Source organism: Pyricularia oryzae, chromosome 2 (genome assembly GCF_000002495.2).
Source record: "Pyricularia oryzae 70-15 chromosome 2, whole genome shotgun sequence".
NCBI lineage: Eukaryota > Fungi > Ascomycota > Sordariomycetes > Magnaporthales > Pyriculariaceae > Pyricularia > Pyricularia oryzae.
The window spans coordinates 5,480,996-5,731,740 of NC_017850.1; the positions used below are offsets into that span (position 1 = coordinate 5,480,996).

Here is a 250,745-nt window from a genome sequence, read left to right on the forward strand (position 1 = left end):
GTTCGTGAAGCTCCTGGTTGGTCCTAGCAACCTGCCTGCGGAGCTGGTCTTCCTCGTCCTCGCTGTCGCTATCGTCCTTGGGCCGAACGGGGGCTTTCTGGGCCGCCTTGCTGCTCGTAGCCGGGGTGCTGGGGGTGTTGTTCTTGGACGTCTGGGAAGACATGTTGTCGGATACTGCTCGGTATGCTTCAAGGCAAAGTACTGAACAGGAGCAATCAAAATGTTACGATCAAGGTATCGGGGTAACCTGTTCTTAGGGTAAAGTACAGTGGGTTGAAGCAACTGAGCGTCTGACTGGGTAACTGGGGTTCTCAATGACTGGGGGTGAAGTTATAATCGTTCTCAAGTAAGTATTGAGGTTAACTAGAGTTTGATTGCTGCTAAGCAATCCTAGAATCGAATCTATCTACATGGTAATGAGCGTGCCTTATATAGACTATGTCCCTCGACGTGATATGCTTGATATGTTCCATAGCCGACATATCACTTGTTCTGCTATAATTAATATGCGACATATCAATCATATCCCTCTCTTGGCAATCACGTGATGTCACGTGTCTTTTCCCCTTATGTAATCCTTTCCCGCCGGTCGGTGATTTTTTTTGGCGAATGTCGTCAGGAGGGGTGTGACCCCACCTGGCCTCCTTGGTGCTGGCCCAACTTGTTTGGTCGTAACATCGTCCTCCAGGCGAGAAATCTCGAAAATTTCCATTATAAATTGTCGAAACGACGCGAGGAACGCCTGCGCGAATTACGAACAACCTGGTTTCAAATTATCCAAAATTTCTATAGCTGGCGGCCAATTCGATTTGGCCAAAATAAAAACCCAATATATTCGGTTTTCGGAAAAATGGTTGGGAATTTATTTTTCAAATTTATTATTTATTATACCGACGCGTATATACCCGACGACCGCAAATATTCCCCGACCTTAAGCAATTTGGATCCCGAAACAAAACCGCTATCGCCAAACAGCGGACCTAACGTTGGGCCCAGACCAGAAAATGCTGCAGCGACCCGAAGAGCTCCGGTTGCCGGCGTGGCCGCCAAAGCCAACAACCCGGCCTGCATATGTTTTATTAATATCGCCGCCGGGATATTGCAACCGCAAACCGTTCGAAAAAATCGTATTACCGAATTTATTAATACCAGCCGGCGACGATAAAAACGTGACGGTTAAATTTGCGGTTGCTGGTTTTTCCAAAAGCATACGGAAATAATCGAGCACGGAACAGGGAAAAAAATGGCAATTTAAACGGGGACAAAACCAGGAATTGGAAACAAAGGAATATAGTATTGCATTTAAACCAGCGGACATCCTGTCCCCTAATGGCAACGGTTGCAACAATCCAAAACGGCAGCAGCAAAACATTTAATTGGAATATGGGCAGGATATTGTTACAAACGACGATAAAGATTCACCGTTAAAAACAATATTTGCGTCAGCAATATTATTACGACGAAAAAACGCCTATTTGGGGATAATATCGTCACCAACGTTAACCAGCGTTCGGAATTGCAAAAAACGGCCCTGCACACCAAAATTACCCGGCAATAATAATGGGCCGACCTGCAAAAGGAACCGGACGGGAATTTTCGCCTCGCCGAAATAATAAGGTATTTTGTTTTTAATATTTGTCGTTCCCCCGTCCGACTATATTCCTAATTTGGTGAAAGGCGGGAGGTGTAAAGATTTCAAAGATATATGGCTGTCGATTATCGATAATACCACGAATAGCACATGGGGTCGCGTATATATAATTATAAATTCCAGGGCGTATTTTTTGTCTTTTAACCTTGTTTTATTTTCCGGGGAACAAAAGCCAACAACCTTTTTAAAGTTTTAAATTTGGGTACACAAATGTTAACCAATTTATACGTGCAAAGGGGATTTATAATTTTAAATGCCGCGCCAATTTATAACAAAAATACACGCGTTTTTGTTAGTTTGTAAAAGCCCCAGCTGGTCGACCAAAAGCTGCCGTCATATATTTTATTCCCATATGCCCGCTGGTTGGCAGGGATAAAGTTCGACTGTGACAACCGATTCTGTCTTTTTTTCACCTTCCAAATACCCTTTATGCACCCCAAAGGCCTTTTGCCAACTTATAAACGGCAGGGAACGAATCCGCGACGTGCGAAAATTTGTCAACCAATAAGTGACAAATATATTTTCTGGGAATTAAAATATTCGGGAACACGTCCGGCCTTTTTCTCCCTAAATATTGAGCCCAATCCAGCGGCGAAAACAGGGTTTTGGAAATGGAATTTTCTGAATTTTTGTATGCCTCCCGTTATTGCTTAAATATCATCGAATCTGCCTGTTTTCAAATTATAGCAGCTATAGCAGCTATATAATAGCCAAAGAAGCAATCTTAAAAGGCACGGGGATAGATAAACATACGTGTTGTACATTGGCCATGAACGTTTCTGGGGTTTTATGATACCTATACTAAACGCCGCCACGGTCGAAGCACTCAGCGGCTCCGACGACGCCTCGGACCGACGGCTAATCCGCAAATCGGACTCGCCCGCGACCGTTGTTAAAAACATCCTAAAAATTGCCTCGGCCCTCAGCACTTTTGGTAAGGTTCTGGGTCAGGCTGGCCTTGCGCCGTGGCTGGCGATCCTCTCCTCCCATATACTACTGGCTATGTATGAGCAGCGTTCCGCTCTGCCTCGAGCTTTACTCTTCGCTCCTCACGCTCGCTGAAGCGATCACCGAACAGGTCGAAATGCGGGCGCACCACGAGGGTGTATTTGACCAACTCTTCCATGCAGTCGACGATGCGGTCGCGGTTGGAGCTGGGTATCATGCGGCTGCCCTCGGCTTCCGAGGTAAACTGGGTGTAAGCCTTTGGGACAGAGCTCTGATTCGGAATGGCAAACATTCGCATCCAGCGGCCCAGGATCCGCAGAGAGTTGACAGCGTTGAAGGACTGCGATCCTCCGCTGACCTGGGCGATCGCCAGGGTCCGGCCCTGCGTCGGGCGCACCGAGCCAGACGATAGTGGAATCCAATCGATCTGCTGCTTGAAAATTCCAGTCTATAGCCATGGGCATCAGCATCGCCTCAATCTTGTCGTCCCAGTGGAGATGCTTCATCTGTTGCGTGGCTTACCAGATTTCCGTGCTGCTCGGGGCTAATCCAGACGTGGCCGTCGCTCCACTTGCTGAGCTCTCGGAGTTCCTGTACTTTGGGATGCGTGTGCTGCACATCATCCTTTTGTGGCAGGCCCTGAGGGTCGTACACGCGGACATCGCAGCCAAGACGGAACAAGATTCTAGAGCACTCGTAGGATAGTAGGCGGGAAAATGAGCTGTGTGAGTGTTAGTGTTGGTAGCAATGGCTAGTACCGAGGCTTCACTTTTGCACGCCCCGACGCAGACGCCTTGTGCTGCAGTCAAGTGCGGCTCGAGGGTGCAGAAGCGATAAAAAGGAGATACGGACCGGTTCCTGATGCTGCCGTAGAGCACGAGTATGCGCAATCTAGGCTGCCCCCGGCTGATGATTTCGGACTCGACCATTTTCAGGGCGGTGCTCAACTCTAGCTGCGCAACCCAGTCGCTGCTCTCGTCTGCCTCGTCCAGCAAGAACGGGCGGTAGCGCCGACGAATATCCGGTTCGTCGGCATCTTTGGAAATGGCAAACGACCGACCACTAAAAGCAGGATCCGGGGCGAAGTCGACCCGCGCTCGTGCAGCATGAGAGTTGTTGAGGTCTCCGTGGCTTTGCATGGCGATGGAGATGTTCAAATGTCTGTGTTGTGTCGGAGATTGACGGAAAGCATAACAACGCCTGGTTAGTGGTGACCAAGTGCGGAAGGCTTTGGACATTGGGTTTACTGGCATGGCTGCATCGCTTGTTAACGGAAAAGAAACCGAAACAGAGAGGACGATAGAGGGGAATGCTACCCTCTTTTATAGCTGCTAGTCTAGCACCCAATTCCATGCACAAAATATGGGTCCCCAAATCAGTCTGTACATGGGCATGGTTCCTACAAGGCGCTGGGCAGAGGCAACGGGAGACACGGCAAACCGAGCATTGAAGAGGTAGGTAGACAAGTTTTAATAACAGTTGCGCCGTCATTTGGCAGTCCAGACTGCGGCTTCGTACTCGTCCATCCACTCTACGAATTCGTCGCCAGACGTAGCCCAGCCCTTGATTCCTTCAACCAGGACTAAGCTCTCCATCTCGCCGTCGCCACGATCGGCAAGGTAGTCGCTGAACCAACCAGCCGCTCGATTGCCACGCCCGCGTGAAGACGCTATCAACACGGTCAGAAAGTCTTTCCTCTCCCCTGCTTGAGCGGTGAACACGGTGCATGGTAGCCAGCAAAATAACTTCCCGTGGCCCAGACTAAGGGAAGAGGGAATGAGATTGCCACTCACAGCAAAACCAGACAATCTTGCGTAAGCCCGCGGCCTTGAAAAGGCTGTAGAGAGCCGGAATGGTAGGGTACAGGCTCTGCGCGGGTAGGTTGATGGAGCCGCGAATCATGCCTCCCTGGGATCAAAGGTTTATGGATCAAATGTCCTCCATCTCTGTCGACACGCTGCGTCGTGGCGGTCTTGATCTGTCACGGCGAACGGGCAATAAAAAAAAAACTCACCACGAGGTCGGTGCGCCGCAAGTCGACGAGAACAAAGTCACGTTTGGCAACGCTGTCAGCCGCCTTGATCATCTGAAGCAGTTCCTCTCGAGTCAAGCTCGCCGGCTGCGCATTCTTCGGCGGCGGGTACGCCGCGTGCCACGGCTGGATGCTGCCGGGCTCCTGTGCCGATGCCATCTTACTAACCAATGCAGGGCAATAGATGTGCTGTATGGGGCGAATAAAGCTTTGTCAGTCTTGGAATTCTTTGCATGTCTGTTACGCACGGCGACGCTTCCAACGACATGAGGCTTTATAGCCCTCAGTCTTTGCTGGCTGGTTCATCGCACAGCATTGGGCGGCAGGCGGACCACTCCGTGTATTTTGGAGGCATGTCACGCCCGGGCCGTGATTGGTAGATGAAAGACTGGACGGCGAGAGAAGGAGGGACCTTGAATGGGCCTTGGGAACAAATTTAAAGTGGACGTGTATGGGCATGTCACACCCCGAACCTGATTGGTCAGAACTACAGCAACTACCGAACTAGTGGAATTAATCCCTGTATTGGTCTTCAAGTCAGTGGGCTGGCTTGACCACCTTCTTGCCTTGTGGATCTTCCTATCCATGGAATCGGAACCATCGTACATAGTCGTCGTTGACAAGAACACCGTCAGGCTGGCTCGCCAAACCGCCAAGGGATTCTTGACTCAGTCACGACAGGAGGCACTCTTTGTCGACCCTTCTGCTGCCAATCAAGATATTTTTTGCAAAGTGTCTCGCGGTTTTGATGGACCCAGGAGTGCGCATGTCCATCAAGAGCCATGGCTGCGTCAACTTGCTGCGTTATGCCTGTCTCTCCTGCTGTTATTATGGTACTCAATATATAAAATGCTGATTTTGTTGGATGCAAAATAGTTTTGAGATAGTGTGGATACAAGGATTTGACAGGCTTGTTTAGTTGACACGGGGATCGAAAAAAAAAAAAAAAAAAAAAAAAAGAAAAAAAAAAAGATAAAACAGCATTCGACCCAGCTGCAAATGATGGCAAAAGTTTGTTCGAGCACTTATTGACAGATCCGGCAGTGGGTAAAAAGATGCGCCCACCTCCGTTCGAATGCGCCGAGCCGAAAAAGGGAGCCCAACACTGTGCTGTGCGGGGTACTGTTTGGTGCAGTCGAGGCCAGTAATCCATTCTTTGTTCTGGAATCTTCACAAGGTTACGCATTGGTACTGTAATTGTCGAGCAAGTATAGAACATGTTGATATATCCCGATTCTAGTCAGCTTTGTGAGAGCAGTTTATACCGGGAAAGTGGCTCGGTGCAAGAGGTTGAACTTTATCGAGTACAGGCGGTTGTGACCGTCGCATTGCTCAACCGGCTCGCTGCGAGGCACCCGCGTCTCGTATTGTCAAAATACGGCTTTGCAAAGCCAGCAGTCTCCCTTCCTCACATGTCCAGCTCGTAGTCGTTGTATGTGTCGAGACAAGATGCGTCAAACTTCACTGGCTTTCCGGTCTCCAGGTCGACTCCTACGTTTCCTTGCCGCAGGTCTGCGTGGCCAGGCAAGGCTTCAGCTCCCGCCCGTCAGACTGGAGCGGGGCAGAACGACGTCCAGCTGGGAGTCCAGTTGTTTGGCTGTATGTTTCTGCCTTGGCAATTCGGGAGGTCAAAGCCAAACATGCCTGTAGATGATGCGCTCTTTTGATGCATTCCTACAAGCAAAGCACAAAGGTCTGCAGGGTCTGGCAGCTGGTCTTTGAGGTTGATGAAATCCATAATCAGAAAGCACACATCCGAGGTCTCGAGCTTGCCCCATCCATGCGTAATTGGGCGTGAGTGAAGGATTCACAGATGAGATAGTCTTGTGCGAAGAAAACTCGCCCTTCGTCAACCGGGTGGTCATGTCATGAGAGGCTGTCTTCATGAAGTAGGCCTTTGTGCGACCATCTCTGAGTAGGGTAGAGATTTTTGACGTCTTTGTTCTTTGTCCATTTCGATGTCCCCCAAGCCGTCACACCAATGATCCTGGTACCAGGGGGCAAACCTGCGACATACACCAGTTAATACCTGCTTTCATCAGAATTGACAAGAAACCACGCAATAGCTCACATTTCAAAATTTCTTGGTTCTCATAGGAGCTACCGTCTGCATCCAGCTGTAAAGTGTCTCACAATGTGAAGTTGCGGCCATGGTACTCCTTGTAAAGGAGATCAGGTAGCGAGGTGGAAAGCAATGATCGAGCAGACGTACCGAATGATATAATGATGACTCTGGTAGTTGAGTTTCATTCTAATTGTGCCTCACAGCTATGTTTGGTATCAAAGGAAATAGATGAAGCCTGAGTGATCAGGATGCCTGCGAGTACCCATATGGTTATTTGCTCCCTTCTTTGTGTCACATGCGGTTGCTTAGATCTGGCGACTCCCTGGCCTCCCTGCAGCCGCGAGATTTGTATAGCAAGGAGGGTAACACAAAGCGGTTAGGGGTTGACCTACCAATCTGTCACTTGGCGTGTAGCCAATAGAATTTGCAGCTATCAACGGCCCACCTCGCAAACAGCATTACAACGGTCACTTTGTGTAACTCGACGAGTGCAGGCTCCTCATTTTGTTTGAGGAGTCACACACATCTGTTTGCGAATTAATCGACCGGACAGGCGCATCCAAGTTATCGGTCTCTGCCATCTTCTGGAATCACATTATCAAGACGAGCTCAATGGTCAATTTGCAAACAGAAGGCGCCGCAGTACAGCCGACAGTCCTCCGTATCAACCATGGGAACGTGGCCATCGATCCTTGGCAACTTGACGTGCCACATTTACTTGGAAATAATGCGAGTTTGCTCATCAATCATTGTCAGCAGGCCCCTGATATCAGTGCAATGCCAAAAAGAAAGAAGTAGGGAAGCCCCATGAATACCATGATAAGCACTGGCAAAAGAGAAGTTTAGAAGCGGTATTTCTAGCACGACATAAAGCTTCTTCAAGGCTACATCATCGGGCAAGCCAGTGCAACCAGCCTCCCGTCTGAGATTTGCATCACGATGTCGACTTTCTTCGGCATACCTTGTCGTTTTCGCTTTGGTCTGCCAGCGTGATCATTTGGCTAGCGTGTTGCTTCGCTTCCTGCAAAGACCGATCAGTGGGTTCCTGAGGTGGAATCATGCAAAGGCGGGCTGGACTCTCTTTTTTAGAGAAATAGTTGGGCTGTTGTATTTAGTGGGTAAATGGTCATTTCGTTGCTAAATATACCTGTATAATATGATACAAGAGGGTGATGCTTGCTTCTACCTCTAATTATAACCATGCCCATTTGATGGAGCTACCCCTTTCTTTACGCATGGATAAGGAAATTACCGGTACCTGACCTATATAATAAATTCGGCTTCTAAGCTTTGTCTATTTGTCTTTTCTTTTCTTTTTGGCAGCTTTGCAATTTTACCCTAGTCACTGCTCCCATTCGGTACTTTTGAAATAGCAATCTTCACGGCCTTTCACGTTCCATTTGTCGTTTATTTTGTAATCTTTCATCTCTAAATTTAATCCCTAAAACTTTGAAACACGCTCATTTTCACAATCACTTAACCAAATCTCAACCATGAAAACCACGACTACATTTACTGCGCTCAGCGTCCTTGCTTTCATGACAACCAGCACTCTCGCGAGTCGGTGCGTTATTTTCAAGGCAAAAAGAGGGTTAAATCAGACGCCTGAGCAAGTGTTCATGAAGGCACCATCAGACTCATTCTGCATCGATGGGGTTCTGTGCAGGTCCAGTGACACCTGCTACATTACCTGCGATCGCGTCGACCATTATTATAAAATAGCCGGTGGTCTCGACCCGACCCGGAAGTCGAAGCCAAGGGAAGAAAAGCAAAGCTGCTGAGTGTCAGCTAAAGGTTATTGTCTGTCTGGCCATACTGGCACCTGAAAAGACGCCAATTGAAGGAGCCATCTTCTTTGATATCAGGCTGGGTAGATAAATATCGATATACCATGAGAACCTAGCCGCCTTGAATAGTGAACTTCTCTGTCAAAATTATTCGCCTATGTGTGCCCCTTTGTTTAGGATACCGCTGGCCCTATCGTGGTCGCGAAACCCATACATACGTCCGCATTACCACTGCATTGAGTATTGACAAATTAGGTTAGAGATGTAGTGTCTCCACGATGAGATGGGTCGAAAGTATACAAATCCCGTTTTCCTGTAGCAGTTGGTCGAGCTGTGGAAGCACGCGGGAAGAAGGTTGATCGACGACCAGAAAAAGACCAGCGCGGATCTGCTAGTTGAATAACGGAGACCTGGGACCTGCCGGGCGGGAAATGATATAATCGTTTGGAAACGCCAATGATACATGGACAATCCGATACCATGGAGTCAAAATATTGTGAATGGAAACATTGCATCATCGCCGTCAAAAGAGACCTGATAGGGAGGTTCAACCCTAAGCTCACGTTGCCGGCGTACTTCAGCAGCTTAGCAGCTAATACCCCCTCGAGAGGTAGGCAACCGCTGAGACAATCCTGGATTTCATGCCCACCGGCGAGAAAGTCGCCACATTGTAAGCTCGGAAATCCTAGCGAGGGGCGGCAGACGCAACTCATCAAGACAGAGACAGTCGACTATGAGTGAACTTGCGCCAGAGCTCGAGATGCCTGCTTTACGCTTTGACGATGCGATTAGAGAGGGCGTAACCTCGGGTTCCCAGTTTCAAACTCTACAGGGCCTGGTAGAATGGAATCTTACCGAGAATATGGACAAGTACTCCTTGCTCTGCACAATGCCAAAGTTCATCAAAAGTACGCCCGGGGTCACGGGATGTACTTGGCCAACTGGACCAGCTTTGCCGGTAGTTTCGACCTCGCCCACCGTCAGCCACGTTTGCCAATGGGTGATATCAATCACTATAGCACGTGGCACATCAACACCCGGAAGTGTCAGCAGCAGTCAACTTTTGCGCGCCCAAAAGCTCACCTGCGTCGAAAATGGATACCATAGACTTTCCCAACACAGCCGGACGCTGGATCGTTGCCCATGCACCGGCCTCACTGGGATCCTCGCGCGGCGGGGTTTGGGAAATCAACGAATACGATGCTTTTCGATATATGCCGAGATGCCACACCGCTGTCTCAAACGTGAAGACGCTGACACCATCCTCCACAGGCCCGTTGGACTAACTTGCCCGGTGCCGAACCCACCGGTCTGGCTCGGGAACGACAAGCTTTCGGGTATGGGAGAGCTTGGAAGGGATCATGGCAGGCTGGTTGTGGATACATCAAATGGGTGATGGAGATGTGCTGCCGCGGGACAAATTGTATCAGATGAGCACATGTCTCCCTGTGATTTGACACGTGCCTGTCGCGTGCGGGATGAAAGAAGCCGGGCTGGTTCGAGATGATACCACCAGACGAAATGGAACCGCGTAACCGCTTCTTTATGTCCCGGTGCATTGTAAAAAAGATTGACAGCGATTGGCTCCTTGGGAGTTGTGGAAAAAATTGGATCAGTCTAGATGAGAATGGTAGCCAAAGACATTGTCGGCCGAGCAAATGCGGGGATGAAGGCAGCGGGATGATTATGAGACGAAATGAGCGAATGCACCACGCAGCGGTGACAGTCCAACAGACCAAGTAGGTAGTCTGGTTTTTGTTTAAAACAAGCCAAGACTGCTTCAAATCACAGTGCGCTGTTTGACTTTTTCAAATCCAGAAACTCCGTGGTAAGCAAATGGAATTTTGTCATGAATGGCTGCGGCAATCGAAACGGGTGGCTAGACGTCTGTATGGTCGCGTGTAGTTGGACCAGGGGTTTCTTCTTCTGGAAGATTCCCGATCCAGTGGAGCGATTCAGAGGCCCCTGCCTGACAAATCCCGGGTGGACCCCCGCCATTAAACCGTTTTGGCGCCGCCACGCTGCATGAAGCTCTTGTCGACTGTAAGCCGGCTGGATCGGAATGGAATGATCGACCCCCCGCGTTGTGGACTGTACTTTACTCCCTTCACGTCAGCCCGACTGTCGGCGCTGCGGTTCTTTCCTCTTGTCTCGCGAGATTTACCTCAATCTCGCAGATTACTTTCGCGGCCATTGTTCCCGTGTCTATAGAAATCACATTGGGTTTCTTTTGCTTCCATACTTGATCGAGGGAGCGTAGATCTCTTTGTCTGTTGACGGGTACATAGTCCAGTCACACCCACCACGAAGCTTTGATCTTGGGCATCTCACCTTTGGAAAAAGACCACAAACAACCAGGCATCCACCTTCAGCATCCACCCAAATCACCCCGGGCGAATCTTGACCCAGTCGCAACATCCACAGACGTTGATTGTCTACGAGATCTCCCTGCACACCAGTCCTTACCGACCGACGAACAAACATGGCGCAAAACAAACAAGACAGGGCAATGAACCCGACCGCCCTTCTCCTCAAGGAGGAAGGCAACAGGCGTTTCCAAGCCGGCGACTACCTCGGCGCAGAGGCTTCATATTCAAAAGCGTCGGTCCTACCCTAATCTCGAAGCCACCACCCGGCCTCTTCTCTCCTCCCCACCCCAAAGCTGACCAACCCCTCCTTCCCACCATGCAGCATAATCGCCGATTCCCTCAGCCCGACCCTCTACACGAACCGAGCCATGGCGCGCCTCAAGCTCTCGCAGTGGGACTCGGTCATCAGCGACTGCCTCGAGTGCCTCAAGCTGGCGCCCAAGAACATGAAGGCCCACTACTACTGCGGCATGGCGCAGCTGGAGCTGGGCAACCTGGACGAGGCCCACGACCACTCCAAGCTGGCGCACTCGCTCGCCTCGGCCACCAACGACCGCTCCCTGCACCAGGTGCTGACGCTGCTGATGCGCTGCAAGACGCTGCGCTGGGAGCAAAAGGAGAAGCGCCGCGTGCGCCAGGACGCCGACCTCGAGGCCGACCTGCGCGCCATGCTCGAGAACGAGCGGGACCTCGCCGTGCGCCTCATGACCGAGAACGGCACCAGCGAGGCCGCCGCCGACGAGGTCAGGGCGGAGTACGACGCCAAGATCGACAGGCTGGAAAAGGTCTTTGAGAGGTCGCGCGCCGCTGCTGACAGGAAGAGGGTGGTTCCCGAGTGGGCCATTGACGAGATCAGCTTTGGGGTCATGGTCGACCCTGTCGTTGTAGGTTGCCCTCGAATCCTGGTGCTCTAGTTCAAACGTTTGGAGGGGGACCATGCTAACACGGCTTCATCTTTGTGACCAATCTAGACCAAGAGCGGCAAGTCGTACGAGCGCGACACGATCCTCACACACCTCAAGACGAACCAAACCGACCCCATCACCCGCGAGCCGTTGCACCCGTCCGACCTGCGCCCAAACCTCGCGCTCAAGGAGGCGTGCGAGGCTTTCTTGGACGAGAACGAGTGGGCTGCCGACTGGTGATTATGGTTTTCTTCTTTCTTTGTCTTTGGCGATATTACAGTGTACGAGCGTCTAATTCCACCCCACTCGATATGCGGCACACGGCGTGGCTTTGCATGGTCAGGTTATCACATCTCATAGCACGGCGTTTGGAGTAAAAAGGTGTCTGTTCTATACCTTTTGTTTGTATGATGATGAGCAGATAACATAGTTACATGATATCCTTGTTGGCCTTGTGTTTGTTTGTTTGTTTGTTGGTCTTGTTTAGCGCTATCTGAATTCGCGATATTGTTCAGTCTTGACGGGCAAGATTTGCTCGATATTTTGCAGTACATGTAAATACTGGCTACTTGACACTGAACCTCATGATGGCTCCGTTGACCTAAATGGAACGTGTCAATCTTGGCGGCCAGATGTTCGTGGTATGGTGCTTGATGAGCTATCGAGCAATGACTACTGAGGGTAGCTGGTCAAACACAACCAAGAAAGACCACTAGCGCTACTAAACAGTCAGGATAGCGTAGCCATGTTTCGGGTCAAATCCCGGCCTTGAGCGTCTTCAGACGACACTGGACCTTGCAAGACCGAATTCGGCTCGAATCGTTTACTTTGCTTTGCTTGACTACTGTTCATTTTGTATTGTGACCGTACAGTCCAACTAATCTACATATATTCGTGTATAATATACTCCTCATGTGCAAGAAAAACAAATCCTCTGTCTGCACTGTCGACGTCAAGTGATTGCTGTTGTTACATTATTGCCTGGTGAGCAGGCCATGGGATGAAGGAAACCAAGCCAAATCGAGAGATAAAAACCGTTATTTGCCTTGTCATATGCGAAACCAATTCAGCCGCTCGACCAATGCTCGCCCGTTTTGCTTTTGCTCTTGTGTGCACTCGTCCCAAAGTTCGTTATTACAATGATAAGAGAAAAAAGCCTCCCAGTGATCCACAAAGATGACAAGTAGTCGTCAAATCAGATAAACGCCCCGTTATTGCCGCCTGGTGGCGGCCTTCGTGATTGTCTGGCCGGCGGACTCCCACGATCCCTCGAGGAGCCTGGATCCCCGGACCGATCACGGCTTGCTGCCCGAGTATCGTTGAACCTCTTCCGAGATGCCTCGTACTCAGCCAGGGAGGCTTCTTCGGCCTCTTCCAGCGTCTGTCGGGCTCTTGGAGGGCTCTCGGTGATGCCCCGGCCGTATTTCGCTCTGGGCGGCGTCCTCCTACTCTCGTCGCTGTAGGCGCCACCCTCTTCGGGCAAAAGCTCATTCTCCTCCGATACCTCGTCATATCGAGGCAACGTAGGCAATGACTTGACGTCGTTTGTCACGAGCCCTACTCTCTCCTCCTCGCTAGCACCCTTGGTTATCGGACTTGAGTATCCCCGTCCCGTACGCGGTCTTGCCTCCTCGATACCGTCAGACCCGAAACCTCCCGGCGATGGGGATGCTTGGTGCTGGCTTGCACCGCTTCCCCTCATCCCTAGGCCAAAGCCCATCTTTTGGAAGCTAAACTGTCGACGTGCGCCGCCGTGCGGCGGTGGCGTCGGCGGTGGGCCTAGGCTGCTCAGGTCGCTGGCGTTTGAAGGGCCTCTGTGCCTTCCAGCAGGTGCGCTGCGACTAGTCCCGGGGACGCTCAGGGTGCTGCCTTGGTAGTACTTTCCATCCTTCTTCTCTGGGTACAACCCAGCTTCCAGGTCTTGTCCTGTCTGCTGCAAGTTGACCTCGGTCAGTTGGACGGGATGCATGGGGCTATGGATGCTCTCCAAGCCTGGCCGCGCGCTGTGCCTTGCCGGAGTATCCCCATCCTTCACCATTATGCTTCTGGCCCTGGAGCGGATTGTCCCAACAATGCTGGACATGGCGCCTGGCGTAGAGGGCCGTTCGAGAGCGTCGAGTTCTTCCTGTGTAGGGAAATGCGACCAACCAAGAGGCGGGTGAGGTGTTGGGGGTGGGATTACAAATGGATTGGGCGAGGTCATGGCTCGTGATCTCCGACTGCCGTAGGTAGTCCTGCGCCTTCTGAGACCATCCCACTCATATTGCGCCATGGCATCCTCATTCACAGGATCCAGAGTCTCGGCTTGTTTTTCTTCGTGCAACCGCTTAAGCTCCTCTGCCTCCATACGCATTCGGGCAGATGAAAGCCTTCGGACAATAGCGGCAGTTCCACGAATGGCATCTGCTTTGGGCTCTGTCTCTGGCTGCTCCTGTTCGGCGATGGTATGGATCTGGTCAAGGTCTCCATTGAAAACGGCAGTATCGGGAACGTCCTTTGCGGACTTGGAAAGCTGCAGCAATACGACGCCTGCACAGATAGTGAGGAATCCTAGGACCACCGTGATGATGGACGTGGGTGTGCCCTTGAATCCTCGGAATAAGACGGTGGAGGTGATGATTGTGGTGCTGGTAAAGTAGACATAGTAGGTAGGTGTGACCATGGCAGCGTTGAAGAGATTCAATGCTTTCTGCGAGTTTGTCAGTATCATGCCCGACAGTGACGGAATACTGACAAGACACTTACATTCAGGAAGATGATTTCAGTGAGCAAGGTTGCAATGACGAAAGCCAACAACACATAAGTGAACCATTGGTTAAACTGCGGCTTACCCCCAATCTGGGTGACGATTGCAGCTCCCAGGCCCTGTGTTGCAACCACGCTCAAGCCTCCGATCCACGAGCATATGGAGATGTAGACAAGCATATTCTTCTTGCCCCAGCGCGGTCCACAATAGAAGGCGGTGATAGCACTGCCGATAACAATCACGCCTGTGTAGGAAAGAAATGCCGGGTGTATGACGAAGGACTGCATCTGCTCAATGGTTGCAACGGACGACTCTTGTGGGCCGTTCATGACAATGACCACGGATCCTACGATGCAAAGGAAGCAAGACACCTTGCCGACCAAGCTGAGGCGCTCCTTGAGGAATATGGCAGATAGGATGGCTGTGATGACGACGGACAGAGCTCCGAGCGGTGTGACCAAAATGGCATCGGTAAAGGCATACGCAACAAAGTTACATATCTCTCCAATGATCATCAAGATCATGCCAGTCCACCACCAAAAGTTCTTGAGGTATCCGTAGCCCTCGCCAGGTTCCTCGTTGTACTTTTCGTTGGCCTTCAGCAAGCCGTACTTCTTGAGTACGAACGAAGTGCCGATAAAGGCGCCAGAAGAAATGGCCAGTATTATACCGACGAGTTTGAATATGGGAGGTCGTGAAGCAGCGTCGCCGCCGCCAATACCACCGGAACGGGCGTAAAGCTCATGCGCCGTCGCCATGGCTTCCGTTGTTGCATCCATGGTTGCTCGGTTTGGTGCGACTCGTCGGAAAGTTTTGTCGTCGGGTAGTTAGAGCAAGGACGAAGCTCGTCACCGCGGCGACTCTGGGGAGCTTCAACCCCCAAGATTGCCGTGTTTTCTTGTACTGCTTATTTGGTTCGTTTCTTATCTTGTGGTTTGGGTCTATCGATTTAATCCAGTTCGTTTTTTTTGTATTTGCAAATATGCACCAAAGCGACAACGGCCTGCCGCGTGCGACAGCATAGAATTGACGGGCGCAATAGGGTTCGAGCAAAATGTTGTAAAGGGTACCAAGGTTTCGGGAAGATTGGTCGGAAAGATAAGTCGAACCTGTGCAGCTTGGCGGGTGTTCGAGCGGGAGTGGACCGTTGGGACCGTTTAACCGCCAGACCTAGTCTGGTCTGGTCTGGCCTGGCGTGCGTAGGCGAATTATTGGACGATTCCTGTGATCCGATGGCAGGCCCAATGTCAAAACTCCAAAGTCTCTTACGTTAGTGCCTCCTTGCCACCTTGCCAACCTGTAGGGATGAGCTGTTGGCGTCGTGAGGTTCGTTTGACATTCCCTGCACCTCGGATCAGATCTTTCGGGTGCGGTGGCCGATGGATTGACTGGTCGAGAAGCACACTTTGACAAGCACGCCAAATTGTTCGCTGAGACGGTTGCTGTGTGAGGGCTGGTCGTCAGGGGGGAATTGTGGGGTTCACCCCTCAAAGATGGTGTTTGGCGAGATGTAGCAATTGAGTGTTTTCGGATAGTAAGGCTGCAGCTATATTAGACTAGCTGTGGAGTGATCTCCAGAGATTCCAACGGCAGCGGAAAAAGTAAAAAGGTGACATGTTTGGTTGTAGAAAGTGGGATATTAGGAGAACCGGGAAAACGAAATAGGATGATGCTTGGGAAAAGAAAGATTGACGGTGATACCGTGATAGGCAAGTATTGACGTATGTCCACAATGTTTCCAAGCATAAAGTGGAGTACAAACTGGAAGTCGACAACGGAATGTTGGTCGGGCGACCGAATGGCGCTAGAACCTGGAGACCATGGAAAGTGGGGTAGCTGGGGGCTATTTACTAGCCCTCGTACAGTACTGGGACCTAGTCCAGAATCGCCGGGCATGTGGGCATGTACCACGTATTGCAGGGCCCGATCTCAGTCGGGTTTCAATCATAATAATCTTGCACATTGAAAGAAAGGAATTTCGAGAGTAATTGTAGGGTGGACACTGAAGTACGATACGTATAGGAATGTAGGCCGAGAAGTGGTCCAAGGGGGTAGGGTACAGCACTGTGTTGTACACAAGGATTTGTGGGGGTAAGTTTGCATTCCGCTAATGATCCGCGGATCCAGATAATGCAAGACAGTAGAAAAATGTTTCGTCAAGATAGCTTCCGTTGGCTCCCAGGCAATGGAACTTATCATGATGCCTTTAGCCCGAGACTTGGCATCTGTTTATACAGCTCTTTGTTAATAGGTATCTACTTTGTAGAACTAAAACAACGTCTAAACTAGAATTAGAACCTAGATCCTGTGTCAGCTCTCGACAATCGTCCTTGGGCAAAAGCTTGACTGGCTGACAGTTGCAGGTCAGAAGCGCACAGTACAAGTAACGACAATCAAGCTTTGACGCACACTGTCGAGTTCCCATTCTTCATTCGACTACGGAGTACCACGTATGTAGGTAAGAAGAAAAGCGCAGCGGTGAACTAAGAAAAACATTGCAGGGTGCCATCAGAAAAGCGTTGGTGATGCAATTTTGTGAAGAAGAGTGGCTTGATTGGCCACAAATCGCCTGGCCAAATCCTCCACCGCTGTTGGATTGGCAGACCGTCCCGGATTCTTGGTCGTCGAGGTTTTACAGGAAGCCAATACTGGACTACGTTAGTTCTAGCCTAATACTGTCCTCCGTACATACACTTGTTGAGCAGCCTTGCAATGAATGCAAATGATCAAGGCTGTGCCCAATTGAGATCAAGACAGCAATGGAGGTCCTTGCACCAGAGCCTGCACGCCGATTAGCCGCTATCCTAGTATGAAGAGTCGCGCAAACGCCACTCAATCTCGAATACGAGGAGTTGCGATTTTTTTATTTCTTGCTGGCAGTTCCATGCATACTTGATGGGCATATGCGACGCAACACGAAATCCTCCATCATGGTAATTATTGGCCAAATTTGAGAACACTGCCACAAGCGTGTGCGCAAGCGAGGGTGGGGAGGTGGACAACCTCTTGCAGTGGCGAATGAGCGTGGCAGATTGTCGGATTTGACGGCGCCGATTGGACATGGCAAACGGCCTCGGACGCGATCAAAACTGACCTGTGATGCAGAGCAGTGACTCGCCATCGACTGCTAGAGACTGGGTTTCGGAGTCTTGTAAGCCCCGATGATGATGGTTCAACCCATACAAGAAACTCTCAATCGGAGGAATGACAAAGCGGTTTGAGACGTTCTGACGGCAAAGAGAAGCTACTTTTGCGGGTTTTATTAGTGGATCTTTTATCAATACACTTCTCACGATTATCAGGCGGTCAATTTCATTAGTTTGCAGTCATACTTGCCCCGCAAAGCTCACGTCCTCGCCGGGTACCTTTCGCTATGAAGCTTGAATCGATAAAACAAATGGTATGTACCAAAGTTTGTGTTGCTTAGATATAAGCGTTTGGTGGCAGATAGGTACCTTGGTCAAGTAAGGTGGATGGGTAGCTAGAAGGACAAGTAGGTAGGTAGGTAAGTACCCTGGGAAGTCAAGTGCTTCCATATGTATTATGTTGGGTTGGTCCCAACAGTGCCTGCTAACTAAGTAGGATTAACTGGTTGACAAGTAGTCCCTTTTGATAGCAGGTATCCCTCATGCAACTTTGGCCATTCTCGGCCAGGCAAAGAAAACAAGAACAAGAAACGTATACGAGCATCCTAGAATATAAACATAAAGTACCTGGCCGTGTATCAACTCACTTTCCCTTCGATATACCCACAGCATGAGGACCAAGACTGGGACCTTGGCGACGTTGGCGAGCTTGCGTATTAGCCTGTACTTCTTCATGGACATTTGGGACTTGTTGTTAATAATTTTCCAAATTGTCGGCGTCCTGCAGGAAGCAATATCGTTCATAACAAGGCTACAGAAGACAAGCGGCCTCACAATTCCATGAGATATGAGAGCTCAACGTTTCAATTGGTACGTACTTTTTTTTTTTTAAAAAAAAAAAAAAAAAGAAAAAGAAAAAGTAAGAAAAAGCCCAGCGCCCAAACTCGTGCATATCATATAAAAAAAAGAAAAAAAGCTAGTCCTCCTCCTCGTCCTCGTCCTCGTTCTCAGCCTCCGCCCGGACCGCGTCACCGTCTCGGAGAGGAGACGACTTGTCTCCGGGCGCGTCACCCTTTCGGCAAGGGGACGGCCGGTCTGCTCGACCGGGGGATCGGGCGTGGTGGTGGTGGCGGCGACGGCGTTTGTCTTCTTGAGGGCCTTGGCCCGGATGTGCTGTTGCGCGTTATTGTTGTTCTTGGCCACATGGCCGGAGGCCTTGTGTCTGATTTTGCTGCTGCTGCTGTTGTTGTTTGCTGTTGTTGTTGTTTGCTGTTGTTGTTGTTTGCTGTTGTTGTTGTTTGCTGTTGTTGTTGTTTGCTGTTGTTGTTGTTTGCTGTTGTTGTTGTTTGCTGCTGCTGTTGTTGTTGTGGCCGCAGCCGCTCTTGCCGCCGCCCTTTGCGGCGGTGGCCTTTCCCACAATAGACGTCAGTATTACTTTGGTATCGTATAGAAAGATAGAAACTTACCATCGTATGCCACCCAAGTGACATGTAAGTGGAGAATCCCTCCACGTTGAACTCTTATTGATTCACTAAGTTATAAGTTAGCTAGACTTATGTACCTTCTTTTTTCGGAATGGAATAACATAAAGCTGAACCTACTAGCTGCTGCTGCCGGTATCGGCAGCAGCGGCGTCCTCTGGGCGCCTCACCCTCTCGGGGAGGGGACGGCCGGTCCCCAGACGCGTCACCCTTTGGACAAGGGGAAGCCCGGCATGCTGGGCCGGGGTGGGAGTGGTGGTGGTTGGGGATGTCGGCGGCGGCGGGGGGGGCTTTCTTAAGGGCTTTCGCCCGCCTAGGAGGTAGGTAGGTACGTCTGTACCGTAAGTCCCTCAGTAAAGTGGGCTGCCCTGGTAGGCAGGTAGGTACCCGAGGTAGGCAAGTATTGGTTCTGTATAGCTCCTTCCCAATCGTGCCAGGTTAAATACCTAAGGTAGGTAGGTGATCACGCATTCGAGGAACGGAGGATGCCAGGCAGGCACAGGCGGCACATCCATCAATGGTGGAGGTTTTTGTTCCGTTAAAAAATGGGATGAACAAAAATCTTCCGCTCGGAATGGAATGCATCATTCACGTGACGAACTTAGTACCAAAGGTTGGTTGGGTAAGGTAATTATCTGAGTACATCCCTAGGTAACTACCTACCTACATATATACATCAAAAAATAACCTGACCGAACAACCGATTGTTTCGGAAGGCGTCAGCGGAGTAAGGAATTGCGCGGTAATTTCCTTCCGAATAATTTCACTTTTTACGTTAAAATCGACGTTAAAACTTTCCACCAATTGAGTTTGGAGTTTGCCAAATTATTCAATAGGAACAAAGCAGGTTAAACCAAATGAAAGGCCGAAAACTTTCAGTGCACAGCGAGGTAGAGTAAAAAACATTTCGTTCAAAGCACGCGGTGAGCTTCGCTCACCACACACTCCTTACTCCGCTAAACAAGATAAGAAATATACTAAAGCTGGCTCTGATATGTAAGCAATATGAATGCCTATAGTGAAGGGGCTTTTCTAGAAAATACGCTTCATTGAGATCCTTACTAAGTGAACACACCAACAATTCAAGATATCGTCAAGATCCTATATACCATGCAATCCCAACTCTATAATCAATCTTGTGGTTTGACATTGACTCATTATTTGAGCTTCTGCCGTCACAGCCTCAATAGAAAGAAATCGATCCCAAGTTGTATGGGAAAGGATAGAGATTTTAATGGTTCATTTTCCACTTCTTCGATCCCCCTTTACTCAGTCTTGTTTCCCTCTTCTTATTCCATCTTCTGTGTTAGCCTACTGCTCATCCATGGTCACTAGCTCTCCGTTCTCATCCTAGGTTCTGTCCTATTGCGGACGACGCAGCAGTGTAGATGGGATGCTCTTGGTCGTTATTGAAAGAGGATGGTTAAAAGGTATGAAGAGGGGAAGAGGGGAGCCATCGAGATAGTTTTGTGTAGTGGGAGAACTTAAGTAAGAAATGCTGGCTGCCAGGGCGCCGGGGGCTATACAAGTCTGTGGCGGACACAGGCAGCCCGAGATATTGTTTCAAGCAAGTTCAAGAGAGCTTGGGGGAAACTGTGAAGCAGGCAACAACGTGTATTTGTTGGCTCCAATAGCAATGACTTTGCTGAGTATTGTCTGCGGATCATGCAAGCAAGGCGCCTAGCTACACAGTTGACCAGCCTCTATGTAAAACCCTCGTGCTGGTTAACATGATCCCCTGGTTTGATAGGGACAAGACGGTCAAGGCCTTTGGTTGATAATGGAAAGAGCTGGCACATGTGCTTTCCTCATTTGGGTCGCTGGATCTTGGGGGATCTGTGGGGTAGATTAGATCCGGGGTTGCCTGCATGCCTTAGCGCGAGATCCACGTGGGGCCCGTGCCACATGGCGCTAATGCGACCGCGAACTTCATCAATGTGCGCCAATAATCATTTCACCATGTATTGCGCAACAAAACTGAGCAAGAAGCAAAAGGTTGACTTTGTCTTGGTCGCGTTGTTTGGCGCTTTCTTGTGAGGGTAGTAGTTTTGGTGGGTCTGGTCAGCACTCGTAATGTTATAAGCGAGGTCCCATACGCAGTACTACACTACCAACCTACAGTATGCGCATCCCTCCAGAAGTGTCCGATTGAAGCAGCGTTCGCTGTTCCCTGTCTGTGGTGATGAGCTTGTAGCCTTGAAGCGAAGACACAGTCACCCTGGCTTGAATGGATGAGAATTACGCGCCACACGTACATACACGGGATATGTTTGAACCGTTCTGAGCAAAGTATCGTCCCATAAATGGCGGTGAGTTATAGCCCCACATGAAGGCCCAGTCTCGGCGCTTAGCTGGGGCATGAGAAGACCCACTAGCCAGCAAAAATCTCGCTCTGAAACACGTCAGCGCGCTGTGTGGTAAAACCTTGATATTGGATTTATTTCAACTGGCTTTCAACAACCGCCACGGCTCAATGGTCTAGTAGAATGATTGCTGTTGGTAAATTTTAGAGAGAACTAATTATATCCTATAGTGGCATATGCTAGGTCATTTAATGTCGTGCTATGTATGTCCGCAGGTCAACCACGCCTGCTGTATCCTCCTATATATAGGATCCAGCCCCGCCCGGTCCTGGGACAAAAAGAGACAAGCCACGCTCCCCAGTTAGTAGCGCAGCTCGAGTGAGCTGGCCTAACTGTCAAAAGCATCAAAAGTATATGTCATTGCAACTGATGGCCCTTGGAACCATCAGTTGAAAGACCGATTCAGGGCTCAACCGGGATTTGAACCCGGGACCTGCTATAACCTCGTTCTCAGAGATGGGATGACTAAGCCCGAAACAGCAATCATTCTACTAGACCATTGAGCCGTTGATTGTTGAAATGGGTTCGAAGAAGAGGGCATTATGAGCTTAGGAGGTGGATGCTGGTGGAAGGCTAACATATTGAGATTTAGCGAGATTTTGTATTGTGGACGGACATGTGGGTCTATGCGGGGCATCTAACGCATAGCTCCTATCGGGAAAGAGTTCCTACATGGTACCTACCTAGAGTACCCACCTAGCAAACCTGGCATCCTAGTTCAAGTGTAGTGAAAGCGAAGAGAGGCAAGCTCCAGGACGAATAGACAGGCTTCCATTACTATTTTCCACTGTTACCGCCCCGACTTTCGAATACTGTTTCAAGGGCTGGACTGGCGAGCCGCCACATCTGGCTATCCAACTCTGGCTATCCAACAGCCAACGACCCCATTTTCAACTCTACCCAATAATAACACCGCGCAGACACCCAAAATGGTCCCGTACAAAATATTCAACGCACAAAGGACAACGCACCACGTTATGAAGAGAATTAACTACTTAAAGCACGTTACCATAACTCGTATCTGATTTGGCCGAAAACGTTCCCATGGAAAAAGTACCCAGTGCAAACATCCGCTGTATGGATATGCAAATAAATACATTTGGCTGCTGGATAGCCAAAAGTGGCGGCTTGCTAATCCAGCCCTACGGTATTTCAATATAACAATTATGCATATTGTAAATCGTCCCGGAAAAAGCAAACCCCATTGTTTTGCTTTTGCATAGTGAAAACCTTGGGAGTTTACAAAGCAAACGACAATGAACTTGTTGTGATGGCCATATAAAGAGATAGAGACCTGGCTCCTACAGACTTTGTTATTTACCAAGACAACAAGTTGGAAAGCAGATCAAAACAAAAAAACGAAGAAAACCCTGCGCGCGATCCCCGTGTGTAGGCCCCGTCCTAATAATCCTAGCCCTGCAAACGTACCTTGCAACGTGGTGGCAGCCTATTCAGGCTCGCCGGCTTATAACAGTTGTACGTACTATAGTGGTAAGGGTAAAAATCTCCCCTGTCGCACAGTAGTTCACTGGTGTGGACCTTCTGGGTACTGCCGACTTTGGTAATAATTTTGAGCAAAAAAATAATTTAGGTATTTGGTGGTTTTGGCAAGCAGTTAAGTTAATAAAGAAAGGCCCACGTTTAGACATACGGCGACGAGGGGTTTTTTTTTCGCCCGTCACCGTGGTACGTATGTACGTACATACAGACTTTAGAATGCCACAAGTTACCAGCAATTTATTTCCTCATCTCCCTGCTTACTTGCTTGAACTCCATTTCCCCCAAAGGGCGAGTGGACACGGACGGCTCGCCAAGTAAAAAGAATGGACTCCATCCTCCCGCCGAAATGGATGCGAGTTAAGCGGGCACGGCAAAAACTTTGGGCTCAACCGGGATTTGAACCCGGGACCTGCTATAACCTCGTTCTCCGAGACGGGATGACTAAGCCCGAAACAGCAATCATACCTCTAGACCATTGAGCCTTAGGAATTGTTGAAAGCTTGTCAGAATAAACTCAATATAAGCGACAACTTCACCTGCCGCTGACGAGGCTTCGGCAAGATTTTGCATGCTGTGTGCGTCCCACCTGCGTCTCGCGCTAAGGCACAGGTCTAGTGTTGCATTAGATAATCAGTAGAATCTTGGTATCACATGACGACAGGAGCTTAGTCAGCGCTCGGAGCACGATAAAAGCGCTGTCATGCTCGTTAGGCTAGATAGCACCACCCACAACAATACATGGCTCTCCTACCCAATCAATCTGCCTGCACGTGTACGTAGGTGTGCGTCATCTAGCATACCCAATAGATGCCAAGGATGTTTTCATTAATCAGGAACGAAAGTTAGGGGATCGAAGAAGATCAGATACCGTCGTAGTCTTAACCATAACTATGCCGACTAGGGATCGGACGGTGTTTTTTTTTTTTTTTTTTTTTGACCCGTTCGGCACCTTACACGAAAGTACAAGTTTCTGGGTTCTGGGGGGAGTATGGTCGCAAGGCTGAAACTTGAAGAAATTGACGGAAGGGCACCACCAGGGGTGGAGCCTGCGGCTTAATTTGACTCAACACGGGGAAACTCGATGTACTACGTAGTAATTACGTACAATACCTAGCGAGACAAGGGATGCAAGCACGCCAGCTCCTTTGGTCATATACATTATCTCCCTCTTTGTATTCTGGTAACTCTAGGCTCTGCTGTCTTGTCAACATTTGCTCGACATTCCATCTTGATCACGCTTTCAAGATGGAATTGTGATGGGAGGCTGTTGGATCGCACCGAGCTCGATGCCAACGGCGACGTCCTACTCGTTCTCAAGGCACCATATGCGATTCAGGGGAATCCCACCATGGCGGACAGCAGTGACACGAGAGGTAGCTAGAATACCAACGACGGTACGATATTATGGCAATTCCACCACGGCGGGCACCAGGGATACAACTGGTAGCTGGAATAACGATGAGGATACGACCTATACAATAGCAGCAGCAACGGCAAGCAAAGCGGGGGTACGCAGGCAGGCAAGAGGGGCACGAACTGACAGATCAGCAAGCAGATGTCTGAAGGCCGAGGGCTTTATGCAAGAGGATGAAGTGCACGAGACTACAAGTTCCAGGAAGCTGTCGGTGTTAGATGAGGGTACATGGGGCGAAACAGCCAAGGAGCTGGCAAGTGACAGTAGTAACAGCACTGGAGTGGAAATACAATATATCCTAAAAGGATAATTGGTCACATATATGACGGGGCGGGGGAATGTTTCACGGATGGCTTGCGCCAGATCTGCCTATGCATATAGCATATTACACAACTGCTTGAAAGCGGTTGGTCTTGTACAAAGTACAAGTTGGCACGAAACCTTACACAGCTGGCTTACGCCAAGCCGGTTATGCCGGAGCATATCACACAACTGCTCGAAAGCTGTTGGTCTTGTACGCAAGTACAAGAGGATTTAGTTGCTGTTGGCAATTATATCCTAGGATGCTTCGCAACAACACGTAAAGCACAGATGCAATGCACCCCGAAGGGGGGGTCCACACAGTTGCCTATGTGAACTGGCATGAAGCCTTTCACGGGTGGCCTACGCCGGACCCGGTTGTGCATAAGCACATGGGGGGAATCACTCATCTTGAGGCTTGCCGAAAAAGCTGCTGATTTTCGACTGGCCAGGGTCCTCCACCTTGGTCTTCTTGGCCCTGGTGGACTTTGTCGACTTTGGTGGGTTGGCGTCCGCTGGCACACGGCGCTTGATTCCCCAGTTCCCCTTGTCGGACGCAGGAGCGAGGACGGGAACGGGAGCGGGAGCGGGCATCACTGGCTGAGCAGCCGGGTTCCCCAGGGCGAGATATGCAGCCGATTGCTCGGCTTGAATTGTTTCCGCCGATTTGAGTCGGTGGGGAACAACAGGCACCGCGGCGGCAGTCGTGGTGGTGGCAGCAGGAGCAGCAGCAGGGATAGGAGCGGCCGCTGGTGCAAACGCCATTTGCCGATGAACACCATGCCTGCCATTGCGGGTCATCCTTTTGTCGTTCTTTGGGCACTTCGACTTGGCAATGTTAGGATCGCCAGCGTTATCACTCAGGCCGGTTATGGTGACTGGGCCGTCATAATCATCGCCCGAGCCTGGGGGAACGGTGAAAAGGATGGGAGGACCTTCCAAGGAGATGCCGTCCGCCTGCTGGGTTTGGCGGGTGATGTTTGTGCCCAGCATCCGCGTAAGCGGAGTCCTTGCGAACTCTGCCTCCATGGCAAGGATCCAAGGCACCAGTCTGTTGACTGGGATGAAGGTTCTTGTTGCGCTTTTCCCAGGGGCGGCATCATCAAGCATCTCGGTACAGTTGTCGCACTTGAGGTCCCTAGTCACGTAGAACTGGGGGTCTTTGTCCCAATACCTCGGCGAATGATCCACACGGGTGGAACCGCATTTGCGGCAGTGGGTCTCTACCGGTTCAGTGCCGGGGACAGAGTTGCGAACCATAATAGACGTATTGGACGCCACCTTGCCTTTGGCTCTGGCTTGCCTGGCGCGTTCGGCAACAGCAGCTTTCTCCTCGTCCGTACGAAGGTCTTGGATCCTCCGGTGCTCTTGCTCAGAGGTGAGGTGCTGCTGCATGGCAATGGCTTTCTCTGACCGGACAATGCAACACATGGTCGACGCGGTCAGGTAGGTTCGATCCGCTTCGATGGGGCGGTCGAGTGATCGTGACCTTGAAAGGCCCTCAGGATGCATGGCGGGCAGTACCAAATGTTCGATGGCGGTCCGCTCAGGAGTCGTGTATACAACCCAGCGTTTCACACCAGCGAACTGGTCGCCCCACAGACGAATCTGGTCAAGCCTGTCGGTCCAGCGCGACTTGTAGCCCTCTTGATTGTCCTTGCCGAAAAGAACAATCACCTTGGTGCCAGTACATCGGTACGCATCCTCGACAAAGGCGAGATGGCAGTCCCGCACAGAAGCTGGGTATTGAGCCCAAGGCTTGCACCTTGTGGCCTCTTTCTTGCCATCGCCGTCGAGGCGGATCTTCTCCTGGCGGCAAAATGTGTCAAGCCAGATGACATTGCTCGTGTGGAAACCGGATTTCTGGAGCTTCCTGATACACGGTGACACGCTGAGGTCGGGACTTCGCCCGTGGCGCTCATTCAACTTTTTCTCCGGCGGATAGTTCAGCTGGAGAGCAAGGGTCGAGTCGAGTTTTCCACCCCAGGGACACAGTTCGTCGATCGACTTGGTCTGGAACTCCTGCATCCAGGCGCCGACCTCGACTGGTTTAAATTTCTGCCACGCGTTCTCGAGGGCGGTGGCGTTGCCAACCCGGGCTTCCCCATCGAAAGCTAGGAATAGCTACACATTCACATTTATAATTAGCACATCGAGATCGGCTGGGATTTGTTACATTCTGGTGCTCGCAGGCTGATATATTATTGGCAAAGTGGTAGGGCTTGTGCTGGTGCTTTGATGTACGATGTTATCCAGGGGTGAAGCTTACAGGCTCTAGCTTTCTCAGGATAGCTGCCCGGGCGTCATTCTTGTTCACAGCATCCCGGGAGAGCTGGAGACCAAGGATGTTGTAGTACAACTTTGAAGACATCTTTAAAAATCACTTTGACAAAAAAAGATCAGGAGCTTGGTTTGGTGAGAGCGTAAATGGGTTTTCCGTTGTCTTCGAAGTTGCGTGTACTGACCGAAACATTCAACTTGGAGCTCGAGAAGAGCGCCCACCCAAGTTTTATGTGATTATCCAGCCCTCACCAGCTTTGCAATGTACCTACCGATACCCTGACATTTTGCGAATGTAGCAGGTGCAATGTTGGCATGCAGCTAGCCTTGCCAACATGATAATCATAAGCCCGGGAAAGAGCGCGTATCACCCAGAAGGACAAGAAGCTCCTGCCCTATTTACCTGCCTATGTCGACAAGGAAAGTGGCAGGCAGGTTCATTCAAGCATGAGCATACCAATCGCAGGTTCGGACTACATGGAAACATTTTTTCAATGCTACAGCCATTCAGTCCAAGCAGGAAATCCTTGCTGCTATCAGACAACGTCCAGAGTCCTCCACTGTTGTCGCCCAAGCGCGACCCACACAATTGAGTATTTTCAGCATAACACCATACAGCTACCAGATCTTGAGCTACTATGTTCAAAATATGCCCTGGCATGTATACGTACATAGGTGTCTATAGTACACTTGATAGCGTATGTAGGTAGGTACCTACCTTGTTTTACTCGCTTTCACAAATATCTAATAACAGCGGAAGCGGATGATGCTGTGAAAGAACAGGTAAACGTTGTCAACGAGGAAGTCACGTAGACAAATGTGTCCCTGGGTGTTTGGGGAAGGAACAGCTAGACGGTGTGAACGAGGAAGTCACGTAGACAAATGTGTCCCTGGATGCTTGGGGAAGGAACAGGTAAACGGTGTGAACGAGGAAGTCACGTAGACAAATGTGTCCCTGGGTGCTTAGTGGAAGGAAGCTGGATACATAAGGGTCTTCTTTTGCAATCCACCTTGAGATTTCGAGATTTTCTTCTCTTCAAGCCCCAACAACAGCAACAACAACATCAGCAACAACAGCAACAGCAAAGAGTAGGTTTATTTTTACATCTTTCTACATTGAGATACAACTTGAGCTTCAATAACTAATGTGTATATATTTATGCAGTGGCCCCCAAAAATGAGGATTGGGAGAAGAAGTTTGGCGTTTCTGTCGGGACGCCTTGGGCAACCGCAAAGGCCGTAAGTTTTCATTCATATTTACATTCTACCTTCAAATGACATTATTAGTAACTAACTATTATAAAAGGCCGAAACCGCCGAGAAGGGCGGCGGCAACAACAACAACAAAAGCAGCAGCAGCAACCGCAACAACAGCAGCAGCAGCAGCCGCACGGTCTCGGGCCGTGTGAATAAAAATAATAAAAATGCGCAGCAGCGCATCCGGGCCAAGGCCCGAAAAAACGCCGTCGACGCCGCCGCCGCCTCTGCTCCTGCCGCTGCTGCCACTGCCGCAACCAGCAGCCGTACCCTCGCCGAGAGGGTGACGTACGGGGAAGGCCCCAAGAAAGGCAAGGGACGCGGCAACAGAGGCCGGGGACGGGGGAACAATAGCAGGAAATATTAATTTGTTTGTTGCTTTTGCCCATAGCTTTTGCTCATAGCTTTTAATTCTTATTTTTATCGTTTATTTTTTCAAGAGAAAACGTCTTTTTTACAAGAAAATGATGCCGCTCTCTCGGTTCACTTGTAGACAAGAGCAATTGCACGAAACAAGTTTGGCGGTGTTACGTACTGCTGGTCATAATGTTATTAGGCATAGGCCGCCAGTTGCAATAAGCTTGAGTGCTTGCCTCTTGCAAAGCCTGCCAGTTTTACTTTCCATAATCACGTAGTAAGCAAGCAGGCACAAAGTCGATAAAGGTTTGACATATACATCGAGCCTTAGTCTAGCGCTTCTAATATATACAAGAATACTGCGCAGATTATAGACAAGAAACCATCCCTCAACATAGTCATGATCAAAACGATCAAGATCCAACTACTATATACACCAGCTGACAGGGTTGACTGTCACAGTACCGTTGTCCATTAACCGCATACAGCTCGTATGCCAGCGTCGCTCTAATCATCATCATCAACCATCAACCGCCGCCTTGGTGGGATTCGCTTATTTGCCAGCACGGAACTGAGCAAACATGCTCGACATCCTAGCGTTCTGGCCAGGGGTGAACTCCTCGTAGCAAGAGTCGTCCGAGTAGTCCATGTAGTTGTGGATGGGGTCAAGACCGGGCTGGTTGGGGCAGCTGTCACGGCCGATGGGGCAGCCGCTGCTGGCGCTGGCCTGGGCGGGAGTGTCATCAACCAGGTCGCCCTGGCCGTTGCAGCCACCCTGGAAGGTGTGGTACAGACCGAACCAGTGGCCGACCTCGTGCACGGCGGTCTTGCCCAGGTTGAACCTGCTGATGCTGCCACCGGGGACGGTACCAGAGGCGATGGTGCAGCCGTCGAGGCGGACGGTGGAGGTGGTGGCCGAGGCGGGGAAGTAGCAGTAGCCGAGGATGCCGCCGGGGATGCTGGACAGGAAGTACAGGTTCAGGTCCTTGTAGGTTCCCTTGCGGAGAGCGGTCTTCATGGCAGTCTCGCCGCTGTCCCTGGCCCAGTTGGCGTTGACGGTGCGGTCGGTGCCCTTGAGGACGAACTGGATGCCCGAGGGGGCGTAGTCCTCGTTCATCACACGGAGCTGCTGCTGGATGGTGGCATCCTGTTGAGTAGACTTGTCAGTAAATGGGGTTGGTGGAAAAGACTCGTTGGTTGGCACATACAGAAAGGTAGCCGGCAGAAGCAGAGGTGGAGGTGGCAACGACGTGGACGTAGGTGTCGATGGTGAGGGCGCTCTGGCGGGCAGCAAGGGTGCCGTTGGCGGCAGCCTCGGCCTCGGCGACGGCCATGATGGCGGAGGCCTCAATCAACTCCTCGCTGGGCTCGGGAGCGCCACAGCGGAACTCGGTGTCGACAGCGAGGGCGCTGACGGACGAAGCCGCCAGGGCGAAAAGGAAGGTCTTGACAACGTTGATCTGCATGATGACGGTCGACTTGGAGAGCTGCTACAGCTGCTGATGAAATACCGCTATAACTTAATATGCGGGACAGCGAGAGACGATAATGCCGGAGATGATTGGGGCTGGTAGTGTAGCGGTTGGATGTTTAGGCCGGTAGCTCCTGAGTTCCAAGAAAGACGAGACCGAAGAGAGCGTCCATGGCTGCTTTTATGTTGAACATCGACACTCGTCGGCTACGCCGAGGCCAGGAGGTTAAAGGAGGTATTCCGCCGTCGACCACACAAGGCTTGATCGTGGTGTGGGACCCGATGCCCAAGAGGCCAAGACACCTGCCAAATTGAAATCGCAGCGTGGCATTGCTGATGGGCGTCAAGTCGAATGAAGCAGGTCGGCTAGTCGGCGTGACGGTGGGACTCCCGGGCTGAGCTGGGTTGGACTCGCTGTGAGCGGTGGGTTTCATATTCTCCTTGACGGGGAGTTAATCGAAATGGTAGGTAGAGCGGTAATTCTGGTGGGCCTTGTGGAAAACGAATGCCGTGGGCAACGCGCCAGTCGTCGACCAGAAGGCATGAGTATGGAGAGAATAGAGGGTCGGCCGCTATCAAGGGTGAGTGGGACAGGGGTCTGAGAAGAGGACCGTGTGATATGATTGCTGTGTGTTCTGGCAAAAGCAATCCGTAGCTGTGTAGAGAGGAAATGGACAAGACAGATACAGAAGACAGACCTGCTGGATCAAGCCTAGCGGGCCCGATGTTCGGCCAATTGCTTGCTCGAGACGTCTTGAGCGCTCATGCGTGCGGCTGCAGGGGAACAGCCGCGCACAGAATCCGGCAGTCGGCTGCTATCTTGGTTCCTGGATACAGCGGGGAATAACGTCGGTTGGGTGTCCGCTTTTGGCAGGACCTCGAGCTGGAGTCTTACTGGCGCCCTCTCAAGGCAAGTCCAATGTCCGACCTCAGCCTTGGCATTCTCCCCCCGCACAATCGCGACTGACTCTACACTACCGAGCAGCATTCCCCTGTCCTCCACCGCATTGCCGGTATATGTGGAATAAGCTTACAACTTGCCCAATCAAGACAAATACGTGGGGTAGTGGCAAGTGGAGGGCAAGTTCTTATCTCGAAAAGCTGGGATTTTATTGATTCGAGTGTAACACGCGTTTTCTTGGCAATGGGACAATCAATATGAAGATGGATTCTCAATCTCACGCGTTCTTGCCGTATTCAATCAATACCCTCCCAAGCCTCCTTTTCCAACCTCGGCAGGCGCAATCGATGACTGCGGATCGATAAGGAGAACACACCCACATCAATCCCCACCAATCTTTTGGGCAGGTACCTATCGGTAATCTAGCGATCACGTGCTCAAGCTTTGAGAATTGGTCGCGTGGCGGATCAAAGTAGGTTTGGTTGCTCTGGGCTGTAACGTAACGGCAGGTGTGTACCGGTTTCGTATTCAACCACGGCGCAACAATGCCTTGAATTCCTAATTCCTTTTCACGTCGCCATACTCTGAGATCACATCCAATTACGGATGGAAATATCAGTCACTTTGTATTTGTGGTTCAGACGAAGGATTGTCATCCTATCCTTAAAACCAGACGATCGGTCAGAATTCAATCGTGAATGTCATCCGAACCACCCACTGCTTGCTTGGCTTCTCACGCGACCCACAGTTCTGTACGTAGTTCGTACTTGCGTGCTTTGTCGTGCCCTTGACGCATGCACAGGGATGCCGGCTCATGAAAATTGGCTGCGGAGAGACCCGAATCCTAAACTTTTTTCACCTCTTGGCCGTGGCAAGATTCGTCAAGATACATTATGCGATCGGGCTTCTTAAGATTTCACCCGAGAGGAACGGAAACAGCCGGGAATATGATTTATCATGGGTTAATTGCCTATCTATTGTCTCAAGCCAGCGGTCACCGGCTGTCGCCGAAATCTACACCGAACGCCGAGATGATTTGACAGTGGAGTAAAACCCATGGGCGGTGCTTGTTGACCTGTTGCCTCTATCGAAAAACTCCCCCAGAGACAACCCCTTACTCCACCCAGTCTATCAAACAGAAATCCATGTACCTTCCTGATATCGACACCCCAAACAAGTGTCATCTCCTAAGCGCCAATGCAAGCTCCAGTCGGCGGGCGCTCACTGATTGCGGCCGCCATCACCTTTCTGTGGAGGAGAGGACGTGTTGGCCTGCGTGGTGTTGATCCATCCGCTGATCATGTTCGTCAATCCGTCAATCCTGGTGCGCATCTCCTCGATAGACTGCATGACGTGTGCATTCTGGTTCTGGACCTCTTTCCTGGCCACATTGCGGCATATGCCCTTTGCCTTGTTGGTCTGGATCTGCATTCGCTCATCTGACTGCAGTTGCGCCCTGATTCCGCAGAGCTCCTCTTTGATGCCAAAGATGGTGTCGTCCATCGTCTGAGTTGTCGTCACACCCAGACCAGACATGCCCTTGGCCAGGTCCGAAATGTTGCTGCATCAGCCTGTTAGTCGAGGTGTTCCCCCTTATGCCGCCGCACATTAGTGGTATGAGGGTACCTACTCCTGTGGGCGCCGCTGCTGGTTTGAGCTTCCTGGAGGGTGAGCCTGCACCGACGCAGATTGCTGGCTGCCTCCGCGGTTGAAGGGGTTCCTTTGACTCATGGTGCTGGGGGGCTGCGTTGTAAGTGTTTCGGTGTGCGACTGGTGTAGTGTGTGACAAGATGCTTCTCTGGAAGAGCTGAGTTTGACAGTCGGCCCAAGAAGAGGATTTGAAAAAGCCGCCATATCTTCTATTTATCTTTGTCGCAAAAAAGCCATGACACTACCACCGGTGTCCCCGTTCTCAGGATTCTCATTGAACATGGCTTGGAACTAACATTTCGGTCAGTCCTGAGACATCACAGCCAGATGTTAATTAACAACCTCAACAAAGCGAACTTCCTGGTGGTCAAGATACAAACAGAACCGGATGGACAGTTGTTAAACTGCCACTGGTAGCACAAGCATAACATAGTGAGAAGTGATATTTTGCTTCAGAGTCTGGTAACGTCTTCCGTAGGAACAAAGCCGCGCCAATCATACCACCCAACTGTGTTTCAACCACAAAGATTCTCGCTGCAGATGCTACCACAGACAATCTTGATTTGGTTGTATCCGGCATCTGCCATGAACCACATTATGCAGCAACAAAGCACCCTCAACAACTCAGCAACAGAGATAGCGAGTTCCTACTCCCCACTGTCGCCACTCTGAAGCGCTCAACAAGGTTTACCACAGTGACTCGACCTTTTGCTAACTTACATTTTACTTCAGGCATATGGGGTTGCCAATCTTTTCTTCATTCTTTCAACTGTCATTTCTCAACTTGGACTAGGTTTTATAGTAGACGGGTCAGATCTTGGTTGGAGGGCGACTACCGTATTCCCTGTCCTGCCTTGTATGCAACGGCTAACAACAGGTCGCCAACATGCGCTCCCTGGCCGCACATCCACAGTGCGCCCGCACGCCTTTTGGGGTCAAAGGAAAAGGGTGCTGTAGCCCGCATCGTCCCCTGTTTGGCTCAGTCATGCTGGACAAGACAATCAAAGGATCTCACTACCAACAGATTCGGTGTTTGACCCTGCTGCTAGCCGTATCGCCCCTCCCGACAAACACCGCACCGTTGGAGACAAAGCCAAAATGATATGTTATCTGCCGTTGCATAGAGCAGTGCAGAAGAACGACCTGGAAGCCGCGCGGCATACCCTGGACATGGGAGCGAGCACGGTCGCCAGGGACGACGGAGATGGGGAAGCTCCTTGCACTCCTGTCACATCTTTCCCTGAGGAACAAGCACGGGCATACAGCACTCTATATTGCGGCAGTCAAGGGCCTGCGGCCGTCCCGTGTAGAGCTTTTGCTGCCACATATGCGCAGAGAAGTGCTGCCGGTGAGGCATCGCAACGAGGGTTTTGGTGAGGATTGGGTTGCAAGCGAGGAGAAGCACGGTGGAGGCGTCAGCGTACTGCTTGCGGCGACGCACTTTCCGCGGCAGGCGTGGATGGGCGAGGCATCTGGTGTTATGGTTCGCTCAATGGAGCTTTTGATGGACGCCATAGGCTGTGATTTTGACCGGCGCGAAGATGGGGAGATTCTAGAGACGCTCCGCAAGTGTGTCCTTATTAACCTGGTGGAAACTGCTTGGGCAACTTGGCAGTCCGAAAGGCCTAGCGCCGACGTCTCAATTGAATGATCGAAGCGCCCTTCTCCAAGATACTACTGCCAGATGAGATTAGAGGTCATGCAAGACCCAGGTACTAGCCGCCGCAAGCTATTTGCCTGGTGTGATCGGACAGGAGCGGGGAAAAGCCTCGAGACTACAGTTTAATCCCAAAGGCGAAGGCGAATTAGACGCTGGAACACGACCGATTCGTCTCATGATTGCTGCCAGAGGTTCGCTCGTGGTGCACTAACATCAACGACATATAGCCCTCGACACTTGGGATTGATCAGGACCAAGTCAGTCGGCGTCTTAATCGCATGCGCGAGGCGTCCAAACCTAAGAAATGGGCCACCTGACAACCGAGTACGGGTTGCCGTCTTGTGGCTGCGAAAAACTATTCCACTTTGACAGGTCGCTTGCGCTGCCTTGGGAACCACTTGAGGGCCGGACTCACCGGTTCCTCACTTTCTCGGGTTCCGACATCAGGACAATGGACAGTTTCAACCAAGATCAAAAGATTCATGATTTGGCATGCCAGGCCAGCTGGTTTACAATGTTTATTATGCCAGGTGTAGGTTTCTGTATGGGGGACAATAGCCCCAGTGATCCGAACGAAGCCGCGCACGTTGGAGGTTAGTCACAGGACAGTGGAATATACGAGGGCGGCTGCAAAGACCTTAGTTGTCGGCAAGGTTCATGGTGCATCGACTATTGGTTATTTTGACGGGACCACTCTTGTCGAATGGTGAAATCTTGACATCTAATCCGCGCCATTTTGCATGATATTCCTGTCTTTTTTGTTTACATACCCAAGGCGGATGACTTTTGGCGCGTTATTGGCATGTCAGATGGGTGGACGGCGCTTGCGAACAAACAGTCGCCGTGGATTGAAGGCCCGCTGCATCGATGGTTTGTATGACCTCAAGCGCTGCGGTTTCACGACCAGGGCGGTGATTTCCATGTTCGGTATGAGGTGATCATCGCTTTTATTGTGGAATTGCAACTAGACTGGGAATCATGTCCCAAGTATCTGAATGTAAACCCTTTCTCCTTGTCTATTCCCTCTCTCTTGCCCCCTATTCTCTCCGTTGTTTCTATCGAACGTCTTTGTCTGTCAGGCTGAAAACTTGGCATACGGCTCCAACAATGCTTTTCTAGAGAAAGTCCAAGTCCAAGCGCTGTTTTTGCTGCTAACTAGGCGCTGTGAATCAAAAGCATCGCGAAACATCAGGCCTCCAAATAGCCCATTTTCTTCCATAGCAACGCTTTTGAAATGGCATACTTCTTGTATCCCCACAGTTGTGATATCTGAGCTGAATCGAGGGTACTCTGGTCCATCATCGCATACTCCAGTCCTAGGAGCGGTTGGCAATAATACCTCAAGCTTTCAGGACAGAGATACGAGGCATCTGTACAGTTTCCTATCGATAAATATGCTGGTTGTCTCCAGCACCGAAGCCTTCTTCACATCATCGACTATCATTTCCTTGGGGCTGCACCTGTTATGACCTGTGAGGGTCATGAGTGTGTCCAAGACGGAGTCTATCTCATGTTGGAAGCTCTCCACGCTGTGGCAAACATCTTTGGCGAACGTAGGCACCTTGGACCAGGCGGCTTGGTTGAGGCAAATGGACCCGGCAAGCATTGTCTTGCAGGCTTGTCTCTTATTTTTCGGTCCATTCTCTTGATATCGGACCTGGCAAGGCGATGTTTTCTTCTCATTCATAAGTTCCCTTTTGCCCAAATTGACGGCATCTATCATTCTCTGAAGCACGATCTCGCGCACTCGCAGAACGGGCTCTGTGTGCGCGCAAGTTCGTGTTAGAAACATGTTTCGGTGCGGGTCAGCCTTAGAATGCATGACTGTGGTGCGAGAAACAAGTTTCGGACGCCTGATGTCACTCACGAATTATCGACGCCGAGCCTGCGTACTTGAAGCCATCCATTTCCGACATGCGCTGCTCGCCGACCAAATAGGACTTGATGTCAACTGTTGTTGGGCTGCGGGACGTGGATGGAGGCCTCGAGATTCGCGGTAGCAGTCTTACAGCAGCCTGCTCGTACAGGGCACTGCTTCCTAATTTCCAAGCAGTCCAGAGGATCATGAGCTCTTGTCCGCGTTCAGTGCCACAACTGTAGATCCGCTTTGCATTTTCTGCCCACCGTCTGCACCATGGTTGTATAGGCTCCATAGTGTCGTACTTGTCGGCCATGACCATGACATCGAACAAGTCATCCAGCCCGAGAAAGTCCGTCACAAGCTTGAAGCGAGCATGAACAACGTTGAATATCACCTCCAGGCCTTTACTGCTGTCCTCTGGAAGCTTGACCACCCAGTCGCTGTCGGTGTCGTCTGGTTTCTTCTCGGCAAACGGGCCGTATAGCATCCGTTCAAAGACGACCGAGGCCCTCGAGACCGTCCGAGAGCACACCACAAAGACCCTCTCCTCGGCTCCGACCATGAAGCGTAGGTCTCCCTTCTGGTCGAAGTAGATTGTTGTATCCTGCAGCTCTTCGGCCTTCCTCTTGATGGGAGTCGGCGACACTTTGACTGGCTTAGGCTTGACTGGGGTCGGCATTATGTCCGATTCTGAATGACGTGGGTTTGATCTGGTGAGCGTTAGTTGGCAGCGGTGCTTGGGGGCATAGGAGTGAGAAATACCCGAGAGACGATAATTTGAGATGAGCAAGACCGGAAGACGGTATGGTGAAAGAAAAGTAATAATATTATTATCAGACAGAAAGAAGCATGAAGTGGCGAGTTTGTTGTTGGGGAAAATGTGAGGTTGACTGACGATAGTGGGAAGATTTAGGCATGAAAACCTAGACTGACGCTTTTCTAGATTTCAAGTGATTGATGAGTTAAAACGAGCGATGTGAGAGCAAGAAAGCGACTTATTGCGAAGGATGGGGATAGATTTTGCCTGGATATGGAATGACCAGGTGATGCTCCAAAAAGCTGTGCTGGTGCAGAGGGCAAGTTTGGAATGGTGGAAGAGAGATCAGTCTGTGCTCATGGCTCAAGTGAGGAAGGAAATAGACCTGGGCTTGTGGACCTCTGGTGAAAATTTACGAATTCTCGAGCCGGCAAAAGCTGCAGTCACCACTAGAAAATTCGAGAAAAAATGACGTGGCGTCAATCGAATTAAGATTAAACATTTCCAAGAAATCTACTTGACCACAAACCCCATCCCCCTCACGGCGCCAACCTAACAGCACTGCCACCCAAGTTGCTCAAGCACTTGACGTTCCCGCTCGGCTGCCTCGTGCTCCTGGCACTGTACGTAAAGTCACCATTGCCCGTGCTGGTCATGGTCTGCGAAAAGGCACCATCCCGGTTCGAGAACTGCAGCACCATGCTCGATGCGCGCTGGCCGTTGCTTCCAGCAACCGACCGACACGTCGCCGCCAGCGTGCCGCCCTGTCCATTGGTCCAGGTCAGCGACTGGAAAGTAACCGTGTCCACGACGACGGTGCTGGTAGGCGGAGGAGGCGCAGACGAGGTGGTGGTGGTGGCAGGCGGGGGTGCCGGGTCGGTCGACGGCGGCGGGCAGGAGCTGGTGTCAAAGACGGCGACGCCAGTCTGCGGGAAGGGCGTCAGCGGACCCCAGATGTTTGTGCCGTCGAAGCCCAGACCCTTGGTGGCGTAGTCCATGTCGTTAAAGTAGTGCTGGGGCGGCGGCAAACCGGGCGTGGTCAGCTCGGGCTGGATCCACTCGGTCACGGGCGTCATGTACTGGCCGGCCTTGATGCCGTTCTTGGTGGTCTTGACGCCATTGTCCGACATGAAGAGGTACTGCTGCGTGTACTTTGTCGGCACCGTCGCCTTGGCCCGGAACTCAAACTTGTTGCGCACCTGGCCGGCCCGCGTGGCCGCGGAGCCAATCTCCCGGAGCGTCGTCTTGCCCGTGCAGACGTCGATGTCGACGGCGGACATGGACACGCGGGCGGTCGGGGCGGATGTGTATCCGATCATCTTGGTCTCGGCGGACTCGACGTCGGCGCCACCGTTGAAGACGCCGATGAGGGCGTCCTCGACACGGATATAAGTGGGATCGCCGCGGCTGGGATCGGTGGTGATCTGCACGTTGGTTGCCACGATCTCGTACGCGTAGTATGTGTTTCCGCGCTTGAAGCCACTGTACTCGATCCAGTCGCCGGGCAGCAGGGGTGCCATGACAAGAGGGTCGACGGCCAAGCTAACAAGCAATGTCAGGTCAGTACAATGCCAACCTTGTAGTTTCCAAGCATGAGGCTTGCAACATTCAACTTACAAAGTGCCTTGTCTTGCCCCTCCAGACAGCACAGGCCGTTGAGAAGCCGGACAAAGGGGATCGCTTGCGTTGCGAGGCACACACATGGGGAAGCCAGAAAACGACGTGACGCTGGGGTTCTCCGGGTCCGATGTGAAGAAAGGATCGGCGTCATAGACGACGCCAAAGACGCCGGTAGGGTCATTGATGCGAATGTCGATTCCACTCCTCATTCCCAGGGTGCCGTCCGGGTTGATCTTTTCGATGAAGCCGGCGCCACCCCCCAGGGAGAATTGGTTGATGGAGATCTGGCCTGCAATAGGAACTCCATTTACATAGTTGCCCACAAGCTACCATTTGTACTTTTTTGTCAGTTGAGTCACTTGTAGATGGCAACTGGAAAGAGTGGGCTGACTTACAGAGATTTCGTAGCCAAGGAACTTTGAGGCAGACTCAACAAAGCCCTTCCAGGGCACAAAGGTGGCAGGAAAGGCAACCTGGAGGTTCTTGGGCACAGTGACCTTTTGTCCCAACACGGTTACAAAACCGCCAGTGTTGAAGGAGTCATCGTCGGCCGTGGCACTAAAAGACCATGAAAAATAGTCAAGTTAGTAGGCAGACCCCAAAGGCATGACCTGGGTACCGATATAAGCAGGCAATCATGGGCTTACCCTTCGAAGCCACCAGTCAGGAGCAGCGGCACATCTTGCGCTCCAACGAATGGAGATAGCGCAAGAGCAGCAAAAAGGCAAGTAACAAGGCGAAGTATGGCAGACATGGCCATTGTGTATGTTGACCTTTTTCAAGTCACGCCGGTATATCCTGAAAGGAAGCTGAGTTGCGCCGAGTTGCAAGCTAGCGTCCAGCCAAAGAAGAGCGTCGGAAGGCCGTCTATAAAAGCTCCAAGGAGCAACGATTCCGCCGACGAACCCATCGGAGGATCCGATAGAAGTTGCATCATCAGCCGCCGCAGCCGCTCGACACCAACTTGCCCGTCCCTCGTGTTCACGATTGTTGTTTTTTTGATGACCTTCATGACAAAATCCCCGAAGAAAAAGGTCAGTGCCTTATCTGGAGCGACCCTTGCCACCAGGCCTTCGTTCCCATCCTTTGGCAGCAAGAAAGAAGATGGCCGAGTCCAGACTTTGTCCAAAATGACCCACGGCATCCCCCGGACTCTCCGCAAAAGCTGAAATGAAAAGCCTATTTTTTCTGGTTTTGGTAAGGCTGCATCTTTATTTCTCCATGGCTGCCTAACTGACTAGTGATGCAATATAAGCAAGTACCTACCTTAACTCAGTAAGTTACCGTGCATCTAGAAATCGACTAGGGGTATTCCCAGGGGTGCTCGGGCGGCAGCAGCGGTTGAGGTTTTTTTTTTTAATTTGTGAACCTGTGCTTTCGCTAAAAGCAGTATCGGGGAGCTGGCACCCGGGTGTGGATCCATGTTGCATGCAGGAGTGGTTTTATCCAATCCATGTCCAAAGCACGACTTGCACGCAGGTCAGAACGCCGCATGTTGTAACCCACGATTTGGAATGAGCCTCGCGCGGCACAAAACAAACAACTGGTAACACATTCTCGGATCGGAAGCTTCAACAAAAAAAGCCTTCCCCCTAGCGCCGGGTAGACACGCCCATTGCTTGGCTTGCCATCTGCCCAAGCAAACCGTATCGAGGAGGGGGCGGCTCAGCTCGAAAATTCCGAGGCGAAGAGGGATGTTCAGGTGATCAATTGCGGGCAGCTAGCTGACCAAACCCCCATGGCGAAAAAAAGGGCCCATGTCGATGGGGTCAGCCCGTATTGCTTATTTTCCTAGGTCTAGTCTAGAGCTAGAAATCAAAGAATTGAAGTATCCTTCTTTTTACCTTTGCGGGATTCAAAAAGGCAAAACGGCGCTAGCAATTGCTTCTGGCAGCTCACTGACATTGTTAGTCTCTTTTTGCCATGCCAAAATTAGCTCGATTAGGTGGAGACAAGAGCCACGTTGAAAGTTCCGACTTGGTTCTAGACCACGCTCCTCTTTGAACGCTTTTTTTTGACATGCCCACTAACAGCCTTAGCACGTCGTCACCTTGAACGACGGACGCAGGACTGCAAGAAATATGAGCTTGAATAGTCAAACCACATATCATAGAATCACAAAATGAGTCGGATAATATCCGATCTGCAAAGCCAATACCGATTCGGTGGTCGAGCCAAGGTGATGGCGCCTGTGGCGTTCATCCCAAATAGCCACTGTAGAACATTGAGAACACGATCGAAAATCAGCGGCTCCAACAAAAAGAAAACAGACGGGGAGCTGCGTTTTGCACTAGCGCAAGCATGGCTTCAGCTTTGCTATCACGACCTGTAGGGGTCGTTGATTTTCTTCAAGGGCACAGAGCCGTAGTGGCACCAGCACATGGGATGACAGCCTCACATTGTGGGGGGCGAAACTTCCTGAAAATAGTCTCCGTAATTGGAGAAAAAAAAATGATGCATTTTGGGCTTTCGCTTCGAGTCGAGACCTCACCGCCGGGGAGTCATGATGTCGAGGCTCCCCAGTCACGGGGATGCCGGTCCATCAAAATGGTGTGCTGAAAGAGTTCTGGACCTCAGTCGATGCTTGATATAAAAAGAAGCATCTCTGGCAAGCAAAGAGATTCTTTTGTCTTGTCTCTCCCTGGCAGTGGCAGCAACCTCTGTATTCTGCACTCCAGAGCTTCGTCGAGGAATTTGTCATAAGCCTCTTTTTAATATCACGTCTTTTGCCATCGCATATTCCTCGAGATGTCGTCGTCAGCCCGAGTATCGTCACTGCTCGCTGCAGCACTTTTGGCATTTGTTCCTCCAACCCTTGCCAAGGACTGGGAAGGAGCGCCATACAAATGGCTTTTCCAGTTCCCCTTGCCGATCCCTCCGCTCAAGACGAAAAAATAGTAAGTCCTAGATCTTCACACAATCCCTCGGAGCCTCGACTTACATAGCATCCGTGTGGCAGTGATACTTTTACGCACCCCACCACCGGCGGTGCCATAAAGTACTATGAGCTGGAGGAGAAGGTCTTTTCTCAGAATGTATACCCGGATCGTGGCAACGCAACTCTGAGAGGATACGACGGCATGTCCCCAGGCCCGACGTTTCTTGTCGAGAAGGACGAGGAAGCCATCGTCCGCATAACAAACCATGCCACCCGGCCGACGTCGACACATCTTCATGGATCATACTCTGTAAGTATCCGTCTCGAGTCCTCAAGCGCACTTCGGGATAGCGACTAACACACATGTGTCCAGCGACCCGCGTTTGACGGATGGGCCGAGGATCTGACTCCGGTCGGCAGCTTCAAGGATTACTACTATCCCAACAGCCAAAACGGCCGCATGCTGTGGTACCACGACCACGCCATCGACCACACTGCCGAAAATGCATACTACGGCCTTGCTGGCGCGTACATAATCCACGACAAGAACGAGGACAAGCTGGGGCTTCCCAGCGGATATGGCCAGTTCGACGTTCCCCTTGTGCTGGCAGCAAAGCAGTACAACCAGGACGGATCGCTCTTCTCGCCCGAGGGCGAAACGACCAGTCTGTACGGCGACGTGATCCAAGTCAACGGTCAGCCTTGGCCGTTCATGAACGTACAAGCACGCAAATACCGCTTCCGCTTCCTCAACGCGGCCATCTCGCGCACGTTCTGGATGTACTTTGAGCTTACCGACCAAGTCGGCAAGAAGATCCCATTCCAGGTCATTGCAACCGACTCGGGTCTGCTGAGCGGGCCGCAAAAGACGGACAACATGTACATCTCAATGGCTGAACGGTATGAAATCGTCTTTGACTTCAAGGACTTCAAGGGCAAGACGATCATGCTCCGCAACGAGCGCGACTTTGCTCCAGACACCGACTACCTGCACACCGACAAGATCATGACTTTCAAGGTGGCCAAGGACAGCGTCTCGGATCCGTCCCAGGTCCCCTCGAGCCTCCGCACCATTCCCTACCCGCCCGCCAAGACGACGGTGGACAAGCGCTTCAAGTTTGAGCGCAACAACGGCCAGTGGACCATCAACGGTGTGACTTGGGAGGATGCCAACAACCGTGTCCTGGCCAAGCCGCAGCGGGGATCGACCGAGGTGTGGGAGCTGGAGAACAGCAGTGGCGGCTGGACGCACCCCATCCACGTCCACTTGGTGGATTTCCAGGTCATCAAGAGGGTCAATGGAAAGCGAACCCTGCAGTCGTACGAGACGGCCGGCCTCAAGGATGTCGTCTGGCTGGGTCCGGGAGAGACGGTGACGGTGCGGGCTATATACGGTCCCATGGAGGGCCTGTACATGTTCCACTGCCACAACCTCATCCATGAGGACCACGCCATGATGGCAGCCTTTAACGTCACCCACCTCGACGACCTCGGTTACAACGACCCCAACTTCATGGACCCGATGGAGCAAAGGTGGCAGGCAAAACCCGAGGGCCCGGAGCTGTACACCTTGGATGCAGTAAAGCAGAGGATCGATTACATGGCCAAGGCTGCGCCGTATGTCGACCTCAAGGGTATCGAGGACAAACTGACGAGCTACTGGGCCGGTAAAACATCCTCGACCACTGCTGGTTCAACCTCTGGTGGCAAGAATGACAGCGGGAAAGGCGGTTCGGGCAAGGGCTCTGACGATAGTGGAAAGAGTGGATCGGGGAAGGGCTCCGATGATAAGAAGAACAAGACAAAGCGCGACAAAGGTTTCATGGCGAGGCGTACGGCCAGGCCGACAGGCAACTGATTACCTTGCAGGGCAGGGGCAAGATGGAGTAATATATAATCGCAAGCTTTCCTTGGGAGTGTGAAGCAGGGAGGAGGATAGAGTATATACATACATGAGGAACATGGGTACGGTACATATTTCGTAATGTTAACGTATAAATTCAATTCAACCAATCATAACATCCCACAATCTGCTCACAATGAAATTGTCAGTGTTGCGGTGAGTTGGAGAAGATGCTTCGTTTTCCTCCGCGTAAATACGCATTGTGGCGTGTGAGCTAAAACAGCCCAGCAGGATTGAAAAGGCTGGAAAATGTTTAGCAGCGAGGAAGGACGTTGCCAGCATTCCCCTACACGAAAAAAATTCGTTCCTGGTTCAAAACAGGTGTGCCTTGAGTAACCGAGTAACTAATCGTTGTAGCTGGTCAGATCGACATGATAAAAGCTTGACGATTTTTTATGAATAAGGCTAAAAAAAGTTTTCCTCGAGAAACATTTTCCACGTGAAATTAAGATGTGGTTACACACCTGCCCTTTTCTGCATCCACGTGTGTACACGATTCGTTCAAGTCGACGGCTATCTGCACGCCAAGGCCGACGCCTTCCAGCATCCTACCTTGCAATAACTCTTCTCTTCAGCCCGTTCCGAAGAGATTTAATAAACAGTCGACAGGGTGCAACAAACAGGGTCTAAAATACCAACTTTTTGCAAGTGCATCATGGCCGAATGCTTCTTTGCGCTCGCGCGATTGGTTGTTTCCCACCCGCCGAGGCTGGCCATCCCCGCTCCCGGGAGGTTGGTTTTCCTGGGCAGCGGGGACGCTGGATGAACTGGGCGTCATTTGGGATGAGGGGAAAACATCCCGGTCGACTTGCAGAACACAACGGTTGGGGATTACGCGTAGTGAGTTCTATATCTCGACGATGAAAGCAATAGTCAACCATCACCCTGCGATGTCACCTTCCAATCGACATTTTAAGCGACCACTTCGGGGGTTTTCCTAGCCGAGCTCCGATGCGAGGGGATACATAAAGTAGCAGAGACGCCCTCCCGTTCTGCAACGAAGATTTTGCCCTGCACGGCTCACCATCCCGGGTTTTGACCTCAATCCCTTCTAGCCTAGCTGCAACACCTCGCAGATTGGTCCCTCGGTCTTCTCTTGCGACCATCCTCTCAGCAAAGATGCGTGTCAACTCCATCCAGCTCGCCCTTGCCGGGCTCGCAGCTGTCAGCAATGCCGTGCCTGTCAAACAGAGCGTCGACACCCAGAAGCCCATCACCAAGCTTCAGCTTGGGCCACGCCCTTACTGGCTGGTTGACAGCCTCGAGGACAGCCCTCTCAAGACTGAGCTTGAGCAGTGCAAAGAGATGGAGATGAAGCCCACCGCCTGGTCCATCGGACACCGAGGTGGTGGCACCATGCAGATTCCGGAGCACTCAATAGAGTCCTTCCTCGCTGGTGAGTAGACCTAGAGGTCGTAGGAAAAGAACCGAATGACATAACGAACATAAAGCTGACCAGCACAACAGGAACGCGAATGGGAGCCGGTATCCAGGAGTGCGACGTAGCATTCACCAAGGACCTGGAGCTCGTGTGCCGCCACTCACACTGCGACCTGCACACCACAACCAACATCGTTGACATCCCCGAGCTCAACGCCAAGTGCACCACGCCCTTCCAGCCCGCGGACCCGGCAACCGGCAAGACCGCCACGGCAAAGTGCTGCACCAGCGACATCACCATCGCCGAGTACAAGACGCTCTGCGCCAAGATGGACGGCTCCAACCCCAACGCCACCACAACGGCCCAGTACCTCAAGGGCACGCCGACGTGGCGGACGGACCTGTACTCCAACGAGTGCGCCAAGGTCCTGACCCACAAGGAGAGCATCAAGCTCATCGACAGCCTGGGTCTCAAGTTCACCCCCGAGCTCAAGACCCCCGAGGTCCCCATGCCCTTTGCCGGCGACTACACCCAGGAAAAGTTCGCCCAGCAGATGATTGACGAGTACAAGGAGGCCGGCATCGACCCCTCGCGCGTCTACCCGCAGTCGTTCCTGTACGCCGACATCCTGTACTGGCTCAAGGCCGAGCCCGAGTTCGCCAAGCAGGCCGTCTTGCTGGACGAGTCGGCCGACGCTCCCGGTGCGTTCCCCGGCGCCGTCGCGAACCTGACCCGGTACGCCGCCGACGGCGTGCCCATCATCGCACCCCCTCTGCCCTACCTCGTCACTGTTGGCAAGGACGACAGCGGCAAGGAGAAGCTCGTGCCTTCGATCTACGCCACCGAGGCCAAGAGGCTCGGCATGAAAATCATCGCCTGGACGGCCGAGAGGTCCGGATGGGTTGGCAACGCTGCCCGCTCGGGCGACTACTACTACGCCACTGTGGCAAACTACACCAAGAAGGACGGTGATGTTTACCAGGTTCTGGACGTCCTAGGCAGGGATATCGGCGTCCTGGGAGTCTTCTCTGACTGGTCGGCCACCGTGACCTACTACGCCAACTGCTTTGGTCTGTTCCCTTGAAAGATTTTTGAAGACATGACGTTATGATAGAATATAGACTAGTCTAAACTAGCATGTACCTAAAATATTGCCAGGCCAAGCCAGGCAAGTAATATAGAGCTTGAGAAGAACGCGAATCAGCCGTCGCCGCATTAGCAGACACCTGTAGCCCTCAAGTGACCACATAGCCCTCTCAATCCATAGCTGAGTTCCGGCTCATGGCCCTACTGAGGATACTGGAGCAGCAGAGTGGCTTCCCCAGGGTAGTGACGACCCTCTGAAATCTCGGGGATCAGCTCGAGCTCGAACTGAACGGCCACCGAGTCAGACCCCGGCGTATCAGAGCCGGACTGGTACCTTGCCGAGACTGGGCCTCCGTACGACAACGACATCTGGGCAGCAATCGGCTGATTCTTTGCTAGGCCTTATTTTGAGCGTATTTGGGTTCTTCAAGCAATTTGCCTGTCCAGTTCTTACACTGTGGATTGTTGCGGCCAGTCCGTGTTGCCATGGCAGCATCTCCTGTGTGCTGTAGTTTGCGTCGCGACGACTCAACGGATTTCGGCAGCTCTGCAGAGGATCCTCGACTTCATTCGGCATCTGACCCAGCACTGCTAGGATCATTCCGTACCATGTATGCTGGCTATGTGCTGGACGTTGCAGTGTTTCGACTCCGATATCCTGTCCACGGGTGCTCTGCGGAACATCCAGTTGCGGGAACCCACTGACCTGCTGACAGCGGCGTACGTGACTGGAGGATTCTCTTGGACCCATTTCTCACCATGCTTTGTGTCGGATACCTGGCGGAATGGTGGGTTGGGATGCGAGCGGGCACCTCGACCGGTGGCGGTCATACTATCTCTCACGGCTGCGCAGTCCCAACTGTACTATCAGCGATGCCGAGGCTTATGAGGGCGAGCTCTACTGGGCGGCAAAGCTCGTTAGGGCCGATCGTTCCTGAGCACGAGCACAGGGCACATGGAGCTGGGTCCAACTGCAGCAATGCCTAGAGATATGGCATGCGCATTGCTCGGCTGCAAGTCCTCCATCCCCCTGCGCCCGCAGGCTAGAGATACAATCTTCGGGGTGGGCAAACGTTAAATCTACGGCCTCGATGACTTGACTGGAATCCTTTGAGCGCCCCCGAGCAGCTGGAGCGTCCAGGTGGACAAGGATGAAATGGGAAATGTAGGACATCAGTACGTCCACCCCAAGCAGGGCCTGCCTGACAAACGTCAAGGATCCGCCAGTAGGCCCTCTGCCAGCCGACTGGCCACGCCGTCATAAGACACAAAAGGCCGGCCGCATCCGCGCCCTCAGCCACGTTTTACAGATCAGTCGTTGAGGAAGAAGTCAACTCGGACCCTGTGCTGTTCCCGGAATATCTATTCCATTATACAGAAGCATTTGTCCATACCTAGGTGACGGACGTGTTTCGATACCCTTGGGCCGTTTTAGCTTATCTTCCTCGCAATTTCAGCCCAAACCAAATATTGATTGCAGGCTCTTTCTTTGTGCAGCATCCGAAAAAGACAAGGGGAGGCATTTGGTGATCGCAAATCAAGCCTCCCGGGTCTCATCCGTTTTGCAGCACCAGGAGCTGGTATTCTCGCAATGTCTTAAATAGCACCGACTGTCAAACAGCTTAGATTTTCGTCTGGTCCTCTAGGCGAAGGCAAGAAAGAGGCGGGCGCCGTATCCACAGTCCTGGTGTTGACGCTGAAGGAAGAAAGGTGAGAAGAGGCTTTCAATGGCCGCCTGACCATTGAAAATGTCCAGGACGCAAAATAGAGAGTATCGTTCGAATTGAAGGCGTGAAGTCACCGCATTTTATATACTATCATTTTTTCTTGTCCATGTCATGTTTGTAAGATTGATACTTTTGTTATATCTCGCATACAACCGTAGCAAAATGATTGAAGGACATTACATTGCGTTGCGTGTCTGATAATAGTGGCAGGTTTATGGAGGATTATTCCACAGGGTGCTGTGGGGCAAAGAAACTTGGAAGTCGTCGCGTCCCCTCAATCGAAGTCGTTACAGGGGTTGACCGCCTGGCAAAAACCCATGTGGGCAGAAAAAAAGTTCCCCATTAAAATTTGGTTACTCCGCCTTGCGCATCTCGAGCGTCTTCCTCTAAACATCCTCTACCCCCCGTACTGCTTGAGCTCAAAAAGCAACAATGGCTCACAAGGGCAAAGCCGCTCCGGCAAAGCCGCCGACATCGCACAAGAAAGAGGTCAAGTCGCTCAAACGGAAAAGAGGCCAGGAGGAGCTCAGCACCCTCCGCAAAGCCATCGACGAGTTCGACCTTAAATCCACCCCCAAGGCCTTTGCAGAGCTGCCCTTGTCCGAACCGACAGCCAAAGGAGTGCGCGACTCTCACTTCGAGACTCTCACCGATATTCAGGCGCGCGCGATCCCTCTCGCCCTCAAGGGCCGCGACATCCTCGGTGCGGCCAAGACTGGGTCCGGCAAGACTCTCGCGTTCCTCGTCCCCCTCCTCGAGAAGCTCTACCGTGAGCAATGGACCCAGGAGGCCAAGCTGGGCGCGCTTGTCCTCAGTCCGACACGCGAACTGGCCGTGCAGACTTTCCAGGTGCTGCGCAAGATTGGCAGGCACCACCTGTTCTCGGCGGGCCTGGTGATTGGTGGCAAGAGCGTGCGTGAGGAGGCCGAAGCTCTCTCGCGCATGAACATTTTGATCGGGACGCCGGGACGAATCCTCCAGCACCTGGACCAGACACATGGTTTCGATGTCGACAATCTTCAGCTGCTGGTCCTGGACGAGGCGGACAGAATCATGGACCTGGGTTTCCAGAGAGATGTGGATGCCCTCGTACAGCACCTCCCGACCACACGCCAGACCCTTTTGTTCAGTGCGACGCAAAGCAAAAAAGTCTCTGACCTGGCGCGCCTGAGTCTGAAGGATCCCGAATATGTCTCGGTGCATGCCGAGGCCACCACGGCGACCCCCAGCACACTTCAGCAACACTACATAGTCACACCCCTTCCCGAAAAACTCGATACGCTGTGGGGCTTCATCAAGGCGAATCTCAAAAGCAAGATGGTGGTGTTCCTTTCATCAGGAAAACAGGTCCGCTTTGTCTACGAGAGTTTCCGTCAGATGCAGCCAGGTATCCCGCTTTTGCACATGCATGGTCGTCAGAAACAGTTGGCGCGCCTCGACGTTACCAAGCGCTTTGACTCTTCAAAACATGCCTGTCTCTTCGCCACTGATGTTATCGCCCGTGGAATAGACTTCACCGGGGTGGACTGGGTTGTCCAGGTCGATGCGCCCGAAGATACTGACGACTACATCCACCGAGTCGGCCGGACGGCGCGTTACGAGAGGGAGGGCAAGGCTGTTATTTTCCTGGATCCCAGCGAGGAGGCAGGCATGCTCAAGAGGCTAGAGAGGAAGAAGGTGCCCATCACCAAGGTCACCGCCAAGGATTCAAAGAAAAAGAGCATACGAGACGAGCTCCAAAGTATATGCTGGAAGAGCCACGACGTCAAGTACCTGGCGCAAAAGGCCTTTATTAGTTACGCACGTGCTGTCCATCGTGCGACGGAAAGGGACGAGAAGCACAATGAGAACAGTGATCAGGTGTTCAAGTTTGATAAGCTCGACCTGGAGGGATTTGCCAAGAGTATGGGTTTGGCCGGTGCTCCGCAAATAAAGTTCCAAAAGGGAGAGGACGTCAAGCGGATGAAGAATGCGCCTCGCGCACCCTTGTCAAGCGGCTCTGAAGATGAGTCCGGCGACGACAAGCCGAGGCGGAGGAAGAAGGATGAGGTGCGGACCAAGGCGGACAAGATGTTTGAACGAACCAACCAAGACGTCTTGTCGAAGCACTACAGAAATCTGGTGGAGGACGGAGAAAACGACGAGGAGGAGGACTTTTTCACAACGAAACGAGTCCTGCGCGGAGACGAGCTCGACGAGGCCGCGGGCGGCGCCGGCGCAGGTCTCCCTACAGCCAAAACCATCGACCTTGGCGGCACCGAGCTTGTGCTTGACTCCAAGAGGAGGGAGAAGCTCATCAAGTCCAAGAAGCAGCTCGCCAAGCTCAAGGGCAAGGGACAGAAGCTGGTGTTCGACGACGACGGCGTCGCCCACCCTCTGTACACACTGCAGGACGAGGACGACTTCAAGCAGCAGGGTCCGGCGGAGGCTCTGCGGAAGCAATTCGTCGAGCAAGAGGGCGACAAGGTCAAGGAGGCCGATATCGACGACAAGGCGCTCGCCAAACAGAAGAAGAGGGAAAAGAAGCTCAAGCGCAAGGCAAGAGAACGTGGCGAGGCAGAAGGGAACGGGGGCCCGCAGCTTGCAGGCGGCGACGACGACGACGAAGACCCGCTCGAAATGCTCCGGTCATTGCCCATGGCAGGGACCACGAGAGATAGTGGCGATGATGAAAGTGAGGACGAAAGGCCAAAGAAGAAGCCCAAGAAGTGGTTCCAGGACGACTCGGACGATGAAAGGAAGCCCAAGAGCAAGGTCATTGAGCTTGATCATGAGCCTGACACGCTCGAAGATTACGAGGCCATCGCCGCTGGCCTGCTTGACGACTAGAAAATTGTGTACTTTTGGCACTGAGGAATATGAGATAGATATAATACAGGCTATTCACATAGCCTTTGTGACAACTCTTTCCCTGAAATTAGTAGTCAACTTTGCCTCAGGTGATATGCTCTCCTTTGTCCAAGTCCGAGGTTCAATGATCTCATTCAATCTTGGTAATAGTTCAGACTTTGGGAGCTTGCCTCAGTTGCTTCGTGTTCAATTCAATCTGCTTGATAACTTCATACCACTACTTATAAACCTATAAACTTTAACTCCAGCTATCTGCTTGGTAGGTTGATCCTGGTGTAACTTACATATAGACCTAGAACTAGCGTCAACCTCGGATCGGCACGCTGTTGAGGCATACTGTATGGTGGTTCATGGGACTCTATTCAGGGGTCGCCCCCACCAGCCGATCCAACAGCTGGCGGGGTAATCAGGTGCTCCGCGCAAGCTCCCTCTGAACTTGTGGTTCCCCCGCCACCAAACTATGGCGTGTCATGTAAGCCAGCGCCGCTAAGCCGCGGCGGCACGCGAATTCGGCGACCTCGGGCCAATATGATTGAACGGCGGTTTCAAAAAAACGGTCCAAACAATCGTTTCCCTCGTTGCTTTTTTCTGGCTCTTTTTGGAGCTTCATATGAGCAAAACATATAATACTTCAAAACACAGAGTACAACGCGATGCCAGAAAGCCTAGTAGAGCCACTGCACGACAACAAGAGCCAGCCGCTCACCAACGGCGCGGCCAATGCGGCGTCTGACGCTCCGGCGCAACGCTCCCTCCGCGACGTCTGCAACGATGCGCAGCGCAAAGTCGCCGCCTTCCTGAGCGAACCAGACCCGGGCTCCGAGATTCTACGAGCTGTGCAGCGACAGGTCCGCATCTCGCTGGACGTCGTTGACAAGGCTCTAGAAGAATATGGGTATGGCAGACGTAGCACTTTATTTCTCCATCATACCTGTCGCTTTGCGCAACACCAGGAGCACAGCTCTGGATACCAAGACTCGCAACTAACAAACACCATCTCCCGGTATCAGAATCCCAGAACTCTCCCTCTCCTACAATGGCGGCAAAGACTGCCTCGTCATGCTGATCCTGATCCTCGCCTGCCTCCCACGACACTTTGACTCCTCCAACACGCCACCGCCGACCACAGAACCCGCCACCACCACCACACCCATCAAGGCGATACCACAACCCCCGAGGCTGTCGGCGCCGTCACCACCACGCCAGTTCCCAGACTCGCTGCAGGCCGTGTACGTCGTGTCGCGCCACCCCTTTGCCGAGGTGGACGCCTTTGTCGACCGCACCTCGGCCGAGTACCACCTGGCCGTCGAGCGCATCGCGCAGCCCATGAAGCCCGCCCTGCACGCCTACCTGGCCGCGCGCCCGGCCGTGCGGGCCGTCTTTGTCGGCACGAGGCGGACGGACCCGCACGGCGAGAGCCTGACGCACTTTGACGCCACGGATCCGGGGTGGCCGCCGTTTATGAGGGTGCATCCGGTGATTGACTGGCACTATGCTGAGATTTGGGCTGTAAGTCTTTTTTTTTGGGGGGGGGGGGGGGGGGGGGGGGGAGGTCATTTTGTGAGATGCAGATGAGGTCCTCCAGGCTGACATGCGCTTGGTACTCCCCCGATGCAGTTCATCCGCCGCCTGGGCATCCCATACTGCGAGTTGTACGACAGGGGCTACACGTCCCTTGGTGGCACGACCGACACGAATCCGAACCCTGCACTGAAGCGGGTTGTAGAAGATACGGCGAGCGGCAAGGCGGACTCGCAAGAGACATTTCGGCCCGCTTACGAGCTCATGGATGATTATGAGGAGCGGCTTGGGCGTGACAGGTAGCAAGGTGCAGCGTTTTTGGTGAACGGCTGATCAGGGGCCTTGGCGCAACAGTAAATGTCTGCTTGAGTTGGTCGGAGCTAGTTTGAAAACAACTGCTACCGCGCGGGATAATGTCTGTTAGACCGACCTACTCGATATTTGTTTCTACCAAAAGAATAGACGATATATCTGTAAAAACACATAGATGGTCTCATAAAGTCGTTGGACTGAAGCTACATGCGTGTCTTGTTCGTAGTCCACCAGATTGTGTCGGTGGTGATGGATCTCACTCATAATGACTTGCTACTCTCATTCTTTTGATAACAGATCACAAAGCCTGACCGGATTGCATTTTGCGCGTTGCGGTTCAAGAAAATGGATGCAAAACGATGCCTACACGTTACGACATGGACATCATAAACTCAGACCCTTGTTGGTACTTGATGGAAGAAAGTCTATGGCAATTGCAATATTTGCACCGCCCAACCCCTCTGTATCGCACTTTATAAAGCCAGACCCGTAGGCCGTTGCACAGCTTTCATCACGGCCTAAAATCCCGTTGTAGACAATTTGGGGTAGCACCGCTACTCATTTAGATGACAACCCCACAGATGCACCGTGTAAAAGTCCCACGTTTATTCAACATATACTTACCCATGCACATCAACATCGACCTTTCACCATTTATCACAAGCTTATCAAAACAACTCCCACATTGGCCGTGGAAGCTGTGGTGGCAGCTGTGTCGTTTTCTTCGAGCCACTGCCGGCAGGCTTGATCCCCACATATACGACCTTTCGCGGCGGGGTTCCCGTGGTTGCCGAATGAGATGAAAGGCCATAGTAGTCAGAAATCGAGTGGGTAAGCCATCGCCTATTACGGATTTCATGTCAGTTTGTGCAGGCATCACACGCGCCAGGTGATATAGAGGAGCATACTTAAAGGCACTGCTCTCGTCGTCGCCCAACGAGTCAAAGACGACGCCAGAGTCAATGGCCCCTTTGTCCCGCGTCTCACGGTGGGCCTTTTTCCAACCCGGACCGCTCGACTTCTGCGGTGTGGCCTGGCGTCGCCCAATAAAGACAATTTCTTCGTCTTCGGAATCGAGCCCACTCTCACCCTCGCTAGCAGCGCGTGCCTCCTTCTCCTTCTCCTTCTCCAACCGCTTGCGCTCCTTCTCAGCAGCGTCGGCCCTGATTCTAGCATCCTCCTCCACGAGGAACTGACGGACGGGCTCCTCGAGCGTGCGCACCCAGCCCTTCAGCGCCGGCGTCTTCTTGGCCGTGGCGCGAAGCTCACGTGGCACGCGGCCGACTGCCACAGCGCCAGATTCGGCCCCGGCGGAGAGTAGCCCGGCGTCGATCTGCTGCTGGCGCTTCCTCTTGAGGGCGGCGGCCCTGGCGCGGTCCTCCTCAATCTGATCGCGCAGGCCACGGTCCCACAGCTGAGCGACCTGGTAGGGCACATAGTCGTGCACGACGTGCGTCGGGCCGACCTGGAAGTCGATAGGCTCGGGGGGCTGCGCGCCGGGCACGTGAACCAGACGGTCGTTCTCCCACCTGCGCCGCTGCCGACTGCCCTCGTTGCCCTTGGCGACGAGCTCACGTCGGCGCTGGCTGTCGCGGCGGGACGGGGGTCGGCGCGGGGGTGCAATGCCTCCCAGGCCCGGGTCGATGGACACACGGGCCTGGTTGGTGCGCGGCGCGGGGATGCTGTTATCCAGCGGAATGGAGAAAGGAATGCCGGTTCCGCGGGCCTCGGTGGACACGCTGAGCGACTCAAGCGCAGACACTGTCCATGCTTCGATGTCAAGGGTCGCCGTTGATGCCATTGAGGGAGTGTGGTGATGCCCATGATGGATGTTGCCACTAGCGTGGTGGGCTTCCCCCGAAGCCGACATTGCCGGAGACTCCGGGGGAGGTGGGACAGCACTGTAGATGGCCATTGTCGCAGATGTTTGACACTGACAGATTATTAAGGTGACGATTTCGCACGTTCACCGATAATAGCGGGCTGCTTGAACTGTAGGGAGGATACGAAGGCCACAGTGGCAAGAAGATAAGAGAGATAACGGCCGATCCAACCGAGCCCTGAGATGAGACGGCAGGAAAAGAAACTGGTCGGAATATCAAAACAAAAGGAATAAAAATTCCCTGTCCGCAGTGCGTAGTCAACGACGCGAGATGAATGAATTAACAGTCAGAAAGACTCATTCAGTCATTCCCGAATCGGCCAAATCCGCCTTCAACGTCGGGCCCATCTGTAAAGCCGATGAGGACATTGACTTGCTTCTAGAGCTGCAGACACGGGGCGATTGTGGGCTTGGTGGGCCTTGGTAGCCAATCACATGCTCTGACACCGGCACGCATTTTCGGGTCCGATTCGCTTCCACGTGAAACAGCCACTGGCAAATCCCAAGATCGGAGGGGAAGTCGGAGCTATCAAGGCAAGCAAGGGTTCGGGATTCCGTTAGCACAGTGGGTTCGAATTTAAGGCCTGCCAGAGGTTACGAGCTGTTTGCAAAGTGCGAGTAGTAACTAATTATTTGATTCTGCACCAAATGCCCTGAGGAAAGGGCTAGCGCTGCATAATCTGTTATAGATGCTAGGCCTACGTTACGAACCGTACGTCCTCCGTTTGCCAGGCTGCGTCTGCCATGCGGCGCCACAGTCAGCGCCAGCCATAGATACACCGTTTCATGTTTTCGAGCGAATGACAGTCGGCACGGAACCGGTCATCTATCATTACTGAATATGTGTCGGACCGGCACACGGCAAGTCGACCAGCCATCCACCTCCGCCCGTCGCTTGTTGGGAAAATCCCTTTGTTACTGTCAATAAAACAGTCTGGTTAAAGGCATCGCCTACTGGCATGGGCATAAAGGTGGCGGTAAGGCCATCTCGCCCAGAGGCCACAGGGGCTGCCAGGCGTCAGACCCTCCCGCCAGTCGACTTGAGGCCACGCTACCAGTGTTCGTGGCACAGCATAAGCTAATTGGAATCGGAACTAAAAGCATCATCCTGATAACTCATAATGCCTTTCTTGATGGGGTCCTGCTTGTACAGCTGGCCCCTCGTAAAGCAGCGTGGACGGTGCCTCATAGAGCGGTATGGACGAAGTATCTATGAGTTCGGATTTTTGGGCTGGAAAACGGGTCCCCGCGTCGATACCTGGCCAAACTGCTGGACCGCCATACGGCTGGTACATCGCATAATTCTTGTTTTCGCTTTCCTGTGCCCGAAAAGGTGCAGCTGCGGCGGCGGCGGCAGCTTTCTTTTCCCGCCCTCTCCGCCGCAAAAAGATCCACCCAATGACGCCCAGGCCAATTAGAAGAACAAGGGCTCCGCCGACGACGATGCCTACCAGTGCCCCGGTAGACAGCGAGACGCCGCTGTCGCCGGCCTCCTCGCCATCCGGTGGCGGCTTGGTGGGTACGGTAGCCACGGCCGGCGGTGGTGAACTGTCTGTCGAGTTGTCGGCGGTGCAGAATTCGGCGCCGCTCAGATCCTGCCCGCGCTCGTCTGTGGCAACCAGGTCTGGCACGGCATCCTTGGCGATGTCGGCCGACGACCACATGCTGAACTGGCCGGCGTCGTGATTAACGAGGAGATACGCCACGGCAGCGAAGTGCATGCCCAGCTGTGCCATATCATTCGCGTTGACGTCCTGCATCGAGTCAACGAGCAGTTCGGGCGGCTCGACGCGGTTGACGATTATGTCGCCTGTCTTGCGGTCGACGGACTGGTGCGGCACGACGAGCTGGTCATTCTCGACCCTCGCAACCATGCCGCTGCCGAGCTTGATGGTCATAGCTCCGTCATATCTGTGCAGCTCATATCAGCTCAGATCAGGATCGGGATCAGGATCAGGACAAGGATTAGGATCTGGCTCCGGTCCACAGGTTCTGGTGTTCAACTTACGGTTTCTGCTCCTTTTTAAAGCGGAGATTGTTCCAGTTGAGCCCAAAGGCACGGTCCAGATCATAGATGGTGTAGCCCATGGCGCCCAAAAGGTTGTCGACATATGGATCATAAGGTATGCGCACAGCCAGGGAAAGGTTCGGCTGGACGCAGGCCTGGATCGCACTGGATCTGGACTTGGGGAAAATGCTGAAGTTGGTGCCGTTGGGAAGGTTGAGCTCCATGTCGTTGATGGAAACGACCAGACCCGACGGGCACTGCTGCGGCTTCTCGGCAACAATCGGCTGCGTATACCTTTTGGCCCCGGGTTTAATCCTAGCCTTGTCATAGCCACCCAGTACAACTGACCCGTCTGTACCACCCTTGGATCCGGCCGTCTTGGTGGGACGGCCCCAGGCGAAGGCCCAGCTCAACGACGAAATCCTGCCCGAGCCTTTGAGTGCCCGGAGGACCGTCGAATTGGACCCTAGGCCGAAAGCGTGCATCGGCGTGTAGCCCTGGACGCCCCAATCCCTAGTCGCCTCGAGCATGGGGAATCTAGGCAAGCTCAGGTTCGAGTTTAATGTCATGGTGTCAAGGAAACGCGTCGCATCGCCCCAGTCCTTGTTATCCGCTGCTTCAGTCTGGAAAAGACTTGCCTCGGCCGTGCCCACGAGTTTGCGCGTTTTCGAATTTTGTCCGTCGTAGGCCCCGCCTCGAAGGGTCGGGCATCCATCTGTCGTCCAGTTGACCGGCCCAAAATTGTAGGCACCCCCGCAAGAACCGTTGATGCCATACATTAAAACGCCGTCGTGGTCCCTGGGAAGGGGGCATATTTCGATTAGCCAAATAAGCGAGTGCACCATGTAATTGATCACTATACCAGTGGTCAACAACATGCAGCTACCTACTCAAAAGAATTATATTTTTACTCACCATAGGGGAAGCATCGCTTGTCGTTGTTGAGGGTTACCAATGCCCATTTCGACGCCACGAGCTGTCTTGCTGTTGGAAATCTGCACATTTCCCAGATGTAACACGATCGGCCGTGCTGCACATTCCCCTGCGACTATTTGCGGCAGCGTATATAACAAAAGAATGATTGCAAGTAGCATGACCAAACTAGGCCGTCAGGTTGTTACAACCATGACAGCACCAGCGTCGAGTAGAACTGGTACTGGTATCATCATGCCGTCCGGTCCACAGTAGAGAAAACGAACGATATCAAGACTTGTCGACTTGTGATGCGAGGACCGTCAAGACCAGGAAAGACGCTTTTCTTAGCTTGTTCTTGCTCATGCCAAAAACATGTTGAGAGGAAGAAGTAGCTTTTGTTCACAATACCCGACGCCAGGCCGCTTATCTTAGCCCGGACACTCGCCCACCTTGATATAAAATGGAAATGAGCATGGAACTGAAATGGCCGACCTCCCTCCCTCCCATACGTAGGCGGCTACGGCATCCAAAACAGACCAACAGCACGTACCGTAGGATTTACGAATAGTAGATGCCTGGGCAACCCCACCATCTATCTACTCACCAACTCAAGATACCAAGTTTACCTAGGTATGGTAAGCAAAGTACATATATATGGGTGAATTTCTATGTGCCAATGGCCATACCTATTTCGTCGTATGGATGGATGAACCGGATTTCCAGGGATTAAACCCGGTTGTTCGATGGAGTATATATAGCGTAGAGGATATAAAGAAACGGGTGAGAGAGGAATGGCGATTAACGAGTGCTGTACCGTATTGCATACTTGGTATCTTACTCAATAGGTGCCGTCGTCTTATTTGGCCCGCGCATAAAATCTGCAAAGTTCCCATCTTGGCGTGTGCTACACTGTTACGTAGTTGTTTATGCTGCCTTGCAGACGTGTAACTAGGTATCAATGGAGTCAAAGGTCAAGGGGAGGGGGAGGGGGTAGTCCGTGACGGTACCATATTTTTGCCCTTTTTATATTCATTCAGGGATTGGTTTGTAATAACTTGTCAAGTCCTTTTTGACCCATTTCTAGTTATCGGTTTTCCTTGTTGGCGTTGGTTGTCTCACTTTACACCCATCGACACATTCGGAGTGGTGAAATCTCGTTACCGTACTGTCGGGATTGCCAAGGGCGCGTAGAGGTAAGGCCAGCCAGGGAGGGAGTCTGTTACACTTAACCCTCCTCTTATGGTGCCACCTTGACGAGTTGATATCATGGGGCCTCAATTTTTTATTCGGTTGGCAAGCCGGCCAGGGTGGTCACAAAAGGGTCACGCTTGGCAGAAACCCGCTACAGGATACCAGTGGTGCATTCGCATTCATTCACTCCCACCCTCACCAGCTTGACAGTTCACGGTTGGTATCTAAACCGGAAGCAATACCGTGGTCGGTGATGTTGTCAGCTTGTCACTCTTCAATTGTTTTGTTCACAGTCACCGTCTACCCAAGGTCAAACACGTCTGCGCTGAGTTGAGACACCACGACCATGAACAAACCTATGCAAATCCTCAGAATGACCCTGCGATTTTTATCTGTACCGCTACGTTTGAGGCGATTCCATGTCCCGGCCATACTGACCTTGATTGTGTTGGTCGTCGTACTCTCGGCCAACTCTTCTTTCCGTCACGTTGGTATTACACCACCTGCCTGGTTGTCAGGTTCGCTCCACGGTTTCCCCTGGGGCAAGAAGCACCCTGCCAATCCACCGCCAACGCTCCCCGAACTCAAAATTCTCGACCTCGCAAACAGCAGAGACACAGACAACTCAACAGTTGCCCAAGGAGAGCCCGCATTCTGCACTCAACGCTTCGGGCCTGCTTATCTCCAAAACTTGCGAGACAATGCGATTGAATACTGCAAGGCCGCTTCAGGGGAGCGTTCAAAGTCCTTTCGCTTGACCTGTTTCCACAGCCACACGCGCAGCAACGGCGAGCCGGACTCGCTCTGCATTGCTCAGGGTGCCATATTTGACGTGGAAAAAGAGAAATCCATATTCGATTGTTCCATAAGGCCGCCGACGTCTGAAGAAATACGGCGCGGATTGGTTCCATTTAACCAAATCCCGGCCTATTGGTACGAAACGGGACCAAAGGAAATAGTTGACCGATATGTCGATTTTCAAAACAAACCATCAGAAAATCTAGGGGATAATGCCAACAGTGCCAAAGGACAGCGGCCATTACCCATTAATATTTTAATCAAGCGTGAAGGCTCTGCTCACCCATGGCACACGCTCATGGAAATTTGGTCTTTGGCAAACACGATAGATGTGTTGCGGTTAAGTGCCGACCCCGAGGCCGGCGGTGCGTTTTTTACTGTGCCAAATGACGCCAAAAGGACGCAGACGATCATTTTGGACAACAACGAGGACGGTCCGTTTTACGACCTTTGGGCTTTATTTACAGGACGCAAGCCCGTCCGACTTTCGGCTGCTCTCGAGGCCCTGAAGAAAGGCGATTTGGCGGTTGATACCACGTTAGCCCTCTCACCAAGCCAATTGTACGAAGTTGTTATACCGCTGGCGGGCGCCGCCAACCCGCTATGGCAAAACGACTGGGATGATCGCGACTGCAAAGATGCGCCACTACTCAAGGTCTTCGTGCGCCGCGTACTTCACCATCTTGGCCTTGAGCGATTCGAGCCCCCGACTATGCCGCTTTCGCCCAGCCCCAACAAAAAGATAAAACTGACTTTTATCGACCGCCGCGGTTCCCGTAAGCTTTTGGGTCAGGAAAAGCTGCTTGAGGCGACGCGCCGCGCGCATCCTGACGTTGAGATCCGGTCCATTGACTTTGCCTCATTATCCTTCGTCGAGCAAATTCGGCTCGTGCGCAGCGAGACCGACATATTGGTTGGCGCGCATGGTGCCGGACTCACACATATCATGTTCCTGCAGGGTGAATGGGAGGGCGGCGGAAAGGCCGTGGTCGAGATCCAGCCCGAAAAGATGAGCTACAAGGGCTTTCGCAATCTCGCGTACATGCTGGGGCACGAATACTTTGTCGCAAAAGCCGAGACCTTGTCAAAAGAGGACTTGGATAGGGAAAGAATCGAGGCCGAAGCCAAGGCCAAGCAAAAAGCAGATGCGGTGAAAGAAGATGCAGTCCCAGTCCCATCTTCACTGGCTGCGCTAGAAAACACAAACTACGCCAACGAGGGGGCGGAGGAAAAGAAACAAATGGGAAAAAGAATGCCCAAAACATTATTGGATCAAGAATTGGAGAACAACATCCTTTATAAACCAGGCACGCATCTGACAAAACGAGACAAGTGGCACTTTGCCGACCTTAGGATTGGCGAGAACGAGTTTTTGGAGCTGATCGGCGCAGCTGTTCAATATGTAAAGAGCAAGCAGTAGATATAGTCTCAGGGCTCATCCCTGAAGCCCGTAGCTCCGCAATTGAGCCTGTGGCAAGATCGCTTCGGTTCAGAGCGTGATCTTTTCGACCAATCAAATCGGTCGAAAAGCTATGTGTCTGGTAAGGGGTCTAGGCTGAGCACTGAGACTACAGTTTTGGGGCGTTAAGTTTGCCGTGAATTTTCTCGATATAATTGTTCCATTTTATTGCATTGTTGATGATGTGATCTTTTTTTTTATTTATTTTTGCATGCGGGGCAGGGAAAGGGTCTGTCGTATAGTTTTTTGTGGTGATGAACCTCTTTGTTATGCCGGGTTAGATTTTTTTTTACGTGTAAACGAATTGCCACATATGTAACAAGTTGGTTTTGAATTATCGAGTTGATCGAGTTGAATCGTTGATAACAAATGTGATTTATTGGCAGCCTTTTTTGTCTTCAATTGTGAAGCGTTCTGCGTGCCGTTCTTACGTGTTATTGGTAAGGTAGCTCCCAACAACGTTTTCAACGCTGTTATCGACTGCAGAACAAGCTGGTTTCTTTGGTAAACGATGATTCGTTCACTATTACCATACTATATTCAGTCTGCCCAGATCCAGCATTATACGTGTAGACTCGAGGTTTTGAATCTGTTAATCAAGAGGACTTTATCATGAGATTCGCATTTCCACTTGGAAAGGGTCTGGCGGAACATTAGAACGGATGTACTGTAGCTTGACTTCCAGAATGTTAGCGTCGTCTTTTTTCCCTTCAGATCTTACCAGCTCCAATTCCATTGTCTACCGTTCTTTTTTTTTCGTTTCCAGGCGATCACGGGATCCGATTCAGATGCGCGTAGCAGCTTGCCTATCTACCTCAAAGCTTTCAAGGAAAAGATGGTTCTTAAATCTCGAGAAGCAAATATCGCCATAAGGAAGCTTTGGGGAGAAAATGGTGAGGTGGCAAACGAAGATTGTATAAAGAAGGAAGTTTCCAGAGCACGAAGGTCCTGCTAACGATAAATTTGATAATCTTCTTAGATGATATGGCCAAGGTATGTGCAGATACAGTACATTAATGTCCCCGGCTGATGGCCTTGGAACTCGCACTAGGTCTAGTAGCAAAGCTGCTGTGTGTCCCTACTGTAAGTAGATTCTCCAGGGAAACTTCAGGAGTTGATCATGTCAGTGATACGAGTCCTTCGTGGTCAGCTTGGAATCATCAAGTTCCATCCAACTCGCCTGGCTGAAATCCTGACTCACCCACTGTCTCCTTTGATATCCGCCGAGTTCGGATCGGCCATTTAGCCTCGCACTGAAACCGGAATGCACACGGTCCATCCGTTGGGACTGATGCGCTTCGATAGACCTGTTTTGGGGACTATGAAGACGAATATGTGGCTGCCGGGTGCTGTTCAAGTGGCATCTAGATGATAGTCCAAATCATTCTTGTCGAACCACTACAGACCAATAACAAAATTTGTTGCAGATGGCTAGTCAAGGCCTGGGAATGCAATTGTGCCAGGCAATGGCCCCTTGCCTTTCCTTCGCTTCGAATTGGACTTGGCCGGCTTCTCATCTTCCGAACTATCGTCGTCACTGTCGCTGTCATCGCTGTCGTCATCGTCATCCCGTTGTCTCTTCTTGGATGAGCCATCTTCGTCATCGTCCTCGCTCTCAGCCTCCTCTGGTGAGTCAGCCTCTGCCCAGACCTTGACCACCTTGCCACCACCACTGATCATCCTGTCATAGCAGTCAAATCCAATAGCAGTGACACCCTCTACTTCATCGTGCCTGAGAGTCAGCTCGACCTCACGCCTTCTCAGGTCGACGATGCAGACGCTGCCGTCACCGACACCCACTGCAACTTTGGTGCCGCTACCGTGAGAGGCAGGCACACGAACTATGCAGTCCAGACTCTCGGGCTCCTTCTTGCCACGACCGCCGGCCACGTATATGCGTTCTTGCTGATCATCCCAGGAACCACGGTCCCACATGGTCAAAACCCCCGAGCCGGTACCGACCGCCACGACGGCGTTGCCCCTCATCTTCTTGGGCCCAAGTCCGCTGGGTATGATGGCCGAGCACAGCAGCTCATCCTCTTGATCCTCACTCCGAGCCATGATCCCGGATCGCACGTCCGTGACGGCAAGCGTGCTGCCGCCAGTGCTGACCCACTGCTTCGAAAAGCCAGAGGTGCTCTCTGCTGACGGAGGGAGCGGGGTGATGCTGGTGACGTAGTCGTCGTGGGGCATGTGCTTCCGGACAGGCTCGGGGCTAAGGCTTCCATCCTTGAGCAGATCCAGAATATATAATGCTCCGGAGTCGGTGCCGAGCAAAAGGGTCTTCGGGGTCAGGGCGTGCATGATGGCCGGCGGATCGTCGTGGTTGCCGCGTTTGGGGATGTTGATCTTGGATTTGACTTTGCCAGTCTCTGGGTCGAAATGCTTGACTATGCAGTCCGTTCCGGCAGAGTACAACGCTGTGCGCAAAGTTGGCCTGGTCAGTCTCGAGTCACTTAGAATGAAGAGGGGGGTAGGTCGTACCTTTGCCATCATGTCCATAGACTAAACACCGACAGCTTCCCTTGTGACGGCGAGTTGACCAAATCTCCTTGATCAAGCCCTTGCCGTCCTTTTTGGCCGGTGGCAAGCTGAAAGTGTGCACATGGCCACTGGACAGTCCAACTGTGAGGAGTGGCTTTTCTGGGTGAAGGGCTTGGGCGAAGAGGTCCGCCGAAAGCGGAAGAGTGCAGAGGTTCTCCAACATGCTCAATTGCCACTTCAGTGTTGCTAGTGTCAAAGAGGGTCGACTGCTGCTTCACCATCCAGTATAAGGAAAGAACAAGAGAGCAGGAGCGGGCAATTGTTGTCGCGAATTGTTTGCTGTAGAAGATGAAGCTTCTCCATGTCGCGAAATTTCTTGCAGGGTTGTCAAGCTACTGTGGGTCCTAGCAACGCCAAGTGGGTCCAGTTATCCTGCTTGAGAAGGAAAGACAACGTAACGACTCTTGATTCACGATGCTTTTGCTCTGGACGATCAAAACACAGTGCATTTTTGTTTTGTTTTTGTTTTTGTTTTTCTTGGTATTCTCTCTGTCCTGCGATCAATAGACAAAATTGGCCTTGCGATGAAATCTCAACGGGGTCTTTAGTCTACTTACAGCTTCAAAATTTTGGCACAGGCGCTCATTCAGCTGGTTCTGATCTAACCAGGCCTCATTCATCACTAACCCAAGTTGAGATGTCCTAACACATTTTGACCATCAAGTCTCTATTTACTTTGTTTACTTCAAGCCCGGCTCAAAGTTAGGCTCAACCCGTGCCCAAAATCTACTTTCTGCCATCACAAGAAACACCATCATGGCAGGTCTCGTCGGTATCTTCCTCCTTATATGTGGAGTTTTGACTTCACTTATATCAATCACGCCGGTCAACCAGTCCCCACGTTGTGTCATGTATCTCACCGGGTAGGCAACTGCATTCATCCGCACTCTTGTGGAATGCCATCCCTGTTTCACAGACGCTATATCGTTTGTGCCTGGGTACCGTACAAGACGGTGGTACTAATACAAAGCACGCTGCAACCATACGCGTAGCCAGCACAATGTAGTGCCTGACATCAGCGAGCTCAGACATGTCACACATGTGGCTCTGGCATTCATGCAATCTCCAATCTTCAACGAAGATAGTCGCAAGGAATGGCCACTGTTCACCAGCGTGGAGACGGTTCGTCGCCAATTCCTTCCAGGCACCAAGGTAATGATTGCCATTGGCGGTTGGGGAGATGTCGCCGGCTTCGAGACGGCAGCCGCCAGCGCCGAGTCCCGCAAGCGCTTCGCGGCAAATGTCGCCCGCATGGTGGAGGCCACCGGAGCAGATGGAATCGACCTAGATTGGGAGTACCCGGGCGGGAACGGGGAAGACTACAAGAAGGTTCCAAACAAACAGCGTGAATGGGAGATTGAAGCCTATCCACTACTTGTTGCGGAGGTCAGATCAGCCATTGGGCCCGACAAGGTCCTTTCCGCAGCCGTTCCCGGGCTGGAGCGGGACTTGATCGCCTTCACGCGCGAAACCGTGCCGAGGATCCTCCGGCACCTGGACTTTTTGAACGTCATGACGTACGATCTGATGAACCGGCGGGACAATGTCACCAAGCACCACACGGGTGTGCAGCTGAGCCTGGACTCGATCGACGCATACATGGCGCGTGGAGCCCGGCCGTCCCAACTCAACTTGGGGTTTGCCTTTTACGTCAAATATTTCCAAACCCGTCACGCAGAGTGCTCCGGTCCCGGCAAAGCTATCGGTTGCCCTACCCTGCTGCTAGAGGACCCCGACACGGGTGGGGATCTTGGTCGCACCGGAGGCTTTTCTTGGCACGATACCGTTCCCAAAGATGTCGAGGCATCTTTCCAGAAGGCTCTGCGAAATGGCGTTTACGACGAAATCGGGGGTGGTTTCTACTATTGGGACGAAGAGGAGGACCGATGGTGGAGTTTCGATGATGCTGGCGCCATCTCGCGAAAGTTTGATTCCATTTTTGCCGCCAGAAACCTCGGCGGCGTCTTTGCCTGGGGGCTGGGCGAGGATGCTCCTCACTTCGAACACCTTGGTGCAGTCAACTCAAGGTTGGATGCTATAACGAAATCAGGAGCAGGTCGACCCGAGACGGAACTTTGAACGAAATGAACGGCATGAATACCTGACCAACATAATGTACTCTGACTTGGTCCGCTGATTGATCTGTCAATGTTTGTTTGAGTCTAGTTGAGTGGTCGGCATAGCCACTTCCTCACACGGCACACGCATATGTTACCATCGCATAGACACCTCTTTTTTGGCAACACATTCAGCCTCATCCCAACAAACTCGCTAGCAACGCCGTCACCCAGAAAGATTTGCGCCGATAATACCAGAAAAAGCGCTACTGAATTGAGATGTCTTGCTTGCTCGGTTCACACCGACCCTGATGAGTCGAATATATACATTCACAAGGTGTGGGGGTTTTCAAGCAGATATATGAGTGGCTTGACGCTCGCAATGATAACAACCGTTCAGATTCTTCATTTTATGCGATTTGATGCTTCATTATACTTAGGATTGAGAGATTAACCTGAAAGAACCATAGACGCCAAACCTGTCTCCACCAGACCCAAGCCGATGCTGACAACGGAGTCAAAATATAAAGGAAGGGGGTATTTCCAACTTGAAAGAGCAAAACAATTTGGTCACGATTGAGACCAAGCAAGAAAACAAACATGGACAAAATGTCATAGCGTGACAAATTGTCTGTCATCATAATCGAACCACCTCGTGTCATTCTCTTTTCATAGGGTGTTATCCCGCCGTCTTGGATTATCATGTGCATTTGCACATAATTATCATTAAAGGTAGGAAATTTCGGGTAAAACAGGGTCGTTATTTAGGCGCCGTTGTAAGGCGTAGTGCTAGCGTGGGGCTTGTGCGGGTTGGAGGCGACGCTGTTGCGGGAGCGGTTCCACTCCAGACCTTCCAGCACGAGCAGGACGGTAAAGATGGCCCTATAAGTGTTTTCTCAATTGTCAGCTAATCTCATTCATATATTTCGCGTAATGATGAACATTCATCAAGGGCAAAGGAAGAAAAAAAAACATACCACAAAAAGAAGCCAAAAGCCACAGCGGCCGAGGTCGATCCGCAGAGCGTGTCCCTGCCGCAGTTCCATGGCCCGCCGAGGTAGGCGGCCAGGGCGATGGAGCCGGCGAACCAAAAGATGGTGGTGAGGGCGAGCAGCCCCAGGGCGACGAGCTTGTGGAACAGGCGGGCGGCGTACTTGGGCGTCAGGCCCAGGTATGCGAGCACGAGAAGCGACCAGACCGAGTTGAAGACCATGAAGTTGAGCGAGTCGGGCGACCGGCTCACCACGTAGGGGCCCCAGCGGTTGTAGAAGACGCTCACGGCGTAGGCGGTCAGGCCCAGCTCGATTAACGCGAAGACGATCGCCACGATGTGGAGGATTGTTATGAGTCCGAAGGCCATTTTTGCGGTTGGGGGGGTTTTTTTTTCTTGTTGTTTTGTGTGGGCAAAGGTGGTGGTTGTTGCTGGTTTATCGTTTCTCAAGAGAGTTGAAGCGTAAACGTCGGCTTTGGTTGGGCTTCGCGAAGCTACCAGAATGTGGGAAATGGTTGGAGGGTTATTATGGAATGGTTGGTTGGTATTTAAATGCAAAAAGAGCAGAGCAGAGTTGGGTCCGGCTGGGACAGGTGTCTTAGTATATAGACGTTATTACCCCGAATTACGTTGGGCTCAGGAGCAGCTATGAGGCATCACCGTCACTGACAATGGGAATGGGGAGTGGAGTCAATTTATCGGCACTGCCTTTTGCCCAAAGCCAATTGTGGTCTAACACAAAAAACCAAGCAAGGTTCCCACAACAAGTTATGACGCGGAAGGGTATGGGGTCCCTCCGCCGAGCTTCAAGACTGCCGGTTCAGGAGCATTGTCTATGCGAGTCCTGGGTGGTCTTGGCTAGCCAAGGCGGTGCCATGACGTGGGTTGCGTGCACGTAGTGGCTGATTTTACCAAGTTGAGATGACCCCCTGACATTTTTTAACCCTTCAAACTACTGGTACAGTAAGTAGTAAAAAATTTTCCCCTACAGAAAATGGGGCATGTCACGTCAGGACAAAAAGATGGGAGGCACCGATTTGAGATGGAGGGACTGCTGTTGATGGCACCAGTTCATCGGTGACGTAATTTTGTCATGGGCCCCTAGACCGGCAAGGGAACTTGAAGGGTCGTCGTGAAAGTGGGGCCAACCATCGTCCCGTCCTTAGATCACCAATCGCAAACCTAAACGATCGACGGCGCGACGGACGCCGTCTAGCCGTTTCCAAAGGATGCCGACATGTACCGGTAATATTGATGACAGGCCAAAGCCAGGCATGTAGGTAGGGCACCCTCGGCTTGTCAGCGCCGTCCAAGGAACCTGCAGACTCATTGGAAAGAGAAATGTGACTGTATTTTGGCATGACATTTTTGGCCCTTGACTGCTTTCCTCTGGTCGCAGGCCCCCTATACAAGACCCCTTTATCTTGATTTCGAAACAGCAACCTTCTACAAGTTGTGGGGACGAACGAAATGTCGGTTCATGCCCACAGGGCTGAGCCGCGCTGCATGGCTTTAACTGATTAACTCATCTTGCTCATCAAGGCAAAGCCCACGAAGTAAATGCCCAAGCCTTTTTTTGCATGTCAATGAATCCCTGTCGAGGGGGTTGAGTGTTTTCTCCTTTTTTTCTTTCTTAACAATCAGTCTGGCTTGCTTTCTTCGACCATGTCCACATATACACTTTGTTTGTTGATGGATTCGTTACTCGACAGCCTGCATGCAAATTAGGGATAGCCCTTAGTAACAGTTACCCGAAAGACCTCGGAGACACTCACTTGACAACGCTCATTCAATGCTCATTTCAGATGAAGCGCAGGTCCTCCCGAGTTATTTATGCAGAGCTGCAGCTTGCAGGTGTCGATGCGACCCGTCATCATTCGCGTCAAGTGCAGGAAAAAAGACGGAAATAGGAGTTGAACTGGAGATGATTCAGTTGGATTCGAGGCGTCAAAATCGTGAATATCGTGTGCGAGAGCCTTGTCATGTCTTGCATGTGTATCCTAAGCGAGTACCTAGACAATTCATGTTCCTGTTACAAACAGTAGGAAGACAGACTGCGTATACATACGCACCTGTTGTTGTGATAGACTCTCGTTACCACATTGCCTTGTCCATTCACTGGCTACCTAGTACCTAGTAGGTGCGTAGTCACACAAACCAATTATCCACCCTGGTTGGCTGGATGAGAATGTATTTATGTGGTACGTCAGTAGTTAGGTCTTACTGGTGTCTCTTTTTCTCTTTTATAAGAGAGAGAGAGAGAAAAGTAATCGCCGACTTTCCATCGGGTAAGCATCCCAGATGCAACCCGCAACCCAGCCAAGTTCTAGAGTATTTTAGCTGTCTTTAGCGGGTTTAGTATTTGGGCATATCACGGATGGAAATCACACAAACTCCTTACAATTCCGGTTGCTTGGATATGCATGTCTCAATTTTACTCACAATCGCTTCGCGATTTTATCTGTCAGAGTTGGACGAAATATTGGCGCCGGGTCAAACCTGAGTTCTGGTCACCCTATGTTGCCTGCGTAGCCGTAACTAAGAATCGAGTTCACTCCCGCTTTCTTTGTCTGCGCTCTTAGTGTCGCTTCGACAATGCACATCACCCAACAAGAAAACAAGTGACACATAATAAACGACTAGTTCTAGCATATGCAGTAGATCGGCGTACCCCAGATGTAAATGTTATATTGGGCTCGTGCGCACGTTCTCTCCGGTCTGGATATAATGGCCCGTTGGGAGCGAAGTGATGCTCTGCAGTAAAACCGCATGTTGTCGCATGCAAACGACAAAATATTGCCTGCGAGCTGCAGTAAGTAGCATGGGGGGTCCAGACTAACAGGTCGGCAGCGCCCGCATCGAAGCGGCTTGGCGGCTGAAAACCTGCTGCAGCCCATAAAAAACCATCGGCTTTGCTTTTCCGAGGTAGCGTTACAGATTGCCATCAAGTCAGCTCTGTTTTTTTTTTTTTTTTTTTTTTTTGTTAGAAATCGATTATTGTTGGATCATTGATCGGAGTTGGGACCGTATGACGGCAGGCTTTTATCCGCCGATTGGAACACATGACGGGAGAGTTTTAACGGTCCCAGTGCTAAAAGCTCGCCAATGGCGGCAACAAGTGGTGTAAGAGTTCGCCGAGTGTGATGGACGTGTGATGTGTATTGCGTAGCACGGCAGGCGATGCATCACATCTGATTCTCGTCGGAATTTTCACTCTATCGGCTATGAGGGGGGGCGCGCTTTTTCAGCCCCAGATTTATCGTACCGGTAGATGCAATTGCAAATGATTGTGGCCGCCTGCAATAAAAATTTTCACTTGCCAACCTCTAGCGAATCGATTGGAGAATGCAGCCCCCAAGCTCGAGCTAGGCTAGAACCAGCTCCTACCAAGCCTACGGTGCGCGGCGGTTACGTGGGGAAGATAGATAGCACTCCCAGCCTCCTACACCTGAACAAGTCAAGCAAGTGTGGGTATCAGCCGACTTTTGCAGGGTGGGTGAGGCGATAGAAGGGCCCTCCTATAGGCCCCCATCCCCTCCAGCCCGCTTGGCCGCGCTATCACGGTATCACTGGGCTGGAGGGTTGCGGGGAGATAAGCGCTGATCCGAACCCGATTGATGTGATGTTTGTGGATGGTTGACACAAAAGAATTTGATGTCAATGTCACATGGACTACGGCTGGCGCTGAATTTTCTCTTTTTGGTAGGCAGCTTACGGGGAGAAGGAAGAAACAGACGGCAAGAGAAGCAAAGGCGGGAAAAGCAATCGCGTCCCTGTAATGTTTAGCGCCAAGGCGGCTGGTTGCTGAATCTTTGGCTTGAACATGTGTTCAATCTACGGGTAGACCTAGGGGGGGAAAATACTCATATTAAAGTATGGTTTTTCTCCCTCGAGATCGAGACAACACTTGGCTCATTGTTTGCCGCTCGACAACAAAGTACATGCAGTTCGGGGTCTTTTTTTTTCGATCAAGGTGGCAACACTTGTCGTTTTTCTCAGCGAAAGAATCTGCAATGCAACCTAGGGCAGAGTGTGAGCGGGGGTGATAGAGATTGATAACTGTCTGGTACCTGTCGCTTCGTCCGAAGATAGCGACGTACCCCGGACCTGACCGTCCAGGCCGAATAACGGGGATAGGTTTGGTAGGACTAGTAAGCTTAAAGAAGAAATAAAAAAGAGAAAAAAAAAAGAAAAAAAAGGGACGTATCCCCAGGACCATTCACTGTCTCTTCCCTCTCCACGTCTGGTCTTCTTTTCTTAAATCGTTTCTTTCATATCTCCATATATAAGTTGCCTAGGTACCAGCCCTGCCTGTACCTTACTCACATCTCGCCCACGTTTGGCCTTGACAGTCGAAGCACATATAGATTGTCCAAAAACACAAAGCCATGGAAGAGACTCGCGAGCTACCGGCAGAGGCCATGCCGGTCTCGGCGCCACAACGGCGCACAATGGGCGACTATGCGAGGCGAGTCAAGAGGTCACTGACGACGCGCGACGGCCTCGTCGGGAACTACGACTACAAGTACCTGTTTACGCCAAAGCTGCCGTTCATGAAGACGCCGCGGTCGGCGGCTCCGTTCTTCGGCCTCAACGACCGCATGCCCGTGTTCCTGGCCATGCTGCTCGGCTTCCAGCACGCGCTGGCCATGCTTGCCGGACTGATAACGGTGCCGCTGCTCCTCTCGGGCACCGGGGGCGCCAACCTCCCGCCGGCCACGCAGCAGTACCTGGTCTCGTCCGTCATGATCGTCGCCGGCATCCTGTCCACCGTCCAGATCACGCGCTTTCACCTCTTCAAGACCCCCTACTATCTCGGCACCGGTCTCATCTCCGTCGTCGGCTGCTCCTTTGCCGTCATCCCCGTGGCCACCGGCGGCATCAAGCAAATGTACGCCAGCGGTTTCTGCCCGTCCGGCCCAGACGGCACCCCGCTGCCGTGTCCCGATGCCTACGGCGCTCTCTTGGGCACCGCGGCCGTGTGTGCTCTGTTTGAGATCTTGCTGTCTTTCTTGCCGCCCAAGGTCGTGCTGCGCATCTTTCCTCCCATTGTCACCGGGCCGACGGTGATGCTTATCGGAATGTAAGTCTTTTTTTTATTTCTCTCTCTCTGTTGTATTCTTCAGTACACGCGCGGCTCTTTGGGGGGTTTAGAGGTTCAGGGGCTATGGGCTAACCAGCGCACGACTCTTTTCACAGCTCGCTCGTGAGATCGGGCTTCACCAACTGGGCAGGTGGGACAGGTCCTTGTAGCAACGCAGACCCAACTCCCTTTTTCGCCAGTTGTCCCAACATCAACGCACCTCACGCTCTCCCCTGGGGAAGTGCAGAGTATCTCGGTAAGTCTCACGCAGCTCAAGACTGACGCCCACAACTTCCAAGAAAGTCCACCCGAGTCTATTCCACTTTTTCTAACCAGGAACTCGTCTCCCCAAAAGGACTCGGCTTCTCCGTCTACATGACCATCTTCCTGTGCGAGCGCTTCGGCGCACCCCTGATGCAGTCGGCAGCCATCGTCATCGGCCTGGCCGTCGGCTGCATCATCGCCGCGGCGACTGGCTACTTTGACAACTCGGGCATCAACAGCGCGCCCGCCGTGTCCTTCATCTGGGTCCAGACCTTCAAGCTGCAGGTCTACCCGCCGCTCGTCCTGCCCATGATGGCGGTCGTGCTGATTTGCATGTGTGAGACCATTGGAGACATCACGGCCACCTGCGACGTGAGCCGTCTCGAGGTTGAGGGCAGGATGTACGAGAGCCGTATCCAGGGAGGCGTGCTGGCTGACGGTGTCAACAGTATTTTGTGAGTCTTTTTTTCCCCCCTCTTGTGGTTTGAAGAGGATAAAGGATTGGGAAATCGCAGTTTACTAACTGTTGTATTTGTTTTGCAACAAGTGCGGCCTTGATGACCATCACTCCCATGACCACCTATGCTCAGAACAATGGTGTCATTGCCCTGACGCGTTGTGCGAACCGGAAGGCGGGATACTTTTGCTGGTAGGCGTTACCCCTTTAAGACTATTTTATACGTGATCAAATCCTGGGAGACCCCGCTAACATCTAGCTCGTCATGTTATAGTCTCTTTCTTATAATCATGGGCGTCTTTGCCAAATTCGCCGCGGCCCTCGTCGCGATCCCCGCTCCCGTCTTGGGCGGCATGAGTGAGTTTCTTACCCACTCGTAAAAAGCGTTTGCCCGAAACTGACACCCCCCCGTTTCTCCTCTAGCCACGTTCCTCTTCTCCTCGGTCGCCGTGTCGGGCATCGCCATCATCACCAAGGGCGTGCCCTTCAACCGCCGCAACCGCTTCATCCTGACCGCGGGCCTGGCCCTGGGCTACGGCGCGACTCTGGTGCCGACCTACTTCCACAGCGTCTTTGGCCCGACCGACAACGGGTCGCTCCAGGGCTTCCTCAACGCCATCGAGCTCATCATGGAGACGGGCTTCGCCGTCGCCGCCTTCATCTGCGTCGTCTTCAACCTGCTGCTGCCGGACGAGGTGGTGGACGAGGCCGACGACGCGGCGCAGCAGCAGCTCCGCGGCGGGGCGGCGTCGTCGTCGTCTGCTGCTGACCTCTCGGAGCGCGGTGATGCTCACCCGCCGTCGGGCAAGGCGGCAGAGAGGGGAGGCGTGTCGCAGGTGGTGGCGTCGGGCGGGGAGGCGGGGTCTGATACCGGCATCGAGCACAAGGTCAAGGACAGCTAGGGGCTTGATTTGACACTCGGCTGGTGATTGTACTGTCTTTGTGAGAGGGGGCGCTGGCTTTTGTTAGAGTATCTGAATACCAAGATTCACCTTGAAACCTAGAATTGCCATATGGCTTTCATATTTTTTTGGGGGGTTTTTTTTTGCCAACAGTTTAGCCCCTTTTTTTCCACGCCAAAGACTATAACAGGTTCAATCGCCCAGTAAGGCTTTTGAAGGTTTATCGCTCAGAGCTTTCGTTATGCTAATCTGGGCCCGAGTCTAGACCATTCCATTCGTCCTGGGATGATAGATGGGATGGGAAGACAATGGTTCACATTTTCCGAGCCCCCATATTCAGGTTTATCCCTGCATCTGACGAGGATGCGCTTTATTTTCTGAGATTTGATCGGCGTCGGAAAATCAATTTAACAGGTGCCTAGCCCAGCCACATGGCAGTACGCTGGGCATTTCGATTCATTTTGTGTCACGATAATTTTAACCATTTTATGGTTACGTTGCAATTCTCCGAGGCTGTTGGCTAGCTGCAGAACCTACCTTGAGCGTAGGTTGATACTTGTATAGGTACCTTTCCGATGGATCTAGACTAATAAATACCTACCTACCTACCTACATATGAACAATTCACATTAGTAAAATCTAGGTACGCAATTGTATCATCGTCGTCAGCAAATACAATACCACTTGGTCAGTTTTGTGCCAAGGAACCCACTGGTTCGTGTTACAAGCTGTCATTTAGAACTGAGTTTCAACACCTAAATAGAATATAGCATCTCAGCCCCCCTCCCACCTAGTAAGCTACTTATTCGCCTGCCCTTGCCCTTCATCATTGCGTTACATGGCAGTTTTTAGTTCAGGAACAGAAACAGAAGACCTTGTTCGAGCTGCATGATAACCTTGTCCACGTAAACTGTGAATCTTCTCGAATTATTTGGTCCGCCGACATGTCTCCCGACACCTTCCTCATCTGGCCGGCGCGACGACATTTCATGACAATGGTATTCCGCAGACTACAACTCTCCCCCCTTCAGGCTTGTTGACTCGCGAGCAGTCAAAGCAAGGCCCATCCCCGCGCCCTCTCCCATCCGATCACCCTGCTTCCAAAACTGCCGGGTGCAGCGTCGATCCCTGGAAAGGAAGCTTGTATGTTCTATTTCTCAATCATCAGACGACAGCCTTTCGCCTGGTACTCGGGGGCTTGTTCATCCCTCCTATTGGGATGATCAGTTGGCTGCCTATAATGACTTGGGGTTTTTTTTTTTACTTTGTATAGCTCCCCCCCCATCGTGTCGGATTGACTATAAAGTCACCCTACCCTTTCTCCAGGGTACTGTGTCGCTATTCCTGCCCTTCTCTCTTTTCAACCCTCACCTTCTTTTGTGTCGCGTTTGACTTTGGTCTACCACTTTCTTTAACTTCGCCTTTGTGATCTTTTGCATCTGACCATAGTCGCTTCCATTCATTTTATTTGTTTTATACAAACTTTGTTCTCATGCGACTTTTGACTCGACACTCTCTTACAGTCCAACTTTCATCAAAGTCAAACACAATGCGTGTCCAAGCCGCCGTGCTGCTAAGCGCATTGGCGCAGCACACCCAGGGAGCGACGTTCGCGGTCCCGTCGGCGGTTGGCACAGGGGGGCTACAATACGCAACGTTGAACAGCGCGCCCATAGGCTTTTCGTAAGTCTGTGGCATCCATTTCCAGCTCGTTCCCAGCCAAGGAATAACTAACGCGTAGCGACCCCCCGGACGACTGCCAGCTTTGAGTTCTTTGCCTTCCCTTCGTACTTTACCAACGTGACCGCAACCCAGCAGTGCCTCTCCAACTGGAAGGACCTGACGGGCGTGTGGCCCCCGATCCGCGTGGGCGGCACGACGCAGGACCGCGCCACCTTTGATCCCGACTCCAAGGCCTACGTCACCTACTCGGTCGCCCAGCCGGCCGACGCGCCCAAGAACCTGACCTTTGGGCCGTCGCTCGTGGACCTGGCCGCCAAATACGGCGGCAGCGTGGTGATGGGTCTGAACCGGGGCCGCAACGACCTGCAAAACACCATCGCGGCCGCCAAGACGGTCGTCGCCAAGATGGGCGGCAACAAGGGGAACCTGAAGGCCATCGAGCTGGGCAACGAGCCAGAGTACTACCCCAACGACCCGCAGCCGATCGCCCTGCCCCAGTGGAACGAGAAGATCGACGCCCTGAGCCAGGACCAGTGGGCGGGTGCCGTCGGCAGCGCCATCGGCCAGACGGACATCATCCAGGCCGGAAACTCCAACGCGTCGCCGCCACAGTGGGGCGCCGCCACGCTCTTCGCCACGGGGAACAAGACCGCCGAGCAGTACATGCAGCGCTACGCTCACCACAACTACCCCGGCGGCAAGGTGCCCGACCTGATGAACCACGCGCGGACCGTGACCAACATCCACGGCTTCGATGCCGATGTCGCAGCGGCCCTTGCCATCGGCAAGCCGTACGTTTTCGGGGAGACCAACTCTGGTATGTTGTAGAGTGCTTGCGTGACGATCAAATCGACACTCCAAGACTGACAATTTTGATTCCGTCTGCAGTTTCCGGCGGTGGCGCAGCTGGCGTTTCGCCAACATTCGGCGCCGCTCTGTGGACCATGGACTATGCCCTGCGAGCGCTCTCCTCCAACATTTCCAACGTCTATTTCCACCAGGGCACAGTGGGCAACTGCCAATAGTAAGTTTTATCGACATATCCCAGCCGATAATCAACGCCCAAGTGCCTCCTTGCATCCGAGGCTTTGCTCTAACGAGACGCTGCGATATATAGCTGCCAGTTTGGGAGATCCACCATGGGTGCCCCTTATTATGGGGCAACCGCCGCCACGGCATTCCTGAGCAAAGCGTGAGTGGTTTCCCCTTGTTTTGATGTCCAAACTTATGATACACAAAAGGAGCGAGGGAACTGACAAGCGAACCTTTCAAAACGGCTCACAGCGCCAGTATCGCCGCCCTCGATGACGGCAGCTCACCGTTCGCGGCTTACGCCAGCTTCGACCAAGACGGCAAGCCAATGCGCGTGCTGCTGTACAACTCCAACTTTTACACTTCCGGGGACCGACCGACCGAGAGCTTCACCCTGACGGGGCTTTCGGACCGCACGATCCGCGCCAAGAGGCTGACGGCGGCCAGCCCCATGACGAGGGCGGACTCGAGCTCCGAGATTTCCTTCGGAGGCCAGACTTGGGCAAACGTGACCTGCGTCGCTGCGGGCGACGAGAAGTTTGAGTCGGCCGACGTCAAGGGCGGCCAGGTGACGTTGAGTGTGGGCGCCGCCGAGGCGCTCGTCGTGTACTTGAGCTGAGAAAAGCTCAAACTGCCTGGTTGGCTTTGGCTTTGTGAGCGATGGATTGAGCGTCCAAGATATGACAGTCTAGTCTGAATTTACCTGCATGATTAATACGAAAACTCTACCAAGAGTCCGACAGAATGCTCTGCGTGTGAACGGAGGTGAATACTGCGATGCGAATGTCAACCTGTAAACCCCAGCCCGACCACATAAGTCAACAGCGAGTTGAAGCGGTCCAGAGTGCGCTCATGCCTCTTGGTGACGCTCTCAACCTGCAGCAACAAGACCGGCAACGACAGCGACGCCTCACGCGCAGCCGAGTTCCCAGCATCGACCCCGTCCAGAGCCGCCCGGAGCCCCCTCGAGACGAACAGCAGCTTGTCCAGCAGGTTCTTGAGCAGCACCTTTTGCATCAGCGCGGCCGAGTGGTCGGGCGGCTTGAAGCTGCCGACCGTCAGGTCCGGCAGGTGAAACTTTGGCTTGCCACCGGGAGGCATCACGGCCTCGAGCCGCACGCACATGAAGACGCTCCTGCTGAGCCGGTCCACCACGTCGAGCAGCCGCACGTGGCACGCGACGAGCTGTCCGCCCAGCGCACCGTCCACGGGCTCCGGCTGGCCCACCAGCTGCTCCTCGAGCACCGTCAGCTCCGCGGGCAGTGGGACCTCGTGCAGGCAGTTGACCGTCTCGCAGGGGTCGGGGCCCTCGTCGGCGGCCACGGCGGTCGGGGCCGCTATCGCGGCGGTTGCCTCCGGGTACAGGTCGATCAGGCTCTGCAGCGACGTGAAGATGTTTTCCAGGAAGCCGTCCTCCAGGTACCTCGTGCCAAAGTCGGCGAGGTATTCGGACAGCGGCCCGTCCTTTTGGACGTGGTATGCAGCAGGAGTGGGTAGCTTTGCGAGTATTGCATCGAGGGTCATTTGTAAATCCGCCAGTCGGTGTCCCGGTCTTGACACTTCTGCCTCGACCGACGTCGCCGGAGTCGTGTCCGACTCCCGAGTGGACTGGCCATTGCCAGCGCTTGTAGAGTCTGGAGGTGGCACGGCGGTGTCGAGCCCGCCGTCTACAGAAAACCACTCGAAACCATGCATTGGATCCTGCTGGTCCAGCCCACTCCCGAACGAGTCGACGTGCCATGGCTCACCGCTGTTTTCCAGCCCGTACAGGGGCGCTGAGAACTCAGCCGGGACTGACATGTCAGTCGCGGCTTGGCGCAGGGGTCGGGACACCGATGCGTTTGCAGTCGCTGTGCCGATTGGACTGAACACGCAAGAGGCCTTCATCCTCGAGCAGCGGGTGCACACTGCACTTCCCGCTACTTTGGGGCACCGCAGCTTTTGCGAGTGGCAACGGTCGCATGCCAGTCTGGTTCTCGTTGGACCTGGCATTTTGTTCAATGTATAGTGCAGCTTTGTTTGAAAACAGGTGCTTGTCGGCACCTTGGCCGTATTAACTGAGCATACCTTAGCTATGGCTGCGCTTACCGGTGAGACGACGCGCATTCCAAAGACGAAACTTACGACACGTGACGCATTTTAAACTGTTTATTAGCCTGCTTCCCCTATGTAAGCTTGCTAGGTTTGGTTACCTTGATGTTGCGCGCTCCTTCCCATTGTGGACCAACTCAAATATTAGTGAAATGATTTCAATTTAATTAAAATTTCCATCGCATTTGATATGGCAGGGGAAATGTACAAGATGAGTATATTATTGGTATTTTAACATCATTCTCATAACACTCATGAAAAAAAATACAAAGAAAACATGTATATCCCACCTCCCAACAGGCTCGATACCCGTAAATCCATCCGCTTGCTGCGTAAATCCAACATTAAAAAGAAACCTGATTTTTCTCCACAACAGCCTAAATTGGAGTTGGTATCGACTCAAAATCCCACTGCGCCCGCAAAGAGCCCACCCATATATAAACAGTCAGGTAAACCGGACAGTCACTTGTGTAATGAATCTATCCGGCGCCCACGTGCCATGTGGGAACACGACTCCTCCCTCACACCACCTTAGACGTAGGTGGTGCGGCGCGAGTGGGAGCTCCTCCTGCTGTGGTGGCTGTGACGGCTGTGGCCGCGGCTCGAGTGCCTGCGGTGCGAGTGACGGTGGCTGTGGTACTTGTCCTCCTTGCGGCTCATGCGGCCGCCGTGCATAAAGGCCAGGACCGCCGTGACGAGGAAGAAGATGCAGTTCATGATGCCAAACGCGAAGCTGGCCTTGAGCATGGCGCAGGGCTTGTCGGTGCGGATGGCGAAGCCACGGCCCTCGACGGCCACCCAGTCGCCCAGGCCAAACCTGTAGTACTCATTGGTGCTGATGCTCGAGCAGTCGGCCCTGGCGATGAACCCTAGGAAGTAGACGCCGGCGATGAAGGCGCCGACAAAGAGCAGGTCGACTATGCCGACGAATTGCGCGTTTGTGCTGCTGCGGTGGTAGCTGAAGAGGGTAAAGATTGACCAGGCGAGCGCAATAACCGAGACGATGAACAAGATCAGGATGAAGTTGGGCGTGAGGAGGTTGTTGTTGACGTAGCCGTTGACGAACCACGACAGCAGACCGACAATGATGATCTTGATTTGGCGGTTAGTGTTTTGTCGCAAAGGCGCTGAGCGGACACAAGTGCCAATTTAGGTTTGGGGAAACTCACCAAAGTTATGATCTGCATAATGCGCCAAAAGGCGAAAAACACTGCGAAAAACATGGCGGCGGTTGTGCGATGCTCAGTTTTCCGTCTCGTTGTTTGGTTGTTAGAAAAGGTTGTTTTTGGTTGCTCAAGAACGACGGGTTGTTTTGCGACGGCGCGCAGGGAACTGTCTTGTCAACTCTGTAAAGGGCTGCCTTGGGTGTTGGGATTTTTCGGTGAGACTTGGGACGAGGGACGAGCTGACAGGTTATGAACGTGCGCGTGGGAAAGAGGCTTTTAATAGCTTGGTCGCCGAAGGTTGGCAAGCTGGGGAAACAACCCACCTTGAGCTTTGGAGAGAGAGAAAAAAAAACCCCTGGCTGCAGTATGACGAAAACTGCCCCGAGCTTGTTCAAACACCCACCCACTCCAACGAATTACCTAACCTAGGTACATTCATACTATGCATTCTACGCGCACATACCCTCTTGTTGTTTCTTTACTACGACCTTGAGGTGGCTTGGGTGGGGACCTTTTTTCACATCCGCCCAAGGTTCGGTCGTTTACGCAGGGTCTCTCCCGCCTTCCCTTGACTTCCCAATCGTGCGGTGCCAGGGATCATGCCCTGTTTTTCATGCCCGATGAGGGCGGGTATGGCTCTGGATGAAACGAAAAAGGATAGGTGCTTTAATTGAATGGCGGGTCGAAAACTTGGTAGCTGAAAGCTGTAAAGGTGCTTGGCAGATGACGTCGCATGGTTCGTAGCTGTACCTACCTTACCTACCTGACCTACCTAGTAATCGAACTTTTCTCTCTGTCTTATTTTCTTTCAGCAACCACACCGCGTGCGTCAAGGGTTTTCCATCATCTTGTCCAAGATTTGATGACAGCCGCCCAGCGCGTTGATCACTGCACATCTCAACGTCCCCACCAGGTCCAGACCCCACCATCAGGGTCGAAACATTAGCGGAAAAGGGCAATTCGTGGCTTGACGGGGAGTAATTCCCGGACTAGCGACACTAGAAGCACTAAAAGCACTAGCATATCCGATAATCATATGCCTACCTCACATTAGCTGCCTGCCTTTTGTACATTTTTACCCTTGAAAGAAATGCTAGGCACTTTGGCTAGACTCGATTCTAATTCTCAACAAGAAAGCTTGCGCTATCGTGGTGATCAGGAACAAGTCTTATTTTCATGCTCGGCAATGAAACAGCAAACGTGGGCAATTGAGAAAGCTCTCACATATTTGCATGATGACAATTCTCTGTAACTAATACCTATCATACCTATCATACCTACCACACCTGCCATATACTCATTCCCAGCCTTGCCAGCAACCAGGTAGCCAACTCAAAACGGCTGCGAGTTTACAGGGTTCCTAAAGACGTCATGTTAGAGGTGAGCATTTGCGCCGCACAGTAGTGTCGAAACAATCCTTCAAATCGGGGACTTTGGATAGGTAACTCCGTAAGGCGGTAAGCTTGTAAAATGGAAGCCTTGGACTCTCGAGGGTCCCAGATGATGTAACAGATCGCCCAGGCTAGGTCAAGACCCACCCCCACTGCATTTAGCCACTTTTTTTGGGTTAAGTGGTGCAGCCGCCCAACCGCCGTTGAGGTCGGCCTGGGCATCATGCACTCCTGACCTTACCTTTACCGGTACTTGGCAGGGTTTTTTTGCTCTCTCTCAAGTATTCAGGGTTCAAACTGTAATGCTGATAAGGCGACTAGGTACGTACCTACCTAGGTCGTCAACCTACTAAATTACCTAGAGCTAGTCTATGTTGGGTTAGAGACATACAGTACACGTGCAATACTGGGAGGCATTGAGTACCTCAACTGTAGGTATGACGCTGTCTTGGCCTTATTTCCGGGCTAGAAACCCACTGGAAATCCGTGGTGTAAACCTATAATACATCATTACACGTGAGTCCCTGGTCGACACTTGGTTGCCAAAATATGTGAGTGAGGCACAAAAGAAGACTTGCCGTGTCTGAGGCGTCATTCTCCTCATCGAGAAAAAAAAAAGAAAAAAAGAAAAAGCAATGGCATAATCGCCTACTCTGTACTCCGCAAGGCACCTTTATAGAAAAGTTTATATTGTCTAATAAGCTATTGAGAAGGCATAGTACCAATCAGCCTTGTTAGGTTGCAGAGCCTATGGCGTAATTGCGGCAGAGTGCAGAGGTATGCATATCCAAGTAGTAACTGTCAGCATATTCGGTACCGTCGGATCCGGTCACCATCGGCGTGCTGGTGGGGTGCGTGATATTGCGCAGTATACACATCTATATTAGGATGTTACGGCCATGTGCACGGCCCAAGCTCTTCCCGTATGGCGCAAGTTCATCAATCAAGTAGCTAGGCTGATATAAGAAAAAGGTAAGCATAAACAAAATTATCGGTGCAGGGGAATATCCTGTCCTGAATGCCTCGAAGCAGCTAGACAAGCTTCCAATTGTGTCCGAAACAAAGGCCATTTGTGATGCGTATATCAATCAGTATACTAGACTAGACTAGGTACTTATTTGTGTCACATGGCAAACCACCAGAGCGCCGGTGCGGTATTGGCGTTTAGTAAATGTCCGAATTTACCCTTGTAAAATGGAGAGTCAGGCACTTGCGATGTTCATCCTTTTCGTGACCCAATGACCACAAACCAAAAAGAGGTAGGCCGCTCACTGTATTTACCACATAGTTGCCTCAGTTACCAGGTCCTTGCCCCACGAAACGTAGCGATACATTTTGGTGAGCAAATAGGAAGATGCTCAATTTAGCACGCATTGCTGAAGCTGTGCACATCCTGCAGATGATGTTTGACTGCTACCATTGCTTGAATTTTGATGAAGGAATGCAACGCAGAACTTGCGCGCCTGAATTGGTACAACAGAAATGTATGTTGGTTTGGAACAAGATCCAGTTACCCTGCCCATTCGAATTTGGTTGGTTGTTCGGGCTCAAAAGTCGGCCGGACTCGGAACATTCCGTACATTGTCGGGCACTTATAAAGCGCCAAAAACGGCAACCCAGCAGGTGTTGCTTCGAATCCCGCGGAGACCAACCGTCAGAGTTTTTGGATTATTGATGCTATATCCGCAAAAGGAAACGCAAGCGTGGATGTTACTTCAAATCGAGATACTTTCTCGCGGTTCTCGCGGGCCCGGAGGAAGGCCGGCTCTTCTGGTGGATAGCTCTTTTAAACCGCAACTCAGCTTGCTAGTCTCAGTTGAAAGCATTCGAACATAACGCTTGTTTTATTTTCTTCCTTGATCTTCTGGTCTGCATCAAGCTTGGACGTTCATTCTGATATTGTCCCTGGCCGAATTAAAGCACGCCATTCATGCCGAGAGAGCAAGGCTAAGCTGTCGGGAAAAGTTTAACTAATTTGCACAAACAAATATTGTACGCACTCCCAATAATGAACTTCCATTATTCCAAAGAAGGGGGGATATTTCCCTTATTCATCATCCCCCAGATCTTCGTGTCGGGTTAAACTGCTCCGACCACCAAACTCTGCGGGGGAATTTTTGAATAGCGAATGACGCCACAAGCAGGCGAACCTCAGCTAACTTCCCATGATGGCTGTATCTGTAGCGTCCGGCCTCCACCGCCAGCCCAATGCCGGCCGAAATCAGGACCGGCGGCACCGTTGCGGAGGAGGAGCTGCAAAGGCAGCGGTCCATCGAGCAAGCCATTGCCGAGGGCCACGACGCCGACGTCCCTTCCAGTCTTGGCTACGTCTTGTCCGAGAAGGGTACCCAGTCACGCAGGCAATCCCTAGCGAGGAGCCAAAGCAACTCTCCGCCAAAGTCCGTCGTCGCCAGCGCCAGTAACAAGCCCGAGGCTGACCTTGAAAGGGGTACCGATGCCACTGCGACTGAAAGCGAGGGCGAGAATCCAAGTGAAGACGACCCCAACGTCGTTTGGTGGGATGGTGACGACGACCCCGACAATCCTTACAACTGGCCGGAATGGAAAAAATGGGTAAACACTATATTCGTTAGCACTTTGACCTTTTTGACGCCTTTGGCCTCGTGTAAGTGCAAATTCTTGTCCCAGGTTTTCCCAAGTAAAAAAAAAAAAATAAACAAAAAGGCTTGCCTTGCTTCTTGGCAGATGCCGGATAGACTAACATCAAAACCATCCCTCTCGCTAGCCATATTTGCGCCCGGTGTGCCTCAGCTGATGGAAGAGTTTCGAATCACCAACTCCGAATTGGGAAGTTTTGTTGTGTCGATATACATTCTCGGGGTGGGATTCTCCTCTTGGTTCCCCTTCTCTCCTCCTGATGCATGTCATGCGTCGTCGGTCGGCGCGCACTTTGCTAATTTTCATGCCTTCCTTCCACAGTTTGCTCTCGGGCCTCTAGTCATCGCGCCTTTGAGCGAGATTTATGGCCGCAGCATCGTGTACCACGTATGCAACCTTGGGTTCTTGGCCTTTGTGATTGCATGTGCCGTGGCGCCATCGATGAATAGCCTCATTGCCTTCCGCTTCATTTCTGGCATTTTCGGCTCGTGCCCCATCAGCAATGGCGGAGGCACCATTGCGGACATGATCGTACAGGAGAAGAGAGGATTCGCCATGTCAATATACACATTAGGACCTCTCATTGGTCCAGTCGTCGGACCTGTGGCTGGCGGCTTTTTGTCAGGTGCCAAGGGTTGGCGCTGGTGCTTTTGGGTCCTCGCCATTGCCACAGGATTCATGTCCATCTGCATGATGGTTTTCATGAAAGAAACCTACGCCCATGTCATTCTGGACCGCAAAACTGCAAAGCTCCGCAAGGAGACGGGCAATGAGCAGCTGCGAAGCAAGCTCGATGCCGGCCTGAGTACCACGGACTACTTTAAGCGAAGTATAGTGCGTCCCCTCAAGCTCATGGCCTTTTCGCCAATCACTCAAATCTTTGCTGTAAGTTAAGTCGGACAATACTCTTCTCTCGAGTCCCGCAGACGCCTTGGCCCTGAAACAATACTGACCTCAAACGGGCCCCCAAGATCTACTTGGCCATTGTGTACGGATACCTGTACCTCGTATTCACCACCATCACGTCGGTCTTCACTGAAACTTATGGTTTCAGTTCGTCTACCGCGGGTCTCGCGTTTCTTGGAATCGGCATTGGCTTTTTGATCGGCCAGGGCATATTCACTTATACCTCGGACGCATATGTGCAAAGGCGGGCTGCGCGCGAAGGCAATGGCATGCTGCCCGAGTACCGGCTCCTCTGGCTTCCCTTTGGCGGAGCAGTTTTGCCCATAGGATTCTTCATCTACGGCTGGACTGCTGAATACAAAGTCCACTGGATCGCTCCCATCATCGGAATGGGCGTAATTGGCATTGCAAACATCCTCTTATTCATGTCTGTGACAGTGTGAGTTGGCATGAATTCTATTGACATATCTATAAAAAAAAAAAAAAAAAAAAACAAGCAGCTGACTGGCTTCAACACCTACCTAGGTACCTCATCGACTCATTCAACATGTACGCTGCGAGTGCTATGGCCGCAAACACAGTCATTAGGTCCGTCGCAGGGGCTGTGCTACCACTGGCCGGACCTGCCATGTATGCAGCACTGGGATTGGGATGGGGAAACTCACTCCTTGCATTTATTGCGCTGGCAATGCTGCCCGTACCCTTTGTCATTCAACGTTACGGCGAGTATCTGAGGACCAGGTTCGCGTTTGAGATGTGAACTGAGCCGAGTGCTGCCAATATCATGTACGAATTGCCCCAACAATTCGCGCTTTTTGGCCGCAGAATTCCTGTAGTTTTTACTAGAACTAGTATTGCATGTTCTCGTTTTGGGTAACCAGCGCTTAGGAAGGAGTTAAGGTGCGCACATAAATTTCAATAAAGCAATTGTAATAATGAATCATGCTTTTCAGAAAGGCCGATGCAAATGAATGCAAACTGTTGACAAGTCAATCGAAAGATGTGAGTGAAGTAAGAAGTAGGGATGTTTTAGGTACGGAGTATAGGCACCACGATCGTTGGTGGCCCCAGTAAAAACAGTAACCCCTAACCCTACCAGAAAGCTGCCGCGGTCCACAGCACGTCACTGCGGGCCGAGCAAACAACAGCTGAGTTGAGTTAACTGGGTTTACATCAATCACAGCTTGCCTAGGTACCACCTACCTAGACCAAACGCATCCATCACATGGTTACCAACGACACGCTTCCAGAGTATCACCAGACAGATAGTCACCTCCCAATCTATTTGGATCACTTCCGCACCGTCGCGCCATGTGGTTTTTTCAAACCTTTACCTCGTCATCTTCATTAACAACCTGCCTGTATCTGTACTAGGTCTAGAATAGATTTAATTCTAGACTAGTCCAGACCTTTTCTCTAGATCGAGACCTTGCGATACTTCCTTGGCGTCTCCAAGCTTCAAACACGATAGAAAGTAACCACAGATTCGACCCAGCGTCAAGTCAGGTTCAAATCACGCCGTAACCAGCTTAGATCTTTCTGCTGCCATAATCCAAAGTATTGATGGCTTCCAAGTCATCCTTCCTACCACGACTTGGTCTCTTGAGTGATACCTCGTCACCTTGGATCAGCCCTCCCAGAACCTCGAATAACAAGCTGCGAACCAAACGCAGCGAATATGACCTCGACGACATGTCGCCACGTTCAGACTCTGTAACCACGCCGCTACGTGACCAAACCCCCACACCGCATACCGATAACCTTATGTCGAGCCCGCCTCCTCCCGACACGCCGCCAAAGGAGGGCAGAAACCACGTCATGTTCAACGGCCCGCCGCCGCCAATCTTCTCCGCAGGGCCGAGGAAAACACACACAGCCGAAGCACAGTCGGCCGCCGCAGCTGCAACCTCGGCGCTCTATGGACTGGGGAGCGCCCTGTTCAGCCGCCGCGGCTCCGGCGCTGGCTCCGTGTCCTCCAAGACGCACGAAAACACCCCGCAGCTCGAGCAGGACACGGTATGGCAGAGCTTCCAGCGGCGCGAGCGGGCTCTCCAGCGCGACGCACAACGCCTGCTCGACCTCCAGGCCAGCGGGCTGTCAGCCGGCCTCGGCCACCCCTCGGGAAGCGACCACGGCGCCCACCATCCCAGCAGCGGTAGCAGTTCGCCGGCCGCAAGCCGGGGACGCGGCGGCGGCGCCGCCTCGCAGTCACGCCTCAGCATCCTCGACCCGCCCACCCAGGCAAACGACCACGGGCAGGTGATGCCGGTGCGGCAGCCGCGCAGCAAGCCCGTGGGACTGCGCGGGGCGCGCGCGGGCCTCGGCCGCACCCTGACGCTGCTCGCTGACCTCCGGGCCGAGGAGGACGCGTGCCTGGCGTCAGCGCTGGGGCAACGCAAGAGCGCGCTCGTCAAGGTTCGCAAGATGAACACGAGGAGGGAGGGGCTGCTGGACGAGCTCAGGGCGCTCGAGTCGGATGATGAGGAGCCCCTTGCCCGGGAGCTGCGGGACCTGCAGGTTGAGCACGGCTCCGTCTGTCGGGAGATAGACGAGCTCGAGGAGAAGCTGGCTGTCTTGAAGAGCAGACAGCGGCGCATGGAGGAGGACATGTCGACGCTGGTGAACCGGCGCGAGGCTGGACTTAGCGGCTACCGTGGAGCTCTCAGGGAGGTGGATGCAAAGTTGGCGGATGTGCTGTCGCGACCGCCCGTAAAACCCCTGGACGTCTCGGTATTCAAAGAATCTGCCCGTGGCGTGTCACCTTCCGGCTTGGAGTTTCTGAGCTTAAACCCGGAGAGGAGAACAGCGAGCATGGCTATAGAATGGTGGGACAAGGAAGTACTGATCCTGGAGCGGCGCAAGAAGGCGGTCGACAAGGAGCGGGTCGCTCTGGAAGAAGGGGCCGAGGTTTGGGCCGCAGCCACCAAGCTGATTACCGCCTTCGAGTCCGAGTTGCGCGGCAGCATCACGGCCGGGGGGGATGAGTCCGACCAAAAGACGTCCCAGGAGGAAAATCTACGAATGCAACTGGCCAAGATGCAGACTGTCATCAACGGCCTCGAAGACCACCTGCAGTACGTAGAGCAAAAGGGATGGAACCTGCTGATCTGCGCCATAGGAGCGGAGCTCGAGGCCTTTAGGGAAGCATATCTGGTTCTGCGGAGCGCAATGGCCGACATTGGCATCGAGGTGGACGACGACGCCACACCTCGCCTTGCACGGTCGACTACAGATCCCAAGGCCGCAGAGGCGGAGGTCAGCTCCAAAGTTAAAGGGAAGCAAAAGGAATCAGACAACCGCGGCTCATTGTTGGATTTGGGAAGCCAAGATGCGGAAGAAGACGACAACGCAGTGCCGCACGACCTTTTGGTAGACAGCAGCCACGACGATGAGAGAAAGGAGACACAACGCCCCTCTAGGAGAGAAGCCAGTCCCAGTCTGCAAAGGGAGGAGAGCGATAATGAGATACCCCCCGAGTTCCTCAGAGAGCATCAGGATTAGCACTGAACGGAAGAGGATGGACTAGGTGCACATGTAGATGTAATAATATGATTTGTTTTTTTGCAGACGCATCCCCGATTGCCGTTGGGTATCTAGCTTCATTGTACATTTTGAATAACATGATCTACGGTCCAATATAAATATTAGTTGCAGTTACATGTGGGTTAGTGATATACTCTATGGTAAGCCAGACTTGAAATTTTCATGTCGGCAACGGTCGTTTCCTGATACTGGACTTGTATTTGTATTTCTCTCCTGAAAAGTGTCATTTCGGCTTTCACCAGGGCGGTGAGCTTGTTGACTTGCGTAGATGCACTGCCATATGTATCGTGAAAGCGCACAGGGCATGACGAGTCCGGGAAGACACAAGCAGTCACAACTTGCAGCCACCTTATGTGTCAAAGTGGACAATCGTGCATCATGTCACTAACAATGATTGAAGCATGCTCGTGGCCGGAAAACGAGCGGGAGGGCCGGCAAGGACGTGGTACCCTAACAACCACGACGTCACGCCCGCCTACAGACGTGCTGCGAACAAAAATGTTTGGTGAAGAACCAATAGCAAGTGGAGTTCAAGCCTCGCAGTTAAATATCCTGTGAGAAGTGAGTAGACCCAAAAGACGCCGTCAACGCCAACCAAACAAACACATCAGACGAACCGGTAAGCCCGTACACCAGTCATCTCACACGGTCGAAAACGGCCGTGCACGTTGCTTTATAATGTTCCAACTCCATCGATGACTTCTTACTGCCGCCTCTCAAACCACCCACTTGAACCCGCTACGGCGGCGGACTGATCCAGCACCCACTCGCCGACGCCCAAGTACTTTTGAACCCAGCCGTTCAGCTCCTTGTTCTCTCCAGCAAGCCTATCCGTCTTGAAGCTAATCGCAGAAAGGTCGGGTAGTCAGTTTTCGTTTCGTTATCGCGGACCGCGTGTCGCTCATTGGCGTATCGTGTCTGCAGAAAGACTTACGTCAAGCCTGTCGACCGTTTCATGCCTGCCAGGAAAGCCGACACTGATGAAAGGAGTAAAAAAGAGCATGTCAGATTCAAAGCAGAGTAGCACACCGGCTCTAACAAACCGCAGGATATAGGGAAATGGGTCTCCGGCTTACAAAGGACGGCGTCAAACGCGTAATGGGTAACTCGTCCAAGCTTCGAGGCCAGGCCAAAGGTCAGCAAGTTGAGAAGAAAGAACTGTTTCGGTGGTCATTTAGACTCCGCCCACAGCGAGAAACGCGCACATGCTCCAGCTCCGGTCGATTCGGTGCTTGAAGGAGGACTAGGGGTAGTTGGGACTAACCACCATGGTGACTGTTGTGCTAAAACTTGTGCTTGTTGGATGAATTTAATTGAATAGTGGACCGCGTCGGTATTGAAGAAAGTTATTTTGGAGTCGTGAAAACAAACAGAGCACTGATGCCGCGTTTTGGCTCCTGTTGATGTCGAAAAGAAATAACCAATTATGGAGTGCGGGAAAGTGAGGAGTCAAAAGTTACCTGATTGTTTGGATTCGTTCTTCAGGGACCCGTGCTCAAGCCGGAGCTTGGCTCGTGATCACCTCACTTGGAAGCTCCGACCCCTGGCGGCGGCTGACTAACGCCAAGTCATGTGATGTGACCTTGAACCGGGCCCGTCCATCTTTAGCCTTTGCGCAAGCGTCAACTGGTTTGAACGGAAATATTTCAACGCTTACGGACCTGGACCCCTTCAGAATCCCCAACAGCAAATCGTTACCAATTATTGATTAGGTTGTGAAGGGAATCCAGAACGGGGCTATGCGACACAAACATAATTGAAACATGGTACGCAGTATACAGTACTGGCCAAACAATGGCACTACTATTATTGGAGCATTTGGAGCATATTATTAGTTAATTTAAGAACCAGTGGACTCAGATAGCCGGGGAACTTACCACGTAGTATTTCACAGCTCCGTAGGCTGCGCGGCTTGAATCAAGCCCTGCATGCACGCACTTTGTCTACCTATAGATTTGAAAAGGTCCGCGCGGTTGCCAACATATCCTGTGCGCGCCTTTCAGGTGTCAATTCAAACAGAGGGGTCCTGATACGGTAGAACCGACCTAAAATTGTGCATGGCTTAATTCCTCGTTTCGTTCCTGCTTCTTAGTTACATAGCCTTCACTCATGCAAGCCATACTTCGTAAAAACACTGCAGCTTCCATCACACTCCGTCATCATCCAGCGCCGTCGCCTCGTGTCATACTTCCGTTTATTCACTCGCTGTTGCTTTCTGATAACATTGGTAACGGCAGTCTCTGATAGAAATACCACGCTCCTTATCCTAGCTCCATGACTGGACGATCCCCCCACCACACAGGGATGTGAAATCGTCAGTGCCCCGCCAACATGCAGGACCGAATGGGACGGAGGGGTCGAAGGTTGCGACTGTCCGCCACCATGTCCCTGGATGTGCTTAGCTAGGTACTCCATACTCCGTACAGCTCTGCGCGACTGAGCTCAACGGATTTTTTTTTTCTTCTGGGCTGAGTTTGTTGATCCCCTTGTTGACACTGCCACTTCCTTTCCATTCATTACTCGAGAGTAGGAACCAATTCTTCCAAGCAAATACAGAGTTCATCAAGAACTTCATCCGTAAGCATCACTATTCGTTTTTGATTTATCATTCCTCTGATATCTTACGAGGAACATCACGCTCATTGCCCCTCATCTCATACTACAGCCTGAGTGTATTTCGTACATCTTGAGAAACGCCAAACACCTACGAAGCAGAATCATTATTCACAATGGCTACCGCCCTTGACCACCTCTACATTGGCGGCCGCATCAACTGGCTGGCCCAGTTGAACACGGCTGCCCAGCCTGACAAGAACTACCGCCGTTCTTCCATCATCTGCACCATTGGCCCCAAGACCAACTCGGTCGAGGCCATGAACGACCTGCGCAAGGCCGGCATGAACGTCGTCCGCATGAACTTCTCCCACGGAAGCTACGAGTACCACCAGTCCGTTATCGACAATGCGCGTGAGGCTGAGAAGCAGATGCCCGGCCGTCAGCTCGCCATTGCTCTCGACACCAAAGGCCCCGAGATCCGTACCGGCAACACCAAGAACGATGAGGACCTGCCCATCTCGGCCGGCAAGGAGCTTAACTTTACCACTGATGAGCAGTACGCCACCAGCTGTGACACGGACAATGTGTAAGTTTACAATACCTAATGCGGATGCGTGAAACGTCGACCTCTTGTGCAGCCCACCTCTGATATCAGCCCTTGCCATCCAGCTACGTCGACTACAAGAACATCACCAAGGTCATTGAGAAGGGACGCATTATTTATGTCGACGATGGTGTCTTGGCTTTTGAGGTTCTCGATGTGATTGACGAGAAGACCGTCCGCGTCCGTGCCCGCAACAACGGCTTCATCTGCTCCAAGAAGGGTGTCAACCTGCCCAACACCGACGTTGACCTGCCCGCCCTTTCCGAGAAGGACAAGGCCGACTTGAGGTTTGGTGTCAAGAACAACGTCGACATGGTCTTTGCTTCGTTCATCCGCCGCGGCCAGGACATCAAGGATATCCGTGAGGTTCTCGGCCAGGATGGCGCCCACATCCAGATCATTGCCAAGATTGAGAACCGTCAAGGCCTGAACAACTTCCCTGAGATCCTCAAGGAGACTGATGGCGTCATGGTTGCCCGTGGTGACCTGGGTATTGAGATCCCTGCCGCCGAGGTTTTCGCGGCTCAGAAGAAGATGATTGCTCTGTGCAACATGGCCGGCAAGCCCGTCATCTGCGCTACTCAGATGCTCGAGTCCATGATCAAGAACCCCCGCCCCACCCGTGCCGAGATCAGCGATGTTGGCAACGCCGTCACCGACGGTTCGGACTGTGTCATGCTTTCCGGTGAGACGGCCAAGGGTAGCTACCCCTGTGAGGCCGTCAGGGAGATGAGCGATGCTTGTCTCAAGGCTGAGAACACGATCCCGTACGTCAGCCACTTTGAGGAGATGTGCGGTGCTGTCCACCGCCCAGTCAGCATTGTCGAGTCGTGCGCCATGGCCGCTGTTCGTGCCTCGCTTGACATCAACGCTGGCGGCATCATCGTCCTCTCTACCTCGGGCGTCTCGGCACGTCTCCTGTCCAAGTACCGCCCGGTCTGCCCCATCTTCATGGTCACCCGCAACGCCTCGGCATCAAGGTACAGCCACTTGTACCGTGGTGTCTACCCATTCCTGTTCCCTGAGGCCAAGCCCGACTTCTCCAAGGTCAACTGGCAGGAGGATGTCGACCGCCGCATCAAGTGGGGTGTCAAGCACGCCCTCGATCTGGGTGTGCTTGAGAAGAACGACTCGATTGTCGTCGTCCAGGGCTGGAAGGGCGGCATGGGCAACACCAACACCATCCGTGTGCTCAAGGCCGATACCGAGAGCCTTGGAATTGGCCAGGCTGACATTTAAAAAGTTGTATGGTTTGATTGATTGCGTGTGCGCTTCTTGTCCCAGGATGGCTTTTTGGGGAATAATGGGCTAGAATGGCGCTCTTTTTTTCACTTAATGATATCACGAGATAGACTCTAGGAATGGCAAATGGACGAATGCATCATACTTGTGCTCTCATGCAATGCTCCTGAATCTGACCCGTTTCATAAAGTCTCAACCCCGTGACTCTGCCTTGAGCTTACGAATGGTTGTACTGCTGATCTTGGAAGCAAACTCAGCAGTTTTGGTAGGTTCGTCCGACGACTGCACATCTCCCGCATCCAGGACATCAACCTCGAAGAGCTCAAGCGGCGCCCAGCCCAGCTCGGCACGTTTATCATTGACAGCCTTGCCTCCTGCCCTCGTCTCGGCCGAAAGGACAAGGGACGAAACCTCCTGCATGGTGATTGTCGGCCCGAACGCATCTTGGATCCTGACACAATTCACCTCGACAGCGCCGCCTCGCAGCCGGGCGACGAACAGCCCATCCTTTTCTTCAATCTTCGGTCGTGCCTCCTCAGGACTGAGACAAAGCACCGTCGCCAGGAAGTCGATGACGCTCCTCGCCCGGCTGTCCCAGGACTGCACGAGCTCGGCGTACTTTTTGTTCTTGAGCAGCTCGTCGCCCGTGATGCCGACGATGAAAGTGGCCGGCTTTTCCCCCTCGTCCATCCTGGGCAGGTCGAGCAGCAGCGCGCCGCCCGTGAGGAGCAACTTATGGCCGGCGTGGAGGTAGTCAAATGTCCCGCCGATGCAGACTATGCCGTGGCCCTTGGTCTGTCCGCTCTCGCCGTCCGCCGTGGACGACGGGTCGTGCATGGTCACGCCGCCCGGCACGGCGACCAGCTGCTCCTGCCGCAACACTAGCCTGCCCGCTTCGGCCAGGCGCAGGTAGTCGGCAAATAGGCCCAGGCCGGCCTCGGTGCCGCAGTGGTAGATGGTCGTCCACGGGCGGTGCGAGGCGGCAAAGGTGGGCAGGTCCGCGACGGCTGTATTGTTGGGCTCGGGGACCGCCACGGCCTTGGCGACGTCTGCCGGGAGTGGTGCGGGCTTTTTCCCATCGTCGCCGCCGCCGTTCTGGCGGTCGACCAGCAGCACGCGGACGTCGACGGACCCCGGCCCGGCGCCGATGTGCGCGTCGACCGAGAGCTTGGCGCACACCGCCGACGCGATGGCGTACAGGCCCGCAACGAGGGACTGGGCGTGCTGCCAGATCAGGGTCTTGGAGAAGCGGTAGGGTCCCGTGAGGATGGGCGCGACGAGGGCCACTATCAGCACGGTGGCGTGCTCTGGGTTGCGGCACTTGGAGATGGCGGCCTCGAGCGGAGGCCGGTATGCGGCGCTCAATGACTCCTTGGTTGCCGGTGAAGGTGGAGCCGGGAGCAGGAGGAGAGACGGGTGGTGGCGGTTAGCGTCCATGTTGTTGTTCTTTGGTCTGTTTGTAGCGCTTTTTGCGCTGAAAGCTTGGGTTGATCAGAGTCCGCTTGGAGAGTTTGACCAGGTGTGTTTGGAATTTAGGGCTACCCCATCCAGTCGGCTTAATGAGAATTCTTTCACGAACGGACCCTGGCAACTGAACAAAAGCCAATTGAGACAGGTTGACAGATGTCGGGCTGGGCACAGTACGTGTTGGTGGTGTGGGTAGATGTGAATGTTCAGCCGAGGGACTGCTGTCTGTACTTTGAGTGACGTCGTGTGGGGTAGTTTTGTCGGGTTGCGCATATAGGAGGTTCGCACACTGTTGCGCTGTAAAATGGGGTCCAGTAAGGATTTGCGTATGAATCTTTGCCCATTTATAATGAGTTATTTCGAAGAACCCTCTTGATATTTCACAGAGTAGGTAATGCCATTTCAAGGAGTTGAACCCTGCGGATGTATCTGGGCGAAAGCATCGTTCAAAATAAACCGCTCATTTTTGAGCTTTCTTGACATGCAAGCCCGTATAAATGCTCAACTCATAAACTCATATGCCTTTGGGACTCGACCAGAATTTAATTAAAATGGCACAAGCGCTTATTCAAGGTTATACTAAGCATCTATACCCGATTGGCCGGCCCGATATAAGCCATCCAATCGCCTAACATCCGATGTAGGCTTGACGGTTCAGCGCCCCCAAAAGACCGATCGATGGTCTTGATAGTTTGGCAGGCGGCTAGCTCGTATGGTACCGAATCAGGGACACGACATCTATCTCCTACAGTGTGCTCGATATAGTGTAGAAAAGAACCTGGGGGATGGAATTCATCTGCAACGATGCTTCAACGATGTGGCAGAGCTCCAAGCCCAAGAGCTCCGAAGCCATTAACTCTCGAGCAGTTCGAGAACAGAGTTCGAAATATGTCGGGCAGGTCTTTCTTTTTCTTCTTCTCGCTCTCGCTTAGCTCGTCATTTCAAATCATCCATCATACCTTCAAACCCCAGATCCCACGCCCAGCGCTAACGCCAAGCCACTCTCCATTTTCACTGTTGGCCAGCTGTGGAGTCCATCCGAGGTTACCAATCTCGTAGTCGCATTGCCAGCTGGCCACAGGGCTCCTCACATTATCGGGTTGAGGAGCACCGTTGAGTGGCGGAGCAGCAGACTGGTTTTGCAACAAATCCCAGATCAGGACTTGACAATCGTCTGCTCCTGAAGCCAGCGTTCCCCTTCTCAGAGGAGACCATTCAATGCAGTTGAGTGAGCCGCCATGACCACGCAGCTCCAAGAGAGCCTGTCCAGGTTGTCTCACATCGAGGATGCGGATGACATTGGAATCTTGGGCAAAAGTCGCCAAGAGGTGGGTATCGTGAGGAGAAGTTGCCAGCCTCAGCAGAGGAGGCGGGTTGGACATGGTCTGCTGTGCGAGTGTTGGGCTTATCCTGCCACCTGAGGGGTCTATCACAAACAACAATTAGTAAGATTGGTCGCTGAGACACGTAGTTGAGCCATAGGTCCACATACCCTTTTCGTCCTTGCCCGTCGGCTCATAAATGATGGTGCTGTGCTCCAAGCTCCGCAGATCAAACATGCGCACGCTACCATCCTGTCCACAACTGACAAAGACATCGACGCTGTTGGCGCAAAATCTGACATCATACACCTCCTTGTCGTGTGCAATCAGTTGCGTCTTAGCGGTCAAGGATGGGATATCCCAAATTGTGCAAGTTGTGTCAATGCTGGATGTAATAATGAGGTTCTGTGACACCTGGTTCCAGTCGAGCGAGGTGAGGGGGGCGGTATGGTCAGGCGTCTTTGAGTTTGAGAGTAACGCCAATGGCGTGAGCTTCGTCGGCGGGGCTGGATCTCTACTGCTTCTGTTTATGTTGTTGCTCATGGAGGACGACGCATCTGAGGGGAGCGACCATAACCTAAGGTGGTCACCCGAGGTGGCTAGTAGATCCGTGGACTGTTTTTGGGAGTTCGGTGAGTGTGGCTCCCACAGCAAACGCGTCACTGGGTATGAGTGAGTAGCCTCCGCAACCTTGGTGAACTCAAGACACGTTCTTGATCCACCCTGCGAGTATGCCTCGGGAGGCGTAGGCACCACCTGAGTGTCTAGAATTTGTATCTGTCATGACGCAGCCGGGTCAGCATGAATATAAGACTGAGTTGTAAGTATGCGACGAGAAAGAGCTTGGCTTGCGTACAAAGTTGTGACCATCCTCCAGGTAGCTGCCGATGGCCAGTTTGCCAGCGCCATTGCCCTGGGGAGGGTACTTGCACCAGTCAAATGCATATAGAGCCCATGGCGCCATATAATTGCTGGTACCTGATTGGGTGTTTGCGACATCATACGCGGCGCTGCCTGGAATTCCATCAGAGAGGCTCGAATCCGCGCGCGGGCGAATGTCTGCCAAGCCCAGTGGCGTGTTCGACACGTTTCGCTGGGAGCCTCCTGGCCTCAGTATGTTCGGGACCCCCGAAGAATTCATTTTGATGACTTTGAACGCGTACCAAAGCTGGGCGCCGTTTGCTCCGTTGCTGCGCTGGAGGACAGCGGAGCCTTAGGGGGTGCGGCCTTGGCGAGCTTGAAATGCGATAAATCGTCTGTCAATCGAGTAGAAGCTGCATTCGAAGAGAATATGCTTTGGCAGCAGTACTTGTGCTGGGAATTGCAGCGCCGGTTTGTGCCCGATCAAGTGCCGAAAACACCACGAGAGCCAGTCGCGCAATTTGTCGCGGAAAGCCAAGCTCGGGGCGTCGATGCCTGACTGACGATCGTCGCCAGATGAGATGACCCAAGCTAGTCTCAACTGCCCCTACGCCGGGCGAGGATGTCCTCCCTGACAGCGTAGTCGGGCTTGGGTTGGCTGTAACGGTGGTGCTTGGTTTATATTCCTAAAAGTGGAATTCGAGAAGTGCCGCCAAAAGTTAGTGGTGCTTGAGTTCTGTGACCTGCTAGCATAGAAGCATGGAAGCTCAACTGCCCGCCGCCCCTCCGCCTGGCTGATGTTCAATTGGTGCCGTACAACAAAGTGGCAGTGACGGAAGGCTTGCCGGGGTGCGCAGCAGGGCAGTCCGTGCACCTGAAATCTCCCGGATAAGGAAGGCCCAAGTCATGACATAATCAATTCTGACCAATCAAAACCGCTGCGGCTTAGTCTGGGATCAGATACATGCCATCTTAAGGCTACAAATGTCCTTCTTCTGAGAATCATCACCACGACGGCTTTCTTTGAATCAGCCTTCAACCTTTGGACTTTCGAAATTGGAAGTTTTACTGATTTTTGTATCCATTCTGTCATGCCATAGCGCTTGAACAGATCCTAGCTTGCTGGATCATTCCAGCCAATTCTTTTTTCTTTTGCTCCTCATCTTGTCCTCCACGTCTCACGGCCCTTGACAACGCGACGCGCTGCTCAATTTGAGCTCAGCCGCCACCATGGCTGACAATATGAAATATGACTCCGAGTCGGACGACGATAACTTCAATCCCGCCCCGGCGGATGTCTCGGACGATGAAGAGACAGAGAAGAACACGGCACGACGCGGCTCTGATGACGAAGGCCGTCCGTCGAGCTCAGACCGAAAAGCCACCAGTCCAGCTCAAGCCGACAGCGATGCCGAGGATCAGGATGACGCCGCTGGTGAAGAAGAAGAGGAAGATGAAGACGAAGACGAGGATGACGAGGAGGAAGATGTCCGCGCTGTAAGCTGATCTCGATTCGCACCGGTCAGCTGGAAAAGGCAGTTTCGTTTCTGGAGATTTTCCGCCTGCTGACAGTTATTTTGTTGCTTCAGGGTCATCGCAGGAAGCGCCAAAAGGATCGGAGGGCTGCTTTCTTCGATATCGAAGCCGAAGTAGACGACGAAGATGAAGGCGAAGACGACGAAAAGGATGGCGAGGAGATACTGGGAGACTTCATCGACCACGACCCAGAAGATGTTGCGGAGCCAGGTCGGATAGACGATGATAGGAGGCATCGTGATCTTGATCGCCAGCGAGAGATGGAGTCCAGTATGGATGCTGAGAAGCAAGCTGAAATCCTTCGGCAGCGCTACGGCAACCGTCGCCGGGCTGGCGGTTTGGGCGACTCGGCCGTGGTGCCCAAGCGTCTCCTCCTCCCCAGCGTCGACGATCCTCATATTTGGGCAGTTCGCTGTAAGGAAGGAAAGGAGCGAGAGGTTGTCTGGTCCATCATGAAGCGCATTGAGCAGCGCATGGGGACTAAGGAGGAGCTGAGCATAACGTCGGCCTTTGAGCGCGGTGGGACAGCGTCCGTTATGAAGGGCTACGTCTACGTCGAGGCCAACAGGTCTACGGATATCATGGTTGCGCTGGACGGTTTGCTCAACGTGTACCCCCGCACGAAGATGCTCCTCGTCGAGATCAAGGATATGCCAGATTTGCTCCGGGTTCAGAAGACCCCAGAGCTCAAGGTTGGCGACCATGTCCGTCTCAAGAGGCCCCCGAGATATGCGGGTGATCTTGCCGTTGTCAGAAATGTAACAGAAAACGGGCTTGAGGTTCAAGTAGCTTTCCTCCCTCGTCTGGACTACGGTCAGCGCGATGATGCTTTCACGAAAACCGAAGATGGCAAACGGAAGCGTTTCGCGCCTGGTCCGCGTCCGCCTCAGCGACCCTTCAACGAATCCGAAGCGCGCAAGCATGACGCTCGTCTACTTTCGGGAAGCCTTGAGCCCGGTGTCTTTGACTACATGGGTGACCACTTCGAGAATGGTCTGCTTATCAGAGATTACAAGATTCAGCAACTGCAAACTAAGGATGTCGTTGCTACTCCCTCTGAGATCATGCTCTTTGCACAAGTTGCCCAGGACGGAACAGAACACCTGGACCTGACGCCACTTGCGTCCAGCCTGGAAGACACCAATGTCACCTATTTGCCCGGCGACTCTATCGAGGTGTACGATGGCGAGCAAAAAGGTGTTGTCGGAAAGGCAGTCAACGTGCAAGGGGGTGTTGTCACGCTCAAGGTCACGGAAGGCGACCTTGCTGGGCAAGTTATCGAGGTTCCTACGAAAGGTCTCCGCAAACGCTTCAGAATCGGTGATCACGTCAAAGTGGTGGGCGGCTCTAACAAGGGCGAGGTCGGTATGGTGGTACAAGTCGAAGAGAACCGGGTTTCGATCGTCACGGACCAAACCAAAGCAACGCTCACGGTATTCAGCAAAGATCTCAGGGAGGCCAGCGACAGCGGTGGCCAGGGATCTATCGGACAATATTCGCTTCAAGATCTTGTCCAGTTGGATGTCACAACCGTGGCCTGTATTCTGAAGATTGACGGCGAGAACCTGACGGTTCTTGATCAAAATGGAGATTCTCGACAGGTGCCGGTTTCGCAGATCGCCAACAGAATACCTCCGAAAAAGCTTGCGGTCGCTGCGGACCGCAACGGCGCGGAAGTAAGGCTTGATGATGTTGTCAAGGAGATTGTTGGACAGAGACGTCAAGGAAAGATCATTCATATCCACCGAGGCTACTGCTACCTTCAAAGCGACTCCGTCAAGGAGAACTCGGGCATTTTCGTGACCAGGGCCAGCAACGTGACAACCGTGGCAGCCAAGGGCGGCCGAGCCAACAATAACTCGTTGCCTGACCTGACAGCGATGAACCCTGCCTTGAAGAGGAATCCCAGCGGAATGCAGGCACCTCAACCTAAGCCACAGCTTGGACGTGATAGGGCGCTGGGTCAAACCGTCAGCGTCCGCAGAGGTGGTTACAAGGGCTTGCTTGGCATCGTCAAGGATACCACGGAGACGCATGCACGTGTGGAACTGCACACCAAGAACAAGATTATCATGGTTCCCAAGGCCGACTTGGTCTTCAAGGACAAGGTTACTGGTCGTCCCATCGATATATTCTCTAGGGGTGGTATGGGAGGTCGTGGGGGAGGCAACGCTGGTAACAGAGGAGGAGGCTTCGGTGGCAGCACCAGTTACGGCGGTCGCACACCAGCTGGGGATGGCGGCAGGGGAGGTCGCACGCCAGCTTGGGAATCCAGCTGTAAGCTTTCCGGACTTTTGGTGGCCCTTGTACTTGCTTTGATGTTCTGAGACCCGCTAACCTGGCTATAACCGCAGCTTCTCGCACCCCCGCGTGGTCGCGAGCTGATGCTGGAGGGCGTACGCCGGCCTGGCCCAGCGCTGACGGATCGCGGACTGTCAACCCGTACGACGGGAGCCGCACCGCTTACGGCAGCGGATCCCGCACACCCGCATGGATGTCCGGATCCAAAACACCTGCTCCTCACGACTCGTTCTCAAGCAATTCCGCCTGGAGCTCTGGGGCAAAGACGCCATATGGTGCATCTGCGCCGACGCCGGCTGCCAGCAACAATGACACTTGGGGTTACACGCCGGGACCGAGTGGTTCGTCCAATGCTTACGATGCGCCTACACCTGGTGCAGGTCTGGGAGCCCCCACTCCAGGTGCATTGGATGCCCCCACCCCTGGTGCTTATTCGGCTCCAACCCCAGGAGCAATGAGTGCTCCAACGCCAGCGGCCCCATGGCAAGGAGGTTGGGGTGCGGATTCGGCACCAACGCCTGCCGCTGCTGCGCCTACACCGGGTGCATCTGGCGGCTACTACGGCGCACCAACTCCGGCGGCATACGGCGCACCGGAGACACCAGCAGCCAGTGGACCTCGGTACATTGATGACGATGAGTGAGGAAGCCAAATATGAGTGGAGAGGTGGATGCCTGGAAAACACATCAAAACTTCCAGACTCAGTTGGTTTGGAGGAATCTCGAATTCGAATCAAGGTGCCTAATGGGAATTGCTGATCTGGACAGAAAGTTTTATTTCACTGTTGTAGGATATTGTTAGGGGTACAGCATTAAGGCATCTATTTTCGTCTCGCCGTCGAAACAAGACATACTGCCGAGTGTTGCGCGAAGCAGTTGATTGGCCCATTAGTTGGGTGTTGTGTTGCACCGTACGCGACTTTAGCATTTCACAAGACGGGGAGTTGTTTTTACGTGAATGAGCGATATAGAAAGCTGGCAAGGAAATTGCTCACCAAGAAGCCTGTTGACAATTAATAGAAAGCGCGCGATATTCGAGTCGCAATTTGGACACGGAAAATGCTATTCCATTCCGCGGCCGTCTATGTGCCGAGGTTTATATTGGGCACTATATTGGAGGCCGCCCTCATTGGCCCATTTGTTGCGGGTGGCTGTCCCTACGTCGCGTTTGCAATTTATTCGTCGGTTGGACCCAGATATCTGAATTTCAGGTTGAGACCATCGTTATCGGCATTCTGTTCGCGTGACTTTTTCACGTATAAGTGGACACGGTGAAAGCTGTGGCGTCGTATACCCCAGGGGGAGCCCTTTACTGGTGTCTACAAGAGGCAGGTTGGCTTGGCCGTTGGGTTCAATAAATAGTCTGGTTCGCAGGTCTTTTCTGAATCCAACGACACTCAACTCTTAGTCCGGAGTTGAAAACAACGTCATATTCCCAGATCTAATCAGCGACACCCCAAGAGATCCTAGCCCATCATGATGATGTTGACAGCTCTTCTTGCCCTGACGGCCGCCGTCGCCGAAGCACACTGCAAGTTTAACCCCTGACAGCCCCATACAACGTCCCAACCACCAGGCGAAGCATACAAGATTCCTAACATGGACCAACGCCCCGCAGACACCTTCCCGTCGATCAAGGTCGGCAGCCAGAGCACCAGCGACTGGCAGGCGGTGCGGCAGACTACCAACTACCAGAGCAACGGGCCCGTCACCGACGTGCAGTCGTCGCAGATGACGTGCTACGAGCTCAACCCGGGCCGCGCCGCCCCGCTGACCGTCAACGTCACGGCCGGCTCCACCGTCGCCTACACGGCCAAGACCTCCATCAGCCACCCCGGTCCGCTCTCGGCCTGGCTCGGCTTCGTGCCCCAGGGCAAGACGGCCGCGTCGTGGGACGGCTCCGGCGCCAGGTGGTTGAAGATCCTGCAGGACAAGCCCGGTGTTGGCAACAACGGGCTGACATGGCCTACTCAAGGTGAGAAGGGGGGAAAAAGAGATTTGGGGGGAAAAATGTATGAGACAACTCGTTCCAAGATCGATAACTGACTCTGATCCCCCTGCAACACAGACAAAACCAGCGTCAACGTCCCAATCCCCAAGTGCATCCCCAGCGGCGACTATCTGCTCCGCATCGAGCACATCGCTCTGCACAGCGCGGGCTCCGTCGGCGGCGCCCAGCTGTACATCTCGTGCGCGCAGATCACCGTCACGGGCGGGACCGGCACGTCGGCGCCTTCAGCGAGCATGGTGTCCATCCCTGGAGTGTACAACGCCCGAGACCCCGGCCTGCTCGTCAACATCTACTATCCCGTCCCGACCAACTACAAGGGTCCGGGCCCTGATCCGTTCACGTGCTGATGTGGAAAAAGGACGATCGAGTGTTGGGATGTATTTCTTGTTATATAAATTGGGATTTTGCGTCCAGATTAGGCCGAGGCGGAAGAATTAAGAGTTATTATCACCGAATCCCCTTCAACATGATAAAGTTGAAAAGTTTTGAGAAACAGTGAGTTTCTTAGCAAGTCGAAATGTCCTTGCATAATCTCGTTCTTTGCCTAAAGTCCCGTTTGCTGCAATTGCATATATATATATGTGTGTGTGTGTGTTCTGTCCGATTTCCAATGCCTTGCTCATGTCGAAATCTCTCAGACCTCGAACCTTACTCAGTCTTGATATTTCCAGTCTCGGCACCCTGAATATCCTTTCCCGTCTCAGGGACATTGTTCGCTGGTGCTTGGTCGTTAGCCTTGACGACCCCGTTATCCACAATGTCGATATCCTTGGCGGCGTCCTTGGCGCTATTGTCAACATCCATCACCTTTTGCTCCCCAGCCTTGGCCTTCCCCGCAGCCCCGACATCCTCCTCGCCGCTGTCTTGGTCGTCCGCCGCATATGGGTCCGGCCGTTCGATATGAAGCTTCACGACCTCCGTATCCGCACCCTCGCCCTGAGCGAGTCGGTAGTATACCCGCAAACCCAGGATGACAACGGCATTCCACGGGTCCTTCTGGACCTCGCCATCCGGCGATGGTCCGGTCGGCAGAGACGGGCGTGCGGGAGGACCGACGGCAGAAGTTCGGGGGAACACGCCGGTGGCGGCCGGGTATTGTCTCCAGCCGCGGTGAATTGCGTCGAGTTCGAGCTCGATCTCGCCGTCAGATATCTCAGACACGCTCGACACACTTTCCGTTTCACTGGAGTCCTCGACACTGCCTTCGGTGTCGGGGCGTCCAGGACGGGGGATGAAGCGCTGGGGCCGCCCGTATCCTCGCGCTGGTACCCTGCCCGCGTTATATGGGGGCACGCCGCTGCGGTACATCATCTGTAGCTGCTGCTGTTGTCCCATCTGCTGGAAGGTTGCGGGCTGACCGCGCGTACGTGACCTCGAGGACTGTCTTCGCGGGATGGTTCCTTCAGTACCATCTGGATGAAGCAGAGCTCTATCTGTATGTTGCGAATCGGGAACGTTGTTAGGGCCTGCCGCAACTGGTTCTGAAGCAATGCCATTGGACCAATTTACACTTTCGTCCGCTGTATGCAACCCTTGAACGGTTCGCTTTGGCTCAGTGTTCGTCCCACGTTCTGCAGTTTCCACGGCTGTCGACGATATCATACGCCTTGGGGTGTCCCCAACTGCGTTGGGTATGTTTGAGCCAGCTGTTTTGTTAGGATCCTGCGAGATGTAGTGTTCCCCATTACCTGGCGCTACCCCAGATGAGGCCATTAGTTCAGGGGTTTCTTCGACCGGAACAGCAGCATTTTCCAGGGAGTGAGCTGTCATGTTTGACGCTTCCCCTGAACACTGGACTTCTCCCGTCTGGGGCTCAGAGTCGGCCACAGCAGGCGCTGCCTCAACGCTCTCAGCGAGAGAGCTCACAGGAGTCGGAATGTCAAGACTGCCCTTGGTGGTCGCTGAAGTTACGTTTGGAGCGTTCAACCCCTGAGTAGCTTGGCTGCTTGTAGCCATACTCGGTTGCTCAGAACCATATTTATTGTCTCCTCCCAAGGTCGCAATGGGAGCCTTGTTGTTATTGTTGTAATCTGCGTCGACTTGACTGATTGGAGCTCGACTCCCGACAGCAGGCATTGTTTTGTCTCCCTTGGCATGTTCAGCATCCGCTTGTGTCTGAGGCTGGGTTGCCGATTGGCCACCAGCGCTTGTCGCTTGAGCTTGCTTGAGTGCCTCATTGGCTTTTTCAGCCTCTTCTTTCCACTTCTTCTCTTCCTCGGCCCTCTTCCTTGCCCGTTTCGCTTTGGCCTTAGCCTTTGCCTTCTTCGCCGTCAACACCTCCCTGACATCGATGCGATACCTTAGATGTCGATCCTCCATGATCGCCTTCTTCAGCTTCCTCTTCGCCTTCTCCTTCTTGCGCACCTCGGCAGCAAGCCGAGCCTCCTTCTCCTGGGCCGTCTCGACTATACGGCCCCTGCTATGCGCGAGGTCGTACGAGAGCGCTATCCTGGCGAGCTTCTCCCTCTGATTCTTGGAGTACGCTTTGGCAACGTCCTCGGCTGGCATGCTGCTCGTATCGCGGGAGGCGTTCACCATGACCAGAACCGTGTAGTCGCCAGCCTCGAGATCCAATTCGACGTTGACGCTCCGGTTCATCCTATAGGGGGTTAGGCTGCGGACTAGGTAGTCCTCTTGGCCCGAGACGTGGACCCTGAAGGAGAACTCAAACCGGTATTGGCCCTCAAGGCCCTTGAAGTAGCGCTTGTCCAGCTGCGACAATACCAAGACGACTGGGCCTGGGCGGGAGAGGGAAAAGGCAAACTTGGTGTCGTGATACTCGTGCACCCACGGCACCGAAAAGGTCGTCCAAATCGCCGCAGCTTTCCACTCGGGACCGAAGAGGCGGGTCCGGTCGAAACTCTGAAACTTTCGCAGGAGGTCCTCGTAAGAGATCCAGAAGGCCCCATCATCGCCAAAGCGGTGGTTGAGTTTGGCCAGCCACTCGGGTGTCCACTCCGCCGACCCATCCGACCACTTGCCTTTCCACTCGTCTCGGCCCCAAGGGTTTCTCAGCATGAGCAGGCGATGGCCGCCGATCTCGACAGTTTTCATGACGCTGTAAGCGTGCAGCTCGACGATTCCTCTACGCTCACCGGTTCCGCGGCCCCAAATGCCTGTGCTGCATCCAAAGAGAAAGTCCTTGTTCACTCTGAGAAGCCCTTCTTTCCAAAAGTGCTCCTATGTTGAGAAATCTAAGCGTCAGTGTGTGGCTCAAGTCGAAATGGGTGCCGCCACGCCATGCGTAAAGACAGGCGAGGGGAAGTCACCACTTGCCTTGTCAAGTATATCGGTAGCATAAATCTCTTGCGTGATTCCTCCAGTCAGATCCTCGATCCCTTCTCCAGTGAAGCCACCCTCTATAGCTTCATAGTCCCCATGGGCCTTTGCGTATGCCTAATGATGATGTTTCGATCAGCATTCGCCTCTGTATGGTTTTTAATACATCTCAGCGGGTCGAAAGCAATCCAGACCTTTTCAAGCAAGCTGACCCACGTCTCGTTGGGCTCGGAAGACTGAGCAAAGTACAAGGCTCCACTGTTGGTCTGGTAGAGGCGCCTGTAAGCCTCCTCAGAGTCCTGCCGTACACGATCGTGATCTAGCAGGATCCTCTCGATGCATCCATCATCGTAGTCACCCTTGGTAAGGTAGAGCTTTTTTGGCTCGTATCATGAGTATCAGCAGACCTTCAGCTTCACATACCCCTGAATCCGGTGCCCGTTGCGGGCGAGACATACCTTGTCATCTATAATCTCACTGAACCAGTCTCCATCGCGATGGAATACAAAGCCATAGACCCCAACCTGCACATCATGAGCTATACAGATGCGCTCTATGAGGCCTGGCTTGTTGCTCATTGTGCACAGGGCGGCCATCAGCCAACAATCACCGACTTCTCGACCCTGTCTGACATCATTGGCAGATGGCCCATCGACAAAGAATTGAGGCTTCTCAAAGATCTCGGTGACTCTATGAACGGCCATGGGGCGGAAATTTTGCTGATGCGAGGGCGGCGGTCTGGGGCGCGGCCCACCCTGGCCGTAAGAGGAGGCTTTTGCCTGTGCTAATCCGGCTCGGCTCTGAGTTTCGACACCATGCACAGCGCCATCTTTCCTGTTCGTTGCTCTCATCGCCATGATGTCCCGCCTTCGATTGGAGAGACTGACGAGACACTGGTTTCTCCGCAACTGGAAGTCAATCTCGAGGTCAAAGTGCGGGTCTCTGTACCGCTGGTTGACGCGCCGGCATTCCTTGACGACCTGAGCAACTTTGGCTTTACACTGGGCGACTGCTTCATCGTACGACACTGGCTTCAGCTGGACGCTTTCGCCGGGTCGTTCTTTCTGCTTCTTTGATGTATAGTCTTTGCGTGGAAGGATGCGCATGGCTATTTTTGGCCAGCATTAGCTGATTTGTAAACTCTTTGCAGATTTTCTCGTAGCTTACCCTTTCCGGGAGTCTTGGTCGTAAATTTATCCCAGAAGTCGTCTAGCCTCTCCTGCGGTGCTTGGTTCTTTGACAAGTTCCATGATGAGCCTCTGTTTGGCCGACCTTTGCGACGGGCTGGCCGCGTACTGGCACTGGTTGTAGTTGTACTAGAAGTACTAGAATCGTCAGAGCTGCTGTCGGACATGATTCTGATATGAGTTGGCGGTTCATCAATCCAAAAGTATCAAGAAGTGGCTGTGTATGTAATCTGTTTTCGAAGCTGATCACATTGGCTTTTTTTCGATAAGAGCGCGCAATCACTGGGCCTCCGTGACCACTAATCGCTGTATGGAACTGCACCCAGCCAGCAATGGGAAATGATACTGCTGAACAGAGCTTTTGCCCAAGTATTTGGGGCAGGCTGAAGCATTTATAAACATGATTTTTTGCACAGATCAGAACCCTGGTTTCGATTTTCCAAGTGAAATGTTCACAGGAGCCGAAGCAGGCACGGCTGCCGTACCTCATTCCGACCCCCCTAAAATGGCCGGCAGGAAACTGTTCAAGTAGCATTGAGTGTTTGGGCGTCAGCAATCCGGTCAGGCTACGATCGACCCCCCATTTGCAAAATGCCATGTCGTGCAACCCTTTCGACGTTCAATACGGAGATACTCATGTGGCGGATTGGCTGGTATTGGGCCAGCAAGCTCAGGCTGCAAGGATTGCATTAGCGGCAAGTAACAAGCCACCAGGATTGCGCTGGCATTCTGGGCAGGTAACCATTTGTCAGATAATCGGGCATGAAATGAGGCTGAAAATGAGGAGCTAGAACCAGGTGAGCGAATAATCTGGGGTGACACCGGGTATTCGATAAGCTCATAGAGCACGGCTTTAGACCGTGCAGTTTCGTTGTATTCACAAAGGTGGGAAGTGGTTTCTCACATACCTTGAGCAGTGACGTCGGCAGTTTGAACACAGAGAAGAAGGGTGGGTATATTGGTTGAACGAACAATAACGCGTGAGCTGTAATCAAGGATATTGGATGCGAAAAGAAAGGGGGTATCATTGGCAGCTCTGCTGCGACTTTGAATAGCAGCGTTATACTGCAATTCTATCAATAACGTGTCATGGAAGTGGGGACACTCTCAACGAAGGCACTGGTGTCCAGAATCAGAACCGATCCAGCAAGTCGTTAACCTTCCTCCTCGCGTCTTCCTCCAATGCGACTGGTACGCTGTCTTCGCGGTCCTCGAAGAGACTATCTTCATCGTTTGATCCAACTGTCGAAGCCTTATTCTGAGACTCTTTCTGTATGAGCCGTGCCACGCGACCCCCTACGCGGGCCATCAGGATTCTAGTACGCTCCAGTTCCTGCTCCAGTTCGCCATTTTTGGTAACCAGGTGCCTTTGGACATGAGCAGCTGCAGCGTTATCATCAACTGTATCATCGGTGCTGGCTTGAAAAGGCGCCAGGCCGTCGCGCAAGGCACGCAATCGCCGCACACGCAACAACAGAGCTTCGCGCTCGACAGACAGCTCCTTTAAACTTTCAGCCAATTCAGCGAATCGCTTGACCTCCACGGGATACGTTTCTGCATCCTTTTCCAAGGGCCAATTTTCAGGAAGTGCCGATATTGTTTTTGCATCAGCTATACCGCCATAGATAAGACGCGATAGGTTAGCTGGCATTCGAAGGGAGTTATTGTTTTATGAACAAGCATCATTTCTGTGCATTACACACCAAAATCCGTGCTGCTCGATATTCCCATGGCCTGCAGCTCATTTCCTTCAGGGTGAAGCTCTGTCGCCCGCTCTCGCTCAATCAGATAGAGCTGTTCCAGCTGCTCGGCCACATGTCGCGTGGCGGCAGACGCGTAAACGCGGTTCACATGCTGGTGCAGCCGGTGGTTGACACGCACCATGGCGGCCTCCACGGCCCTCTCGGGGATCGTGGCTCCCGCGGCGCTTCCGCCGTTATCGCCTGCCGCCTGAGCGGATGCATTGTTTCCCGCACGCCAGGCGCGTGATGGGGCCAACGGTTGAGATAGTAACCGCACCTGCTCCGCTATCAACTCCTGTTTGAGTGTGAGGATTGTAGGCGGTGCTGCTGAAGACATTGTGGAGATTTCAATCAAGTCGGCCAATGGCTGGGCCGTTTATCAAGAATTAAGTGTGTTAATTCCCATGGATAAATTTAAACCGATTCGCCCTGTACTTTTAATTTGGTATGGGGCCGTTGCTGCATAGCATTTGAGGCTGCTTCTGTTGAAGCTCTATGGTGAAATGACGACATCCAATGGGTATTGCACATTGGTGACGCTGCAATTAGGCTGCCCACGACACCAATGGAAGTAAACAGAGGGGCGGGGACCTTTTTGGCGGGGACGCCCTGGTCTGGCGGGGCGCTACGGAGCTCTAACATCTTCAATCTTCTGTCAAGAACCACCGAACCTTCCTGACACATAAAGCTGCTGTGCTTTGAAGACCCAAACGTTCAAGTTGAATAGTCCTTTTATCCTATTTGCCCGTCAATTCTTGCCCAAGCTGCCGATTACCACCGACAATCTACTCCCCACCAAACCTCAACCATCCATCATGGCGAGCAAGACCGACAAGATCGACAAGATCATTGCGCGCCTGCAGCAGCGCATCGCCGAGGGCCAATTCTACGAGGCACAACAGCAGACCCGTGTCGTAGCCGCCAGGTATATCAAGGAGTCGAGCTGGGGCCCCGCGACCGACATTCTTTTCAATGTTTCCCAGTCGCTTCTCAAGGCCGGTCAGGGCGGCAGCGGTGGCGATCTGGCCACTCTGCTCGTTGACGTCTACAAACAAGCCGAGCTCAAGCCGGACTCGGCCAACAAGGGAAAGCTTTTGACTCTGTTGAGGTTGTTTGCCCCTGGGGAGCCTACCAAGAAGAAATTTGTCACTGAGATGATTGGGTGAGTGTCTCTCTTTTCTTTTCATCTTGATTATCCTGGAAAACCTCCAAGCGCACCTGCTAACAGGCTGCCCTGTGCGATCACTAGCTGGTCATCCAAGTTCGGAGAGTACCCCGCGGGCGACCCGGAACTGCACCACGTGGCAGGCTCACTATACGCTGAAGAGCACGAGACGTCCGAGGCGGAAAGGCACTTGATCCTCGGCACCAAGGACTCGGCCGAGGCTCTTGCACGCATGGAATACTCGTGGTACAAGGAGGACGACTCGCACACGGCACCCCTCTACGCCGCGCGCGCCGTCCTCCCCTACCTCCTCGTCGGCAACGTCCGCGCCGCCAACGCCTGCTATCGGTCGTTCGCGAGCGCCCTGAGCGCCGACAACCAGGGCATGGGCGTGCAGGACGTCAGCACCAACAGCGCGGACCTGCGCGTCTTCCCTAGCCTGCCTCTGCTCAACTTCCTCGGCATGTTGCTGTTGGCCATACAAAAGGGCAACCCGGACGCCTTTAGGAAGCTCACGATGAAGTACGGCCCGCAGATAGCCGAGGCGGCTCCGGCGTGGCAGGAAAGCCTAGAGAGCATCGCCGAGATGTACTTTGGTATCGCCAGGCCTAGGCAGAGCAACCCGCTGATGGACATGATGGGAAGCCTGTTTGGAGGTGCCGGCGGCGCTGGTGGTGCTGCGTCAAGGAAGCCGCCCGCGAGGCGGGTGGAGGCACCGGCTGCAGAGGGATTAGACTAGAGGGGTTTTATATTCGCAGAAAAAGCGCTGACGCTGTTGCTTGATTGTAGTTTATACCCATTCATGACGATGCTCAAAAAGAGATGCTAGACGACTGATAATTTCTGCCCGTGAGAAAAAGAGCTCATTGGCGTCTTGGTAGTAAATCCTCCTTTTCAAACATCCAGTTATCCTCAGACAATGCAGCTACCTTGGCTCTCAAACTTGCTCGTACCGCCTCCAATATTTCTTGATTGGTGGCAACAAGAGTAAAATGTCAGCTGTGAAGGTGTACCAAGAATGCGACAAACTTGGGAAATCTAATGCTCACCCTCTGGTTGTACCGGAATGCTATTCTGGTTGATCTGATGATGCCTCACAACGTCTGCCAGCCGTTGTCGCTCCTCTATTACACCCAGAAAGTCGGTCAACACATTCGCTGTTTACCACATGCGACAAGCCAAATAGAGGCACAGGCCCAGGGAAGTGACATACTCTCATTCTGCTGCCTCGAATCCAGTACAACCTCATCCATGTCGTCGATTGGCGGTGTCGGGGGCAGGTCTAGCTCCACATCGCCGTTCTGATCGCGGACCACGATATCAGACCCCTGGGCATCGTCTTCCAGATGCAGCCGGCTGTCGCCAGAACTGGACGAGCTGGTTCCGTTCTGCAGCGTCGGACGGCGAGTCAGCTGGCCCTGGAAGAGGTTGCGACGGACGCTAGCAGAAGGCACGGCGGCGTGTCGTGTTCGGGCCACGCCGGGGGGCTGTTGTTGCCGGCTCGATGCTTGTCTCTCCGCCATCGCGACAATCGGCAAGGTGTGCGTGGTACGTACCCAGAACAGGGGTGAGTGGGCACGCTAGACCAGGTTGTAAATGTTTGTTTTTGTGCCCAGTTCTGAACCTTTGTTACCTAAGCAATTTGAGGGAAGCTTAAATGAGAACACTTGCACCGTAATTTACTAGGTTGCTAACGTGGTTGATGGGGGCGAGGTACTGGTACGTACTGTAATATAACTGACTGGTCGCATGCAAAAAGTAGATGTAACCTCTCGCCTAAGCTAAGCTCTACCAGGCGAGCGACCCAATATAACTGGACAGCGCTCCCAGCAAGTTGGAGGGCGATTTTAAGTTCTGTGGTTTTTCCTTTGCAAAGATTTTGCCCTCAAAGTCCTGATGAATTTCAATCTCACATACCTAGGAATAATAAATAAACTAAGACATTAAATGAGTACAAGGAGCATGTACGTAGTACTGTACTGTAAGTCACAATAGGTGGTAGCTAGGTAGCTGCAGGTGGTGTGGGGTGTATACAAGATCGGCCAGGGTCCATAAATGGTTCTGTTGGCGGGGCTGCGCGCCAAACACGACATGAAAGTTCGCGTTAAGTGGCGTCACGGTCAATTTCCGACGCGTGTCTGTTAATTGATTTTCGCCTCCCCATCAACCACCAGGCAACCCCTTGCATCACCCAAAAACGCCTTGCAGCTAGACTAGTCAATTGTGCTATACTTTGAACCAAGAGCTCAACTACCATATTTTCTGCAACGTTCTGGTCAAAAGTGACTACATTTGATTCGGTCAAACCAAGAATAGCCATCAAGAAATCACCATGCCGGCCGCTGTCCTACCGCAGAAGCGGGAGTTCGGCGAGGCATCAAACGCCCGTAAAAACATCTCCGCAACACCTTCCAGCTCAAAAAAGAGGAAGATCGAGCCGCCTGCATCGTCACCGGCAGCCTCCCGCTTCAAGAGCTCCCAGGCAAACAAGCTCGGCTCCAGCCAACCCAAGAGTGCTTTCGAATCCGAAGTCCTCGAGAAGCTCAGTCAAGACATTTCAGATGCCAAGCATAACAACACCGAGAAGGACCAGTCGTGGTCGCGGCCACCTATTCCCGCGGACTTCAGCCCCAAGACTAGCAAGCTCTGCTTCCAGTCGATAGAAGCAGAGGAGGGTACGCTCCATGGCGGACAGGCGACGGTCAAGCTCTTTGGTGTGACAGAGGACGGCAACTCGGTCATGCTGCATGTCAAGGAGTTCAGGCATTACCTCTACGTTGCCGCTCCAACCTCGTTTGGTCAGAAGGACTGCAACGCATTCAAGGCATTCCTCGAGACCAACATCGCACAACACCAACCAGCTATACACTCGGTACAGATGACGATGCGCGAGAATATCTACGGCTTCCAAAACAACACCCAGAACCCCTTCTTGAAGATCACCGTGACGGACCCCAAATTCATCAACAAGGTTCGCTCTACCATCGAGAGCGGTAATGCGAACTGGAAGGGAATGTGGAAACACGATGGTGGCATCATGACTTTTGACAACATTCAATACGTCCTGCGCTTCATGGTGGACTGCAAGGTACGTTTTCTTTCTTGTCACCAAGAAGGTGCTGATTCGGCCATCCCACTGACATTTGTGATGTATGTAGATACAAGGAATGTCCTGGGTTGAGGCACCAGCCGCGACTTACACACTTGTGCCAGAATCTCAAAGACAATCAAATTGTCAGATTGAGGCTGAGATGAGCTATCGGGACCTTATCGCCCACAAACCAGTCGGCGAGTGGTCGAAGATGGCCCCTCTTAGGATCCTTTCGTTCGATATCGAGTGCGCTGGACGCAAAGGTATCTTTCCAGAGGCGAATATGGATCCTGTCATCCAGATTGCAAACGTGGTCACCAAGTACGGTGACAAGAAGCCTTTTGTCCGCAACGTCTTCTGCTTGGACCAGACAAGTCCAATCGTAGCAACTCAAATTCTCGAGTTCAGTCAGGAGCAGAAAATGCTGTCGTCATGGCGGAACTTCATGGTTGAGGTTGATCCGGATATTATCACCGGCTACAACATTGCCAACTTTGATTTTCCCTATCTTCTTGACCGTGCGAGGCATCTAAAAGTCAAGGACTTTGATTTGTGGAGTCGTATACCAAGCATCAAATCGGTAGCGAAAGAGTCCAACTTTTCCAGCAAACAGATGGGCAACCGCGACACCAAGGCCACTAATATCAACGGTCGTCTACAGCTTGATCTGCTGCAGTTGATCCAGCGTGATCACCAACTGAGAAGTTACACCCTCAACTCCGTGTGTTCGCACTTTTTGGGTGAACAGAAGGAAGACGTCCATCACACAATGATCACGGAGCTGTTCAACGGCACGCCAGAATCCAGACGTCGTCTTGCACTCTACTGCTTGAAAGATGCATATCTCCCACAAAGACTAATGGACAAACTGTCATGTTTGGAAAACTACACGGAAATGTCTAGGGTCACAGGTGCCCCTTTCAACTTCCTTTTGACAAGAGGTCAACAAGTCAGATTCTTAAGTCAGCTGTTCCGCAAAGCCCTGGAGCAGAAGCTCGTCATCCCCAACCTCAGCGTTCAAAGCTCGGATGAGCAATATGAGGGCGCGACAGTCATCGAGCCCACTCGCGGCTACTACGACGTCCCTGTTGCAACGCTTGATTTTGCTTCTCTGTACCCCAGTATTATGCAGGCGCACAACCTGTGTTATACGACCCTGGTCACCAAGAAAGCCATCGATGCGTTTGGCCTGAAGAAGGATGAGGACTATATCGTAACTCCGAACGGAGACTTTTTCGTCACCATTAAACAACGCAAGGGGCTACTGGCTCAAATTCTGGAAGAACTCCTTGCGGCTCGAAAACAAGCAAAGAGAGAGCTGGCGGTCGAGACGGACCCGTTCAAGAAGGCCGTGCTGAACGGTCGTCAGCTGGCTTTGAAGATCAGCGCCAACAGTGTGTACGGTTTGACTGGTGCTACAAACGGCAAGCTGCCTTGCTTGGAGATTGCCAGCAGCACAACCAGTTTTGGCCGGCAAATGATTGAAAAGACCAAGGAAGAAGTCGAGAAGAAGTACCGCGTCGCGAATGGCTATTCTCACGACGCCCAGGTCATCTACGGTGACACTGATTCCGTCATGGTCAAATTTGGCACCAAAGACCTTGCTGAAGCGATGAAGCTTGGTGAGGAGGCGGCCAACTACGTCTCATCCAAGTTCATCAAGCCCATCAAGCTCGAGTTCGAGAAGGTGTACTTCCCATATCTGCTAATCAACAAGAAACGTTATGCTGGTCTGTACTGGACCAAGCCCGAGAAGTACGACAAGATGGACACGAAGGGTATTGAAACTGTCCGTCGAGACAATTGCTTGCTGGTTCAGACTGTGATTGAGAAGGTTTTGAGGATGATTCTCATCGACCAAGACGTGCCAGGTGCTCAGGAGTAAGTTTCTGCAACCACTTAAACCCAAGACACATGTAGACCTACCTCCGGCATTACATTTACTGATAAAATGTGCAAATAACAGATATGTCAAGGAGACAATCGCAGAGCTGCTTCAAAACAAAGTCGACATGTCCAAGCTCGTCATCACAAAGGCCCTGACCAAGGATGACTACTCAGCAAAGCAAGCGCACGTGGAGCTGGCGCAGCGCATGAAGAAGCGCGATGCCGGCTCGGCGCCAGGCCTCGGCGACCGCGTGGCCTACGTCATGATCAAAGGCGCGACAGGATCCAAGAACTTTGAGCGTTCCGAAGACCCGATCTACGTGCTTGAGAACAACGTGCCCATCGACACAAAGTACTACCTCGACAACCAGCTCGCCAAACCGCTCGGCCGCATCTTCGAGCCCATCCTGGGCGAGACCAAGGCCAAGTCGCTACTGATGGGTGACCACACGCGTGTCGTTTCCGTCGCGGCGTCCTCGGTCGGCGGCCTGATGAAGTTTGCCAAGAAGACGCAGACCTGCATGGCCTGCAAGAAGCCACTGACGGGCAAGGAGGAGAGCCAGGGTGCCGTCTGCGCCGACGATGCGCCCCGCGTCGGCGAGCTGTACAAGAAGACGCTGGACCGCGTCTCGGACCTCGAGGTCCGCTTCGGCCGCCTCTGGACCCAGTGCCAGCGCTGTCAGGGCAGCATGCACTGCGAGGTCATCTGCTCCAGCAAGGACTGTCCCATCTTCTACATGAGGATGAAGGCCAAGAAGGACTTGGAGGACGGCAACAAGGAGCTGCAGAGGTTCGACTTTGATAGGGCTGCCATCTGGTAAACGATGTTATGTGACCTTGCCAATATGTATTCTTTTTGGGGTTTGCTGGCTTTGAGTCTTGGTTGTTTTTCTTCTCACTCTGTAATGGGCGTTTTTGGGAGTTGGTCAGGGTCCCAGGGGCCTGGCGGTATCATTTTCTGACGGAATTAAAGCAGGGAATAAGTAAGAGAGACGTGTCTTGTTTGCAAATAATCTGTTGAAATCAAATTGTATAATCGATTCTCAATCGTATTTCTTGGCTCCTAGCAGCGTGTTCGAAAGAAATTCTATTCCAAAAAGCTCATTGTGTGGCCCTGCGGCATAATCGTTTTCTTCCCTCATCATTGTGCCAACTGATAAACGCCCTGCCAACGTTGCTTTAAGCAGTAATACTAAGATACATTGTCTACCCAGAAAGGTGACAGGTGTTGAGAAAAAGCAGACAATTCCAAAAAAAAGCCTTTGTCCATGACATTGAAACTCTTTTTTGCTCAACAAGAAACAGCTGCGGGGAATAATAGAGAAAAGAGAAAACAAACGCCAAATAACTCCAAGCACCAAAATCATTGCACAAGTAAAAAGCAGCACTAAATGATACTCAGCAAACAGGAAACTTGAAAAGTGGCTAAAGGAATAAGCAAAAAAGCCCAAGCAAAATAAATCAAAAGTCATCTCAGCACAGTAAATCGCCGTCGCGCACCATGGCCTTGAACTTATCGTCGGGCTCCTCAAACTTGTATCTCTCACCACGCACGACGCGGTCGACCTCCTCCCTGACAAAAGGGTAGATATCCTTCCACGCATTGCGGCCCATCCAGCAGTCAAGGTGTCCGTAGCCGGGGACGACCCGGCGGCGGTACTCTATACCGCTGTCCGGGGCGCCGGTCTGGGGTGTGACGGCGGCCGATGACGTGGTGGTGTCATCGTCAGCGGCACGGCGCGGGTAGTGCATGCCGCCAAAGGTGTCGGTGAGCTTCTCGTAGGTGCGCTCGGTGGCCTCGATGCTGAGGACGGCATTGTCGCGGCCCGAGAAGAGAAGGAATGGGATGCCGCGGAGGCGCTGGATGTTGGCGGGCGTCGTGAGGTCGTTACACAGCGGAGCGTTGCCCATGACGTGGCCCTCGGAGCCCATCTTCATCAGCAAGTGCAAGAGCGTCATGTTGACGCCGCCAAAGAAGCGGTCGATCTGCCGGTGCGTCGCCTCGTTCAGGTTGCGGTGGTTCCAGCAGCGGCCAAAGACCAGCGATGTGCGGTGGCAGCTGGCGCTGTTGCAGAGCTCGCTACGGGAGTCGGGCATCAGGCGGAGGGCCTGGTTGACCAGCCGCTGGACAAAGGCGTCGTCGGCACCCGTGCTGCAACTGAACCAGTTTCCTGCTACCAATCTGTAAAGCGTGTCCATCGGGATGGGGCCGGCCATGACTTTGGCCATGTTTGACGGACCCCAGATGGGGTTCATAAAAACCTGACTACAGGTGATGCCGAGGATCCAGTCTGACGGAATGGTGCCGTCGAGCAGTCCGGAGGCAAAGGCGACTGATCCCATGCAGTGGGCAATTGTGTAGATCTTCGAAGGCTTATTCGGGTCGCCGCTTTCGGGGTACTTCCTGCGAATGTATTCCAGGCAAGCCTTCAGGTCGAGGCGGGCATCGTACGTCGTGTAGTTGATCTTGGCCGACATCAGTTGCCCGATGCGGTGGACCGTGACGAAGACGCGGTAGCCTGCTCGCGTAAAGTAGTTGACCGCATTATAAGGGATGGTCGGCAGGGCGAAGATTTGGTGATCCACAGCAGCTCCAGGTATCATAAAGAGGTTCTTAGCAGGGGTTGGTTTGCCATCCGGGCCAAGCGGCGTGTGCGTCGCTTCCCACATGTGTAAGCGTGTTGTGACACCATCGGAGGCAACAATCTTGAAGCTCTGCGTCGGAAGTGTATCATTCACATAGCCAACATATGTCCTGGATGGATATTGCAGCGGTGTGAAGGGCGTGACCAGCAGTGAGAGCGACTTGCGGGTGAAAAAGCTCATGAAACTAGCTGCACTCTTGGCCTTGTGTATAAATGAGCTTCCGGTTGGACTCAAGGTCAGCATCTCCGACCAAAAGTCCTTGGGCTGAATGCTCATGATGCCTCTAGCAACGACAGAGCAGTGGCGCCATGCTTCAATGTCTCCAGGGTCAATGTGCGGCGGGTGATCATTGTTGGTGATCGTGACATAGAGGGTTGTGGTGGAGCGCCAGAAGCGGCCTGGCGAGAGGGCGACTGATGAGTCGACCACCTTGTAACCATGGAAGTGAAGCACTTCCCCATTGATGCCCATCATGTCAAAGTTGTATGTTAGGTTGCGGGTGCCCGGAGCCTTGTGGTCCCTGACAAACAGCCCAAACTCGCCACGCTTCACCATAAAGGGGGAGCCGGGAATGGTAGGGCAGATGAATGTACCCGTCAGCATGCCACGGTTCCTGTAGTCCTGTACCATGTCTTTGGTGCAAAGTGTCTGCACGCTCAGGAAAAAGCGAGCATTTTCGCACAGCGATTTGGCCGTCCGGTAGGCAAGCTCGTAGGTTTCCTGCACATCCTCCCTCATATTGGCCCCTTTGTGTATAAAGCCTGACATGACTTCAGTGAACCCGAAACCACTCTTTCGGAGTGATTTGGCCCTGTACATGGCATCTTCTGCTTTGCCGACACTATCAGCCCTGCTCAGTAGCACCTCGCGAATAGTGTGAGCGCGGGGGAGCCGTTGTAGCTGCTTCTGAATGTCTAGGACTTCCTGTCTGAGTTGACGATCCCTTGGGACGTGGGCGGGCTCTCCGAAGAGATCCAAGATGCCATTCTTCTCTTCGCTGATTTCCAGGTCGCATTCGTCTGCCCATATCTCCACGCATCGCTCGGCGATTGCTGCAATCGTAGCCAAGGGATTGGCACCAAGTGCTGCCGGGATCAGCGCTCCGTCGGTCACGATCAAACCTTTATGAGTCTCTGAACCCGATCCCATAAATACCTCGCCCTTGTGGTCCGTGACACCCGTGGCACCAGTGTTGTCACGAGCCATGCTTGCTCCACCTATTGGGTGGACAGTAACCTGTTGCTCACCCATCAATGCAAAGAAGGGCGTTTGGACCAAGGTGCCACCAACGGCTTCTGTTGCTTTCGCGAGTAGCTGGTTGATTTCCTTGACGTGAGTTCCGCGGCCAACACCGAGGAACTCAAGTACGGGCCGATCATTCTTGAGAGAAAGAACGGCTTGGTTGGTGTCGTGAGACATGACCAGATAGACCTGCGTTCTCTCGACGGCACCCCTGCGGAAATAGGGGCCGAGAATTCTGCTTCCCCATCTCGCAAGGGCCGCCTGGGTACGCTCGATTATGGTATCGTCCTTGGGACTTTGGCTTCCTGGCATGAAGTCGAGCATCGCCTGAAACAGGTGTGCCAGTGCTCGTGGCACCGTTCCCTCCTGGATTACAAACCCGTCCAATGGATTGGGGTGACCCTCGCGATTGTCAATGATTGACGTGATGCAAGGGCCGACTGGGTTGTAAGGGTCTGGGTAGACACGACCAACAGCATTGACCTCCTCGTCCGTGTTGTAGCCAAAGGCGAGGATGTCTCCGTTGCCGCTCATGTTCTGACCAACAAGTGAGCTTGTCTCGAGACCCATGGCGCGACTCCGAAGCAGGATTTCTGTTGTACCAATGGCACCGGCGCCAAGGAAGACGGCATTTTTGGCGTGAACCCACATGAGGTCTCCACGGAGATTGGAAGCAAAGCAGCCTCGGTTGCGACCATGCCATGCAAAGTAGATTATGTAGCCTCCGCGACTGTCCGTCACCTTCTCGATGTGGCGCACCTCGCACTCGCAAAACATTTCGGCACCCCAGTTCCAGGCATCGGCCAAATAGGTTACCAATGTCGTAGTCTTTGAACCATCGTTGACTCCAGTGGCGTCCTGGCCGGTCAGGGCCGAGGGCGACATCTCGACACCGCAGCTATTGGGCCCATTGCGGAAGCGGGTAGTCTGCTCAACCTTTCTGAACTTGGATGACATGTTGAGATGCTCCGCCTGTTTCTTGAGCATCCTGGCTTTTGGAAGCTCGGGCCAGTCATCGGGGTATATCTCTGGCTCCAGTACCTTTCTTACACGCTTATAGTATGGTGCTAGGGCATCTTTTTCACGCAGCTGGGGCGGCCAGGCTTTCTTTGCCATGGTATCGGCGTCGGCCTCCAAGAAGACATTGGCATTTATGAGACTGGTCCCGCCAAGTCCATTGCCAACGACAGCGTTCTGGCCTCTGCCGAGGATCAGATGGTACATCCCTGTTGGATCTCCACCAACCGCCGTCTTCCCGGGAAGCCAGTATGGTGAGAACTCGCCACTAAAGTGAAGCTGCTCGAGGGCCTCTCTGGCACCGGTTGGGTACTCGCCTGGCCAACGCTCTTGCCCGCGCTCCAGGACACAAACGGACTCGCCGGCACGGGCCATACGGGACGCAGCTACGCCGCCTCCATAGCCGGAGCCGATAACGACCACGTCGTAGCTGGAGCGTAAAAGTTCGACAGGCTTGGAAATACGGGGAAAGGCCCCCGCAGCATGTCGTTCTGCGCCATCGATATAGGTGTGAATCTTTGCATGAGCCTGCGATCTGGGGCCACTGGGTTCTGAGTCGTGGGGACCAGCGGTTCTGATGGGGTGTGATTTGGTACGCCGTTGGGAGCTTGTGAGGTAAGATTCAGGCTCCTCAGTCAAAGCAGGGGAGGGTTCGGGAGAGGGTATTGGCGCGACAAGTGGTGAGAAATTTTCCTTGATGCCAAGTCCAGCGCGAGAATCTTCAGAGGACTCGCTTTCGTCTTCGACCCGGACTTTTTTGTAGTTGGGTCGGAAGGGGCTATTTGGAGCCGACGTGGTTCCTTCGCTGGGACTTGGGGTTGGTGGGAGCTGAGACTGAGCCCATTTGCTGCTATAATTGTCGTGGTAATGGCCTGGTTGAAGAAATGAATGTGTCATATCGGACTTCGATCGTACCGGTTGTGGGCCGGGGTAGCCACAACTTTGCCCATCATCTGAGCCTTCAAAAGAGCCCTTGGGCAGGGTCATTGGCTCTGCGCGAGGCGCCATGATATAAGATGTATAATGAAACAAGAACTGCCAGTGAGATCTTGATGATATTCAAGATGCAGCAGATATGAGTGAGGTATGGGTGTGGACGCTGAAAGCAGGTCTTTTGTACAAGACGGTTATACAACCCACCAGCCCAGGGTATCAGGTATCGTATATAGCCGTAAGTATATACAAATAGGCCAAAGGGGTGGGAGTACGAGAGAGAATGAGTCCCGGAGAATAAGTGAGATGGGTTGCAGACCTCGGGAAGGAGTGGCACAACAGGAGAATATATGACATGAGGTAAGATGGAATGAGACAGACAAACCATGTCATTAAGAGTATTGGCACGGAATGTGGAGTACACGGATGTCAATCATTTATGATCGACTCTAGGACACTATTCTCAAGGGCCCTTCATCTCCAAAGTGCGGACCACTCGTAGCAGTAGTGCTTATGGCACAAATCTGCCGACAGGGTTTTGGGGGGTGTATGCCAAGCAGAAGGAGGGCCGGAAAGATTTGCTAGCTGCGGGATGAGAACAGTAAATGGACCAACCAGCCACGGGGGCCAAAAAGGGCTGGACCAATACTCCCATGATGCCAGATTGGGGTCGGGAAACCTAGCAGGGGCATCTTTTCTGGCTGCCTGTGACCGTGGGAACTTTCCCCTAAGGTTCCTAGAAAGGTAAGGAAAAACTGATGGGTGTGATACATTCACAGTAGGTAAACGGCCAGTGGGTCCGAGGTTGTGCGAATCAGAAACAACGACAGGGGCCATAGATTTTAATCGGCTGCCTTGCGACCCATGACACTCTCAGCTAGCAGTGGTCTGGGAAAGTCTGGTTGTACTGAGGCTGAACGAATTCGATCCACACCAAAATGCCTATCTTGGCAGTCAGCGCCGCCATTGGCGGAAAAGGGCAACCAGGGGTGGCTTGGGGCTCGTTGATGTTGCCATGCATGCCAATGGCCATAGCCTTCTTGGGCTGTGAATATAGTAATGTAACTGTACAGTAGAAGGGAGCGCGCGCGGGGAGTGACACGGCGGCCCATGCTTCGTGATATGATGCCTGGTCGTTGCTGACAAAGGTCCAGAAAAGTACCTAGTAGAAGGGCAGGCTGTAGAGCTTGCTGTACCCGACGACATACATGCATTGGCGACCGAGGCTAAAAACTAGACCGTTCTATGTTCTTTTTTCGGTAAGTATAAGGGCAGCAAGCATACTATGGGATGGAGGGTAGATTAATTTAATGATTGATTGTGTGGGTGACGGGGGAGCTAGGAGAGCTGAAGAGAACCCCAGAAAGCCACGAGGGGCAACGACGGAGAAAAAAAAAAGAAAAAGAAAAAGGACTGAGCTAGTAACCCAATACTCGCTGCCAATTATGACATTGACAAGGGTGCTGGATATTATTGCCTAGCAAGCCTCTTTTGCAGGGCCCTACCTTACATACAGTAGCAAGCTTAGGTATCATCGCGACTAAAGGAAGTTAGTTAGCAAGTGGATATTAACGTTGAGTGGCCGGGGTCATTTGCTGACACCCCCAGTATTGATCTCACTTAGTGGGGAAGGGATTTATTTTCTTGCTTCTTTTCCCTCTCCCTTGCTTTGGCATGTATGACAGATCGCCGGCCGCTGGCTCCCGGCCCCGTTAGCAGGGGGGAAATGCATGTGGCTGTCACTCGCTGGGCCGCTGCCATTGGTCCAGATGCGAAATTTTTATTTTTATTGATCTGTGATGGGCGAACGCCTTCTTTTGTTTGCCCGACCTGAAATCGATTAAAACAACGTGGGGGACACAAAAAAGGAAAGATGCAAAAGAAACAAAAAGGTCCGGAGAACTGCAAAGTGGTGCCATCCAAGCCATCGAAAAGGGTCTGGCCTCTGTACCCGAGCAGCCCCCAATTGTGAGGAAAGAGTGACCAACAACTCTGCAAAAAGTCAACGACAGGGGTGGAAAAAAAAAAGAAAAACTGCTCGGCCTCCTTGGGAGGAAAGGACCCCCCTCAAGGACTCAAGACTTGGTTGTCGTCACAATGGGGTTCTGCGCCTTTGCTTTGCGTATATTCACACAGGGTGCGTACTGTTTACTCCGCCTTCTTCGCGTCTGCGAACATGCCCAAGTACACACCTACTTGCATATTTTAGCTGCATTCCTTCGGCTTGGCTTGAAAAAGCCGAAAGGAAAGGATTATTTGAGTTTGGTCACGTCATAATTCTATTTCGTTTTGCTTGTCGAGGCGCCTTTTTGCGACGGCACAGCGCCAGGAAGGAAAAGAAGCCGATGACGCTTGTCTCTCGGCTTTGTTTATCTTTAGTGTCGAGTCCTTTCGCAAATGGCGAGATGTGAGTCTTGGGTTTGGGGGCCAGTCTCACCAAATATCCACCTCAGCCCTCTCAGGATGTGTGGCAATCAACGACCGTGGGGAGGATGATGGGGCACAAGGGGTCCCCCTTTCTCACTTGCTTGTGATGAATGTCCTGGTTCAATATGCCTGACTCTACCGGCAAGTCTAGGACGATACCGTAGTATCGAAGGAGACTAGTTCTAGAGCACCGCCGTGGGCTGTGATCAAAAAGCGCTTCATGCAATCCGGTGTGCCATATCTACATGCAGACTATTTGGGCAGGTGACTCGTTGAATCCTCGGCCGGTTTGATACTCGCATCTCACCTAGTGCACCTGCGGGGGATATACTACGGACTGAAGTACATCTCTAACCGAAAAAGAGGGGTGGTGGCCGGCACATCGGCTCGGATTGGTGAACTTGCACATAGGGCTACGATCTAATTCGCAACAGCGGGCTGGCCGACGCGGGTAAGTGGATGTGCCCGTTGTGCAAACGAAGTTGGCTTGGCAATGGTTGTCCAGTGACAAATAGCCTATAGGCCATTCGATACGTTGAAGATAACCAATCCAAACCCTCTCTCTTGCTTTTTTTTTCAGTAAGGCTACATACACTATAGTGAAAATTTCATCCATCATTACCTCCTTTTTAAAGTGGACTGGGTGAGAGCTACCTGTTCCAAGCAACTTGCTGATGTGAGCATGTTGTATTACACCCCCTGCTGGCCCAGCCTTGCCCGTCCTCGTTGCCGTATTAGCGGCAGAAACAGGGATGGTACCTTTGGTCATGGTATGCTGACGGCCCGCTTCAACCACTCAGAGAGGGACAAAAAGGTGATTGAAGACGAGAAAACAAAAAGCACCAACATGCATCCAAATATCAACTTTTGTCCCATGTGGTTGATCTAGGCCTTGCTCCGGGTGGTGTCAAAAACATCGAAGTTGCACAACACCCACTCCCCAGAAACGACGGGCTGGAAATCCAACCGCAACCCCAATCCCGATGCAGCCAAATACATATTCGGGGTTTCCAATATATATCCAGCAAGTCACATAACTCGTACTATATGCATACCTATTTTCGATAGACTGGTGTGACCGTTTCGCCAAGCCCCTTGCAAAGTCATCCGACAGCTTGACATTATGACAGTTGGTTGGACGCTAGGGACGGACCTTGTTTTTTTGTTGTCCTTCAGACACTATTTTATTTTGTTCCTGGCGCTTGCAGCGGGGGCCACAACAGCTGTGCCGCTCCGGGCTATGTCCATGGAAATAGTGCTACCCGGGACGCTAGAAAAGCTTGAAGTGCCATCTAGTTCTAGTAATCGATCCAACTAAAAAGGGGTAGGCTGGTTAGTTTTCGCTGGAAGCAAGGGTCTCAATTATGCCATGTCCTATAAATCAACGGATCGCTCACGGTAATCCTTACTTACTAAAATGGCCAGAAAAGCAGTGGCAAAAGAGGTGGCCACCCTGTTCTCTATGACTATGAGCTACATACCAGTAGACATAAATAGACGGTTGGTGATATTTCCCCTGTTCCACGGGCTGTATCCCCAGAGTTTCGATGGCGATGATGGGATAGATCGTCCGGAAAATCCGCCATTCTGTAGAGATCGCTATTCCAACACGTCATCGAGGCGCAAGACTTAGTCATGCATTTTATGTACATGTGCGTCACGACGAGTCTTGCGCATTCTCGTTCGGACTTGAACAAGTTACACGCAAGCAAGTATGTGCCCGACAATTACAGACCCTAGTGCCCTTGTTCAACTGTCACGTTGCCTTTTTAGGGCTCTTCACATCTATGTTGGTGTACTGTGATGGTTTGTTGGTCAGTCTTGTTGCGTTACAAAAGTAACAGGTCTTGTCTTGTCGCAAGAGGAAACCACCTCTACTTTGGCTTGGAAAATAAAAATCCCACGAAATGCTGTTTTTTTTACGCTGCTTTGCCGCGCGGGTGCATACATCAGGGATTCCATTAACAGCTGTCGTTGGCGTCCTGCGGCGGTCCAGTTTGCGGCACCAAAGTTCCGGATGACAACTGCCCAAAATGGCTGCTTCCCAGGTCGTACTGTAACACACTGCTGGTAGGCTTTGCCCCCCATACTCAATGTACCTACCGTACCAAGCACACCAAGCGTACCAACCCTTTGTTATCGTATGTGATCCTTCCAACACCCTCGCTTATTGTCCTCGTATTCTATACGTATCGCCAGGGGTTGGGTTGCCAATAAAACGGAATCTGTACTTATTTCATCACGTATCACATACTAGAACTAGAACTAGAACTAACATGCCTGGATTTCCCATTACCGTTAGTGGAGACCAACTCAGGATCCCAATTTGAGATCATTGAGTGGATTGGCGCCCTCCCAAGCACACAAAATCAGAGTGGTGTGTATGTTGGTCTGAATCTATTGATCAGGATGCATGAGCAATTGTTGTCAGTCATGTCCAAATTCTACGGAGCCGAAGAGAAGTTGTGTTTGGTGCGGCTCGTGACTGAAGTCGGAAGTATTCCTTCTGCCTAGGTGCCTACCTAGGTACTTATCAGCTCTTACGGAAGCGGTTCTTTGTATTATATTAGCTGCTAGAACTGCCCGACTCCCAGTGGCAACCATAAGCTACCCTTCTGCGCCTGTGAATGCCAGATGGCAATCATACAATGAATACAATGAACAGTCGCACTCCTGTCACTGTTGGTCTGGGATGGGCCAGTGTAGGTTCCTCTATGGGAAGTCGGAATGAATTCTGTGCCTGCAATATCTTCCAATAGCAGGTATATAGATCTGGGGCATTACACTGCAAAACGGAAGCTGTTCGTGAATGGTAGGACTGGTTCGAGACGCAGTGCGTTACCCGCGCTCACAGTCTCTCCCGCTGGTCAGAGGCAAGGGATTATATACCCAAAATCAACATTTGTGTGTTTTCGTGGAGGGATCATGCATAATACAAAGAGATCCAAAGAGTATAGAGTAGAACTTTATAGAGATTTTGCTGGATATTATGCCTAATCCCCAACGCCAAAAGCCCACAGACCAAGGGCCGAAGAGCCGACAAAGCTCAGAAGATGAAATGAAGAAAAGAAGAATAAAAAAAGACACGAACACGCTAAAAGACACAAGAAATACATGGAACTGAGACCCTGTGGTCAAAGCAAAAAAAAGACTCCCTTATCCTCTTTTTTTCTTCACCACCAGTCACCCTGGGCCTGCATGGCGCGCGCGACCTTGACGAAGCCGGCAATGTTGCTTCCGGCAACCAGGCTGGGCAGCTCGTCGTCGCTGGCACGGTTCACGTACTCCTTTGCCGTATCCAAGCCGGTGCGGAAGGCCGTCTCCATGATGTTGGCGAGCTCCTTGTCGACCTTTTCGCGGCTCCATTTGAGGCGCTAACGTTGCATTGCTTGTTAGTCTCTTCCCCCTTTTTTCTTCTTCTTTTATCTCGCTCACACTCCTTACTCCTAAACATGCACCAAGGGAGACCAGATTCTAAACTTACCGAGCTGTTCTGCCCCATCTCCAAGCCAGAGACGGCGACACCACCACAGTTTGCCGCCTTGCCGGGAGCATACCAGACGGCGTCACCCTTGCCCTTTGACCGCCTGTTGGCCTCAAAGACGTCGATGGCGCCCTGCTCGCAGCCCATGTTGGAGCCCTCTGCGACAAAACGGCAGCCGGCGGCGACGAGCGCCTCGGCCTCTTCCTTGCTGACCTCGTTCTCGGTGGCGCAGGGCAGGGCGACGTCGACCTTGCCGACGTGGGTCCAGGGCCTGGCGCCGGGCAAGTGCTTGAGCCCGCCCGGGCTGGTGCTGCCGCCCTCCTCGCTCTCCGGCAAAAGGTCGGACAGCGGGCGGCGGCGGTCCTTGAGCTCCATGACGCGCTTGACGTCGGCCTCGGTGATGGTGCGGCCGCCCTCGACGGCGACCAGGGCGCTGCGCGAGTCGGACAGCGACACCACCGTGCCGCCGAGCTCCATGATCTTGAGCGCTGCGTACTGGGCCACGTTGCCGGAGCCCGAGATGGCCACGCGCTTTCCGGCCCAGCCGCCCACGCCGGCGTACTCGAGCATGTGCCCGACGTAGTAGACTAGACCGTAGCCAGTAGCCTCTGTTGCGGGTTGAAAGATGTTTGTTAGATTCTTGGTCGGTCGTCACCTTGGAAGTTGTGAACCCCAAAAATAAGGGGGGGTTGGGGGTGGACAAAGGTATGCCAATAGCTTACCAGGTCTGATCAAACTGCCACCCCAGTCGAGCCCCTTCCCGGTCAGGACGCCCTCGAAGCGGTTCCTCAGCTTCCTGTAAGCACCAAACATGTAGCCAATCTCCCTGCCGCCGACGCCAATGTCTCCGGCGGGCACGTCGGTGTCAGCCCCAATGTGCTTTGACAGCTCCGTCATGAAGGCGACGCAGAAGCGGCGAATCTCGGCGTCCGACTTGCCCTTGGGGTCAAAGTCGGCGCCGCCCTTGCCGCCGCCCATGTTGAGCCCCGTCAGGGCGTTCTTGAAGATTTGCTCAAAGCCCAGGAACTTGAGGATGGACAGGTTGACCGACGGGTGCAGGCGCAGGCCACCCTTGTAGGGGCCCAGGGCGGAGCTGAACTGCACGCGGTAGCCGCGGTTCACGCGCAGGGCGCCGCTGTCGTCCTCCCAGACGACGCGGAACTGGATCACGCGCTCGGGGATGGAGACGACGGACAGCGCGGTGCGGAGCTCGGGGTACTTTTCGAAGAGAGTGCTGTCCTCGAGGGTGCCGGCCAGCTCTGCCGTTTGAAGTTTCGTGGGTTAGTCTTGTAATTTGCCATCCTCTATCAGACTCGGGTTGGTTGGGTTGCCGAGCTTTCAAGACATACCATTGTAGGCCTGAGAAAACTCGGGCTCGAGGGGGAGGACAGTCATGATGTCGGTAGTGTTTGGAAGAAGATTTGAGAGTACTCCAGATCCTGAGAAAGTTGTAATTTGTAAAAGGGATATGTCACGAATGTCACTTTTCCTAGTTCACGCCGATATGACCATGAAATTGATCATACAGATAGAAGTGTAGAGCAACAAAAACCAGGCCATCGAAGCAAGACAGCCAAGGTGAAGGGGCGGAAACATCTTTATAGACCAAGCCGGCAACTCTTATCTAGGGCCACTAAAGCAAGAGTATATTCCGTTGACATCTTGTTTTTATCCCACCCAATGCTCTCGGCGGTCGCAGCCCACGGAACAATCCATATCTATGCCCAAGAAGACCACCAGAGCGATCACGGAGCTCATGATAAGTTTGGCTTGGGACGAGCCCTTTGTTTTTCAGTGGGGGGTTCCTGGGTTAATCTTTTCGGGGAACACCTTTTGGGTGGGCGTGTGGAATAAGACCATGTATGGTATAAAAAAAAAAAATAAAAAAAACTGACGGGACGGCATCGGCAAGCGGAATAAGTGGTCATGGTTTAACGTGGTGGTGGTGTGGTTCCAGGGACAATGGCTTGAATGGATGCGATCTCCCATGTGCGGGTGGATATGGCCCATGTCCGTTCTCGGTGGTCTCTCTATATCGCAAGCCCAGCCGCAGCGTCATTCATGTTTGCATGGAGGACCAGCTCCCAAGCTTTCCGGGTTTGTCCTGCCCGAGGCACGCCGCCCTACGAGATCGGCCCCACCCTCCATTTGCCATCACTAATACTGTACTCAAATTTCCCAAAAGCAGTGTCACGGTCTCGCTTTCCCATCATAAAAGATGCATTTGCTTATGCACATTTTTACTAAATCAAAGGGTTTAAGCACTGTACGTAAATGATACTACTACTTGGCATCCGTCAAGAAGGACACCCCGCAGAAACCCCAGTCTCGTTCAGATGGTAAATACAAGTGGAGTGCTGTCTGCTTCCAATGAGAGTCGAGGACGGGAATTCATTTTGTCCTTGAATGTTGTCACTGTTAATATTTGGTGCAGCAAATCGTTGATAGTGAGAAGGGGTAAAGGTAGACCTAAACAATATTGTTTGTAGAGAGATGGTACTGCCGGTATAGTTTTATTCCCGCTCAGCTCGGCGATCGAGCGCAATCCGAGTATGACGACTGGACCCCGAGGGTTCAACCACCAGTGGGCATTCTTGTATTTTTTTTCATATTTTTTTTATTACTGTTCTTATCCATTTTATCAGGGGTGTTGGGGACAGGTGATGATGTGGCGTTTTTGTATGGCACATTCGGCATCAGGGTGATACGAACCTTTCGAACCCACGGCCTCTGGCCTCTCCTGTACATAGATTATATACCCTTTCAACATACCTACTACGTACAGTTAGCGTAACGTAAAGGCTTACAGACACCATCATGTGTGAGGCCTGCATCTCAATCTACCGTACAGATGCGCAGCATCAATGATCTAAAACTGTCAGGCTAGTCGATGACCCCTGCCTTTACTTGTTTACGCAGTACGAAAGTATTAACATGCACACTATAATACGGTAATCCCTCACACTTTTCCTATTTTCCCGCAACCTTTCAGATTGCCGTTGCATGTAAGGGGTGCATGCCGCGTGGGGCTCGGCTGGGCAGCAGAAGCTGTCCCAGGCAAGGTGACGCAGTTTTCTTTTCCCTCCCGCCCGGGGGAGCCGAATTTGTGTCCGGCTTCCCTTATCCCGTGGATGTCATTGGACTGGGCGCCAAAGAGAAAAAAATGCTTTGCTGCATTCTTTTTGCTAATCCCGCGCTTTTACAAGCAAGAACCCACGCGGAACGCCAAGGCTGTCGTTTGTGGGGAATTTTGGGGCCGATGTCGGGGGGGGGGGGGGGGGGGGGGGGCGTCGGCCAACACGCGACATCTTTTTGTTGAAAGGGGGTATTTGTTATTATTGTATCAATCACCTCTTACTGCAACCTCCAGGCGGATCCTGTCCAGGGGGCTTTTCTCAGGAAACAAAGCCGCATGGAGCTGAACGTTGGGCTTCTGGAGGGAAAAGCCGATAATACCACCACCCGTCTCCGCCAGACTTGCCTCGACCCCCGAAAACACCCGGTCTAGGGTCTAGCCCAAAATCAGCTCAGCTTAGACGGTATCAGTGGGCGCTGTCGGAGAAACGTTTATTGCTCGCTTGCCGTTGACATGCGACTTCGGACTCGATTCCTTCACACTGGGAGTTGGACTGATCTGAAAGACATTTACACTGGAGAATAAAATTGGCAAGTAAACATAAGCACATACATGCATGTGATCCTGGTATATAGTGTAGTGTTATATAAACATTCTGCGGCTTTTCATGGACGGTCCAGTTGGTCCATACAACCCGCGGGTCATCAAAGCCGAATCGAGTGGCTTCATCAACCCAAATGCCTAGCGGCGCTCACTAGATATTACAGCAACAAAAAGCCGGTTCAAAAAGCCAAACCAAGAAAAACAGGGAAACCCTCGAAACGTTGAGCGAGGTAGTTAAAGATAACGGCGAGGCCCGCACACAATGCAGACGTCACGACCGCTGAAGATGGGAAACCATCCGTAGGGTAGACTAAAGTCCCAACCACCAAAGAGGGGTAGCAAGAGTAGCATGTCTTAGAGACACGGGAAGGAGGACACTGTTTGTGCACAACATGCCGCACAAAATGCAGATGACTTCAGTTGAGGAAGCCCTTGCAGTTGGTAGTTCCACACAGGCAGGGAACCCTGTCCTCCTCTTTTTCTTCAAGCTCAAACTTGTAATCATACGTGAGCTCTTCGTCTGTTGGGTAGCAGAAAGGGTACCAGTCAGTATCATCGCTCAACACGAACAATTCCAAATGAGGTAGAACTTACTCCGTGCAATGTCTCTCAACGCATAGATGACAATGCGTTTCGTGCCCTCCACCCTGATGATCTTGGCAGTGCAGTTTGGCATGCAACTATGGTTGATGAATCTCGCAATGCCACCCTTCTTGGTTGCATCTATAACCGCATCCTCATCAATTCGGAAAAGATAGCTGCTTCCAATGCCGCTCCTGTCGTATCTTGCCTCGCGCACTTGAGCCACCGACGGCCGGACTTCCTCACCGACATATTCAATGATCATGTCGTCCTTTGGTATATGCTCCATGGCATAAAGTCCCCAGTTGTGAATCGCGGAACGCTCAAATTTGACCGGCTTCTTCCGCTTTTTGAGCTGGTTGAACCTCAGGGCATCCGATTTCTGATCATTCATCTCTGCCATAGCCCGCCTATGATTGGCGCGATTAGCACGAGAGGAACCTCTAGAGATGCTGTTATCGTCCGCAACCTTGACGGCTGTTAGGCTCTTGCCAGGCGCCGCCTTGGCCTGGGCTTGACGTTCCTCGCGCGCCTTCTTGACCTTGATGTGATGCGGCAGGTATTTTGACTTTTCTGAGTTGAGGATCTTCTTAACACCCTCGGTGCGAGCACAACCAGTCGCGTTGGGGACATAGTAACCCTCGATTCTGGGATGTCGCGAGTCTTCCAAACTAGAATCCACATTGAGACACCTGATGCGATTCCGCTTCCAGACCCAAAACTCAGGATCACCGATGTCGCCGATCTGGAAGCGTCTCTTGAGCCTCGCCGTATCTGGACGATCTTTCAAACCGAGAGACAGCAAATCCAATGTACCAATGTCTAGCTCAAAGTCGGGCGGGATAGTGAGCGCAGACATCAGTTTGTCGGGGAACAATTCAGGGTCCAAGCGCAGTCGTTCGGCAACATCATCTTGAGGGGGTGCGGTAGAATCAGGGGCTGGCTCGGGATCAGCATCAGCCTTGGCCTCTTCAGCCTTCTTCAAACGCGCTGCCTCCTCTTCCTCGAGAGCCTCTTGTTCGGCCTTCTTCTGTGCTTCTCGCTCCTCGAAAAGTTGTTTCTTGGTCTTCTTTTTCTTGACCGGTTTCTTCTTGCTTTTTGCGTCCAGAGGCGCGGGCGTTGGCAGGCGAGAGCTTCCGGACTCGTCCTTTTCTAAAACATCTGCATCCTGGATGACAATATCCTCAGTAATAGGTGCATCCGTTACAGGCAGTCCAACGTCGACCTTCTCCATAGCCACGCCAAAAAGCTCCTCCTCGTTTTTCTTCTGCTTCTTGAGAGCCTTTTCTGTTGGCACATCGAGTTTCCTCTTTTTGCCTGCTAACAAAGATGCGTCATTGACAGCAAAGCTAGCCTCTGTCATTGAGTCTTCCTCTTGTCGACCCCAAGATCCGAGATCATCCTGCATTGCATCTTCATCTGTACTCATCCGGCTGCGCGGCCGAGACTCTGGTTCCTCCGTATCCTCGATATGAGCTTCACGTGTTTCCTGATCATCTTCAGACTCGCTATCACTATCGACATGCAGACGATGGTGAAGAGACCGGAATGCAGGTCGCACGCGAGCACGGGGCGCGCGTCGGCGCTCAAATGGATCCAAGAATTCTTGCCTGCGGGCTCCTTCCTCATACTTGACTTTGCGGATACGTGGGAGGGCTGCAATCCCGCGTGCTGTTTGCCGTTCGATGGGATCGTCCCGAGAATTAGGTGTGCCAATGGGTGACTTGGCAGCGCTATCGTCGACAAGATCAGAACTTAGGTCATGATGGGAATCGTCCAGGTTGAGCTTTCTGCGCTTTGCAGAATGGTTTGCTGGATCAAGATATGCAACAACGGCTGGAGTTGCAACCTTGGTGCGAATGTGGCGGATCAAATGCTCAGTCATTTCACGTCTAACCATGCGGACGGCTTCCAATACAGGATCAAAATCCTTGGCCCGCTGCTTCTTCTCTTCCTCAATGTCCCCGTCTTCATCTCGCTTCGTGCGCATTCGATCATTTGCTTGCGCGGGCATTTCATAAGCGGGTTTGCGCTCCTTTGACCTACTCCGTCGCCGTTCTGTTTTGTCCCCGTCATCCTTGCGAGATGGTGGGACACCAGAGGTCCCGTACGGATGATGAGACATGATCATGTCGTAATCGAAGAATCGCGAGTGATTAGTGCACTTATAGCACCGTTCCGCTTGGTCACGACCGTAGGAGGAATCGGCAAATATGAGATAGTAGCCGTACTTCTCGATGATCAGGATGTCATCCATTGTAAAGCCCCTTAATCTCTTCTTCATGTGCGGGACTGTCAAAGGCGAGACGGGAACGGACTTATGGGCGACAAAGATGAAAGGATTCTTCACCACGCGGGCAAGTACAGCTTGGCGGTGGGCGATAGCAGGATGGGGGGCTCCAGATGGTGCACCTAGACGGGTGGGATCCATGGGAGAGTTCGCCATTGAACCCTGTCGCAGGGCGGCTGGGCCCCTGGGGGCAGTTGGAGGTACTCCAGTGGCAGGTGTACCGACGCTTCTGGGTGCGGTTGGGATCTTTTGTTGTGCCGCAAGCATCTTCTCTTTGTCCTTTTTCAGCACATCCTCCATCATGCGGCCACTCTTCCTGCCATCCGGGTCATACTCAACCCGGATTTGGTGCGCCTCGATACGCTGCCCGTTCATTTGGCGCACCGCTCTCTTGGCGGCGTCTATCGCAAATACTGGTTGAGGTCTCATGCGATTTGGCTTGGCGTCTCTGTAACGGAACGTTGCGAAACCAAGATAACTGCCGGTCTCGGGATGCATCTTGTTCGAGCTCTCGGCAACATCACCAAACGAACCAAAGATTGCAGTCACCTTGGAGAAGGCGATAAGTGGATTGAATCCAGTCACGACAATCTGGGTAGGTGGTCCTGGCCCAACAGCCATCTTGGGGTCGTACGGGTAAGGCCTAAGATTGTAAGGTGCATGCCTTAAACGAGCCTTGGGGTGGTGATAGTCGACATTGATGTAGTTGAGCCTTCCGCCCTTGGCTTGGCGGGGATCTGGAGGGGGGTGGTCATCATCTTCCTATTCGAGCAATAATTATTAGCCATATAATCCACTAGACAGATGACAACCCCCCTCCAGATATAGTATGGGTATTATCGGTTTACGTACGATTCCAAACTCAGCGTATATAGGCTGGGTCTTCTTTTTGTCGGCAGAGGCAGAGCGATCGAGCAAGGGATCATATGTACAGGCCAAGCCAAGCACAGAGCGGTTGATATCTCGAGCAGGGATACGTTCGATGATAGCCACAGTCGACGAAGGCTGGACCCCGTTGGGTGCTGTGCAGCCTGGTATCGGCAAAGAAATTGGATCCTCAAGCTTTTCGAGGCCGAGAGGAGTTGATGCTGACGGCTTGGGTGGATCTGAGGTGACGAAGTAGGGTGGTGGCGATCGGGGATTCGTGAGAGGCGTAACATGACTACTTGAATCCTTTGACGTAGCCATGGCGTTCTGGGAATGTGAGGATGAGCTAAATATAGATGAGCTTGTGCTCGCGTGCGAGCTCGCCGAGCCAACGGTCTTCAGCATGTCGCCTGGGATAAGCTCGCTGTCATCAATATATGGACCGGGCGCATCGGAAGCAGGCTCGCTGAGGCGCGTATGGGACGCCACGAAGCCAGCAGGGTCGTCTTCGGGGCGTGATGCTGGTGTTGTCCGTCCGGTATCCAACCTAGTGCCGCGCGACACGGAAGGGGAGTCAACCGAGCGCCTTTTGGACCTCTCGAGCTCACGTGCTCTGTTCACGACAGAGTTGGGCGCATTCGGAAAGCATGCGGTGAAGCTCGAGGGCGGCGGAGGCATTATATTATTGACACGACAGCCCGCTCCTGCCAACCGCCACCGTGACAAGTCGCGAGTGTAGGATGATCAGCATGCAGACATGGGAGTTGTTCAACGGCTGACTGATTGAGGGGTGTCGAGGTGGAAGGGATCCGAGTGTTGGAAGTGACGCGCAAAGTGATCGCGGCCCCCAACTACGCGACAGCGGTGTCCGGTTTCAAAACCCAAGTTCTGGGCCTGCGTTGATCTGTCTAGCCGGTGCCAAGGTCGAGGTCAGGTGGTAGAGAGCCCGGTGTCGTTGTTAAGAGGTAATTGATGTCAAAAAGATGTCTGGTGCAGCCGCGACAGGTCTGCAGCGATTGTTTTGGGCTGGATTGGATGGGTGCGGATGAAAATGCAGGATTGGCTTAGCCAGCCGCGGGAATGCAATTGAAAAAAGTGGCAGTCAAGGATGCCGACCGAGCGGGCCAAGACCAGTCAGACAGCTCAGCATTCCCTGCCTGGCTTGTGGTAAATTGGATAGATCAAGGGCGTTGGCGAGTCGGCTGGGTGGGTCCGTCAACTTAATTTTCGTGTCTATCCCGTGTTTTCTGTTGTGCCACATCTGCTAGGCTGCAATTTTATCAAAGCACGGCACCTGAATGGACAGAATCTGTAGTGGTATTGTGGCTGGCGCAGGTCAAGCAGTAAAGCCGACAGTAGGTAGCTGAATAAAGTACGAGCGAAAACAATTCGCGATCAGGCACTCCAAGGAAACTTTACGTATATGGTTGATTGTCTGGGCGATTAGACGATATGTCTGAATGTCACCTACTTTACCTGCCTTAGGTACATTTATCGTCATCTTTGGAATGTGTTCGCAATCTGCATCAGTGGCGAAGAAAGAGCCGCAAAGCATTTTTCCTACCTACGGAGGCTACGGAGGGAGTACTTGTCCGTCCATCTAGTTATGTCTATGGAGGGTTAAAAAAAAACTAACTTCGGTAGGTTCCATTGATATTTCTGCCATGGAATGGGTACCTAGTGTAGAGCCTGGTGTTTCGCTGACTGGCGAATAAAAACCATGTTGTCTGATAAAGGGGCCTCACTCACTGCGCTCTTGCAATGCATTCGTTACCATATACATAAAGGGGAAAAAAGACAAGCTATTACATGAGCAGCCTGATTAGGCCCAAAAATCCAACACGCAAGGAATCGCAGTTCCCTCGTTAGAACATTATGTTGCTTTTGGGGAATTTTCCTGGGCTTGGTATACCCAAAGCTAGAAACAAAGAGAAGTCGGTACAATACCGAAACAAACGACCAAAGACTCCTCCATCCCAAACGCCAAAACCCGCTCTATAATCAAAGCCGTGAGGGCGGCTATATGCATTCGTTCCCCCACAAAGGACCAACAAACTGGTTGTCCAAATTATCACAGGTCATCCGGGAGTTCAAAGCTATCGATGGTAATATCACCAGCAGAAGCTGGCTCATCATTCTCGTCTTCACTGTCCACGTCGAAAATTGACAGGAAGGGAATTCGCTTCTTTTGGGCTTCGTCCTCAGCCTCTTTATCCGCCTGGCTCCTCGCGAATTTTGCCGGCGTGATTGTCGATTCTCGGGAATGCGAAGAGGCCACACTGGGGGCGCGGACAGAGGCGACGCTTGGGTTCCGTGGTGGGGCTGTTGCCGGGGGTCCGTTCGTAGTAATGGGTTGGCGTCCATTAATCATCGAGGATGCAGTGCGTCCTTTGTTGTATCCAAGGGTAGATTTGGATACTGCCGCAGCGACCTCTGCAGAACTTTGGCGGGGCCGGATCGGGCGCTGAGCAGGCTTGTTTCCGGTCATACCAAATGGAAGTACGCGGGCCGGCTTGTTGAGTGGCTTCGCAGAGTCGGGCCTCGGGGCTAGCGCCGGCCTCGGAGCGGATCCTAGGGCTCCAGCAGCATTCCGGGAGGCGATTGTCGAGGGCGCTCTTGATGCCACGCCGGTGGCATTGGTAGAGGTTGCGGCTGGCCGAGCTGCAGATGCGTTCTTTGCTGATTTCCGCTGAAGGTAATTTGCCGCGTTGGAAACATCGCCTACCGTCCATTCATCCCCCATGTCCTTCCAGCTGGCTTCGATGTTCTTGGAAGCCCGAGCTGGCGCAACCTTTGTGCGTCTATCGGTCCGCTCGGCATCATGGTAGTAGGAGTAATAGTTCCTCAACCGGTTCTGAGGTTTCAGACCATCATAGTTGAGTACCCCATCCTTGAAATCCTCTGATTCGTAGGCGATATATACCCTTGGAGGCGCGTATTCGATTTCTTCTTCCGCTACAGGGCCCGTGGGGGCATCGGTAAGGACATCGAGCTTGCCCGACTCAGTCCGGTTGGTAGACGTCTGCTTTGGTGGCCGGTTGATGGTGGTGGGTGGCTGGCTCTTCTCAATCTCACGAACAATGCTCTTCACGCCTTGAATTTGTCCAGTCCTTGCTTTGGCGTTGGTCGTCTTGTTGCCCAGAGGTGCGCGGGCCGTGAGAGGCTCTATATTGTCACCCGTTAGCTTTGGGTTCAATTCAAAAGCAATCCGAACAACTGTTTGTCGTACCTAGGGGAGTGGCAGGCGCTCCTTTGCCTTTGACAACAGTTCGAAGCATTGTGTTTCCATTTTTCGCTGCCAGGACACTCTTTCCAGCTCCAGGAGCATTCTCGTCATTTAGGGGCACCTTGAGGGGCGTTTTGTGATACCGAGCCCCCATCGGCTTTTGGTTGAGCGCTTTTGAGCCTCCAGCCTGTCGGCTGAACGCCAGGTTCTCTTGGTCTTTGTGAGCTGCCAGCATTTTTGCAGGTATTCGGGCTCCTACCAACCGTCGGTAGTGGTGTGCGACAAGTTTGTTTACACGGTATGTTCGTGTTTATGTCAATGGCAATATTTGAAGACTGATCACCAGATTGTTCAATTCAACAATTCTAGCGATATGCCATAAGCGTTGACGGTAGTGCCGGAAATGGATCCGTGAAATGATTCCAAGTGTTTTCTATCACAGGGGAATGAAAGAGGCCGAGAGAAAGAGACGTGCAATCTCAGCGTGTCAGGGGTTTGTTGACGCTCGTGACAGCCGAAGCCAATCAGGGTAACCGGGCAACCAGCAGTGAAACGAGCTTGCTCATTAATTAGCCTCTCTGCTCGCAGCAGTGCGACCAGACCCACCAACGCCTGTGGAAGCATTGACCACCCGTCCGGGCGCATCAAATCCCTGCAGGCACCCTTTGAAGGGACGGGGGTTAGGGAACCACCTTCCATGGGCTTGAGGGGCATTCTTTGGAGGTCTTCCTGGTCTCAATCTGACTTGACCACCTTCATTTGACGACGTCCTTTGTTCTCATCATCCAGGTGACGTAACAAATTACAAACGAAGTGTTGCTTCCAGTCGCCACTAGAATCTCAGATTCATTTTTGCACTCGTCTAGATATTTCATCGAAAAGAATTTACCGCCGCCATGGACCGCATCAAGGAGGTAAGTCAAAGCTCATGATTGGGGATGAGATGAGCAGCCCCTCGACCCCACTAGGAAGCCAGCGAAGCGCGAGAACGACCGCAACCGACCGCAAAACCACGACCTCATCCCCCATCGTCCGCCGACTTCACTGCATCGTCGGATTACTGATAACTGCTGCCTCTGGCCATGGAATTATACAGAAAATGAACCAGCTCCGGCTGGAGGCCGACGAGTCCAACGCCAAGGTCGAGGAACTCCAGTCCAAGGTCAAGCTACTAGAGCAGGAGAATCTCAGCAAGGAGCAGGAGATCACCTCGCTCCAGCACAAGAACGGTGTCTTGGAGGGCGAGCTTGAGAAGCTCGAGGAGAATGTCAAGAACCTGAAGAAGATGGCAGACGAAAATGTCAGTGCCGGTACCCAGAATGAAAATCTGGCCCGCAGGCTGCAACTGCTTGAGGACGAGGCCGAGGAGGCGGACAAGACCCTGCGGGAAGCTAACGAGAAGTGAGTTTTGCTTTCTCGACATAGGCTCGACTTCTTGAGGAGCTTGCTAATGCCTAACACGACCTACCCCAAAGGCTCCGACAAACGGACGTCAAGGCCGGCCACTTCGAGCGCAAAGTACAGGCCCTGGAGGCGGAAAGGGACAGTTGGGAGACGAAGTACGAGGAGATGGCCAAGAAGTATGCCTCGACACAGAAGGAGTTGGAAGACCTCCTGGCCGAGGTTGGAAACATCTAAGACTTTCCCATTGGGTGGAAAAAGACTTGCTTTCGTGTCAGCTGGAACCTTCGTTGAGCATTTGTGTTCTGCTCTTATACCTTGTCTTACTTTCGCACGTTCATCAATCATTCAGGTCACTCGAACGCACAGTTTCGACCGGTCTTTTCTGTCCGAATCAACGATACATTCACGAGACCTCACTTAACACATTGTGCATCACACCGCTGTGGTAGAGAATTAGACTGGCTTACGCCCTAGGTACCTATGATAGCCCCTATCCTGCACCTGCAAATTTCTTGGCCCTTCGCTTGCTTTCCGTCAACCGCCTCTCAAACTTGGTTTCGTATCGAAATTTCTTCTTCTTCTTCTTTGGCTTCTGGTCTTTACTTGGCTTTTTGTCGCCCACTGTTTTTTCTTCGGGTTTGCTTTCACCGTTCGCTTCATCGTCCCCGGAAGTTTCTTCGTCCTCCGGCCTGTGCAGCCCATCCCTGTCGACATTGACCGACTCGATTTTCACCGTGGTGAACCTGTCCTCGTCGATATACTCCTCTTCAAAATCCATAGGCTTGAGTTCTGGCGGCGGCTCGTCGTCAAAGCCCTCCCAACCATTCTCGGAGTCGTCATCTTCCTGACCGGCATGTTGCGCCTCTCGCAACAGTGCATTGACTTGTTCCACGTGTTTCTCGATATCTCGCTTGCGCTCCTCTCGCAGCTGCGTAGCGTTCAATATGTTAGCTGGGGCGGATTAATTATATATATGATAATATCGGTGAACTTCATTGAGCGCACCTGCTTCCTCATCTCAATCCGGTCCTTCCTGGCCTGCTCAGCCGCCTGCTCCTGTGCATGTTTTATCCTCGCCTGCTTGCGCTTTTGGAAGCCGGTGAGGTAATCGGCACGCGCATCATTGTCAAATGAGATCTCTTCGATGCTGTGCTGGGCTTTTCTTTTTTTTGGAGGAGGCCCTAAGGTCTTCTTTTGCCGTGGCTTAGCAAACATTGTGGTGAGTGACCATGAGTCCGAAGATCGTTCCTAGTGTCCAAGGGCAACCAGATTCCGAATGCGCGTCTCGTGTTGCCAATAAGTTTGCAGCAAGTTTGGCTGCGTCTTAAGGTTCCCAGCCAGACCCCGCCGAACTTTTTTGACTAGGGTGTTTGCAGACTTGCCTACCTACCCTGTATTGCTGATGCGGAGTAAACAGCTGGCTACAGAGCTTGGCCGAGCGTAAGGCTCTTTTGTCAAGTACAGGGTAGGTCATTCGACTGCTCAACCTGAGGTACCCCATATACCTCACTCAGCCACAGTTTCAATGCCGTTATGCAATGACGCCGCACCCAGCAGCAAGAGCTAGGATCCTGTCAACGCCGACATATCGCCCGGCCCAGCATCCGACATAGGGAACCCATCCAAGACCTCACCAACAACCGCCGCATGCTATCAACATCATGCGTCTCTCAATAGGTGCCAGCTTTCTGGCGTTCGCGTTGGCGCACGCCTTTTCCGACTCTTCTCCTTTTGTCTTCCTTTCCACCGTCCAGTACGTTATTCCACCCGACGGCTTTTCGGCGAAACGCATGCAAATATAGAGCTGTCAATTGACCATGATGCCCATGACAGAATAACAAGGCCCTCGACTGCGTCAAACGCCCAGCTGCAGAGCAGCTCTCAGGTCCTCTCGACGGCAAAGTTGATGCTAGAGTCTTGCCCTACCGAACAATACCTGCTCATCTCCCAGCCGAACGCGCACGCGTCGGACCTGCGCTGCGCCGCGGACCACCCAGGCTGCCGCAAAGCCCCGAACCTCGTCCGCCATGCTTCCTCTGATTCGCCCCTCTCGGTTGCCGAGGTTTTTGGAAGCCTTTCGTTTAGTGATTTCGCCGACCACATCAAGGCTTCGTGTATGCAGGTTGGAAAGACGGCTCATGTCGTTGAGCATACCCTGAAGGAGCTGCCAACATCCAATGAACCCGCTGAAAGAGCGGCTGCTCTGGAGGAGAATGGTGAGGAACTAGGAAACCGATTCCTTAGTCGTTATTCGGGACATTGTTAACTTGAATACTTGCATGTCAGACCAGGAGCTTGGTAACATCCTCGACACAGCTCACGATGAGGGAGACTACACAGCCATCTACTTCTCAAATCCCAACGACTTCAAGCCATACGAGTCCGGTTTTGATGACTCGATTCACATGGAGCTGAAGCGCCAGCTCGTCGACACCCCGTTGGTCAAGCCCAGGGTAGCAGGCAAGTTCTCGGACAACTCGACCGGCCACCACGACGGTCTCTTCCACAGATACCAGTTCTTTACTCCCGGTAAGCCTTATCTCTCTGCAGCTCACTTGACCTTCAAGTATCTCATGCTGACGGATGGGTTTTCTTAGGCATCTTCATGGGTTTGCTTGCAATGTTTTTGATGATGGCCATTCTGTACGTTGGGCTCCAAGCGCTCGGCAGTCTCCAGGTTCCTTACGGAGCTTTCGAGAAGGAGATGGGCCCTGCCGCGCAGAGGAAGAACCAATAAGTTTGACGGCGAACGCAAGCAGACTGTTTTTTTATTCATTATCTCTTTGGATGGGAGCGGAGAAACTGCATCTCTTCACTGGGAATATCGTGTAAATCCAACAAGGCTGGGGAGTACCGGCGTGTAATTCAACGCATTGATATTGGACCTTGCCATTAGGTCTGATGATGGGAATAGCTTAACAAATTTCAGGGTATCGTTGATTTTTTTCTCTTGGATAAATGTCGTTTTCCTCCAGCCCAGTTCCCGGTCTGATCATGTTCAGTTTTTGTAATTGGTACCCGACCTCATCTTCTTCAACCCTCCGTCAAAGATGAGTAGTGGCTTTTTGCCTTGGGTTGTGATAAAGACACGGCGTCGCGAACCACATGTATACAGCGTTTGCCCACTCAAACAAGATGGCTAGGGAGCAAAAAGTTTGCTATCCCCTCCCGGATGGCATACTCATGGCCACAATTCGAGCAAACCAGCTTTCCCTGGTTAATCTGGGTCTCGATGAGAAGGTTATGCAGCTCCTTGAGCATCTTTTCATCACTCTGCAGCTGCTCAGCTGTTGGCGGCTGGCTCGGCAGGGCGGGGAAACCAAGCTGTCCATGACGGACGTTGGTCAGCTGACTGGCGAGAAAAAAAAAGAAAAAAAAAAAAAAAACTGCCGATGCTCTCGGGTCAACATCAATATTCAACTTACCTCTGTAGACGTTGTGCATAATGCTGCCCAGTCGATCCGAGGCAAGATGTTGATCAACAGTTGTGCGTTGAGCTCAGTCTCATCCTGCACCAATTCTGCCTCTTTTGGGTGGAGGGGGAAAGAATTTGACGAGGCGCGGCACGACTTGACCGCGCAGGTCAGGAAGTTTAAGCTGAGAATCTTCATTTTTTTTCTTTCTGATTTTTTTTTTCCGCCTGCGACAGTTCTCTTTCGCTTGCTGATCAGACGACTAGAATGAAGTTGAATTCGACTTTAGTTAAATATTTTATTTTGAGCAAGTAGAGGTCATGCATCCATCTTTTGGGCGCACATCACGTTGCGAACCATTTCGAGTCAAATCAGTATGGAGCTGATTGGTATACCAACACGTGATCATACAGCCTCGCTAAATACGCCATGTGAGCAGAGACAACAGAACCGTTCACTGTACAGAAATACTCTCACAGCAAACAAAGAAGAAGCAAAAAGAGAGAGAAATAAAGAGCGATAAAAGGGGGAAACCCCGTCTAAATCAGTTTTACAGAAAAAACTTTCACGTTTGCTCGATAAAAGGTTTCTCAAAAACCCATGTTACATGGTTGCCATCTACGCCAAGGTCTTCTCATAACCCAAGCCACGATGCTTGCTGTCGCGAGTCCTGGTCCAGCGGACGTAGAGTGCAATGCAGCCGACGATAATGCCGAAGAAGACAGCATTCTGCAGTGCTGACCACTCGTTCGACTCTGCAATCTTCTCGTTGGTGGCGGCGGCGCCGGTGGCGGGCTTGTCGGCATGAGTGATCTTGGCGTCGGCGACGGGCGAGGGGGTGTCCACTGGCTCATCGTTGACACCAGAAGCCCATTCGGCGAATCCATATATCGCTGTTAAATAGAACAAATCACGGATCAGCGTGAACCAAGAAAAGGACAGTGAGAGCATTTGCCATTGTATCATGTGCATTTCTTCATATCTTTTTTTTTTGTCTTTCTCATTACTGCCTTAAGCTCATGACAAGGTCAAGAGAGGAGGAAGGGAAAAGACGGCCATCCAAAACCCAGACTTCATGTCTTTGGTTCTGCTACTGCAACACCCAGAAGTGTGAAAGAGGAAGACACAATGACACGTAGTAAGGGATGTATGTACAGGGCGAGGCGTTTAGAGCTCCACGTGAATACCTTCTTCGGGAACAGGAAGCTCTCCGCTGTTGGCGATCTTGACAGTCTTGATAGGTTTGTCGCTGGGGCTCTTGTCGACGCCCTCGATCTTCTGGACGATGTCGTAACCCTCGAGAACCTCGCCGAAGACGACGTGGCGGCCATCCAACCAACTGCGGAGATAACAATTGTTAGTCTATTTTTCTCATAGATAATCTTGAGAGTTATAGCGGTTATGCGTACGAAGTTGTGGCAGTAGTTATGAAGAATTGCGAGCCGTTAGTGTCCTGGCCGGCGTTCGCCATGGACAGAACACCCCTCTTGGTGTGCTTAAGCTTGAAGTTCTCGTCGGGGAAGCGGTCACCGTAGACTGGTCGATGCACAAAGCATATTAGTAACTGTCTCTCTCCTCACCATTCTCAGACAAAACCTACTCGACTTTCCGCCGGTGCCATCGTGCTTGGTAAAGTCACCACCCTGGATCATGAAGTCCTTGATGACGCGGTGGAAAGTAGAGTCCTTGTATCCAAAGCCCTTCTCGCCGGTGGCAAGAGCACGGAAGTTCTCAACGGTCTTGGGAACGGTCTTCCCGTAGAGACCCATGACGATACGGCCCATTGGCTCACCATCGTGCTCCATGTCGAAGAAGACCTTATGGGTGATCTTGGGGCCTCGGACAGCAGCCACCGTCTGGGTGAAGCTGAGCATGACGCCCAAGAAGAGGGCAGCAGCCACAAAGAGCCGCCTGAGGTTGAACATTGTGCCTGTAGTCACTTTTGATGAATTGTAACTATTGATTGGGGTGGGTGCAAGGAGATGAAAAGCGTTCGTGGGCGGAGAGGACCCTTTACTTGTACCCGTATCGGAGCTCGACTGAACTTGCGCGGGGGGGTTCTGGCAATTGAAAGCTACCACGTTTCAGCAAGCAAAATTCCCAGGGTTTCAACCGAATCTGAAAAGGGGGACAGGGGCGACCCATTTCATTTATCCCCATTCGCGCGTTGACCTATCGTACAGTAGTACTAGTACCGCCGGTTGTGAGGGGTATTTAGGCGGGTGCGGCGAGCGGGACAAGCAACGTTTACTGTTTTGTGCATTCGCACTGTTGGGGTAGTTCCAAATCGGACCCACCTCAACTTGAACGTGCGGCGAGACGGCAAGACCATTGCCAGGGAAACTTGGGTCCATCCGAACGAGGGCGCGTCACCACCACAGATTTACCTACCCTGCATACACGTCACAGTTCACAATTCTCCAACCATCTACAACCTCGTGCTATGAGAACGACGTAGGCGGGATGATTTGATTCAAATGACAGCCGGAGCAACACTATTCGCAGGATGATGTCCTCCACTAACGATGGGGACCCGTTCCTCCAGGTTCAACAGTAAGTATCCCCAACAGCCTGCGCCGATTGTAGCCGAAGTGACGAGGAGTGGAACTAATACGGCTCGCTCCGTTAGAGATGTCCTTACACAGCTGGGCTCAGCCCGGCCTTTATTCGCCTCATACCTACGGATCCGATCACTGAGCACGGCAGCAACATCTCCCGAGCTGTCGTCGGCGCGGTCCGACCTTGAATCCGCCCTATCAAGTCTGGCAGAAGATCTAGCCGACCTGGTCGAATCGGTCAAGGCCGTAGAGGCTAACCCAGCAGCTTTCGGCCTTGATGCTGCCGAGGTGACCCGCCGGAAGCGGCTTGTGCAGGAGGTCGGGGGCGAGATCGAGGACATGCGAGAGGAGCTTGCCAAGGCCACGGCGGCCGCCGCTGCGTCAGGGACGGGCAAGCGGTCCGCGGCCGGAGGTGCCAAGAACAGCGCGGGTGGTCTGCCAAACCCTGACGATTTTGCTGTTCCTGATGGGGACGGCGCCGACAACTATGCCGAGTTTGAACAGCGGCAACAGCTTACCATGATGCGCGAGCAGGAGGAGGACCTGGACGAGGTGTTCCAGACAGTCGGAAATTTGCGCCGGCAGGCGGATGATATGGGCCGTGAACTCGAGGAGCAGAGAGAGATGCTCGAAGTGGCGGATGGCCTTGCGGACCGCGTCGGCGACAGGCTGCAGACTGGTATGCAGAAGATGCAGTACATCATCCGGCGCAACGAGGATCGGTGGAGTAGTTTCTGCATAGGGGTTCTCATATTTGTACTAATCTTGTTATTGATCTTGTTGCTTGTGTTATGATGGGTTTACTTTATTTTTAATGCAACTGGGACTCTTGTTTGCTGGTTTGGTTTTTAGCTGCAGCTTTGGAGGCGAATGTTTGACGGGTAAGACAGGTCCAGGTTAGCGACTAGTCTCTGCCAATGGACAACTAATTTGGAAAATACCGCAACTTGTTCATTGACATGATGCATTCTTTCCCAGTTGGAGTGATGATAACTCTATATTGTAATGATGCTGTTGAGGCTATGGCTGCAACATGAGCACGAGAGGCCAGTCTTGGAAGATCTCGTGATTGAGGACCACCCCAGGTCCAAGATATGCTTAATGCTTAATCTATTATCCAAACCCATACAATTAAACATATACGCCGTCATAAAAAGCCATGATAAGGCCAAGATAATTCTAGAACGCTGATTGTTACACGGGCTAGTGCACAACGCTCGACAGCCACCAAAGTCTCAGGCCAGTACCTAGGTACTTAAATCTCACAAGTAGTGCTCGCCTCGTGTCATCTCACAGCAAGTTCAGACCCGTGTCTCGTTTCAAAATCTGTGCCAACACAGGCAGCGCACTGACCGCTGCCGACTTCTTCTGTACCTTAGCAGGAAACTCGACGAGCGCAACGCGGAGAGCAGCAACGGCAGCGGTGCCGTAGAACTGGATAAATCGCTTTTCGTGGTTCTCAATCATGGCCTTGAGCACATAGCATTGCGTGTCAGAGATTTCGTTCGCTGGCGTGTTGATAATTCTGGCCAGCGCCGTCCAGTAATTGGAGGGCGGGTAGGGGTTTTTGAGCTTGACTCTGGCGAAATCGCGAAGTGCTATGGCCGCATATCCAGCGCCCAAGCCCGTCATACGGTCAACATGAGTCTGCTCGGCGTCCCAGCTACCGCCCTTGTCCTTCCTCCAGCCAACACGCAGCCTGCCTTGTTCCGTCTTGTCGTTTCCTCGGAAACCGAAGAGAACTGGACATGAGACCCTGAATTTCGCCAACAGAATGTCAATCATTGACCCTCCCCGCCAATGGAACTCTGGGTCCGCAAAGACCTTGGCCACAAGGGTACCAATAGGATCTGCTGCCTGAGGTTTTGCGCCGCATTCATTGACGAATTGTGCTATCACCGCTTTCGCAAAGACGTTCAGCAGATAAAGATATAGCGATGGCAGGTATTGGCTGTTGTTTTGGGCACCTTCAACAGGATTCCTAGGCTGCAGCAGGAATTTGTTGGGATCTTCCGGTTCACTAGGTGTTTGGCCACTCAGAGCCTCGCGCAGTTTTTTCTTTATATCCTCGGCTTGCTCTTTATTGGCGCCTGGTGTCAACTGCCCGATCTTCACTCTGATAAATCGGCGCATGTCTCCCATATTCTTCTTAAGTTGCGCATTCCTCCCTCTCTGCTGTTCCATGAAGGCTCTGAGCTGCTTGAGGTTCCGATGAACTTCCACGTGGCGGTCAGACCTGGGAACATCTGCGGCAGGGGGTGGCCTCGAATTCGCCGCTGTTGTAGCGGGTGTGGTTTTAGGTATGTTCGGCTGATTCTGGGCATTGGAAGGCTCCTTGATCGTCGTTGACTGTGGTTGGAAAGGTTGCGCGTTTCCCGGTAATGATCCAAAGAGCCCCGAGGCAGGCTTCTGGATAGTTGGTGGTTTCGGAGCACTCAGGTCTGGTTGCTTCTGGCTCCCAGCAGGAGCCTTTTGGGTTTGCCCATGGGCAGATGGTTGAGTAGCTTGAGGTTGAGGGGCCTCTTCGGTGGCCTTGGGCGGCTCAGGAGCAGGTTCAGGTTTTGTTATTGGTGGCGGTGGCACGGGTATGGTCTTCGCCCTGAGTGCTTCCAATCTTTGGCGTTCGGCGGCAAGTTGTGCTTCGGCCCGTAATCTGGCCTCTTCCCGCTCTTGCTCAAGCTTCACCCGCTGCTGCTCCTCTTGGAGGTGATATTGATTCAAGACATCGACAGCTGTCTTTCGTAGGTTGGCATGAAATTGCCTTGCATGCGCTAGGCCTCTTCTGTGACTCTCCTCTGAATTGCGATCCTCAAGTGTTAATTGTTCGAGGTCGAAGTCGACGTTTGCGCCCCATGGATAGCTCAGACGATTTGCCGAAGAGGGACGAACGTCGCGTTGAAGACGCGTCGGTGGGGATGAGTTTGCCATTCTCTGCGTTTGGCTGCACGACCCAAAGAGCTGAGGATAACAAGTCGAAATGTCAAAATGCAAAAATCCTTAATTTTTCAAGCCCGGCGGTCCATGCAGCAGCAGCTTCGGAAATGAACAAAACTCACCAAGAAGAGGAGTTTTGGGTGACAATTTGCACCTCCAGACAATGAACACCGCGAGCAAGTTGGGAGCTTCGGCGACTTTTGGAATTCTGCCGCTACCCGTCAATGGCGGTGGTCGGGCGTCGCTTTAGGTTTCCTTTTTCGCCCCGCGCGCGCAAGTTGATATCACGTGCAGGCGGCTAGTCTTTGTCGCCAAGCAACCAAGGCAGGCAAGGCTAATGCTAGCAATGCCGCACGCGTTTATGTGATGGTCAAAGCTTCCGCCCCGAAATTTGAAACTTTGGGGTCCGATTGAAGGTTGGAGGCGTACGGTAACCCTTTTTAGTATTGGACACGTATTTCTTCAGAACATTTGCTCATTGCTCAGAACACTCGTTACAATCATTGTTTGCTTATTTTTTCCTTGAATGCTCCTGTGTTTTTCTTCTTTTCTTTCAAATTTTTTTATCTTTTGTCTCGGCAGTTTTCAACACAAAAACGGAGCAGCTGCACAAGCCCATCCTTTGGTTCTGTGCATTTGAATTTGCTTCCTGATCTGCGAGCTCAACCGGGAGTGCTGGGGGCCAGCCAGTAGCGCCCCACGGTTCAGACATGGCCCGTGAACTGCAGCAGCAAAGCAACTGTGCGAAGCCCGATGTTGAGTAGCTACTGGTCCAGCCCCTCAATCAGGTGGCGTGGATACTCAAGTACCATTATTCAACTATTTCAGTGTATACCTCAGTTACTAATTATACAATTGTGCAAAGTAATGTAATCTTATACTTGGGGGTTTTTTTTTTCTCTCGGTAAATTGGGCGCCAGGTTGTGTGATTCGAATCTTTGTTTGAGAATCCCCATCAAACAGCTTCTCCTTCCAAGGCAGCCTGGTGTTGGTTTCGTATCCACGGATGGTAGCCACTTTGGAGGTGAGAAACATTGTAACCTTAGCACTAGTAGAGCTCCTAAATCCCTGTCCTAGGGGTCAAGACCCCCCCATCTTGGGGCCGTGAGCGTTGCCAAGTGGAGCCTCCCGGCGCTTTTTGATTTGCTGGCCCTGAAGCACTGGTGGGGCATGTGCTGAATAGCAGCAGGTGAGTGGCTGCTCTGGGGTAGTGGCTTTTTTGACGGCGACGGACGCCCAGTCCAGCCCAGTCCAGCGACCCAAGCCAAATGGGCAAGGACGAAATACATCATCATTTTCGTCCACTTCCTCCTCCCTCTCTTCTTCTTCTTTGCCTTCACTTCTTGCCCATCCTCCCATCGTGCTTGCCACGTCTCTCTGTCCCTAACACCCGTTCGACTCTACACATTCCCTCGCACACGTTCCTTTGCATACCGTTTCCCCCATCGGTCCTTTACTGCCAAATGCAAATTTGACACTGCGTCGTTACTTACTGCCTGTCTGCTTGCCGTTTCTCTCCCTCGACCCCACGCTTGAATCCAAACAGCTATCTCTACCGTCTTTTTCTGTTAAGCTCTCAGCCTCCCAATAACACTTTTTTTTCCACAACCCCACTGCCTGGACAGACATACAAGTTGAAGCTCGAAGCTCAATTCCACTAAACTCACATCGAAAACCACTGATAACCACACCATCCACACTCGTCGTCGCGCGCGACCGCGAAATACACTGAAGCAACCTCAATTCACCTTGAGCAAACACTAAGTTTGCCCCTCCAAGATTTTTAGCGTGCAGCCTGGTTCTGCTGCCTTGGCATCTCCGTCATCATGGAGCAGCAACAGCAGCAGCAGCCGCAACAGGCTCAACAGCAGCCCCAGCCTCAGGCTGGCGGTGTTGCTGGTCCGGCTGGCCGTCGCTTGCACATCGCTCATCGCCGCAGCCCATCAGAGTTGACGCCCTTGATGAGCATGTTTGCCAATCCCAACAGTTAGTGACTCGATCTCGCTCCTCGTCTATGCTCATGCATGAATCGCCAGACATTGAGCCAGGAAACTGACAAGTAGCATCTACAGTGGAGCAACTAGCCATCCAGCAACAAATCGAGCTGCTCCAGCAGCAGCAGCAGCAACTTCAGGCACAGCAGCAGTATGTTAATCTAGGCATGCTTCCGGGGCAAGGTATGCCTGGTGGCGCATTCAATCCTTTGCAGCCCGCTATGGGACCCCAGGGCGGTTTCCAATTCCCGAACCAGCTACAACAGCAGCAGCAGCAGCAGCAGGCTACCATGCAGCAAGCTCCTTCCCACCCCCTCTCACATCGCCGTAATCAGTCGGCTCTTCCGAACATGGGCATTGGACCACCTCCGGCTCCCTCCTCGGGCGCATCAGGCTCTGCCTTCAACTTCGAGACCACCTCAGGTCAAGGCCGCGAAAACTCCGGTGGCGGCCGAGGAGGTCGCGGAGGAGGTGGCTCCGGTGGTGGTCACCAGAGAAGACACTCTTTGGCGCTTGCAGACGCAAAGAAGGCAGCTGAGCTCGCCCAACAGAAGCGCACAACGACTGGCTTCCAGTTCCCTGGCCCCAATGCATCTGATCCATCTGCCTCGGCCGAAACTCCAGGCGAAGATAACAAGCCTGCCGCTCAGCCTGCGGCCGAGAACCAAGCGCCGCAAGGCCCTTCGTCTCGGGGCCGAGGTGGCGGTCATGGTAGGAGCCAGAGCATGGCCGTGGGCCGTGGTGGTGGCCGGGGCAACATGTCGGGTGACGGCGGCCGTGGTGGACACGGTCGTTCCTCTTCCCGCAACTTTGACAGCAACTGGCGCAACAACCAGGGTGGCCAGGGTGACCAACAGCAACAAGGCTTCCAGCAGCAGGGCCACCGTTCCCGTGGCTCTATGAGCCAGCAAGGCGCGCCCATCGGCGCCTTCCAGTACCCAGGGCAGCCTCAGCTTGTGCAGATGCCAGGCCAGATGATGATCCCTGGTATGTACGCCGGACAGCAACAGTTGACTCCTATGCAGATCCAGCAGCTCCAAGCTCTGCAGGCCGCGCAGATGAATGGTCAGCACTTGGTTGGTCTGCAGGGCAGCCAGCATGCCCCTCAGATGGGTCAGCAACCTCAGCAGCAGCAGCGCAAGACGCTCTTTACCCCCTATTTGCCCCAGGCAACCCTTCCTGCACTCCTTGGAGACGGGCAGCTTGTTTCTGGTATCCTTCGCGTCAACAAAAAGAACCGTAGTGACGCGTATGTCTCGACCCAGGATGGTCTACTTGACGCCGATATTTTCATTTGCGGAAGCAAGGACCGTAATCGCGCCCTGGAAGGCGATCTTGTAGCCGTCGAGCTACTTGATGTTGACGAAGTCTGGGGACAGAAGCGTGAGAAGGAAGAGAAGAAGAAGCGGAAGGATATCACCGACACTCGTTCTGGCTCTACCAACGGTGGAAACCAGAACAATGCCAACGGTGAGGATGGCAACACCGGAGAAGGTGGCATCCGCCGCCGTGGTAGTTTGAGGCAGCGCCCGACGCAGAAGAAGAATGACGACGTCGAGGTCGAAGGCCAAAGCCTTCTGCTCGTCGAGGAAGAGGAGATCAGTGACGAGCAGAAGCCTCTATACGCTGGCCACATTGTTGCCGTCATCGAGCGTGTCGCGGGTCAAATGTTCTCCGGTACCCTGGGTCTGCTGCGTCCCAGTAGCCAGGCCACCAAGGAGAAACAAGAGGCGGAGCGTGCGGCCAGGGACGGCGGCCGTCACCAGGACAGCCGCCACCAGGAGAAGCCAAAGATTGTCTGGTTCAAGCCTACGGACAAACGCGTTCCCCTTATTGCCATTCCGACTGAGCAGGCTCCTCGTGACTTCGTTGAGAAGCACATGGACTACGCCGATCGCATCTTTGTTGCTTGCATCAAGAGGTGGCCTATTACATCGCTCCACCCCTTCGGAACACTCGTCGAGCAGCTTGGTAAGATGGGTGACCTGAAGGTCGAGACGGATGCGCTGCTTCGTGACAACAACTTCTCCTCGGATGATTTCTCGGATGCTGTTCTGCGCAGCGTTGGACTTCAAGATTGGTCGATCGCCAAGGAGGACGAGGCTGCCATTGGCGAGCGTCGTGACTTCCGGGACGAAAAGACTTTCACCATCGACATCGACGGTTCAACAGAGCTCGGCAATGCTGTTCATGTCAAGACCAGGCCCGACGGCAAGATCGAGATCGGCATTCACGTGCCCGACGTTGCCCACTTCATCAAGCCCAACTCTCTCGTTGACCGTGAGGCTAAGAAGCGTGGAACTGCAGTCCACTTGATTAACAGGACCTGTGCTCTCCTGCCACCCAAATTGGCGAAGGAGGTTTGCTCTCTTGACCCGTCCGAGGAGCGTTTGACCGTCAGTGTCGTGTTCCAGGTCAACCCCCACAATGGTGTTGTCGCAGACGGAGACACTTGGATTGGCAAGAGTATCATCAAGTCTGGCGGCAAGCTCAGCCTTGATGAGATCAACACGGCCTTGTCGAGCGACTCTGCGTTCACTCATGATGTAGTGTCGCAGAAGGATGTTCAAATTCTCAATGTAAGTTTCATTAGTTGAGGATGAGGTTGCAGGCATTGGGTTCAGCCGTACTAACTCTTCCCAGGCTGTCGCACAGAAGTTCCGTGAAGCCCGTCTGGGCGCTGGCGGAGAGCCAATCGCTCCACTCCGGCTCTTCCAGCAATTGGATGATGAGAACATTCCCATTGAGCACAACGTCTTCGATTCTAAGGAGGCGACCGAGTTGGTTGAGGAGCTGATGCATAAGGTCAACGCGGCTGTCGCACAACGCCTTGCTGAGGGGTTGCCTGAAAAGGCGCTCCTCCGCAGACACGCACCGCCGAACCCGCGTCGTCTGCAGACCATTGCCGAGCGCATGAACGCACTCGGCTACGAACTCGACACGTCGAGCAGCGGTGCTCTTCAGAACAGCCTCTTCAAGGTTGATAACGAAGACATCAGGAAAGGTATTGAGACGTTGCTGCTCAAGTCTATGCAAAGGGCGAAGTACTTCATTGCTGGCAAGTTGGCCAAACAGCTGTGGCCCCACTACGCGCTTAACCTGCCGCTTTACACTCATTTCACCAGCCCTACAAGGCGCTATGCGGACATCATGGTTCACCGCCAGCTTGACTCCATCTTGTCTGAGGGCAAGGTTGAGTACACCGAGGATCTTGAGAACCTCGTTAAGACCGTCGAGTCCTGCAACACCAAGAAGGACTCGGCCCAGAACGCCCAGGAGCAGAGCATCCACATCGAGTCTTGCCGCAAGATGGACAAGGTGCGCCAGGACGCCCACGGAGAACTCATTAGCGAAGGTATCGTCATTTGCGTTTATGAATCTGCGTTTGACGTTCTTATTCCCGAATGGGGCTTTGAGAAGCGCGTGCACTGCGATCAGCTGCCACTCAAAAAGGCGGAGTTCCGCAAGGAGAAACGTGTTCTGGAGCTATACTGGGAGAAGGGCGTTCCAAGCTCGGCTTACGTGCCGGAAGACGAGCGTCCCAAGGCTGCCGCCTCACAGCGTGTCAGCAACGCCATGGCGGCTGCACGTCATGCAGAGGAGGCCCAGCGGGCCAAGAAGGAGCGGGAAGAGGCTACGCGCAAGCAGACCGAGACGGGCACTATTTCAACGGATGACGTTGATGCGCTCTTCGACGACGATGAGGATAACGGATCAGACATTACTGAGGCCATGGCCGGCGCATCGCTTGCCGAACGTCCAACCCAGAGTGTCCCAGGTTCCCCTGCTAGAACCAGTGCCGTTGGAACTCTTCACCGTACAAAGTCGGAGTCCAAGGTGCCCGCGGTCGAGCCGGCAGAGAGTCGTCTGTCCAACAAGGAGAAGTACCTTAGCCTTTTTAAGTTGAGGGAGGAGGGTGGCGAGTACATCCAAGACGTCACCGAGATGACGCGCGTGCCTGTAATCCTCAAGACGGATCTCAGCAAGAGCCCACCGTAAGTATACCGATGCACTGCAGTCTCCTCTTTTTGTTGATAATATGCTAACCATCTCTCAGGTGCTTGACCATTCGGTCTCTCAACCCGTATGCTCTTTGAGCGACGGTTTCTGCAGCTTGATAGTTCTACAAAGGAGCCTGTGAATATCCCCGAGTATTTCAGTATACTCAATCAAGAGCTGTTTGGATTTTTGGGCTTGTAGTGCATGGGGATATAAGTTCGTGCCATCTTGGAGTGCCATTAATGATGGTGCAGACATAGTTGGCTCTTTGCCATCCAACAGTCAAGACGCAGTATGGGGTGGAGCGTCAGAGGTCAACGGTTTGCGTTGATAGCCACAGGTGCATTTGATGGGGAGGTCAGGTGGTCATTATAAGTAAAAGTCGTGGTATATTATTTCTGTTTTTGTTATGTATGTGCCTGTCGTCCTTGGTCAATAATTTAACATTACTAAAACCTTGAGAATAAATACAGAGTTAGAAGAAATAAGAGTTGTTGATACTATGTTGTTGATGTAGGCTGGGGAAGAAATACACGCACTGCGAATGATATAGAGAAGTTGATTGTGATGCTTGAGAGCGGAGATGTTGGCGGAATATTCAGGCGCAGAAGGCCTCGATTTATGTGGGAATACAGGCACCAACGGGCCAAACTCGCTGCGAGACGCGAGACGCGGTTGGTCTATTTACCCGATACAATTACAGTCTTGCTTTCCAAAATTCTCCACAACACCGTGGACGAACCGGTCCCGTTTTGCTCGCTGGTCTGAGATTTTTTTTTATGTTTTGTTCTTTGTTCGATGGCTCTTTACTCATCCGGCGGAAGCAAGGAGTTGGACAACGCACGTACATATCAGAACAAAATTATCATGGGCAAGGGGAGCCACCATCCGGCAATTTCGGCCACCAACCGTGCCCTCAAGAGCTAAGCGGTCCGGTAGATATTGGATGAAAAGCACGGCGATCACTTCTCGGGGACGCTGGTCGCGACCCGCATATGTATGATGGGAGGTAGGGTAGGGGGGTGCAAGACCAGCGTAGATGGGAACAAGGTGGGAAAAATTGAAGAATATGTTGCTTACCCAATCACTACCAGGGGCTGGGATTCTTGAGATGAGTGAGATCTGCCACGCCTCTCTTGAGAGAGGGGAAGGGGGGAATGGCGGCTGATGGCGGGCAGGATATTTGGGATGGATAGGCAGCTTTCCGGCCGGATTGAGGGCGATCCTTGATATCGGGAGGGTCGGCAACGATGAACATCAGCAAGCCACACATTCGAGGACAGTACTGTAGTCACAGACAGGCTCACGCACACAGTTATAGGGAGATAGTGGTGGACAAACCCTAGCCTCGGGGAAACAAGTTGCCGCAGCTAGTTTGCCTGGGATCGTTTTATCGAAAATCTACAAAGTAATCAAGACTACTTCGTACACCAGCATCGGGAGAGCATCTTCTGTTGCAAGCAGGGGATGGGCGCAGGAGAATTAGATTTGAGATTTGCCTGTAGATCATTGGGTTTTGCAGGCCGATCTTCTTTCTTCTTCGACGCATCCCATTGATTTCCTCTTTGTGGTCTTTTTTTTTCCTGTCCAATTTGTCAAATCCCTTCAAAACAAAGTGCGCCAGGGTTTGGTTCTTTGATGGGACGCCATTTTAGAATACTATGTACAACAAAAATTCGTCGTTCAGGGGCAGCGATGTTCACCCCGGAAACGCCTGTAACGCGCAAATATTGGATGCACGAGACCAGAGACAAAAGGGCGGGGCAGTACGTAAGCTCGGTGGGAGACCAGGTCAAGCGAAGGGTTTTTTTTTCTGGTCGCCGCTACCATGAGAAACAAGAAGGCTCCCGGGAGTTTTAATGGACGTTGTTCCGCACAGGGGCTACCCTGACCCACTGGATTCTTCAAGCAAGGGAACAAAAAAACGTTACTACGTAAAAATCCTTTGCAGATTGACGACATGAAAAGGTTCATGTGGGAAGGGATGATGTTTGGTCCCATAGGCACGATACACCGGCCCCATTTGTACGGCTACGGCATACGTACCTATCAACAGTACGTATGCAGGCGCGGAAGAGTGGGCTGGCAGACGACGCAGACTAGACTAGGAGGGAACTACATCAGAAATAAGCAAGTCGTAAACTGTTTATTGGATCGTTAGTAGGATGGGATGTGACGAGAAATTTAGACGCCACCCCAATCTCCATGCATGCTTTTCTGCGATTGGGATTGAGATTAGGCTAGCTCTGGGAACCACCAGTTATCAGCGAGACTAGATCGCAAGATGCCCGCTGCCTGTCATGACGGTCAGTCAACCCAACTTCATCGGAACTTTGGACTGCAACCGGGGACAATATACAAGCAATGTCTACAGCAATTTGACCGGACCTGGAATCGGTTGCGAGATCTTTTGGGCTAATGGAAAAGCCAAAAGTCCTGAGATCGATATTTACGTAACGATGGCGGGCACCATCATCGGCTGAGTCGAGTGGTTTGGTTGCTCTTGTAAACAAGCTATTTGGCTCCACTGGAACAAACGGCGAAGGAATTCTTTTTTGTGATTTTTGATAACAACCTAATTATATACGAAAGTACGTATTCTCTTCACCTCTTGTTTCTTGTCGTTCTCATTGAGAAATTGGCTAGTGGAGAAAGCCGTTGTGCCAAGACCAGCAACAAACACATAATTGCATCCATCCCATGTGGTTTGTGAAAAGCCAAGACCAGTAGGTGCCACTTGGAACCCACGAGGGTTAAATTGCTTTGTCAGTGGACAGGCAGGCTGACCGTGGTTATTTCCCGATCGTGCTTGTTACCAAACCATGTATGAGCTTAAATTGGAAAAACAACAAGTACTTTGAGGGAATATGGAGAAAAAAAGAAAGAAAAAGAAGAAAAAAAGGAACCATGAGAAAAAAAAAAAAAAAAAAAAAAAAGAACAAGCTAGCTAATTGCCCAATCAGAACCCCATTGGGCAGGATTGACTATTGCGTCGCAGATTTTCCCCAGGCGGTGCTCGGGTCTCCCATGGGCCGCCCCTCCCGAAACGAGCCTGAGACAGACGCAAGTTCCAGTACCCCCTGTCCACTCTCGCTCCCCGGGCAAGAGCCCCATACTAGGCAGGGCAAATGGACCCCGCCAAGTTAAGCAAGAGAAACCAAAGGGGAACCCCTCCAAAGCTCCTGTTGTCTGGGGTTTGTCAGCCGCGCTTAAACTGCAAACGGCTAGTTTGGGGTCCGTGTAACGGGCTTTTTTCATTGGCAGTTGGTTACCAAGGATGCACGTTCACTTTATTTTATTCCTTATTCTTCTTTCTCTTATACGGCTTCCCACACCTGACCGGGATTATCGCGATGGCAACATGCTACCCAAGGCTGCTTAAACCATCTCGTTTAACCACCCCTACAACCTTCCATTGGTCTGCTAGACCAGAGCCAAGCTTGGCCCTCTCGTTCGCTAGCAAAAAAAAAGTTGTTATTGCCAAGGGCGAACCTGTTTGTTCTCGCTTGAGACAATAGAGAAAAGTAGAAGAAGAAGAAAAAAGAAGCAAGAGGGAAAAAAAGTCGAGCTCAGTCTCCCTCCCCTCCACCAAAAGGGGTTCTCGCTCGCATGCCATCCCCTTCTCTCTCTCTTTTCCTCGACATTTTGTGTCCCTGTTTTTGTCTCCACAACTGTTACCTCGGACGGTCGCAGCGGCGAGCAGAAGCAAGCAGGCCTCCCGAGAAACGAAACACTCGAGATCCATCGGCCCTCTGTATCTCCTACCGGCTCCGAGCGAGAGAACATGGTGTGCTGTCATCTGAATCTGGTAGACACCGCCGCCGCCAGGTTCTTGGCTTGTGTGGTGAATGCCTCGGAATCCCCCTCAGTGGCGGGCTATTACTGTAAACTCAGTCCAGTTTTCCAATCTATATACAGTATACCAGACGTGGTGAGGGGGAAGCACATTTCGTTACGGGATCTTCTGAAGAGATCCCTATTGATCAGCTTGGTGTTGACAATACATGGCGATGCGGTTCAGCTCGTCTTGTCATATCCTTGCCTCGAGTTCAAAGGCCGTAGAGCGTACCACAGGCAAAGAAAAAAAAATACAATCTGATCAGACAAGTGATGGTAAGCACTATAAGGTGGTGTTTTTTTTTTTTTTTTTTTTTTGCGCAGGGCTCTACCCAGCTCCCAAAATGGTAAGCTAAACTTCTTTGGCGCAAAACCTTGGGAGCAAAGGGGGTGGATTGTATTTTCCTCATCATTTCTTTTCCCGCTTGGTTGGCGTCTCGATTCAGGTCCCCCCATCCAAGGCAGGCCGGCGCACCGGATGGAGAGCTTGCCGCCTAGGGGTGGCATTTGGGACCCTGGCAGTCCCACAGAGCTAAAATGTGACAACCCTTGTCTATCCTGTCGCCGTTCTCTTTCACATCCGGCTTTCCGTCTCAAAGCGTCAGCGAAGTTTGTTCGCTTGTGGAGGGTTCGACATGTTGCACCCCTGTCCTGTCTTTTTCCCGTCGTCGGTGTTTTAAGCTTCTTCATTCCCTCCCCTTTCCCACTCTTAACCTTCCTGCCTTTCCTTCACCCCACGCATTCCTTTTCGCTTCACATCTGTCTTTCTATCATTTTCACCGAAAAAGCGCTGGTCTGCTTTCCTGGGATCATCGGTTTTTTGCTGCCTCACACCCGTCGGTCTCTACTATTTACTACTCTTTTCGTGTTCACTAATACCCCATTTTAATACTTCTTTTTTGACGTCAACGCCATCTCCTGGTCGAGAAACAAAATAAACAAATCACCCTCGCTCACGATATCCTTGAAGGAATATAAAGAAGCAAGAAAAAAAAAGAAAGAAACTCCAGTCAGGAAACAGGACATTAATTAGCTCAAAAAGATGCCTTCCATCATCAAGACAGCAGGCCTCGCGTTCGCCGGTTTGGCCGCCTTTGCTTCGGCCCTCCCCTCACAGTCGAGGTTCTTCTCGAGGAGTACTTACGAGAAGCGCCAGGCCGCCCCTCCGGCTGCCGCTGACCCTGCCGGTGGCCTTACCGATGTCGACATCCTGCAGTTCGCTCTGACCCTTGAGCACCTCGAGGCCGCCTTCTACCAGCAGGGTTTCGCCAAGTTCCCCGCCGCCCAGTTCCAGGCCCTTGGTGCTACCCCCCAGCAGGTCACCGATCTCCTCGGCGTTGGTGCCAGCGAGCAGGCCCACGTCACCTTCCTGCAGAGCGCCATCGCTCAGGCCGGCACCAAGCCCGTCCAGCCCTGCAAGTACAACTTCAAGTTCACCGACGCCGCTGGCATGCTGGGTACCGCATCCGTCCTCGAGAGCGTCGGTGTCTCGGCTTACCTGGGCGCCGCTCCCTTGGTCAAGGACAAGTCTATCCTGTCCGCTGCCGGCTCCATCCTCACCATTGAGGCCCGCCACCAGACCGCCATCAACATCGTCTCGCAGCTCGCCGGCTCCCCCGGTGCCTTTGACGCTCCTCTGGGCCCCAGGGAGGTCTTCTCGCTGGCCGCTCCCTTCATCGAGTCGTGCCCCGATGGTTCCAACCTCGCCATCAAGGCGTTCCCCTCCTTGGCCATGGCTCCCGGCACCAAGGCCACTGCTTTGTCGGCTGGCAACACCCTGAACATCCAGTCGGACCAGGCCCAGGGCGCACAGTTCTGCGGTTTCACCAACGGCCAGATCATCGGAGGTACCGCCTTTGCTCCCTTCACCGCCGGCGCTGGATGTGTCATCCCTCAGAACCTGGCCGGCATCGTTTACGTCACCCTCACCAACCAGGCCCCGTTGACCGGAAAGCTGACCGAGGACATGATCGTTGCCGGCCCCATGGTTGTCAACTTGGCTCCTGGCTCTCTCTAAGCGTCTAGCTTTTCTTTTTCTTTTTTTATACTTCCCCTTTCATCTCCGAGATGTATATTGGGCATTGTGGTGGCTGGCATCAAAAGGAAATTTACTGGGAATGAAACACGACTTGAGTAAAGGGGCGTGAAAAACGGATCCAAGCGCAGCGTTGAGCTGCCTGGATATGAGAGCTTGTCTCTCTGGCCGTGTTCCCCCTTTTACCGACGACTTATTAAAGCAGCAAAATTAACAACCAGACAGATGATAACCCCGACAATTCATTCGGTCTTTTTTACATCATTTTTTTCCGCCTTTCTCTTCTTTGGCTAGCCTAGATTTAGCCCTGTATATATCGACATATATACTTTGATCTTTTGGGGGTTTTATACGTGAAAAGGGGCTTTCACCTATTGTTTCTTTTCTTTCATGCTTTTTAGAAGCAAGCAACTTTAATCTTTTTTTTTCAAGCCTCTTATTTTCCTATGTCACGTCTTTTTGTATGAATCTGCCGCGCATTTGATACCAACATGTTATCCAGCTTTTTTGAGAAGGATCAATATAGCACTCAAAAGTGTTAAAAAAAGAACAATCCGAATGCTGGGTGATGTTATGCTATTGTCTGAAAATGAGGTACACATGTAACCCTATTAAAGGAGAGCTATTAACTATCTGCATCTTAAAGCCATGAATAAGAACCCTCGGGAGTAACCATAAAATGGGTGTCTAACTTGCCATTTCCGCAGTGACGTCCCTGCCCCTGGAAAAATCACAGACATGCCAAAAAGGATCTTGTAGTGTCGTGCCATCTACCTATTTTACGAACAACTGTAAACTATTCTGACACTGCCAGAACCACAGTTTCCTTGTGTCATGTCATGGCCAACCTGCTGCGGCCCCGGTGTTGCCCCATCGGTTTCCCTTCTTTCTTTGTCAAGCTTTTTGTACGAAGTATATTCCCGCTCCTGTTGCTCCTCTATCGTCCTTTGAGACGGCAAGTCATGTCGAACAATATACATGAAAGAGAAGAAGAAAAAGGTAGAGAGGCAAGAGTATCATGAGAGATCTGCGACCAGGAGACAGATTTGGCTGATCGACAGAGCAACCGTCTCGAGTTTATGTAGGCAAGGTAGGGGTCCTTCTCAATTTAGGTGGATTACGACGACGATCTACAGTACCAGTCCTAGGGATTTTATCGATAATGACTTTGTCACTTTATTTTATTTTATCTTGGCCGTTAACAACTGCCGAATTGCACTTTTCATTTTGACAATTTACTATACTGCTTTATCATTTGCATCCAACCAAGTACCTGATTCGTGCCAAACGTCAACTACGTTTCTCCCGATCTTGTTCCGTTTAGTGTTCTTGCCCCGTTGAAAACCTGTCCCATGTCGAGTCAAATATCAACAGAGGATGAGTGTTTTGCATTATACGTGATCAACATTCGTCCTTGAGATACGTCCGACTTCTGGACAAGTTCAGGGACCCATTAGGACAGTCGGTCCAGGGTTGGATACGGCCCTCAAATGGACATCCTTCCCATACAAAATCCATCCAGAATTAAAACTTTGACATAATCTACGGGGGCATTGAGCAACATTCCAGGTCGATCCCAACTAAGTATTTTCTTGCAAAAAAAAAAAAGAAGCTCCATCTCAACGCTCAACAATTTCCGTGAATTCTTTGTTTCATCAATTGCACACGGATAGCACAATAAGATTGGAACGACTTTATTAGCCATCTATGCAGTGGTATAAGGTTTGGAGTATAATTCAAGTCCGACTTTTGGCGTGAAAAAAAAGAGAAAAAAAAAAAAAAAACCACCGTTGAACAATTTCCGAGGTCTCTCCATTAATATTAATTCACCAGAATCAGCAGCTTTGATGTAGCCCATCAACTCGACCTCGAATCTCCCACATTTGATCGTTGCATGTCAGATCTGCGTTGGGAATACCAGTAACAAAAGTTAGTAACTGTTCATCTCCCTCGCGTTGGGAGTCTCCAAGAGTTCGCCCTACATTCCATTCGGTTTTTGTTGCTCTGTTTAACACGCCTTGTCGTCTTCCAGTTTAAAGTCGATCCAAGAGAAAATCAAGAGGTTGATGGGACTTCCGGGAACTCTGCATTTTCCCTTTTTCTCGAGGGAACATTTGTTCTTCCCATCACTGCATAGTTTTTCCTTTTTCGCGGGTGGGGCCGCGGGCTTGGCCTCGGGGGCCGGCGCGGCCTCGGGTGCGACTTCGGGTGCGGTCGCCGGCGCGGCAGCGTCGTGAGGGCTGTTGGGGTCGCTCAAGGCAGCTCCCATGGAGACCAAAAGGCCTAGAAAGAGGGGAGCGGTGAACTTCATTATTGTGTATATTATTGAATGGAAACAAAATAAAAGAAAATGCTAACAATTTCAAGTGATGAATATATCCGCTAGCTTTCAATGTGTAGATTGCAATGAAGAAACATGTTAAAGTGTAAAGATTTTTGTCGCGCTAGTTTTCAGGCAGTCCAGCTTTTATATTCATCAACAGGCCCATGCTACGTGTGTCTTTGCTCGTATTGTTTTTCTTTTTCTGTTAACCTTTCTTCTTCCTCTGCTTCCTTTCTTCTTTGCATTATATGTTTAATTACCAATGCGGTGTTGTTGTCAAGTCTACCATCATACACAAGGGAACCTTGAGCCATGTTCCTTGCAACTGTGCGGATAACGGTCAAATTAGCGGTTGTTGCGGTTTAGGTAATATATTTAACTGTCACATGGCTGATAGCAAAATACCGACTTGCAATAAAGCAAATTTGACTGATCGCCCTACTGCTCATTTGATCACATTGAACTGAATAAGTTCCGACAGACTTTCATGCATCAAAATGCGGTCGAGTTGCATTTCAGTCAGTCTTATACACGTCTTGGGGAAGCTCATGATCAAGTACATCATCGCAGAGCCGATAAGTAAAAAAAATGTATCTTGGTACTTCTATATACGCACACTATCTCTTCCATTCCGCTTGTGCAACTTAACAACAAACTAGACAAGGTCCGATATCTCTCTACCTTACTCGTCCATGACAGATGCAAACTTTTCCAGCATTTCGTTGCGGATGGCCTCATACTGTTTGTTGAACGGACCACTTGGTTAGCATATACTGTATTTGAACTGTCGACACAGATCAAGAAGGAATATAGTTTCAGGGAAGCCAAACTGCATACCTTCTTGCAAATAACCTCTTCGCCGTCGGTCGGTACCTCGAACTTGAGGCTCTTGAGCTTGGCCTGCAGGTCCTGGGTAGCCTCGCGCACCTTGCTCCAGCTTTGGCCTTGTGCAATCGCCTTCTGCGCCTCGTCGTGGAAACCCATCATCAGGCGCATCATCCACTCTGTCTTCCAGATGGGACAGAACTGGTCGTAGTCACTGTAGCCGTTCTGCTGCAAAAAGTCCTCCTTGAGCAGCGTGGCCATGTCAAGTGTGATCTTGTCGGGGTCCGAAAGCGCCGACTTGCCGACAAGCTGCACGACCTGGTCCAGCTCCTCCGAGTCTGACAGCAGCTGCCTGACCTGGTCACGCAGACGTGGGAAGTCGGGGTGCTCCTTCTCGTACCACTTCTCCAATATCATCGTGTACTTGCTGTACGAAAGGGAAGTGTTGATGGACGGGAAGTGCTTGCGCTGTGCCAGTTTCTTGTCGAGACCCCAGAAGACCTGGACAATGGACAGGGTCGATGTAGTCACAGGATCCGAGAAATCACCACCGGGCGGGCTGACGGCACCGACAATGCTGACACTTCCACCGCGCTCAGGTGAGCCCAAGGCGTTGACCTTTCCAGCACGCTCGTAGAAGGAAGCAAGCTTGGCAGACAGGTAAGCAGGGAAACCCTGATCAGCAGGCATCTCACCAAGACGACCCGAGATCTCACGGAGAGCCTCAGCCCAACGGGATGAAGAGTCCGCCATCATGGCAACGTTCATGCCCTGGTCACGGAAGTACTCGGCTACTGTAATTCCCGTGTAAATTGAGGCCTCACGCGCGGCCACGGGCATGTTCGATGTGTTGGCGATAAGGGTGGTACGCTTCATGATCGGCTCTTTGCGGCCCTCGACCTCAATCTCAAGCTCGGGGAAATCCTTCAAAACTTCAGCCATCTCATTGCCTCGCTCGCCTGCCATTCAAGGTCAAGTTAGTAAATAATCGAGCTGACAAACCTGCCGAGGACTCGTCCCCATCCATAAAGAGGCAACCAATACATACCGCATCCGACATAGACAATAACATCACTGTTTGAGAACTTGGACACGGACTGGGAAATGACAGTCTTGCCACAGCCGAAAGCTCCCGGAATGGCGACGGTGCCGCCCAAAACACTGGGGAAGAGGGCGTCCAGCACCCGCTGGCCGACAAGGAAAGGGCTATCGGCCGAGAGCTTCTCGGTCGTGGGACGCGGCACACGAACGGGCCACGACTGCATCATGCCGTACTTTGTCTTCTTGCCGTCGAACTCGACCTCGAGGATCTCGTCCACAACGGTGAAGCTGCCCTTGTCGGCGATCTTGGTGATGGTTCCACGTGCCCTGGGCGGGAACAGGATCTTGTGCACCTTGATGAAAGAGTTCTCGTAGACGGTACCCCAGACGTCTCCGCCAGAAATGTGGTCACCGACCTTCATGGTAGGGGTGAAGTCCCACTTCTTCTTACGGTCGAGGGCGGGCGCTGCGACACCACGGGGGATGTAGATGCTCTGGGACATCTCAGAGATCTTCTCGAGCGGACGCTGGATACCATCGTAGATGTTGTTGAGGAGACCAGGGCCAAGCTCGACTGAGAGAGGCTTTCCGGTCCGGAGCACGGGGTCGCCGACCTGCACGCCGGCCGTTTCTTCGTATACCTGAATAGTGGCACGGTCGCCGCTGATGCGAATGACCTCACCAACGAGCTGATCGTGACCGACCCTAACAAGCTCGTACATGGCCACACCGATCATGTCTTCGGCGACAATCACGGGCCTGTACCGTTGTCGTTGCCACCGGGGGCGTATTGGTTAGCCTCATTTCGTCACATCCCAGCTTGGGATTGCCAGGAGCAGGTATTGTTCGGATATCAGAGAGGTCATGGTCGAAAGAAGTGCTCAGTCGACATAGAGCTAGTTGATCGCAACGTACCCTGATATCGAGTAAATCTTGCCTAGATACCGAACACCGAGTTAGCAAAGGCGGTAGGCCAGGGTGTACAGGAATGAGGGGAAGCTATCTATTGAACTGCACGTACCATATTCGCCTTCCAGCTTCTCGCCATTCTGCGAAGCTTTCTGTGGGAATTGGTTAGTTGATTGGAATTACCGTGGACTGCAGAAAACAGCATGGCCCGAGGTGTGGCTGTTCGTGGTTGCTTGCCGCAATTGTTGTTTCTTTGAAGTCTTGGCAAAGCAATCGATCGCCATCAATGCTTTTTGGGAAACGTGCTGATGCGCTGAAACCAACAACATTGGCGAAACATGCGCGACAAAGACGCAAGACCAATACGACAACGGGCGGATTAATGGTATTGGAAGATATTCAGAAGCTTACCGGAGGCATCTTGATGGAAGGAGCTGGGGAGGAAGACGGGGTGGTATTGGGGGGCGACGGCAACTCGCTCGGCAACACGTTGGGCCGAGAATCAATAGCAATAGAAGAAAACAAGGACGGCGACGATGATGACAGCGGCGACGAGGGTAATTCAAAATCCCGCGGGGACTGTAACAGCTTTGGTGTTGCGGCGGGTGAACTCGGTAGTGGCTCCAGGCAAGCTTCGAGCAGTTGCAGATGCTGGAGCTCTTGTCTCTGGTTCGCAGCTGTTGCGTCGGCGGAGGTTCGGCGTGGCGGTGCACTGACCGATGATGTCGCGGCTGTGGCGTCAGTGGCAGAGCTATCCTCCTCGTCGTGGGGGTGGCCCTCTTGCGTGCTGAAACCTTGCCCGTTAAGCTGGCTGTCCCCCACCAAACTCGAGTTTGACCAAGCACTAGCCTGGCCTGCCTGGGCCTGCTGATGAGGTTGCCCGCTTCGAACTAATAACTCCACCAAGCTCGGTCGCGCTCTTAGGCGCGGCCTCAATCCAATCTGATGCATACAAGTTTTCGAAAATCAGGATATATTCTTTTCTGGTTTAGGGGATAAAATACAAAATGCAAGGTGCAGCACTGAATCTTTCAATGCTGTGTATTAGGATACGTGTTCGGTACATAACTGAAGGTGGTAAGATAATTTGGCAGCACAGAACTCGGTTGTCGGGTAGTCTTAAGGGTGGTAGGCATGGTAGTATTAACGCGCCGTAATGCCATGCCCTCCTACCTCTACCAAGACCTAATTCGAGTGGTAGCAATGCCGTGGCATGGATTGGGACCGGAATTTCCAGCGAGGAAGCTGGGAAAGTGGTTGCCACCCTTGACCCTCCAAGGAATGCGATGGCTTCCCGGCGCAAACGGTAGCTAGGATGCCTAGGAACCATGAGAAAGTCGAAGCATTGAGGTAGGTACCTTTGCGTTCATTGCATGCCCTGCAACTTCTTTTTATTTTCGCGGGAGACAATGCTGAAGAAAAAACAAGAAAAGTCCAAATGCACTGTAGGTAGTATAGTCTGACTGAGCGATGTTACTGGTCATAATCATTATCCATTAGGCTACTCTATCTAGTATATTTTGTACCGCCACTGATGATACTTCTAATCATCCTTATCCACAGTCCAGACTTGGACATTGTATATTCAAAAGACACCCAAAATGAGTCCCAGATCTCGTTTCTGTTGGGTTGTGTAGACCGCTTCACCCAAAACCCAAAATTACCAGAACTTATGTGTCATGTGTCCAAGGTCATAACCGTCCTTCAGCTCTGTCCTTCAAGATAGGATTTGGCTGTCTTGAAGATGGCAATCCCGCATTGTCGTGTCTGTTGGTCTCATCCCGTATAATCATATGAGTCGTGAGTGATGTACATTGTTGGTCGAATATCGGACAAGGCGCTTGGTTAACTTCGCAAAAAAAATGCATTAATATCGTCACGAACTCAACCGTCAATCGTTTTTTTTTCTTCAGCTGCAAAGTTGCAAAAAATTGCAAGACCAGCTCACATGCTGATGAGAGTCTGCTCATCGACGCGAGTGGAAACAGCAGCCCCTGGGGGAGTGAGGCTCCGCTCCAGCTCCTTCAAGTAGCCCGCGGCTTGTTCCTTGAGCTTGCTTGGTGTCAGACGGTTGAGAGCAGGCCATGGCAGCTCCTCCAGCTTGCGGGGCTCGGATTGCTTCCTGTGAACACATTGCAATCAGCTAGGCAAATTCTTCATGGAATGAAAAGGCGACACAACTGGAGCAGACACCTCCGGGGAAGACTTACAAAGGCTCGTTCTCATCAAGCTTCTCTGGAATAGTGTCGCCGGTAACCGTGCTACCACTCCACCGAGGGGACTTGTTCGCCGTAATACTGGGGCTTTCCCAGTTAAGCCAGTCGGCATCATCCAGCGAGTCCATTGATAACGGAGTCCATGAAAAACGCTTGGCATGCTTGTCGTTCTTGGATAGAGTACGCTGGTGACGGTTACCACTGGAAGCCTCGTCCTCCAAAGGATTGGTAAACCTTGAAGCAGGGCTAGGTGTTCCGACATCCTCAAAAGCCCTAGCTACATGAGTCCTCGTCGAATGTGCCGATGCACGTATGGTTTCCTGGTCAAAGTGCTCATCGGAGATTGAAGTAGATGTTCCGAGGTTGGATGACTGACGCTTGTGTCTGCCATTGCCCTCAAAACCACGTCTCAGCTGTGCACCGCCATGAATCGGTTCATCACCCACGGTTGCCTGTCGCAAGTCTTCGACGAACGTCCAAAGTCCCGTTCGGAAGTCCTCGGCTATTTGTTTAACACCACTTGCAGCCTGCTGGTGGACAGTACGAGGAGCCCACGAGGCGCGTTTTGACAGCTGGGCTGGCGTTATAGGCGCATACCGTACAATGTTGGCAAATTGCTCATCAAGCTCCTTGGACGAGGTCTTGAGATCATCCACCAGAGGATCCTCATGCAGGCGGAAATCTCCACCATTGTCTGATTTTGTTGGCGACAGCAGTGACAACTGTCGCGTGTGGCCACCTGGGAAGACTCTCCTACGCGACTGGCCGGGAGTTCCTGGCGTTCCTGGTGTTCCTGGAGCACTTTGCTGCCCAGCAAGCAGAGCCTTGCGCCTCTCTACTTCTGCGTTTCGCCGCGCGCTGGCGTCTTCCTTCTCCATCAGCAAAGCGTTGTTCAGGCTCGTTGGCGTTACTATGCGCAGTGGACGCGAGGCTCTGGCTTCTTGTCGCTTCTTGTGAGCCTCATGGTGTTCAAATTGGCGCTTGAGCCTCTGTAGATCTTTCTCTGCCCGCTGAAGCTCTTCCCTGAGTTCTAGCACTCGGCGTTCCTGGGCGGCGATCGCCGTGATGAAACCGCCCGAATCTGTCGGTGATTGCACAAGAGGTGTGTCGGCGGGGGTGGGAGCTGCAGATGAGGCTAGAGTCGGGCGTGTCGGGCTGGCAGTGGGCAAAGCGATAGGAATTGGCAGGGTCAACGATAGTCTGTGGTGAGCGGTTGACGAGTTTGACCGGCACGATCGGACAGAACGTATTTCCAATTCCTCCTCTGTGCACCCAGAGGACACACGAGATCGGGCGACAGGCGTTGTGATTGCCTCGGATGCTGCAGTAGATAGTCGCTCGGGCTTGCCGATCTTCGATGCCTCTGTTATAGTGGCGGAAGGACCAAGACAAGGAGGGTCCTCCATGATCATAGGAGCAAACAAGGCCTCTCCGGCACCTCTCTCGTTCTCAATCTTGGCCCGAGGCCTCCTGTACGCGGCCCTTGAACGCGCAAACGACTGCGAGACGTGATGAAGAAACTCTGGGTTGAAGGCGAGGCTAGATGCCCTGCGGCGCTTCCCTTTTCCCGGGGGACTGGAGGGTGCGCTGTTGCTGCGACGGGAGCGGGACTTGAAAGGAGTGGGCAGAACTCTTCTGGTAGCAATGTAGGCCCTGAGAAGATTCAGTTGGTTTTCATTTAAAAGAATGTTGGAGCACGCCGATAGAAAGCAAAGTCTGAGCAGAAAGATGGTCATGAAGAAGGCGGAAGAGGGTTGGAGAATAAAGCAAAAAAAGATCAGGGACGAGTGGCCATGGGAGAAAAAGACTCCTTGGCTAGCACCCCTGATTGCTGTAAGATAAGCAGAAAGCACGGCTTTTGTTTGTATGTTTCTTGTCTTGCTCGGACGGGGTAAGGGGAATGGGAGATTGCAACTGATGAAAAAAGAGAATCAAAGGAAAAAGAGAGGCGAAATGAGCGGTTCTGCAAAAGGAGTCGCTACAACCGGGCAGCGAGCGATATTGCGGTCGTTGGTGGAGCGGGAACTGGGGGAATTGGGTTAATTGGGGGGGTGATTTGGTCCGACTCGCCAACAAGTTAGATTTCCTCTCTGGCAGGAAATGAATAGACTCGAAGACAATCCTGCACAAGCCCAATATCCAGGTCAATAGCTCAGGGTCGACTTAAGTATCCTCGTGCTTGTTGTGAGTCCTCATTTCCAGCACCCCAGCAAAGGCTCCACACGGCCACCACGGCAACACGGTAGAGAACAGGGGGCCTTTGTCAATTGTGGCGCGCTGCTTTGCTCAGCTCTTTACTTATGGATGCAATTGCCTGGGACTCTTGCTCTGCTCGGCGTGCTGCAGCGAATCCAATCCCGGCACTCAGCTTTTCGCGGGGCAGCCGCAATATAAACGGCCGGGTCTCTGAGGGGTGCTATGATACCTATGGCGGAAATGCTGGTGAATTGGCCTGGTTGTTGATGATGGAACGGTCTAATCGTCAAGGGATTCAAGGGAATCCCGGATTTGGGGGCGCCACTCTGGGGGGACAAACTGCTCTTTCTAGAATCATAAACATGCCGGGCTCCGCAAACAAAATGAACAGTGCATCACGCACGGCCAATGTTTCCACAGCAATGGATCGAGCTGGTCACTCTAATGATGGCATTGTCACTCTTGACACGACCGATCAGATCCGTCAGGTCAATTCTGCGACCCGAGCGTTTGCGGGAGGTGGAATCACGTCTTGTAAAAACCGATGACATCAAGATCTTCCAGTTGTTGACGATTCGAAGTTTGTGCGTTTCTTCTGATGCCGTGCTCGTCTGGTAGGTATTATTTGCAGAACCCTGAATTCGATAGCCGTTCTCCAGTTGTCTGCATCGCTTGGCAAATTTCTTCATCCATCCATGCAAGTTCCTGCAGGTACATGTGGGGCTCGTAAATTTGTAAATGCAGAGCCTGGTCCAGAATACAGTAGTATGAGTAGTATCTGAAGATATGACATGCCCACCTTGTTCACTTTTGTTTATTTTCTCTCCATGGAGGGTGTTGAGATCTGCGACCATCACAGAAGAAAGAGTACTTTTCAGCAGCCCCCGTGAAGGACCAGCTGCAAAATAAAAACCGACTTGGCCTCCATGATAACTGCCTAGCGTTATGAATGAAACATGCATTGCAATGATCTTAAAGTCTAGTGCGGCAGGGATAATTGACGTATTCTTCTTGATTGTGTCCTAACTTACGAACTTAGGTAGGTAGGTACTTAGTTATGTCAAATCGAGCTTTGACCCCAAAGTGCTTGCTGCTTGTGGTTTTCATCCGATAAATCTAAATATATTTATTTTTATCCGCGTGGATGGCCTTGCTTCTTGAAGATGTTATGCTCCTTGCAATGGGAGCAGCATGATGTGACTAGTAGTCATGGCAGAAATTCAGCGTCGGATGAGCTGTCAATGTAGCTATTCTTATCAACTAATCTTGACAAGTTACCAGAATCACGATGCTAAAGCAACGGTGGGATTTAAAATAGTGATGGCAATTCCGTGTTAACTAGCACCTGCTACGTATGTAGTACTGGGTACGAGACGCATACCATCTTAACCATGGATATGACCATCTCTAGGTACCTACCTACCCGCAATAAGCCATGTGATGGTATAATGGATTATGTGTTTGTCCAACAGAGTGGCGACCGGATAGCGCTAGGTCTATACATAATACGACACCAATTGCGTAAATCACTGGTTGCTCAGTGATAATAGAGTCGACTGTTGTTAATCTGGCTCTTTGTTTGGCTTGCCGCCCAGCAATTACCAATCACCATTTGGGTAAACCAATGACTTCAGTGGATGACCATCTATCTACAACGGCCATGTCAGCTGAAAACGGCAGCAATCTCTCAGACGATGGCTAAGAAGAAGGCAAAACCAAAGCTCAAAGTAGGTCCACAATTGAAGTTTGCCCGGCGTCGGCGCCGGTCCTAGCTAGAAGCCCGGCGTGTGGAGTTTCTGCCCAGCAACAGAATGCTGCCGCTGCAAGGGTGGCACCGACATTTTGCTGATTTTCGCTTTATGGTTTACCGTTTCCCGTTGCTGACTCCACTATCAGACGCGTCAAGACGCGGTTTTTGCGACGTCACTTTCAGGTTCTACCCCGTTGGCTTCGTTTTCGTCCGAACCCGACGGCAATTACGACCTTGTACAGCTCCCACCGAAAACAAATCGTTCTGTCTCGAATGTAACCGATGCACCTTTGCATGAACCCTCCGAGGCAGTGGTCGGTGATGCTGAAGTTGCGGCGGGGTTCTCCGCATCACGAGCACGGCACCCACGTCAGACCCCTGCGACACGACACAAGATGAGTTGCGGCACTCAGTCAACTACGCAGAACAATGAGGAACGTAGCAGCTATGAGAGATACCGGGCCACAGACTACTCCTATCACCCTCCTCTCGATAACCCCGAAGAGACCCGCGATGCAAGCCCACTCCTGTCGACGGCCCCCGTTGACAGTCCGCCTCGGTCCCTGCCAGAGGAAGAAGACGATGACACCGGTGGCGTGTTGTTCCGCCTGAGCCAAACCGATGGCGGCGAAACTCAGATATCTGTGGACAACGGGCCTGCCGCGGCTGACGCCGCCGAATCCCAGAATTATTTCCAGCGTTCGTTTCCCAAGATGTTGCCGCCCGAGACACCCGCCAACGCGAACCCTTTTGCTGGAAAGGGCCAGGGAACCGTCCTTCCCGGGTCGGAAATGTTCATGCATACACAGTTCTCGGCGGCTGCTCGGGCCGGCATCAGTCCTACATCATCGCGGCCCTCTCCAAACATGTTCGCACATAATACCATTTCACCAAACTTTGTCGATGCATCTCCTCTTCAGGCTCGCGGCGCCCGCCATTCCCCGCCTGCTCCGACGTCAAGCCCTCAACCGCTCACTGGAACATCGTCCCGTCGTTTCGATATCGGAGCAGACTTAGTTCCTCAGTGCGAGTTGGATTCTGAAGTGACAGAAATCCCAGAGTCACCTCAGCCAAAATCCCATCGCGGACGGCGTGTCCCTACGAAACCTGTCGGAGAATATGAGCCTATGAAGGACTCACAAGAGAGACGAGAACGAGCGGAACCTAGATCTAACCGAAAGTCCGATCCAGATTGGAGCGACGATGATTTCGTATCTGGCCGAATACGATCCAGGAGAGTCGCTGGCATCCAAGGGTTAAGATCAACAACCTTCAACCGGAACAGCTCCAGGGAAGAGGAGGTGGAGGTTCCGTCTACAAACAAGAAGAAACGCTCTATATCTGGGGATGCAGAAAGATATCCTGCTGAACACCGTGCGGAGGATATTTGCGCGGATGAAAGCACTCAAGATTTGAGTACCCAAGACGCTCGTAGTGTGGCAGATTCGCAAGAGCAGGTTCCTAAAGTCGACAACACGTCAAGTCGTGAGGCAATACCAGAAACAAGTCCTCCTCGTGTGGCATCTGGGCGTCAAGTTGGCTCATCGGCCCCGGAGAAATCAGCGGATCAGTCATATTCACAGCTACCCAGCGAACTAGCCATAACTGCTAGCATAAGCGCACCATCTACGAAGCCGAAGTCCTCTTTCATACCTGCTAGCACGCACCCGGCTTCTGTAGTGTCAACGCCCGAGGCCGGTATGAGTACAAGACTGAGGAAGCGTCGCGAAAAATTAGCCCCTTCAATGCCACTTACCAGTTCTGCTGGCACACTCGATCTGCCTCGGAGAGATCATAGCCCAGGACAAGAGGAACATTTGGACAAACAGGGGCCTCCCGCAAGTTCTTCTGCAACAATGGACCCTCAAAACACTATGTCGGATCTAAGCAGCCTTGGGACAACACCTGAGCAATCTAATGAAACGACGCCCGCGACAGAAGACTCTGCTGCCCCTGAGGGAGTTGGAGCTATTCTCAGGATTGAGTCTTCGCCGGCCGATGTCAAGTCTCGTCAGCGTGTCGTGACGAAGACGTACTCGAGCAAACCTAAGAACACAAGCCGTTCAAATCGAATCAGTCGAAAATCTGTCATTCGATCCCCAACGTCTTCGCTAGACGAGCTTGCTAGATCACCCGCATTTGTACAAGCGCCGGGACATAATCTGCGTGCCTCTCGTCTGGGGAGAACCAGCGTCAGTACGACTTTTGAACGTGCACCCACTAGTACGCCGAACAGGGGGCCTAAGATATTTAACGGCATGGTTTTTGCCATCTCCTTTTCATCAAAAAAACCGCGCGAGGGGGTTGAATACAGTGGCCTCACCGAGCAAGTATCAACGATTGAGAAGAAAATCCAGCAAGCGGGTGGCAGAGTTCTCAACAATGGCTTTGATGAGCTCTTCGAGTCGCAACCGGTCCAGAACGCCATCGCGGAATCTGAGGACGATAAGACTTCTCCTGCAGATTCAGATCTCAGACTAACACCTACTGCCCGCTCGACTGGCTTCACAGCCCTCATTGCAGACAGTCACCATCGGAAGTCAAAATATATGCAGGCCCTTGCCCTCGGTCTACCATGTCTCTCGGCACGGTGGGTTACGACTTGTATAACAAAGGGTAAGGTTGTTGACTGGGAGCCTTACCTTTTATGCGCAGGTCAGTCTACTTTCCTGGGAGACGCATATCGATCCAGAAATCTGCTACCATATGATGCCATCACGGCAAAACTACAAGACGTGGTACAGAAACGATCTCGTCTGCTGGCCGACAGCAAAATCCTCATTGTGATGAAGAAATCGGAAGAGGTCAAGAAAATGGCCTACATTTTTCTCGCGAGAGCTCTGGGCGCATCCATTTCACGCGTCTTCACGGCAGATGAGGCACGTGAGAGCCTCCGCGCTGCCCAGGATCGTGGAAATCCGTACGACTGGGTTTACGTTGGCGAGAAGTCCATAACAGATCAGCTGTTTGAAGAGACACCGGAAGCCATCTTCCCGATGCTTAAAAAGGGCAAAAAGCGCAAGAGAGCCTCCGTCACAGATGCTGCTTCAAACTCGTCCGCTGGCCCGCCGCCCAAGAGGATTCGCACCTTAAGTGATGAGCTTGTCGTCCAGAGCTTAATTCTCGGCAGACTCATAGAAGCAGAGGAGATGGAGGAGTGATTCCGAATTGTTTATTGACAAGTAGCAATCTCCTATGTGGCTTGTCGATATGAAGATAATGGAAAAGCAAGTTTGATCATCATTTATTCGATCATTTTCACTGTATCATTCGGCGTTCAGTTTGGCTTCTACAAAGCTTACGTTGAGATATCCGCCGGGTGAATTTCCGTAGAGATGGCGTATAGATGGTTTTTGTCGTCGACCCTTTACCCCTATAAATCCAGTAGCACTATCTACTTGGATAGTTTTGCTAGCCTCGCTCTTGTTTTTTTTTTTTTTTTTTAAAAAAAAAAATTCTGTATTCCCATCGGGTACTGGTCTCATGTGTGGCAACAACATTCTATATCCCGTAGCACGCACGATGCAGAATGGGGCCACGTAATAAAGGGATGACACTCAGTATTTGGTGTGAAAACCGGGCTGTAAGTAAGAGGAATATACCAAAGTTGGTTCCGCTTTTGTCTACGGCAGAGACTAGAAGATATATTAAAGGGTCTCTCAAAGCGAGAATTTGAGAGCTTAAAACATATCGGACCAAGAGAATACATAAGCAGAAAATTTTCCGGTACCTTTCACAGGCCACGGACAATCCCGTTTTTCAAGCTAAGCTGTAGCAAGCATGTTGCTTGCATATCAACGACAAATCACCTTATTTTTTTTCTTTTGAATAATGCTTACTGATCACACATGCTCCTTGGTGCCATTCTCATATATCTTTGCTACTCGTTTCTGCGGGTTTGCATCTACATTAGCTAGCTGCCCATACGCCAGGTGAAAAGAAGCTTGCGAAACAAAATCACGTGGGCAAGGGAACTTACAAGATCCATGTGGTGGGTATCATTGAACTTGCAAGCATCGCCGATGCCGCAGTCACGGCCGAATCGGCAGTGATGCGCGTAATAGCAGTCAAAATCCTCGCAACCGATGCCATTGTCGCAGTACGTACCGCGGGCTCGGTGCTTCTGGACCAACAGCTCCTGACCCTTCAGGCGGGGGCCGTGCTCGTACTTGCAGTGCTCCTCTTCCTCACAGTACCCCGCCAGGTGGTAGCGGTTGCAAAAGTTACGGCCGTTGGCGGCCTTCTTATCGTTATATGATTTGTATGCGATGGTTGTGTGACGAGGCAGCTCCTCGTCCAGACGCTCGGAAGAAGCGTTCACATAATAGTACTTGAGAGAAGCAGGAGCTGTCTTTTTGGGTGCAATATCGATGGTGCGCGGTGCCGTCGCCGAGGCTGCCGTCCCCACACTTGCGTAGCTCGAAGGAGCAGCTAGGGCTGAAGCAGGGGTAGCTGGCGCTGGGGATGTTGAAGACACTGACTGGGGCGGTGACGAGGTCGAGGGTGGTGGAGGAAGCGGCTGCATGGACGCAATGCTGCCGAGCCTGTCGCGAACAGCAGGGCTTGACAGGGCTCCCGGCGACATGACGGAAAAGATCGAGGCTGGACTCGAGGCCGTGTTACCAAATCCTGGGATGCCACCATTTCTAATAGGCAAACCCGTCGTGGTTACTTGGATATGAGGCTTGGTGATCAGATCTGGGCGAAAGAGGCTAGGAAACCTGGCGCGAGGCAGTCCCAGACGGATAAAGCCAGGCGTAGCCGGAGAGGCCTCCAGCAGTGACAGCTTGGGACCGACGATAGGGTCCTGCTTGTATGGTTCAAGAACAGGCAAGTAACCATTATCGTGACATGGTCCAAAGATCACGTGCTTGCATTGGGAGAGACGAGACATAACACGTAAAGTCTCACGGATTTTATGGTCCGTTCGTTCCTTGCCGGGACCAACATCAATAAACGAAAACAGTGCTGTTTGGTTGACCGTCAGCTTGATTAAAGATGCGTGACCGCGGCGAACAAAAACAAGGTGTCATGACGAGAATGATACTCACATTGGGCCTGACCAAATGCATGGGCAAAGGCAGTCAACTGTTTGAACCCGTCATCAAGTATACCAGACGCATGAAGAGTCTTGGCCAAACCCTCGAAGTTGACAACAACCTGTACCATGATATTCAAATTGTCGATCGACGTTTCAGGATGGATGGTTTTAATGTGCTTGCGAATCTGAGTCAAAAGCTCAAACGCGCAATCCGTTCCACCTTCGGCGCCTCGGGCCAAGAGCTCATCGCGAAAAACGGCTCCATCGCCGTCGAGAATGACGAAAGCTATCGGATTAGATTCCTGAGGATAGGGTGAGCCGGGAAGTAATTAAGTTATATAATATTAGTCACAGGGGCAGACCGGACGATAGATAGTATACGTCTAGATTTAGAGTGAACGGGTAGATTTGCTATCGGGCACATACATTTGAAAGTTTAAGTTGATTCAACTCAGCCTCGAGGCCGCGGTTTTCCCGCTGCCACATAGCCAGCGACTTGCGCTCCTGCTCGTAATCGTTGCATTTGTCCTGATAAAGTGCTTGTAGCTTTCCATACTCTGCCACAAGATCAGTCAGGAGCTTTTCGCGGCGGCGATCGCTTTCCCTGAAATGCTGAATCTCGGCATTCAAAAACTCCATTGGATCTTTTTCATGCGGTGACCCTGAGGACATGGCGAGCAGAACAGGCTGTGATGTCGGCAGGTAGGCAACAGTAAAGATAGGATGGAGAAAAAAATGTCAAAGAAGAGTGAAGGTTATGTGAAATCTCCACTCAAAACTGTCGAAATAGATGAAGAGGAACGGGGCGCCTTTTATTTCGTGATTTTACCTTCGTCTCTTTATCAATATTGCTGCTGTCGACACTCAACTTGCTTTCAGACGACGCAATCAGAAAAAAAAATGGTAGAGATGGGAACAGACTAAACAAAAAAAATAGATGCAAAACTACGTTCATTAAAATCGAAGAACAGCCGATGACCGAAACATGGAAAGAGTAAGAGAGAATGAAATGTGGGTGCAGGAAGGTCCGTAGTGTGGAGAACAGCCGATCTTGGTGGTAGCACAACGGTGTCAAGGCGTTTGCTGTTTGCGGTGGGGATTTCAAAGCGACGCCTAACCCTGTATGCGGCTTGCAGCAGATGTCCCTCGCACCAATATCATTGGAGTTGAGTTGAGGTAAGGAACAAGAGCCAAGACCTCACAATGGAGGTAAAACCGAGCATTGCGAGCCACATTCCGGCCATGTGCATACAGTAATATTCCATATTATCCAATGCAATATTATACTGCAAACACCGCAGTCGAGAGTGATCGGTTTGTTTTTTGCTCGCAGGGAAGTGCTAGCAAACAGGGAGCAAGCAGAGCGCCATTCAAGTCAATTGACTCAACCCCTGACATGGAAGTTGACTTGAATTTCAGGATGCTAGGCAATCAAGCAATCTAGGGAGCTAGAACTAGGATGTATGTTTTTTTTCTTTTTCATGCAATTTGGGTTTCTTACCTCTTTCGTCATAAGTACCTAGTTAAGAGGCCCCTGAAGTGTTCACGGGGTTGCTGTGCCGTTGCTAACGGTGCTTCTAAAATACGTATGTATCATATAGTAATTCTAAGTATCGGTAGGAAAAGCAGTAAATTGCTCGAAAATCGCCACCTCAGACTGCAGCGTGACGAATTAACGTTGCGTACCCCCTGTTCGGCACCCCCCCTGTTCGGCACCCAAAAATAACAACACTTTTATTTTTATCCTCCAACTTCTATTATAAATATCTCGATGAATCTGTCACTTTTGGATTTACTTTTTTCTGATTTTAATTCTCCATTTTCCAATGAAGCAATATACTGAAAAACAGCTTATATCTGCAATTAACGACGTCAATAATGGCAATCCAATTGCAAAAACCTCCCGAAAATGGGGAATACCTAGGTCTACACTTCAAAGTCGACTTAAAGGTTCTCAACCTTATAAAAAAGCACAAAGCCCTTTTCAAAGGCTTTCCACGGAACAGGAAAAGCATTTGGCTGATTGGGTACTTACCCAAACAGCTTTAGGGCTTCCGCCAACGCATCAAGAATTACGCTTTTTTGCCGAACGAATTCTTCAAGCCGCCGGAGAGACAAAAGGCCTTGGAAAACGTTGGATAACTCGTTTTTTGGCTCGTTATCCAATCCTTAAAACCCAAAGGCCCCGTCGAATAAATAACGCCCGGGTTAATGGCGCTACTACGGAGGTAATTAAATCTTGGTGGCTTTATATTACGAACCCGGTTATTAACGCTATTAAACCGGAAAACCGTTGGAATATGGACGAAACCGGTATAATGGAAGGCAAAGGATCTAATGGCCTAGTATTAGGGCTTAACGGGATCCGGCCGTTGCAACGAAAAGAGCCCGGAACGCGTGGTTGGACGACTATAATCGAATGTATATCGGCTACGGGCGTTGCCCTCCCTCCCCTCGTTATATTTAAGGGAAAAAACGTACAACAACAATGGTTTCCCACGGATTTAAGCCCTTTCGATAATTGGCAATTTCATGCAACCGAAAACGGGTGGACAAATAACCAAACGGCTATCGAATGGTTAAAAAAGGTGTTTATTCCGTATACCCAACCTTTAACCCCTGAAAAGCGGTTATTAGTTTTGGATGGCCATGTCACGGGCAGGCAGGGCGGACAGGTAGGTGCGGGCGATCAGGTAACAGGACAGAGTATATTGGCTATCTAGTCTTCCAGGTACAGGGTAGCAGGTGGTTGTTGACGAAGACGTAGCTCGAGGAGCTACATATCGGAGACTGCAGAGATTTCGCGTAGATATACGCGCGCGAGGCGCTCGGCCCTCGCGCCTTCACGTGACAGGGGTCATGACTAAGCGACAGCCCAGTGGCTGTCCTTCAGGTCTGTGACAGTATTCCCCCCTTCCAGGCCGAGCTCCGTCACGGCCGGGGCCCGGGCTTATGGGGGTATCGACGGTGGAAATTCTTTACCAATTGAGCAGCGTTTTCCAGGTAATCGGCAGGTTCAGTCGTGGGTTCGCTATATCCAGCCCAACGGACGATATATTTCAGCCGGCGGCCTCCTCGGCCGCGGGTTTCCCAAAAGGAGTCGAGGATCTCTTCGACTTCGTATTCTCTCTCACCTTCCACTTCCAAATGGGGTGGCGGTGCAGGTTGTTGGCCCGGCAGGGGCTCAACGTCAGCAGGTTTTAGTCGGTTTATATTGAAAACAGGGTGTACTCTCATAGACGACGGCAGGTCCAAACGGTAGGCGTACGGGCTAATCACTTCAGAAATTCGGAAGGGTCCCAAGTTCTTCCAATCCAGTTTCTTCTGCGGGCGGGCGGTCTGGATGTTCCGTGCGTCTAACCATACATATTGGCCGACGGTAAGCCGGCGGGCCGGGGTACGGTGTCGGTTCGCCTGTTCTTCGTAACGGGCTTGGGCGGCGGTCATTTCGGCGCGGGCTTGTTCCAGAATGGCTTCCATTCGGGCGGCTAGCTTTTCGGCATCCCGCTGGGCGGGCAAAGGCTGGTTCAGGGGTACCGGCTCGAATCCCATGCGGGGATGGAATCCGTAAGTCGCGTAAAACGGGGAGGTTCCGGTGGTCTCGGACTTGTGGGAGTTGGCTGTGAATTCGGCGAGGGGAAGCCAACTTTCCCAATCATCTTGCAGGTAGGCCACATAAGCTCTCAAATATTGTTCCAGGGACGCGTTAAAACGCTCGGTCTGTCCGTCAGTCTCGGGGTGGTGAGCAGTGGATAGCAGGCTGTCGATTTTCAAACGGGTTGTCAGGTGTTTCCAAAACTTCGACACGAATTGGGTGCCTCTATCCGAAACTATCGTCAGGGGCAACCCGTGTAGTTTCCATACGTGGTGTAGGTACAGGTTGGCGGTGTCCTCGGCATTGCAGGTCCCTTTACAAGGGACGAAGTGTCTCATCTTAGTCAGGCGGTCTACGACCACTAGGATGGCGTCGTGGCCGTTGCTTTGCGGCAAATGTGTGATAAAATCCATCGACAGGTGTTGCCATGAGCGTTCAGGAGTGGGCAGGGGTCGCAGGAGGCCCTGGTGGCCTTCGCGGGACGGGTTGATTCGGCGGCAGGTCTGGCATTTCTTTACCCATAATGATACGTAATGTAGCATTCCGGGCCAGTAATATTCTCGGGACAGCAGGTCGTAGGTTTTTGCTTTGCCGGGGTGACCGGCGACGGGGGAGTCGTGGCAGCGGCGCAGGATCTCGGCTTTCAGATTATTCGAATCGGGTACGTACAGTCTATTGCGGTAATACAAATAGCCGGATCGTTCTTCGCATTCGGCCAATTGCAGCTTGGGGTGGCGGTCGGCGCCTGTCCTCAACGCTTCTAGGGCAGATTGCGTTATCGGGTCGGATTCGTATCCGGCGTCTAGTAGCTCTATCAGGTGTTTTGGCAATAGGGGTTTGTTTTGGCGGATTATGGGTTGTAACCGGGTGGGGCGGGCAGGTAAATTGTGTTCTTTCAGTACGACTTGTGTTTGGTGCTTAAGTCGTTCATCCCCCTCCTCAGGCATATCCTCTGACCTCCTGGTTAGTGCGTCGGGCTTCGCTCCTTGTTTCCCGGGTCGGTAGGTGATACGGAAATTAAATCTTGACAGGAATTCGGCCCATCGGGCTTGTCGGCGGTTGAGCATTTTCGTCGTCGTGAAATATTCCAGGTTGCGGTGGTCCGTAATTACTTGGACCGGGGACGACGTCCCTTCGAGTTCCGGGCGCCATTCTTCAAAACAGCGGATAATGGCTAGCAATTCTTTGTCGTAAATCTCGTAATTGCATTCGGTAGCTGTGTGTTTTTTCGAAAAGAACGCGACGGGGCGGAGTATTCCGTCGTCGCCGTATTGTGACAATATTCCCGCAGAAACATAATCGGAAGCGTCGGTCTCCAGGATCACATCCTTTTCCCAATCGAAGTGCGCCAGTACGGGGGCTTCGGTAAACTTTCTCTTCAGCAGTCGGAAGGCGGTTTCGCAGGCGCTATTCCATTCGAATGCGACGTCTTTCTTGGTCAATCTCGTCAAAGGGGCTACGATCTTTGAGAAATCTCGGATAAAGCGCCGGTAAAAGTTGCCAAACCCCAAAAATGCTTGTACGTCAGTAAGCTTTTTGGGTGTTTGCCAGTCCAGGACAGCGGTGATTTTTTCAGGGTCCATTTTTACGCCTTCGACGCCGACCAGCAGGCCCAGGAACTTGGTTTCCGTCACGAAGAATTCGCACTTCGCGGCGTTGGCGTATAGCCCGGCTTTCCTCAGGGCTTCCAGTACGAGTTTCAAATGTTCTTCGTGTTCTGTTCGGGTGCGGCTATAAATCAAAATGTCGTCCAGGTAGGCTGTACAAAATACGTCTAAGTATTCGCGCAGGGAGTCGTTTATATATCTCTGGAACGTCGCGGGGGCTCCCGTTAGCCCGAAAGGCATGACTAGGCTCTCGTATAAGCCGAATCTCGTGCGGAATGCCGTCAGGTATTCTTCCCCCTTTTTAATCCGAATATTGTTAAAAGCGGAAACGATATCGATTTTCGAGAAGAATTTCATGCCGGCCAGGTTGTTCAGGGTCTCTCGGACTAGCGGCAGCGGGTAACGGTCTTTTACGGTAATGTTATTCAGCGCGCGGTAATCCACGCAAAACCTCAACCCTCCTCCCTGCTTCTTCACGAACAAAACGGGCGAGGCGACGGATGACGAACTGGGTCTGATAAACCCTTTTCTCAACTCTGCGGTCAGCCATTCCTTAAGGGCTATCAGCTCTTCGCGGGACATGGCGTACAGGGGGCCGAACGGCGGCGTTTTTCCTTCTATAAGCGGGATATGGTGGTCGGACGGTCGGTGTGGGGGCAGCTTCTCGGCTTCTTGCGGGGAAAATACGTCCGCGAATTCCCGGATTGTTTCGGGCAGGGTCGGCCCGTTCCTATTTTGGGGGTCGGCGGCTAGGACCTCATCAATCTGTTTCAAGGTTACGGCGTACAGTCGGCAGGATCGGCGGCGGGCGTACATGCTCGCGGCTTGCAGGGAGATAGGGGCGATATCCATTTCGCAGAGGGACGGCGGTCGGTCAGCCTGGTACTGGGGGCGGCTTTTTTTTGGTACGGCGTGTAAAGCTTTAACCTTCTCCGGTTTGTCGGGCATATTGCAGTGTCGGCGGCAATAGTCGCTGTCAAACGTAATAACGTGTGACGCGAATCCAATCGTTGGATCGTGCTGCTTTAGCCAAGGCATTCCTAGCACAATGGGGTAGTGGGCTAGCTGTGTGACGAAGAACAGCGCGTTTTTCTGGATGTGGTCCTTGATTCTCAATTGTCCTCGGACATAATGGGTGCACTTCCCACTTTCGGCGGTCCTTCCGTCGAATACTTCGATGTCGAATGGGTTTCGCAGCGGATACATTTGTAGTTGGCGTTCTTCGGCCCATCCTTGGTCGAGGAAGCATTTTCCTTCCGCACCGCAATCGGTGAGGGCATAGGTTGGGAGGTTTTGGCCCCCCACTGTCAGTTCGGCAGGCAGGATCATCAGGTCGGATCGTTGGTTATATTCCTCTTCAACGGGGAACCCGTGAACGGCGGCGGCAGAGATGCGGATCGCCGGCGGTCTATGCGCGGCCTTGGCGGCCTGGGGGCGACTTATCCCAGGCGGGCTCCGTTTTTCGAACTTCGGCTGCTGGAGCGGCTGGCGTCCGAGCCGCGGCGGGGGTTTTTAGGGAGTTTGGTTTGTATTTGGCGCGGGGACCTGGACCTGGACCTGGATCGTTCGATTCCGGCCTGGTGCAGCCGCGTGCGGCGGGTATCCGGTTCCGGGCATTTGGCAACGAAATGTTCTTGGGATCCACAACGGTAACATAGCATGTTTTCCTTGCGGTTGTGGCGGCGTTGGCTGCTCAGGTCCATAGGGTCGTTAAGCGGGAGCTCCGCGTTTGGCTTGGGGGCGGCCCGCGGTATGTCGGGTTGGGTTCGGGGAGCCGCGCGCGCGGGGGGCGCTGCGGCCCGAGGGGTACGTGTCTGTCTATTTTTATACTGCTGGTGCTGGCGGTAGCGGTTATCCAAGCTTTGCAGGTGTCGGGTGAATTCGTGGTATTGGCGAGATGGGGCGGGGTTGTGGAGGAGCATGTCCTGGAGCTCTTCCGATATTCCCTGGAATAAAAGAGGGGGGAGGGCATCCTCCGGCATTTCTCCTTCCAAAGACAGGCGTTGGAACTCCGACAGATACTCGGCGAAATCTACGTTCCGCTGCTTCAGGGCATATAGTTTGTTTTGTGCGTTTTGGACGTGGTCGGGGTCCCCGAATGCCTCCTCTAGGTATTGGAGGAGATCCGTATAATCTCCGAATTGGGGTGTGCCTCCGACCATTTTGGGCAGGATCAGGTTGTACGCTTTACCGGACAGTCGACCGGCTACATAAATCAGGCGTGATTCGGGGTTGGGGAAGCGGTCTTTGTTTGAGGTCATCTTCCCCCGGATTTGGGTGGCGAAGCGGCGGAGGTCGGAGCGGGCGCCCGTAAATTTATCGGGGTCTGGAAGTCGTTCAGAAAGGCGGGCGGAGGCGGGATGTTCGGAAGCAGGCGGCGGAGTCGTTCCCATAGGAGTAACCATAAGGGGTTCAACAGGCGTGTTGGTAGTTGGGGCGGGGGTGGTTATATGTACCGTGGGTAGCGTTACGGTCCGAACTTCCTTCAGTTCGGACCGTGTTTTCTCTAATTCGGCGAAAGCGGCATCCCGGGAGGTTATGGCGGAGGCCTTTTCCATGGCCATGGCCAGAATGTCGGCCTGCGCCTTGTCGCGGACACGGTCCGTTTCGGCGCGGGCGCCTTGGGTCTCGGCGCGGGCGCGTTGGGTCTCGGCTTCCTGCATTTCTAGGCAGGAGTTCAGGCGGACGTTGCTATCGTGCAATAGTTGCAGCTTTTGGTAGGAATCGGAGATGTAAGACACCCATTGTTCAGGGTGTCCTTGTAGGTGTTCGATCAGTTCCTCGGTCGAATCGGTTAAGATCGGGGGTTGCAGTGACGCAGGCATCGCGGGCACCTAATGAAGGAGCTACGTAATGTCACGGGCAGGCAGGGCGGACAGGTAGGTGCGGGCGATCAGGTAACAGGACAGAGTATATTGGCTATCTAGTCTTCCAGGTACAGGGTAGCAGGTGGTTGTTGACGAAGACGTAGCTCGAGGAGCTACATATCGGAGACTGCAGAGATTTCGCGTAGATATACGCGCGCGAGGCGCTCGGCCCTCGCGCCTTCACGTGACAGGGGTCATGACTAAGCGACAGCCCAGTGGCTGTCCTTCAGGTCTGTGACAGGCCATGGATCACATATAACGGACGAATTTATGCTTCTTTGCTTGCAAAATAATATTCAACTCCTATATTTACCCCCTCATTCGTCACACGTTCTTCAACCATTGGATCTATCGGTTTTTGGGCCGTTAAAAGAAGCTTATCGACGTCAACTTGGATTTGTTAGCCAATTTTGCTGTTTAACAGTTATTGGAAAACGAAATTTCCTACTTTGTTATCGAAAAGCCAGATTAAAAGCATTTATAGCAAAAACCATTCAATCTGGTTGGCGTACAACGGGGTTATGGCCGGTAAACTTGGTTAAACCACTTTTAAGCCCTTTTTTGTTAGAAAATAGCAACGCCAACGTTATAAAAGATAAAAACAACGGTTTGCAAAGGGATAAAACACCGGAAAGCCCAGCCCAAAAAATTAACGACCCGTCTTTACTTATTTGGAAAACCCCTAAAACGACCCGAGATATCCGACTTCAACTGCAAAAACTTTCCCAATCCAACAAAACCAACGCTACTTCACGTCTTTTATTTGCAAAAGTCCAAAAAAGCTTCGAAGCCAAAGATACCCTTTTGGCTAGCGCCCAGCAAAAAATCAGCTTATTGGAAGCACAACTGGAGGCAATACGGCCGGTTAAAAGGAGGAGGGTGGTTCCGGATCCAAACGAGCTTTTGGTTAACAAACAGAACATTATTGGATTGCAGGAAAATGATATAGAAAATTTGGAACCTTTAGCTGATGAAGAAGAGGTTAATGAACCGGAGAAGCGTGAAAACGATTGTATTTTTGTCCGTTGATAATTTTATATTTAAATCAGTTTATAAAAGTAGGCATTTCGTTGTTAGATTTTCAGGGTGCCGAACAGGGGGGGTGCCGAACAGGGGGTACGCAACGTTAGTAGTCTGATACAGATGCCTGCCAAGCTAGCCGAACAATATGTAATGTACACAGATGCATGTACCTTTTTTCTGCGCCCAAAAGTTATCGGACACTTCGATGCTGCTGCACTAACAGTTGCTGGACCTAAGTACTGTAGCTGTAGTTTGTACCTTATGCAGCTGAACATGGTGGGGCGGATCGACGTGGCACCAGAGCCCAATATCATCTGCAAACCCTCCAAGGTGACATAACAGGCTTGCAGGTACTGTAAGAGGTAGGTAACCAAAGTATGTACAGGTAGGTAACTATCCTACATCTTTCTCACATCCTGCTGTTCCTGGATCCCAATTCGCACGCGGCTAGCTGGTATAGCATCCAAAATCGAAATTAACAGCCACTATCGGCTCTTCTGGATTGATCTCCAGATTGGTGGCTGATGGAAGCAATCGAAACTGGCAGGCGGCGAAACCAACGCTATGAGGCTCCATCTCAAAGAAACGTGGAGCACGTATCTTGGCGACGGCTGAGACGCCCCACCGGTAGCTCAAGCCTCAGCCAATCATTCGAGGTTCGCGTTGCCTGTAGCCAGTAAGGGTGAGCCTGGAGACCTTGCTGTAAATTTTTGGTCCGATGGATGGTACGCAAGGTAACAAACAAAGTCAACACGGCCGGTTTTTTGGGTCGTGCCGTCGTCACCAGAGAAAAAGAATCCGTCAGATTCGTGCGTCGTGAGCGGAGCGCGCCGTAGATTTTTCAAACTTGCAACATCCCGTCCATCAAAGCAACAACGCATCGCCATCTAGAAAGCTGCATTCTTTCAATAATCGTCATGAATTGAACGCCAACCCACGTCATATTACTGCATCCATCCGGCGCCGGATCCGTCATACCTACATCTCAAACAACCTTGTGTGCATCGCCTGCACCCCAGGGCCGCCATGTTTTCACCGACCGCGGCCTCAGGCGGGCCGGCCACCGCGACTCGAAGCAGGCGCCGACAGCGTCCTCTGAGCTCGGAGAGCCTTGTGCCCCAACCCAAAGCAAAGCGCCAGCGGCTTCCGTTGAGCGAACAAACCTTCGTCAACCCCGACACCACCGAGATGGTCGAGGTCCGGTCCGAAAAGATTGCAAAGTTGCAACCAAAACACGATCGGATCATAAGTCCGCCACAACCGAAGCAAGATCTCAGCGTCAGATCTAAGAAACCGAAGCCTGGTGAGCGGATAAGCAAAGGCGATGGCAGTGTTGTTTTGGTCCGTCTTGCCCGTTGATCACCGTCCGGTTAAACCGCCTTTTGTTCTTCACGAGTTTGCTAACATCCGTATATTCAAATACAGACCACCAACAATGCATACACTGTCAGCAAACTGCCAGCTCTGCCCGACCGTTTGCGTGCAGATGTCGAGAGTATGTTTGCAGCGACCCCGACCCTATTCTGCGCTGGATATGTCTAACTGTCGTCCCCTTCTAGGTCAACAACATGGCGCACTATACTCGTCAACCGGTCATGCGCTTACCCTCACTCATACACATGCATTCGTCTGGCCTTACACCATCAACAATCCCTCGCCCGAAACATTCATCTTCAACCTCGACTACCCTTCGCGACACTCTTCCGATCCCTTACCGCTCGGCTCCCTGGTAGCACCATCAGCCTCTGCCGATGAGCCCGGTCTTGTTGTTGTCATGCCCGTCAGTGGCAAGATCTCATACTGGGAATCCATTTCCAGTGCCGCGACGCTCACATTCATGCGCCAACAACGAAACGGTATCGAGGACGCTATCCCGGGCATGTTTTCGGGGGAGCATGTCGTTCAGATCCTGAACGCCGAGACGGCAGGTTTTATCCTCGCTTTCAGCAGCGGACGGCTGGCACACCTAAGCGTCAGGGATGGTCACGGCCGTCCTACGATATCTGTTCAGTTTCTCCGCAGTGGCATGTCGCAGACTGGCGGCGGGTTCTTGGGAAGCATCCGTCATGTTCTCAAGCACTCTGCTATCAGGGCAGATCTTGCTGCAGTCAGGGCAGGTCCTCCCACGAAAGCCGGAGAACGCAATATTGCGGCCGCAACTTCCAAGGGAAAGATCACGACCTGGAGGGTTCAGAGAGGTGGACACCATGATGTGCTCGCCGAGGTCGACGTTCGGGACGCGATTCTACTAAAACTGGAGAGCCGGTCGACTGTAGGCCGTTCGTCTGCTTCATCCTCGGGGTTTGAGATCCTTGACATTGCGTTCGCACCTAAGAGGTTCGAGCAGCGCGTGGTTGAATCCCCCGATGGCGAGCTAGCGCAGCAAATTCTCCTTCTCGTAGCCTCTGGCAACAAGTTCGAGTCCTCTTACGCCATTATCGAGGCCATCGTCAGGCATTCTCACGCAGAAATCGGCATGGTTCGCCCAATCACATGCTACTCGAGCCCCTTATCCCAAGACCCGACTGTACGGCCGCGACTGTACATCCCGAACCCTGGTTTTGTAGCATTCGCCGTTTTCGACCGAGCGGTGGTTATCTGCTCTTTGAATGCACGACCCGAATCACCTGATGCTCAAATCCAGGACGATCTTAGTCTAGGGCCTGGTGCGTTTGAAGACGTCGTTGATTTGCGAGACCGGGACACGTTCGAGATTGCCGGATCCGGGCTCGAGGAGCCAACAGCAGCAGGACAAGAACTGGAGAGCCAACGTCTGCATCGACACAAAACAAAAAACCCCGCTGTCCTGCTCATAATACGCGGCGTGGGGGTCGTCCGCGTTGCAACAACAGACATTGAACGCTTTGGCGAAGAGACATGTCCTACCATATCTCCAAAGAGCAAATTAGAGCAGGCTGTCTTCTATGGCATCAAAGACGACAATCCTATCTCTTTCGATGGCAAGCGCGCCTTGCCATTCTCAAACCAGGAAATTGGCGAGGCAGCCCTGCAACTAAGTAACGATATATTGAGCTCCAACTCTCCACATCTTCTCCATGTTCCGGCAATTCTGGAAGGCAACTTGCGTGGCCGGACTAGCTATCTGGAAAGACTGATGTCATACCTGAATTCTCTCTCGGTCGACATTGACCGCGAGGTCCGATGGGGTCTGTTGTGGAATGCAGAGAAAATGAGCGCTGCCACCGTCTTGTGGAAGCAACATGAGCAATTCCTTCTCGAGCGAGGCGAACGTCCAGGTAGTGACACCAGGAGCATCATCTCAGAAATCGTTGAGTTCATCCACGAGAGTGAAAAAAAGGTCCCGAACCAGAACAAGGGCGAGCTGGACAATGTCAGACACTGGTTCACCCATGACATTGGTCGTCTTGAAGTCTTCGTGGCCTGGGCTTATGAAGTCATCAAGTACAAATATCAGCAAAAAGTTGCCAACGATGCTGACATCACCCGCTTGATGTACGAGGCCATGCAGGTGGTTCTCGAAGCTCTCGGTGAGGCATTTGCTTACCGTGCGAAGAAGCTTGAGTTCTATGGCCTCAGTAATGACAGGCTGGAAAGAGGTGTACTTCAGGACGGTTACGAAGCCCTCTCGGAACCATGGACTTGCGACTTCAATATTACAACCAACACCAAGCGGATGATGGATCTAGCACATAAATGGCTCACATCATACTACCCGCCTTCCGTCACCATCTCGGCAGGGTCGCCAGACCCACGATTAATACAGACGATACGAGACCGTCTGCCCTCCCTCACTGACAAGTACCTCCTCACTGTTCTGGAGCGTTCGCGCTGGGCGTTGACAAGGAACAACCAGAAACTCGTACACCATGGTGAAATCTGCCGGAAGACCTACTCAAACGACCGATACGACAAGCTTGTGCTCCTGAAGGATTTTGGGTTGTTCAGAGAAGCCATCAGAGTTGCGGAAGCCCACAACTCAATAGAGGCGCTTGCTTTGTTGATGGTTGAAGAAGTTAAGTCCCTACGTCAAAGAGCTCTCGACCGCGATCAAACGCCGAGTCGCGTCACAGAGCTCAGGGAGAGAGCAAGAATCAAGCAACACGAGATCGCCGAGTCATTTGACCGGTTCGGCGACCAGTTTGCCTTTGCAGTCTACGACATTTTGCTGCGCGAGGAAGGCGTCAAAGCCGTTCTGGACTTTCCTGGAAACAGGAAAGGATATGCGACCAAGTTTCTCAGGACCAAGCCAGAACTCTCCAAGATATCGTGGATCAACGATGTTGAGCAGGAGAAGGACATCAACCACGCTGCTGAAACCCTTATTGAGCTCGGGTTAAACCGTGAGCAGCAAGTTTGGAACAAGAAGATCGAGTTGAGCCTTGGCAAGCTGGCGCTGCTCGCCGAGGGCGCTACTGTCAACAAACAAGGGCCGGCTCGCAACCAGCTTGTCGTGGTTCGGGGCGAGCGTGGCGACAGGGCTGCAGCAGATCTCACACAGATCAACCGCGAGCTGACAATCATTGGCATACAAGACAAGCTTTACAATCTGATCCTGCCGAGTGTTAGTATGGCCGTGGATGAGGCAGCTGCATTGGAGCTTGCCATGGAGTATAGTGCGCAGAATATCCCCAAGAAACACAAGGCACTCGCGCGTGTTTTCGAGGATGCCATGGGCCGCTTGTTGCGACACGAGGCGTTGGACCCGTTGACCCTTATTGACTTGCTTACACTGGTCTCCATTCGACATGATCCAACAACACCGGGATTTAACATCTACGATGATCTCTACTTCAGTGCTTTGCGTGTTTCCCATCTCAGCCTCCGCGGCGAGGAGCAGCAGAATACGAACAGGCTGATCTGGAGGCGCTGTTTTATTCGAGACGACTGGTCTAAGATCAACAACACTCAGTCCAAGGGAGATGATATGATGAGCATGATGTTGGGCTCTACTGCTACGTATCTGACGCTATACGCGTGCCACTCGTACAGTAAGTTATCACAACCCTTGGTCACTCCTGATATTGGTTACGATGTCAAGCTACTAATCAACCACCACCATAGGGAATTACGATGACAAGAAGTTCTCATCCTTGGTCGCTCCTTCTGACGCCCTGGGCGTTTACACGGACGGACTTGATCGTCGGTTCGAAAGCATGGAAGAGACTGTGAAGCAGAAGCTTATCGAGGCCATGACTTGGGAGAACACCGAGCTCAACAAGTACATCACCAAATGTCGGCTGGACCACTGGCATCAGACCACGGTGCGGGAAGCCGCCCGGATGGTGGATGTGGATCTTGACAAGACCACGGCTGAAGGTGCGGCTCAGGCGAATGGAGATTCAAACGGCGCATTTCGTGCCAATGGCAACAGCACAGCTTGAGTTATCTCTGGCATCGCTGGTTGATTAGCTGGAGGCAGGAGGCAATGTGATAAGCCGATAATGCGGAAGACGTCCGGGGAGACCGACTGAGCTCGCAAATATTGCGACGATGAAAAGATATCATTATACAAAAGAAAATTGGGAACGAGCGTCCTCAGGGACGTGGGAACGGTGGCGTTCTTTCTTGGTCGGAACTTTTGAAGGATACTTTTTTTTTCTGTTCTTTTGCCCTTCCTCAGCTGCGGAGATTATCATACTGTAAATACGCATCCAATCTCTCTATTTCCTTTGTCAGAATAATAAAACCATCCAAGCGCTGTGCTGGTTTTGGCGGTTCCAGATCGGCGCCGGCCTCCTCGCTCTATGGGTTTATCTACATTCACACAGCTCTGTCATTCTTCATTCATGATTTCGATGCCGGACGGTAACAACTTTATATGCGTTAATGAGTGTTATTTTCACATTTGCTACCTTTGTAATAGGGTATCTGCCTGTCTTCAGAGGTCGCAAAGGCAAACATGGGTTCCATCAAGTCGTACAACATTTTGCCTGTACGCTGCTTTTCCCCTCTAATATTGAAATACCTATCCAGACTTGAGCGCGGGACAAAGATTCCTGAAGCGAACAATGGACACCCGTGCGCATTACTGTCCAGCAATTCCGAGTGCGTGCAGCAACGCGCGCTGAACTGCTTTCACCCCCTGGGCTCTCGTCCCAAGTGGATGTGATGAGATGGGATCTCGTGGATGTTAGCAAATTTAGTCTAGTGCATCCCCGGAAACCAGCCCCCGGGCGTCTACCCCTTTCTTACGTCCCAAGATATCACACAGTTGTTGGCAACGAATGACTAGTGGCTCTTTTTGTTTCCCCAACAGCAAAGATGGAATTAAAAATAAACAAACAAGTTTCAATAAGAAACAGATAAATAGATAAATAAATGACAAAGCCGCAATAGAAGAGAGCTCGGTTTCGGAGCGGTGGCCTTGGGATGTTGTCCCAATAAACAAGGTACTTGCTGCAGATGCAGGATGCGGCTCTTTTTCTTTGCAGCTTATTTTAGAAACTCAAGGCCACGTACCTCGGCCATGGCCTCCTGGGCAGGCCTTCGACTGTACTCCTATATTCTGACTCCCCTCCTCGGCGGTGTGATACCACGGGCAGCGAGGTAAAGAAGCATGGGGTGGGGGAAGATAAAACAAGAAATTGGAAAAGAAGAAGAGGGACTCGTCTCCATGTCATCATGACCCGGCTGTTACCAACGGTTTAAAGTGATTCAAAAATAGAAGCCGTTCCAAGATCCCTACGGGTCAAGGAAACAAACAACCAATTGGTTCTTGTTTGTGGTTCATCTATCGCGATTTGCAACCCGGGCAAGGGGGAGGCAATGCCTCTTTTTTGGCAAGAAAATCCAATCCAGGAACACCAATCAACAATATGTGACGGGACTCAACTGCCGTGCAGACGGATGGGTGGGTAGGAATCGCTGGGGGGCCATATCCAAAGGTGTGGAAAAGACGTGGATAAATGAACAAGAAAAAAGATAACCGCCAAGTTGCGCGGCTCGATGACATGTTTGTGGGCGCTAAGACAGGCGCCAACAATTTACGTGTCTACCTTAGGTGCCTAGCAAGCTAGGTAAGTAGGGGAGCAAAGGGAGGACAAGGAGTACACGGGCTTGACGCTTATTCAGTCAGACCTCTGCCACCCGAGAAACGGGTGCGTTGCCGCCGCTACACTATGGGAGGCGAAAGCTGGCGGCTTGAATACAACAAGACGTGCATTAGGGGCGTTGTTCTAGTTCTAGAATAGATGGCTACTTGCAGCAAACAGGAGGGGGGGGGGGGAAGGGGGGGTTCAAATTGGAAGTCATCACACAAGGATTGAGGCAACCTGGGCGGCTACAGCATCGGAAAGAACAAGCAACAATAAAAAAGAAAGATCGTCTCTGTAGGGTCATTTGGTAGTTAGAGACAAAAATAGGATCCTTGCCGATGTGCCTAAATCGAACAAAAATTGAACCAAACGGCAAAACCAGCATGGGAATGGAGATATGACGATGTTGTGTTTCGACGAATGCGTGTGTGTGTGTGTGTGGAGGGGGAGCCAAACCCAAATTAAAAGACTGGAGATCTCACGGGGTCGGTTTCTAGAATGTTGTTGTTTATCATGGTTTCTAGGAGTTGGATGGTTGGTTGGGCTCGTCTCGTCTGCTTGTCGCAGCCGCCGTGATGACACTGGCGCCTGCAGCTTCTTTTGAAAAGATGGGCGCTTAAGTTTGCCAGGCGCTTGGTTAGAGGGCGCCTGACGTGGGGCGTGGGGTTTGTGTGCATCCGAATAAACAAAATAGGCTGCATCGATTGATTGTCCGATTCGCAAATGCGAGATGATGAATTTTGGCCGCTTGTTTGAGCCGCAGCCAGTGCAAAACCGGTCCGGTGAAAGTCTGTAATGTTTGGACCTTTGTTTCTTTTCAAAATTTGTTTCCCGCCACAATATGCAGCCCAGAAATATTTAGAGGCAACGCTGGAAGATGGCGCTAACAAATAAAAGGGTGAACTGTACATTGACTCCATTATGGTTTAACGTGCTGACATTGCGGCGCGTGCTAGGTCCCTTCCCTTCCCTTGTTCCCTAAACTGACCTTCTGAAAGGCACGTGACTGCAGATATGTGTGAGAATGGGGCAGTCAGCACAAGTCAAGCATTGTGAAAGGGCCCCGGTATGGGTCGCATGTTGCTGTTGCTGCCTGTGGGCGGACGGAAGTTAGTAGCGAAGGTAGGTAAGGTAGGTAAAGAAATGAAATCCCCCTGTCATAATCACACACATCAAGATCAGATCTGAACCAACACCCAAAATCCATCAGCCGCTTTCCAATAATAGCAAATGCGGGGGCCAAAATCTGGAGCAATTCATCTCCATGTCTTGTCATTGGAACTCTCTGAACTAACTTTCTTAGATATGCGGAGGGCCACGAGTACAGCAGAGCAAAGCACATGGCTGCTTGCATTTTGCGACGCCTTGGACGCTTACTACTTTTCTATTCTCACCGAGTACAGTATAGTACCTACGATATGCAGGCAGACCCCCGCGCTTCTTCGGCTGCCGAGGAGCCGCCTTTCCGCGGGGCTTTGCACCGCCTCTTCTCCGGTAAGCAGCCAAGGTGAGTTGAAGAGACAACAGTTTCTTGTGACTGTTCAGACGACACACATAACAAAAAAAAAAGAAAGTGTCTGCTTGTAGTGTTTCCAGCGAGAGCGAGGTGCAGCCAACGAGCCGACACGCGCGGTTCGCAGGTTAAGGGTCGGCAATAATCCGGCGGCTAGAATTGTGTCCGCATTGCAGCGCAAGATGAGACGAGATGAAATGATAACCAATGGCCTTGGTACCACACCTATTTCGTTCACATACTTTGTAGGTTGACATGGAGGGAGACCATGCACGAAACCCCAATAATTGGTAGTTCCAAATGGATGGGTGGCGTCGCGAAAGTGGCGAATTTTCTTTGCATAATCCTCCGACGAGCTACATACTCTGTGCGTTGTATTCTTTCTGTCTGAACTCTCCCGGCTCAACGAACCGACAGACCAGATTAAACCTGGTCCAGCCAGTCTTTGCAGTCTCACGGCGAGGTCATGTGGGAAAGCGGCGAGTGGTCGGTCGGTCTGCAGTACTGCCACCTCGTCAACCCCACCCACTGTGCATCAGTCAGCACCAGTTAGTTCCCTCCCCTGTTGAGCTGACGTGAAGACTCGCATTTGGTGGTCTTGGATAATTAACCTACTCGGGGTTCTATACATACCCTCCTCGACATCCTGGTGATAAACATCCGATGCAGATGTCCTCCTTGTCAATTAATTACTGTTATTACTATTTACCTACCCACCTGGGCATGTACCGTAACCATAGCAAAAATTGCCGAGCTCGCTTGCAATTGCTCGCCCAGCCGTTGGAAGCTAGACCCGGTTGCTATTTATGGACTGTGCAACCAAGATAACTGGCCCAGCGAGTTGGAGGGCTAACATTTTACCCCCAAGTCCATTTGGTAATTAGCAGCTTGGCTCCTAATAAGGTAAGGAGGAGCAGACAAGGCAGGGTAGATTTCGACCGGTGGTATTCAAAGTGGTTTTTATTGGATCAATCCTGTCTGGGTCCGTGCCAATGAGATGATGGTCGCCAGCTTTCGTGGCAACTTGCAATCGCCCTGTTCCACGGAAAAGTGAATCATTCTCAAGCGCCGTGCTACCTTGCGGTGGTCTCTCAACTGCCAATCTTGCGGTAAGCATCCATTTGTTGCTCAGTACGAAGTACATCCAGAAGCAAGGGCAAAAAGCTCAAGGTTGGTTGCACTCTTGGCGCTACAACCCAACGACCGGACAAGGGCTAACCCCTGCAGTTTCTATAATTAAATCAGAGCAGCATCGGTTTTGATGCTGAGCTGCAATTGACCTTTGACAAATGGTACGGAGTAACTGATCGATTCCGAATGGGCAAAAAAGATGGCCAAGCCAGGTGGCGTGTCCTTGAAGTCATCAGCACGAGTCCTCGAATGTCCACCAAATGGGTGAACGGCGGGCGGGTAGATTCTCGAGAAATGAAAAGTCATCTAAGGTACTTCACCGCAATGCAGATGCGACGACCGCTACCAGGGATTTTCAATTGTCGAGCCAATTTAAATCCCAGCCACGCATGGCTGATTGGTTGATTGGTTCTAGGAGCGGTCCACTGCCGGCGCTATTCTGTTTGCCCACATTTCGAACGGCTCGATTCTGCGATTTGATTGGTAGCGTCTCATGTTTCGAACAGACGCACCGCTCGGAAGCTGACCTCTTTTGTTCGGCGGCTTCCACTTTTTTCTTCGCGCCGACATCACGAGAGCCAAAGAAAAAGAATAGAAAAGAAATATTTTTTTAACGCAAAGAGAAGGAGAAGAAAGAAAAAGGCCGAGATAGACATAGATAGACCTCCACCGACGACGGACGCACGGGAGTAACGTAACGGTTCACTACCTGCCTATGAAGCACCAAATGACTGGAGGAAATGACTCGCCTATCATACCGAATATCCAGGCACAACCGCAAGTGTCGCCGCGCGTCTGTTACAGTCGAGCTGAAAGGTAGGCCTCCGATGTCACCTGTTAGCTGCTGTCCCCGGCAAACGAGGGAGCTTGTCCAGGATCAAAAGCTGCCGGCGGTAGAGTCAGAAGCGAGCTAACTTGAAAAGTCTTGCCATTGGCGTGGAGACAACATGCGCAAGGTGAACCATCAATGACAAATCGGAGCCCTTTTTACTTCTTCTCTTTTCTTTGTTTTAGCTGTCAACCGTAGCGGGTACACAGACTTACGTCGACCTCACACGGGATGCGCGGCCCATGAAAAACCTAATCTTTTTGGGCTGATGTGGAGTGATAAAGTCGCATGGGGTTTGGTCCGTGCTTCTAATCACTTGAGTGTCATGTCGATTCTTTGCTCAAACTGCCCATGACCTGACCTGACCAGCTTTTCGCTGTTCGCTGTGTACCCCGATTCGGGCGAGGTCAGGCAGATGTAGTCGGATAATGTATTCTACAGATCGAGTAGGCATTTCGTCTGCCCATCTTGAATATACTAACCTTGAACATAGGAACCGGGATTCCCGGAGATAGCAGTGCCGAGGGTTTCCGAGAACCAAAGACTGACTGCTTTGCTTTGCTGGGTATTAGGTCATGTATTGGTAGCAGTCGTACATAGCTTGGTAGGGTTGTGCATTGTTTAGTTGAGATGGCTTTGCAGCAAAAATGTGGAGGCTACGCATGCGCTTGCACTCCGCTGCCATTAGGAGACGCGGTTGTCGGTTACTTCGCGCGGTAAATGTGCACTTTGACACCCCAAGACGCACACCTTACTCCCATTCCATCCATTACTTAGATCCACAACCCCACACCATCCTCCGCAAAAAGGCGGGCTGGGCACCCGTGCACCATTGAAAACCCTCCTCCCGGCTCCGTCGTCTAATGATCACAGCAGGCTGGGTACGTACCTCCATGTAGCCTTGTCGCCCTCCATTTTTTGGTTCCACATTATTACTGTGTGGCTGGCAGGCACTTGGTTCAAAAAAACTCGCCCGCCAAATCTTGGCATGAGAAGAGTGTCGCGATGAACGATGGAGGGGGAGGGTGGACTTATGGAAGTCGGGGGGATCGACGGTATTGGCTCTGCTTCGTTTTGTACGCGCGATGCCTGGGCGCTGAAGTCTCGTCGTTGCCCCGGGCTATTATCGCATTTACCGCCTCGATCGTAGCACCTAGGGGTGTTTGATATTGTCCAGGTGATATGGACCAAGGACTGCAATAAGAGAAACAACTTGACAAGAAGCGTGCACAGAGAAAGGTCAGCGGGCAGTCGACGATGAAGGCGGTAACATTAATGAAATAATTGATGTAGGTTATTGCCCTGTCCAGGAAGTAACATAGGTACAAACTAAGAAGAACGTTTCGCTTCTATTTACAAGTTCTCGTTAAGACCTGATATTGGTCCACAAACGTTCTTCTATTCTTGGGCTCGGCCGCGAACCGCTTCTTTCGTCACTACCACATTCCGCGGTTTTTTTTTCTTTCTTCGAAAAATAAGAATAAAAATATAGGTTTTGGGTTTTCTGCTGGGTGCTTGCTTAGGCTGCTCGGGTAGACAGTGCTTACAACCTTCCGGTTGTAATCCTGCCAAGTGTGCAACGCAAAGGATGCACTTCTCTCTCTCTTTTTCTCTTTCCCCCCTTCTCTGCCTTCTGCAATTGGCACCCCATGGTCATTACCTCGCTTTTTGCCCACATATCTCTGGCTCGGATTTCTGCACCCACGATTTTGTATGTTTATGTTCTCCACACTCAAAAAAAGAAGAAGAAAAAAGGTGAAAGAAACGAACCAACAAGAGTTTGAATCCCGTGATCGAATCGCAAACCCCGAGTAGCACACAAGTGAGTGGAGTGACCACCCGAGAAAAGAAAAAAAAGAATAGTGGATACTCCTTCCGGCTTGGGGGCCAAAAGGACGGCAAGATCCCCGTTGGAATTTTTCTGTGGACTCTCTTTGTCTCAACCGAAGCCAGGCCCAAGACGAGTACGTGGTAGCATCATTTGTCTGGACTCCGCCGTTGCGACACCGCGCCAGACCGGGACGGGACCCAAGCAGGCGCAGCAAGCGACAGTCGAGTCCTCAGGTAATCGCGCGTCACGACGAACAAGAAAACCCTGGACGTCTCGCCAACAAGCGCATGAGAGCGCGCGCATCTTTTGCATTTTTATTTGTTTCCCTCCTTCTTTGTCCCTTTGGTATTTCCACTCGCCGCTTTGAAGACACACCCACTCAACCCCCAAATATACACGCCCCCCTTGACCCGCACTCACCTCGCGTGTCCAGGCTAGGTACCTAGCCTCTAAAGCCCAGTCCGCAAAAGCCGGCCTGAGCTTTTTCGAGATTAGAGCTTAATTCGTCCACTCTCGGGTATTAACGTCTGACACGGCCTGCGAAACCTGGAAGCGACTTTTACCAGAACGGGTCCCGAGAATATTACTACGGAGTACCTACACAACACAAGACGCACACTCACGCACGATAAGGCGGGCGGGCGTGCCTGCGTTGTCTGTTGAGGAAAAGCCCTTGCGCTACTGCAGTCTGATATTATACTAGACCATCCAGTCGCCCCCTCCTTTTCAAGGGTGGGCTTTCAATACGCATGTGTTTTTTTTTTTTCACCTGCTTCCGCCATATTACATTCATACCTACATCTGCCACCTACATTACATTACATCAAAAAGATTAGACTGGGTCTGGCTTGACAGACGCATTCGCATCCACACCTTGCCAAGTTGCCTGGCTCCTTTAATTACTACTGTATGACATACAGTATCTCAAATCCTTGACGGGTTTTTAATCAGCAAACCGGAGGAAGGAAGCAATAGAGACTAGCGGAGCAACGCACGTTACTCTGTCATCTTGTCTTGGTTTTTGCTGTCCGCTTTCCCGAAGAAAAAAAAAAAGATTCCAAGCTCGAAAGCAAGAAAAAATAAATAAAAAATCGCCAACCAAATGATCCTGCGCGCTTGATCATATCATCCACCACGCACCACTGATTTCCGCCACGGAGCAAAAAAGAAGAAAAAAAAGAAAATAAAGAAGAAATCAGACGGACTGCTCATTGCCGCTCACGCGAACAGGCCTTGGAAGCCATTCGTTCAATGCATCCGGCGCCGTGACGCATTTGGATCACCCCGACGCCCCATCACTCGTCGTGCCTCGGGAACGTCGCGACCCTGGTCGATTTTTTAGTGCGTGCATCCACCGCACTTACCTCGCTACACCCAGCACAGAGCACATCCCGTCTGAAGAGAGGTCCACCCTTTTTCGCACTTTGTTCGAGTTTCTCAACCAGTCCCGATTCAGAAACGACTACCGCCAGCGAAACAATCTTCCCTCTGGTGTGTGTTGCTCTCCTCGCGCAAAAGAGTCTAGTTTGGAATAGGGCGCCAAGAGCGCTTAAGGGTCGCCTGTCGCCGCGAACTTTCAGCCGCCATCTTTTTTCTCTCCCCCCGCCCTCTTTTGTCCTTGTCCTCGACGAGAGATCCTGAGCTGTCAGTCATCTTTTTGAAGATCAATCGTTTCCGTCAGCCCCTCCACATTTTGTCTGGAACCCACAATAGCTGGCTGTATTTGGGGGATATTTGTGCATTGATTGCTTCTTTTCATTATACTCTCCCTTATTTTGCTTCTTTTTCTTGTACAACTGGGAACCCACGACGCCTTGGGAAAAGCGGGCTTCGGTCAAACTGAGCCGTGGGCAAACCTAGTCTTTCTTTGCCTTGGCTGTGGGTGTTGGTATTGCGTTTGTATCCAAGTACAGTGCAGCGCATCACAGCATACGTTCAGCCACTCGCAAAATCGGGGCTATTTTGCCATTGCCCGGCACCTCAACATTTTTATTCTTGTTTTATTATTTTTTCCTTGGTCAGAGTTGGGAGTCTTTTTGTCAAAATCGAGCCGAATCGACGCGCGCGTGTACATACGCGAGCATGGCTACTTTCACTGCACTGAATGGCGGCTCGCCAAAGGCATTGGACATCGTGAATGGCGGTGTTGCCAGCGAGATGAAGAGGTCCGGATCAGAGGAACTGCCACGAACCGAGGCTGTCGCGCCGAGATCTCAGCGAGAACCCACCAACAACAAAGCATCAAGACCGGCAGACGACGTGAGTCCGTCTAGGACAGCAGCTGCTGAGACCGACAGGGAACGTGCGAAGCAAAATGCAGCGGAACTTGATGAGCGGGAGCGGCAAAGGGAGAACCGGGCAGGTCCCGCTTCAACTGTCGACCGGCCGCGTCATCCTTCGACCGGCTTTTCTGATGTCGACAGCGGCGCACTAAAACGCAAGAGATCTAATTCACCAGACACCCGCTCAACCGCGGAACCCGCTCATCGAGAAACGTCCGAACCCAAGGAAGGTCAGGCGCAATCTCGCCCCCGCTCACGTGATCAAAGCAGTTTCAGTCCCCAAAAGAACCACGCGACGTACGCAGAGACCGGCCACGAGAGGAGGAACGGGCAGGAGCAAAGCGTGAGGAAGTCTCTTTTTGGGCCTCCGGGAGCCAGGGATGATTGGGGACCAAACTATGAGCAGGCCCATTCTGCAATTCCAAGCTCTGCCATCAGCGAGGTAGACCCCATGGGTGACAGCCTTGCCAGGGCGACGCAGCGCATAAGCAATGACGATGAGAGGGCCAGCCCTGATGATATGGATGATTCACCCATGACGCCTTACCCAAGCGGCTCATACAATGCCGAACAGCAACGCGATGGGCTAGTTCATTCGGATCCCAAGAAGAGAAAGCGCAACTTTAGCAATCGGACCAAGACAGGCTGCCTTACCTGCAGGAAACGCAAAAAGAAGTGTGACGAGGCCAAACCTGAATGTAAGTGATGATTCATCATAAATGCCTTTTTTGGGGGGGTCGCACTTGCTGATTTTTTTATATCACGGCTATAGGCAGTAACTGCATCCGAGGCGGTTTCGTCTGCGCCGGATACCCTCCGCAGCGCGGTACCTGGCCAAAACCTGAGAGCAAACCGACGACAGTCCAGATTGAGAGCAAGGACCCGACGTACATCCCACCCGGGGCATACGGCATGCCCCAATCGGGATTTCCCCCAATTGCTGCGCCAGCCATAATGCCTCCACAGAAACGCGAGCCTCTCCCCTCGTACCGTGGCCAACAGCTGCGGATAGAAACGCCGCACCAGCGCCTTCTGTCCGATGACGAGCGGGCCCCTGCCCCCTTACCGATGCCAGTTGTGACCACGGCCTCTGAAGGCAAGTTGTCGGCATTTCACAACTCGACAGTCACAAACCTTCTCCCTACTCCCATCAGTGCCCGCACACCGCATGAACTTCTGAACCCACATCCCGAATATCAGACACCAAAGAGAGTCCCACCATTGCACGACCTTACTCGGACAGATTCAGACCTGCAAAAGTCGGGCCCGATCCCCAAGATCAACGTGACCCACGACAGGGTCCACAGGTCATCGAGTCCTCCAAAGTCTGCAGCCACGGTCCAGGCCACAGCACAAATGGCCCTCTCACACACATTCGCCGCGCCGACTCGTCCAAAGCGGGAGAAGGAGGAGATGGTCTCGGGCAATCCCTTCAACCCCTATGACAAGGAACTTGTTCTAGAGCGTGAGAGGTGTTTGACTGCTGTGTGGCGGTTCAACAACTCGACCAATCCTACCACCGGGGTGTCGCCAACGGAGAGAAGCCGCTTATTCAAAGACATTCTCCAGCCGAGCGAACCAATTCAGATGACTCCAAACATGGTTTCACCCGTCTCACAGACGGGCCACATCGGCAATGGTGTTGTGGTTGAGGCGCCATTTCACTGCGATTATGGCTACAACATCACAATCAAGGACAACGTTTTTATCGGGAGAAACACATCAATCAGTGACTCGGCCGCGGTGATCGTCGGGGATAACACCTATATCGGACCCAGCGTCCAGATCCACACTGCAACGCTTTCGACAGACCCACGGCGCCGCAACGGCGCACTCAGCCAGCAGACGGCCCAGCCAGTGACGATCCACGACAACGTATTTATCGGCGCAAACGTCACGATTCTTCCCGGTGTCACCATTGGAGCTGGCAGTACCATCGGAGCTGGGTCTGTTGTCACTAGGGTGAGTTTTGACTTAAATCCATGCACCATTTAGAGCGATGTACTAACGAGGTAAAAATGCAGGATATACCCTCGCAAAGCGTAGCCTATGGCAGTCCGGCTAGAGTCAGGAGGCAGATTGCATTTGCATCTTGATTGCTGCTATGTATGGATGTCAACCTAATAATGGCCGCAAGCCTCGCATATCGCCGTTTCATTCCTCCTATATGCATATAGAAGGGTTAGAGTGATTTCTTGAGCATACATGGAAACATAGCCTTTTTGTGGTGTTTACTGGTTGCCTATACATAATGTGTCTTGGTACTTTCATTTTCTTCTTTTTTTTTTTACTGTTCGTGGTCATTTTTCCCCTGTTGATTGATTTACTCTTTGGCATGATACCCACGGCATGTGTATGGAACATGATAAAGGTGCCGATTTTGGCCATTGTTTTGCTAGTGTTGGTCTTGATGTTTATGGCATCAGTACTGTGACGCATGGCATGGCGAAGTTTTGTTTGCAAGTCTAGTCTGGATTTGGGCTTCTAGTCTTGCGTCTGACAAGCTCTGGTAGCTTCCTCTCACATGGAAGAGTCGTTTGCTGGATGGTGTCGGCGTCGTTTCAGATGTTGCTCATAGCAGCCCTTATTTATTCTTGGTAATATCTCCTTGGTAACGATTTGATTCCATGTTATTTTGGGAGCCTCAAGATACTAGATGACGGTTCACCTGTCAGATAATTGAACGATGGAATGAGAGGGAGAAAACATCTTAGTTTCGATTATTTGTCGCAGGATCCCTGTGATGCCACTGGGTCTTTCTTTTGTTATTTCCAGAGTGGTCAAGCTGCGCATTAATCTTGCGCCACTGTAGCTCTGTCCTGGCTCTTGCTGACGGACGTAGCGGACTTAGCCATCCATTATGAGCGCGAGGCTGAAGGAATGGATTTCTTCCTAGTGGGGTTTCTCACCTCATCAGCGGAGTCCTCCCTATCTTTGTGCCCCATTGCTCAACAGGGTTCAAGAGATTGTCTGCCTATCGGTCATCATCTAGATCTAGCAAGAAAAAAAGGAAACCAAGTTGCGCTTAAACCATAAAAAGAACAGATTTCAAAAGCAACAAGATTTAAAAAAGGAATGACAAGCTCATCGACGCCGCTTTCCGACTACACCACGGTCTTTCGCGCCAAGACCACGGACAGCGGCACAGTCGAGGCGACTACATCAGCGCCGGCGCTAGACCCTTCACGCCGTCGCATCAGGAGAAGGAACCGGCCGGCCGTGGCCTGCGAACCCTGCCGGCTTCGCAAAAAGAAGTGCGACAGGCAGCACCCGTGCCTGGGCTGCGTTGGACGCGGAGACACGTGCTACTATGCCGCGGCCCCAGCCTTGGGCGCGACGGGCGGCGGCGTCGGTGGTAGTGGTGGTGGTGGTTCCACGATCGCAGGGCCCAGGGGCGGAGGCTCGATTTCCAAAGGCCATGGTGGCGCCGGAAGCGGAGGTGGATCCAGTAGATACGAGGCGCAGGTCCGGCTGCAGAGATTAGAGGACATGGTCAGTGAGCTGATGGGTCGTGCGCAGGGGGCAGGCAGCAGCAGCAGCAGCGGCGAGACTCCCGAGACGGCGCAGAGCAGCAGTATCACGTCCGGCCCCTCACCCGCCTCGTCGGCCTCGCCCGCGTCGGGCCGTGCCGGCGAACTACACCCACAAAACCTCTCGGGCGTCGTCGACATGGCGCCTCGGCCGGGTGAGCACCTGGGAGGCAACCAGGAGGGGTCGACGGCGACGCCGTTTATCGGCGCCACGCACTGGTCCGCGTTCTTGCAACAGATTCGCGACCTGCAGGGCTACCTCGAGCACGAGATGGCCGAAGACGCCGCCCCACCGCCCGCGCGAACATCCCGGACCCCGTCGCCACGACCGTCGTCGTCGGGTGGCCGGCTCGAAACCGACTTTTTGCTCGAGAGGAGGGGCGCCCGCGTGTCGATCGACGAGATCGTGGATGCGCTCCCGCCGCGGACCGAGTGCGACAAACTGCTGGCGGCCTACTTTTGCAACGACTTTCTGCGCGCGCCCATGCTGCACTCGGTGCAGTTCCAGCGCATGTACGTCGCATTTTGGGAGAGGCCCGAGGCCGCGAGCGTGCTCTGGGTCAGCATGCTGTTCTCGGTGCTGTACATGTCCTCGGGGGTGGAGTTGGCGCGGCGGGCGTCAAGGGGCCGCGACGAGGGCGCCGTCTTCCAGCCCAAGGACATGGAGGCGTGGCCCGAGGTGGTCAAGCTCGGCGCCCTCCGCGACATGGCGGCGCGGTGCCTCGTGTCTGGCGACTACCTCAAGGGGCCCGAGTACGCCGTCGAGGCGCTCGCGCTCTGCAGTTTCATGCGTCTCTACAGCATCGACGGGGAGACGGACCCGATGCTGTGGGCCGGCGTCGGCACCGCCATCAGGCTTGCGCAGCATCTGGGTTACCACCGAGATCCTCGGCACCTGTCCTCTACTGCGGCAGTCGGCGGCCGTGGTCAGGAACGCCCGGCGTTGTCTGTGTTTGCGGGAGAGATGCGCCGGAGAACGTAAGTGGTGATGTTTCTTCTGTGTGTTTCTTTCTTTTGTTGTCTGTGTTGTTATTTGTATGGCCCAGCAAGCTAACCGATAAATTCGACCACGTATAAAACACGTACCTGCAGATGGTATGTTCTCGAAGCCTTTGACTTCCTCCTCTCCTTCCGCTACGGAGTTCCCACCGTCATACATGGAGACGACACCGACACCGATGGCCCTACCAACCTGATAGACACCGACTTTGACGAGCACACAACGGTGCTGCCGGCGGAACGGCCCAGCACTGACCCGACGAACATGCTGTACATCTGCTACAAGTCCAAGTCGATCCGGCTAGCCCGCCGCCTGGTGCGCCACACCATCCGGCAGCAGCAGCAGCAGCATCAGGAGCAACAAGACATAGCCTCGTCGCCATCGTACCAGCAGACCATGGCCCTCGACGCCGAGCTGCGCGCCCACCTCACCAACATGCCACCGAGCCTCCGGCTCATCCTGCCCATCTGCGAGCACGCGCCACTGACCGATACGCCGCCGCGCATCATCCATCGCGTCGCGGCAGACCTCATGTACCACAAGTCCGTGTGCGTCCTGCACCGCGCCTACCTGACTTGTGGCGGCGGCGGCGGAAGGTTGCCGGATCCAAGCGTCGAGTACTCGCGCACGGCATGCCGCGCCTCTGCGCTGCGCATCTTAAAAGTCCAGGCCGAGATCGAAAGGGAGATGAGGCCCGGCGGCCGCCTGCACGGCGAGGATTACCTGTTGGGCGGCGTCGTCAAGCACGATTTCCTGCTTGCCGCGACCATCATGTGTCTGGACTTGGTCGAGTCGTCGTCTTGTGGGAGTACAAGGTCAGTTATCACAAATAAATCCCTTACCGCACCCTGTTTTTCAGGGGTGGAATAACCATTAAAGCCTGCTCTCGCTATTCTTCTCCCTTTTGCTAAAGAATATCAATGATAGTCTCGATGACCAACTGGAAAAGCTCGAGGTGCTGGAGATGACGTACGGATTCTGGTACAGCCGCCGGCACTCATCCCGGGACACGACGTACGCCGTCAAAGTCCTGGGTGCGATCATAGCCAAGGTAAAGAGGACCAACAAGGAGCTTGCTGGGTCCACGGCAAGACAATGGCGACAGCAGCAGCAGCAACAGCAGCAGCAGCAGCCGCCGCAACCGCAGCCGCAGCAACAGGATTCGCAGTGGCTGGCCACTATTACATCGTCATTGTCACCCCCGGTGCCGTCTTCAGGACAAGCAGGGCTCGTAGCTGCCGCTCCGGAAACATTCCACATACAAGATTCAATGTATGATTTGCCGTTGGACGATGACTTCCTCGCTATAAATGCCGAGGATATCGATTGGGTAAGCTTCCCCTCTCATGGGTTTCTCCTCTCTCCTGGTTGGATGTGACCGGATTATGGATGGGCCTGGCAGCTGACTAGTCACGCATCTCAAGGACATGATCGACTCGTTTCTTCTAGATCGCCAGTCAACGCTTGATCCGCGTCAAGAGTCTCAAGACTGGCTGGCTTTCGGTCCGATATGAGACTGGGAAATTTACCAGCAGGATTCATCCTTTACCGCTGTGTAAATCCGAACAGGGCCATTTGTATGTATGCCGTTTCATCGGGGACATTGCCCCAGGTCATATTAAGCACGTAATATGCGATAGGATAAAAGACCGCAGATGCTAATGTTGGAAAAAGGTGGCCTCATGAATTATATTCTACACTCAACGTTTCTGTCTCTTGCCCTTGTCACTACCCGCAGACAGCACACTCGCACTGCGCTTGTTTCGACTTCCTGGCCTTGAGCCTCTTGACCCAGGCCGCGTGCCTGTTGTTTTATCTTTATCGGCAACTTCTTCGTCCTTTATCGCCGATACTTCCTCCTCAGTCGCCTGTCCATTTTCGGCACTCTTCTTTTCACCATTCATGTACAGTTCTGCTTCGGCGCTCGCAGCCACTGTGGACTTGTCCCCATTCGCCTCGCCACCGGCAGCATTGTCGGCTTTACTAGAGAGTGGTTTCTCGCCGTCGGCTTTTGCAGGGGCAGTGGCTGTCTTGTCGCCGCCCTCTGTTGGAGCCTTGGCAGCATCGGCAGCACCGTCCGTTTGGCTTGCGGCGGCACCCTGCGCCTTTTCTCTTTCCGTTTTGCGTGCCTGCTCGACCTTGATCTCACCATCCAGCTTGTCGATCTGTTTCCGCAGGTCGACGAGCTGTGTGACAGTCTGTACCAACTGCTCGAACTGTGAAGTGACGGCAGCGGTCGGCATGACGAGGCGCGCCGGTATGTCGAGCTCGTTGAGCACGTTCGTAATACGCTGCTGCTGTTGCATGCTCTTGTGAGAGAAGAGTTTGTTGACCTTCTCGTTGCGGAAGGTCGGCCCAGAGCTGAGTCGGTCGTGGAATGAAACACCGTAGACTTGCTCCTCGTGCTCGTTGAGCTTGCGCCTCTCTGTTTGGGCCGAGCCCTTCTTGCTCCCCTTCGTAGGCGCCTCGACGGGAGTGGGTTTCTCGACGGCAGAAATAGAATCCCTGTGATTCCCTGCGGGGGTTGCCGCAGTGCTCTCGCGCCGGCTTTCTGTTGTGGCACTTGCGGGCTGTGCATTCGAAGCCGCGCCTGCAGAAGCAGGAGCGGCGGTGGTTGCAGCCGCAGCCGCAGCACCGCCTGCACTCTCTGGAGCCATGAGAGACTTGCGCTTCTTGGTCTTGTCCGCAGTCACGATATTCTGAATCAAATTGCTTAATCCTTGGCTGGTCTTGAAACTGCTTATGTCGGTGGTATCCGAGGTTGGCGGATAGTCCAGTCTGTTGTACAACTCCCTGCGCTCCTCATTGAATCGCTCTTGCCTGGCCAGGATGCGCTTGACCTCGAGCAGCAATGACTCCTCTTCTCGGGCCTCCTCCTTTGTCCTCGTAAGACAGTTGGCGGCGAACTTCTTCCTTTGCGTCTCCTGAACCGGGTCGAATTTTAGCATAGTTTCGTATAGTTGGAACTCGTCGTTCGTCATGTATTGTGCCGGCTTCTGAACTGCCATCATCTTGGCAGCAACTTCGTAGTACCGCGCCTTTAGGTCCTCCATCGAACGCGTCGATGCCAAGGACACAACCGCGGAGCTGTTTCCATTCGTCGCATCTCCGTCGGCCTGGGCAGGTTTGTAGTCGTATCGGTCCCATATCAAGGGCCACCTCAAGTCGAAGTCCCTAACGAGCTCCAACAGGTAGTCCGTCTCTTCCTTGGTCCATTCGGCGCTCTGCAACCTCGACTTATATTGATCGTCGTTGTACTGTGGAACGTCAACCTTCACGTTAAATTTGGCGAACGCAGAGTCCTCGATGTCATCTTTAGGGGGTGGCGGTTGCCCAGTGCCTTCCATCGGCGCATCGCCATTAACGCCGCCGGTGACATCCTGCTTCCTACACCAGTGCCGCAAGATCAGGCTGGGGTCGTCCCTCGCAGAATTCCTAAACTGTCGCAGCTCCCATCGTGCAGCGGGCTTCCGGCTCGCCTGTCGCCGCTTCTTGAAAACAGAGGTTTCGGGGACGATAGCTATGGGGTTGTCGCCGCCCAGGCTCTGGACCTCTCTAGCCAGGCCCTTCAGGTTCGTGCGCGGGGCTGATTGTCTGGCTTTTTTGGATGGTCGTGGTGCGCTTCCATCCTGTGGTAGGTTAAGTACGTCGCGGACGTCGAGTGAAGTCATGTTGGGGGGTGGTGGTGGCGGTTGACGTTCGAGGCGAGTAAGTGACCCGACAGATGGTAGAGGCTACGGGTGGAGCGGGCCTCTGAGGCTTGTGAGGAATGGGACCGCGATAGGAAAATCCTGGATAATCGAGCAAAAAACGACCAAAGGTCAGGACTTAAACGGCCTTTGCGATCGCATCAAGGAGCATAAAAGCAGCCCATTTCATAATCACCATCAGACTCAAATGCGCGTTTGATTGATGTCAATATCTCGATGGATTTGTATGCTTTTTACTCGATTTTAAGATGACGGAAAATCTCTTTGGTCGATTGATTCATGGGCAGCTGGGCTGTATGACGCGGGTCTTCAGCGAGCGCCGATCAACCGCGAAGGTGAGAGAGCTCCTAGATGGCCAGACCCACCAAAGCACGTGATTACCACATCCCGCGACCATACCCCTGTCGAGAATTCGTCGTGAACGTGGCACCTCTGGGGAGTAATTGGGAGGAGCTGCCAGTCGTGTGTTGATGTGGTTCAATGTAGCCATTTGCAAGCAAGGCGATCTACTTACCTAGTCCAGTTATCTGGTTGCAAAAGGCTGCAAAAGGCAACCAGTTTTTCATACAGAAGCTCCCCATCAACGGGGCACCGACACCACAGCCAAAGGGTCACGTTTACGCTGAAGAATTCCCTCCATTTATCCAAGAAGTCAGCTGCGAACGATAGCCCGCACCGACGAACCTCTATCTTCCACCCGGTTCACCACATACGGCGGTTGCAGCCGTCTAATAAAAAAACATCAAAACAAAATGAGGCCATTCCTGCCATTGCTCACTCTGAGCACCGTCGCGCAAGCTCTGTACTTTTACATTGACGGCCATGCTCCCAAGTGTTTCTACGAGGAGCTCCCCAAGGACACATTGGTGGTGGGCCACTACAGCGCCGAGGAGTACGACGACCACCGGAAGGCATGGTGGAAGCACGACGGAATTAGCATTTACATCTCGGTAGACGTGAGTGATAGCAATCGCTCTTTTCAACTTTGTTCTACTCTCTCTCTCTCTCTCTCTCTTACATGTCTTCTAACCGACCTTTTGCGCAGGAAACCTTCGACAACGACCACCGCGTCGTCTCGCAAAAGGGCAGCAGCAGCGGTCGTTTCACTTTTACCGCCGCCGAGTCGGGAGAGCACAAGCTCTGCTTTACGCCCTCGTCCAACAGCGGCAACACAGGCTGGCTGTCCACCGGCAACCAGAACGGCGGCATCCGCCTGACGCTCGACCTGGCCATCGGAGAGACCTCGGCCCTCGAGAGCAGCGACAAGGACAAGCTCGAGGACATTGCTACCCGCGTCAAGGATCTCAACATGCGTCTGCAGGACATCCGCAGAGAGCAGGTCTTCCAGAGAGTATGTGTATTCCATTCCCCTCTTGGTTTTGGCCTTGATACCTCCTTAGGGCCCTGCCTCGGGGTCATTCAGAAGAGGCCTGGGTCCAGTCATCGCGGGCGGATCAATCCCCTAAGAATGACAAAGAGCAAAACCGCTAACCGCATGATCAATCTTGTCTCCAGGAACGTGAGGCAGAGTTCCGTGATCAGTCAGAGTCCACGAATGCTCGCGTCGTGCGGTGGATGCTCATCCAGCTTACTGTGCTCGGAATTACTTGCGCATGGCAGCTGTCACATCTGCGATCCTTCTTCATCAAGCAAAAGCTCACATAGAAGTTGTATGCTACATGGTGGGTGGGTGTTGAAGATATTAAAAGGGTATTACGTGGGACTCTGGTGGCGACTTGCTTTTCTGTGCCGGTGTATTTATCACAAAAAATGCAAGATTTCTATCTCCGTAGATGTAAATTGTTACGAAGATTTATACGCAGAAGCATAAACGCGATATTTGTGCACAAATGTGCCATGATCATTGCGCTAAGCAGGGTGAAGACTACCAAGGGCGTACTTCAACGTACTATATTTGATTTTCGACCGGCTTCAGCTGTCAAAAAAAAAAAGAAAAAAAAAAGCATAACGAACACCAGCAGCAGGCTCGCACAGCGGTCAATGCCGTTTCAAGCCATCGAGTTCCATTACTACCACCATCTATCTATCGCCGACTCGGAAAAGCCCAAGCCGCTCAGCGCCCTGAACTGACTTCTATCGTTTCTATGTCACAAAGATCGGCAACACTCGCAACCAAAATTGCCTGATAGGACAGGAACCGGATGGATGAATAATTCTCATAAAAGTAGTGTTTTCTCTTCTTCTCCTCGACCCCTTTATTCCGCTTGCTCTTGACAAACTCCATGCTAGTTGCTTCTTCTTTCACCGAAAAGGTTGCTGGACATATTATAGACAAGGAAAGAGAATGAAAAATGAGCTGTAAGAGACAAAAAGAGTTTAGAAAAATGATGAAAGGAGAGAACTCCCCGAGACCCAATGCAACTAAAAAATCGAATTGCGAACGTGAATAACAAAGACCTTGCGCCGATGCTGCGCGCCCAACGAAACATATTAACGAACTGTATGCTGCTTGTATGGCTTTCATTTCTTCCGCAATCTCCGCAGAAGAGGGTGGTTGTGATGATGAAAAGGCTTTGTCCCAGTTCCATCGTCGTCGACATTCAACATGTCAGCGATCCGTCTCAGACTAGTCGCACGACAAGGAGCAATAGTGCCGGTGAATCCCCGGCTATAACGCATGTTCGATGCAAGCCGCGCATTTGGCTGACTGGAAAAGACCGCTGGTGCGCCTGATATGTTGGTGCAGGTTTCCCAAAGTGTTGGGCCTACAGTCGACCTTTGGGAAGACGCTGACCGGCGAAGCTGTCGACAGGAAGGATGTGGTTCATTATATCAAACAAGTGAGCCGTTCGGTCACTGGGAAAAAAAAGGGGGGTAACTCGGCAAAACATGCAAATAGCCGGGACTGTCCAAAAGCTGGATCTGCGTATCCGTCCGTGTTCCCCAACGGGGCTTAAAAATGGTCTGATTACCGAGCTGCCTCTCGGGTTTCATGGCAGTTGACCCTGAGTAATATCAAGTGAATCATTTAACCGCAGCAAAGAACCTTCATGAACTTCTGGAAGCCGGTTGGCTCTGGTTCGGCAGGCCTGCCGTTATTCAGTTGTGGCTGGGTCATGTTGCTCTGCTGGTGCATTGGCCTTTGAGGCAGGTTCTGAGTGCTGTTCTGGAACTGCGCCTGAGTCGATCCTGTCGGGGTCGCCATGTCTCTCAGGCCCCCTGCGGTCCCCCTCGACGCCATAATTGCGCCGGGCGCGTTTCGCCGATCTTTCCCTTGATTCGCCTTGATCGGTGAAGGAGGCGGAGGTTGTGCGGCGTTTAAACGGTCGACTGTAAGGCGTGCTCGAGGATCCCGGAGGTCGGATGCATGGGCCCCCCGCGAGGCACCGTGAAGCTCCATGTTTGAGGCGCCGGGGCGTTGGCTGGGGTTGTGCATCGCCTGCCTGTCCCAGTCGTTCTTCTTGTCCTTGCTGACCTTCATCCAGTCGTACTCGCCATCTTCGACGCCGCCTGATTCCTTCAGTGCCTGGGTGAACAGTTCGCGCAGGTAGTCGTAGTCGGGAGTGTCTTCGAAACCGAGGTTGCGGACGTATGTCAGGTACTTCTCGAACTGAATGGGGAAGCCTTCGCAAAGCTCCTTGATCGCGGTGGTCTGCTTCTTCTCTCCAATCTTCTCGTACTTCTGCTTGTTGGTAGCAGCCTTCAGGCCTTGCCATGGCAGGCCTCCACGAAGAAAGTACATGAAGACGTGGCCCAGGGCCTCGAGATCATCACGGCGGGACTGCTCACGACCCAAGTGAGTGTTGATACTCATGTACCTCGCGGTTCCTGACAAGGATTTCCTCTCCCTGTACGGGATGTGCTGCTTCGACTTCGGGTCTCTGTATTGCTTGGCCATACCGAAATCGACGACGTGAATAACGTTTGCCGTCTTGGTGCCCGGCCTGCCAATCAGGAAGTTGTCGGGTTTAATGTCGCGGTAAATAAGATTCTTTTCGTGAATCGTCTGGACCCGAGAAAGCTGAACCAAAGTAACAATTGTCAATCATAATGAGCCGGATCGGGTTGACTTGAATGGGTGCCTACCATTTGCTTGGCAACCATCACCACTGTCTTGATGGTGAACCTGCGGTTACAGTGGTCGAACAGATCCTCCAACGACGGACCCAGAAGGTCAATCACAAGAATGTTGTGCAGACCCTCCTGTCCAAAGTAGTAAACATTGGGAATTCCCGCTATCGTGGTCCAGTTAGTACACTGCGTTATACCGCATTGATTTTGACTGGGCATTATACATACGGCATCCTACAAGAATCTTGTAGGTTCGGTATTCGTCTCGCAGTTGGGGAGCATCGCTCTTCCTGGGCTCCTAACATGATAGACTCGTGGTCAGCAAATGGAGCAGTCAGAGGAGCTTCTGGGTGTTGGTGATTGATCGAGTCATTCTTCGAGGCTCAACTTACGAACTTGATTGCCACCTGCTGGTTGTTGAGTAGGTTCGTCCCTTCGAAGATAACGCCAAAAGACCCCTCTCCAATCTTTTTCCCAACCCTGTAGTGCACACCGACGACGTTTGATGAGGATGAGGCCATCGTGAAGGTCTGTTGGGTCCCTTCGGGGACCTAGTTTTTTTTACGAGACCAAATGTATATCGACCAGGAGAATACCTAGGGCCGGGCTGTGTGGTCGTAATCGGTAACTCAGAGGTGTTATCGTGCGTGATCCTTTCCCGTCGACCTAATCGCCTTTCGAAGTGTCAGCTGTGATGGTAACAGCCGAGGAGAGAAAAATAGTAACGGTTGCTCAGAAATCGGTCGGTTGGTACATTCCGTTTGTACACACTAAATGAACGAATTGATTGACCAAAAAAGGTAGCGGGATGAAGAAAACAAAAACACACAAAATCAAAGCGAACATGGAACACCCGGGGGAATGTGCAAAAAGTCAAAGTTGGGCGTTGCCCAGGATTTGCTTTGCTTGGGCGGTTGGCGGGTCAGAGACAAGACTTACTAACACTGGGGATGAGGCGAAGCCCTCGAGCTTGCTTTGCTTCTTTAGCTCGGTGGGTGGTTGAGCCGTCGCTGGGAGAAGAAAACTCGACCCACCGAACGAATTGAAAAGAGCAGAAATTCGAGCAAAGACAATTAAGAATGACCCGGGACTCCAAGACACTGTCACCTCATTGATGGCCCCAAAAAATATAGGACCAGTGGATTGCCTGTCCGGAAAGTAAAAAGAAAGACAAAAGTGAAAGGAAACCAAATCGCGGTCGACAGGCAGCAGGCTCACACCACGCGAAGGGCAGCCAGCAGGGTCGGAGTCGCGGTGGTGGGTGGGTGGGATGGGGAAAGAAAAGAAGAAAAGAGGAAAGGAGATCAGAAAGTCGCTGGCTTGTGGACAGACGGGAAGCAAGGCGGGTAACAGGCAGGCAAGAGTTGCATCCAATCTGAACGTTGACTGGAGCACGAACCAGAACGGGTTGCCGGTGGCGGGTCTCCTGGGGGTCTGCCTCCACCCAGAGGCCGGGAGATCCAACGCTAACCACGGGCGCCCTTACGACCACTCACTGCGGATGACGGCCAGGGGTGTCGGTCAAGGATATGCACCCTCGAGGTAGCAGTATTCATTCCCAAGTACGGAGTAATACAGAAACGTAGTGGAGAGAGCGTACTGTTAGCCCTTCTGAGGAAGTGTTGGAACGGGGCACTTTGGATGTCACAGGAAGATTTATGAACAAAAGGGTACCCAATTTGCCTTGAATCGCAGTGTATTATTAGCTCACGAGATAAATGTCTAGGAACCAGTTCAACAAACGCCGCCGGCAGGTCTCGGCGGGTTTTTCCTTCGTGTTCGGCGGTACGTGGTTGATGCATCTCTTGTCCTGTCGGTTTGGTTTGGTTTTTTTTTTTTTTTTTTTTTTTTTTTTTTTTCGCTGGTTCTTGTTTACCTAGTATCTTGGCTGGGCTAGGTACCTACCACCTACCTAATTACTGTACCTACCGAGTACTGCGTGCGTACTTTGCCCAAGGCTGCATACTACATTGGGGCTATAGCTTAGCACACCGCCGACCGAGGCAAGCGCAAGCGCCCCCCTCTCAATCCACAGGTTTCAAGTCACCGCTCCCCAGGCCTTATCAGGAACAATGTTCACTACTCCTTGGTTCAACGTATCGGTAGAGATTTTCAGGCACAATTGCGCAAGTTGGGCTACCCGGTTTGTGCTTGGGTTTTCCCGAAGTGCACAATTGTTTCGCTTCTGTGGCGGGAGACGGAGGCCGCCTAGACCTAGCTCGTCCTTTTTCGCTGACAGGCACGCTACGCCACAAGGTTGGGATACGGGAAAGCAGCTGTGCGACATAAAGTACCTTACCTACCTACATACGGTAGCGGGCTGGCAAAAGCTCAAAAAAAAAGGCGCTTTTCGTCGTGAATGTACAAGTCGGATTTCCTCGCATTATCGTCTTGCTTATCTTTCTTCTTTCTCTTTTTTTTTCTGCCATTTTTATTCTTGAGTTTTCGGTTTCTCCTTTTTTTACTTCCCCTCCATGCCAATCACACCATACTCTAACTGCCAACAGGGTTGGGATGGGACGGCTGTAGGGTGCATTACCCTGTATCCGTACATCCTAAAAGAAACAGAAACTTTTGTAGTTTTGGTATGCGAAGCTGAAATGCCATCCGCATAAAAGAGTCTGGAGGCTAACCCAAGGCTACCGTTGCATGCAAGCAAAAGGCCCTGCACTGAACTCCTATTTCTTCAGCGAAGTTCAAACCTGTGGGGGCTGCATTAAATAGGAATGTCCCATCCGTTGCTACTATGATATTCCACAAAAGCTGAATCAGTTTCGCTCCCCTCGCTTTGGGCGTTTTCGACGGGCTACAGTACCGACCAGGTAGATCAAGCAAGGGCTGAAGAACCCCTGGGTAACCCCGACATTATATGATCCGAATGGGCATTGCAAGACCGAAAGGAAACTCTGGCTTGTCTCTACCGCTCTTCACACCCTTTTATGTGTCCGCCCCATGCCCTACGGGAGGCGAGTGTTTGCACTCATTTTGGCGTTAAATAATACTACATCCTTTTATGCGCTTGGCTGCCATGTGCTTTATCTGTTCAAGCAAAGTCTTATTACCTACTGTAGTAAGCGGTACTGTACCCAAGCAAAGCCTAGCTAAACCTCAGTACAACCCAGTAAAAAATCTTTTTTTTTTCTTTCTCTTTTTTATCTCCGCCGGGCGCCACGGCATCGAAAGCAGCAGACCGAAATTGGGCAAGATCCGCAATGTCACACGAGGCTTCGCCCCGCGCCCGTCCAGTAAAACTTGATGGTGACCGCAGTCTAGAAGATCCAGACTTCCAGACCTTTTGATAGACAAGCGTAGCAAATTAACCGCCCCTGACGCGGTCAGAAAATTCAATGTGCAATATAGGAGTTTGCAGCCAGTCAGCTTCCCAGTTCGCCTCCTGGGCCCCCAAGTGCCCTGTTCTCTTTTATCCATTTCCACCCTTCAATGTTTTATTGATTTACCTATTGCTCAAAAACGCATACCTACAAGCTCGGCAGCCCCCGATTGCTTACACCTGGAAGGCGCACTGGCCCCAAAATGCCAGTGTCAAAAAAGTTACGAATCCCGAATTTGGTCACGATTGTTCGGCGCTTGCTAGTCCCGATTAAGCAGTTCTGAAGAACTCAAAAAGGGTGAGATCGAGAGGCGCGCGCCATTAAAAAAAAGGGCCTCCGGTTTCTTGTCCCGAAAACCCCTGACAAGAGAACACGCTCGGCCCCTTATCCCCTTCACCGGACCCGACCACTTTCCTGTTTTTGGAATTGTGCGCCGCGACAAACAGCGGATCTATTGCTTTTCGGTAAGAAACGAACAAGCAACAGGGCCAAGCCACAGCCACGTATCCCACTAAGCGAGATTCCGCTGGTGACAACCGAAAGAACGTTTAGGGTCCCGCGTCGGGTTAGGGTCAATACGTCTGCTATGATCTCAAGTCTCATATCATCTGACTCGGATCTGGGGTAATTAATGACTAGCAATTTCATGACTTGGACCTTAAATGTCATCCATGAGACTACGTCAGATATATACTTTAATCGAAGCGCAAAGTATCAGGGTTGAGGTTAAAGAAAACCGTCTCAACACCTCAGCTCGATGCCCCCTTTGCTAACGGTGAGGTACTTGACCCCTTTGTACGGTGAAGCTGTCAAGCCTTGGCTCCTTTTTGGATCGATCGTTATGCTCTCGACCTTGACACCGCTAGGTAGCCAACCTTTCACCGAGAAGCTGATAGACGCAGAGCTGGGCATCAAGAGCTTGTTCTGAGCCGTTTTAGCATCGCTTCCCTCATCCTCCTTCGCTTTGCCGTCTGCCTTCTTCGATTTTTGTGTCGAGTCCTCGTAAGCGTACTCCCTAAATCCAAATCCCATTGGATCCTGGTACCCTGCCGCAACAGCCGCCTCCTCTTCCTCGGCCGTTTGCTCGCCAACGACCGTACAACGTAGACTGAAGTATGTAGCACCTGTAGACAGAGCCTTGTTGGGTATGACCCACTCGACAACTCGGTCACCCGGGCTATACGTAGCATCACCCTTGGTTGGTCGGAGTTCAGGAATATTTCGCACTTCTGCTGGTAGAGGTACTGTGATCTTCAAGTCTTCGAGGAGCGGGGCAGCGGCAGTCCCAGGTTGCGGGCCTCCAAAAGCCCTACCTCCGGGGCCGCCTCCCATGCTTCCACTCCCGCCCCTCCCAAGGCCACTGCCTCCAGACCCAGACAGCTCACTCCCACCGCCCGTCCCGGATGCACCAAACACCTTGTTGACGTAGGCTCGGACCTCAAAATCAGACTCGGTCGGGCCCAGTCCGGTCTTGACCTCGATACTGACCGGCAGCTTCAAATTGTTAGCAGCAATCGAGCCACTCTTGCCGCTCGAAAAAGGCAGCAGGTCAACCTCGTAACTAGCAAGAATAAAGCGCCCATCAGGTGGCACAAAACTGAGCTCCCCGGGCCTATCTCTCCAACGGGCAAGACGGACGCAGGGATGAAAAACTGGTAGGTCCATAATAGATGCCAAGTTGTGGCGTCCCGATGGAGCCGTCAAAGACATGAGAATATCAGGAACACCAGACACTTTGCAGGTGAATGCAATCGTGCCATGAGCGAACGCCGCCAACGGCCTTCCAGAGGGTGCCAGGGTCACCGACAGCGTCTCGACAAGATCGGCATACATCTCGTTGCTTGTGTGCCTGACATTCGCCCGCCTCCATGGCAGTGCTGAGGTTGCAGCAGGGCCTCCTCTGCCCCCTCCGACTGATGAGTTTGGGAATTGTCCTAGGGCTGAAATTGCCGGCGATCCGGATCCGGAGCCCAGCCCACCACCTGCACCTGAACCGACACCGCCAGGAAGGGTCAAACCCCCAAGAAGCTTGCCTAGTAGACCCTCGACCTCGACAAGATCCCGCAGGGCATTGGGCTCGGTGGTGGCCACGATTCCGGCATCGCACATTTCGGTAAGCAACTGGGCGGCCACATCGTAGGCGGCTTCGATGCGCTGGGCCGTCAGAGGCGCGCCCAGAAACTCTTCAAAGGCATCCACGACACGGTGTAGGAACTCTAGCGCAAGTAGCGGCTCTACCTCCCGGGATGCAGTTGCCAGTAGCAAGACATTGGCATGCGTGAGGGAGAATACGAGTGTCGCTGGGTTCGTGTTAGGCAAGTAGATCAAGCTTGGTCGTGGCTCCGGGTGGGAGTCGAGGTAGAGAGGTAGTAGGTGTGTGGCGGAGAGAGGCCGACCGGTGTATGTGTGAGATAAAATAGATTTGCTACAGTACAGCTACAGTCAGCTCTGTAGGTGACCAAATGCCATGGAGTGCGCAGGCACTTACTGACGCTCGTCGTATATGTGCAGCGCTTCTATGACGGCGGTCCCCGTCATTGTTGGATGGTGTGTGCCGGTGTCTGGGCTTCTTGCTGCAAGCTCCCAGTATTACCCATTGCCCGCGCCGGTGCTCGTTGGTGCTGGGTTGACCTCAGGAGGTCTGGGATCGAAGCAAGTCCCAAGAAATATTTGGGACCAGAAGTTGTCGAGTTGTCGAAGCAGTGGCCAGCGGGGAACAGAGGATGACGCTGAGCTGCCTGCGGGGAATTCTAGAGCGGTTAATTATGGACCCCGTTTCTTGAGCTTTTCTTTCTCACACTGTGAAGTGAAGAAAAGCACTTTGATGAACTGATCACAACTGCCATGTTTTATACCAGAACTGGACAACGCATAAAGGAACGAACAGCTTGAGGGATATATGATTTTACCACCCTATCACAAATAATCCATCTCTCAAAAACCCGAACATCTGAATCAATATGGGCGGCGATAGGATCCCACCTCTAAGCACTCTCGACCGACCCGAGAACTACAAAGACCTGCTCAAAGACGAGGCTGATGACTGTCTGGGCTGCAGAATAATAGGTGGGTCGGAGTCTGTCTGCATAAAGCAGCCTTTTGAGCATTTGAGCAAAGTGATTGACCGGGCCATTAAAAAGGGAGCGGTGCATTTGTCGGCCTTGGTGCGTACAGCTACTTTTCGGGCATGGCGCAGCTAGAGAAGCAGAAAGCTCTGATATTGAAGAGCAAATCTCCATTCGGAATGGGCAGTCGCAAGTTTGGAATCACCGGTCTGTCTCTGACACTGGTATATATGGGTATCTGGAGATGGACGCACTGAGAAAGGGAAGGTTCATGGCTTGTTTTGTTTGTTCGTTGAGGATCAAGCGACATGCAAGAAAAGGGTGACAAAATGCTTAACGATCCCACCTCAACTTTGTACGATATTGTCTATATGATAATCTCTCCAATGAGTGAACGCATCATGTGTATCAATTACCAAGTGTTTCAAGTTTGCACTGAAATGAGATGTAGATGGTCGTGGCTCCTTTTTTGACGCGCAACGCGGAGCGCTGGGTCTGGTGTTTTCACTGCTGGAGAACATTGAGCACTGTGAAAATTTTGGCTCACCCTTACTCGGAATTTCAATCCACCAACAACGACCTGCAGAGGCAAACAACTTCATGTCAATAAAACCATTCAAAAACTCCAGCCTACCGACAAGTACTCAAAATATTAGGAAAGATACAAAAAATCTACAAAGGCGTGTCAAAAAAAAAAAAAAAAAAAAGAGGAATCAGGCTGAAAGTGCAGCGCAAACCAGCCGTGCCTTGAGCTCAACTCACGCACAGCAAAGCAACCGCAACAACAAAATCACATATAAAACCACATAATCATGCCCATCACAATATCAGCACCAAGGGCGGCGACCCGAAGTCAAAGAATCCCGTCTTCCAGGATGGATGACTCGGACTCGGACTCGGATTCAGACGCTGGCGCACAGCTTGCCATGGCCGGCGGCGAGGGAGACATTGTGACGCCAGGGCAGGTCATCACTGAGGATCCACAATGGATGCGGTATGAACAATTTCAATGTCATTTCCTCTCCCCTCTCTTTTTTTCAAATAAAAAAGGGGGAAAAAAGAAAAGAAACAGGAATGCAGTATTCAGAATGAGCACAGAGCCTAACATCAAACCCCCCCAAACAGCGGCCACGGCACGTACACCTTCCCGGCATCGCCAGCCATCATGTCGTCGGTGGCAGGCACCGTGAGCCGGACCAACAAGCTCCTCTCAGTGCGGCCGATGCGAGCGCGCTACACGCCCGAGGTGGGCGACCTCGTCGTGGGCCGGATAGTCGAGGTGCAAGCTCGCCGGTGGAAGGTCGACGTGGGCGGGGTGCAGCTCGCCGCCCTGCCGCTGTCCGCCATCAACTTGCCCGGTGGCATCCTGCGCAAGCGCACCGAGACGGATGAGCTGCAGATCCGCTCCTTCTTCGCCGAGGGCGACCTGCTCGTCGCCGAGGTCCAGCAGCTGTTTGGCGATGGCGGCGCCTCGCTGCACACCCGCTCCCTGCGCTACGGGAAGCTGCGCAACGGAGTCTTTGCCGCCGTGTCTGGCACCGGTGGCGGCGGCGTAGTGCGTGCCAGGCGTCAGGTCTGGACCATGGAAATCGCCTCGACCGGCACCTCGGCAACCTGGCAGGACAAGCAGCAAAAGGCGGCATCGTCGCAGGCGCCCCCTAGCATCGATGTTGTGCTCGGCGTCAACGGCTACGTATGGATCAGCAAGCACGTCGAGGACCCCACCGAGGGCGACGGCTCCGCCAACGCCACCGGCACCGGCATCAGCAACATGGAGGAGGCCGTGTCGGCAAAAATGTACTCTAGCCAGAATGCCCCCATCGACCCCGTCACCATGCGCGAGATTGTCCGCGTGCGAGGTGTCATTACCGCACTCGTGGAGAACGGTGTTCGCGTGGACGAGGATATGGTGGAGCGCGCGTATCGCGAGGCTGTCGAAATGGCCCGGGCCTCAGAGGGTGGTGAGGATGACATCTACTTGGGTGGAGAGCGCGGCGCTCAGCTGGCTGCTGTCCTGACTGGGAGGTAGTCTTGGGGGTGCGGGCTAGAAGTAGATGCGCAACATTAGATCGCAGGCAGACACACTCAAAAATACCATCATTGTTTACAAGTGACTCTTTTTATATTTGTTGTCTTGGCTATCATTTATTTCGTCCCTACCGATGTTAGACCCGATGATCACCGTCCATCGGATGCTTTATGAGAGGTTACATTCTTTCTGGGCGTGAGAAGATCCTAGATTCAGGAAACCTCCTTCGAGTCAAAGTACACGGGGGGCAAAGTCCATTATCACGCCAGTCATGCTATCTCAAGTACTCAACCCTGAGGTGCCGATGCTCAAATGATGCTGCTACAAAAGATGCCGCTGTAGCTTTGTACATGTACAGTCGGTTTATATTCATGATGATGTAGTAAAGTCACTAAGATAGGGACCATGGGACCGAGTTCAAATGTGACCACGAGGCATGCCATCATCAGAGGTTTTGCAGTCAAAACCTCCGACGTTGCTAGCTAGCATTCACACATCTATGCCATCTGTTTGCAACACTAACAAAACATGATTCCGATCAAATCAATCGGAGACCAACGACTCCGCCCTGCGACCAAAGGCAGTCCAAAGATATGGCCATCTTCGCATTCCTGTACGGGGTTGGTCCAACCCACACCGCACCGTAGACGCCGGATACATCTGACTGCTAGACCACAGACCGGTGAAAGCAGGTAAGAAACGACAAAAAAAAAGCATCAAGAACGACTCTTCCGAGATAACGCGGGAACATGGCTATTGGCCGTATTCACTCGTGTGCTAGTTTAGCCGGTAGGTAAGAGAATGAGAAGAGATGGCAGAAACGGCACAGCGACTGTCAAGTGAAGAGCAAATTTAGACTTCATCCTCGAGGAACTTATAGGCGAACTTGAAATCCGCTTTCCTCCGGTTCATCCTGAAAATGTCAAACTCTAATTAGCTTCCAATCAAAAGCAGTACCCGTCTGGTTGCATCGATGATTCAAACTTACCAAGTGCTTTCGTAGTCAAAGAAGCGATAAGTGCCTTGCTCGAACTCCTCCGTGATGTTCTTGGGCTCCTCATGGCGTTGGAACCAGGTTTGGTACTGCTTGTGGAAACGCCAGCTTTGCTCCTTGAGCGCCTTGGCAGCCAAATACTGCTGGTAGGTGCCTTGCTTATAGTAAAAGATGTAGAAAAGCGTATCCGTGTCCAGTCTGTTGTACAGCCTCACGTCGCTGAATATCGGCAACAATTCTTGCGGGTACTCAGATGAAGACTGCACCCTGACTTCTGGTTGGTAGGAAGATGGTGCCTCTGCATCTGTTAAATCGGGCAGATTTGCTTGCGAGTGCGACATTGCCCTCAGCGTCGACGTCGAGTTTGCTTGAGCCGGGCGCTTCTTGGACATCTCGTACGAGTCTACGAGGTCTTGGAGTGATGCTGGAAGGTGGTAGATAGATTCCTCCTCTGCTGGCTCCTCTTGCGCCTGCACTTGTGGCTGACCCTTCCCTGACTTTCCCTTGGCCTTTGACTTGACACCATTTGTGACACCGTTGGTATGGGAGGAGGTCGCTGATGATTGATTCGAGGCTTCTCCCAAGGCGCCCTTTCTTGATTTTGAGCTGCTGGCCTTGCCCGCAGCCTCGCTCGACTCGGAAGCTGATGCATTTGACGTAGCCGGCGCTTTGCCTGTACTCCTACTTGATGCGGGCTTTGCGTTTTCAATCTTTACGGGGCTAGCAGCTGTAGCCGGTGGTTGCGTTTGCGGTTGAGAGGCGGCAGAAACTGCAGGTTGTGCAGCCATAACGATCGGAGAGTTTGCCGCGCTAGCCTTGGCTTGGGGTGATATGGTCGATACGGGAGCAGCTCCCGGTGGCGGGGGAAGTGGTGCAATGCCCACATTGTTCTTATCGCTTGCGGCAGCGGCGGCGGCGGCAGACGCATATTTAAGACCCTCACCGGCCGGCCTTGTCGGTGCCGGCGCCGGCTTCATCCCCGCGCTACTTGACGAACCATTGCTAATGGTTGGTAGTGGCGTATGTAAGGTCGCTAATGTCGGTAACGGAGACTTCATCTGTGTCGATGGCCTGCGGCCGGCGGCCACTGTTGCCTCTACCGCTGCGGCTCGCGGCTTCGCAACGGGTGCGGGTGGCGTTGGTCTCGTGTCTTCCAAAGAATCCTCGTGTACCGACTGTGCGTCCTGGGATGAGCCCTTGTCGTTATCTTGGTTCATGCCGTATGCATCCTCCTCCTCGCCGAGCGCTAAATCGTCGTATAACGTGTCGTCGTCCATGAAGTCATCTTGCATGCCATCGCTGACATAGTATCGTATGTTCTCCTCAATGTCCGTGACCTGCTCAGTGTCGACCCCGCCATTTTCTAATGACCGTCGAATCAACTCTAGCTTGCCTTGATGCCATTTGTGCCTTTCGATTATTTGCTCGATGTTGGCCATGCGCTCCGCTTTCGCGCCTTGTATTTTGCCCTTTTTGACCGTGGCCTGTATTTGCTCAGCCTCGGCCTCGAGCGCCTCAATTTGTAGTTCGAGGGTGTCGATCATGTTCCCAAGGAACTCGCTTGCTTCAGCTTTGGCCTGCTCTTTGGGATCGAGCTTGGCCGCGGCTGAAAGTCCTTCCTTGGAGTAGGCTTTTGTTTTCATAGCCTTCTCGACCGCTTTGAACCTCTCCATTTGCTACATGAACATGATCACGCATCATCAGTAAATAGGCCTGACTGGGTTCGGCAGTAGGGTCGGTCGCAAAAGTGAGCCAGACGATGCCAAAGCTGGAGCCACGTTAGTCCCAGGCAGCGACACCTACCGTTTCGATCTTTCTCCTGTTCTCTAGTAACGGGGCCTTGTCCTTAATGTCATTGCTGGCTGCCCAAGTCTTTATCTGATCACGCAGACGCTGCAGCTTCTTGATCTCTCTCTTGAGTTGGTCCTCATATTTCTCCTTTTGCGATATGTTGCTCGATTGCTCGATCTTCTCGTAGATTGACTCGAATTCGGCAACACCTTCGGCCACCTTCTTGAAGCACTTGTCGACTTCTTGTTGCAGTTTTCGTGCCGCCATCGTTGCTATTGTGACCGGCGAACGGAGGCGCCGGGGATGAGGTTCGTACAATGGAGGCCGTCGAGGGCTAGTTGTTGTTTCGGATGTCTATCGCAAGGCTGCGACGAGGACGTTGGGTTGAAAGATGGTGGGCGAGTAAGGTGATCCTGATCACTCCCACGATCGCCTGGGGCGCAGGATTGAGTATCAGCGCGAGGTCAAACGGGCGATAAAGTACCCGTATATTGAGGTTGGTACGTGTAAACAGGGCGTTGGGGAATGCAGTGTGTCACAAGCCGACTGCCTTATGACGGTATGGTATATGGTTTGGTTTGCATGCATGCGATCCCAGATACCTAAGGTAGCTCCAACGTCGAGTGGGAACGGCGTTTTGCAAGCCGGGACGGACCTCGGACGGAACAAGATTGCAAAAGTGGAGATCTCAATCAATTACTTACTGCGTACTTACCAGAAATAAAGACAAAGGCGACGAACCCAAAACGTCGCGCACGGTCGACTGATTTGTTTTTTGTTTGGGGTTGAAAAGATTTGATTGCTTTCGGTGGGCGAACTACTGAGTTGGCTTGAGGCACTGTTTGATCAAACTCGCAGGATGAGCTCAGATCCAAGACTACTGTACATGTACAGTTGGACGTCGACCTGCCGTCTCGTGACAGTTGGCCGACGCGCCGCTACCGTCTTTGGCGCGTAAAGTACTTACCGTGGTTGGTCCGTTAGGAGTGCCCAATCCCAGCCGATGTTTGATGCGCAACAGCACACCGGAGAATGTAAAAATGAGATATAAGGAGGCTTTTCCACAGCCAGATGATTGGTTTTATAAGATTTTTACAACTTTCAATGTCTGCTCTGGGGATTCAGGTGAGATTTCAAAGGGCTGTACCTAACATTTATCGTCATGATGATACTAGCAACACAGTGGGGATTGAAGAAGTCAACATAGTGTTGGTGGGTCTAAAGTTGAAAAGCAGGCCAATTAAAACAAGTATTCTGTCAGACGTGAAAACGCTGTATGGTTCTCACTTCTTGCTAGGTTGCTGTTGCTTGCACGTTTCGTCGTCCACGATCCGATCCGAGTTGTATTTTAACAACGCTCGCTTCTCCGGAACACGTATGGCCTTGTCCTCAGCCAAACCAGTCAACCTTCACAGATTTTATGTGCTTGAATACTGGGTCAAAAGAAATCCGAGGCGTTTTACCGTGCTTTTTTGAATCCTTTTCCAGTCTTTCCGGTGTGAATTCTGCGGCTCGGGAAGGCTGAAACCCGCCGCCATCGGATTTCAAGATTATCACCCCTTTTCTCGTCACACATTAGAGAAGCAACTAGACTAGTGTCATCCAGCAAAATGAAAGGTTGGCAAAACCCCTCTACGGAGCACAGGCTCTCTTTCCTAATATTGTTTGTCATACCTTGTTCTTATGGATTTCATCGTGTCCTTGCGTAGTCATTCTTCAACGGGTGTTATCTGCTTCCGTCACGGTGGACAAGACGATAGTGTCTTCAATTGGCAAAGGAATCCTCGTCCTGGCGGCTGTGGCTCCTGGAGATACGGAGAAGGAGTGCGAGAGCATGGCGACCAAAATCCTCAAGATGAGACTCTGGGACGATGACTCCGGCGGTAGAGTGCGTGGTTTCATGGTGTCCCTTGCTTCTGAAGTCTATCCGATGACCTGACGACATGCTACAGTGGAAACTAAACGTGAAAGACATTAATGGCGAGGTGCTCTGTGGTAGGCTTGCATACTCTGACCCCGCCTCCTGTATATTGGCGTCGCTACTCTAACCAACGATAATCATCTTCACTTGCCCAGTATCTCAATTCACACTCCTTGCTTCAACTAAAAAGGGAACCAAGCCGGACTTCCACGGAGCCATGGGAGGAGATGAAGCCAAGGGGCTTTATCATTATTTCCTCCATCAGGTACAGGCCGGATATCAAGCAGACCGCGTGAAAGACGGTGTGTTCCAAGCCATGATGGAGGTGGCTTTGGTCAATGACGGCCCCGTAAGTTCAAGTTAGGCAAAGAGCAGTATTAACGATAGGCCTACCATACACTGACTAACTGTATTATGGTTCAGGTCACGCTGGAGATGAACGTCCAGCCGCCAAAGCCTAAAGAAACCATGAATACAGCCGTGAGCAAATAATCACATGGCATGCCCCTTTTGGCTTATATCTAGACGTCGTCAAGTATCTATTTCTACTTCTAGGTCTAGTAATATTCTAATCTAGTCTAGTCCACTTTATAACTGATTCTGCTTATACCCTTTTGCCTACCGATCTTTCTGACTGTGACCTTTCCACAAGCCTTGGTCGTGGGCACATGCGTTCCGCCACAAGGATATACTTCGGATCCAACAATGTTGACAACCCTTATCCTAGTCTTTTCGTCGTCAATCACGTCCTCGCTCGGCACATCGTGACCATCCTGATCGACATAGATGCCAATCGCATGCCATACTTCGTCTGATGGAAGTAGGCGCTCCAGCTTGCGCTCTCTAAAGTCCGACTTGGTCCACCACTCGATCCTGACCTCGGCATCCTTGTCGACCAAATCATCCACCGACTGTTGGATATCCGATTTCCACTTCCCTTCTATTACGCCCTTGAACTCACATCCGGCAGAGTCTGGAAAGTGCGATGCCTTCAACTCATCGAACCCCTCGATTTTATCCTCGAGCAGGGTACGAGTGGCTGTCCCCAGGACATGGCCTGCTGTGTGCAGGCGGGAATAGAGATGTCGTGTTTTCTCATCAACCGTCTGGATCAGTACTGAGCCAGACTCAATCGAGGCCCCGGCCTCGCCTTGGAAGGTCCCAAAATGCAGAACCAGCCCGGGGTTTGAAGCAGACGTCCGTGCTGAGTCTACGTTGAAGATGGCTGTTTCCAGTGAAGAAGCAAGGGCGACAGTGCCAACGTCCGATGGCTGGCCGCCACCTTGTGGATGAAATATTGTAGAGGTGGTGATCAGCACGTACAGAGACGTAGCATCGCCTTTGTAGAGCGTCCTGTCCTCTTCTGGGAGTTTTGCGACTGGTAAAACAGACACCAGGGTGGATTCGCTTTTGTATGTTTGTTGGTGCTCAGCGGCATGGAAGAGCAGTTTGGTGCTGGGGAAGCTCAGCAACGGGCTTGTGGTTTGCTCATTAGAGACTGCCATTGTTGCTAGATGCTGACGGATCGAGTATGTTCTTCCTAAGGAGAACAGGACTCCAAGTTTGTTCGCTTGTATTCTTGAGACGAATGACCGAAAACCCCTAGGGATCATAACAGCTCCTCTGACACATAACCTATAAGGAGGTACGCAATTGGTAAGCAGACGCGCCCTTCGCGTGTCATTTACCACGTAAGGAGGCAATCAATACCCTAACCCTCGAAATCGCATTGCTTGCGGTACCGGGTAACCCCACCGCCCACTTGGACCCTCAGCCTGCCCCTCCCTGCTGTCGGACTGGCAAGCTATGGTGGGGTCTGAAGCTATGCGCATAGAACCTTCCAGATAGAGCAGCGATTCATCACACCTATCACAGCTGTCAGGGACCTGTTGGTTCCTGGGCTAATAAGACACAGACTACAATGCTATTGGTAGGTCAAGGAGTACAAACAACGGGCCTCTCTTTTTGTTCATCTGACTGGGTCTTGCAAAAAGGCAATCTTGGAGTGCATTCTCAATCCTTCCAGAATCGAGATCGGCCACACCGTTGGGTCCATATAACCAAGCTTGTTCCTGTGTTGTACTGTGAAGGCTGGCCGATCTTCCAGATCGTTTCACTCAGAAGTCTGACATTGTATTAATATATTCCCATCTCACTTTACCCCGCGCCTTCTCTTTAACCAAAGTGGTCGTCTGGCCAGTCTCTGCCAACAACCAACCCTCCGTCATTCCTCCCATAGAAAGGCTTACGCCCGCAGTTTGTGAATTTCTCTATTTTGCAGTCTCCAACACACAAACGACACAATGTCGGCCGACGAAACAAACAAGCCAGCGCGCCCCCGCGTCTTCTTTGACATCTCAATCGACGACAAGCCCGCCGGGCGCATCGTCTTTGAGCTCTTCAGCGATGTGGTCCCAAAGACGGCCGAGAACTTCCGCGCCCTGTGTACGGGCGAGAAGGGGATTGGAAAGAGCGGCAAGCCCCTTCACTACAAGGGCTCCAGCTTTCACCGTGTGATCAAGCAGTTCATGATCCAGGGTGGTGACTTTACGGCGGGCAACGGTACCGGCGGCGAGTCCATCTACGGCGAGAAGTTTGACGACGAGAACTTTGAGTTGATCCATGACCGCCCCTTCCTCCTCAGCATGGCAAATGCTGGTCCTGGTAAGTAGTGGAACGGCTGATATGCCCTTTTTAGCCCAGCGCAAGATGCGCGCACTGGACCAGGCTTAAGTACAGCTCTTGCATACTAACCCTCGTCATCTGTCCAGGCACCAACGGTTCCCAGTTCTTCGTGACTACGGTTCCAACCCCACATCTCGACAAGAAGCACGTCGTATTCGGCCAGGTCCTGTCCGGCAAGTCGGTTGTGCGCCAGGTCGAGAATCTCACCACGCACGCCGGTGACAAGCCCGTCAAGTCTGCGACGATCGCTGACTGCGGTGAGCTGCCCGCCGACGCCGTCGTAGGAGACGCGGCCAAGGAGGCGGACAAGTACGGCGACAAGTACGAAGACTTCCCTGAGGACGATGAGGGTGGCCCCCTGGACGTTGCCCGTGTCACCACCATTGCCTCGGACTGCAAGACGTACGGCAACAGCGCCTTCAAGGTTGGCGACCACGCCACCGCGCTGACCAAGTATCAAAAGGGCCTCCGGTACCTCAACGAGGAGCCCGAGCGCGACCAGGAGAACATCCCCGCCGACGTCAAGGAGAAGCTGGCCGCTTTGCGATTCACCCTGAACAACAACGCCGCACTCATGAACCTCAAACTCGAGTCGTGGGAGGACGCCAAGAACGCAGCCTCGTCCGCGCTGGCCGTCAAGTCGGCGTCCGACGCCGATCGCGCCAAGGCCCTGTACCGACGTGGTCTCGCCTACATCAGGCTGAAGGACGAGGACGCCGCCATCAAGGACCTGGAGGAGGCCAAGAAGCTTGCTCCGGCAGATGCTGCGGTCGCCAAGGAGCTTGAGCAGGTCAAGAAGGCCGCCGCGGCTCGTGCCGCCAAGGAGAAGGCTGCTTACAAGAAGTTCTTCTCGTAGAGGCACGATTTCTATACAGGAGAGACAGATGGTCAAGGGTTTATTTGATTCCCTGTTTGGTCTTAGGATCTTTCGTTAAAGATTTCCATGATTTCTTTTGGGCGCAAGAAAAGCAAAGTAATACGAATCAGCTGGAGCACAAGGTGTTTTTGTTTACTGGTGGCTTCTTTTTTCAACTCTTTCTATTTTTTATTTATTTTTCTCTTCATTGGGTGGGCGTCTCGGTTACCGATGCATAAAACTAGGGAATCAAATACCAAATGGCCAAATTCCAAACCTCCCGTTGATATGTGCTCTTCTTTCTCTCAAGTAAGTTGTTTTGTTGCTTTGTTTATACACGGCTTAAGATGCTGTATTAGCTGGCTCTTCTTTTCTCGGCTCCAAAATGATGTCCTTTTGAATGCAACAAACAGGCTTCATAAATATTCTGTTGTTCGTTCTTTTTATCCATCTCAATGGTTAGCCAAAAGAAAATACCGCCACAGCCAAAAGAAAATGCCAGTGACATGTATGCCCCGACATTCTAAATTGGAGAAAAATAAAAATAAAAAAAGAAGAGAAAGCACCTCTAGAAGCCAAAGTTCCTCGAGGCCTTGCTGCTTGCACTGGTATCTCGAATCCCGTTCCTGATCCTTTCGTAATCCCTATCCCGATGTCCATCACGACCCCGATCGGGCTTTTCCTTATATTGTTGATGATACTGACTTGAATGATGTCGCTGGTCCTTGACGTCCCGATCCTTTCCCCCCGCGTCCGGACTCGCCGTCCGTGACTTCTTGATCAGGCCGCTCAAGAATTTCCTAGCCTGCTTCCCGTTGCGCAGGCCACGGATTGTATTATGTCCCAGCGATGTCAAGGACTGACCGCCTGAGGATGCCGACCCGAGCGCCGTCGAAGACACGTCGGAGCCATAGCTGATCTGCCGGCCCCAACGATCCCGACTGGCACTGCGACTGCCGCCGAGAAGCAGGCCGTCGCTAGGATGTCCGTCAGAACATGAAGAGCCCGGCGGACGGACAGGCGGTGCGTCGTGATCTGCCCATACAGCGGCATGCATGGGACCGGGACTGTGGCTGAGGTGAACATACTCCATGGCAGCGTCTAGGTAGGGGTCATCTGCATGCGAAGCGGTCTCGGCAAGCCGTAGGCCATCCACGCGGGCAGAACACTCATCCGACCGTTTTGATAGGGCCGAACACTCTTGATCGAACCTAAGCAACTCGCCTTCGAGGTCCTCCCTTCTGGAATTTCCTGAACTTCCCCTGGGGGGCGATCCCGTCTCCGATGATCGTTGAGCGTCCGTCCACAGCTTGATTAGAGCGGCAAAGTTGCGGGACATGTCGATGAGATACGGGAGTGAGGGGAGTCCTTCTCGGCCAGTGGTAGGCAGACGAGAAGCAATAGTGTTGGGCGTCGAATACGACGGGGGGAGGATGGGGTTCGACCTCTCTGCTGGAACTGAGCAGATGGCATCGATAAAGTCCTTCACCGACTGGCGATGAGAGGCGATGAACTTATTCATCGGTTCAAGCCAAGTCTCTTTCCTGCCAATGGTTGAGAGATTAGCCATGGCTTGCAGCCCCTTGGCGATGAGAGTGAGCGTTCTCTGCGCCCGTGGCCGGGGGAGATCCCGCAATAGACCGTTCAACTTGGGGTTCAGTATCGCAGGACAGATGAACCGGAGGAAGAGGAACCCCGAGACGCTGGTGTAGGATACCGTGCGCAAGAAGTCACCGTACCGATCCTCAGCAACTGCTCGGACATACTTCAAAATCTGTCTCAGCTCCGAGGGAAACTTGGAAGTCGAGGTAGCTATGCACTCCCAGATCTCCGTGGTATACTGTATTAGCTGCCTCCAGTGTGTTTGCAAGTCCTCTCCAGATTGAAGTTTTCCTGGGTCCACCTCGCAGTTCGCGTTGATCTCATTGATCTCAAAGATCTTCTCGCGCAAGACCTCGATGAGGAATTCATTGCCCAGACGACGCATGTGGAATTCCAGCGCTTGCGTTAGCAGCGAGTTACCACGGAACAGCAGGTTCGCCTCGCCAGCGAGTGATTTACTCATATCGCGCACCAGTTGCTCTCTGTCACTGGCCGACTCGAACGACTCGTTTGACTTGAGACGTCTGCCGAAGCGAAGCTTCTTCATGGAGCCCTGATTGCCGATGCCATCAATTTCGTCCTCGACCAAAGTCATGAGCCATTCGCTGGTGGTGCCTGACACTTGGAAAATGTTGAGAAATATCTCAGCTAGGCGACGGAGGTTCCCTGGGAGAGCGCTTGAGATCTGCACGGTGAGCCCCGAGCTGAAGTTATGGAGCAGGTCTGACAGGGGATTATACTCCCTGGCCCGGAGCACAGCGAGTTCCTCATGGCGGACCTTTGCGAACAAGGAGCCGATCGACTGCTGCTGGCTGTCGTATATTTGGAACCACTCTTCATGGTCCTTTCCGGAGGCGAGGTTGGTCAAAGGAATGTCAACCGATCCGCACATCACCTCGAGAATGTTGCCCGTCTTTGCCATACCCAGCGATGCCTGGAGTTGATGGCCTGCGCTATCCAGGTTTCCGTCCTGTCTCTTGAGCACCACGGAGAGATACGGCAAAGCAGCTGGCAGATCGGCGAACTCGCAATCGTCTCGCCAAAATGGATTGTTGGTGTCCGTCTTTGTCGTCGTTCGCGCCCGGACTTCCCCATCCAGGATCACCTCGGCCAGGTAGTTCCCAATCATCAAATCCGTCGGCTCGCTTTTGGTGTACTTGTCATTTCTATCATGTTTATCGTGCTTTTCATGCCTTTCATGCTTTTCGTGCCTTTCGTACCTCTCTTGGGGTGGCGGCGCCTCGACAATCTTTGGTTTCAGCTTGGCCTCTGTAACCTTGAGTGAGATTGTCTTCTCTATTCTAAACACCTCGGTTCCCTCATACTCGGTCTCGAGATCGGTGATCTCCAAAACCTGCCTTGGATCTATGGGGTCCAGTGCATATATGTCCGGCACCATGAACGTTCTTAGAAGCACGTACCAAACCTCGAACAAAACCCTGGAATCGAGCGCCAGGTACACGGGCCTGAAGATGGAAAGCTGCGTTGAGGTGGACGAGTAAATTGGGAATATGGCCAAGCAAAAATCTTCGTCGAGAACCGATCTGTCGAGCTGCTGTACGGCACAACGCGACAGCTGGGGGAGCTCAATCACAGACAAGATGGTGACGTCGTTCTCAGTCATCAGCTTGAACTCGCCATTGTCTTGCAGGATGCAGGACACCCTCCTCCACATGGTCTGACTGGACTGCAAATCTCGTGTCGAGGGGCGTTTCACTATTCCCCTGGGAGTATTGGCCGTGCCCTTGTCCCATAGGTTTACCTTGCCAACCTTGATGATGGCGCCATCTTTAGATTTATGCGACGACGTCCTCCTCTTATACTCTGGGCGTTCTTGAGTAGGCGTTGTGCTGTTTCTTATACTTGGAGGCTTCACACTGCCCGGTCTAAGCTGCTGCCACGATAGCAACGCAGCCAGCCACAGGTCGAACTCCTCCGCGGCAAAAGGCCGTATTGTAATGTCGGAACCTTCAAGAATATTCGTGACTTCAAGGCAGGGGCCATCTCTGTCTGGCCGGTCAACCGGCAAGATTCGACAGCCGCGCAGGTCTGGTACGATGGCGATGTGGAACGGGCCATTATCACCCGAGTCGAACATCAGGCTACCCTTTTCCTCTTCAATGTACCCTATTCCACTGTACCATGGACCCTCCATGTCGCCCCCTCTGTACTCAATCTCACCCCTCATCCGACCGCACAAATTCCTCATCAGCAAAAGTACGTTGTTCGCATTGGCCGTTGGGATTGGCAGAGGCAAGGAGTCGACCGATGGCGGAGGCGAAACCAGGGGCGACGTGGGCCTTGAAGCGATTCGCTTCACCAGTCGGCGGCCGGCCGACTTGGCAGGTATTGGTATTTGCGGCTCCGGAGACAGGGCCGGCGCTGCGTTATTTGTGTGGTAGATCATACTGTCTGATGCGTTTGGCCCAGACCTCAATAGCGGTGGGCTGCGCAGGTTCTCGGTAGAAACGGACAAGGGCACGCCCGAGGATACGGACGCGACCCGCTGCCGTTCGGGAGCGTGAGAAATTTGCTGTCGAAAGACTGAGGCGCCATCTAGCGTATGCGTACGGGGACGAAAAGCGGCATGTCGACCGGGTGGGCTCGTCGCTTGCGAGGCCCCACTGGCGGGGTCGGAAACGTTCTCTGCGAATACTCTACCCTGCCGCCGCCCGCCCCCGCCGCTGTTGCTGCTAGTCGATTTAGATCTTGGTGAAGATTGTAATGATACGGGCGGGGCGCCGCGTGAAGGACGCGGCAACGGGCTGGCTGTCGTGTGACTTCCGCTCGCGTCCCTCATCCCCCCCGTCCTAGACCCAGGGCTCTCAAATGTTCCCGTTCGCAGGTCGATGGGCTCCGGCGTAACTGCGCGAATGCTCCCCGCAGCTCCAGGCTTGATATTTATTCGAAGGGCGCCGCCAGCCGACTTCTTCTCCTGAGTTGGTGTTGGTTGCTGGGACCCAGCGGGGTCGGGTTGTACTGACAAAATCGGTATGCCAGCGGTGGACTGTATCGGAGACGTCGGCTGCGACACGACGGATGATGATGCTGAACGGTGCGATCTCGGGGGTATCGGCGGGGGTGCTGGCTCATGTTCGCTACCATCACCGTTGCCGCCCGTGCTGGCCCCTCGTCCGTCCCTCGCACCCATTGGCAAAGTCGCAGCACTACTCAGACCGGGTGTCAGTCGTATGCACGGCGTTTATTTCGTGCATCGAATAATCGGACGCGGCACAGCAGGCGAGGTGCTGATCAAAATGGTTGGGAGGCAAATTTCGCCCAAGACAGGAGGTCAAGCGAGCCTTTGCAAGCGTTTGCAAGCGGTTGAACAGGTACGGTAGGTCTGTGGATGCGTCCAAGCCTCGTCCGATGTTTGACAAAAAACCAGGTGGAATGCAGACCTCTTTTGTTGATTCTGCAACGATCTGATCAGGCCTTCAAGTTATCGAGGAGGGCAACGCCCGTCGTGGCATGTCTACTGGCTCCCTTTTCAGGTACGTCGGAGTTCGCTTGGGAGAAGAGTCGCAAAGCCGCGCTTGGGAGGGGAAGGAGGACCGCGAGTCGGTCGCAACGCGTGATGGGCACTTTAGGTAAGTAAGGTAGGTACCTAGGTAGGTTTGTTGAGGGTTGACAATTGAAAATTAGGCTGCACAAGGAGACGGATGACAGTTAGCAATCAGTCAGTCACAAAAGAGACGCAGGTGACAGCATCCAAGCATGAGCACCGTCGAAGAAAAAAGTCCTGGCGGTCTGTGAAGGGAACATGGCTGACCAGCTAGCGGCTAGTGAAGTTTGGCTCGGACTCACTTCCTGTACGCCTAAACTGTAGTGAGTACAGTCTGAGTGCAATCCAGTGCAGGAACGAAAACGCAAATAATAACCGTCGCGTGTGGCTCCCTTGTTGGGTTGATCGATTGATTACACGTCTGCCGGCTTTTCTGCAGTCGTCTTTTTTCAGGGTCGACAGAGGGACAAAAAAAATCCGAGAATGAAGATGGACGTTTACGGTACTACCTAGGCGCCTATGTAGTAGGTATGTAGTACCGGTAGGTAGTAGGTACCTATATTGTAGGTCCGCCGGAGACAGGTGCGGAGATTTCGATTGGTCTCCCTGTTTCTCGGCTAAGGTGGTAGTGGTCGGTAGAGTTGCTAGTTCTAGTAGCATTCGTAAGTCCTGTATCATTTCTTTCAGGTATGAGGGAGTTCGTAGGACGCGTGCAGGCTGGTCTACAGCAATCCAAGAAACACCCAGTCGGGGATTTTTCTCACTGATTGTCCCTTTTTTCCTCTCCTTTTTTTTTTCTACTCCTCTCCCTTCTTGTTGAGCCCCTGAGAACACAAAAGGCAGTGAGTGTACCGGTCCCAAAAGGTGCTTCCAGGGATGTCGTTGTTATGAATTGGGGACGGCCAAATTGCCCTTTCCGAGCTGAGCTCACATTTGGACGCTGGTACAAAGGGAGTGGTTATTTGCGACCTCTAAAAATGGGGGTATATACTAGGGATATTCCTTGCGATCGGCGCGACGGGGGCGGCAAGACGCACAACATCCGACCGCCGTGGGCGCCGTGCGCGGGGAACAAAAGAGAAGAGGAGTCGGTTAGTCTGTTTGATGTTGTGTTTGTTTTGTGGGTTACCTTATTTTCTCTGCGGGACTTGGTGTCCTGCAACCTCGATTTTTATTCTGCCACTCTCCACGGCCGTCTCTAAAAATTTCTTTTGATTGCTGAGCTACTCTCCGCAAATTTCCCATTTGTTCCACGTGCCTGTCTCTTTGTTTCCTTTTGCTTTTTCTGCTCCTTTCTTGCAGAGTACCTACAGTAAACCGCGGCACTTTTGGCTGCGTCGAACTACCGTACCTCTTTTGACTGATAATCGAACTGGGACTACCGCTTCAACGTTGTAGCCCCATCCGCAATCGTCGGGCTCCACCTCGTGAACCGGTACGTACCTCTAAAAGTAGACTAGGATAATTACGAAGTTGAAAGTACGAAGTGTACTAAGGTAAATACATCTTGGCATTCACTTTACCAAAGACGTACAAAAACCGGTAATGTAAAAACCGCAAGATACATGCCTACATGCCTGCCTAGGTAGGTAAATAAATTGGGCAGACTGCCACGTAGAAATGTCGTGATGCCGCAGCTGCGTGCACCTTTTTGGACCAGGACTCGGTCGGACATTATCAGGCCAGGGGGGGGGGGCAGCAACTGGATGGAAATTCAATGTCTTTGGTTCGTCCTGACAAGCACCCATCCTTGACGAATCGGAATTGCCGCCAAGTGCAAACAAAAGCAACAACAAACGCACATGAGACCAAGAAAATTCAGGTTTGATTTTAATTTTCAGCCCAAAAATGCTATATCTGCGCTGTTTTAATGAGACTTTGTTGCGGGAGAATGTTCGACGCGGCACGGGAGCACTCTGACAAAGAAAATGAACCCTGTCTCGCTGCCCCGTTCATTAAATTGATTCAATCCTACGTGCCCACAGTGCAGTAGCCTATTAGGTGATGCCACAACGTGGTGTTGTTTACCAACCCACCAAGCCCAAGTCAACCCAGAAAACGAGAAAGGCAGGTAGGAAAGCCACATTGGCACGAACTCTGGCCCAGTTGTTTTAAACCCCAGCAAAATATCGACTACCTAGCCTACTAGCTTGACTGGGTACCCAGGAACGCTTGCATTGTTAGGTTGGGATCAGCGGCACGCTGGGCCGGACCCCTACGGTATACGTGGTGGTGACGATAGGTGGGACCAGGACGACAGTAGCCGAATTTCGACTCCCAGGTTCAATCTACGGTATCTCGACCCATACCTCTCTATCTCTCAACAATTATCCTCCTTCTCAGAAACCTTCGCCAGTCATGATAGTCCTTCCCGCGCCGTACCAGAGTCTTCCAGCCCGGAGATCTAGACCGCGCTCCTGCCCTACGAGCCACTCGCCCACGAAACCGGTGCGCTCGTCTTGGTTTGTCCAAACCTCGGCCGCCAGCCACGCGTTGATCTCGTCGATATTTTGCACCCATCGCTCGCGGGCGTCCGGGGTGGCGTGGTCCTCCTGCGTCAAGTAGCGGCCAAGCGTGATGTGAGCCGACGGGACGACGTACCGCGACCCGACCTCGACGCCGGCGTCGGTGCGGACCATATCCCAAACGTCCCGTCGTAGGTGGTGGTATGAGTAGCCGTCATCAAGCTTGCCGTCTCCCCCGAAGGGGTAGACCGCCCGGTCGGACGACACCAGCGGCTCGCCAGCAGCCGGCACGAATGACAAGGCCACTCCGGCAAGGTCATAGACAATCATGGGTTTCACCACCCTTGAGCGATGTGTGTATGAGTAGTTGGCAAGCTTGGCCGTCGTCAGGCGAATAGTTGCCACTAGTGCTGATATCTCCTCCGGCGTGCGCGAGTGAGTTATTTCCATGGCGGTCATGTGCATCCTATGCGTGGGCATAAGCCACAGATCTAATGAATGTCCGATTCAGCCGCATGGCCTAATATAGGTTTCTAGTCGTATTTGTTTTGTTTTTACCCCGCTCGAAATAGCTTATATCCGGTAGATGCAGCTGTGCTTTCACTTACTCGGCGCGGCTTGCTTCAACATGTGTTGTAGGTGGCTGGCGAGCTCCAGAACGTGGCCCGGCGGCCTGGCCCAGAGTACGAGGCAATTTCGGGGATCTTGGAACCCGGGCTCTAGCGTCGGATCTTCAAGTCGCATGAGAATCGGGTCTGTTATGACTTCATTGAAGCCGACCAGGAATTTTTGTTTCTGCTGTTCGTTCCTGGCGGTGCGGTGCGTCGAGTATAGGCTCTGTATCTCGGCCTCCCTGCCGTTGCATGCTTTGATCAAAGCATTATAAGGGTTCTCGCCGGGCTGCAGAACTATCCCGGAGAGGTCTTCGAGCTTGTTCCTGGAGTCGGCGGTTACCAACATGGCGAGGGCGTTTTCAACGTTTACAGACAAGTGAGTAATTTGTATCCCAAGGACACATCTCCGCGAAAATTAGAACTAGACTGCATCCTCCCCTAGGCCAAGTTCAGCTCAGGTGGATCTGTGGAGGGGTGTGTTTGGTGTGAGCTGAGGGGCCTGCCAAGCACCTTCCCATGAGGTTGGGGAGATGCGCCGGATATAATCTTTTATGGCCGGCTTTCTTTTAGGTGTATGATCTAATAAATGCCAGCACAAGCATAGACGATCACACATCAATAGTCTTGTTTTCTGGTCTCTCAACACGACTACAGAAAGGAAGGAAGAGAAGAAAAACATACTGTCCACAATGCGCTATTGTGTAGTCATAAGTCCTGATATATGTTTGACTTAAAATAGTTTTATACGTATTATCGACTTTCTGAATGCAGGTCATCATTCAGCAGAATTCCAAGACCACCCTGTCTTCCTGTCATTAGGTTGTCAATTTGCTACTTGGGCGCCAGAAGCACCTTTTCAAAGTCTCGCGCCTCCACTGCGAGGCTCCCAGAGACCCGGCGGTTTCGTTGGCAAGTGTACAGATACTGCCCGCTGCAGCGCCGAGGCCTCCCCGGCCTTGTCATCGTAAACATATACAACTTCTTGACAGTCCTCGACCGCAACCCCATTGGCAAACTGCGTCACGAAGAAATCGACACTCGTACCTTCCGGCCCCAAGGCAACCATGGGCGCGTGCCAAGTTCCAGCCCCATAAGTCACCGCCTGGCTGCCCGTCGCGATGAAGGCCTGGAGCCGACCGAGGTCGGGCAGGCCCCTACCGGGATGAGTCCACGATGGCCCAGATGACGAGGGCACCGGCAGGCCCTCGTCCGCAGCACCAGCCTCCAAGCTGGGCGCAACAATGACGAGGTACCTCACGTCGGAACCATCGCGGGACATCGGCGTGAAGGTCTGCGTGGTGAAGGGGTGCCGCTCCAGCACCTGGATGGGAAACCCGACATCATCGTCGATCTTGCGAGCCGCGCACACAAAGACGTTGACGACGGCGGCGCCAGGCTCCTGGCTCGGCGCCTGGGCGTACAGGTTCAGCGGCCGCGTCGGGTGCTGGTACTTGATGGCGAAGCCCTGGTTTGCCGCCACCGGATTGTGTGGTGCATCCTGGCGGGCGGGTGTGAAGCTTGACGGGTGGATGTCTTGCCGTGGGTTCTGCACCACGTCGCCGAACGGGGCAAAGGCCGCCGCACTTAGCGGGGTGGCGACGACCTCCCGAGGGGCAGTTTTATCGTCAAGCCTGAGGGTGATGGGCATGATTGTGTCTAACCTTTTTCTCTGCCCTATTTTAAGTTAATAGTCAGGAATCTGTCACTTTTATTGGAGAAGCGCTTGGCTGGTCGGCGCCAAAATGATAGGCAACTTGTAAGTCCGACACCGCCCCCGAGATCCGATCGCGGATGGAGACACATGGATTAAAATGTGTGGGTCCGTGTTCGGAAGCACAGCCGACTTTTATCAAACCCAATCGCAGGAGTCCATTCTCAGGACCGCCAAGTGGGCACATCTCTATGCTGTGCTGCATTTCGTTCGCCAAACCAACGCTTACCACTCCATTATGGCGGTCTTGGCAACGCCAGGCTGACGAATTGCCAGTTTCCAAAGATAAAATCCCTCCCGCCTTGCCCGCGTATTCAAACCCCTACCTACATTTACCGGCTAGCCGGATACAGGGCCATGCAGGACTTTGGATTTTTGTCGCCCCTTGCAGCATTTGCTGCGCCAAAATTACTCGCTACCAAGGCCCGCCTGTCAGACGCAGGAGTGAGCATCGTTGTCACTCGCGCGTCCATACCATCCCTCGCCTCCCAAATGTCCCCTTGTGCCTTGCAGTGCCAATGCTGCCACCCAGGGAGTTGCTGTCGCATCTTGCCGCCCCTCACATGCAGCGGCAGTTTACTTCTTTCAGCCTGACCTGCTGGGCACTTAATAGAGAGTAAATTCGTCGTCATCGGTTGCTTCATGCTTGACTCCTGTCATTTTCTGACCAGTGGATTGTTTTCTTCGTCTGTAACGGGGACATGTTCTATGAGCGTTGTTTCTTGTGGATGTTGGTGCTTCAAGCATTACCTCTTCTTTTCGTCGCTTATGATTCCCTTTTTTTGACTTCTTCAACCATTTTTCTTTTGGCACAATCATTTATCGCCAAGAAGCTTTTGCCGTACGCACCACAGTTCCAGCGGAAACCCGAATCAATAGAAGGAAGGCTGCGACGAGACTCAGGTGTGCGACCCAAGCCCGGTTTCACTTGAAGCAGCAAAAGAAATACCGAGGGTATGCTGGCAATGAGGTGTTGGTAGATCGAGATAAGCATTATTAGATACATACCAAGAACACAATCGCGCACACGGGGCAAAGCCTCCGGTTCTCGTTTGGCACCATTCGACAGCCTGCTCAACCACTCTCCGGGGACGGAGTCGCAATAACATGGCGCCTCTCCACAGCGAAACCCACCAACTTTATCGTCGCGATGCCTCATCTCCGGCAGAGGTGCCTCTGTGGGCATTCATCATCATGACGTTATGGGCACTTGCCCTGATGGTGTTTATTGGCTTCATCTTTTGGCGCCCTGCGTTTTTACTGCGCGAGCTCAACCTTCGGCCGCAGGAGGACAAATCGGACGAGTGGCGATATCTTGAGCCGCTCAACGATCCGGACCGTCGGCAATCGCGGATTCGTCGTGTCTTCAGTATGCGGTCCAACATAAACCGGTGGCGCAACGGTGTGCAACCCGGCAGGCAAAGCATCGCCATGAGCATACAAGAAGGGGAGCCATCGGATTATAACTATGCCCCGGCTTCGGCACGGCCTGTATCTCAAATGCAACGGATTACAGAGGATGAACAGATTAACTATTCTGGGAAAACGCAAGAGTCAGCGCCACCCACAACGCAGAAGAAGGAAAGCGACAAAAAGAACGACGGCCCACCCCTGGAAGAAACACCAAAGCTTCCTAGCAGCTCAGGGCAGGCATAGAACACAAAACTTGTCATGTGTTAAGACTCCGCGCAGATCATAATTTGCGTAGTTTCCGAAGCAGTTCATGTGTTCTCTGTATTTACCGAGAAGCACCGAATATAAAACTGTAACCATTTACTGTGCATTCGAAGTCTCATAGAAATGAATAGCCAGCAAGGCGTAAATGGTAAGCGTTGCCGAAAAATTGAGTGACGACGAAAAGTCTTCAGCCAGGCACAAAAGCGCCCGCCCTTCTTTGGATTACGAGAAGTTTGATCTGGTTTAGTTTGGATGTTGGTTTGATTGGTATCAAGTGAGGAGACCCCATGACAATCGTAAAGTCTGCCTTGTCTTAGAAAGCAGCAACGGAACCCCGCTGAGGCTTGCGCGTTCACGAGCTTGGTACCGTGTACCAAGCTTTTCTCAACGAACCGACCGGAGAGGGTTGGGGTGTTCCCTGGCGCCGTGACAACCGGTATGTGGTTTGGGGAAAACATGGGGGGATTAGACGGGTGCAGCGATTCGTCAATCAATTCCAGAACATGTTCTCAAATGAATGAGGATACATTCGTCGACAGGAAAATTAGTCAGACAGCCAGATGCACATGAAAACTTCAGATCGCAAGTGCAGTCCCAGTTTCAGATGATAGATCTGGGGTCGAACCGCACGTTCATCGCAAGGTGACGGCTTTGAAAGGGCACGCTGTTGCACGATTGACTGAAGCAGCTGCGGGTGTCAATTAGCCTAACTAACCAACGTCTCTGCCTGGCCTGTCAATCGGCCGGGTCGGGCTGTGCAGCTCCGTACTCTGTACTCCGTATATGTCTGTTCGTCCCTTGGTTGCCCGGTAAATGGACAGGATTCATTCCCATCAGTCCAGGTGCGTGTACGCAGCCAAGACCATCTCATAATTTCGTTTGCAGATAGGAATTGTTAGTGTAGAGGTTTGGGTGGCAGTAGAAACACTAACAAAAGCGCCATCTTGTGTTTAGAACAACATTCTTGCCCGGTTCTGTCCGGAGCTAAACCCTCGCCCTCAAGCCTCAATCGACCGTCATGTTGGGTAAACAAACACAAGCCAGCTTGTCAGTGGCACCACTAATCTCCATGTCAAGGCCATCAACCTCAAATTTTCACGTAACTCCGAAAGTTTTTGGTGTTGCATTTGTCGTGGTCCTACGTAGTATGCAATGTCGACGTAATATATTTAAGTTTCAGTCTTGAGCTCCAGGTTTAAGATTGAAACCGATTCAGAGACGAATACTGGACTGGCCAGTTCCCCCAGTCACGTCAAGCAAGACAGAAATTCCCCAAGCTACCCTGGGACCTGCCCTACCTCCAGGTACCTGCACCTACCTTATCTGTACAGCATTATATCATAAGAACCTTACTGGACCTTACCTCTCCAAGCTCTTCTAGCTCCGTCTATCATTGTGCACTAACAACAAAAACGGCACTTGTCGCCCGTAAAGGCACCTTGCTCGCCGCTACCTAACCACCACTTCTTCGCTAGTACGGGTTTTCCTTTCCTCTAGGGTACTGCCCACCCCAACTTAGGCAATCATTCCAGTGTCTTCTCGAAGGGAAGGAACCGGCCAAGACAAGCTGGATAATCATGTAGCCCTCGTCGCTGTCGATCCATGAGCGCCCGGGCGTTTTTAGCTTTCTCTTACTTTTGCTCAAGGGAGAACCTTCTCAGCTCTCTAAACCTTGAGGCCTCCTCCTGTCGTTTTTATCGACGCATTCAGCCTCTTGGAGTAAAAGTTTCTGTCTAAGCAGTGCTTTGTTTCTCGACCGTCTGCTTTCACGCCACGGTCATCATTCATTCATTCATTCAACCCTTCTGCTTGGCCAACCGGTTATACGACAACAAAGAGCATTTATCGTCAACATCCCGGGGGTATGAAGACTGGACGACTTCTCGCGGCCATTCTAGGAGATCCCTGGCCTCTCTAGACCGCCAGACTGCACATATCTTCAGCCACCCGCACAAAACTTATCTTCGAGAAACACCTGTACAGCTCTTGTTTCTCTCCCTCCTACTCCCTCATATGAGACTGGTGTGCGACTTCAAGATGGTTACAATACCGCAAAGGCTCGTGCCCCGGACAGACACGTCGTCCTCCTCACGCGAGGCGCCTTATATCGCCCTGATAATACCCGCGATTGTGTTCATACTCCTGGGCCTATGCATTGCCCTCCGAAGCATTGTGAAGCGTCGAGTTGCCAAGCATGGCGAGCGTTCACTCGAATTTTGGCCATGGAGCTGGCTCAGCGCTTGTGTAGGCGGTACACGGGTTCCTCGTGCTCACTCCTGGGAGGTCAGCGTCTCTTCGCCTACAGGGCTCCCCCGCGAGATGCGACAGGCAGCAGCGCCGCCACCCCCACCAGCGCCTTCGCAACAAAAGAAACCAGGCCATGAAGAGCGGTCAAAGACAACCAGAAAAATGTGGGAGACCGTGGGAGCCGATCATTATCAGCCCAAACACAAAGCCAGCAATCGCTCCAGCAACTCCAGCAGCAGATCCAGTATAGTTACTGGTGACAGTGATGTTGCTCCCCAACAAGGGCCGTCAACTTCTACGATCGCCAAGCCAGAGCCTGCCAGGATAAAGGGCGATGCGTCTTCAGAGCGCTCCAGTCGCGGCAGTCTCGATCAGGACGATGATATCAGCAATGCGCGGACAAAAAAGTACGGGAGGCAGCTGGCCGGGCCACCGGTGCTGCAACTTCCTGCTGAGTTTGGCCGCTCGGGAAGCAGCTGGGAGATTGACACTAAGAAACTGTAGGAATCCTCAAGAACTGCCTCGTATGGATCTTGGCATTTCGTGATATAAAGCTGACTGAGATGTGCAACTTACTTCAGCTTTCCGCCAACTACATGATTCCCTTTCTAGTGTTCGAAAGCTACAACTACCATCCTTCTAAACCCATCAAAACCGGGCTTCACCAATGCGAGAACTTTTACCGAACATTTCTCGTTTGCTTCGTTCAGGTATTTGGATTTGCCGTGGACACCACGTCAGTTATCTATGAAAAAAAGCAACACCAATAAGAGGTAAGCTACTGTCCTCTTCCCAACAAGCCTGATAATGTTGTTCCTTGGGCATCGGTGATAACATATAAGCGACGCGACTATCAGTCCAAAGTCTGGTATAGCGAATCATTACTGTCCGAGCTTTAGCTTTTGGATCTATGTATGGTTTCTACGAGCCAAATACCCTCTTTACCTTAAGTGCTTGATTTTGGAAATGATTCAGTCACTCAAAGAGTGCATTAGTGGTTTACTCGCAAACCTTAGGAGATTGCTATTGGCATAATCACCAAGAAGCCCTAACAACGGTTACTAGTGTGACATCAGTACCGGCACCGGGGATATGATAATGACTGCATACACAACGAAGGCGTCTGTTAGGCCATGTTTTGGGAAGAATTTATGATGACAATGCAGCATCAGAGGCTGTTTGTTCGGGGCCGAATACTCCTTTGTGGATTATTCATAGCATAGCGATACATAAGGCTATAACGGCCAGCAAGTTTCCAGAGTTATCTGGGTTAAATGCATGACGTCCATTCGAACATGTCGCGATGCTTCTACGAGGACTATGTCCTTCATGGGGGAGAACTAGCTTATGGCCACCCGCCTGACCAGGACAACAAATGACGCCACGAGGCAGAAAAGCGAGTCACGGAATAAAATCTCGGTTATGAAATTGACTGTTAAACTGAGAATTATATTGCGTCTACACATTTCAAGAGTTTGTTCCAAACTAGGTATCTTTTCCCCTGGGTATTATTATTGTTATTCCACCGCTCCGGCTTCCTGGCATGAGGTCCAAATTTCCGAACACCTCGCTCCAAATGCTTGAAAAAAGAAATATATCATTACAAAAGAAACATGAAAAAAAACTCTGGTTTGGGGTCTTTTGGAAGGGGAAACGCTCCCGGAATTACAAGCTACATCAACGAGAACAAGGAAAAAAAAAACAAACACAAGCAGACAGCCTCCACTAGGATAAGCTGCATCTCTTTTGGGGTTTGCCCGTCTGAGCTCACATACTCTGATCCGCCGTCATATTCGTCATATCCCCGGTTCCAGCTTGACATCAATGCCCTGGTCGACAGCAACACCCGACGGACCAGCGCGGTGCAGCAACCACGCCTGTAACCTCAAGGCACCGCGGAGAGCGCCTCTGGCGGCGGCCCAGTCGTCCATAGCCATCTGCACGCCCCAGATGGTGAAGAGGCTCTTTGCGAGGCGGTCGTGCGGGGTTCCGCGGGCCGACGGAGCGACTGCCGCCAGGACCCAGCCAAAAACGCCCATAATGGGCCTCCATTGGGCCAGTGGGACGCAACGCACGGCGGTCCACAGCTTTGTGAGGTCTTGGGCCCCAATGGCGGCGCTGAATGGGGTCAATGTGGCTGTGGTGGTCGCTGCCTGGCAGTACACGAGGGCGGTCTGCCGCACGACCTGGTAGATAAATTCGGATGACGGGTCGGTTGATGGCTCGAAACCGAGTGTGGTAGGATGCTGCGTGGTTGCTGGCGCGGTCTGGCGTCTCGTCAGGCCCGGGAAGCCGACGCCGCCGGTGATGTTGCTGTAACCCTGCGTGGCCGGGTCTCGTTCTGGGGAGTGTTTGCGGTCCAGTTTCGTTCCTCTTGGGATGTTAGCGGAAAGAAGGATGTCTGACTCTTGAGGGCTGCCATCTTGAGGCAGGTCCGGATTTAAGCATGAGATTCGGCCACAGGTCCAGGAGGCAGTGCTTTTGAGTTTGTTCAGCTCCGCAGTCGATGGCTCCGACGGCATATCGAGAACCGTAGAAATAAGAAATCGTATGTCATCCAGGATAGACGCTGTTGCGGGATGGAACCCGAGGGTGTCGGAGCAGGCTGAGAATGGGAGAGAAGAAGCCACCAGTGGTGTGTTGTAGGCTGCCTCGGACTGCTCGCCTGCACCCCCAAAAATTCCATCTTCAATGTTTTCCATGCTGAAGAATGGGGGCTGCTCGAGTGAAAGAGCAATGGTGGAATCCACCACGACTGCAAGCTTGCCAACAAGGCCATCCATGCCCAGGTTCTGAATGCCGCCACGCAGCCGAATCATCTCCCTGACACCTCGTAGATGAGCCTGCAGATCGTTGGTGGAATCCCCCCAGTACCACTCATTCAGGATCATCTGGATGACGGCTGCGATTGCTTCGTCGCTTGTTGAGTCTGTAGTCGATCTCAGCAGCTCGTTCAACATCCGGATTGCTAGACCCTTGTGAGCCATGGCCACGGTCTTGTCAAGAGTACCGGTCTCGACGAGGAAGCATGAAGCGGTGTATATGGCGACTTGGGCGAGAAGAGGGGTGCGCACGCAGAACGGCATGCATAGTTCGATGCAAGAATTGGCCGTATCTTGGTTGTTGCCATCTAGGCATGATCTGAAACTAGAAGCCAGCTTCACAACTGTAAGGGTTGCCTATTGCATTAGTTTCGCATTCGCTTCAAATGGTAGATATCATTAAGCTCCGTGGGAGAAGCTCATGAGCAGAATTGCTCCAAAATCTCACAAGTTCTGAGCAGCTCTGTGTGCTGCTGCGTATGTGGCACTGGCAATGAGCTCAGCGCCGGAGTTGTTCCCCGTGGTTGCAGGGCAACATTAAAGTCTCGGGCACGGGCGTCTAGCGCCAGGAGCCAAGTGACTGTGTCTTCGGTCCTCTCACGATTCCAGCTCGCGTCGATGGGGCGGCTAAAAGTGGTATGCCGGACCTGCGGCAGACCCGAAGCGCCATTTTTGGGAAGTGGATGGATCTCACAGTTGGCGTTGCACAGTCTGGTGAATGATTGTCGAGGAGATCCCAAGGTTGATGTCCATGGCAGTGCTTCCCATCGTCCAGGATTGGGGAACTGCGTCAATATATCGGTTCCAGACCATTGTACAAGGTCCATTGCTTCCAGGCCCGAGCATCGTCTTGGATTCCATAGCTGCGTGGCGTCTGGCTCGCACCCACTCCACTCGTAGTTTGCTGGTCTGACGGGCAAAAGAGCCTGCTGGCTGAGATTAAAGAAGTCAAGGGTCTCATCCTGTATGATAGGAGAGCGGAACGGATTGCTGCCATCTGTTGGTGTTATTGGGGAGTCTGAGCCTCCCGCACGTCTATTTTGCTCCGTAATGACGAAGTCAGTCACCAATGACCCAGAAAATAAAAGTAAGAAAGTCAACGGACACCAACGCACGCAAACACACCTAGTCGTAATGAGCTTGTACTCGCAAATAGGCTGTGGGAATCGCCTTGAACAGTTGCTACACGGTTGTGCTTGATTACACTGGCAGCAAGAGTTTGTATTAGGTAACCGACCGGGTGATATACTGATTGTTGGTTGCCATCACCATGCGTAGCAACTCGGGCGTGGTTCAGGGTAAAGCGAGACGATCTGGTAGGTTCGAATCACACTTACCCGCTGCTTTCTTCGTCGACACTCGCTGCATGAGGTCGTTGTCCGCGGCAATCTAAGCTGCATAGCTCCGGACGAGAAGTATTCTGAACATTTTCTCGTCCAAGCCGACGAGCAAGCCAGAAAAAAAAGTTGTTTCAAAAATTACCGTTGAACAAACGGTAGGGCTGGGCGGGTACCACGAGTTTATGTTACAAGGGCCAAAAAAAAGACGGGTAGCCTTGTCGGACTTGGCGGGAGGATGCGAGGATTCAAGAGGGCGTTGGGTCTAGTTTGTAGTCTAGAACCATCACAGGCCTAGTATAGGCAAGGTAAATACCTAGGCAGTGAGGCCCAGCATAACGGCAAGAGCACAGCTTTGAACCCATGGGCCTCCAGCCAGCCTTTCTTTGTTGTTTGGTTCTTGGCATGGGTCTAGGGGCTGTTGTTCCCTCGAAGGATTCAGGGCATTTGTCAATGCGCATCTTTGTGCAAGAAAAAATATTTATGATGACTGACTACTTGGTCTGCACGGGATCAGGTGGCGGATGAAGAACAATCGTCAAAGACATAAACTGAAGCAGAAGATGACGAATATGGTCGGGAAGAGTTCCAAGGGCCTACCTGAAATTCAGACTGTCCCATATTTTGACTTCCCCCCCTTTTTTTTACCCAAGTGACAAGATGTGCACCCTAGAGATCCGGCCAAAGACCAATTAGTCAGTATATTTCGAGGTGCGGATGCCATTGACCAATATGACGAGTCCTTACAGTGAGCGATGTGATATCAGACGCTGCTAAGATTATAACATCGTCTCAAGTCTCTTAACACCTCTGGCTACCCTCACTAGCAGTGCATCCTTCGACTCCCGGATGACCAAGCCATGGTTTATCCAAAGTATGGTTATGGCGCAAGGCCAGCTGCAATGGAATCACCCCCGGGAAACGTATGGAGGTTGGAGTTTTGGGTTCAAATGCTTGCGCGGGTTCTGCTGCAAGGATGAAAACAAAACTAAAAAGCTCAAACATGACTGATCAGGTTCCCAACGTCTACGCAGCCTGCCACAAAACTCGAGCTGTCAGTGAGTTTCGCAAAACGACGCCATAGGCCGATTTCAGACCGTCTTAAAAGACCCCTGCATTTTCTCACTCTTTCCGGGAGGCCTGAGCAGACGGGACGGTTGAACCCTTCCCAGCTACCCGCCGAACGGTTCCTGCGGCTGAGCAAGGGCCTAGAGCTGATTTCCGCTGGCCCTCTGTGTGGTAATGCAGTGGGTATGCATGGCAAGTTGAGAGCCTTGTTTCCAGACTCTAGCCTTGCGACAGCGGCAGGCCATATTCCACATGGCGAAAAAGGCGCTTCTTTTCTTGAATAAGTCTGTTTCAGACTATTTTAGTGGAAATAAGGTGGGACTAAGCAAATTCGGTCCTTGAAACCCAACGGATTCCATGCAGAAGTTTAGCGGCGAAACTAGAAAACGCTGGGAGTCGGAATGAAGCCTAAACCTGTGTGGGCACGTTTGTAGACCCTTAGAACTGATGGGTAAGGTACATGACGTCAATAACGGTAGTACAACGTGAAAGTAATATGTAGTTAGGTACCTAGGTAGGTCCCACCGTGTACCTTGTGCAGCTTCTGAATAATGCAACAACTTAGATATATGCATAATGTTAAAAGAATGATGAGTATTTGGTATATGTGAAAATTTCCCAAAAGGTGCAGACTAGTTAAACATCTCTAAGGGCATGGGATGATGCAATGGAGGCGACTGATAACATTAGGAATTGGAAATAAGCTAGAAAATGGCTGAAACTAAATTTGGTATCCCGCGAAAGCCAACGTGAAATGACAAGTTAAACTGAAGCAGAAGAAACGAAACCTATGTGGCCAATGTGGGAAATTGTTGGCTGAATTTACAGGCTCAGTGAAGAAAGGAAGAGAATAAAACAGAAGAGAAGAAAAAAGACCCATTCATACTCTGGGTTTCATTGCCATATTCACGGCAGGAGGAGGCTCGTCATCCATGGGGTATGGAGGCACCTTGCCGTTAGTAGGTGGACGTCTACCTCCACCGGCAACGTGGTTCTCTGGTATGGGAGTTTTAGGAGGCAGAGGTGGTGGTCCGAGACCGCGTCTCGGCTGTTCATCCTGCGCAACGATCGCAATCTTGTCCTGTCCAGACACGCTCTTCCACTGTGTCGGCGTCAGTGCTGCTGGGAGAAGGTCATCATCGATCGTTCCCATACTTGAGACGGTTGCGGCAGAAACTGTCGATGCGGTAGGGTTATGCGTAGGTCTTGAAGGTGGCGAGCCTACTGATGGGCGCGTGTATGATGGTTGAGCTCCAGTAGCAGACGCTGGAGGTGGTGGAGGAAGGGGGCGATCCCCAGCTAGGCTCCCACCCGAGCTACGGGGCGACAATGCCGACGTCGGCATGCCAAGGCTGTCGGGTCCGGAATCGTAGGACTGTCTGCTGGAAGGCGTCGTGTTATGCGGTTTGGTCGGGAATGTTGGCATATCACCAGGCAACTCGACTGCAAAGGTTGGCAGGGAGGAATCCGAAGTGGTGTGGACCGCAACGTCGGGAACCGTGCTCATCCGATCATGACGCATCTTTGCCCGGTATATCTTAGCTAGTTTTGCAGCAGACCCCTGAACCATGGCACTTTCCTCGGGCCGTCGTAGATACTGCCGTGTGCTGGTGCTAATATCGGCCAGGCGATTCCACTCGTTCATACCAAACTCTCCAACGCCCATCTCTACATTCAAGCGGTAGTAGTTCTCGACGTTGACACCGCGCTTGAGCAGGTGCTCCCGCTTGACGTATTGGTGAATCGTTTCACATCCCTCGATCTTTGCAATCAATCTCTTCCGTGCGTCTGCAAAGTCGCCCAAGAAACCCTCGTACCACAGCGACTGGTTTGCATCACTGCTTTTTGGCCTCCTTCCTGTTCCCACACTAATGAAAACTCCAACGTCGCGACCCGGCCACTCGTTGACGACGGCTTCGTCCAGAGCCTGAATCGCAGGGTTGAAGGTTCCAGCACCATCATCATGAAATACGGACTGCCCAATCTTGATAGGCTTGAACGCAAGGCCAATAGCGCATGTCGCTCTTCCTGCCTCCCAAATTTTGCAGTCGTATTCCGGCGACGGCTCCTTTCTCGAGTCATACGATCGTAGTAATGCCGGATCGCCTCCCTTTTGGGTTCCTCTGTATATCGCGGTCACGACCCTAAATAGAGCGGGTTAGTTGCAGCTCCGGCTTGATCCAAAAAATTAAAAAATTGCAACCCTTTAATGGCAGTACACGCACGTTTTTGTCCTGTTTTCCCTGGCATCGTAAAGGCTCGCATCTGGGTTTCCTCCCCTCAGTCCATGCGCTGGGCGCGCAAACTGACTTGTTGGGCTTCTGTGGCTGAAACTGACAACACTCGCGTTGCTAGCGTGTCTTCGTGGATAGCTGCCGGCGTGCGACAGCCTATTTCGGGATGCCATGCTAGCGGGACTGGCTGGCGAGTCGGATCCATCGTTGCCTTCATACTCATCGACAGTATGTTCCCTAACGGCCTCCTTGATAGCCAGCTCCAGCATGGATGCTTTGAACAGTGTGCTCCTGGTTGGTATCCCGAGTATTGTCTTGTCCGTCTCAAACACCATGCGCGTCAGGCGCACGTACAGCTCCTTGCAGGTTTCTAGGTCCAGCCTCAGGCGGCCGAGCATCAGCGCCACCAGGCCGCCTGTGCCAGTGCCGACAATGAGGTCAAAGTGGTCTGCGGGCTTAGGGATTTCGGAACGACGGGGCGCGCGGCCTTCAATCTCGACAAAGGTTCGATGCATTATTTCCTGTATGATGACAAAAATTGAGTAGCCTCGAACTCCTCCGCCATCTAAGGCGCCAAAAAAATGTCAGCTCAAGCTTGGTCTTGATTAAAACTTCTCTTTTCACCCGCCACACTGGTCGCGCGCGGGTCCTGCTAAATGGCTACCAACCTAATGATAGTATGCGGAGGGGAGGCCCCTTGGTTGTGTCCTTCCTCTTCATTCGTTCGGTGTCCATGATTACGCTCCGGCTGCACGACGCGATTGTCGTTGCAACAGGCAGAGCTTTTGGATGCTGCAGCAGTGGTGAGTGAGAAAACCGCCCGCGCAGTGCACGACAAGGAAAATTAGTACTGTCGATGAATCTCGTCCAAGTTTGGAAGGGAAGGTAAAGCAGGGTTCTAGGCTGTGCAGGCCTGGTAATACGTGGGTCGTATCCGTCGACTTTGAATGACGAAGTGACCGACACATGAGCTAGGCAGGATTCAAATATGCTTGCAGTGAATGAACCCTAGTGACGCAAAAAGAGGGGGGCGCTGTACCAAGAGGTACCAAGCAGTGGAGGCCAACCAGCGATTACCGCCACGGGAACGGCGTTCAACCCGTCTAACTTCTCCACGAATCCGATCTTGCGACGAGAAAGAAAGAAAAAAAAGCTCTTCAGCTTGTCAAGTTGTCGTCAACATGGGTCAAATTTTACAACCAGCTGGAGCCCTGTCGTTTATACAGGATTACGTGCGACTATTAAGACTGTCAAACAAAACCTAGCCGGGGGGCCGATGTCAGCTTCAGCTGGTTCAGCTGGCGTCAAGCCTGACATTGCAGATGAGTGCAAGGCTATCCTTGATTGAAGTAGACCTTAATTATGCACTCACTCAGTTTCCAACTGCGCGATCCCGCACAATGGCGTCCTCGGCGCCTTTTCTTACACGGCCTCTGATTGGGCCCCTACCGGCAGCATGATCTTTTCTCCCCCTTCCGACGTGCTACTGCAGAGAGGCATGATCGCTTTACTCGCTAAAATACTACCGAATATATATACATAATTTGCCTTACCGAGCTAGGTAGGTAGGTATTTAAGGTAGGTAAGCATGTAACCCAAGGCTGGTAGGTGGGTTTTGCTGCTCTACAGTGCTGCCAGCCTAGATTATCTCAGCCGACCTGAAGCCTGATGAGGCCGGTAACGCCGTTTGAGGAGTCCCGCTTCTCCGGGCGTCTTGGCGTTGGTCAAATGTGGTTAAGTTAACCTAGCTTGTACAGTAGTGTAAGACAGGATTCATCACTGTTTACCAACTGACAATTGAATTAGCGATTTGAGTTTTTTTTTTTAAGGTGAAAAGGAAACAGAAGTAAACAAGCAACGCAGCGACTAAGAACAAGCTGCATGTGCCAACTACAACGAGCATCCCGATTAATGAATGTGAAAAAAATGCAGGGTGCACGCCCTCATTCATTATTTTGAGCTTGGTTGCAGTCAAGAACGTCACGACATGGTCTCATCTCATTGTTTTTTTTTCTTTTGCCTTTTCCCGGCCCTTCCGACCGACTGGATTGGACGGCACTTAATTACAAGGGCAACATTATGGGATTGTTTGTCACCTGCTATATTCGTCAACGTTCCCGTCAAGCCGTCTTTTAGGAAATGACATGCAGTCAAGGCGCAGCCGTCACGCCCTGCCCTGAGAGAAGAATACTTACTTGGCTGTCGTCTCATGTCGATCTGGAGGTGGCGCAGTTCCGAGAAATTTTTTCTCGTTCGCAGCCACTCCTAACCATTCAACCCCTTCCAAGAAACGTGAGTCCCTACCATATTTCATACCTTGGCCTGCAGCGCTTCGCCCCCCCCCCCCCCCCCCCCGAGCATTCAGACCCCTCTTGCCCTCCACTCTCAATTCGCCTTGAAGACCAAAACGTTTGCCCACCCGAATATACAAAGTACGCGGCATCTTCAAGCCTTCAACTATTGTGGAACCGGCGCGATGGGGTTGCTTGCATTGGCGCAGCCACCCGAACTTAAATTCCCAAAATAGGTACTGAGCTTGCTTCGTCTACTGTAGACCTAGCTTACCGGGACTCCGGAGTCCCATCAAGGGAGCTCTTATCGGCTG

At 52.3% G+C, this 250,745-nt stretch overlaps 84 protein-coding genes and 2 non-coding genes across 86 annotated transcripts; 37 read left to right on the forward strand and 49 right to left on the reverse strand.

The window, feature by feature from the left end:
- Nucleotides 1-2,651: 2,651 nt before the first annotated feature.
- MGG_12264 (uncharacterized protein) lies at nucleotides 2,652-3,738 on the reverse strand (the record flags this gene model as incomplete). Its single annotated transcript, XM_003714937.1, has 3 exons — nucleotides 2,652-3,047; nucleotides 3,122-3,320; nucleotides 3,452-3,738. The coding sequence occupies 3 exons, from the start codon at nucleotides 3,736-3,738 to the stop codon at nucleotides 2,652-2,654; spliced, it is 882 nt and encodes a 293-aa protein (XP_003714985.1).
- Nucleotides 3,739-4,086: 348 nt separating this feature from the next.
- Nucleotides 4,087-4,790, reverse strand: MGG_08034 (uncharacterized protein; the record flags this gene model as incomplete). Its single annotated transcript, XM_003714938.1, has 3 exons — nucleotides 4,087-4,268; nucleotides 4,393-4,507; nucleotides 4,614-4,790. 3 exons carry the CDS (start codon nucleotides 4,788-4,790, stop codon nucleotides 4,087-4,089), a joined length of 474 nt encoding a protein of 157 aa, XP_003714986.1.
- Nucleotides 4,791-8,558: 3,768 nt separating this feature from the next.
- On the reverse strand, nucleotides 8,559-9,846 carry MGG_15808 (uncharacterized protein; the record flags this gene model as incomplete). Its single annotated transcript, XM_003714939.1, has 4 exons — nucleotides 8,559-9,214; nucleotides 9,339-9,496; nucleotides 9,567-9,736; nucleotides 9,791-9,846. 4 exons carry the CDS (start codon nucleotides 9,844-9,846, stop codon nucleotides 8,735-8,737), a joined length of 864 nt encoding a protein of 287 aa, XP_003714987.1. The 3' UTR covers nucleotides 8,559-8,734.
- Nucleotides 9,847-10,544: 698 nt separating this feature from the next.
- Nucleotides 10,545-12,678, forward strand: MGG_08035 (E3 ubiquitin-protein ligase CHIP). The gene is made up of 3 exons (XM_003714940.1): nucleotides 10,545-11,084; nucleotides 11,175-11,736; nucleotides 11,824-12,678. The coding sequence occupies exons 1-3, from the start codon at nucleotides 10,966-10,968 to the stop codon at nucleotides 11,995-11,997; spliced, it is 855 nt and encodes a 284-aa protein (XP_003714988.1). The 5' UTR covers nucleotides 10,545-10,965; the 3' UTR covers nucleotides 11,998-12,678.
- On the reverse strand, nucleotides 12,566-16,235 carry MGG_08036 (non-imprinted in Prader-Willi/Angelman syndrome region protein 2). The gene is made up of 2 exons (XM_003714941.1): nucleotides 14,503-16,235; nucleotides 12,566-14,446 (listed from the first exon to the last, which is right to left on the reverse strand). The coding sequence occupies exons 1-2, from the start codon at nucleotides 15,280-15,282 to the stop codon at nucleotides 12,953-12,955; spliced, it is 2,274 nt and encodes a 757-aa protein (XP_003714989.1). The 5' UTR covers nucleotides 15,283-16,235; the 3' UTR covers nucleotides 12,566-12,952.
- Nucleotides 16,236-17,926: 1,691 nt separating this feature from the next.
- Nucleotides 17,927-19,747, reverse strand: MGG_08037 (uncharacterized protein; the record flags this gene model as incomplete). The annotated part of the gene is made up of 6 exons (XM_003714942.1): nucleotides 17,927-17,984; nucleotides 18,257-18,370; nucleotides 18,614-18,997; nucleotides 19,056-19,106; nucleotides 19,191-19,383; nucleotides 19,738-19,747. 6 exons carry the CDS (start codon nucleotides 19,745-19,747, stop codon nucleotides 17,927-17,929), a joined length of 810 nt encoding a protein of 269 aa, XP_003714990.1.
- Nucleotides 19,748-21,838: 2,091 nt separating this feature from the next.
- Nucleotides 21,839-21,939, reverse strand: MGG_20030. Its single transcript has one exon. It is a non-coding gene; the product is annotated as a tRNA-Pro (tRNA).
- Nucleotides 21,940-23,314: 1,375 nt separating this feature from the next.
- Nucleotides 23,315-23,415, reverse strand: MGG_20031. Its single transcript has one exon. It is a non-coding gene; the product is annotated as a tRNA-Pro (tRNA).
- Nucleotides 23,416-25,049: 1,634 nt separating this feature from the next.
- On the reverse strand, nucleotides 25,050-27,018 carry MGG_08039 (uncharacterized protein; the record flags this gene model as incomplete). Its single annotated transcript, XM_003714943.1, has 2 exons — nucleotides 25,050-26,771; nucleotides 26,917-27,018. 2 exons carry the CDS (start codon nucleotides 27,016-27,018, stop codon nucleotides 25,050-25,052), a joined length of 1,824 nt encoding a protein of 607 aa, XP_003714991.1.
- Nucleotides 27,019-27,865: 847 nt separating this feature from the next.
- MGG_08040 (uncharacterized protein) lies at nucleotides 27,866-28,589 on the forward strand. The gene is made up of 3 exons (XM_003714944.1): nucleotides 27,866-28,016; nucleotides 28,093-28,166; nucleotides 28,234-28,589. Coding segments are annotated over exons 1-3 (393 nt in total). The 5' UTR covers nucleotides 27,866-28,015; the 3' UTR covers nucleotides 28,552-28,589.
- A 505-nt stretch (nucleotides 28,590-29,094) lies between these two features.
- Nucleotides 29,095-30,007, reverse strand: MGG_08041 (metalloprotease 1; the record flags this gene model as incomplete). Its single annotated transcript, XM_003714945.1, has 2 exons — nucleotides 29,095-29,688; nucleotides 29,750-30,007. The coding sequence occupies 2 exons, from the start codon at nucleotides 30,005-30,007 to the stop codon at nucleotides 29,095-29,097; spliced, it is 852 nt and encodes a 283-aa protein (XP_003714993.1).
- Nucleotides 30,008-30,063: 56 nt separating this feature from the next.
- Nucleotides 30,064-31,189, reverse strand: MGG_15809 (uncharacterized protein). Its single transcript, XM_003714946.1, has one exon. It carries the CDS (start codon nucleotides 30,444-30,446, stop codon nucleotides 30,132-30,134), a length of 315 nt encoding a protein of 104 aa, XP_003714994.1. The 5' UTR covers nucleotides 30,447-31,189; the 3' UTR covers nucleotides 30,064-30,131.
- Nucleotides 31,190-31,677: 488 nt separating this feature from the next.
- On the forward strand, nucleotides 31,678-34,395 carry MGG_08043 (uncharacterized protein). Its single transcript, XM_003714947.1, has 2 exons — nucleotides 31,678-32,663; nucleotides 32,871-34,395. Exon 2 carries the CDS (start codon nucleotides 33,768-33,770, stop codon nucleotides 34,212-34,214), a length of 447 nt encoding a protein of 148 aa, XP_003714995.1. The 5' UTR covers nucleotides 31,678-32,663; nucleotides 32,871-33,767; the 3' UTR covers nucleotides 34,215-34,395.
- Nucleotides 34,396-35,225: 830 nt separating this feature from the next.
- MGG_08044 (uncharacterized protein) lies at nucleotides 35,226-37,062 on the reverse strand. The gene is made up of 3 exons (XM_003714948.1): nucleotides 36,847-37,062; nucleotides 36,091-36,794; nucleotides 35,226-35,984 (listed from the first exon to the last, which is right to left on the reverse strand). The coding sequence occupies exons 2-3, from the start codon at nucleotides 36,761-36,763 to the stop codon at nucleotides 35,572-35,574; spliced, it is 1,086 nt and encodes a 361-aa protein (XP_003714996.1). The 5' UTR covers nucleotides 36,764-36,794; nucleotides 36,847-37,062; the 3' UTR covers nucleotides 35,226-35,571.
- A 281-nt stretch (nucleotides 37,063-37,343) lies between these two features.
- MGG_08045 (uncharacterized protein) lies at nucleotides 37,344-40,099 on the reverse strand. Its single transcript, XM_003714949.1, has 4 exons — nucleotides 39,109-40,099; nucleotides 38,857-39,019; nucleotides 38,459-38,787; nucleotides 37,344-38,383 (listed from the first exon to the last, which is right to left on the reverse strand). The coding sequence occupies exons 1-4, from the start codon at nucleotides 39,219-39,221 to the stop codon at nucleotides 37,381-37,383; spliced, it is 1,608 nt and encodes a 535-aa protein (XP_003714997.1). The 5' UTR covers nucleotides 39,222-40,099; the 3' UTR covers nucleotides 37,344-37,380.
- Nucleotides 40,100-40,294: 195 nt separating this feature from the next.
- On the forward strand, nucleotides 40,295-43,364 carry MGG_08046 (bilirubin oxidase). Its single transcript, XM_003714950.1, has 4 exons — nucleotides 40,295-40,367; nucleotides 40,501-41,358; nucleotides 41,421-41,649; nucleotides 41,713-43,364. Exons 2-4 carry the CDS (start codon nucleotides 41,210-41,212, stop codon nucleotides 43,195-43,197), a joined length of 1,863 nt encoding a protein of 620 aa, XP_003714998.1. The 5' UTR covers nucleotides 40,295-40,367; nucleotides 40,501-41,209; the 3' UTR covers nucleotides 43,198-43,364.
- Nucleotides 43,365-43,984: 620 nt separating this feature from the next.
- MGG_08047 (glycerophosphoryl diester phosphodiesterase) lies at nucleotides 43,985-45,870 on the forward strand. Its single transcript, XM_003714951.1, has 2 exons — nucleotides 43,985-44,638; nucleotides 44,710-45,870. The coding sequence occupies exons 1-2, from the start codon at nucleotides 44,362-44,364 to the stop codon at nucleotides 45,705-45,707; spliced, it is 1,275 nt and encodes a 424-aa protein (XP_003714999.1). The 5' UTR covers nucleotides 43,985-44,361; the 3' UTR covers nucleotides 45,708-45,870.
- Nucleotides 45,871-47,809: 1,939 nt separating this feature from the next.
- Nucleotides 47,810-50,370, forward strand: MGG_08049 (ATP-dependent RNA helicase DBP4). Its single transcript, XM_003714952.1, has one exon. The coding sequence runs from the start codon at nucleotides 47,869-47,871 to the stop codon at nucleotides 50,263-50,265; it is 2,397 nt and encodes a 798-aa protein (XP_003715000.1). The 5' UTR covers nucleotides 47,810-47,868; the 3' UTR covers nucleotides 50,266-50,370.
- Nucleotides 50,371-50,750: 380 nt separating this feature from the next.
- On the forward strand, nucleotides 50,751-52,321 carry MGG_12267 (FAD synthetase). Its single transcript, XM_003714953.1, has 3 exons — nucleotides 50,751-51,181; nucleotides 51,297-51,795; nucleotides 51,904-52,321. Exons 1-3 carry the CDS (start codon nucleotides 50,940-50,942, stop codon nucleotides 52,108-52,110), a joined length of 948 nt encoding a protein of 315 aa, XP_003715001.1. The 5' UTR covers nucleotides 50,751-50,939; the 3' UTR covers nucleotides 52,111-52,321.
- A 98-nt stretch (nucleotides 52,322-52,419) lies between these two features.
- On the reverse strand, nucleotides 52,420-54,345 carry MGG_08050 (uncharacterized protein). Its single transcript, XM_003714954.1, has 2 exons — nucleotides 53,028-54,345; nucleotides 52,420-52,962 (listed from the first exon to the last, which is right to left on the reverse strand). The coding sequence occupies exons 1-2, from the start codon at nucleotides 54,032-54,034 to the stop codon at nucleotides 52,788-52,790; spliced, it is 1,182 nt and encodes a 393-aa protein (XP_003715002.1). The 5' UTR covers nucleotides 54,035-54,345; the 3' UTR covers nucleotides 52,420-52,787.
- A 488-nt stretch (nucleotides 54,346-54,833) lies between these two features.
- Nucleotides 54,834-57,596, reverse strand: MGG_08051 (uncharacterized protein; the record flags this gene model as incomplete). The annotated part of the gene is made up of 6 exons (XM_003714955.1): nucleotides 57,475-57,596; nucleotides 56,925-57,373; nucleotides 56,010-56,807; nucleotides 55,153-55,912; nucleotides 55,026-55,052; nucleotides 54,834-54,911 (listed from the first exon to the last, which is right to left on the reverse strand). Exons 2-6 carry the CDS (start codon nucleotides 57,101-57,103, stop codon nucleotides 54,834-54,836), a joined length of 1,842 nt encoding a protein of 613 aa, XP_003715003.1. The 5' UTR covers nucleotides 57,104-57,373; nucleotides 57,475-57,596.
- A 584-nt stretch (nucleotides 57,597-58,180) lies between these two features.
- On the forward strand, nucleotides 58,181-60,612 carry MGG_08052 (uncharacterized protein). The gene has a single exon (XM_003714956.1). The coding sequence runs from the start codon at nucleotides 58,462-58,464 to the stop codon at nucleotides 60,331-60,333; it is 1,872 nt and encodes a 623-aa protein (XP_003715004.1). The 5' UTR covers nucleotides 58,181-58,461; the 3' UTR covers nucleotides 60,334-60,612.
- A 676-nt stretch (nucleotides 60,613-61,288) lies between these two features.
- Nucleotides 61,289-63,203, reverse strand: MGG_08053 (WD repeat-containing protein JIP5). The gene is made up of 3 exons (XM_003714957.1): nucleotides 62,857-63,203; nucleotides 61,574-62,792; nucleotides 61,289-61,477 (listed from the first exon to the last, which is right to left on the reverse strand). Exons 1-2 carry the CDS (start codon nucleotides 63,077-63,079, stop codon nucleotides 61,804-61,806), a joined length of 1,212 nt encoding a protein of 403 aa, XP_003715005.1. The 5' UTR covers nucleotides 63,080-63,203; the 3' UTR covers nucleotides 61,289-61,477; nucleotides 61,574-61,803.
- Nucleotides 63,204-63,328: 125 nt separating this feature from the next.
- Nucleotides 63,329-65,497, forward strand: MGG_08054 (chitinase 1). The gene is made up of 2 exons (XM_003714958.1): nucleotides 63,329-63,779; nucleotides 63,909-65,497. The coding sequence occupies exons 1-2, from the start codon at nucleotides 63,673-63,675 to the stop codon at nucleotides 64,993-64,995; spliced, it is 1,194 nt and encodes a 397-aa protein (XP_003715006.1). The 5' UTR covers nucleotides 63,329-63,672; the 3' UTR covers nucleotides 64,996-65,497.
- MGG_08055 (uncharacterized protein) lies at nucleotides 65,276-66,690 on the reverse strand. The gene is made up of 2 exons (XM_003714959.1): nucleotides 65,951-66,690; nucleotides 65,276-65,855 (listed from the first exon to the last, which is right to left on the reverse strand). Exons 1-2 carry the CDS (start codon nucleotides 66,331-66,333, stop codon nucleotides 65,738-65,740), a joined length of 501 nt encoding a protein of 166 aa, XP_003715007.1. The 5' UTR covers nucleotides 66,334-66,690; the 3' UTR covers nucleotides 65,276-65,737.
- Nucleotides 66,691-69,561: 2,871 nt separating this feature from the next.
- Nucleotides 69,562-72,768, forward strand: MGG_08056 (purine permease). Its single transcript, XM_003714960.1, has 6 exons — nucleotides 69,562-71,047; nucleotides 71,164-71,303; nucleotides 71,403-71,766; nucleotides 71,859-71,960; nucleotides 72,043-72,125; nucleotides 72,192-72,768. The coding sequence occupies exons 1-6, from the start codon at nucleotides 70,353-70,355 to the stop codon at nucleotides 72,668-72,670; spliced, it is 1,863 nt and encodes a 620-aa protein (XP_003715008.1). The 5' UTR covers nucleotides 69,562-70,352; the 3' UTR covers nucleotides 72,671-72,768.
- A 1,283-nt stretch (nucleotides 72,769-74,051) lies between these two features.
- Nucleotides 74,052-76,004, forward strand: MGG_08057 (beta-glucuronidase; the record flags this gene model as incomplete). The annotated part of the gene is made up of 5 exons (XM_003714961.1): nucleotides 74,052-74,353; nucleotides 74,434-75,170; nucleotides 75,242-75,377; nucleotides 75,471-75,545; nucleotides 75,638-76,004. The coding sequence occupies exons 1-5, from the start codon at nucleotides 74,163-74,165 to the stop codon at nucleotides 76,002-76,004; spliced, it is 1,506 nt and encodes a 501-aa protein (XP_003715009.1). The 5' UTR covers nucleotides 74,052-74,162.
- A 167-nt stretch (nucleotides 76,005-76,171) lies between these two features.
- MGG_08058 (transcription factor ACEII) lies at nucleotides 76,172-77,185 on the reverse strand (the record flags this gene model as incomplete). Its single annotated transcript, XM_003714962.1, has 1 exon — nucleotides 76,172-77,185. The coding sequence occupies one exon, from the start codon at nucleotides 77,183-77,185 to the stop codon at nucleotides 76,172-76,174; it is 1,014 nt and encodes a 337-aa protein (XP_003715010.1).
- Nucleotides 77,186-77,576: 391 nt separating this feature from the next.
- MGG_08059 (uncharacterized protein) lies at nucleotides 77,577-79,120 on the reverse strand. Its single transcript, XM_003714963.1, has 2 exons — nucleotides 78,646-79,120; nucleotides 77,577-78,568 (listed from the first exon to the last, which is right to left on the reverse strand). Exons 1-2 carry the CDS (start codon nucleotides 78,697-78,699, stop codon nucleotides 78,008-78,010), a joined length of 615 nt encoding a protein of 204 aa, XP_003715011.1. The 5' UTR covers nucleotides 78,700-79,120; the 3' UTR covers nucleotides 77,577-78,007.
- A 3,121-nt stretch (nucleotides 79,121-82,241) lies between these two features.
- Nucleotides 82,242-84,359, forward strand: MGG_08060 (cycloheximide resistance protein; the record flags this gene model as incomplete). The annotated part of the gene is made up of 5 exons (XM_003714964.1): nucleotides 82,242-82,659; nucleotides 82,780-82,874; nucleotides 82,974-83,537; nucleotides 83,624-83,997; nucleotides 84,084-84,359. The coding sequence occupies 5 exons, from the start codon at nucleotides 82,242-82,244 to the stop codon at nucleotides 84,316-84,318; spliced, it is 1,686 nt and encodes a 561-aa protein (XP_003715012.1). The 3' UTR covers nucleotides 84,319-84,359.
- Nucleotides 84,360-84,767: 408 nt separating this feature from the next.
- MGG_08061 (uncharacterized protein) lies at nucleotides 84,768-87,249 on the forward strand. Its single transcript, XM_003714965.1, has one exon. The coding sequence runs from the start codon at nucleotides 85,122-85,124 to the stop codon at nucleotides 87,057-87,059; it is 1,938 nt and encodes a 645-aa protein (XP_003715013.1). The 5' UTR covers nucleotides 84,768-85,121; the 3' UTR covers nucleotides 87,060-87,249.
- Nucleotides 87,110-88,607, reverse strand: MGG_08062 (uncharacterized protein). The gene is made up of 4 exons (XM_003714966.1): nucleotides 88,366-88,607; nucleotides 88,178-88,217; nucleotides 88,036-88,078; nucleotides 87,110-87,943 (listed from the first exon to the last, which is right to left on the reverse strand). Exons 1-4 carry the CDS (start codon nucleotides 88,369-88,371, stop codon nucleotides 87,805-87,807), a joined length of 228 nt encoding a protein of 75 aa, XP_003715014.1. The 5' UTR covers nucleotides 88,372-88,607; the 3' UTR covers nucleotides 87,110-87,804.
- Nucleotides 88,608-89,565: 958 nt separating this feature from the next.
- On the forward strand, nucleotides 89,566-91,707 carry MGG_08063 (pyruvate kinase). The gene is made up of 3 exons (XM_003714967.1): nucleotides 89,566-89,678; nucleotides 89,767-90,243; nucleotides 90,327-91,707. Exons 2-3 carry the CDS (start codon nucleotides 89,831-89,833, stop codon nucleotides 91,498-91,500), a joined length of 1,587 nt encoding a protein of 528 aa, XP_003715015.1. The 5' UTR covers nucleotides 89,566-89,678; nucleotides 89,767-89,830; the 3' UTR covers nucleotides 91,501-91,707.
- Nucleotides 91,696-92,940, reverse strand: MGG_08064 (pantetheine-phosphate adenylyltransferase; the record flags this gene model as incomplete). The annotated part of the gene is made up of 1 exon (XM_003714968.1): nucleotides 91,696-92,940. The coding sequence occupies one exon, from the start codon at nucleotides 92,938-92,940 to the stop codon at nucleotides 91,696-91,698; it is 1,245 nt and encodes a 414-aa protein (XP_003715016.1).
- Nucleotides 92,941-93,453: 513 nt separating this feature from the next.
- MGG_08065 (WD domain-containing protein) lies at nucleotides 93,454-95,977 on the reverse strand. Its single transcript, XM_003714969.1, has 3 exons — nucleotides 95,149-95,977; nucleotides 94,463-95,069; nucleotides 93,454-94,396 (listed from the first exon to the last, which is right to left on the reverse strand). The coding sequence occupies exons 1-3, from the start codon at nucleotides 95,431-95,433 to the stop codon at nucleotides 93,924-93,926; spliced, it is 1,365 nt and encodes a 454-aa protein (XP_003715017.1). The 5' UTR covers nucleotides 95,434-95,977; the 3' UTR covers nucleotides 93,454-93,923.
- Nucleotides 95,978-96,383: 406 nt separating this feature from the next.
- Nucleotides 96,384-99,633, forward strand: MGG_12268 (transcription elongation factor spt-5; the record flags this gene model as incomplete). Its single annotated transcript, XM_003714970.1, has 3 exons — nucleotides 96,384-96,650; nucleotides 96,743-98,966; nucleotides 99,044-99,633. 3 exons carry the CDS (start codon nucleotides 96,384-96,386, stop codon nucleotides 99,631-99,633), a joined length of 3,081 nt encoding a protein of 1,026 aa, XP_003715018.1.
- A 955-nt stretch (nucleotides 99,634-100,588) lies between these two features.
- On the forward strand, nucleotides 100,589-101,347 carry MGG_08066 (cellulose-growth-specific protein; the record flags this gene model as incomplete). Its single annotated transcript, XM_003714971.1, has 2 exons — nucleotides 100,589-100,964; nucleotides 101,058-101,347. The coding sequence occupies 2 exons, from the start codon at nucleotides 100,589-100,591 to the stop codon at nucleotides 101,345-101,347; spliced, it is 666 nt and encodes a 221-aa protein (XP_003715019.1).
- On the reverse strand, nucleotides 101,181-106,188 carry MGG_15810 (uncharacterized protein). Its single transcript, XM_003714972.1, has 5 exons — nucleotides 105,447-106,188; nucleotides 104,738-105,387; nucleotides 104,474-104,653; nucleotides 104,277-104,396; nucleotides 101,181-104,180 (listed from the first exon to the last, which is right to left on the reverse strand). The coding sequence occupies exons 1-5, from the start codon at nucleotides 105,631-105,633 to the stop codon at nucleotides 101,649-101,651; spliced, it is 3,669 nt and encodes a 1,222-aa protein (XP_003715020.1). The 5' UTR covers nucleotides 105,634-106,188; the 3' UTR covers nucleotides 101,181-101,648.
- On the reverse strand, nucleotides 106,176-107,720 carry MGG_15811 (uncharacterized protein). Its single transcript, XM_003714973.1, has 3 exons — nucleotides 107,170-107,720; nucleotides 106,375-107,077; nucleotides 106,176-106,195 (listed from the first exon to the last, which is right to left on the reverse strand). The coding sequence occupies exons 1-2, from the start codon at nucleotides 107,543-107,545 to the stop codon at nucleotides 106,599-106,601; spliced, it is 855 nt and encodes a 284-aa protein (XP_003715021.1). The 5' UTR covers nucleotides 107,546-107,720; the 3' UTR covers nucleotides 106,176-106,195; nucleotides 106,375-106,598.
- A 121-nt stretch (nucleotides 107,721-107,841) lies between these two features.
- MGG_08069 (uncharacterized protein) lies at nucleotides 107,842-109,318 on the forward strand. The gene is made up of 2 exons (XM_003714974.1): nucleotides 107,842-108,370; nucleotides 108,458-109,318. Exons 1-2 carry the CDS (start codon nucleotides 108,024-108,026, stop codon nucleotides 109,110-109,112), a joined length of 1,002 nt encoding a protein of 333 aa, XP_003715022.1. The 5' UTR covers nucleotides 107,842-108,023; the 3' UTR covers nucleotides 109,113-109,318.
- Nucleotides 109,053-110,100, reverse strand: MGG_08070 (uncharacterized protein). Its single transcript, XM_003714975.1, has 3 exons — nucleotides 109,587-110,100; nucleotides 109,423-109,497; nucleotides 109,053-109,340 (listed from the first exon to the last, which is right to left on the reverse strand). Exons 1-3 carry the CDS (start codon nucleotides 109,894-109,896, stop codon nucleotides 109,237-109,239), a joined length of 489 nt encoding a protein of 162 aa, XP_003715023.1. The 5' UTR covers nucleotides 109,897-110,100; the 3' UTR covers nucleotides 109,053-109,236.
- A 446-nt stretch (nucleotides 110,101-110,546) lies between these two features.
- MGG_08071 (DNA polymerase delta catalytic subunit) lies at nucleotides 110,547-114,487 on the forward strand. The gene is made up of 3 exons (XM_003714976.1): nucleotides 110,547-111,461; nucleotides 111,532-113,345; nucleotides 113,431-114,487. Exons 1-3 carry the CDS (start codon nucleotides 110,706-110,708, stop codon nucleotides 114,170-114,172), a joined length of 3,312 nt encoding a protein of 1,103 aa, XP_003715024.1. The 5' UTR covers nucleotides 110,547-110,705; the 3' UTR covers nucleotides 114,173-114,487.
- On the reverse strand, nucleotides 114,374-119,626 carry MGG_08072 (cholesterol oxidase). Its single transcript, XM_003714977.1, has one exon. It carries the CDS (start codon nucleotides 119,262-119,264, stop codon nucleotides 114,825-114,827), a length of 4,440 nt encoding a protein of 1,479 aa, XP_003715025.1. The 5' UTR covers nucleotides 119,265-119,626; the 3' UTR covers nucleotides 114,374-114,824.
- A 440-nt stretch (nucleotides 119,627-120,066) lies between these two features.
- On the reverse strand, nucleotides 120,067-120,403 carry MGG_15812 (uncharacterized protein; the record flags this gene model as incomplete). Its single annotated transcript, XM_003714978.1, has 2 exons — nucleotides 120,067-120,234; nucleotides 120,398-120,403. 2 exons carry the CDS (start codon nucleotides 120,401-120,403, stop codon nucleotides 120,067-120,069), a joined length of 174 nt encoding a protein of 57 aa, XP_003715026.1.
- Nucleotides 120,404-121,286: 883 nt separating this feature from the next.
- On the forward strand, nucleotides 121,287-122,505 carry MGG_15052 (uncharacterized protein; the record flags this gene model as incomplete). The annotated part of the gene is made up of 4 exons (XM_003714979.1): nucleotides 121,287-121,326; nucleotides 121,569-121,596; nucleotides 122,051-122,067; nucleotides 122,252-122,505. 4 exons carry the CDS (start codon nucleotides 121,287-121,289, stop codon nucleotides 122,503-122,505), a joined length of 339 nt encoding a protein of 112 aa, XP_003715027.1.
- A 1,999-nt stretch (nucleotides 122,506-124,504) lies between these two features.
- MGG_08074 (NADP-specific glutamate dehydrogenase) lies at nucleotides 124,505-127,030 on the reverse strand. The gene is made up of 4 exons (XM_003714980.1): nucleotides 126,450-127,030; nucleotides 125,823-126,359; nucleotides 125,101-125,708; nucleotides 124,505-124,990 (listed from the first exon to the last, which is right to left on the reverse strand). Exons 1-4 carry the CDS (start codon nucleotides 126,493-126,495, stop codon nucleotides 124,790-124,792), a joined length of 1,392 nt encoding a protein of 463 aa, XP_003715028.1. The 5' UTR covers nucleotides 126,496-127,030; the 3' UTR covers nucleotides 124,505-124,789.
- Nucleotides 127,031-128,733: 1,703 nt separating this feature from the next.
- MGG_15053 (histone-lysine N-methyltransferase) lies at nucleotides 128,734-133,666 on the reverse strand. Its single transcript, XM_003714981.1, has 3 exons — nucleotides 132,504-133,666; nucleotides 129,374-132,413; nucleotides 128,734-129,299 (listed from the first exon to the last, which is right to left on the reverse strand). Exons 1-3 carry the CDS (start codon nucleotides 133,194-133,196, stop codon nucleotides 129,196-129,198), a joined length of 3,837 nt encoding a protein of 1,278 aa, XP_003715029.1. The 5' UTR covers nucleotides 133,197-133,666; the 3' UTR covers nucleotides 128,734-129,195.
- Nucleotides 133,667-134,030: 364 nt separating this feature from the next.
- Nucleotides 134,031-136,240, reverse strand: MGG_08077 (uncharacterized protein). Its single transcript, XM_003714982.1, has 2 exons — nucleotides 135,748-136,240; nucleotides 134,031-135,683 (listed from the first exon to the last, which is right to left on the reverse strand). The coding sequence occupies exons 1-2, from the start codon at nucleotides 135,977-135,979 to the stop codon at nucleotides 134,590-134,592; spliced, it is 1,326 nt and encodes a 441-aa protein (XP_003715030.1). The 5' UTR covers nucleotides 135,980-136,240; the 3' UTR covers nucleotides 134,031-134,589.
- A 211-nt stretch (nucleotides 136,241-136,451) lies between these two features.
- Nucleotides 136,452-137,710, forward strand: MGG_08078 (uncharacterized protein). Its single transcript, XM_003714983.1, has 3 exons — nucleotides 136,452-136,658; nucleotides 136,841-137,145; nucleotides 137,220-137,710. Exons 1-3 carry the CDS (start codon nucleotides 136,641-136,643, stop codon nucleotides 137,380-137,382), a joined length of 486 nt encoding a protein of 161 aa, XP_003715031.1. The 5' UTR covers nucleotides 136,452-136,640; the 3' UTR covers nucleotides 137,383-137,710.
- Nucleotides 137,531-138,494, reverse strand: MGG_08079 (rRNA processing protein Rrp17). Its single transcript, XM_003714984.1, has 2 exons — nucleotides 138,154-138,494; nucleotides 137,531-138,076 (listed from the first exon to the last, which is right to left on the reverse strand). Exons 1-2 carry the CDS (start codon nucleotides 138,361-138,363, stop codon nucleotides 137,639-137,641), a joined length of 648 nt encoding a protein of 215 aa, XP_003715032.1. The 5' UTR covers nucleotides 138,364-138,494; the 3' UTR covers nucleotides 137,531-137,638.
- A 193-nt stretch (nucleotides 138,495-138,687) lies between these two features.
- Nucleotides 138,688-140,145, forward strand: MGG_08080 (uncharacterized protein). Its single transcript, XM_003714985.1, has 4 exons — nucleotides 138,688-138,901; nucleotides 138,982-139,364; nucleotides 139,435-139,677; nucleotides 139,746-140,145. The coding sequence occupies exons 1-4, from the start codon at nucleotides 138,810-138,812 to the stop codon at nucleotides 139,883-139,885; spliced, it is 858 nt and encodes a 285-aa protein (XP_003715033.1). The 5' UTR covers nucleotides 138,688-138,809; the 3' UTR covers nucleotides 139,886-140,145.
- Nucleotides 139,931-140,920, reverse strand: MGG_12272 (trm-112). Its single transcript, XM_003714986.1, has 2 exons — nucleotides 140,574-140,920; nucleotides 139,931-140,472 (listed from the first exon to the last, which is right to left on the reverse strand). The coding sequence occupies exons 1-2, from the start codon at nucleotides 140,757-140,759 to the stop codon at nucleotides 140,275-140,277; spliced, it is 384 nt and encodes a 127-aa protein (XP_003715034.1). The 5' UTR covers nucleotides 140,760-140,920; the 3' UTR covers nucleotides 139,931-140,274.
- A 259-nt stretch (nucleotides 140,921-141,179) lies between these two features.
- MGG_15813 (uncharacterized protein) lies at nucleotides 141,180-141,533 on the reverse strand (the record flags this gene model as incomplete). The annotated part of the gene is made up of 2 exons (XM_003714987.1): nucleotides 141,180-141,454; nucleotides 141,476-141,533. 2 exons carry the CDS (start codon nucleotides 141,531-141,533, stop codon nucleotides 141,180-141,182), a joined length of 333 nt encoding a protein of 110 aa, XP_003715035.1.
- Nucleotides 141,515-142,663, reverse strand: MGG_15814 (peptidyl-prolyl cis-trans isomerase B). Its single transcript, XM_003714988.1, has 3 exons — nucleotides 142,162-142,663; nucleotides 141,971-142,097; nucleotides 141,515-141,900 (listed from the first exon to the last, which is right to left on the reverse strand). Exons 1-3 carry the CDS (start codon nucleotides 142,484-142,486, stop codon nucleotides 141,729-141,731), a joined length of 624 nt encoding a protein of 207 aa, XP_003715036.1. The 5' UTR covers nucleotides 142,487-142,663; the 3' UTR covers nucleotides 141,515-141,728.
- A 179-nt stretch (nucleotides 142,664-142,842) lies between these two features.
- MGG_08082 (SNARE domain-containing protein) lies at nucleotides 142,843-144,065 on the forward strand. Its single transcript, XM_003714989.1, has 2 exons — nucleotides 142,843-143,114; nucleotides 143,191-144,065. Exons 1-2 carry the CDS (start codon nucleotides 143,068-143,070, stop codon nucleotides 143,912-143,914), a joined length of 771 nt encoding a protein of 256 aa, XP_003715037.1. The 5' UTR covers nucleotides 142,843-143,067; the 3' UTR covers nucleotides 143,915-144,065.
- On the reverse strand, nucleotides 143,981-146,335 carry MGG_08083 (uncharacterized protein). Its single transcript, XM_003714990.1, has 2 exons — nucleotides 146,176-146,335; nucleotides 143,981-146,077 (listed from the first exon to the last, which is right to left on the reverse strand). The coding sequence occupies exon 2, from the start codon at nucleotides 146,045-146,047 to the stop codon at nucleotides 144,410-144,412; it is 1,638 nt and encodes a 545-aa protein (XP_003715038.1). The 5' UTR covers nucleotides 146,048-146,077; nucleotides 146,176-146,335; the 3' UTR covers nucleotides 143,981-144,409.
- Nucleotides 146,336-147,352: 1,017 nt separating this feature from the next.
- MGG_08084 (cell wall biogenesis protein phosphatase Ssd1) lies at nucleotides 147,353-152,601 on the forward strand. The gene is made up of 4 exons (XM_003714991.1): nucleotides 147,353-148,039; nucleotides 148,126-150,626; nucleotides 150,691-152,042; nucleotides 152,105-152,601. The coding sequence occupies exons 1-4, from the start codon at nucleotides 147,880-147,882 to the stop codon at nucleotides 152,142-152,144; spliced, it is 4,053 nt and encodes a 1,350-aa protein (XP_003715039.1). The 5' UTR covers nucleotides 147,353-147,879; the 3' UTR covers nucleotides 152,145-152,601.
- Nucleotides 152,602-156,488: 3,887 nt separating this feature from the next.
- On the forward strand, nucleotides 156,489-158,433 carry MGG_12275 (uncharacterized protein). The gene has a single exon (XM_003714992.1). It carries the CDS (start codon nucleotides 156,926-156,928, stop codon nucleotides 157,898-157,900), a length of 975 nt encoding a protein of 324 aa, XP_003715040.1. The 5' UTR covers nucleotides 156,489-156,925; the 3' UTR covers nucleotides 157,901-158,433.
- A 1,170-nt stretch (nucleotides 158,434-159,603) lies between these two features.
- MGG_08086 (uncharacterized protein) lies at nucleotides 159,604-160,312 on the reverse strand. The gene is made up of 2 exons (XM_003714993.1): nucleotides 159,901-160,312; nucleotides 159,604-159,821 (listed from the first exon to the last, which is right to left on the reverse strand). The coding sequence occupies exon 1, from the start codon at nucleotides 160,227-160,229 to the stop codon at nucleotides 159,927-159,929; it is 303 nt and encodes a 100-aa protein (XP_003715041.1). The 5' UTR covers nucleotides 160,230-160,312; the 3' UTR covers nucleotides 159,604-159,821; nucleotides 159,901-159,926.
- A 372-nt stretch (nucleotides 160,313-160,684) lies between these two features.
- MGG_08087 (V-type proton ATPase catalytic subunit A) lies at nucleotides 160,685-163,713 on the reverse strand. Its single transcript, XM_003714994.1, has 6 exons — nucleotides 163,428-163,713; nucleotides 163,129-163,168; nucleotides 163,023-163,044; nucleotides 162,115-162,866; nucleotides 161,079-162,025; nucleotides 160,685-160,980 (listed from the first exon to the last, which is right to left on the reverse strand). Exons 1-6 carry the CDS (start codon nucleotides 163,434-163,436, stop codon nucleotides 160,924-160,926), a joined length of 1,827 nt encoding a protein of 608 aa, XP_003715042.1. The 5' UTR covers nucleotides 163,437-163,713; the 3' UTR covers nucleotides 160,685-160,923.
- Nucleotides 163,714-164,474: 761 nt separating this feature from the next.
- On the reverse strand, nucleotides 164,475-167,768 carry MGG_08088 (uncharacterized protein). Its single transcript, XM_003714995.1, has 2 exons — nucleotides 165,227-167,768; nucleotides 164,475-165,138 (listed from the first exon to the last, which is right to left on the reverse strand). The coding sequence occupies exons 1-2, from the start codon at nucleotides 166,966-166,968 to the stop codon at nucleotides 164,961-164,963; spliced, it is 1,920 nt and encodes a 639-aa protein (XP_003715043.1). The 5' UTR covers nucleotides 166,969-167,768; the 3' UTR covers nucleotides 164,475-164,960.
- A 1,348-nt stretch (nucleotides 167,769-169,116) lies between these two features.
- MGG_12276 (uncharacterized protein) lies at nucleotides 169,117-172,646 on the forward strand. The gene is made up of 2 exons (XM_003714996.1): nucleotides 169,117-169,155; nucleotides 169,325-172,646. Exons 1-2 carry the CDS (start codon nucleotides 169,123-169,125, stop codon nucleotides 172,337-172,339), a joined length of 3,048 nt encoding a protein of 1,015 aa, XP_003715044.1. The 5' UTR covers nucleotides 169,117-169,122; the 3' UTR covers nucleotides 172,340-172,646.
- Nucleotides 172,647-172,724: 78 nt separating this feature from the next.
- MGG_08089 (uncharacterized protein) lies at nucleotides 172,725-175,216 on the reverse strand. Its single transcript, XM_003714997.1, has 4 exons — nucleotides 174,646-175,216; nucleotides 174,230-174,521; nucleotides 173,158-174,146; nucleotides 172,725-173,068 (listed from the first exon to the last, which is right to left on the reverse strand). The coding sequence occupies exons 1-4, from the start codon at nucleotides 174,889-174,891 to the stop codon at nucleotides 173,021-173,023; spliced, it is 1,575 nt and encodes a 524-aa protein (XP_003715045.1). The 5' UTR covers nucleotides 174,892-175,216; the 3' UTR covers nucleotides 172,725-173,020.
- An 8,833-nt stretch (nucleotides 175,217-184,049) lies between these two features.
- Nucleotides 184,050-189,116, forward strand: MGG_08092 (uncharacterized protein). Its single transcript, XM_003714998.1, has 4 exons — nucleotides 184,050-184,652; nucleotides 184,737-184,806; nucleotides 184,871-188,281; nucleotides 188,355-189,116. Exons 1-4 carry the CDS (start codon nucleotides 184,338-184,340, stop codon nucleotides 188,672-188,674), a joined length of 4,116 nt encoding a protein of 1,371 aa, XP_003715046.1. The 5' UTR covers nucleotides 184,050-184,337; the 3' UTR covers nucleotides 188,675-189,116.
- A 2,629-nt stretch (nucleotides 189,117-191,745) lies between these two features.
- On the forward strand, nucleotides 191,746-193,080 carry MGG_15815 (uncharacterized protein; the record flags this gene model as incomplete). The annotated part of the gene is made up of 4 exons (XM_003714999.1): nucleotides 191,746-191,834; nucleotides 192,279-192,388; nucleotides 192,725-192,743; nucleotides 193,068-193,080. 4 exons carry the CDS (start codon nucleotides 191,746-191,748, stop codon nucleotides 193,078-193,080), a joined length of 231 nt encoding a protein of 76 aa, XP_003715047.1.
- Nucleotides 193,081-196,335: 3,255 nt separating this feature from the next.
- On the forward strand, nucleotides 196,336-200,661 carry MGG_08093 (nodulation protein L). The gene is made up of 3 exons (XM_003715000.1): nucleotides 196,336-198,611; nucleotides 198,686-199,875; nucleotides 199,938-200,661. The coding sequence occupies exons 1-3, from the start codon at nucleotides 197,714-197,716 to the stop codon at nucleotides 200,007-200,009; spliced, it is 2,160 nt and encodes a 719-aa protein (XP_003715048.1). The 5' UTR covers nucleotides 196,336-197,713; the 3' UTR covers nucleotides 200,010-200,661.
- A 175-nt stretch (nucleotides 200,662-200,836) lies between these two features.
- MGG_08094 (fungal specific transcription factor domain-containing protein) lies at nucleotides 200,837-205,423 on the forward strand. The gene is made up of 5 exons (XM_003715001.1): nucleotides 200,837-202,421; nucleotides 202,536-203,258; nucleotides 203,371-203,773; nucleotides 203,868-204,020; nucleotides 204,118-205,423. The coding sequence occupies exons 1-4, from the start codon at nucleotides 200,989-200,991 to the stop codon at nucleotides 203,955-203,957; spliced, it is 2,649 nt and encodes an 882-aa protein (XP_003715049.1). The 5' UTR covers nucleotides 200,837-200,988; the 3' UTR covers nucleotides 203,958-204,020; nucleotides 204,118-205,423.
- Nucleotides 204,026-206,438, reverse strand: MGG_08095 (SWR1-complex protein 4). The gene has a single exon (XM_003715002.1). The coding sequence runs from the start codon at nucleotides 206,112-206,114 to the stop codon at nucleotides 204,144-204,146; it is 1,971 nt and encodes a 656-aa protein (XP_003715050.1). The 5' UTR covers nucleotides 206,115-206,438; the 3' UTR covers nucleotides 204,026-204,143.
- Nucleotides 206,439-206,595: 157 nt separating this feature from the next.
- On the forward strand, nucleotides 206,596-208,048 carry MGG_08096 (transmembrane emp24 domain-containing protein 9). The gene is made up of 3 exons (XM_003715003.1): nucleotides 206,596-207,109; nucleotides 207,199-207,504; nucleotides 207,669-208,048. The coding sequence occupies exons 1-3, from the start codon at nucleotides 206,906-206,908 to the stop codon at nucleotides 207,816-207,818; spliced, it is 660 nt and encodes a 219-aa protein (XP_003715051.1). The 5' UTR covers nucleotides 206,596-206,905; the 3' UTR covers nucleotides 207,819-208,048.
- A 38-nt stretch (nucleotides 208,049-208,086) lies between these two features.
- Nucleotides 208,087-211,495, reverse strand: MGG_08097 (CK1/CK1/CK1-G protein kinase). The gene is made up of 5 exons (XM_003715004.1): nucleotides 211,125-211,495; nucleotides 210,578-210,859; nucleotides 210,414-210,483; nucleotides 210,201-210,349; nucleotides 208,087-210,135 (listed from the first exon to the last, which is right to left on the reverse strand). The coding sequence occupies exons 2-5, from the start codon at nucleotides 210,704-210,706 to the stop codon at nucleotides 209,143-209,145; spliced, it is 1,341 nt and encodes a 446-aa protein (XP_003715052.1). The 5' UTR covers nucleotides 210,707-210,859; nucleotides 211,125-211,495; the 3' UTR covers nucleotides 208,087-209,142.
- A 2,629-nt stretch (nucleotides 211,496-214,124) lies between these two features.
- On the reverse strand, nucleotides 214,125-216,220 carry MGG_08098 (AP-3 adaptor complex subunit mu). The gene is made up of 2 exons (XM_003715005.1): nucleotides 216,006-216,220; nucleotides 214,125-215,942 (listed from the first exon to the last, which is right to left on the reverse strand). The coding sequence occupies exons 1-2, from the start codon at nucleotides 216,053-216,055 to the stop codon at nucleotides 214,259-214,261; spliced, it is 1,734 nt and encodes a 577-aa protein (XP_003715053.1). The 5' UTR covers nucleotides 216,056-216,220; the 3' UTR covers nucleotides 214,125-214,258.
- A 103-nt stretch (nucleotides 216,221-216,323) lies between these two features.
- On the forward strand, nucleotides 216,324-217,002 carry MGG_15055 (uncharacterized protein). Its single transcript, XM_003715006.1, has 2 exons — nucleotides 216,324-216,583; nucleotides 216,658-217,002. Exons 1-2 carry the CDS (start codon nucleotides 216,478-216,480, stop codon nucleotides 216,837-216,839), a joined length of 288 nt encoding a protein of 95 aa, XP_003715054.1. The 5' UTR covers nucleotides 216,324-216,477; the 3' UTR covers nucleotides 216,840-217,002.
- Nucleotides 217,003-217,151: 149 nt separating this feature from the next.
- Nucleotides 217,152-218,696, forward strand: MGG_08100 (exosome component 2). Its single transcript, XM_003715007.1, has 2 exons — nucleotides 217,152-217,576; nucleotides 217,708-218,696. The coding sequence occupies exons 1-2, from the start codon at nucleotides 217,395-217,397 to the stop codon at nucleotides 218,609-218,611; spliced, it is 1,086 nt and encodes a 361-aa protein (XP_003715055.1). The 5' UTR covers nucleotides 217,152-217,394; the 3' UTR covers nucleotides 218,612-218,696.
- MGG_08101 (CCR4-NOT transcription complex) lies at nucleotides 218,697-222,540 on the reverse strand. Its single transcript, XM_003715008.1, has 4 exons — nucleotides 222,364-222,540; nucleotides 221,409-222,234; nucleotides 219,600-221,281; nucleotides 218,697-219,524 (listed from the first exon to the last, which is right to left on the reverse strand). The coding sequence occupies exons 2-4, from the start codon at nucleotides 221,661-221,663 to the stop codon at nucleotides 219,464-219,466; spliced, it is 1,998 nt and encodes a 665-aa protein (XP_003715056.1). The 5' UTR covers nucleotides 221,664-222,234; nucleotides 222,364-222,540; the 3' UTR covers nucleotides 218,697-219,463.
- A 183-nt stretch (nucleotides 222,541-222,723) lies between these two features.
- On the forward strand, nucleotides 222,724-223,929 carry MGG_08102 (D-tyrosyl-tRNA(Tyr) deacylase). Its single transcript, XM_003715009.1, has 5 exons — nucleotides 222,724-223,013; nucleotides 223,106-223,284; nucleotides 223,349-223,391; nucleotides 223,473-223,666; nucleotides 223,741-223,929. Exons 1-5 carry the CDS (start codon nucleotides 223,007-223,009, stop codon nucleotides 223,807-223,809), a joined length of 492 nt encoding a protein of 163 aa, XP_003715057.1. The 5' UTR covers nucleotides 222,724-223,006; the 3' UTR covers nucleotides 223,810-223,929.
- MGG_08103 (ATP binding/alanine-tRNA ligase) lies at nucleotides 223,844-224,958 on the reverse strand. Its single transcript, XM_003715010.1, has one exon. The coding sequence runs from the start codon at nucleotides 224,928-224,930 to the stop codon at nucleotides 223,896-223,898; it is 1,035 nt and encodes a 344-aa protein (XP_003715058.1). The 5' UTR covers nucleotides 224,931-224,958; the 3' UTR covers nucleotides 223,844-223,895.
- A 249-nt stretch (nucleotides 224,959-225,207) lies between these two features.
- MGG_08104 (peptidyl-prolyl cis-trans isomerase) lies at nucleotides 225,208-227,295 on the forward strand. The gene is made up of 2 exons (XM_003715011.1): nucleotides 225,208-225,981; nucleotides 226,089-227,295. Exons 1-2 carry the CDS (start codon nucleotides 225,621-225,623, stop codon nucleotides 226,856-226,858), a joined length of 1,131 nt encoding a protein of 376 aa, XP_003715059.1. The 5' UTR covers nucleotides 225,208-225,620; the 3' UTR covers nucleotides 226,859-227,295.
- Nucleotides 227,296-227,426: 131 nt separating this feature from the next.
- Nucleotides 227,427-230,867, reverse strand: MGG_08105 (GTPase activating protein; the record flags this gene model as incomplete). The annotated part of the gene is made up of 2 exons (XM_003715012.1): nucleotides 227,427-227,835; nucleotides 227,947-230,867. The coding sequence occupies 2 exons, from the start codon at nucleotides 230,865-230,867 to the stop codon at nucleotides 227,427-227,429; spliced, it is 3,330 nt and encodes a 1,109-aa protein (XP_003715060.1).
- Nucleotides 230,868-231,551: 684 nt separating this feature from the next.
- Nucleotides 231,552-232,133, forward strand: MGG_15816 (uncharacterized protein; the record flags this gene model as incomplete). Its single annotated transcript, XM_003715013.1, has 3 exons — nucleotides 231,552-231,642; nucleotides 231,894-231,954; nucleotides 232,106-232,133. 3 exons carry the CDS (start codon nucleotides 231,552-231,554, stop codon nucleotides 232,131-232,133), a joined length of 180 nt encoding a protein of 59 aa, XP_003715061.1.
- Nucleotides 232,134-232,521: 388 nt separating this feature from the next.
- Nucleotides 232,522-233,640, reverse strand: MGG_15056 (uncharacterized protein; the record flags this gene model as incomplete). Its single annotated transcript, XM_003715014.1, has 4 exons — nucleotides 232,522-232,615; nucleotides 233,003-233,062; nucleotides 233,277-233,410; nucleotides 233,500-233,640. The coding sequence occupies 4 exons, from the start codon at nucleotides 233,638-233,640 to the stop codon at nucleotides 232,522-232,524; spliced, it is 429 nt and encodes a 142-aa protein (XP_003715062.1).
- Nucleotides 233,641-233,942: 302 nt separating this feature from the next.
- Nucleotides 233,943-235,522, reverse strand: MGG_08107 (uncharacterized protein). Its single transcript, XM_003715015.1, has 2 exons — nucleotides 235,039-235,522; nucleotides 233,943-234,921 (listed from the first exon to the last, which is right to left on the reverse strand). Exons 1-2 carry the CDS (start codon nucleotides 235,388-235,390, stop codon nucleotides 234,305-234,307), a joined length of 969 nt encoding a protein of 322 aa, XP_003715063.1. The 5' UTR covers nucleotides 235,391-235,522; the 3' UTR covers nucleotides 233,943-234,304.
- A 200-nt stretch (nucleotides 235,523-235,722) lies between these two features.
- Nucleotides 235,723-236,825, reverse strand: MGG_08108 (ureidoglycolate hydrolase). Its single transcript, XM_003715016.1, has one exon. It carries the CDS (start codon nucleotides 236,690-236,692, stop codon nucleotides 235,901-235,903), a length of 792 nt encoding a protein of 263 aa, XP_003715064.1. The 5' UTR covers nucleotides 236,693-236,825; the 3' UTR covers nucleotides 235,723-235,900.
- Nucleotides 236,826-237,399: 574 nt separating this feature from the next.
- Nucleotides 237,400-238,693, forward strand: MGG_15817 (uncharacterized protein). The gene has a single exon (XM_003715017.1). It carries the CDS (start codon nucleotides 237,863-237,865, stop codon nucleotides 238,409-238,411), a length of 549 nt encoding a protein of 182 aa, XP_003715065.1. The 5' UTR covers nucleotides 237,400-237,862; the 3' UTR covers nucleotides 238,412-238,693.
- Nucleotides 238,621-241,974, forward strand: MGG_15818 (uncharacterized protein). The gene is made up of 4 exons (XM_003715018.1): nucleotides 238,621-239,274; nucleotides 239,387-241,179; nucleotides 241,261-241,452; nucleotides 241,537-241,974. The coding sequence occupies exons 2-3, from the start codon at nucleotides 240,446-240,448 to the stop codon at nucleotides 241,277-241,279; spliced, it is 753 nt and encodes a 250-aa protein (XP_003715066.1). The 5' UTR covers nucleotides 238,621-239,274; nucleotides 239,387-240,445; the 3' UTR covers nucleotides 241,280-241,452; nucleotides 241,537-241,974.
- A 501-nt stretch (nucleotides 241,975-242,475) lies between these two features.
- On the reverse strand, nucleotides 242,476-244,394 carry MGG_08111 (uncharacterized protein; the record flags this gene model as incomplete). Its single annotated transcript, XM_003715019.1, has 2 exons — nucleotides 243,950-244,394; nucleotides 242,476-243,845 (listed from the first exon to the last, which is right to left on the reverse strand). The coding sequence occupies exons 1-2, from the start codon at nucleotides 244,326-244,328 to the stop codon at nucleotides 242,476-242,478; spliced, it is 1,749 nt and encodes a 582-aa protein (XP_003715067.1). The 5' UTR covers nucleotides 244,329-244,394.
- Nucleotides 244,395-246,355: 1,961 nt separating this feature from the next.
- Nucleotides 246,356-249,344, reverse strand: MGG_08112 (uncharacterized protein). The gene is made up of 3 exons (XM_003715020.1): nucleotides 248,809-249,344; nucleotides 248,132-248,705; nucleotides 246,356-248,050 (listed from the first exon to the last, which is right to left on the reverse strand). The coding sequence occupies exons 1-3, from the start codon at nucleotides 248,873-248,875 to the stop codon at nucleotides 246,787-246,789; spliced, it is 1,905 nt and encodes a 634-aa protein (XP_003715068.1). The 5' UTR covers nucleotides 248,876-249,344; the 3' UTR covers nucleotides 246,356-246,786.
- Between the last annotated feature and the right edge of the window lie 1,401 nt (nucleotides 249,345-250,745).

Coding starts and splice junctions, on each gene's coding strand:
- MGG_08059 (XM_003714963.1), bottom strand. CDS start 78,699: ATGTTTTTCGCAGTGTTTTTCGCCTTTTGGCGCATTATGCAGATCATA. Junction 78,569..78,645: donor TTATGCAGATCATAACTTTG/GTGAGTTTCCCC, acceptor CGCCAAATCAAG/ATCATCATTGTCGGTCTGCT.
- MGG_08101 (XM_003715008.1), bottom strand. CDS start 221,663: ATGGCGGCACGAAAACTGCAACAAGAAGTCGACAAGTGCTTCAAGAAG. Junction 221,282..221,408: donor ACAGGAGAAAGATCGAAACG/GTAGGTGTCGCT, acceptor ATGTTCATGTAG/CAAATGGAGAGGTTCAAAGC. Junction 219,525..219,599: donor TTTGACTACGAAAGCACTTG/GTAAGTTTGAAT, acceptor TGACATTTTCAG/GATGAACCGGAGGAAAGCGG.
- MGG_08062 (XM_003714966.1), bottom strand. Junction 88,079..88,177: donor CGCGTTTGACGCCGTCCTTT/GTAAGCCGGAGA, acceptor TCCTTTCATCAG/TGTCGGCTTTCCTGGCAGGC. Junction 87,944..88,035: donor AAACGGTCGACAGGCTTGAC/GTAAGTCTTTCT, acceptor TTCTGCGATTAG/CTTCAAGACGGATAGGCTTG.
- MGG_08103 (XM_003715010.1), bottom strand. CDS start 224,930: ATGATCCCTAGGGGTTTTCGGTCATTCGTCTCAAGAATACAAGCGAAC.
- MGG_08095 (XM_003715002.1), bottom strand. CDS start 206,114: ATGACTTCACTCGACGTCCGCGACGTACTTAACCTACCACAGGATGGA.
- MGG_08098 (XM_003715005.1), bottom strand. CDS start 216,055: ATGACGGGGACCGCCGTCATAGAAGCGCTGCACATATACGACGAGCGT. Junction 215,943..216,005: donor CACATATACGACGAGCGTCA/GTAAGTGCCTGC, acceptor GCTGTACTGTAG/CAAATCTATTTTATCTCACA.
- MGG_08097 (XM_003715004.1), bottom strand. CDS start 210,706: ATGGCCTCATCCTCATCAAACGTCGTCGGTGTGCACTACAGGGTTGGG. Junction 210,350..210,413: donor CAAGATTCTTGTAGGATGCC/GTATGTATAATG, acceptor GGACCACGATAG/CGGGAATTCCCAATGTTTAC. Junction 210,136..210,200: donor TGATGGTTGCCAAGCAAATG/GTAGGCACCCAT, acceptor ACTTTGGTTCAG/CTTTCTCGGGTCCAGACGAT.
- MGG_08036 (XM_003714941.1), bottom strand. CDS start 15,282: ATGGATGCAACAACGGAAGCCATGGCGACGGCGCATGAGCTTTACGCC. Junction 14,447..14,502: donor CTGAAATCATCTTCCTGAAT/GTAAGTGTCTTG, acceptor ACAAACTCGCAG/AAAGCATTGAATCTCTTCAA.
- MGG_08096 (XM_003715003.1), top strand. CDS start 206,906: ATGAGGCCATTCCTGCCATTGCTCACTCTGAGCACCGTCGCGCAAGCT. Junction 207,110..207,198: donor GCATTTACATCTCGGTAGAC/GTGAGTGATAGC, acceptor CCTTTTGCGCAG/GAAACCTTCGACAACGACCA. Junction 207,505..207,668: donor GAGAGCAGGTCTTCCAGAGA/GTATGTGTATTC, acceptor TCTTGTCTCCAG/GAACGTGAGGCAGAGTTCCG.
- MGG_15809 (XM_003714946.1), bottom strand. CDS start 30,446: ATGAAACCCACCGCTCACAGCGAGTCCAACCCAGCTCAGCCCGGGAGT.
- MGG_08093 (XM_003715000.1), top strand. CDS start 197,714: ATGGCTACTTTCACTGCACTGAATGGCGGCTCGCCAAAGGCATTGGAC. Junction 198,612..198,685: donor TGACGAGGCCAAACCTGAAT/GTAAGTGATGAT, acceptor TCACGGCTATAG/GCAGTAACTGCATCCGAGGC. Junction 199,876..199,937: donor CTGGGTCTGTTGTCACTAGG/GTGAGTTTTGAC, acceptor GTAAAAATGCAG/GATATACCCTCGCAAAGCGT.
- MGG_08071 (XM_003714976.1), top strand. CDS start 110,706: ATGCCGGCCGCTGTCCTACCGCAGAAGCGGGAGTTCGGCGAGGCATCA. Junction 111,462..111,531: donor GCTTCATGGTGGACTGCAAG/GTACGTTTTCTT, acceptor TGATGTATGTAG/ATACAAGGAATGTCCTGGGT. Junction 113,346..113,430: donor GACGTGCCAGGTGCTCAGGA/GTAAGTTTCTGC, acceptor TGCAAATAACAG/ATATGTCAAGGAGACAATCG.
- MGG_08074 (XM_003714980.1), bottom strand. CDS start 126,495: ATGACTGTCCTCCCCCTCGAGCCCGAGTTTTCTCAGGCCTACAATG. Junction 126,360..126,449: donor GTTTTCTCAGGCCTACAATG/GTATGTCTTGAA, acceptor TTCAAACGGCAG/AGCTGGCCGGCACCCTCGAG. Junction 124,991..125,100: donor AGATGGGGCAGAACAGCTCG/GTAAGTTTAGAA, acceptor ATGCAACGTTAG/CGCCTCAAATGGAGCCGCGA.
- MGG_08083 (XM_003714990.1), bottom strand. CDS start 146,047: ATGGCAAACTCATCCCCACCGACGCGTCTTCAACGCGACGTTCGTCCC.
- MGG_08053 (XM_003714957.1), bottom strand. CDS start 63,079: ATGTTGGAGAACCTCTGCACTCTTCCGCTTTCGGCGGACCTCTTCGCC. Junction 62,793..62,856: donor CTATGGACATGATGGCAAAG/GTACGACCTACC, acceptor CTTTGCGCACAG/CGTTGTACTCTGCCGGAACG.
- MGG_08092 (XM_003714998.1), top strand. CDS start 184,338: ATGTTTTCACCGACCGCGGCCTCAGGCGGGCCGGCCACCGCGACTCGA. Junction 184,653..184,736: donor GCGATGGCAGTGTTGTTTTG/GTCCGTCTTGCC, acceptor ATTCAAATACAG/ACCACCAACAATGCATACAC. Junction 184,807..184,870: donor TTTGCGTGCAGATGTCGAGA/GTATGTTTGCAG, acceptor GTCCCCTTCTAG/GTCAACAACATGGCGCACTA.
- MGG_12276 (XM_003714996.1), top strand. CDS start 169,123: ATGGCTAAGAAGAAGGCAAAACCAAAGCTCAAA. Junction 169,156..169,324: donor AGGCAAAACCAAAGCTCAAA/GTAGGTCCACAA, acceptor CTCCACTATCAG/ACGCGTCAAGACGCGGTTTT.
- MGG_08050 (XM_003714954.1), bottom strand. CDS start 54,034: ATGGCCATCTACAGTGCTGTCCCACCTCCCCCGGAGTCTCCGGCAATG. Junction 52,963..53,027: donor GACGAGAGCAGTGCCTTTAA/GTATGCTCCTCT, acceptor AATCCGTAATAG/GCGATGGCTTACCCACTCGA.
- MGG_08082 (XM_003714989.1), top strand. CDS start 143,068: ATGATGTCCTCCACTAACGATGGGGACCCGTTCCTCCAGGTTCAACA. Junction 143,115..143,190: donor CCGTTCCTCCAGGTTCAACA/GTAAGTATCCCC, acceptor TCGCTCCGTTAG/AGATGTCCTTACACAGCTGG.
- MGG_12275 (XM_003714992.1), top strand. CDS start 156,926: ATGCCTTCCATCATCAAGACAGCAGGCCTCGCGTTCGCCGGTTTGGCC.
- MGG_08087 (XM_003714994.1), bottom strand. Junction 162,026..162,114: donor TATTGTCTATGTCGGATGCG/GTATGTATTGGT, acceptor CTTGAATGGCAG/GCGAGCGAGGCAATGAGATG. Junction 160,981..161,078: donor AAGAGGTTATTTGCAAGAAG/GTATGCAGTTTG, acceptor TTCAACAAACAG/TATGAGGCCATCCGCAACGA.
- MGG_08078 (XM_003714983.1), top strand. Junction 137,146..137,219: donor CTGCGGGAAGCTAACGAGAA/GTGAGTTTTGCT, acceptor CCTACCCCAAAG/GCTCCGACAAACGGACGTCA.
- MGG_15810 (XM_003714972.1), bottom strand. CDS start 105,633: ATGTCCGACAGCAGCTCTGACGATTCTAGTACTTCTAGTACAACTACA. Junction 105,388..105,446: donor GACCAAGACTCCCGGAAAGG/GTAAGCTACGAG, acceptor GGCCAAAAATAG/CCATGCGCATCCTTCCACGC. Junction 104,654..104,737: donor GTGAGATTATAGATGACAAG/GTATGTCTCGCC, acceptor GAGCCAAAAAAG/CTCTACCTTACCAAGGGTGA.
- MGG_08069 (XM_003714974.1), top strand. CDS start 108,024: ATGGCGAGCAAGACCGACAAGATCGACAAGATCATTGCGCGCCTGCAG. Junction 108,371..108,457: donor TTTGTCACTGAGATGATTGG/GTGAGTGTCTCT, acceptor TGCGATCACTAG/CTGGTCATCCAAGTTCGGAG.
- MGG_08094 (XM_003715001.1), top strand. CDS start 200,989: ATGACAAGCTCATCGACGCCGCTTTCCGACTACACCACGGTCTTTCGC. Junction 202,422..202,535: donor GGAGAGATGCGCCGGAGAAC/GTAAGTGGTGAT, acceptor ACGTACCTGCAG/ATGGTATGTTCTCGAAGCCT. Junction 203,774..203,867: donor ATGCCGAGGATATCGATTGG/GTAAGCTTCCCC, acceptor ACGCATCTCAAG/GACATGATCGACTCGTTTCT.
- MGG_08035 (XM_003714940.1), top strand. CDS start 10,966: ATGGCGCAAAACAAACAAGACAGGGCAATGAACCCGACCGCCCTTCTC. Junction 11,085..11,174: donor GAGGCTTCATATTCAAAAGC/GTCGGTCCTACC, acceptor CCCACCATGCAG/CATAATCGCCGATTCCCTCA. Junction 11,737..11,823: donor TCATGGTCGACCCTGTCGTT/GTAGGTTGCCCT, acceptor TGACCAATCTAG/ACCAAGAGCGGCAAGTCGTA.
- MGG_15814 (XM_003714988.1), bottom strand. CDS start 142,486: ATGTTCAACCTCAGGCGGCTCTTTGTGGCTGCTGCCCTCTTCTTGGGC. Junction 142,098..142,161: donor TGGCACCGGCGGAAAGTCGA/GTAGGTTTTGTC, acceptor TGCATCGACCAG/TCTACGGTGACCGCTTCCCC. Junction 141,901..141,970: donor ATAACTACTGCCACAACTTC/GTACGCATAACC, acceptor TTATCTCCGCAG/TTGGTTGGATGGCCGCCACG.
- MGG_08063 (XM_003714967.1), top strand. CDS start 89,831: ATGGCTACCGCCCTTGACCACCTCTACATTGGCGGCCGCATCAACTGG. Junction 90,244..90,326: donor AGCTGTGACACGGACAATGT/GTAAGTTTACAA, acceptor CTTGCCATCCAG/CTACGTCGACTACAAGAACA.
- MGG_08108 (XM_003715016.1), bottom strand. CDS start 236,692: ATGCCCATCACCCTCAGGCTTGACGATAAAACTGCCCCTCGGGAGGTC.
- MGG_08100 (XM_003715007.1), top strand. CDS start 217,395: ATGCCCATCACAATATCAGCACCAAGGGCGGCGACCCGAAGTCAAAGA. Junction 217,577..217,707: donor GAGGATCCACAATGGATGCG/GTATGAACAATT, acceptor CCCCCCAAACAG/CGGCCACGGCACGTACACCT.
- MGG_08040 (XM_003714944.1), top strand. Junction 28,167..28,233: donor CTTGGGCAACCGCAAAGGCC/GTAAGTTTTCAT, acceptor CTATTATAAAAG/GCCGAAACCGCCGAGAAGGG.
- MGG_08046 (XM_003714950.1), top strand. CDS start 41,210: ATGTCGTCGTCAGCCCGAGTATCGTCACTGCTCGCTGCAGCACTTTTG. Junction 41,359..41,420: donor CCGCTCAAGACGAAAAAATA/GTAAGTCCTAGA, acceptor TCCGTGTGGCAG/TGATACTTTTACGCACCCCA. Junction 41,650..41,712: donor ATCTTCATGGATCATACTCT/GTAAGTATCCGT, acceptor ACATGTGTCCAG/CGACCCGCGTTTGACGGATG.
- MGG_08056 (XM_003714960.1), top strand. CDS start 70,353: ATGGAAGAGACTCGCGAGCTACCGGCAGAGGCCATGCCGGTCTCGGCG. Junction 71,048..71,163: donor ACGGTGATGCTTATCGGAAT/GTAAGTCTTTTT, acceptor CTCTTTTCACAG/CTCGCTCGTGAGATCGGGCT. Junction 71,961..72,042: donor AAGGCGGGATACTTTTGCTG/GTAGGCGTTACC, acceptor GTCATGTTATAG/TCTCTTTCTTATAATCATGG.
- MGG_08072 (XM_003714977.1), bottom strand. CDS start 119,264: ATGGCGCCTCGCGCAGAGCCAATGACCCTGCCCAAGGGCTCTTTTGAA.
- MGG_08079 (XM_003714984.1), bottom strand. CDS start 138,363: ATGTTTGCTAAGCCACGGCAAAAGAAGACCTTAGGGCCTCCTCCAAAA. Junction 138,077..138,153: donor GGATTGAGATGAGGAAGCAG/GTGCGCTCAATG, acceptor AACGCTACGCAG/CTGCGAGAGGAGCGCAAGCG.
- MGG_08055 (XM_003714959.1), bottom strand. CDS start 66,333: ATGGCCTTCGGACTCATAACAATCCTCCACATCGTGGCGATCGTCTTC. Junction 65,856..65,950: donor GCTTTTGGCTTCTTTTTGTG/GTATGTTTTTTT, acceptor AAACACTTATAG/GGCCATCTTTACCGTCCTGC.
- MGG_08043 (XM_003714947.1), top strand. CDS start 33,768: ATGGGGAAGCTCCTTGCACTCCTGTCACATCTTTCCCTGAGGAACAAG.
- MGG_08077 (XM_003714982.1), bottom strand. CDS start 135,979: ATGCTGGCAGCTCACAAAGACCAAGAGAACCTGGCGTTCAGCCGACAG. Junction 135,684..135,747: donor AGCGCCTGCCACTCCCCTAG/GTACGACAAACA, acceptor GTGACAATATAG/AGCCTCTCACGGCCCGCGCA.
- MGG_12267 (XM_003714953.1), top strand. CDS start 50,940: ATGCCAGAAAGCCTAGTAGAGCCACTGCACGACAACAAGAGCCAGCCG. Junction 51,182..51,296: donor AAGGCTCTAGAAGAATATGG/GTATGGCAGACG, acceptor TCCCGGTATCAG/AATCCCAGAACTCTCCCTCT. Junction 51,796..51,903: donor ACTATGCTGAGATTTGGGCT/GTAAGTCTTTTT, acceptor CCCCCGATGCAG/TTCATCCGCCGCCTGGGCAT.
- MGG_08052 (XM_003714956.1), top strand. CDS start 58,462: ATGAACAAACCTATGCAAATCCTCAGAATGACCCTGCGATTTTTATCT.
- MGG_08045 (XM_003714949.1), bottom strand. CDS start 39,221: ATGGCCATGTCTGCCATACTTCGCCTTGTTACTTGCCTTTTTGCTGCT. Junction 39,020..39,108: donor CTGACTGGTGGCTTCGAAGG/GTAAGCCCATGA, acceptor ATGGTCTTTTAG/TGCCACGGCCGACGATGACT. Junction 38,788..38,856: donor TCCTTGGCTACGAAATCTCT/GTAAGTCAGCCC, acceptor TACAAATGGTAG/CTTGTGGGCAACTATGTAAA.
- MGG_08065 (XM_003714969.1), bottom strand. CDS start 95,433: ATGAATTCTTCGGGGGTCCCGAACATACTGAGGCCAGGAGGCTCCCAG. Junction 95,070..95,148: donor TGGAGGATGGTCACAACTTT/GTACGCAAGCCA, acceptor GCGTCATGACAG/ATACAAATTCTAGACACTCA. Junction 94,397..94,462: donor GACGGGCAAGGACGAAAAGG/GTATGTGGACCT, acceptor TGTTTGTGATAG/ACCCCTCAGGTGGCAGGATA.
- MGG_08104 (XM_003715011.1), top strand. CDS start 225,621: ATGTCGGCCGACGAAACAAACAAGCCAGCGCGCCCCCGCGTCTTCTTT. Junction 225,982..226,088: donor CATGGCAAATGCTGGTCCTG/GTAAGTAGTGGA, acceptor TCATCTGTCCAG/GCACCAACGGTTCCCAGTTC.
- MGG_08061 (XM_003714965.1), top strand. CDS start 85,122: ATGGCTTCCAAGTCATCCTTCCTACCACGACTTGGTCTCTTGAGTGAT.
- MGG_08089 (XM_003714997.1), bottom strand. CDS start 174,891: ATGTCCTCAGGGTCACCGCATGAAAAAGATCCAATGGAGTTTTTGAAT. Junction 174,522..174,645: donor ATCAACTTAAACTTTCAAAT/GTATGTGCCCGA, acceptor CCCTATCCTCAG/GAATCTAATCCGATAGCTTT. Junction 174,147..174,229: donor TGCATTTGGTCAGGCCCAAT/GTGAGTATCATT, acceptor TCAACCAAACAG/CACTGTTTTCGTTTATTGAT.
- MGG_12272 (XM_003714986.1), bottom strand. CDS start 140,759: ATGAAGATTCTCAGCTTAAACTTCCTGACCTGCGCGGTCAAGTCGTGC. Junction 140,473..140,573: donor TATGCACAACGTCTACAGAG/GTAAGTTGAATA, acceptor CGTCATGGACAG/CTTGGTTTCCCCGCCCTGCC.
- MGG_08102 (XM_003715009.1), top strand. Junction 223,392..223,472: donor TAATGGCGAGGTGCTCTGTG/GTAGGCTTGCAT, acceptor TCACTTGCCCAG/TATCTCAATTCACACTCCTT. Junction 223,667..223,740: donor CTTTGGTCAATGACGGCCCC/GTAAGTTCAAGT, acceptor ATTATGGTTCAG/GTCACGCTGGAGATGAACGT.
- MGG_08047 (XM_003714951.1), top strand. CDS start 44,362: ATGCGTGTCAACTCCATCCAGCTCGCCCTTGCCGGGCTCGCAGCTGTC. Junction 44,639..44,709: donor AATAGAGTCCTTCCTCGCTG/GTGAGTAGACCT, acceptor CCAGCACAACAG/GAACGCGAATGGGAGCCGGT.
- MGG_15811 (XM_003714973.1), bottom strand. CDS start 107,545: ATGTCTTCAGCAGCACCGCCTACAATCCTCACACTCAAACAGGAGTTG. Junction 107,078..107,169: donor ATCGAGCAGCACGGATTTTG/GTGTGTAATGCA, acceptor ATGGCGGTATAG/CTGATGCAAAAACAATATCG.
- MGG_08112 (XM_003715020.1), bottom strand. CDS start 248,875: ATGGACACCGAACGAATGAAGAGGAAGGACACAACCAAGGGGCCTCCC. Junction 248,706..248,808: donor CCTCCGCATACTATCATTAG/GTTGGTAGCCAT, acceptor TTGGCGCCTTAG/ATGGCGGAGGAGTTCGAGGC. Junction 248,051..248,131: donor AGGGAAAACAGGACAAAAAC/GTGCGTGTACTG, acceptor CGCTCTATTTAG/GGTCGTGACCGCGATATACA.
- MGG_08084 (XM_003714991.1), top strand. CDS start 147,880: ATGGAGCAGCAACAGCAGCAGCAGCCGCAACAGGCTCAACAGCAGCCC. Junction 148,040..148,125: donor CATGTTTGCCAATCCCAACA/GTTAGTGACTCG, acceptor TAGCATCTACAG/TGGAGCAACTAGCCATCCAG. Junction 150,627..150,690: donor AGGATGTTCAAATTCTCAAT/GTAAGTTTCATT, acceptor AACTCTTCCCAG/GCTGTCGCACAGAAGTTCCG.
- MGG_08054 (XM_003714958.1), top strand. CDS start 63,673: ATGGCAGGTCTCGTCGGTATCTTCCTCCTTATATGTGGAGTTTTGACT. Junction 63,780..63,908: donor TGTGTCATGTATCTCACCGG/GTAGGCAACTGC, acceptor CCATACGCGTAG/CCAGCACAATGTAGTGCCTG.
- MGG_15055 (XM_003715006.1), top strand. CDS start 216,478: ATGGGCGGCGATAGGATCCCACCTCTAAGCACTCTCGACCGACCCGAG. Junction 216,584..216,657: donor TCTGGGCTGCAGAATAATAG/GTGGGTCGGAGT, acceptor GCCATTAAAAAG/GGAGCGGTGCATTTGTCGGC.
- MGG_15053 (XM_003714981.1), bottom strand. CDS start 133,196: ATGCCTCCGCCGCCCTCGAGCTTCACCGCATGCTTTCCGAATGCGCCC. Junction 132,414..132,503: donor TATACGCTGAGTTTGGAATC/GTACGTAAACCG, acceptor TTGCTCGAATAG/GAAGATGATGACCACCCCCC. Junction 129,300..129,373: donor GTTGAGAGACATTGCACGGA/GTAAGTTCTACC, acceptor GCTACCCAACAG/ACGAAGAGCTCACGTATGAT.
- MGG_08044 (XM_003714948.1), bottom strand. CDS start 36,763: ATGCCGACCCCAGTCAAGCCTAAGCCAGTCAAAGTGTCGCCGACTCCC. Junction 35,985..36,090: donor AGGCTCGGCGTCGATAATTC/GTGAGTGACATC, acceptor GCGCGCACACAG/AGCCCGTTCTGCGAGTGCGC.
- MGG_08080 (XM_003714985.1), top strand. CDS start 138,810: ATGCGTCTCTCAATAGGTGCCAGCTTTCTGGCGTTCGCGTTGGCGCAC. Junction 138,902..138,981: donor GTCTTCCTTTCCACCGTCCA/GTACGTTATTCC, acceptor TGCCCATGACAG/AATAACAAGGCCCTCGACTG. Junction 139,678..139,745: donor ATACCAGTTCTTTACTCCCG/GTAAGCCTTATC, acceptor GGGTTTTCTTAG/GCATCTTCATGGGTTTGCTT.
- MGG_08086 (XM_003714993.1), bottom strand. CDS start 160,229: ATGAAGTTCACCGCTCCCCTCTTTCTAGGCCTTTTGGTCTCCATGGGA.
- MGG_08070 (XM_003714975.1), bottom strand. CDS start 109,896: ATGGCGGAGAGACAAGCATCGAGCCGGCAACAACAGCCCCCCGGCGTG. Junction 109,498..109,586: donor TTCGAGGCAGCAGAATGAGA/GTATGTCACTTC, acceptor TGGGTGTAATAG/AGGAGCGACAACGGCTGGCA. Junction 109,341..109,422: donor CATTCCGGTACAACCAGAGG/GTGAGCATTAGA, acceptor CCACCAATCAAG/AAATATTGGAGGCGGTACGA.
- MGG_08088 (XM_003714995.1), bottom strand. CDS start 166,968: ATGACCATCTTTCTGCTCAGACTTTGCTTTCTATCGGCGTGCTCCAAC. Junction 165,139..165,226: donor CTTGATGAGAACGAGCCTTT/GTAAGTCTTCCC, acceptor ATGTGTTCACAG/GAAGCAATCCGAGCCCCGCA.
- MGG_08049 (XM_003714952.1), top strand. CDS start 47,869: ATGGCTCACAAGGGCAAAGCCGCTCCGGCAAAGCCGCCGACATCGCAC.
- MGG_08107 (XM_003715015.1), bottom strand. CDS start 235,390: ATGTTGGTAACCGCCGACTCCAGGAACAAGCTCGAAGACCTCTCCGGG. Junction 234,922..235,038: donor GTTGAAGCAAGCCGCGCCGA/GTAAGTGAAAGC, acceptor GACATTCATTAG/ATCTGTGGCTTATGCCCACG.
- MGG_15817 (XM_003715017.1), top strand. CDS start 237,863: ATGGCGCCTCTCCACAGCGAAACCCACCAACTTTATCGTCGCGATGCC.
- MGG_15818 (XM_003715018.1), top strand. CDS start 240,446: ATGAGACTGGTGTGCGACTTCAAGATGGTTACAATACCGCAAAGGCTC.